This window comes from Oryctolagus cuniculus, chromosome 6 (genome assembly GCF_051225735.1).
Source record: "Oryctolagus cuniculus isolate XC-2025 breed Fujian yellow rabbit chromosome 6, ASM5122573v1, whole genome shotgun sequence".
In the NCBI taxonomy this organism is placed as follows: domain Eukaryota; kingdom Metazoa; phylum Chordata; class Mammalia; order Lagomorpha; family Leporidae; genus Oryctolagus; species Oryctolagus cuniculus.
Window position 1 is genome coordinate 30,819,046 of NC_142872.1, and position 240,489 is coordinate 31,059,534.

Below are 240,489 nucleotides of genomic sequence, written 5' to 3' on the forward strand. Positions count from 1 at the left end.
AGACCACAGGGATGGCAGGCAAAGACTGGAGTTGGAGACGTTTTACTTAGTAATTTATTTTTAAAAAATTCTTAGCTTCATCTGCTGGTTCACTCCTGAGATGTCCACAAGAGCCCCCGGGTGTGGCTGGGGCTGGGCGCCAGGAACTCCACACAGGTCTCCCACATGGGTAGCAGGGATCCAGTACTTGAACCATCACCTGCTGCCTCCCAGGGTGGACATTAGCAGGGAGCCAGAGTCAGGACTGGAGCTGAGTGTTGAACGTGGGCACTCTGTTGTGGGATATGAAGTCTAACTGGTGTCTTAACCGCTGGCCAGTGCTGGCCCCGTTTCTAAATTGTCCTTGGGCTGAGGGGAGTGGTCCAGGAGAAGAGGACAGTTGGATGCTGCAGGGTGAGAAGAGGGCCCGCTGGAGGACTGGCTTCAAGGCGGTGAGAGCTGGTGGAGCTGGGGCCTGAGAGAGGCAGACTCAGTGACCTGATTCGTGCTGACTGCGCGCTGGCGGTGAGGGCTCCCTCGGGTCCCCCAGCGCGACTTTCTCATAACTCTGCAGCCTGCCATGGGATGGCTTACTGGAAACAGATGTGTGCATCGCCAGCATCTCACCGTGGGTGGATTTTGGTTCCCAGAGCAAGGTTAGTGCCTCAGTGGGCCCACAGTGTGTGATCACTGCTCTCGGGAGAGCCAGCCAGCTGGTAGCTCTGCATGTGACCCTGCCCCAGCTGTCCAGGCGCCATTATGGGGTGGGGGAGAGCAGGACTGTCGGCCTTCATGGAGTTGATATCTAGTGGGAAGCAAAACGCGTTCCAGGCACTAAGTGGTTCTGAGCCAGCCGCAGGGCGAGGGAGGGAATCGGGGTTTGCTGTCTACACTGGAGGATGGGGAAGCACCGGAGCAGAGAGCTGAGCAGTGAGAGTGACAGCCATGGGGGCATGAGCGGCCCAGGCCCCACATCCCTTTCTACCTTTTTTTTTTTTTTTTTTTTTTTTTAAGATTTCTTTGAAAAAATTAAAGAGGTAGAGTCAGATAGTGGACTTCCATCCACTGGTTCACTCCCCGATTGGCCACACAGGTGCAGGGGCCCAAGAACTTGGGCCATGTTCTGCTTTTTTCCCAGGCCATGGCAGGGAGCTGGATCGGAAGTGGAGGAGCCAGGACTGGAATTGGCACTCATATGGGATGCCGGCACTGCAGATGGCGGCTTTACCCACTGCGCCATAATGACGGCCCCGTTTCTACTTTATATACAGATGTACTAGAGGGAAGGCGACCTCAGCTTGTGTCAGCACTGCTACTTGTTATTTAAACAAATTCCCTCCATTTCCTACAACTCCGTGTACACTTCAAATACTGCCTTTCTCTTTAGAGAATCAGACTTGTTCTCCACACCTCCAGCTGGCCCCAGTCTGCTGTATTTCACTTTCCTTTTTCATCAGATGATTACAACCTGAGCAGTGGGGACCATTTCACTGGCTGGTTTGCCCTCACAACACTGACTCAAAACATTTTGTAAAGTGCCTTTATTTTCTGGCAACAAGCTAACCATGGCCCACCATGGTTCCTTTTTGAGGAGCCCTGAGGAGGAGACCCAGGTGACCCGGGGTCTGTGCACCACTTGGTCAGCCTGGCACTTGTAGAGGCCGGCACCACTAGGGAAGCTGACCTGAGACCTCAAGGTCCCGGGTTCATACAAACATCTCGTCTGTCTTCATGTTTTTTTGTTTTGTTTTGTTTTTGTTTTTTTAAATATAATGTACCTACTGAATGTTTAAACACTTCTCAACTGCATGAACTGGTACATCCACATGGCATACTGCTCAGCAATGAAAAGGAGTGGTCCACTGGCACCTGTTAGATGGATGGCCCTTAAAGACTGTCCTGCTTAAGAAGTTGGACACACAAGACAACATGTTCTGTGACTCCCTTTATGTCAGCAAAAAAAGGGAAATCTAGATACCAGGCAGAGCCGTGGCAGCCTGGGAGCACGGGGAGCATCTCAGTGTTAAATGGCTTGTGGCGAGGAACTGCACGACTTTTTTTTTTTTTTTTTTTGACAGGCAGAGTGGACAGTGAGAGAGAGAGAGACAGAGAGAAAGGTCTTCCTTTTTCCGTTGGTTCACCCTCCAATGGCCACCGTGGTCGGCACATCGCGCTGATCTGAAGCCAGGAGCCAGGTACTTCTCCTGGTCTCCCATGGGGTGCAGGGCCCAAGCACTTGGGCCATCCTCCACTGCACTCCTGGGCCATAGCAGAGAGCTGGCCTGGAAGGGGGGCAACCGGGACAGAATCTGGTGCCCCTACCAGGACTAGAACCCGGTGTGCCGACGCCGCAGGCGGAGGATTAGCCTAGTGAGCCACGGCGCCGGCTCTTAACTTTAATACACGTCACCAGGCTGATACTTAGCGGGTGAATTTTATCAACATGTAAATTCCATTTCAATAAAGTTAAGAAATCAAACCGTTCTCCCAACTTCCAGCTCCATTGGTTGCACTGACCCAAGGTACTCCATTACATTAACTAAACAACAAGACCAGACTTTTCTATTCCATTCACTGCGTGCCTCATCACAAACTTGCATTATTCTTTTTCACAGCTGTGGCCTTGTCTGGCTCTCAGGTAGAGCCAGAACAGGAGCCTGTACTGCTCATGTGTTTACCCTTTTCCACAAAGGTGCTTCATTTTGATGAACTCTTTGATTTTTGCTCTCATGAGTAAAGAGCTCAGTAGACGGGCGCTGTGCTCAGACCTTCTGACCAGCCCTGTGAGGACCAACTGAAGCTTTGCTCACGGGCTACTTCCAAAATACAGAAACTCTGGAAACAAAATCTCGGAAGATGACCTTTGGAGTTTGTGGGTTGAAATTCACAGATAACACTTTTTAAAGTACTGAATTTAATAGAAAAATATCACAGTGCAAACAAGTCCATTGATTGGTAGCTTAAAACAGAATAACAGCACAATTGAGTATAAAAACTACAGATGAAACGCTGGTACCAGACGCAGCACTGTGCGGGTGAGGCCGAGCCCGGCCATGGAGCTCTCCCAGGAGGAGGGACAGCAGCAGCTTTGAACAGGCACAGAAGCAGGGAGCAGGGGGCAGCGGCCACTCCACGAAGGCTGAGGTGGCGGCCGTGGGCACAGGGCCTCTACTTGCCCAGTTCTCAGCCTCGGACCACAGCGTGCACCCGGGATGGTGAGAAGAGCAGTGGATTTTGGCTGGGAAACAATGCCAGAAGCATTTGGGGTTGGTCTTGGCACCCAGCTCCTCGGGAAGCAAGAGTGTGGTATCCGAGCCGCCTGCCAGCCTGTTGCCTCGGCTCCACGCGCCCCTGAACTCGGGGCCAACTCTGCCGGCCCAGTGGACTGTGTCCTGACTACTGACTGTAGACGGCAGAAACCACAGCGAGGCCTCTGGAGGGAAGCTGGTTTCCACTTTCCCCTTGGGGCCCCGAGGGAGCGGAGTCTGACGTGGCCGGGTCCCTGGGGGTTTTGGGTTTGTCAGCGAAAGCTACCTCCTCAGCCCCTCCTGCCTTAATCGTCCCCTGGGGAGCCCGCCTGGGGCAGGGAAAGCCAGCTGTGAGAGCAGAGACAACACTGGAGAAAAGACGGGTCTGGCCAGGGCTGCCGCTTCCTCACACACCTCTAGGTGCTGTGCGAGCTGGCCGATGGGTCTCAAGTAAGGAGCAGGCGTCTGGGGAGGAGCACCCAGCACTCTACCAAGGGGGAGTGTCGGTGCCGGGCAGCCTGCGGTGGCCTCCCGCTGGAGAGCCGGGGCAAGTGCTGCCCGTGTGAACAGCGGCTGAGACAGAACCGAAGGAGAGCCCCTGACCTGGCGGGGGCAGGCAGAGTGCCAGCAGTGCCACCTGAGGTTTTTCTTTTCTGGGTAAATTCCATTCTCCCTGTGGCTGGACTGCACGACCAGGCTGCTAGCCCCAAGCCAGGATCACCTCCCCACTTAGATATGAGTAACCAGACTGGATGAAAGGGACAACTGTGTTCTCCTAAAGACAGTTTCCAGAAAGCCCTGTCCCTAGGAGGTACTCGGTAGCAGCTCCCCACCACGCACTAATCGCTGTATGGCTTCTTAGAAGACTGGCTTTTCTCAATTTCTTTCTCCTTGATGCTGTACAAGGGGTCCACCAATTTGTTATGAACAAGCATTAAACCTATAAAAAATTAAGAACAAAAAGCGGTTACTGCTGGTAGAACCCCATGATTCTCCACACTAACATCTGGGTGCTTTCAAATTGTGTTCTGGCATGGGTATCTTTTTTCTGTGTTGTCCACAAATGATAAACACCTCCTCGGAATTAGTGTCAGAGTTCATGGAACTCATGCAAATGCAATCACCAGGGGAGGTGACTACTTAACTCTTAATTTTTATTTAAAGATTTATTTATTATGGAGAGGCAGAGGCAAAGGGGGGTCTTCCATTGCTGGTTCACTCCCTAGATGGCTACAACAGCCAAAGCTGTGCCTATCTGAAGCCAGATCCTCTGGATCTCCCACATGGGTGCAGGGGCCCAAGGACTTAGACCATCTTCTGCTGCTCTCCCAGGCCATAGCAGAGAGCTGGATCAGAAGTGGAGCAGCTGGGACTTGAACCAGTGCCCATATGGGATGTCAGCACTGTAGGCGGTAGCTTTACCTGCTATGTCATAGTGCCAGCCCCAACTGTTAATCTTTTCAACAAAGAACCAATTCCTAATTGACCTGCTTGGTAAATGAGGATTTTTCACATCAATTTGCTTAAAGCTCTGTGGCTCAAGTGCTTGGGTTCCTGCCACCTGTGTAGGAGACCTGGATGGAGTTCCTGGCTCCTGGCTGCTGCCTGGCTCCGCTCTAGCTGTTGGGGGCCTTTGGGGAATGCCTAGGTGCATTTTCAAGCACCAGATTCCGTGGGCTGCCAGTTCTGTGCCTCCCCTAGATGGCAGTCCTGCATGAGGCCCGAGACTTGGCTGCTGTGGGATCGCCATACAGCCCTTGCGTGCAGTTCTGCCTTTTTCTTCCTTAGAGGAAACATCTCCAGAGCTGGACCCTGTGTCACCGACGGAAGAGACGAACGCAGATGGCGAGCAGGGCCCGGTTGTTAGTGAGGGCACGGTTGGCAGTTATAATGGCCAGGGGGCGAACACTAGCTCCGCCCCTCACTCCTAGGGCACCCTCAGCTGCCCTCCGGGCCACGCCCTCCCCTGCTCACCTTTGAAGTACTTGACAGTCTTCACCTTCAGCTCCAGGGTGGCGTCCTCGTCACACACAAACACGGTGCGCGGGTGCTGCTGGAAGGCAGACACCGTCCACATGTGGTTCACGCCCTCCTCGATGGCCTTGTACAGCGCAAAGGCCTTGTGTGCGCCTGTGATGAGGATCATCACCTGCGGGCCGGAAAACAGCTGTGACACACGAGCCCCCAAACGGCTGGAAGGCTATGTGTGAGTTTTCAAAGTTTATCTGTTTTTGCTTATTTGAAAGAGCAAGAGCGAGCGAGCGAGCGAGAGCACTTCCATCCACTGGTCCACATCCCAAATGGCCACAGCAGCCAGGGCTGGGGCAGGTGGAAGCCAAGAGGCAGGAGCTCCAGCACTTGAGCCATCATCTGCTGCCTCCCACGCTGGATCAGAAGCCTTGGGATGCCGTCGTCATGTTTAGGAAGGGTGTGTTCAGGGCAGGCGTTGTACGCTGTGGTGAGCACACTGTTTGGCACTTGCATCCCATCTGCAGTGCCTGAGTTTCTGTCCCAGCTCTCTCCTGATCCTGGTGTCCTGCTGATGTGCAGCCTGGAGGGGCAGCAGATGATGGCTCAAGTATTTGGGTCCCAGCCACCCACGTGGCAGACCCAGAGTGAGTTCCTGGATCCTGGTTTTGATCTGACCCAGCCCCAGCTGTTGTGGGCATTTGGGGAGTGAACCAGCAGATGGGCACTCACTCTCTGCCTTCCAAGTAAGAGTTTTTTAAAAAGAGCATATTCAGGTGGTAGCGGCCTAGTTAAAGTGAACAAAGTCTCCAGCCCCACCCCTTGCGCCCTTACCTCTCTGGCATCCATGACGGTGCCCACACCCACTGTCAGAGCCATGGTGGGCACCTTGGCCAGGTCTCCGTCAAAGAACCTGGCATTGGCCAGGATGGTGTCCATGGCCAACGTCTTCACCCGGGTCCTGGACACCAGACTGGAGCCCGGCTCGTTGAAGGCGATGTGTCCATCGGGGCCGATGCCTGTGGGGGAACAGCAGGCAGCCCTCTGAGTCCCCGGGACCCATGGTGTCCAGGATGGAGGTTCTGTCCTTCTCTAACGAGGGTCTGGATAAAAAGGCCCTGGAGATGCTGCCTCCTCACTGCTCCCCCAGGAGCATCCTATGTGAGGCGCATGCGGACACTGCTGGCGTGCTGCCACCCTCAGAGGCCACGTGAGGAGCACTTCACATGGCTCCTGCCTCCCTCCATCATCAGAGAGCAGCGCCGCTCTGTCTCCTGCCTGCGGTTATGGTAGCACTTCCGGGATGGAGCTGCAGCAAATGAACCAATGAACCATGCACAGGAGAGGAACAAGGGCTGCAATGTTTACAGAATCTCAAACAGGACACTCTGACATCCAGGAGAGGGTAGCCAGGCGCGGCACAGGTCAGTCCGGGGAGACCCTACCATGCGTAACTACAGGGTGCAAAGGAAGGACACAGGAGGGGCTGCCCAGGCCGGCAGCAAGGGCACCAGTTGCATAGGAGACACCCACGGCCCCCACCTTCCCCACTGCCCCTTGCCAGGGGGCCTTGACTCAGTCACAGATTCTCGGGTTCAGCTGGCTATCACTAGCAGGCAGGGGCTGTGTGGAATCTTCTGGAATTACATGGGTCCCTGACTTCAAGTGATAAGAGCAACAGAACCTGAGGACTGGGGAGTAGACAGAATCACAGAATCCAAACCAGCCCTCTCAATGTACAGAGAAGGCATCAAAGCACAGAAAGAGGGGGCCCCCCAAATCTCACAGGGCCAGGGAGGGGCCTGGGGCTCCCATCCCCTGCCTCCACAGGGTGACAGATGATGCCACCGGCACTGGCACAGAGAGCATGACCTGTATCTTGTCTGCTCCTCCCCATGCAGTCTGGCCCCTAGCCCGGCCTTGTATGTGTCCTGTTGCTGGTCAAGCTCACCTCCAACGAAGAGCTCAATCCCACCCGCAGCCTTAATCTTCTCCTCAAAGGCGTCGCACTCGGCCTGCAGGTCGGCAGCGTTACCGTCCAGAATGTGGGTGTTCTCGGGGTGAATGTCAATGTGCTTGAAGAAGTTGTTCCACATGAAGGAGTGGTAACTCTCTGGGTGGTCGCGAGGCAGCCCTGGGGGGCCGTGGGACACTTAGGCACGCCCAGTATGAGCCACAGCGTTGCCCCCAGGATGCAGGACATGCAGGTGCTGCCCACTGGGGAGCCCTCAGCACCCCCACACCCAGGACCAGCTGCTGTCGGCAAGGGCCCGCCCACCCAGCAGTCCCCTCACTCTGCTCTTTATAAGACATGCCCACAGCCTGGGAGCTGGGGAATGCGGGCTTCTGGGTAGGACCAGGAAAGCAAGCAAGCACACCCTCACCCTGTGCCTTCCACCCCAGCATTCACCCCCAGTTACATCCTGCTCAGCATGAACCCCAAGCCGTTGGAGAGAATTATCTCAGGGCTCCCAAAGTGGATTTGCTTTTCATCCAAGGAGAAAAATAATGTTTAAAGTAAATGAAGTCCAGGTACTCAGGTTCCTGACACGCATGTAGGAGACCCAGATGGAGGTCCAGGCTCCTGCCTTTGGGCTGGCCCAGCGCTGGCTGCTGTGGGCATTTGGGAAGTGAACCAGCAGATACAAGATCTCTCTCTCTCTCTCTCAATCTGCCTTTCAAGTAAATAAATCAGTCTTAAAAACAAAACCGTTCTGACACACGCTACGACTCAGCACAGTCAGAGAAACAGAGAGTGGAACGGCGGGCTGCAGGGCCGGGAAGGAGCGGTCTGTGCGGGGACCCAGGTTGCCAAGGTGAGCTGTGCAGATGGCTGCCCCGCAGTGTGTGTGTAACCCTCCTACACATGCAGAAGTGCTTCAGGCGGCAAATTCTACTCCACCTGTTGGTCTCCACTTTTTTTTTTTTTTTTTTTTGACAGGTAGAGTTAGAGAGACAGAGAGAAAGATCTTCCTTCCATTGGTTCACTCCCCAAATGGCTGCTACGGCCAGCATTGTGCTGATCTGAAGCCAGGAGCCAGGTGCCTCTTCCTGGTCTCCCATGTGGGTGCAGGCAGGGCCCAAGCACCTGGGCCATCCTCCACTGCCCTCCCAGGCCACAGCAGAGAGCTGGACTGGAAGAGGAGCAACCGGGACTAGAACCCAGCGCCCATATGGGATGCCAGCGCCGCAGGTGGAGGATTAACCAAGTCAGCCACGGTGCCAGCCCCGGTCTCCACATTTTTTTAAACAAAAGAATGCTTAAAGTGAAGCCATTACATAGTACCTGGGGCATGGTGTGGTGACAGAACATCAAGGCACAGCTTCCCAGCAGTGCGACTGGCAGGAGAGGGAGCTAGCGGTGCACCCTGGCGACAGCGTGCAGACACAGGCCCTGGGGGACACTCAGGCCCTGGGGGACACTTGCAGTCATTTGTTCCAGAGACAATGGGCACACTGCTGGGCAGCGGGGAGGAGGAGGTGCTCCTTAATTTATTAGGTACGGACGGGGCACAAGGCTGTCCTACACCTGTGAGCCATGTCTTGTCTACAGAGTCAGCTCTGTGAGCGGCTGCGGAGAGGGGAGTAAACCCAGCCTGGCAGACAGGAACTGATCAGCATCGTGGGCTTCCTGAGATGCCCCCATCCCACCCCAGGGTTGCACCATGCACGCAGGGAGAAGCGCAACCCTCCTGGAGTCACCCAAGAACCTCGAGAGGGCAGACTCACCGACGTACTCGTCCATGTTGAAGGTCTTCACGTACTTAAAGGACAGGTCGCCGTTCTTGTAGTACTCGATGAGCTTCTTATAGCAGCCGAGCGGGGTGCTCCCTGCAAGACAGGCCACAGCCATGAACGCCCCTGCAGGCCCCAGTGCAGGATGCTGGGAAGTGTGCCCCACAGGGAGAACCTTGGAGAGCGGCGAGAACCAAGTCAGAAGGGGAGTCCCAGCCAGCGCTCTGGTCCTGGCTGTGCTGAGTGCCCACAACCACACTTGGTGGCCAGCCCCAGGAAGGCGTGGCAAAGCTCAGCCCGCACGCTCAATCTGGCCTGCGCCTCTATCTGGATAGCTCGTAAGTTAGAGGTGGTCTTTACATTTGAAATAGTTCTTAAGGGTAAAAAGGTTAGTATTTTGTGACAAGAAAGTTACATAAATTCAAACATCGGTGTCCATAAAGAAAGGCTTATTGGTACACAGCCATACGCATTCATTTATGTAATGTCTACAGCCTCGTCTTGCACTACGGCAGCAGAGTTCCGAGCTGCAAGGAAACCATGTGGCCAGGGACGCCCACCACGGTCATGTCTCAGCCACTTGCAGGGACAGTTTGAGGGCCTCAACGCCAACGCATCGGACAAGTAAGGCAACTGATCTTGAGGAGTTGGGGTCACAGTATCTCCAGATAGAGCAAACATGTTACTTTTTTCCAGAACAAAGCAGAACTGTTCATCATTTAGGTCCTTCCTGTGTTTAAGCCTTACAGAAAAGTATTTGAGTGACAGTTTCTCTGTTGTCCCCCGAATGGCACCTAGCTCGTACTCTCCAGATGCAATGAGAAAGTAATTCGTTGCCTCAAAAGAATGTCTAGGGGCACCAGGACTTTTCTGTCAAGGAATCCTGGGTGACACAGCCGACTTCCGGGGTAGATCAGGATCTTCCAGTCTACGAGCCTTCCTGCTCTAAGATCCCACAGGACAAACAGCAGCCAACCTTCCAACCGACCCAAGAAAGAAGCTGGGGGAGGGAGGTGCCTGGCACAGCCCTGGCTCTGCTTCCAATTCCAGCTTCCTGCTGGTGAGCACCCTGGAAGCCGCAAGTGATGGCTCAAGTATTTGGGCCTCAGCCTCTCACGCAGGAGGCCCAGACTGAGTTCCAGGCTCCTGCCCTCTGTCCCGGCCAGCAGTGGCTATTACAGGGCATCTGGGGAGAGAACCAGTGCATGGAGGCCTCCCCCTGCCCCCATCTCTTTGTGTGTGTGTGTGCACACGTGCATCTTCATCTGTCCTGAATTTTAAATAGGACCCTGGCTTCTGTGTTTTGTGGACGGAGGTGGGCGTGGTACCCCTGGCTGAGCGAGCCCACATTCCAGGCCCCTGAAAAACCCCATCCCGGGCACCTGCGCCATCCCGCCACTCACCAGTGGGGAGCCCCAGCGTGAAGTACTTGTCTGGCCCCGGGTTAAACTGGATGATGCGGTTCCTGATGTATTTGGCCGCCCACTCGCTGGCCTGAGAATAGTGGTCCAGGATGATGAGCTTCATCTTGTCCTGCGTGGGGGAGGGGATGACCAGAGCAGTGGGTGGTGAGGGCCGGGGGCAGAGAAAGGGCAGATCCTGGCGGACCGGTCTTCCTCACAGCTGCCACAGCCAGAAGGCCCTTCGCAGAGGAACGAGCGGGCAGGCTGGCGCGGCCACCAGGAGGCGCTCCTGACGGACGGACCCGGCTTCCTGCCCCTGCCCCTGCCCCTGCCGTCGCCAGCTGCGGGGCCTCCTCCCAGGACCCGAGCTCCCTGAAGCTGTCCCTGCGGTGTCACAGCGAGGCCAGCAGTGCCGACGCCACCGCCTTCACCAGGCGTTAAAGCAGGGGGCGCGTGTACCCCACGCAGTTAGCTGCCCCGCTGCCTTTCACCGCTGTCTCCGGGCGAGACTCAGCGCCTCCCTTCCCGCGCCCTGGGGGATGCGCCGCCCCGCAGGCCTCCGCAAAAAGGAGCGGTGAGCCGGGCCTGGGCGGTGCGTCCTCGCCCGCCCGCCAGACCTGCCAGTCCTGGGTCCTCGGTTCCCCCCATAGCCAACGGCCCCGGTCACCTGCTCCCTCAGATCACCTGCTCACTCAGGTAATGTTCACTTTGGCCGTCCGAGTGGACGGCGGTGGCGACAGCGCTTCCCCCTCCCCATCATGGTCCCATCGCCCTGGGGAAGGGGTGAGGGCGGCTCGCCGGCCCGGCCCCCCAGCCGCAAGCCTGGGGCAGCGCCCTGGACCCCCGCCCGTCCGGAGAGGCCCGGCAGCCCCGCTCCCCACTCACGCGGCGGCCTCCCGCGGCGGCTGCAGCTTCGGCGCTGGCGGCCGCGCAGGGCGCGAGTCACGTGGCTCCGAGTCACGCGGCCGAGCGCGCCGGTCCGGCTGACGCAGCGGGGCCGCTGCTCGGGTCGGCCTGTGTCTCCGGCCCCGGGGCGGGGGCCCCCGCCTTCCACAGCCGGACGTTGAGGGCCCGGGTTGTGGGGCCGGAGGAAGCCAGAATTCCCTCGCCGGTCTCCAGTGTCTCTGGACACCGTTTATCTACCTAGACGTGACAACTTCGGTGTTTTAAACAGAATCGGGTTTTCTATGCCTTTTTAAAGATCAAACATTGCAGCAATAAATAACTAGAGGAAAAGGCAGGTTTATCCCACTGCCCACACTTGCTAACAGCTGGGAGCACGTTCTAAATTGGTTTTCTGTGAGAGCGTTCACTCTGGTTTTACAGAAATAAGAACGCACTATACATGCAGTATATACACGCACATACCCAGGGCCAGGGATTGGCCTGCCTTGCTTCACTTAATCTTGACTAAGCCCCAACTAGGAAGATTTGCCACTGGTCTTTTACAGGCTTGGTTAGGGGCTTCAGGGGCTCCTGTGACCACACGTGCAGGATTCCAGAGAGGAGAGGGGTGCTGCACACCTGCGCAGTCTTGAACTCCCTTGAGGTTGTTTTGCAGAGGCTTATCTTGCAATATTGCACCCACATGAGCCCAGACCACCACAAACAAGGAACCGCTGGTGCTGCAGGAAACCGGTTTGAGTCAGATCTTCCCTGCCTCAGCTGAACTTTTCCTCATTGCGACACTCAACCGTCCGCCTAGGGGAGAGTTTGGGGCCATTTTCTGGACATGTAACGTATGAACATGCGTGTTGCTTACATGCATGAGTGGAGGGCTTTTCCTCCTGCTGCGTCTTGGACACGCCCCTAACCCTTGCTATGAAAGCCCTGACCAGCTGCCTCTATGGAAGGCAGTTTCTTTGGGGAACTTAGCCTCCCACTGTTTCTTTTACTTGTTCCAAGTAAACAGAACCTTCCTCTGAGCAGTTCTGCCCGAGGCTGATAATTTGGCAACACCTTGAGTCCAGATGGCCCCGTCCCTAGCCTGGCATCAGGGTGACCGGGAGCCAGCAGCAGCCTGTCCGGGGGCCTCCTGGCTCCTGGGGCACACTGCCCTGCCCTGCTGGCCTGGGACATTTCCCTTGGTGCCTGGTGATCCTGAGTTGCCGACTGAGAGCTCCCCTGTCCCCCTACTGTCCGGCACCTCCTGCAATCAGGGAGTGAGTCACCTGGGATTGCTGCTCTCCTAAGTGTTTTAAGAGTTACCGGAAGTGAGAGCCTGCAGGTTGTCAGGAAAGAATCAGGACTAGAAAGACACAGGTGCTCTGGAATGCTGGCATAACTCAGGTCTGCTCTGGGAAGCTGACGATCACAAAAGGACACAGCAAGAGATCCCGGGGCAGATTTCTGGGTCATTGACCCTGGCTTTCCCCGTCACAGGTGAGGCACCATTTTGGTCAGGCTTGGAGATCTCTACAGGGACCAGGTAAGTTAGACATGATGGGAAGTTTCGTGTTTTAGTTTACCTTATAAGGAAGACTAAGTGGGGTAGACGCACTGTTGGGAAAGGTGGTGGTGCCATTTATGGGCCAAGGAGTATGTGACCCTCACCGAGACCCCCTAGGGAGCTGGAAATGGGGGGGGTACTCAACCTGGTGCTCCCTCCTAAGCCCGAAGGGAAGTACTTCCTGTGCCCCAGAGTGCCCCTGGGGAAGACGGTCCCCAGACCTGCACAGGTCGAGGGAAACAGAGCAGGACCACCAGCAGCCTGCAGCTCTGAGGCTGACCCCTCAGCTGCTAGCGCTGGGAGTGTCCGAGACCCCCAGCCTACCCTGCCCTGATGGCTAGCCCTCCACCTAGGAGCAGCCTGGCCTGAAAGCACACTCAGCACCAGCCGGCAGGGCCTGGCTGTGAGCCTGGGGGAGGTGGGTTCTAGCTGGGGGAGGAGCCTTGATGCCTGTGCTGCTCACCATCTCAGACTGGTGTCAATGCAAGACACATGGAAAAGGCCTGAGGGCCAGCCCTGAGGGCGTCCCGTCACTAACAAGGGAGGTTTTTACCACTTAGAACCCCACCTGGGCAGACATTCAAACCCTAATCATCACCCCGGTGATGGGGCGGGCTGGGCAGCCCCACGCCAGGCTGGTAACCAGCAGTGCCCGCCGGCTGAGGAGTCATTTCCAGTGTCACCCTCAGACTGGGGCCCCAGGATACCAGGCACCCACAGAAGGCAGGGCTTGGCAGCAATGTTGCTGCAAGGATGCAAGAAGTGGAGAGCAGGAATCCAAAGACGATCCCTCTGCCTCACTGAGAGGCTGCGAGTGCCTGTGTGTTTCTTAGGGCCCTGAAACTCTGGGGCCCTAAGAACAGCTGCTGTGTTCTACCATACTTGCCCTAAGACACAGATCCTTTGAAAACCCCCTGCACTTCCTGTGTCTGTCTGAGAGTGCTTAGATCAGACTGATGAAGAGCTAGAAAGGCATGAGGGGTCCCAGGGGGTCTCCCTGCCAGGGCTGCCCACCGAGCAGCACCCTTGGATGGGCCGCCCCTTTCTGACTTCAGAGTCTCCCCTGTGGCGTCAGAACAGCTGCTGTGTATCTCAGAGTGCCCTGGACGGCCAGACAGCTTCAGACGCTGGCTCTTGGTCCTGAGACCAGTGGCTAGAGGCTGCGTTCAAGGCTTTCAGAAACCGAGAAGTGGCCGAGGAGAAGGACTCGAGGACGTGAAGGCGGTGGCTTTGTTGGCCCTTGCTCTGCGGTCTGCTCCACGCAGCCCCGGAGGACCAAAGGAGCTTCCCCGGGTGCGTGCCTCCAGCCGCAGCACGGCGCCAGTGAAGTTAAGGCCTATCCAATGTGCCTACTGCAAGCAGGGGCACACTGCCAAGAGGGGCGCCTGAAACAGCCCCAGGGCAGAGAGCAAGCGAGGGCTGGGGCAAACCTTGGCGGAAGAAGCTTGGCAAGGCAGGTGGCTCCCTGGTTGGCTCCTTATCGTTTAATCCAGATCTCCCCCAGTAAGACTGGGGTTACCCTGGAGCTGGAAGGGGAGAAAGCTGAGTCTTTTTGCTGAACTCTAGAGCCACACATTCTGCGACTGCTGGAAAAGGCTCTCTAAAAGGCAGGTCAGGGAGAGGGGTCGCAAAGAGATTCCTGGAGCCCGTGACCTGTGTAGTGGGTTCAGCGTCCTCGCTCGCTCCCTCGCTCTTAAACATTCCTGAATGTTCTGGCCCGCTCTCAGGAAGGACCTGCCGCTACACTAGGCCAGGGGGCACCTAAGGATCCCAAAACCATCCCAGAAGGCATTTTTAGCTCAGGTCACTGCAGAAGTATGGGGCTGGGGTCAGACGGGATGGGCTGTTAACGCCCAGCCTGTAAAAGTCAATCTAAAGCAGGCTGACCACAGTATCCTCCGCGCCCTGAGCACTAGCTGGAATCTCATTGGGTTTAAATAGACTCCTGGGTCAGCAACTGGCCGGGCCCTGCAGAGCTCCTCGCAGCACCCCATCCTACCTGGTAAGAAAGGAGTGCTGATGGCCGTAGGGGTGCACAGGCCTTGAGAGCTGAGAACACAGCAGTTGCGCACAGCCGTCCCACAGTACCCAACGCCCATACTCTGAGGCCACCTGTTTGGTAATTAGAGTAGCAGGGAAGCTGTGGGACAGCCCGTGTGGGGGCCCCTGCCCTGGTGGCAGGTGTTAAGGACACAGAAGGGCACTGTTGGCTGGCTGGTGACTGGGTGCCATATGAAGCCGTGTTGCTGCCTGCTCTGGACGTCGCCCCGTGTTCCTGTGTGACTCTGAACCTGCCATGCTGCGGCCAGTGTCGTAGGACCCCCTAGCGCAGGCTTTCTCTGGTGTCTCAAGTAGGAGAGATCTCAGAATGAACCAGGAGAAACAGGCTTTGTAGATGGTGGCAGTGTTGTGGTAAGGGGGCGGCAGAAGGCAGGCTATGCCATGTGTCTGTGTTCCGAACTGTCGAAGCTAATTCAGGTGACTGTCCAGGAACATCTAGCACAAAAGGCAGAAAATGAGCCCTGCGGAGGGCGTTTGAGCTGGGACTAGGGGGACTTCCGCAGTCTCTGCTGACGCCAGGTGTGCCGCCTTAGCACGCCGCGCTCCCAGGGCCACTGGAAAGAAGAGTGCCTCCCGAATGCTAACGAGGAGATTAAATACGGAGAGGAAATCCTCAGGCGGCCACACACTGCAGAGGACGCCACAGGGGAGACTCTGAAGTCAGAAAGGGGCGGCCCATCCAAGGGTGCTGCACGGTGGGCAGCCCTGGCAGGGAGACACCCTGGGACCCCTCATGCCTTCCTAGCTCTTCATCAGCCTGATCTAAGCACTCTCAGACAGACGCAGGAAGTGCAGGGGGTTTTCAAAGGATTTGTGTCTTAGGGCAAGGATGGTAGACAAAAACAGACGAGTGTGGGTGCCCTGGCACCTAGGCTGGGCTGTGTTTGAGTATGCCCGTGATCCCGCCTCGTAGGGTAAAGAGATGATCTACAGCTGTCTCCCTAAGGTAGTCAGTACCCAGGGATGAAGAAACTGATGGCTTAAGTAGCCAAACAGAGGCACCTGTTGCCTTAAAGGACTGTGCAGGCTGGGCCTCCCCTACCGTTGTTAGCCAAAGCCGTGCACAGACGGCGGGCACCCAACCAGACAGACTGGCAGCTCGATGGCACAGTTAGGCCTAAAAGGTTCAACAGGGCATTAAAAGCCTGGCAAGAGGAATCCTCCTGTGGTTGGTCCACATGGGATGGGTCAAAGTGCTGTGGCTTTTGTTTCCATGGCAATAACTGGAGTGTCTCAGGCTTCAGGATACGTTGGAGATTCTAGGCTGCCTGGGGACCCCCAGCTAGTTTGGGCAGACTGAAAGAAACAATCAGACCCTAAACAGAAGCTTAGCTAAACATGGCCAAGAGACTCAGGAGTCAGTTCAAGCTCTCACTCATCACCCTCAGGATGTCAGCGCAGCCTCAGAAGGAAAAGTAGGCCTTGGCCTGCGGGAGACCCTTTCCCAGTATGTACCAGCCTGAGGTTGTGTGACCCGCCTGAATTAAAAATCAACAAGAGGTTGAACTTTGACCCAGACAGGGTTTACTAGGGGCTTATCTTGGCTCACAAGGGAGACTCCATGGCAGGAAGAGTTCCTCCGACTGGTCGACTGGCTCCTCCCCGGGAGCTGGAAAGGACTTTTTTTTTTTTTCTTTTGGACAGGCAGAGTTAGTAAGAGACAGACAGAGAGAAAGGTCTTTCTTCCGTTGGTTCACCCCCCAAATGGTTGCTACGGCTGGCGCTGTGCTGATCCAAAGCCAGGAGCCAGGTGCTTCCTCCTGGTCTCCCATGGGGTGCAGGGCCCAAGCACTTGTGCCATCCTCCACTGCCTTCCTGGGCCACAGCAGAGAGCTGGACTGGAAGAGGAACAACTGGGACAGAATCCGGCACCCCAACCAGGACTAGAACCCAGGGTGCCGGTGCCGCAGGAGGAGGATTAGCGCTGGCCTGGACAGGACTTTTGATTGAGTTGGGAAGGTGCAGCAGCTTCATCCGGCTCGTGCCCCGTGTTCTGCACAGGTGCTGTTGTTCCTCTGAGCACCTGAGATGCGGAGAGTGGTGGTGTTGCTCACTAGCGCCCCCAGGAGGCTCCTCTGGGTGTGAGTGAGGGTTGGGAAAGTCTCTGGTGGGGCTGCAGGGGGTCTTCTGTGGCTGTTGCTCCTGATGGGTTTGGAGCTGGGTGGAGCGATTGGTGCTGACCTCTCCTTGTTCCCTAGCCTCCGGGTGGGGGGATAGGGTGGGATGGAGTTTGATACCTGGCTGAGTGTCTAACTCAGTGAGCCAAGTCCTGTCCCTGTTCTGTCGCAATGTGGCTGGTCCCTTGACCTGTCCAGGTGTGGCAGCTGAGAGCCACACAGTGTATACTTGTTATGTGCCTGCTTTCAGCCGATATGCAGTCTGAACCCCCTCACCTCCAGAGGCAAAGCTGCCCCCGAGACAGGGCTGTAAACATGCCATATATGAAAATGATGCTTGAAGAGGAGGGTACTCCTGTTCCCTGTTCTCTGCACCCTGGACACCCTGACACCTGCTGTGAGAGCCCTAGCAAGCATCTCTCAGGGGGTAGTTTCTTCAGGGAACGGCACCTTCCCATCCTCACCTTTACTGGTCCCAAGTAAATACTAAAGCTTATTTCTGAGCAGCTCATGCTGAGACTAATTTGCAACACCCCTTGGGAACACATCCACGACTATCCAGGGCCAAGAGCCATGCTTTAAAAAAATTATTTATTGCCGGCGCCGCGGCTCACTAGGCTAATCCTCCGCCTAGTGGCGCCGGCACACCGGGTTCTAGTCCCGGTTGGGGTGCCGGATTCTGTCCCAGTTGCCCCTCTTCCAGGCCAGCTCTCTGCTGTGGCCAGGGAGTGCAGTGGAGGATGGCCCAAGTGCTTGGGCCCTGCACCCCATGGGAGACCAGGAAAAGCACCTGGCTCCTGGCTCCTGCCATCGATCAGCATGGTGCGCTGGCCGCAGCGCGCCAGCCGTGGCGGCCATTGGAGGGTGAACCAACGGCAAAGGAAGACCTTTCTCTCTGTCTCTCTCTCTCACTGTCCACTCTGCCTGTCAAAAAAAAAAAAATTTATTTATTTATTTATTTACAGTCAGACAAAGGAAGGGCTCTCTTCCCACTGGTTCATTCCCCAAGGGGCTATAATGGCCAGGGCTGGTCCAGGCTGAAGCCAGGAGCCAGGAGCTCCATCCAGGTCTCCCATGTAGGTGGTAGGGTTCCACGTACTGGGGCCATCTTCCGCTGCTTTCTCAGGCACATTAGCAGGGAGCTGGATCAGAAATAGAGCAGCCTGAACTCAAACCCATGCTCTGATAGAGGATGCTGGTGGTTTAACCCACTGAGCCACAACAGGGGCCCCAAGAGCCAGGCATTTTTCCACCAGCCTACACTGCCTCCCGACTGGTTTGATGGCACCTTATTCCAAAACAAAAGCTTCATCTTAAATCTTTTGCATCAACTTTGGAATGTGCAGGACTTCCAAGGGCTTTGGGAACTTCTCATGCTGAGGTTAGGACAAAGAACTTGAGCATCTGGTCACCCATCATAGGGCTTTACCCAGAGGGCAGGGCCTTCCTCCATCAGCAGGTGGCCCACTCTGCAGTTCTCACCGGGGACAGCCCCAGGAGCCCACCCTCAGGCCCCAGCACAGCTTCAGACTAGCCTCATAGGGGTCACCTTCATCTGGTGAGACCCCAGCGAGCCCTGGATGGTGGGGCTGATACCTTTCCTTGTTCCTTAGCCTCAGTGTCGCTGTCATTTTTGTTCATCTGCTTTTAAATTCAGTCAGAAATCTCATGTCAGCAGGAGGGTTGCACCTGTGTCACAGTGAAGTCCTGGTCTCCAAACATCTCAGTGACAGCGGCCTGCCCTGCAGAACCTGCACCCAGATCTTTCCAGGAGCACAGTGCCCTGGGACTGTAACTCAGCCTGCTCCCTGTCTTGGGGAGGCGGGGGCAGGGGGGCCAGCACAGTGTCTCTCTGTCTACTGGAAGCAGACAGCCTGGGGTTAAACTCAGGGCTGGCCAAGCTCTGGTTTTTAAGTAACTCAAGACAATGACTCACCTTTTGCAGGTCTGTTGGCTTATCTGGAATATGGGAATTGAGGAGAAAGTGAGTAACACTGACCTCGTGTGGCTGTTGTATTAAACACTAGCGTACGGTGGCAGGAACACTCCTCATTTCCTTGCACCCTCCTGACAGCCACACACTGAGCTCACCACATGCTCTCCAGCTCTGCCCTCCTGTCCCCTGTGCTCCTCCCACTCCACGCCTGTGTTCACCCTGTTACCCACACCCATCCTTCCAGCCTGCTGTCTTGGAACTGAAGCTGGCAAATGAGAAGAATTGAGTTCCTCCGTGCAGTGGAACACCCTGTGACTACTGGAGGGGAAAGAGGCTCTATACCCTTGCTTTAGGGCAATGACCTGACTCATGCTCAAAAACCCTGCTCATTCTCTGGGGCCAACTGTAACCCTTTCAGGTTTCACGGCTGGGTGAATGGTTGAGTGGGTTTACAAATAAATATCTGTTTCCCCCTGAGGTGAGTAAGCGGAGGCTCTTGGAAGGGTATTTTATGAGTTAGCTATTGCTGCTTAACAGATTACCCCAGGACCAATTGGCTTAAAACAGTAAGAATTACTTATTATTTCTCAAGTAAGGACACCCAGGCAGCCTGTGGAAAATCCCAGGTCGTCCCTGCCCGGCAGCCAGGAGGGTCATCTTAAAGCGGAAGCTCCAGCCCCTGACTTTTGGGAGGACTGAGCCCTGGTCAGTTTCAGGAGGGAAATGTCACCAGCCACCTCAGCCTGAAGGAGAAAACTAGGTTGCCCCTGGATTCCTGGCCCACAGAAGTTGTGATAGAATAACATTTGTGGACTTAAGCTGCTAAGTGCGGAGTGATTTACCACGTACAGCAAATCTCATATGCTAGAAAAATGTCACCAGTGTGGAGGGTGGGGGGCGTTTGAAACCATGCCTGATAAGTGTCAGTTATTAGAGAATTAAACCATATGAAATTGCATTTTTTCCATTTCTCTGGGTCAAATGATTAAGTACCAGCCATTTCATAGGTTTGGGTATCATTATTACTCTTCTCTCACCAGAATTATAGGGGACGTCAAAGGTTCCTGGAAAATAGAATGAAAAGATAAGTTTATTTAAGTGCAGAAAATTTGAAATCCATGCGATAGCGTTTTCATAATACTCATTTTCCGTGAATTTCCTAAAGACCTCTCCTATGTTAAATAAACAGTCCAGCAACCTAAAACACGAAATTGTTAGCGTCTCAGAAGCACATCGAAGAAGCTCTAAATCTGAACTCCGAAGCTCTGCACCCCTTCCCCGGTTCCCGTTCCCTTCTGTCCTTCGCTCTCCAGGACACCATTCTTCTGCGGGTCTCAGCGCTCGCGAAAGCCTCCCTTGCCTCAGCCCCCGGCCGGCCGTGGGGAGCTCCGGCCTTGCCCCTCCTCCTCTGCTTCCTCACGGAACCTCACGCCCAGCGCTTTCTCTACAAACGCCTGGGTTGGCTTCTCAGCTGTCTCTCCCTCTCTCTGGTCTCAAAAACACACCTGAAGCTGGCTTGTGAGAAGGGGAGAGGGGGGATTCCTTTTTCTCTGTGAGGTTTGCCATCGTAGCGTTTCTGAATCCACAGTGCAGTGGTGTGGAATACACGGGCACTGTTGTGAGCCAATCTCCAGAACTTTTCATCTTGCAAAACTCTACACCCATGACAAACAGCTCCCCATTTCCTCTGGACTATTCTTTCTTTTAGAAAAAATTTTTAAAGACACATTTTTTTTTTTTTTTATTTTTTTGACAGGCAGAGTGGACAGTGAGAGAGAGAGACAGAGAGAAAGGTCTTCCTTTTGCCGTTGGTTCACCCTCCAATGGCCGCCGCGGCCAGCGCGCTGCGGCCGGCGCACCGCGCTGATCCGATGGCAGGAGCCAGGAGCCAGGTGCTTTTCCTGGTCTCCCATGGGGTGCAGGGCCCAAGCACCTGGGCCATCCTCCACTGCACTCCCTGGCCACAGCAGAGGGCTGGCCTGGAAGAGGGGCAACCGGGACAGAATCCGGCGCCCCGACCGGGACTAGAACCCGGTGTGCCGGCGCCGCTAGGCGGAGGATTAGCCTAGTGAGCCGCGGCGCCGGCCCTAAAGACACATTTTATCTGTTTGAAAGTCAGAGAAGGGCCCGGCACTGGGTTGTAGCCGGTAAAGCCGCCATCTGCAGCGCCGGCATCCCATATGGACACCAGTTTGAGTCCTGGCTGCTCCTCTTCCAATCCAGCTCTCTGCTGTGGCCTGGAAAAGCAGTAGAAGATGGCCCAAATCCTTGGGCCCCTGCACCCATGTGGGAGACCCAGAAGAAGCTCCTGGCTCCTGGCTTGGATTGGCCCAGATCCGGCCTTGAGGCCATTTGGGGAGTGACCAGTAGATGGAAGACCTCTCTTTCTCTCTCTGCCTCTCCTCTGTGTAACTCTGACTTCAAAATAAATAGATAAATCTTAAAAAAAAAATTAGCATTTGATCATTAATGATGAGGAGGGGGCATTGCAGACAGCACAAACAAAGGCATAGGTACACAGAGGCTAGGGCAATAGCTCATATTTAATAATTAAAAATACAGGATAATCAATGAAATTTGGTTTCTTTCTAATTGCCTATGCATTAATACACTGAGACAAAAATACTGCATAGGAACTATTTATACTATAAATACATTCACTGAAATAAATTATAAATATTTAATATACACACCCTTTCCCATTATATTTCCTGGGTGAATTCATTCTCCTCAATACTTGCTCATTTTGCAGATTTGCTTATGACATCCCTTGCAGTGACAGTCTGTGTCCCACTTGCATTGTTACAGGGCTTCTGCAGTGGACACATCCAACTTCTTGTGCTCTTTTGGCCAGTGAACATTCACTAACAGGAAACCGTCCTCAGCGTTAGCTCTGGGAGCCAGTAGACTGCACATGTACTGGCAGGAAGCTGGCAACTCTGACAAGCGCTGCTCCAGTTTGGTGGGAGCGCAGAATGCCATCTTTCATAGCACAGCTCGCTTCTCCGTTCTTCAGGGTTACATTGCGGCTCTTGGTCAATGACTTTTGAAAATGCTGTCCACTGACAAAAAGGAGCATTGTTGTCAACTTTTATTCCGTGAGCAATGGGGTCCTTCAAGCACACTCGCTGCGGCTCTTCCAATTTGCATAATTCTGTTGCTAAGTTGACCGCTGAAAACTATGAAAAAGAAATCAATAGGGTTTATTCAATGGATTATTTTCAAAGTCAAGAATCTTGGTTGCCCTTTCTTTGGCATTAAAGGATAATTTCAGTGCTTCACATAAATGGAGGATGCCTTCCTCTGCATTTTGGGTTTTCTGAATGTGAGACAAATGAAAACTTCAGAATGACAACAAAGTCACAGTGGTGCCTAAATTGCTCAGTTCAGCATAGTATACTTGCTCAAGTAGGAGAACTGTTTGACGACAGTTACTTTGATCTCATTAGACATTGGATGCTACTTGAGTGGTGTGATGCAGAGTCTGGGCAGGACAGTCGGCACCCTCATGGAGTGATTCATGCTTGGCTTCTCTTTGGAATACACATCGTTTGTTCCTTTATGCAAAACCACCCAAAGTTTTACTTGTAGGAGGCTCTTTCAAAAAGTTCATGGAAAATGCAATTAAAAGTATGACTTTCTTTTGGTGCAAAAACAATTTTGAAAGTCATGCATAGGTTTTCATAACACTCATACTCCCCATAGTATGAAAAAAATCTTTGCACCAGGATAAGCCCATTCTATCAATTCCTTCTTTTTCCCACAAACTTTTTGAAGTAGCTTCTTATTTACAACAAAAGGAGTAAAAAATTTCTCATTAACTCCTAACTGAAAAGCCTGGGTAATTTTGTTATTTCTTTTCTTTTCTTTTACGTTTTATTTATTTGAAAGTCAGAGTTACACAGAAAAGGAGAGGGAAAGAGATCTTCCATTCGCTGGTTCACTCCCCAAATGGCCACAATGGCCAGAGCTGGGCCAATGCAAAGCCAGAAGCCAGGAGGGTCTTCTGGGTCTCTCACACAGGTGCAGGGGCCCAAGGGCTTGGGCCATTCACTGCTTTCCCAGGCCATAGCAGAGAGCTGGATCAGAAGTGGAGCAGCTGGGTCTTGAACCAGTGCCCATATGGGATGCCAGCACTGCAGGCAGCGGCTTTACTGGCTACACCACAGCGCCAGCCCCTGCTGTTATTTCTGAAAACTCATTTACAAGGGATTCCACTTGAAAAAGCCTTACAAGCAAGTATTCATGAGAAAAATATTGCACCAAGGAAAAATCATTTGTGTTATGATTTGTATCATGGTTAAGGTATAAAAAGGTGAAGCATTTAGATATTTGATCATCTCTGTGATAATGAATGGAGCTATTACACTTTTTCTTATGGCAATGACTTTATCTTGCTGTTTAGGGCAGGTGTTGTGGTGCAGTGTAGGCTCCCACACCGGGGCACTAGTTCTCAGTTGCAGCTGCTCTGCTTCAGCTCCAGCTCCCTGCTAATCTGCCTGGAAATGGCTTTGGCCTGGACCAGCTGTTGGGGCCAACTGAAGAGTGAGCCAGAGAATGGAAGATTTCTCTCTCTCTCCTCCAAGTCTGTCTGACACTCTGTCTGCCGCCCCCCTCCCCATATTATATGGTGTTTAAATTTTTACTTGCAATTTTGGAACTAAAGAGTATTCCTTTTTTTTTTTTTTTTTTTTTTTGACAGGCAGAGTTAGTAAGAGACAGACAGAGAGAAAGGTCTTCCTTCCGTTGGTTCACCCCTACAAATGGCCGCTATGGCCGAAGCCACCGATCTGAAGGCAGGAGCCAGGTGCTTCTCCTGGTCTCCCATGGGGTGCAGGGCCCAAGCACTTGGGCCATCCTCCACTGCACTCCCTGGCCACAGCAGAGAGCAGGCCTGGAAGAGGAGCAACCGGGACAGACCTGGCACCCCAACTGGGACTAGAACCTGGGGTGCCAGTGCCGCAGGCGGAGGATTAGCCTACTGAGCCGCGGCGCCGGCCAAGAGTATTCTTGTTAATAGTATGCTCAGCCGGCGCTGCGGCTCAGTAGGCTAATCCTCCGCCTGCGGCACTGGCACCCCGGGTTCTAGTCCCAGTTGGGGTGCCAGGTCTGTCCCGGTTGCCCCTCTTCCAGGCCAGCCCTCTGCTGTGGCCAGGGAGTGCAGTGGAGGATGGCCCAAGTGCTTGGGCCCTGCACCCCATGGGAGACCAGGAGAAGCACCTGGCTCCTGCCTTCAGATAGGTGCAGTGCGCCCGGCGCAGCGGCCATTGGAAGGTGAACCAACGGTAAAGGAAGACCTTTCTGTCTCTCTCTCTCTCTCTCACTGTCCACTCTGCCTGTCAAAAAAAAAAAAAAAAAAAAAGTACATTCAGCCTTCTGAGCTGAGAGATGAAATATAGTGAGGAACTTCACTACAACTTCTGCCGCATTTATTTTTATGTTAATCAGAATTAATTTTTAAAGAGTATTTGGGAGGTAGAGTTATGGATAGAGAGAGGGAGAAACAGAGAGGAGGTCTTCCACCCCCTGGTTCACTCCCCAAATGGCCTCAACGGCCAGAGCTGAGCCAATCCGAAGACAGGAGTTGGGAGCTTCTTCCCGGTCTCCATGAGTGTGCAGGGGCCCAAAGCCCATGGGTCATCTTCCACTGGTTTCCCAGGCCATTAGCAGAGAGCTGGATTGGAAGTGGAGCAGCCAGGACTCAAACTCCAGCTGGCACTCATATGGGATCCCAGCACCGCAGGAGGAAGCTTAGCATACTATGTCACAGCACCAGCTCCAATTAGAATTATTCTTAATGAAACAATGTTAGTTTATCATTTTCTTTAGCACAACAGAGGAAACTACATCTCTTTTATGCTTAGCTGTTAATCTATGCTAGTTTATATCGGACTTCTCACTATTTTCAGTATTGAATATACAATTGCATATGATTTTTTTTTATTTGATAAATGTTGGCTGCTCGGAAAGTTCATGAAAAATTTTACATTAAAAAATTTTTTTTTAATTTCGAGGTTTAAATATACATTATATATATATAATATATATATATATATATAATATATATATATATTAAATATACAGATAATAGAAGCCACGGCCAAGAACGGGAGAGATTGAATTTGCCGGACTGCGTCGATTTGGTGCATGTGTAGTTTCAAGTCCCACTTCCTAAGAAACCCTGGGCAGGCGGGGGTCCACCTGTTAAGTGTTGCATTGAAATTGAACTTGACATCTGATGCAAAAACGGGGATTTTCGGTATGCCTGCAAGGGAGAACTGCACTTGTATTCTAAAGGGTCTCCAACATCGCAGAGGCGACTTTATTAAAGCAGTGGGACGCCCGGTGGGGCGGCCGGCGGGTGCCAGACGCGGAAGAACTTAGCGGCCTCAGTGCTTTCAGCTGCGTTCCCCGACTTCCCGGACTCGCGGAAGCGTCGACACCGGAGCGAGGCCCTTGCTTATTGGCTGTCATCCAGAGCAGGAGGCCGCCACCGATTGGCTGCCCTTTGGGCGGCTCCCGCTTTCTTCCTCCCAGGAGCGCAGTCGCTGATTGGCTGATGTCCGAAACGTGTGTCCTGATTGGAAAAACCCTTCTAACGCAGGCTGCGGCTCTGGTTGCTACCAAAGCACAGCGACTTTCTGTTGCGGTGAAGATGAGGCGTTGAATTCTCGCTGTGTTCTCGCGCGCGACCCGCGAGAGGCTGCAAGGGATACTTCAGCCCATTGTGGCGCTGAGCTGCTCAGCTCTTGTTACCGTGTCGGTGATTTAAGTGCCAGTTACTCTGCAGGGAAGGTGTTCTGATAAGTTTTTAAAAATGCCTTGGGAAAAGCAGGACGTAGGGCATTGAAGGTGTCCAGTCCAAGTCAGTGCCAGGAGCAGCCACTGTCGATACAGGCAGCTCCGGGGGCACAGAGGGAGCGCAGCGCCCCCCTGCCGGCTGGAAATCTTCCTGTCTCCTGCCCTGAGGGTAGTCATATCCCTGCTGTGGCTGGAAATGTTGGAGCCGCCTAAATGCCCATCAGTCGGGCACCCGTTGAATACCATTTGCACACCTATAACATGGAACCCTATACAGGAACACTATACATGAGCTGATAAGAAGAATACAATGATAGCTAAATAAGCACATACTACGCCGAGTCCTGTTTCCAGTATCATGTGTGATAAAATAAGCTCAAGGATCGAGGAGGTAAGAATAAATGCGTGCTCCCACCCGCATAGGTATTTCTAGAAGCGTATAAGGAGCAGGTGGTGGCAGCTTCCCGGAGGGCAGCAGAAAGGCCAGGGCAGGAGGAGCCTCCCTTTTCATGGTATATGCTTTTGATACTCATCTTTTGTGGTGCATTGTCTGTACTAAAGCACTTTTTTTATTTTGAGATTTATTTATTTGAAAGAGTTTGAATTTTTCCATCTGCTGATTCACGCCCCAAATGGCCATAAGGACCAGGGCTAGCCAAGGCCAAAGCCAGGAACGAGAAACTTTATCTGGGTCTCCCATATGGGGCAGGGACCCAAGCACTTGGGCCATCTTTTGTTGCTTTCCCAGGCACACCGGAAGTGGATCAGCTGGGACTCAACTAGTATTCAAATGGGTGCCAGTGTCACAGATGGCAGCTTAATCCCCTGCACCACACTGGTCCCAACTTCAATTACTTTTAAAACAATGATTTTACAAGCTCAAGTGACTTGGGAACGGACAGGGGGCTCAGGTAGGATTGGGAGTGTGGACAGAAGCCTGATGACCCCTGTGCAGGTGGCTGGAGCTCTGAGCCTCGCTGCCCAGGGGTGTGGGGTGTTTCCCGTGTCTCCAGGTCTCTTGCACATCACAGAGCACAAGAAGCAGCTGAGTGAGAGAGGGGGAGTCTTGCTCCCAGGGTGGCAGCTGTGCCATCCCACACAACGAGTGACTGAGAAGCAGGGCTCATAATAAGTGTGTAAATTACTCAGGCTGCCAAAGGGAACAGGAGTTGCTCTAATTCTTCTGTGTAGAATTGGCTTCCTGGGGGCCCTGCACTGCTGCTGGAGCTAAAAACCGAGGTCTCCGGGGCGTCGTTGGCATTTCAGGACAAGTTGTCTCCACATCCACACTGGGGAGTCGGCTTTCTTTGAGGACAGGGGCTCCTTTCATCCTATAAAATAGGTATCTGCAGCACAAGAGGTGTTCCAGAGACTTGGGGTGGTCACCAGTGGTGGGAGATGGAAGGGGTGGTGGGGTGCTCACGGCAGCAGCTGCTCACCCTCCACCTAGCAGCTGATCTTTCCGGGCACAGGCTGTGTCCTGGGAGCATTCCAAGTCCTTTATACACAGTATGATTTCTCATAGTCTTTTTTTTTTAAGATTTATTTTTATTTATTTGAAAGTCAGAGTTACACAGAGAGAGGAGAGGCAGAGAGAGAGAGAGAGAGAGAGAGAGAGAGAGATCTTCCATCCGATGGTTCACTCCCCAATTGGCCACAGTGGCCGGAGCTATGCCGATCTGAAGCCAGGAGCCAGGAGCTTCTTCTGGGTCTCCCACATGGGTGCAGGGGCCCAAGAACCTGGGCCATCTTCTACTGCTATCCCAGGCCATAGCAGAGAGCTGGATAGGAAGTGGACTAGAACCAGCACCCATATGGGATGCCAGCGCTTCAGGCCAGGGTGTTAACCCACTGTGCCACAGTGCCGGCCCTTCTCTTAGTCTTTAAAACAACCCTAGGAAGTAGGCACAATTACTCCAGTTTTACAGATGAGAAAGCTTGTATAGACAGGTTTGTAAACTCACCCAAGCTCACCTAGCTAGGCAGTGGCTGGCTGAGGATTGGAACCCAGGCTGTCTGTACTACTAGCTGTTCAACCATACTGCCCCCAGAATAGGGCTTCTCTGGCACAGCTGAAAAACCAACTGAAAAAGTCAAGTATTCACTGGGCACCTGTTGTGTTCCCCAGACTGCAGGAGATGTCACAGGAGGTGTTGGTGTTCCTGAGTGCAGGACAGCTCCTGAAATGTGAGTGGTAAAATATGTATGTGTATGTATGGTAAATGTAAGTGGTAAAATATATATATAAATATATATGTACTTCTAGTGGTAAAATATGTGTAATACAAAATGTCTTTTAATTAAACAGGTCAGTGGTAATAAGATTTTCTATGATTGAATGAAATCCATATAACATAAAATTAACCATTTTCAGGTGAACCATCCTGAGGTATTGAGAACATTCATAATGTACAGCCACCACCTCTTTAATTCCAAATATTTTCATCTCCCCCAAAAGAAACCCTTGTTCCTCCTGCTCCTGTAACCCCCAGGGTGTTCTATCTGTGGATTTACCGATTCTAGATATTTCATATAACTTGAATTTACACTATGTGCTTTTTCTTTCACTTAGCGTGTTTCTGGGTTCATTCACGTTGTAACATATTCCATATCCGCTCTCCACTCTCCACATATTCAATACTATATTCCTTTTTTTGACTGCGTTCCATTCCGCTGTGTGCATACACCACCATCTGCATCCAACTGGTGAAGGACACTTGGACTGTTTGTACCTTTGGCTATTGTGACCAGTGCTGCTGTGACCATGGGTGTTTTCCATTGTTTGGGGTGTATCCTTAGGAGTGAAATTACTGGGTTATATGATAATTCTGTGTTTAACTTTTTGTGGTACTGCCAGGTTGGAATGCTGTATCTCACCGTTAGAATCTTTCCTTGGTATGTTGGCTTTCTCCAATGCAAGAAGAGGAGAGGGCTTCTTTCTAGGGTGAATAAGAGAAACGTAGTGTGGTGTCAGGGAGAGAAAACACACACTGGCCTGGTTTTCTTTTTCAACAATATATATTTATATTTAATTTTATTTGAATGAAAAAGAGAGAAAGAGGTCTTCTGTCTACTGGTTCACTCAACACATGGCTGCAACAGCCAGGTCTGGGCCAGGCAAGTGCCAGGAGCCAGGAACTCCATTCTGAAATCCCTCATGTGTGGTGAGGGTCCTAGTACCCAGGCTGTACTCCTATCCATCTTTCAGTAGCTTCCACGGCAGGTTATCAGGAAGCTGCACTGGAAGCAGAGCAGCTGGGACTTGAACCAGTACTCCAGTATGGGATGCTGGCACCACAATGGCGGCTTAGCCTGCTGTGCCACAACACCAGCCCCTCGCCTGGTTTTCAATCTCTGCTTTGCCACTTGCCCATAGCAGGTGCATAGGTTGGTTACAAGCCTCTCTGAGTCTCAGTTTCGTTCCTGATCTGTGGAAATAGAGATGATCACACCTTCCATTCATTCATTCATTCATTCAGTGACTGTTGAGAGCTTCCTGTGGGGATGTGGTGAGCAATCACAGAATTTATAGAATGAGGAATAAGAGAAAGGGAGGACCAGGTTGAATTATTTTACAAAGGGAAGAAAAATCATAGGAAAAGTTGATCCCTTACATCAACAGGCAGACAATGAGTCTAGCCATGTGGGCCTGTGTCCTCTCCCTCTCCATCCCGGTACCCCACACAGGGCCTGCAGAAAAAGATCTGTTCTTTAGGGCTCTGTGTTTGCAAGCCACAGGAAGTGAGTGGCTTTGTTTGACAAGGCTTACTGGGGAAAGGTTGGAATTGGTCTGGAATGGAAAGGAGAGCTAACCAGTGAGTCCTTCAGGTGGCTGGAAGAGCCCAGGCACTGACAGGGTTCTTGACAACAACAGGTTGGAGCGGAGCCCGCTTGGAGGTTGGCCATGGCTGACCTGCTGCAGCCTCCATCTCCCAGCAGAGAAGGCCCTGCCCTGGTCCCAGCATGCCTCAGAGCCCCTGCTCAGGGCGAGAGGGCCAGGGCCGCTGCCTGCCATTGCTGCTCGGCTGGGTGCAAGCCTGCAGGTTGTCCAGCAGTGGACAGAGGTTGTAGGACTCTGACGGATCTCTGGCAGGTGGTGGTCAGGTGCTGCGGCAGCCTGTCTTCGTGCAGAGTCACAGAGTGCAGAGAGGATATGGAACTGAAAGTGCAAATCAGCTTGATCTGAAACAGAGAAAACGCAGGCCAAGAGCACAGTGAAGAGAAAGCCAGCTGCAAAACCCACCGGAAACGCAGCAGCTGCGCAGTGCGATCAGAGCCCTGACCTGAGTGGCCGCTGCCCTCTTACCCTGATGTCCACAAAGGCCCGCTTTGCTCTTCTCGTCCGCTGCCGAGGATAATCAGTGACTCAGCCGTGCCGCCCATCGCAGTATGCAATCCCTAGTTAATCTCTGCTTTTCTTAATGCCACATCCAAACGGCAGCCAATCCAGAATGGATTTCCCCTTCTCTTAGTCCCTTCTTGGAATCCTTGAGGGAGCTGCCTTCCTCCCAGCAGTCGTCTGGAGCACCCTCCCTCCCTGAGTCCAGAATCTGATTTCGACAGGCTACAGCCTTTCGAGGCTGATTGGGCTTTAAAGGGTCCGGCAGCTGCTGGAACAGAGAACTGCGCTTGGCAGCCCGCCAGGACCATGAGATGGATGGGAAGCCGAGTGCTGTCACCAGGGAAGGGTGACCCAAAGTCTGGCTCCCGACGTAGGTGCTCAGCTGATGCTAAATATTGTCAATGAGCTCATGTGTTTAGAGACACTACAGCAGATCTTATAAAATTATGGACAATAATGCCTGTTAATGACCACGTACATGCTGCACACCAGGCATTGTGTGTCTACCAGCTCATTTCATCCTGTTCTTGAATTATTTTTTGCTTATTTGGAAGACAGGGGAACAAGAGAGAGAGATCTTCTACTCACTGGTTCACTTCCCAGATGCCTGCAGCAGCCACACTGGACCAGGCGGAAGCCAGGAGCCAGGAACTCAATGCAAGTCTCCCATGTAGGTGGCAGGAACCCAAGTAGTTGAGCTGCTGCATGTGGCCTCCCGGGGTGTACGTTAGCAGGAAGCTGTCTGATCTCTCATTCTAGATTCAGTAGGCCTGGTTGTGACCTTCATGTGTGCATGATTTTTTTCCCAGAAACCTTTTATTTTAACCTTTTATTTAAACTTCGTGCATTTCATATGGATGGCTTTAGGAACTTAGTGATTCTTCCCACCATATCCACCTTCCCACTGCTCTTCCTCCTCCCTCTCCTATTCCCATTCTTATTTTTTACTAAGATCTATTTTCAATTAACTATATACACATATGATTAACTCCATTAACTCTAAGTGAAGAGTTCAACAAATCGTATAAAAAAAAAACCTGTTCCTTAGCAGTCAACACAAGTGCTGTTCCAAGTCTCTGCATCTCAAAGCGTCACTTTCACTTGCATAGAATTCCTTTTAGGAGCTCTCCTGGCTATCACAGATCAGGGAGAACATGTGCTATTTGTGGTTTTGGGACTGGCTTATTTCACTAAGTATGATTTTTTTTTTAATTAATTTTTTTTTTTTTTGACAGGCAGAGTGGACAGTGAGAGAGAGAGACAGAGAGAGAAAGGTCTTCCTTTTGCCGCTGGTTCACCCTCCAATGGCCGCCGCTGCAGCCGGCGCACCGCGCTGATCCTGGCAGGAGCCAGGAGCCAGGTGCTTTTCCTGGTCTCCCATGGGGTGCAGGGCCCAAGCACCTGGGCCATCCTCCACTGCACTCCCTGGCCATAGCAGAGAGCTGGCCTGGAAGAGGGGCAACCGGGACAGAATCCGGCGCCCCAACCGGGACTAGAACCCGGTGTGCCGGCGCCGCAAGGTGGAGGATTAGCCTATTGAGCCACGGCGCCGGCTTTTTTTTAATTAATTTTTTAAAAGATTTTATTTATCTATTTGAGAGGCAGAGTCACAGACAGCGAGAGGGAGAGACAGAGAGAAAGGTCCTCTGTCCGCTGGTTCACTCTCCAAATGGCCGCAATGGCCGGAGCTGCGCCAATCCGAAGCCAGGAGCTGGGAGCTTCTTCCAGGGTCTCCCACATGGGTGCAGGGGCCCAAGGACTTGGGCCATTCTCTACCGCCCCCCACCCCCCCGGCCACGGCAGAGAGCTAGATTGGAAGAGGAGCAGCCGGGACTAGAACCAGTGCCCATATGGGATGCAGGTGCTGCAGGCAGAGGATTAACCCACTGAGCCACAGCGCAGGCCCCATAAGTATGATGTTTTCCAGTTTCATCCATTTTGTTGGAGACAGCAAGGTTTCATTTTTTTTTTTACCACTGTGTAGTATTCCATGGTGTACATATCCTATAATTTCTTTATCCAGTCTTCAGTTGACAGGCATCTGAGTTGATTTCATATCTAGCTATTGTGAATTGAGCTGCAATAAACATGAGTGTGCAGCTAACTCTTCGATATGCTGATTTCATTTCCCTTGGGTAAATTCCCAGGAGTGGGATGGCTGGGTCATATGGTAGGTCTGTATTGAGATTTCTGAGGTGTCCCCACACTGTCTTCCATAGTGGCTGTTCCAGTTTGCATTTCCAACCACATCCCCGCCAGCATTTGTTGTTTGTTGATTTCTGTATGACAGCCTTCTAACAGAGGTGAGGGGAAACCTCATTGTGGTTTTGATTTGCATTTCCCTGACGCCTAGTGATCCTGAGTGTCTGTTAACCATTTAGATTTCCTGTTTTGAAAAATGCCTGATTCAGTCCTTTGCCCATTTCTTAACCGGGTTGTTTATTTTGTTGTTGTGGAGTTTCTTGATCTCTTTATGTATTCTGGTTACTTATCCTTTATTGGTTGCATAATTTGCAAATAAGTTCTCCCATTCTGTTGGTTGCCTCTTCGGTATGCACTATTTTTAATATTTAGGGTTTTTTCACTCAACATTCAATCTGTGAAATTCATCCATGTTGTAGTAGTTTGTTCTTTTGCACTGTTTATAAGATTCTGTGGCATAATTGGCAATGATTTATTTTACCCATTCTATTGCTAATAAACATACATGTTATTCTCAACTTGGAGCTGTTTGTACAATTTTGTACAAAGACCTTAGCATGTATCAACACTCATTTCTGTTGGTACATACCCAAGAAAGGGCTGGGCCAGGTCAAAGCCTCGATCCAGGAACTCTCTCCAGGTCTGCCATGTGAGTGGCAGGGGCCCAGTTACTTGAGCCATCATCTGTTGCCTTCTCAGGTGCGTTAGCAGGAAGCTGGATCGGAAGCAGAGGAGGCAGAACTTGAATTGGCACTCTGATGTGCAGTAGGGGCATCCCAACTGGCAGCTTAGCTGCTACACCCGACACCCCCTGCTCAGTAGCACTTCCAGATGGTACAGGTAGTGCAGGGGAAATGGAGTGAAAGGGGCGTGAGAAGAGGAAGAGGAGGAATTGGGAATACTCAATAAACTAACTGACTCATTCAATAAATACCCTAAAACCATTAGATTTGCTATCTATTGTTTCAGAGCAAAGTACTCCAGAGCGTAGTAGCCTTGGACAACAGACATGCACGTCTCAGTTTCTGTGGGTCGGGAACCCATGCGTGCTTAGCTGGGTGATCATGGCCCAGGGTCACTGGAGAAGCTACGTTCAAACCCTTGCCTGGGCTGCAGTGATCCGAAGGCTTGGCCAAAGTGCGTGCTTCCGAGAAGGCGCACTCTCATGGCTGTTGATGGGAGGCCTCCCTTCCTCGCTGTTTGGATCTTCCCCGTAAGGCTGTTTATGGCGTACAAACTGCCTTTCCTCAGAACAGGTTGAGCCAAGCGAGCAGGAAGTGAGCTGCCTTTGTTGTATGGCCTGATCTTAAAGCTGCATGTCATCACTTCCTCCACCCCTTACACTGTAACCATTTGAAGTTACTAAGGCCGTCTGTATTCAAGGGGGGGACGTTGAATTCCTTACAAAGGAGTTTATAGAATTCGTGCAGTCTTTTAAAATAAGAGGAGTGGGCATTTAGCCTAGTGGTTAAGATGCTTGTGTCCCACCCCGGAGTGCCTGGGTTTGATTCCTGACTGTTGATCCTGACTCTGGCTTCCTGCTGATGTGGACCCTGCGAGGTAGAAGTGATGACTCATGTCACTGAGCTCCTGCCACCGCCTGGGAGACCTGGGTTGTGTTCCTAGTTCCTGGCTCCAACTCCAGCCAAGCCCTAGCCTGAGGGATCTGGGAAGTGAACCAGTGATAAGAGCTCACCCTTTCTTTCTACCTCTCAAAAAAATAAATGAAAATAATAGTCAAGTATATATAGTCACATATACATTCTGTCAGTCTGTACCTCTATAAAACATCATTGAAGTACAGAGGAATTATTAGTCAATAAATATTATTGTTGTAATTAACCATTGGTAAACAAAACAACAAAAACTATATTCTACCTCACATTTTTTAAAATTAGTTAGGTGGCTTTTTTTTTAAACAAAGATTTATTTATTTATTTGAAGGTCAGAGTTACAGGGAGAAAGAAAGACAGAGAGAGAGAGAAAGAGAGATATCTTCCATCTGTTGGTTCACTCCCCAGATGGCTGCAATGGCCAGGGTTGGGCCAGGCTGAAGCCAGGAGCCTCATCCAGGTCTCCCACCTGGGTGCAGGGGCCCAAGCACTTGAGCCATCTTCTGGTGCTTTCCTCAGGCTGTTAGCAGGAAGCTGGATCAGAAATGAAGCAGCGGGGACACAAACTAGCATCCATATGGGATGGCGGCACTGCAGGTGGCTGCTTAACTCAGCCACAACACCAGCTCCTCTACCTCACATTTATACCAGAATAAATTCCAGAGAGTTTAAACATGGGAACATTCAAGAGTGCTGGGAGAAATTTGTTAAAAAAATTTAAAATACTCTGGATATTGAGTTTTTATTTAATTAATTATTTTGAGAGGTAGAGTTACAGACAGAAGGAGAGACAGAGAGAGAGGTCTTCCATCCGCTGGTTCACCCCACAAATGGCCACAATGGAGCTGTACCGTAGATCCAAAGCCAGGAACCAAGAGCTTCTTCTGGGTCTCCCACGTGAGTTCAGGGGGCCCAAGCACTTGGGTCATCTTCCACTGCTTTCCCAGGCCATTAGCAGGAAGCTGGATCAGAAGAGGAACAGCTGGGACGCGAACCAGCACCCATATGGGATGCCCATGCTGTAGGCAGAAGCTTAGTCCACTACGCCACAGCATTGGCCTAGGATATTGAGTTTTGAGATGGCTTAAGGGAAACACATTGATGGATACAACTGTGACACCAAAGCTTAGGTACACTAAAGAAAAGATTGTCAGGATCACATGTGAAAATTCAATACTTCAGAAGAGAAACTCAAGTCAAAGGACAAATGAAAGCTGCAGAGAAATGTTTGCAACCTGTCAGACGACAAGTCCTGAGCTCTTGGATGCAGTGTCGGTACAACGTGGAAAGCTGCCGCTTGTGACATCAGCATCCCATATCGCAGTGCCAGTTGGAGTCACGGCTGCTTTGCTTCCCATCCAGCTCCCTGCGAAGGCACGTGGGAAGGCACCAGAAGGTAACCCACGTACTTGGACCCCTGCTATGCATAGGGGAGACCCAGATGGAGTTCCAGGCTCCCGGCTTCTGCCTGACCCAACCCTGGCTGTTGTGGCCGTTGAGGGAGTAAACCAGCAGATCAGTGATCTCTTTCTCTGTCTCTCCCTTTTTCTCTGACGCTCTTTCAAATAAATTAAATAAATCTTAAACAAAACAAAAACTGAACTCTTCAGTAAAGAGCCCTTACAGCTTCATGGGGAAAAAAAGAAACTCCACAATCTGTCTGAGCCGCTTGCCTGCTTTCTTGGGCAGCCTGACCACCAGATACACAGAGGCATCGCACTTGACCTGTCCGCAGGCCCCTCGGGGTGTTCCCGGTCCTCCGTCCTCAGGTGGAGTCTGTTGGCTGCACCTCTTTCTGTTCCTCACCTTCAGGTACTCTCCTCTCGCCCTCAGCTCCAAGCAGTGTCGTTAAGATGCTTCCTGTGCAGCCTCTGACTCACAGCGAGATGACGGCTCTGCCAGAGCTGATTTCAGCAAGAAAGCCTCCCGGAGGCGTGGACGGCGCTCCCGCGGTGCCCAGTGGCTTCCAGCTGGAACGCCTGTGCCTTCATTCAGCACCTCGTTCTCAGGCCCTGACCTTGTAGCTGGAGCTCTTAGCTGCAGCTGGAGCTCTGTTTCTTCTCTGAGTTTGTGTTCTTGTGGGAGAGTGTGGGCAAGAGGAAAGTTCCCAACCGGGAGATCTGGATCTGGGGCTCGCTCTGCCACTTTTGATTTGCATGACCGGGCAGGTTCCTTCCGGCTCTGAGCCTCAATTTCTCCCTCAGCAAAACAAGTGGGAGGACGGGAGGGTCCCCGTGGATTCCTCCAGCTCTGACATCTGAGGATTCAGCTCATTTCCTCTTCTCGACATCTGGTCTCCAGCATCTGGTTTAACCTTATTTGGAAGCCCCTGAAGAGTGCTGCTTAGATTGTGGAACCCACTGAGAGCAAGGAGAATGATTCCAATTACTGAAGTTCTCCTTGCTTTTCCTAAAAAAAGATTCTGTTCCTTGTGGAAAAAGCTGAATCACACACAGTAGATTGACGAGGGAGGCAGTAATTAGGCTAAGGGATGGCTGTGCACTGGTCTCCAAGTTTGCCATGGTGATGCCTGTGGCCCTATAATTTGAAAAGAGCATGTCAGGTTTCCAGGGCCTCAGGAATCTCCGATAGCCCAGGAGGCTGTCCAGAGTATGGCTGGCTGCAGACACAGAGAGAGTAGGCTGTGGGATTTATTTCAGTCCTTCCAGTCCCAAAGGATCGCTTTACCTATCTGTCATTGGGTCTGAAGTTTCTTTTTTTTCAAATAGTAGATATTTTATAACTTTATCCATGTAAAGATACCATAACCTTGGCACAACATGAAGTTTTTTTTTTTTTTTAAGATTTATTTATTTATTTGAAAGTCAGAGTTACACAGAGAGAGGAGAGGCAGAGAGAGAGGTCTTCCGTCCACTGGTTAGCTCCCCAGATGGCTGCAGGGGCCCGAGCTGCACTGATCTGAAGCCAGGAGCCAGGAGCTTCTTCCAGGTCTCCCATGTGGGTGCAGGGGCCCAAGGACTTAAGCCATTTTCTACTGCTTTCTCAGGCCATAACAGAGAGTTGGATCGAAAGTGGAGCAGCCAGGACTTGAACCAGCACCCATGTGGGATGTAGACTGCTGTGTCACAGTGCCGGCCCTAACATGAAGTTTTTATATTTATATTCAAATACCTCATCTCTCAATTTCAAAGTCTACTATAATTCTGTGATGTTCAAATCATCAATAGTATCTGCTTATGAAATATTTATACTATTCAAAATTAACTTTTAAAACATAAAATAGAATCATTCTTTTTATGAAAAATTGGCTGCATTTATAACATTTATGAATAAGTCACTTTTATACTTAGGGATAAATCAGGATGACATCAGTTGGGAAATGTAATAAGAATGTGTTTGGCAAGCAAATACTGAAAAAAAATTTTTAAAGATTTATTTATTGGCCGGCGCCGCGGCTCACTAGGCTAATCCTCCGCCTAGCGGCGCTGGCACATCGGGTTCTAGTCCCGGTCGGGGCGCCGGATTCTGTCCCGGTTGCCGCTCTTCCAGGCCAGCTCTCTGCTGTGGCCCGGGAGTGCAGTGGAGGATGGCCCAGGTGCTTGGGCCCTGCACCCCATGGGAGACCAGGAAAAGCACCTGGCTCCTGGCTCCTGCCATCGGATCAGCGCGGTGTGCCGGCCGCAGCGCGCCGGCCGCGGCGGCCAATGGAGGGTGAACCAACGTCAAAGGAAGACCTTTCTCTCTGTCTCTCTCTCTCACTGTCCACTCTGCCTGTCAAAAAAAAAAAAAAAAAAGATTTATTTATTTACTTGAAAGGCAGAGTTACAGAAAGGCAGAGGGGGAGAGAGAAAGAGAAAGGTCTTATATCCACTGGTTCACTCCCTAGTTGGCCTCAACGGCTGGAGCTTTGTCTATCTGAAGCCAGGAGGCAGGAGCTTCCTCTAGTTATCCCATATGGGTGCAGGGGCCCAAGGACTTGGGCCTTTTTCTACTGCTTTCCCAGGCCATAGCTGAGAGCTGGATTGGAAGTGGAGCAGCTGGGAATGAGGTGGTGGCTTTGCCCACTCTGCCACAGCGCTGGCCCCCTGAAGTTTCTAATGCCAGGCTTTCTCCCTTAATGAGAAGGTCTTTGGCAGCAATGATTTTTGGTTACTCTGTGTGTGCCTCCCACCACTCACCCCTGTACGTCCACTCCTTTCTGATCCGGCCACAAATGTGGACATGGGAGCCAGCATGGGACAAACATGACACTTACTTTTTTTGAGTGAATGATTGTTCCAGGGATGGCCATGATAAACACAGTGCTGGAAGATGCAGGGGCCCAGTCCCTGGAATCACTGCACTGGGTGGGTGTGATCTGAGCCTTCCGCCAGGTCGCATTCTCACCATGGGAAAACACTGACTGGGGAACGAGGCCAAGCAGATGCAATAGAGGTGAGACATGGAGAGAGATGCAAAAAAGGTGTCACCAAGGAAATAAGGAACAAGCAGGGGGAAGAGGGAGTGGGGAGGGGAGGGAGGGAGAGAGAGACAGAGAGAGACAGAGACACAGAGAGACAGAGACAGAGAGAGAGAGAGACTGATTCACCCTGAAGCCTTGGTCAATGTAACTCCCCCTTATAGTCTTTCAGCTACTTCCCAGTCTCCACAGTCAATAAATCCTCTTTTTACTTCTGACTGTTTGAATTTGAGGGTTTTCTTTTTTGTTAGGTACAGTTACAGACAGTGAGAGGGAGAGACAGAGAGGGAGGTCTTCCATCCACTGGTTCACTCCCCAAATGGCTGCAACGGCCAGAGCTGCGTCAATCGAAAGCCAGGAGCAAGGAGCTCCTTCCAGGTCTCCCACGCAGGTGCAGGGGCCCCAGGACTTGGGCCATCTTCCACTGATTTCCCAGGCCATAGCAGAGACTGGATCAGAAAAAGAACAACTTGGACTTGAACTGGCGCCCCTGTGGGATGCCAGCTCCACAGGCAGAGGATTAACCTACTGCACCACAGAGCCAGTCCCGTTGAGGGTGCTCTGATGTAGAACTGTATCTCCAAGAAGCGCTTCCTAAACTGTAACTGCTGTCTAGAAGGGATAATCCGTGGGATGAGTGATGTTGAGTAGATTTTCATGTAAATTGTGAATGATGTGCAGAGCAGATGAGCTTTGACAAGGAAAATAAAGTGCTGCTAGAGAAAGGGCTTGCTAGACGAGGACAAAGGTTGGTGTTGGTGCAGTGGTCAAGACATCACTTGATCCTCACATCCTATATCGGGGTGCCTGGGTTCCAGGTCATCTCTGCTTCCAAACCAGCATCCTGCTGATGTGTACCCTGGGAGGCGGCAGGTGGTGGTTCAAATACTTAGGTCCCTGCTGCTGATGTGGGAGACCCAAATTGAGTTCTAGGATCCTGGCTTTGACCTGGCCCAACCTCATGTGTTGTGGGCATTTGTGGAGTGAATCAGCTGATGGAAGATCTCTCTGTCTCTCTGCCTTTCAAATAAATAAATAAATATTTTAAAAATAAAGAAACAGGACAGCACCGTGGCTCAATAGGCTAATCTTCCACCTGCAGCACTGGTACACCGGGTTCTAGTCCCGGTCGCTCCTCTTCCAGTCCAGCTCTCTGCTGTGGCCCAGGAAGGCAGTGGAGGATGACCCAGGTCCTTGGGCCCTGCACCCGCATGGGAGACCAGGAGAAGCACCTGGCTCCTGGCTTCGGATCAGCGTGGTGCATCGGCCGCAGTGGCCAATTGGGGGGTGAACCAATGGAAAAAGCAAGACCTTTCTCTCTGTCTCACTGTCCACTCTGCCTGTCAAAAAAAAAAAATAAATAAAAAATAAGCAAAAAGGCTAGCCCCTTGTACATTGTTGGTGGGAATGTAAAGTGGTACAGCTATTGTAGAAAACAGTGAGGTATTTCTTCAAAAAATAATACATCCAAGAGTGTTAGTCTGTGACTAGCAATTCCATTTATTGGGTATATACCCAAGAGGATTAAAAACATGTGTTCACACAAAACTTGCAATTGAATATTCATAGTGGTAGTATCCATAATAGCCAATAGGTTGAAATAACCCACTTGTGTCCCAGCTGGTGAATGGGTTTATAAAATGTGATGTAGCCATACAGTGGAAAACTATTCAACAGTTAAAAGGAATGAAGCAGCGACCCATGCTACAGCCCTGATGTAGTTTGTGAATATTATCAAAGCAAAGGGAGTCATGATTCCATTTATAGGAAATGTCCAGAAGAAATAAATCTGTAGAGACAAAATGTGGGTTACTGGTCGTCAGGAGCTGCGGAGAGGGAGTGCTGGGGAGTGGCTGCTAATGGGCATGGGGTTTCTTTGTGGGATGAAAATGGGAGCAGGAAATGGTGATGGTTGCACCATCTTGTGAAGATACTAAAAACCAGTATATTGTATGCTTAAAAAAGATGAATGTTTGGTATGTGAGTCACAGCTTGGTTGCTGTTCTTGTCCTGGTCGCTTCCAGTTTCACATCATACCATGCAGAGTATGTTTTGTGGGTTGACTGATCCTCCCCAGACATTCCTCCAGCAGTGCCCCCATCCCATCCCGCATCCTCTGAATTATGCGGAATCCTTGGGACACTGCCTGGTCTGGAGGGGGCACTGATTTCCCTTTCAAAGGATTCAGACCCTTTCTCACTTGCTCAGTTATTTTGCTGAGTCAAGGACCAGTCTTATCAGCTCAAAAGGGACAGGCAGCGGTGGAGTGAAACTAATTCATAATTTTGTTTAAATTTACTTGTCAAAAGCAGAAATATTCAATTTTATGGATACTCCCAATTCCCCGCACTGGGAGCAGACTTCCAGGAAGCAATTATGTAGAACAAAATGTAATGGGTAACAGGGGGTGCCTGGTGAATTATTCATAATCTGATAATGATTTTAACCCATTTTTAACGTGGCCTGCTATTGATGTTAGCTTCTGGAAAGCTCCCAAAGTAAGCTGCATGGAGGTTTCCTGTAGTCACGCTTACATAACCAGCTACCTCCTGCCTTTCCCCAAACCACCTGCGTAACCAAAATCAAAAGAGCGCTGGGAGCCCTTTCCCTCCCGGAGGCTGGAAGGCAGATGTAAAGGGAGCATCATAGGCTTGGCCTGGCACGTACGGCACCCCTCCTCCTACGCTTTGCTTGGGGAGGTTGCTGTGGCATTGTGCTCAGCCCAGTGCCTGACAGCAAGAAGGTACACAGTACTTGACAGGTTCTGCTTGCCGACTGAATGAGTGCTGGAAAGAATAAGCTGCCTGTAGTAAGGAAGAGTTGGGTTGTGTAGTCCTGCCTCCGACCAGTTGAGTGCTTTGGGCAGGAACCTTGCCCTCAGCTTCTTTATAAGACAGAGACAATAATAACCACCTTGCTTTTAGATACGCCTAAGTGCCCAGCTCCATTGCTTGTTTCCTTAGGTGCTTCTTTAATTAATGATAAAACTTGTTCTCAAAGAAAAAAAAAGAAAGTATATTATTGCAAAAATTAAAAGAAAAGAAAGGAAGTAGGAGGAAGGGTGGAAGTGAGGGAAGGAGGGAGAATAGGGTGGCAAATGTCATTATGTTCTTAAAACTGTATGAGATACATGAAGTTTGTTCCATTTATATAAATAAAAAATTAGAAAATTAAAAAAAAACTGCCTTGCTGGGTTACTGAGGGAGTTTGGGAATCTAAGTACTCCAAAAGCAGTAGCTGTTATATGATCTTCCTTCCTTATAGAAGCCTGTCACTTCTTGAGATCTCATTAACTGTAGGGAGTCAGCCAAAGTTTGTTTTGGAGCCAGAAGTTCCCAGACTCAGCAGTGTCTCAGACACACCTGGGGAGTTTTGTTTTGTTTTGGTTTGTTTTGTTTTTTTCAAATAAAAATTTTCAGGTTTTACCTCCAGGAATTCTGATTCAGTAGGGTGGGATCAGAATGTATTTTTCAGCTTTTTTTTTTTTTTAATTAAGGTAAAATTTACAAACAGTGAAATGCACAGGTCTGCGGAGTTAGATGAGTCAGATGAGTTTTGGTGGATGTGTGCACTTATCTGGCTAATGCCACTCCCAAGATACAGAACATTCCCATCACCCCGGAACGTCTCTCCTTCCCGTCCGCCTGCACGGAGAACCACTGTTGTGAGTTCTGTCACCGTAGATGAGTTTGCCTGTTCTTGAATGTTGTGTCATTGGAATCCCAGAATAGGCACTTCTTGTGTATATTGTTCCTTTTGCTTCTCAGTAGTCTTCAGGAGTCACCCACGTGGTTGGGTGTATCACATCGATAGTTCACTGCTGTTTACCGCTGAGTGTTTTCCTGGTGTATGCATCTCATCATCCGTGGCCATTATGAATAATAAATGAAATAAATTTTGTGCTATAAAAATGTTCTCATTTCTTGTGAGTTAATACCCAGGAGTAGAATTTCTGAGTAATAGCACAGAGGTATTTTCAACTTCATTTTAAAAACCCCTCATATGATTCTGATGATCTGCCAGATTTGGGAATTTTGGAGGTAGTGATAGATCAACCTTGATGATTCAAGACATTTTGTTCAGTTGTTTCATCGTGTAGGTGTTGCAGACAAGCCGGTTCACTAGGGAAATGCCTCCTGTTCTCTCTCCCCAGTGAGGAGTCCAGTTCTCCTCTCTTGATTTCTAATTTCTTGCCAGAGAAGAGTTCCCAGCCAAGGATCCCTAGGAGTCTTTTGGATTGTATCTTCCAAATAGTTCCAGGAAGCGTTAGGGGGTGAAGGGACCCAGCAGAGGGAACCTGTGATTTCTTATGTTGGAGGAGCGCACAACCCTTTGGTCACCTGGGTGAGAAAGAGGGGACAACATTCCCACTGGGCCATGCAATCCCCCTGCCACCGTTTGCAGGCCGAGGGCAGCCTGGGACTGGGTCCTTAGGTGGACCATGTGTAACTGTGGGGCTGCTGAGGGAAGAGCAGTGGGCAGGACTCACCCCAGATGCAGGGCATGGGAGTTAGCGTTGAGTCCTCTAACTGTGGGGTGAGAGAAAATGTTGTCAAACACCACTGTTTGGTTCCAAGGGTCCTGCTGGCTGTTGACTCAGGAAGTATATATTTTTTCTTTCTAAAAATGCATTTCCATTTTGGGATTATTAGAATTTTGCAGTAGGAGCAAAGACATTCCCAGTGGGTGATACATGTATATTGTACTCAGGATGGTTTAGGGGTCAGACCGATGAATGCGGTGAAAAATAAGTATTTTAATATTTTGATGTGTAATGCAAGAATAAAATTAGCAAATTAAATATATAATTTCTTGGATATATTGCTTAGCAGGAGCCAAGTTAAAAAGATAGTCAGTTTTCAGAAAAATATTAAGTATAAGCAAACTTCAAAAAGTTCATGGAAGGGCTGGCGCCGTGGCACAGTAGGTTAATCCTCCGCATGCGGAGCTGGCATCCCATATGGGCGCCGGTTCTAGTCCCGGGTGCTCCTCTTCCAATCCAGTTCTCTGCTATGGCCTTGGAAAGCAGTAGAAGATGGCCTAAGTCCTTGGGCCCCTGCACCTGCATGGGAGACCGGGAAGAAGTACCTGGCTCCTGGCTTCAGATCAGCTCAACTCTGGCTCTTGCGGCCATTTGGGGAGTGAACCAATGGAAATAAGACCTCTCTCTCTCTCTCTCTCTCTCTCTCTCTCTCTCTCTCTCTCACTATCTGTAATGCTAACTCTCAAATAAATAACTAAAATATTTTTTAAAAGTTAATGGAAAATGGATTTTAAAAAGTTTAGGGGCAGGCATTTGGTACAACAGTTAAGATGCCACTCGGGACACCCATATCCCATATTGGGTCACCTGGGTTTGGGTCCCAGCTCCACTTCCAGTTCCTGCTTCCTGATAATGCATGTCCTGGGTGGTGGCAACTGATGGCTCAAGTAGTTGAGTTTCTGCCACCCATGTGGGAGACTCAGGTTGAGTTTCAAGCTCCTGCCTTCAGTCTGGCCCAGCCCCAGCTGTTGCATGCATTCTAGAGATGTATGGAAGACCTCTGACTCATTCTCTCTGTGTCTACCTTACAAATGGATTAAAATGCTTTTTCAAGAGACAAGTTTGTTTTGATGCAAAAAAAATGTTGAAATTTGTTTGTGGTGTTTTTTAATAATTGCATTTCATGGACTTCTTTTTTTCTTTGAGAGACAGAAAGAGAAAGAAGAGAGAAGGAGTGTGCCCACCTGCAGGTTCACTGTCACAATACCTGCAGTGGCTGGGGCTGTGACCAAAGCCCTGAGCTGGAAACTCAATCCACGTTTCCCATATGGGTGACGTGGGTGACAGGAACCTAATTACTTGAACAATCACCACGGCCTGCCAGGGTATGCATTGACAGGAAGCTGGAGTCGGGAGGCAGAGCTGATGGAACCCAGGAGCTTTGATGTGGGGCAAGGGCGCCTTAATCACTACACTGAAAACCCACCTCTCCCCTTGAACTTCTTGAAGACCCCTCATATATACGATTTCTAAAATTTTTGCACCAAAGTAAATTTATCTTTTCATTCAGTTTGTCTGTAAACCTCTGCAAGTACCTTTATGTGCAATAGTAAAGTTGACAGAAAGTGTGAAAGTGGTTGTGAGTGATGGAGCTTGTGGAAAACCATCCCGGTTAAACCGCACGTTGAACAGATCAGGAAGCCGAGGCCCTAAGATATAAATGCCTTGCTCAAGGTCAGATCTCCTCAGAGCTAAGACCTGATTCCCAAATCTACCTGGTTCCCAGCCCAGGGCGCATTCTAGCACACATGTGGCTTGCCTCTTGCAAGAAGGGGAAGACATCTCGGCAACCTCACAGCCTCTGATCCAGGGATAAGTATGTTAGCAGAAGCTGCTGCACTTGGCTTGCAAGAAGCCACAAAATCAGAAGGGATCCACTGGCGGATGCAGGGTCTGGGAATCTAGTATGGGAGAACCAGATTCCCCGGGAACAGATGCCAAGGTCTTGGATATTCTCTTCAGATGGGATCTCTGAAGGAGAAGAGAGCAGAAACAGAGTGGGCAGCCAGGTTCCCCACCATGCCTCCCAGCCCCAGACGGCCTCATGGACAGCACCCGTGTATGAGTGCCTGGCTGGGCCTTTGGAGGCCACCAAGAGGGCCGTGGTTGTTCACAGCAATGCTGCAGGCAGCTGGAAACCTGCGGGGGCTCAGCTTCTCTGAGGAGCATCACCGGTGAATCGCCGCAGCTCCTCTAGGGAGCCCGGGAGGCAGCAGTGCAGTTGGAAGCTTAGCGCTTGCCAATCCATGCAGCTCGCAGGGTGGACAGGGCAGGTGCTGGAACTGCAAGCGCGGGTGTGAACTTCTGCAGCTGGGACACAGAACTGCCGGTGGGAGTCACCCTTCCCTGGTTTGTGCTGCTTTCTCTGAGCAGGCTCTGTGTCCCTCCCTGAGGCGCCCTGACTTCTGTAGTGTGGGAGCCGTTCTTTCCTCCCTGTGTGACAAGGTGTGTGATTTGCTCAGCCCACCTCTCAAAGGAAGTCAAAGGAAGCTGAGCTGCAGCCCCAATCTGACCCCAGAGATGCCATGGGCTTCACCACACCCAGATTTACCCAGCAATCCTGCACTTTATCCCAGGGCCAACCCAGAGACTCTGCAAGAAGCCCGCCATCCCACCGCCTGTCCTTGCTGCTGGTAGCTGGGATTAGGGCCCCAAGAGTTTGTTAGCAGGCAAAGTAAACAGCAACCCACAGTTGGAAAGTGGTGCCTGTCGTCTGTGGGCTCCACATGAATATTCTCGTCTGTGGAGTAGGGCACTTTGTGTTTTTTTTTTTTTTTTTTTAAGATTTTATTTATTTATTTGAGAGGTAGAGTTACAGACAGTCAGAGGGAGAGACAGAGAGAGAAAGGCCTTCCATCTCCTGGTTAATACCCAAATGACCGCAGCAGCCGGAGCTGTGCCCATCTGAAGCCAGGAACCAGGAGCTTCTTCCGGGTCTCTCAGGTGGGTGCAGGGGACTAAGTGCTTTGGTCATCTCCCATTGCTTTCCCAGGCCTTAGCAGAGAGCTGGATCGGAAAAGGAACAGCCGGGACCCATATGGCATACCAGCTCCGTAGGCAGAGGATTAACTAACTATGCTACAGCACCGGGCACCCTTAGTGTGTTTTTAGGATACGTCAGCCTAGGCTCAGCCACCTGATTTGAAGGAGACTGGAAGGTAAATACCTCTGCAGTTAGGAGGTCACAAGGAGGGGCAGGCGGTGTGGTGCTGCCACCTGGGGTGTCCACATTCCGTATCAGAGGGCCTGGTTTGAATCCTAGCTGCTCCGCACTTCTGATTCAGCTTCCTACTAGTGCACCTAGGAGGCAACAGATGATGGCCCAAGTGCTGGGGTTTCCACCACCTGCGTGGTAGCTCCTGGCTGTTGTGAGTATTTGGGGAGTGAACAAGCAGATGGCAAATCTTGGTCTCTCCCTCTGTCTGTGTTACCCTACCTTTCAAATACACCACTAAAATAAATGTCACAGGATCTGTCAGCAGCTCTACTGTGTGTCTTGTGGGAAGTGCCTCTGCCATGAGAAGAGACACTGACAGAAGCCTGGCGACTTTGGGGCCTGAGAGCTGTCGCTGCGTGCCTGCCCGGAGCGCCCCATTCCCTGAGCTGGCTGAAGCATGGTCTCTGCCGCTCGCATCCGAGAGTGCCCAGTGGACACCGCGCTCCTCCTCCATGCCCCTCATCTGCTGGCCCCACAGGCTGGGAACGGGGATCTTCAGTGAGGACAGACTGGAGCTCCCCGCACTTTTTAGTTCCCCGCATTTTCCATGATCCAGAATGGTATTTGTTTACCTGTTTACTTTTTAAAAAAGATTTATTTTATTTATTTGAAAGGCAGAGTTATATATATAGAGAGAAGGAGAGACAGAGAAACAGAGGTCTTCCATCTGCTGGATCACTCCCCAAATGGCTACAACAGCTGGGGCTGGACCAGGCTGAAGCCAGGAGCCAGAAGCTTCATCCAGGTCTCCCATGTGGGTGCAGGGGGGCCCAGGGACTTGGGTCATCTTCTGCTTTCCCAGGCACATTAGGATGGAGCAGGATCAGAAGTGGAGCAGCTAGAACTTGAACCGGCCTCCATGTGGGATGTCAGCACTGCAGGCAGCAACCTAACACATTATGCCACAGCACCAGCCCCTACCTGTTTACTTTTATCACCCCTTTGGAAGACCCCCCAGGAAAATGATAGTGTTCTATTCTGTCTTCTTCCTGATGCCTGGAACATACCAAGTGCTCACAAGGCATTGAATGAAGAAATGAATGTACCAAGAAGACAGGTCCCAAAGACCCCCTACAAAGTCACATTTGCAACCAAGCTTCCTGGTGCCCACCCCAAGTCTGGGATGTTTGATGATTGTCCAAGGTGTCTGCAGCTTGGGGCATGAGGATGTGTTAGGTGCAAAGCTGCGTGCACAACCAGTGGCTCAGAGACTGCAGCTGAAGAGCCAGGGCCTGGGTGTTGGGAGGAGATGTTCAATGCAGATTTACAAAGGTTTTAGAAAAGACCAGGGAACTGAAAGGCAGCTGTAATTAGAAAGTGTGGGCATTTGAAGCTTCCTGGAGGTCGGAAGGGCTAGGCTGGTGGGCTGGGAGGCTGGGCAGGAAGTGGGCACGTTGGAGGTCCTGCAGTTCAGGACTGACATAATTGGACCAAGAGCTACAGCTAGTTGCCATGGAAACAGCCAATGGGAGGGCCCGCATATATGGCAAGGAGTCAAGGTTTCAAAAGAAGGGGCTAAAAATGCTGCCTTTGTTCCCTCTTTGAGCGAGTGGCCATCAAATCCCTGCGGGGGTGATGCAGCTTGGGGACAGAGCCAGCCACTGCTGGCCATTGTGGCTGAGCAGGAGCCACGTGAGGGCCCAGGGGACTGGCTGGGGCTGGGGCATGAGAAGCTAAATATGTCATTCCATGTAGCTGTTTTGCTTCCCTGAGAGAGTGGTGGCCAAAGACTTGGCTTTCAGAGCCCGAGAATCCAGGGTTCAGATCACCCTGGCACCCTGGTCACCTTAGCAGCCAGGTGACCCAAGGAGCGACCAAGAGGGGCCACTCATACCTGCTTTTCAGGGCAGTGTAGAGACGAGAAAAGTGATGCAGCTCGCACATTCCCTTAGTGAGTGGTAGATGCTGTTGTCATTATGTTGTCAAATGACAGCATCTTCTCCAAAGGGCTGTTGGCTTCTGGGGAGTAAGAGCTAGGTTTGTTTCTTTGAATAGCAAAAAGACAGCCAACAGAGACTGGAAAACTGCAAGAGCTGATGAGTTAGACTAACACAGCAGGGCTTACAAAGCAAACCTTCTTAAGGAAGCCTGGAGAGCTGTGTACGCTCAGAGAATCTTTCTCCTTTGTTCTTCTGCCCAGTTCGTGGGCCTGGACAGGATACAAAGCTGAGACCATGCCTCCTCTCTCCTTCCACCACAGGAGGGGGAAAACAGAGGCGGACACCCTGAAGCGAATGCTTCCTTTGACTTTTAAGTGAGGAAGTGAGGTGGTGGGGAAGGCCAGAGCAGATGCTTTGCTTTGAGATGGGGATAGGCCAGAGGCAGACAGATCAAGGGCACAGCTGTAGACTGGCCACCACCTCTGTCCCCAGCCTGGAGTGCAAGTGCTGCAAGATGCACACATCCTCTTTGGTCCCTGCATGGTCATCTGTTGCTATGGCAACTCGATGGGCTCTCAGGTGGGCGAAGGAGGCAGCAGCTCTTTCCTTTAGCTGTGGAAGTCGAGGCAGAAGATTAACTCTGTGCTAAGTAAAGAGTTCAACAAATTCTATGGAAAAAAAAAAAAAAAAAACAACCAAGCTGTTCCTCAACAGTCAAGATAAGGGCTGTTGAAAGTCATTGCATCGAGCCGGCGCTGTGGCTCAATAGGCTAATCCTCCACCTTGCGGCGCCGGCACACCGGGTTCTAGTCCCGGTTGGGGCGCCGGATTCTGTCCCGGTTGCCCCTCTTCCAGGCCAGCTCTCTGCTATGGCCAGGGAGTGCAGTGGAGGATGGCCCAGGTGCTTGGGCCCTGCACCCCATGGGAGACCAGGAAAAGCACCTGGCTCCTGGCTCCTGCCAGGATCAGCGCGGTGCGCCGGCTGCAGCGGCGGCCATTGGAGAGTGAACCAACGGCAAAAGGAAGACCTTTCTCTCTGTCTCTCTCTCTCACTGTCCACTCTGCCTGTCAAAAAAAAAAAAAAAAAAAAAGTCATTGCATCTTGAAGGTAATTTCACTTCTTTTTTCTTTTTCTTTTTTTTTTATTGAGAAACTTAATTAACTTTAAAGTAGAACCCAAAAATGATACATCTTTGCGAGCACTTAGACATAACTATAACTTATGAGATACAAGATTATCTTCCACTTAATACACTAAAACAAAGTAAATCTTTGAGAACAAATTTTACTATTAACTCTCATAATACAACTATTTGGGGACAGAGGTCCTGCATGGGAAGTTAATGCACAGTGACTCCTGTTGTTAATTTAACAATTAATACTCTCACGTATGATGTCAGTGATCACCCGAGGCTCTTGACATGAGCTACCTAGGCTGTGGAAGCCTTCTGAACCCATAGTTATATTAAAACCAGCAATCGGAGGAAAGAGGAGCCTGGTCTGCAGGAGATGCGGCCTCCTCAGCCAGTCCTGTGTCCTCTCCATTCTCTGCGTCCATCCTTGTTGACAATACGGAGGGCACTGTGTTCATTGTTCTGTGTTTGCATTATCCTGTGGCGCTGCAGGCCTTTTTTTGCTCAAGGACACTGACATCAGTTTTTGATCACCAGGTGCAAGGACAAAATCACAGTGTTGTCTAACATATGATGTTCCTGCCTAGTAGAAACCCTGGAACTTTGTTGTAGAGAGCAAACACGTTTTTAAAAAGAGATTGGTTAATTAATTAATTAATTAATTTGAAAGGCAGAAATTCAGAGATCTTCCATGTACTGGTTTGGTCTCCAAATGTCTGTGATAGTCGGGCTGGACCAGGCCAAGGCCAGAAGCCAGGAAGTCTATCTGGGTCTCTCAAGTGGGTGGCAGGGGCCCAAGCCCTTGGACCATCTCTACTGCCTTCCAGACACATTAGCAGGGAGCTGGATCGGAAGTCAATCCAGGCACTCCAATAGGAATGCCAGTGTCCCAAGCAGGTCTTAACAGCTGAAACTGCTATGCCACAGGCTCACCCCAAGTCACTGTCTTGATTGGATTAAGTTTACACCCTGCTAGTAAGACGCTGGTGGCTATCTCCTAAAACTTAAATTGTGTGTACTTGTGGTAGTCAGGTTTTTATAATATACATAACTATAGTGAAGTAGCTGGAGGAAGGCTAACTTTATGAACAAGAAAAGTTTATTTGTCTCACTGGGCCCCACTGGTTCAGCTTCTGGTGACAACGTTCTTGCTGGCAGAGTCGCAAGGTGGCACGGAGCATCACGTGGCAAGAGACAGGGCGTGGGCATGGCTGCATGTGTCTAGGTTGCTCTGATGAAGCTGCGAGAATTCAGCCACAGGGGTCCACCCAAATGACCCCCTCTGCTCCCATCACCTCCTAGAAGCCCCACCTCTCACGCCATCCCTGGGCCCTAGCACTGCTGAGTTCAGGAGGCTGAATACACGTTGGCTCAGGGAACTCCTCTTCCCTGTTTCACAGACAGGGTTTTACTTGTGGCTAGTTTCCACATACAGCACTGTGGGTAATAAAATATTAGCAACCACATAGGTGCCCATCAAGAGGAAAGTCCCGAAACAATCACAGAGCATCATACAGTGGCATAATGGGTGGTGATTAGCAAGAAGGGGAAAAGACCAATAAAGAACGGGAAACGAGCAAAGCAAGTTCTAGAGCACATGGAGTATGAGGAGGATCCCTGGTGGGAAAGTGGAGCACAGGCAACTTTCCCCACAAAGCAATAGGCTCAAGAACACACCGAACACGGACATGACTACCGTGGAAGCCTCCTGCTATGGGATGGTTGGGGCTCTGGGGACTTACGTGGGCTTTCACACCCACTGTGTTGCTGGACCTTTTTTTTTTTTTTTCCAGAAGGACTGCATCTGGGTCTTTCCTGTAAAATTAAAGTTATTAAAAAGCTCTAAAAGCAGGCGGTGGCCCTGAGGGACTTACAGAAGTCTGGTGCTGACTGGCCCCTGCCCTGCGGTCCCCGCGGATGCCGGCGCCCGGCTCCCGAGTCGGCCTGAGCAGCTGAAGGCCCAGCTCGGCAGCCCCCCGGCCGACAGCTTCGGTTTACCTGGAATCCTTGTGCTTTAGGATACCGCGCATAGAGCCTGCCGTGGGTCATAACCGCCACGTGCAGGAAGCAGGGCCTCTAGAGAGCAGGGGAAGGTGGGGGCAGAAAGCAGGCGCAGAGCGTGGCCGCAAGGCTGGGACTTGGGTCTGCGGGGGCTTCTAAACAGCGCTAGGGGCGCCGCTCCCAGAGAGGTCACGGGGTGGGAGGAGTGCCTGACGGGTACTCCTGCAGCCTGGGAATGTGGAAATGTTTTGTGTTACTACTAATTTAAGTAACTTTTTAAAAATTAAAAAATTGGCCCACCCAGGAGAAGCTATCCGAAAGCGTCTTTTGTAAATGGAGAGACTCGGGGTTCGGGGAAGGACTTGGGGGTTGCTGCTGGGGTGCCGTCATGTCAGTTTCTCCTCACCCACGTGGGCGTGCCCTTGCGGTGACTCGGAGGTCATCTCAGTGCTGGGGCCCAGCACCCCCACGGGCATCTCACCCCTTCTTTTCCTTTCGGGATTTTTCGGATAACGGAGCACTCATTTATGATGACTTTACGCTGAGGTCGGTTCCTTCCACGGGACTGATACCTCCAAAAGTAGCTAGGACAGCTTCCCGTTGTTGCCTGCTTAGGAAACGCCACGTTATATGGCCTGGCACTCCTGTTGCTTTATGGATGAGCCATGACCTACGTAAACATACACGAATGAATAAATACACCCTGCTGTTTGATGAATGGAGCCCATTCTAATGTCACTTTCCAGTTCATGTACTGTGCATCACCCTCCTTTAGCAGAGCACACTGTATATGTACACTGTGCATACACACATTTTCACAGGTAAGTGCTCTCCACAGAGTACTAAAGACGATGGGACGCTCTTGAAGGATTTTATTGATTATTGTTAATAGTACCCCTACCTTTTTTTTTTTTTTTTTTTTTTTGACAGGCAGAGTGGACAGTGAGAGAGAGAGAGAGACAGAGAAAAAGGTCTTCCTTTGCTGTTGGTTCACCCTCCAATGGCTGCCGCAGCCGGTGCATTGCGCTGATCCGAAGGCAGGAGCCAGGTACTTATCCTGGTCTCCCATGGGGTGCAGGGCCCAAGCACTTGGGCCATCCTCCACTGCACTCCCGGGCCACAGCAGAGAGCTGGCCTGGAAGAGAGGCAACCGGGACAGAATCCGGCATCCCGACCGGGACTAGAACCCGGTGTGCCGGCGCCGCAAGGCGGAGGATTAGCCTATTGAGCCACGGCGCCAGCCCACCCCTACCTTTTTTAAAAGTACTTTTTAATCAATTTGAAATGCAGAGAGAGGGAGTGAGAGAGAGAGAGAGAGAGAGAGACATGGACTGAGACACAGAGACAAAGACATAGGCAGAGATCTTCCATCACTGATTCACTCTCCAAATGCCTACAACAGCCAGGGCTGGGCCATGCTGAAGCCAAGATCACGGAACTCTACCCAGGTCTCCCATGTAGGTGGCAGGGGCCCAAGTACTTAAGCCATCCCTTGCTGCCTCCCAAGGTGTGCATCAGCAGGAAGCTGAGTCTGAAGCAGAGCAGGGACTTGAGCCCAAGCACTCTGACAGGGGATCTAGGTGTCAAAAGCATCTTAGCTGCTGGCCCAAACAGCTGCCTCCCTTTAACAAGGGAGTGATTGGATCGGGTCTGCATTATTAATCGCTCTCTGGATGAGCAGGGAAGGGATGGGAGGTTGCTGCAGCGGCCCAGGCTGAGGCGATGGTGCTGATGATGAGCAGGGTGGGTTTAGTGGGATAGTACAAGTGCTTTGAAACTTGTCAAACGTGCTGCCTGTGCGCTCCAGCCCAGGCAGAGGTGACAGCTGGGAGCAGGAGGACAGGGCCGTGCCACAGCTGCCCCAGTGCTGCAGGCTGCGTGAATGGAGGGGGAAACCGGAGCTGCTGGGGACTGCAGACCTCTAATGTGTCAGTGGCAAGGGAGCTCGTTGCAAGTGGCTGGAGGTGCGGGCAGAATTTCAGATGCGAGGGCGGGGCTGTCCCCTTGTGGTTTATTTCAGCCCAAACGCAGTGTTCTTCAGAAGTCCTTGGCATTCAGCCTCATGGCAAGGTCTGTGGAGCCGCCGCCGAGCTGTGCGCAGGTGGCACCCTCCGCCCCCGGTCCTGACTCCCCCCTCACCGCCCACCAGCAGCTTCTCCCCTCCCGCTGTGGGCCGCGGTTTCTGCCTCTGTGAGATGATGATTTTCATCCCTCTTGTGGAATTCGGTATGAACAAGCAAGTGATCACATTCTGTCCTTGTTGCATGGGAAGCAACAGTCTCATAAAACAACGAGGGAGGGAGGCTGAGTGAGCGAGAGAGACCCTCTGGCCCAATGAGGATGGTGTGTAGAGGAGGACTCTTGAATAGACTGCAATCCCAAGGAGGATTTCACTTGAACAAAGGGTTCTGGGGCTAAAACAGTTGGATAACCGCTCTTACAGGGCAGTCCTCCCAAATTCAGACACCCAACTGCCTCATCCAGTGTGTATGGCAGACATCACTAATCCATCAGTGGTTATTTCCTGCCAAACCTCAATAAAGCCTCAGCATGATTTGTAACACAATACATCCAGCAGTCAGTTCCACAGGGCGTGCGAGATGAAACCAATTTTCTACCCTTCTGACTTTTCATTGTAGGATGATCTCATGTGTTCAGTTGAATTACAGACGATAGCTGCTCTTAAACTTCAATCAGTGAAGTTCATTTGAAGTCTTTGGCTTCATAAACTTGTTTTACTAACATATATGTTAGAAAATACAATCAGTTGCTGTTTTTTTTTAAAAGATTTATTTATTTGAAAGAGTGAGAGAGAGTGAGAGAGAGGGAGGAACTATCTGCTGGTTCACTCCCCAAATGGCTGCAACAGCCAGATCTGGGGCAGGCTGAAGCCAGGAGCCTGGGTCTCCTACATGAGTGGTGGGGGCACAAGCACTTGGACCATTATCTGCTGTCTTCCCAGGTGCATTAGCAGGAAGCTGGATTGGAATCCAAGCAGCTAGGACTTGGAACTGGCACCCTGATATGGGATGCCAGCATTGCAAGTGGTGGCTGAACCCCCTGTGCCACACTGCCAGCCCTGGGATCGATCGCTTTTGATCAGTGACAGATGGTTTACCACCTGCATCACTGCCTTGCTCTCCTTGCACACGCACAGATCACCCTCACCTTTTGTCATTAAAAATTTTAACTGACACATAACAATTGTATACGTTTTTGGGGATGCCCTGTGATGCTTCAATGCATGCACGTGCTCACCCTTGAATCTCAGCTCAGCCGCCGCTGCTTACTTCCCTCGTGAAGCTGAGTTTTCTTCTGAATTTTTACAGCACTCCCGCTGCTTTGCTCATGGCTGTACCACCCTGCACTGTCATGCTGTTTCTATAAATGCTTTATGTTTCTGAAGGGTAGCAGAATGTTACCCCGAAATATGCCCCTTTATGTAAGGGTTATTTTGAGCTCAAGGCGATTGAGAAGAAGTAGGTCTAAGAACAGCGCTCCCCCTCCTGTGTGCTGTGGTTGGAATGTCTGTCCCCTCCAAAACTCATGTTGTCATTTGATTGCCGTTGTCACAGGGCCGGGAGGTGAGGGCTCTGAGCGATCACGTGACGAGAGCTCCACTCCCTTGCGTGCGACTGGTGCTGTTATAAAGGATGAGTCTCGCTCCCTCTTCCCCTCTTGCACCTTCTGCTGTCCTGCAGACGAAAGGCTTTCTGTTCCTTTAAATTGCTGGTCTGTAGTGATCTGTTAGAGCACCGCGGAAGGGACTGAGACACCCTGTTTGCCTAAAAGCAGGATTTGGGTTTGTGGTTTTTGTTTTTGTTTTTGGCAGGCAGAGTGAACAGTAAGAGAGAGAGACAGAGAGAAAGGTCTTCCTTTGCCATTGGTTCACCCCCAGTGGCCACTGCAGCTGGTGCACCGCGCTGATTCAAAGCCAGGAGCCAGGTGCCTTCCTTCTGGTCTCCCATGCGGGTGCAGGGCCCAAGCACTTGGGCCATCCTCCACTGCACTCCCTGGCCACAGCAGAGAGCTTGCCTGGAAGAGGGGCAACCGGGACAGAATCCGGCGCCCCAACTGGGACTAGAACCCGGTGTGCCGGCGCCGCAGGCAGAGGATTAGCCTAGTGAGCCGCGGTGCCGGCCAGGACTTGGATTTGTAAAGGTGTGGTCCCTCCCTTCTTTACCAGGATAGACAGAAGTTAGCCCCCAGGCATGACGCTAGACTCTTACTCTCTGCTGATGCCTGAACAGTGCCTCATGTCGCCTGGGCGCCCGTTCAGTCCAGGTGAATGGGTGGCGTGAATGGATGGGGGTGTGGTCGTTTTAGAACATACTGCAGTCCGGAAAGACTTCACTCGTGTTTGTCTCTCATGAGGTTAAGATCTGGCCATTTTGGAAACCAGCTGGACAATGGCCTATTTATATGGAAACCTGCACAGTTAAGAGTTGGGAAGGGGGTAATGTGATTGAAATATCACTTTCCCCTTCAGATATGAATTTACTTGCTCTTTGCAGATATATGTGGCCCTTAAGATAAAAACATTCTCCCTAGGTTTTTTTTTTTTTTTTTTTTTTTAATTTGACAGATATATATAGAGAAAGAAAGAGAGAGACAGAGAGGACAGAGAGAGAGGTCTTCCATCCGCTGGTTCACTCCCCAGATGGTCGCAACGGCCGGCGCTGTGCCAATCTGAAGCCAGGAGCCAGGTGCTTATTCCTAGTCTCCCATGCAGGTGCAGGGGCCCAAGGGGCCATCTTCTACTGCTATTCCAGGCCATAGCAGAGAGCTGGATCGGAAGAGGAGCAGCCAGGACTAGAACCGGTGCCCATAAGGGATGCCAGTGCTTCAGGCCAGGGTGTTAACCTGCTGCGCCACAGCACCGGCCCCTAAACTTACTTTTATTATCAAAATAACTCCCAAAGCTTGGCTCTTTGCCCTGTGTTTGACACATGAAGATTTTTGTCTTCCAGTGTCATCCTGCCAAGAGAACTATTGTTGAAATTTAAATTTTTCTTTTCAATGAGAAATTGTTAGATAGCTTGCAATCAAGCAGGATTGTTCAATGATTTGATAGTTTGCTGTACTGCTTCTTGTGCATTGGCAGACGGAGTAACCCACAGTCATGGCCATGTAATGACTTTCCTGATATTCAGAAAAATTTTGACATCAGAGAGGCAGCTATTCAAGCCGGGCATTTGGAGTCCACTCTCTGGCACATAGCAGGTACTCACGCGAGCTCCAAATTCTTGCACTGAGCCACCCAACAAATATTGATTCAATGCCGACACTCCACCTGAGATTACTGAGGTTAAATTCAGGTTCTGAGAACATTACTTGTGTTATCTCTCGGAGTCCAGTGAGCTAACCAACGTGGGCATGCTGTAGTTTCTTGTCTGGCTTAGCCCTGCCAAATGGCTCGATTAAAGCAATACAACCAAAGAGGGCTTGATCTCCCTGGATCATTTCTAATCGACAGGGGCTCAGTTCTGTGCTAAAAATGCCTGGGTAGGGATTTTATTGGGCCCTTTGCCTATTTAAACCAATATATAACCATTAACGAGTTAATCCAAATAGGCCCTCAGGGAAGCCAGGCAGAGCCATTATCTCTGGATTACTGGAAGCCAGGTGGCTTTTTCAAGGCTGCTGAGTGAGATCAGAGCTGGTTCCCAATTAGCTGGAGCCCAGCCATTCTCTGCCAGGATTGGTCATTGTCCCTCTCCCCAGGCACTTGAACATCTGTCTTTATTTTTCTGACATAAGAGGAGCCCCATTTCACTGCCCTGCAACCCTGCTCACTGCTGACCTCATTCCCACCATCCTCTCTTCTCAAACAGCTGCCCCAAAAACTCAGGTGGAAGTGCAGGCCCTCTGACATGAAGCCTGATGGCCTGAGAGTTCAGAAATGATCCCAAAATTGCACGCAGACCTTAGCAGTCAGGATACTTGGGTTCAAATGCTTAGCAGCCATGGGATGCTGGGCATATCACTTCATGGCTTACGAACCTTCCCTGTATGATGGCGGTGTTAATACTTAGCTGATGTGGGCTACATAGGCAGGAAGTTAGGTTAGCATTGTTGCACTGGAAGTCATTAGTCTCCTTGTGTAATTCTATCCTCTTGCTTGTCAGTCAAAACTCCCCCTTTTCTGGGATGCATCTGCTTCAACCAGGACCTATGAAGAAGATGCCATTGGGATTATGGGTACAGAGCTTCACATGGTACTCGTGGTGGCCTGTAATTCCCCGATAGCTCATGCCTAGAGAGGTGCCACCCCCAACTGGCAGGGGCTGTCTCTCTCTCTCTTCTACTGCAGAGCACGGCTACAGGACTGCAGCTGCCCCCTCTCTCTCCCTTCCCTAACCCCTTCTCTTGGGCAAGTCTTCTGGCCCACTGCCCATTCATGATGGGTTTTCTCTGTGTGGGGTAACCCATGCGCAGGTGCACATGTTCGCTTTCTGCCCTCTTAGATCGCTTCATCACTTGGTGCACTTTATTTGTGTCAGCACTCAGAATGCGTGTCTGTGCTTGACAAGAGCCTGGAGAAAAAAATTAATCCTCCCACAGCCACATTATTAGCTATGGTGTTGTTGCAGAAGTTAAACAAGAAAACACCTGTAGTCACTTGGCATGATGCTGACACATGATAAGTGTTCAGCGTATGGTGTCTTGCAAATTGCTAAGCAGCCATTACAAATTGCCCCCAGAAGGAAAAATAAGAGGGCAGGAATTATGGCACAGCAGGTTAAGATGCCTCCCTTGTCCCATGTTGGAGTGACTGTTTCGAGGCCCTTCTACTCAGCTTCCTGCTAATGCATCCTGGGAGATAGCGAATGATGCTTCTGGTGCTTTGACCCCTGCCCTTCACATGGAAGACCTGGGTGGAATTTTTGGCTCCTGGCTTTGGCCTGGCCCATCCCTGTTTTTTGTGGGCATTTGGGAAGTGAATCAGTGGATGGAGGATCTCTGTCACTCTGCCTTTCAAGTAGTTGAAAATGAATAAATACTTTAAAAAAGAAGAAAGCTAATAAAGGAAAAATAAGAGACTTTATAAGCAAGTACATCTGGTCTTTATAACAAAACTCTCCTGAGAACTTTATAGACAAAATGAAAACAGACTCTGTATGTGAGATGGAGCAGGCGTGACTTGTGTACATGTGTTGCCAAACTTGCAGGACATGTACAAAATATACATATTTCAGGGTACTTCTGCAAGTTCTTGAGAAATGGAATTAAAAGATAAGTTCATTTGGGTGCAAAGAATGTTAAAATTCATGCATAGTTTTTTTCATAATACATGTTTTCCATGCACTTTTTAATGACCCCTTATATTTCTCAGGGAAGCAGTATTATCATATAATTTGTTTACCTGGACACTGCAAATTGAGGAGAAAGTGAACACACCGTGGAGAAATGCGTTATTAGCTTTGGGAGAATGAGCTGGAGGGCAGCTGACCCACCAGTATTTTGCCATTTATCTTTTCTTCCTGATGCTTTATGGGCTCGCTATGAAACCAGTCTAATGACCTTCCTACCAAGCCTGAATGATCTGCTGATAGAGCTGGAGTTTCTGTGGGCCCTCTGTGTGTGTGTGTGTGTGTGTGTGTGTGTCTAATTTCATTTTGGGAATAAAGGAAGTACAAAGACATTAGCTCCAAGTCCACCAAAGAAAGAACTCTGTCATTGCCATTTGGCAGCGAATGTGCTTTTGCTGTGCACACTGTGAAAGACAACGCTGATTAATCCTGCACATTGATCTGAGCCCAAGAGCAGGCGCACCATGATGCCGACTGCATCAGGCAAGAGCACTGCTATGTGATCAGTGCAGACTTGGGCCTGCTGCGATGTGTGTTGATGCACCATCAACCAGGACTCAGCCAGGAAATACTGACCTTCATGTCCACTGTGGTAACCACCAGCCACACGTGGGACACTTGAGATCCGGTTAGTCCACATTGAGATATGCAGTAAGTAGGGGCCAGCGCTGTGGTGTAGTGGGTTAAAGCCCTGGCCTGAAGCTCTAGCATTCCATATGGGTGCCGGTTCTACTCCTGGCTCCTCCTCTTCTGATCCAGCTCTCTGCTATGGCCTGGGATAGCAGTAGAAGATGGCCCAAGTCCTTGGGCCCCTGTACCTATCTTGGAGACCTGGAAGAAGCTCCTGGTTCCTGGCTTTGGATTGGCACAGCGCTGGCCATTGTGGCCATCTGGGGAATGAATCAGTGGATGGAAGACCTCTTTCTCTGTCTCTACCTCTCTCGGTAACTCTGTCTTTCAAATAAATAAAATCAATCTTTTTTTTTTTTTAAAAAAAGAGATATGCTGTAAGTATAAAAGACAGACTGCATTTTAAAGATAGTATGCAAAAAATATAAAATATTTCATACTTGTGTTGAGCACATTTAATAATATTTTGGATACGCTGGATCAAATAAAATGTATAATTAGATTTAACCTCAATTGTTTGTGCCTCTTTAATAGGTATGTTAGAAAATTTAAAAGAACACATGGCTTGCCTTGTAAATTGCAGAATCTGAGGCCCTGGGTTACGCCTCAGATCACAGGGCTTCCCCTTTCCAGGTGATTGCCTTTGTCTTGATCCCAGCGTGGAGGGGCCTCCTGCTTGCCATGGTGCTGTTTTCTGACCTGATGTTGGACACAGAACTCAAGCCCGTCACTCAGCGTGCTTCCCTGGGAACCTGGGCTGGGAGATGGAGACTGGAGCTGTCACGTGTGAACTGGAGGGCTCCAGGTGGCCGTGGTTTTCTGCCCCAAGCATCGGAAGAGCAGATGGACTTCATCCACAAAGGGGTAAATAAGAACAAAGACAAGGCCACATACGAATGCGGGTTTCCCTGCACACGCCTCCCTCTCTGTGCTTGCACAGGCAAGCCCTTGCTGATGTCAGGGAGACGATTCCTCCGGAACACCAGACTCACCGTTATTTTAGGGCCTTTGATTCGACTCTGTGTGCAATGCTCTACCTCCATGTCTTCATAGACTTGGTCTTGGTTTATGAATCAAGTTTTCTAAAAGTTGTTTTATTTATTATTACAAGTTTATTACTTGAAAGGCAGAGAGAGAGAGAGAGAGAGAGAGAGAGAGAGAGATCTTCCATCCCTTGGTTTACTCTCCAAATGGCTGAGGCTGGGCCAGACTGAAGCCCCCAGCCAGGAGCTGCATCTGGGTCTCCGGTGTGGGTGACAGGGATGCAAATGCTTGAGCTATCATGTGCTGCTTCCCAAGGTGTGCAGTAACAGGAAGCTGGTTTGGAAAGAGAGGTGGGACTTGATCCTAGGCTCTCTTATATGGCATGTGGACGTCCAAGCAGTGGTTGAACATGGAAAGACAGAATTTCTTCAGTGCCACTGCCATAGAGGAGAGTTCAGTGGCAACCGGGCTCAATTCCACCGAAACAAATGCTGGTGCTGGTAGACGCTCAAGCAGATGTTCTCAGGCCATTAAGGAGGTTGGTCTGCCTGATTCAGCTTTCTGGGTTTGTGAACTGGCATGTACATGGAGGAAAAATAAATCCCTCCTCTCCTTGGGCAGGAGGTAGTTTTGCACATTGGAGCAAGGGATTTACCAGAATTAGGGTATTACCCTCAATCAGGAGCTAGGGATACAGAACTATCTCCTTGGATGTTTGCATTTCAAAAACATGGCTCCCATATCCTTGAGGTGACATTTCTAGGTGACAGAAGATTTACATCTGCTAGGGACAGGGGAAAGGATCCGTAATTGCAAGCTTTGATACAGTCAGCACTCTAAGAAAAGCAAGGTAAGTGGCCTATAGCCAGGTCTTAGTTGGAACAAACTAAATTCTTTTGGCGATGTTGTGCTTTCTCGGGCAGGCATTTGAAAGGATGGGTTTATTCTAGGGACACAGTCCTGGGCCAGCAGCAGTCATGCTAGGGTGTGGCCAGTTCTCTTCGTGTGGCAGAGGAAGGACGGAGAGTGATGATGGGTGTTGGACATTCGTGTGTGCCAAGAAGGTTCTCAAACATCACCACGTCTGAGAAGCCTCCCTGGTATGACCCACGCAAGGAGCTCCTGTGTCTCTATCACATCATCTTTTGTTTTCACGACAATGTCTTATTTACTCACTCATTTGCTGCTATCTCATCCTGCCATACAAGCAGGAGCATGGTCTGTCTGGTTCCCTGCTATAGCGCCTGCCCTTGGAACAGTGCCTGGCATGTCGTATGCGTTCACTGTACATTTCTTAGGGTGGTGTTTATATATCAAAGACTTGCCCTGTGCTTCTCCGTGCTGGGCATTATTCTAAGACCTTGACAAATGGGTGACTAAAATTTCCAATTTCTTATTACACTCTGTGCTCTGACAGATTTTCAATTCCAAATTCCCTTTTACGAGGAAGAACATTGGAACTCATCAACAAATTCCTGTTAAGCTATGCCTGTGTTCCAGGCACTGCACTAAATGTTTGATAAACATGATCTCAAGTGAATTCTCACAGCAGCCTCTTACGTGGGGCTGCATAAAACTGAATCCTGACAGCAGTGGCTTAACCCACTATGGGTTGTCTTGGGCATGCAACAAGAACTGGCCCAGGATTTTTATGCCGTTCTTATGAAGCTGTCAAGGACCTGGTTTCCTCTGCTTTCCCCCTCTGTCATTCTTAGCTCTTGTATGCATGCTTACAAAGACGTCTGCTGTCACTCCTGGGCTGATTTTTGTTCTTAAGGCAGTTTCCAGGAAGAGTGAGGAGCAAAGAGCATGTATCAGCCGTATGCCTTCCTTCTGATTAGGGATACAGCGATTTTCTTGGAAGCCCCCTACAATAAGTAATAATACTGATTACATATTTATTATTTTTGTTAAAGATTTATTTATTTGAAAGCCAGAGTTACACAGAGAGAGGAGAGGCAGAGAGAGGGAGCGAGAGATCTTCTATGCGATGGTTCACTGCCCAATTGGCCTCAATGGCCGGAGCTGCGCCGATCTGAAGCCAGAAGCCAGGAGCTTCTTCTGGGTCTCCCACATGGGTGCAGGGGCCCAAGGACTTGGGCCATCTTCTACTGCTTTCTCAGGCCGTAGCAGAGAGCTGGATGGGAAGTGGAGCAGCTGGGACTAGAACCGGCGCCCATATGGGATGCTGGCGCTTCAGGTCAGGGTGTTAACCCGCTGCGCCACAGCACTGGCCCCACATATTTTTTTTGAAGATTTATTTATTTACTTGAAAGTCAGAGTTACCCAGAGACAGAAGGAGAATCAGAGAGAGAGAGAGAGGTCTTCAATCCGCTGGTTCACTCCCCAGTTGGCCGCAACAGCCGGAGCTGTGCTGATCTGAAGCCAGGAGCTTCCTCCAGGTCTCCTACATGGGTGCAGGGGCCCAGGCACTTGGGCCATCTTCTACTGCTTTCCCAGGCCATAGCAGAGAGCTGGATCAGAAGAGGAGCAGCAGGATCTTGAACTGGCACCCATATGGGATGCCGGCACTGTAGGCGGGGGCCCCTGCTTACATCTAATTGATCAATCACGTGGCCAGTCCTAGCCACAAGGAAGTCTGGGAGGTGAAGTTTTAAATGGGCACATTGTGGCTCTGCATAAGAATCTAAGCTGGGGCCAGCATTGTGCCCTGGCGCGTAAAGCCACTGCCTGTGACGCCGGCATCCTATACGGGTGCCAGCTGAAGTCCCGGGCGCTCCACTTCTAGTTGAGCTCCCTGCTAAGGAGCCTGGGAAAGCAACAGAAGAGAGTCCAAGTTCTTGAGCCCCAGCACCCACGTGTAATACCTGTGGCTCCTGGCTTTGGCCTGGCAGAGCCCTGGATATTGTGGCCATTTGGGGAGTGAACCAGTGGGAAGAAGACCTCTTTACCTCTCTGTTTTATATCAATAAAATAAATTTTTTTAAAAGAATCCAAGCTATGTTGGTAAAGAAAAAAGAAAGAAGACACTTCGTGTAAGGAACCCGCTGGATTGTTTTCGCATGCGGAGCCCTAAAGATGAGCCGGCCTGCAGACACTGCAGGACTTTCATGGGTCTGGGGCAGCTGGAAATGCCAACAGGTCTGAAGGTTGTGTAGGAGTCAGGTGATTGGATGGGGAGAAAAGCATTTTATTTTTGCAGGGAAGGGACCAAGGCTACAACCCGGGAAGTGCAGATGTGGGGTGGAAAAGCGGAGCTGTGGAAGTGCAGTTCAGATGCCGGACTGATTCCAAAGCACACTGGTCTGGGCTTCCGTGGGCCTTCCGTGTAGTCAGCAGTGATTTTCTAGGCTCAGACGAACCATCAGCACCCGAGAGCTTTTCACAGTAATAATTCCCACCGCTGACCGAGCACTTGGCTGTGGGCACTTTTCTTTATATACATTATCTCATTTTGGGAAATGGCTTTTAAAAAATTTTTTTTTGGATTTATTTATTTATTTATTTATTTGAAAGTCAGAATTACATAGAGAGAGAAGGAGAGGCAGAGAGAGACACACACACACAGAGGTCTTCTATCCGCTAGTTCATTCCCCAATAGGCTGCAACAGTTGGAACTGCACTGATCTGAAGCCAGGAACCAGGAGCTTCTTCCAGGTCTCCCACGTGGGTACAGGGGCCCAAGGACTTAGGCCATCTTTCCCAGGCCATAGCAGAGAGCTGGATTGAAAGTGGAGCAGCCAGGACTCAAACCGGTGTCCCAATGGGATGCTGGTATTGCAGGCAGCAGCTTAACCCACTATGCCACAGTGCCAGCCCCAAGGGAAATGGCTTTTTTTATAAAAGTCATTGTGTTCCTAAGGATTTTTCACACACACACACACACACACACACACACAAATAGAAGAAGGAAAAGAGCAAAGAAACACCTTAAAACCACCAGTAATTCCATCCTCAGAGAAACCCAAGGCTAGCATTTTGGTAAATAGAATTTTTTTCGAACATTCTCTTGGAAATATTTAAAATATGTAAGTGGGGTTGGTCTGTGTGCTTTTTTCTGTAGACACAAATTGTCCTTGCTAATCATCCCCACAGCCCTCTGGGGTAGACGCCATCAGCTCCAGGTTGGGTGCTATGCCTTGGCTAACAAGTAGTCCAAAGAGGTGAGTTTCAATTTTGCCAAAACTGGCCACTCCCATTCCTTCCAGAACAAACTCTGACAAAGTGAAGGTCTCTGTGCTTGGGGAATTTGAAAAATATGTGTAAAGTAAGATGGCTCTGCTGTCAAGGCCCTTTGGTGATAGGCCAGCGTGGCTCACCCAAAGAACTCAGCAGCTACAGAGAAGGACTACCACCAATACATTAAGGCATTGCGAGCACATCTTTTGGAAGATGCTGTTAGTCTGAAGTCCCTGTGTGAAGCCGTGCCACTTGGCCATGGGAACATGGTCATAGGGACGTCTCGCAGCTTCCACTCTAGGCTCTTGCCTCCATGTGAGATAAAATTCAAAGCAGAGGCATCAGTAAAGTGCAATAATGAGAGCAGGAGCAGGATTCACTTACAGAGAGAGAATGGGTATCATTTCGGCATGAGTGTGGGCAACCCCTCAAGGAGGTCCTCACCATGAGAGGCCCAGAGAGCACAAGAGGGCTGCCCACAGAAGAGCATGAGAGAAGGCCAGAAAGGGAGGCTGGAATAGGGAAGGGCTCCACTGTCCAAGGGTCCCTTTTGTGAGGTAGAGGCGGTGCCTTAACTGAACATTTAAAGGGTGGAGTTTGGGTGAGGTTTGGTGTGCTGTGAAGGCCTCTGGGACTTTCATGGTGTCTCCACATGGCACTCAAGTTGCACGTGCTTATGATGGCTTCTCCTTCCTGGTGTGGGGGGAGAGTCGGGTGCATCCTGGGAAAGGGGCGTATCTGATTGACAGGTAAGGGGGTGGAGTTAATGTGAGGGGTAGGGACAGAAACTGGAAAAAATCTTCCAGGTCATTTTTATCTGACTTCCTCCATATTCTGGACCCTGTAGCAGTGTGACCGAGTCTCCCTGGACTATCAGTGTTTATCCTTTGTGGATCAAGTGAGTGATCACTCAGGTGCATTGCAAATGACTTTCATTCTGCCACATCCCCGTCTTTGGGTCCTGCTGATTCCTTGCCTCCTCTGTAGTTGTATTGGTCAGATGTTCTGGACCACCCTGAGTAATTTCTGCAGCTAATGAATCAAAGAGGGGTCCCTCTTCCCTTATCGATGCATAGAATTCCATTTGGGTCAGTAGGCCCACTGAAGTTTCCTTATTTAAAAAATGTATTTATTTATTTGAAGGGCAGAGAGATACCGATCTTCCATCTATTGGCTCACTCCCCAAAAGTGGGGCTGGGCCAGAAATCTTCTGCTAGTGCAATCTTCCCAAGTGCATTAGCAGAAGTGGAGCAGCTGGGGCCGGCACTGTGGCGTAGCGGGTAAAGCCATCACCTGCAGTCCTGGCATCCTATATGGGTGCCGGTTCGAGTCTGGCTGCTCCACTTCTGATCCAACTCTCTGCTATGGCCTGGGAAAGCAGTAGAAGATGGCCTAAGTCCTTGGGCCCCTGCACCCACATGGGAGACTCAGAAGAAGCTCCTGGTTCCTGGCTTTGGATCGGCCCAACTCTGGCCATTGTGGTCATCTGGGGGCGAGGGTAAGGAACCAGCAGATGGACGACTTCTCTCTTTCTCTCTCTCTCTCTCTCCCCACCTCAGCCTCTCTGTAACTCTGCTTTTCAAATAAATAAATCTTTAAAAAAGAAAGAAAGAAAGAAAGAAGTGGAGCAGCTGGACTGATTGGGATGCTATTGCTGTAAGTGGTGGTTTAATCCACTGTGCTGCAATTCTGCCACCCCCGACGAAATCTTTAAAAGATGTTTCACCATTAACAGAGTACTAATTAAATCAATGAAGGCACAACCATATCTTCGAAAACTGTGTGAATGAATTAACGAAGTAGATCAGGATAGAGCATCAGGCCATATTATTTAGTAAAAAAGAAAGCTGTGATGCAGGGCGTGTTTCCCCTTTCCTCACTTTTGAGCAAAACTGCAAAAAGAATATACGTATACCTATGCTTCTTCTGGAAAAATCCATTAAAAACTATCTGAAGTCATTGTTATCATTAGGAAGCACAGGAATAGAAGGGCTCACGTGCCATCTTGTACTTTCCTGTTTAAAATTTCTAATCTAGGGCTGGGTATTTCAGCCTTGCGGGTAAGATGCCTGCATCACATAGATTGGTAACTGAGTTCAATCCTTGGTTCCAGCTCCTCATTCCAGCTTCCTGCTGAATTCATCCTGGGAGGCAGCAGGAATGGTTCAAGTAATTGAGTTCCTGCCACCCATGTGGAAGACCTGAATTGAGTTCCCAACTCTTGGCCTCAGCCTGGTCCAGTCCTGACCATTGTGGGTATTTGGGGAGTGAACCAGTGGATGGGAGCACTTGCTGTCTCTGTCTCTCTCTGACTCTCTGTCTCTCTCTCTCTCTCTCCACTCCCTTTCTACTCCTCAAGCAAATAACTAAGATGTAAAAGTAAAATACCAGTTCTACTCTTATGTTTACATGTATTAATATTGTTTTGGTCTGAGCTCCTGTACTAGACTTTAACGGACCAGATTAACGCCAAAATGGAGTCACCCACGCTAAGGTTTCACATTACCAAGTGAAAACTAAGTTGTTACCCAATCTTTGGAGGAAGTGAGAAGGAGATGACAGCTAAGTTTCTTAAATGGGCAGGATAATGAAGTTCCTCTGCCTTAGTCTGTATAAAAAGTGACCTGAGGTGGCCTCATGTTAAGCAATCAGTTATTTTCCTGTTGTTCTGTCTCCCTGTCCCTGCTTTCCAAGAAATGTGACTTTGAACCTGCTTCCTGGTCTTTGCTTCTACCCTTTCAGCCTACTTCCTCTGCTCTGCCTGCATTGATTATTTTTTCTTTTTTTAAAAATTTATTTATTTATTTGAGAAGTAGAGTTACAGACACAGAGAGAAAGAGACAGAAAGGTCTTCCATCCACTGGTTCACTCCCCACATGACTGCAAATGACTGGAGCTGAGCAGTTCCAGAGCCGGGAGCCAGCAGCTTCTTCCAGGTCTCCTACTTGGGTGTAGGGGCCGAAGCACTGGGCCATCTTCCACTGCTTTCTCAGGCTGTTAGCAGAGAGCTGGTTCAGAAGAGGAGCAGCCAGGACACGAACCAGCGCCCATATGGGATTCAGGTGCCGCAGGTGGAGCTTAGCCCATTAAGCTACAGCACCGGCTCCCACATTTATTCTTTTATGTGGAATTAAGTGTTATTTGATTCTAGAATCACAAAATCAAATCAACCAAGATTTTTAACTAAAATTGTTTTTTGATGAACGCCATAATTGTTATCCCATGTGAACAAGAGTTATCAGGGCAAAGAGGATGGGACGCATTAAGTGTTTCCTTCTCTGTACATCTCCATGCTTGGAAAACATTGAAAGGAAAAGATGTTTTCAGGGGTGGGTGTTTGGCCTGGCAGTTAACCAGCCATGTGGGAGCCCACATCCTGTATCAGAGTGCCCGGGTTGAAGTCCTGGTTCCGCTCCTGATTCCAGCTTCCTGCTCATGTGCACCCTGGGAGGCCACAGGTGATGTCTCAGGTGATTGACTTCTTGCTGCCCGTATGGGAGACCTGGATTGAGTTCTGGGCTCCTTGGCCCTGGGCCAGGCCCAGTCCCAGATATTGCAGATGTCTTGAGTAGTGAAACATGGGATGGAAGATCTTTCTCTGCCTTTTGAGTAAAAAAAATTCAAAATAAGATGTCTTTCAGAGAGATTCTCGTCCCCCTTGAAAGAGCAAGGGGCCTGCTCACCACATAGGCTTTTTTTTTTTTTTTTTTTTTTTGACAGGCAGAGTGGACAGTGAGAGAGAGAGAGACAGAGAGAGAGAAAGGTTTTCCTTTGCCATTGGTTCACCCTCCAATGGCGCACTGCGCTGATCCAAAGCAAGGAGCCAGGTGCTTCTCCTGGTCTCCCATGGGGTGCAGGGCCCAAGTACTTGGGCCATCCTCCACTGCACTCCCGGGCCATAGCAGAGAGCTGGCCTGGAAGAGGGGCAACCGGGACAGAATGCGGCACCCCGACCGGGACTAGAACTTGGGGTGCCGGCGCCGCTAGGTGAGGATTAGCCTATTGAGCTGCGGCGCCGGCCCCACATAGGCTTTTGTTGTTAGACAAAGAGAGACAAGAGACAGTGCCGTCTGCACAGGGCTCCCCATGATACAAGCACGGGAGCTGCAGCTTCACTGAGCCTGGGGTGGAGGCAGACTTCTTTCCTGTTACTGTAATGAAGCAGGCAGGACTGCCAGATGGAGCGGGTGAAGTCCCGTTGGCGGTGGCTGGAGCCGTGTGTGGGGAAGAGCATGGAGGCCGTTTCAGGCTCCATTGGGATTGGTGAGTCTTGGCTGCCTTGCACGTGACAGCGGGAAGTGAAGGATCTGTGGATTTCCCTCTTTTGGAGAGCAAGCTTAGTGTGGCTGGCCGTTGCTAAGGTTCAAGGTCTCCCAAGTCCCTTCTGGTCTCCCCTGCCCCAGCATGCCACCCATCAACAGTGAGGTCCCCGTGGCATTCCAGCACCCCACTGGGGAGCAGAGTCTGATGGAAACCGGAGACCAGGAAACCTCACGGTGCATGACACTGGCCATGAACATGAGTCACAACGGAAATGTAAGTCACAGTTCTGTGTGCTCTGAGTGAAAATCACAGCAATTCCATCAGAATAAGAGCTAAAAACAGAGGAAAACTGGGTACCAACTAATCAGACAGGTCACCACCACCCGTTCAGAGGTGGCCCTGCCACTGCTGCCCGCCCTGCATCTCCCCTCCCCACAACATTGCGCTCCTGAGACTAGGAAGGGCACAGAGCTGGGGCACTGTGTCCTGCTGCCAGGCACATCACGCGGTCTCTGTGAGGTGTCACAGAGGGCCCCTCTAAGGTGCTGACACTTGAACTGATTACGAAGCGACACAAAGGAGCCAGCACAGACAGCGCCCAAAGCACCCGTCCAGGCAGGATGAGTCTGTCCTGGCACTGTAGGATCTTTTAGGCCCCTCTAGAACGGTGTCACCTCTGGGCTGGCGTGCCCACTGCAGCCAACCTGACAAGAGGCCGGGAGGCCTCCTCCTGAGAGGGGTCTTGTGGTCTCCCTGCTCCATCTGCAGGGGGCTCACAGAGCACGTGGCTGTCTGGCCCAAAGGGCTCTTCCTGCACTGAGGCCAGCTTCTGCTGCCCTCATCACTCACTGGCCTGGGGGCCTAAAATAGCAGCATTGAGCTGTCTGCTCACTGTGGGTCTCCCAGGGCTACAGTGAGACAACCCTGAGGGCCCACGGTGTCTCAGCAGGAGGCAAGAAGCAGCCCTCTGCCACTACCTTTGGCACTTAAGCAAATCATTTCGATTCAGTGTTAAAGATTTTTTTTTTTTTGCATTTGTTTCTCAGTCCAAAGCGGAAAGAAATTACACTCTCTTTCCAAACTGCAGATGGCAGATGTGAACAGCTACTATCGTTTGGTTTTCTATCATTGATACCACCCATGCCTCCCCCACAATCGTAAATACAATCTCCCAACTATGCCTGCCTTGGAAAAACTGTGACTTGGGACACCATCTTGTCCCTCAGAGATGGGTGGGGCTGAGGCAGGGGGACGAGTATGCGGTAGGGTGGGAAGGCAGGATGAGACAAAGGCTAGAAGAATCCCATTCGGGGGGGGGGGGGGGGTCGTGGCTAGGTGGGGTAATGCTGCTGGGGATGCAGCATCCCCCGTCGGAGCGCCTGGAACCCACTCCTGCCTCCACTTCTGAGCCAGCTTCTTGCTGGTGCTCACCCTGGAAGGCAGCAGATGGCGGCTCAGACACTTGGGTCCTGCCACCTACGTGGGAGGCCCAGCTGAAGTTCCTGGCTTCTGGTTTTTGGCTGGCCTACCCTGGCAGTTGTGGGCATTTGGAGATTGAATCAGTCAGTGGAAGCACTCTCTCTCTCTCTCTCTCTCTCTTTTTAAAAAAAACAAAAAAAAAAAACAAAAAAAAAAAACAAAAAAAAAAACAAAAAACAAACAAACCTATTCTGGACACACCTTTTCTTGTTCTTCTGTTTAATAAGTGTGTATTTGGCCAGCGCCGCAGCTCACTAGGCTAATCCTCCGCCTTGTGGCGCCGGCACACCGGGTTCTAGTCCTGGTCGGGGTGCCGGATTCTGTCCCAGTTGCTCCTCTTCCAGTCTAGCTCTCTGTTGTGGCCAGGGAGTACAGTGGAGGATGGCCCAAATCATTGGGCCCTGCACCCCATGGGAGACCAGGAGAAGGACCAGGCTCCTGGCTTTGGATCAGCGCGGTGCAACGGCCGCAGTGCGCCGGCCGCAGCGGCCACTGTGGGGTGAACCAATGGAAAAGGAAGACTTTTCTCTCTGTCTCTCTCTCTCACTGTCCACTCTGCCTGTCAATAAATAAATAAATAAATATATAAAAATAAGTGTGTATTCATGGTGGGCCCAGCACCCTGTCACAAACAAGATGCCATCCTTGTTCTCAAGAACTTTGAGTCTAGCGGGGGACTAGTGTCCGCTAGCAAAGTACACCTGTCTTGGGTTTTGCTTCTTTGCTTTCATGGAGCATTCTCTGTAGCCAGCTCCTTTAATGGCCAGATGCAGGGGCAAAGCATATTAGATATTTAAGCTAGTTAATAAGTCAGCCCCCTGGAGTCCTGCTCTGGCTCCCAGTCCCAGCTACTTGCTCATGGAGACGCCGGGAGTCACACATTGTGTGAACCTGTTTACCTGAGACATCCTGAACAGGCAGATCTGCAGCGGCAGAAAGCTGATGAGTGGTTGTCAGGGGCTGGAGGAGTGCAGTGTGGCTTCCCTTCCAAGTGTGAAGATGTTCTAGGACTAGACAGAGACGTGGTTACCCAACGGGATGAAGGTGACAAATGCCCATGAGCTGTACACTTTCATGTTTAGGACTCTTACCTCAAGTTAAGTGTGGATGTGTGCTGTGCTACGGGTGAACTTGGAAAGCCTGCCACGTGAAAGAATCCAGATACAGTAGGCCACATGTTGTTGATTCCATTTCTGAAAGGTACAGAATAGGCAGATCTATAGAGACAGAATGTAGATTGGTGATAGTCAGCGGCTGGAAGGGTTGGGGCAGTGGGGGCGGAGGGAGTGACTGCTGATGGCTACAGGCTGCCTTCCTGGGCTGATGGAAATGGGGAATGTTCTATCACAGAACAAAGTTTCCATAAATTTGGTTTGAAAGACTTAAGTGACTTTTATTTATTATTTATTTTTATTTTTATTTATTTGAAAGGTGGAGGGATAGAGAGAGAGTGAGAGGAAGAGCTCCCCAAATGCCCTTTAAGGTCAGGGCTGGGCCAGGCCAAATCCATCAGCAGTCCAGATCTCCTAGGTGTGTGGCAGGATCCCAATTCCTTGAGCCAGCAGCACTGCCTCCCAAGGTGTCCTTTCTTTAATGGTTCTAAAACTGACCATAGCAACTAAAAGTCATGTCTTAAATGAATTACATAATGAGAATTATGTCAATAAAGCTGGTATTAAAAAGGACATGTGTGAATGAAAACTTCTTAAAAATTGCAACATTTCAGGGGTAGTTAGGGCAGCTTAGTATCTGTAGCCTGAAGAACTCTATTTTAGTTTACCTTATTGTATATTGAGGGTTTTATTACCTGAGTTTTCTAAAAAATAGGACTCCAGGGACTGGTGTGTGGCTTAACAGGTAATGCTGCCACCTACAATGCTGACATCCCATATGGGAGCCAGTTCACGTTCCAGCTGTTCCATTTCCAATCCAGCCCTGCTAATGGCCTAGGACAATCAGTGGAAGGTGGCCCAAGTGTTTGGGTCCCTGTCACCCACGTGGGAGACCTGGAAGAAGCTCCTGACTCCTGGCTTCAGTCTGACCCAGCCCTGGCCTTTGTGGCCACTTAGAAAGTGGACCAGCAGATAGAAGATCTCACTCTCTCTGTGTCTGCCTCTTTCTCTATAACTCTGACTTTCAAATAAATATGTAACTATATTTAATGGAAATTATTAAAAGGATTATTTGAATGGCAGAGTCACAGAGAGAGAGGAGGGACAGAGATCCCGCATTAGTGGGCTCACTCCCCAAATGGCCACAACAGCTAGGGCTGCGCTAGGCCAAACCCAGAGACAAGAACTTCATCCAGGTCTCCCACAGGGATAAAGGGGTCCAAGGACTTCTACTGCTTTCCCAGCCGCATTAGCAGGGAGCTGGACCTGAAGTGGAGGATGCAGGTCTCGAACCAACTGAGGTGCCTGAGGAAGCAGAAGATGGCCCAGGTGCTTGGACCCTTGTACCTATGTGGAAGAAAGAGAAGAAGCTCCTGGCTCCTGACTTTGGCCTGGCCCAGCCCTAACTGTTGTGGCTATTTGAGGAGTGAACCAGCAGACAGAAGATCTCTTTCTGTCTCTCCCTCTCTGTAACCCCACCTGTCAAATAAACTAAATACATATTTTTTAAAAAGAAAAAAGATGGAAAGGGGGTTGAGCAGTACATGATCAGTTTGTGTGTGGGCCTCTGGCTGGTCCACGCTGCCAGTGGCCTTCCCTTGAGTACTCAGCAATCGGGGCCGACATGCTTCTTTTGTGATGGCTAAGGTGGGGTCCCGTCTAGCTGGGGTCCGTGGATAGACCGGGTATCCCCTTATATGATCACCACGGAGATGCTAACTCTAGGGGTGCTCTGAGTCTTTGTGAGTCTTGGCTCAGGCCCTACTCTGTGCCACTCTCTTGATGTGATGAACTAATGATTAGCAGTTGTCATAGGGAAAGTAGGAACTGCAAACTGAGGCAAAAATACTGGAGTCTGATGAAGTCTACATCAGAGGCAGTAAGGGTCGGGATTGACTTCATCTCCCCATGTCTGTCTCTCTCTGCCTCTCGAGTTATTTTTAGAAGTTGGGTTATGATCATATTCCTTCTCCCAAATACACTGCAATCTGATCAGATGCACCCATTTGTAAAAGAAAACCATCAAAGTCCAAGAAGGAAATACAGGTAAGTGTTTCTGTGATCTTGGGAGCAAGGAAGATCTTGAAATGAAGCCAGAAATGAGAGGGAGCAGTGGCGGCAGGCATGTGGCACAGTGGGTCAAGCCGCTGCTCTCCTTGCACACTTCTCATATCAGAGAGTGAGCTCTGGCTGCTCGAAGCTTCCAGTCCAGCTCCCTGCTGATGCACCTAGGAGGCGGCAGGTGATGGCCCAGGTGCCTGGGTTCTGCTATCTGTGTGGGAGACCCCTGTGGAGTTCCTGGCTCCTGTCTTCAGCCTGGCTCAGCCTTGGCTGTTGTGAGCATTTAGGGAGTGAACCACATCACCATCTGTCTCCCCCTCTCTGTATCTCTCTGTCTTCTAAGTAAAATACCATATCTTTTATTTTAAAAAGAGAAAGATACATTTGATCACATTTTTTAAAATGCAAAAAAATACTAATAAAGACAAAATGGGTAAATTGTGAAGACTATTTGCAATAAATAAAGGGTAATATCCCCATTACATAAAATGCTTACAGATTAAAAAATCATAAAAAGATATAAATGTTTTAATAAAAACAGGCAATTCATAGGATAACAAATGAAAATATACAAATACATGTGTGTACTTCAGATTAGCAAAGATTTTTGTTTTTTGTGAATAGCCAGAGCAGGTAAGATGCCTGCATCCCACGTTGGAGTGTCTGGGTTTGACTCCCAGATCTGGCTCCTGATTCTAGCACCCTAGGGGACAGCAGGTGGTCACTCAAGTGGTTGGGTTCCTTCTACTCGTGTGGGAAACCTGCATAGAGTTCCATGGGGAGTACTCTCCTGGCTTTGAGGATATCTGGGGAGTGACCCAGAAGATGAGAGTATGCTCACTCTCTCTGCCTCTCAAATAAATAAATAATTAAAAAAAATAGGGGCCGGCGCCATGGCGCAGTAGGTTAATCCTCCACCTGTGTGCCGGCATCCTCCTCTTCCAATCCAGCTCTCTGCTATGGCCTGGGAAAGCAGTAGAAGATGGCCCAAGTTCTTGGGTCCTTGCACCTGCATGGGAGACCAGGAAGAAGCACCTTGCTCCTGGCTTCAGCTTGACACAGCTCCGGCAGTTGTGGCCATTTGGGGAGTGAACCAACGGAAGGAAGACCTTTCTTTCTGCCTCTTCCTCTCACTGTCTGTAACTCTAACTCTCAAATAAATAACTAAAATCTTTTAAAAAAAAGTTTTATATAAATAAATAAAAACAATTGCCAGTGCCCAACATCACTAAATGTATTGAAAAAATGAGTACTTGTGTGTCCCATTGGTAGAAGTATTAATCAGTACAACCAATCTGGCATTTAGCAAAGTATAACAATAATCTAAAAAAGTGTTACTCCTAAGAAAAAAGTAATTTCACTTCTAGATATCTATTTTAAAGAATTATAATCACAGGTGGACAAAAAATTTACATACAAGTATAAGGATGGTTACCTTAGCTCTATTTACAATAAAAAATTGTAAAATAACCAACAATAAGAGATGTTAAATTATTGTACATCTGCAAGAATGGTATTTAAATTGTCATTCAAAGTATATTTCTTTTTTAAATATTTATTTGAAAGGCAGAGTTTCAAAAAGAGATGCAGAGATAGAGAAGGAGAGAGAGACAGAATCTTCCATCCACTGGTTCTCTCCCCAAATGGCCACAATAGCCAGGGCTGTGCCAGGCCAAAGCCAGGAGCCAGGATCTCCATTTGAGTTTCCCACCTGGGTGGCAAAGGGCCCACACACTTGGACCATCATCTGCTGCCTCCTCAGGTGCATTAGCAAGGAGCTGGATTGGAGGTGGAGCAGCTGGGACCAGTGCTGATATAGGATGCCTGTGTCGCAGGTAGCAACTTCATGCCGGCCCCAGGAGTATATTTCTTAACTACTGAAAAATGATGATAATATATTGTTAAGAAGTGAAAAAAGTGAGGTACAATACAAACAAAGCATTGTGCATGTATGTACATATGCATGAAAAGTGTCTAGAGTTGAAATGCTTACTAATTGTTCTGCAGTAAGTATCAAGTACTTGCAGGCCATTGCCAGCTCCTATGGAGACAGAGTCTAGATCAGGAAAAGCACCCCCTTCCGGCTGGGGTGCAGCCCATGCCAGGGTGAAAGGTTTGACAGAGGTATTCAAGCTGGGATTGCTTTCTTGTTTGCCTCTTTGGTGGGTGCCTTCGCACGCAATCAGCATGCACCACAATTCATGATGGCCCTAAAACTTGTCTAATGGAAATCATTTAAAATGAAAGAGTAAAGGAAACGTGGCCTTGGGCCAACGCTGTGGCGTAGTGTGTAAGGCCGCCACCTGCAGTGCCGGCATCCCATATGGGCGCTGGTTCAAGTCCTGGCTGCTTCACTACTGATCCAGCTCTCTGCTATGGCCTGGGAAAGCAGTAGAAGATGGCCCAGCTCCTTGGGTCCCTGCACCCACGTGGGAGACCCGGAGGAGGCTCTGGCTCCTGGCTTTGGATCAGCTCAGCTCCAGTCATTGTGGCCATTTGGGAAGTGAATGAACCAGCGGATGGAGGACCTCTCTCTCTCTCTCTCTCTCTCTCTCTCTCTCTCTCAGTAACTCTGGCTTTCAAATGAATAAGTAAAATCTTAAAACAAAAATAATGTGGCCTCATAGAGCATCTGCTCTGGGCAGACTGCCCTCTCTTCTTGACTTCTGAGAGGAAGGCAGACCCTCGAGCCGCATCGGCTCTTGTTTATTTTCCCACTCTGAAGCGTGTCATCAGCTAAAATGCCCCCCCCCCCCCCGCAGTGGCATCTTTCCCAGCTACTTCAGCACACATGGCTATTTCTTTTTTCCCAACTCCCATTGAACTTGGTCAGAAATACACAGATGGAGGGGGGAAGATGGCTGGGTTGGTTATATACCAGGCTACTTCATGAGGTTTGTGGAAAAATGGAATTTAAAGTTAAATTTATTTTGGTGCAAAAAACATTTTGAGATCCATGCAAAGTTTTCCCGTAATATGAATTTTCATATGAATTTCTTGAGGTGCCCTCTTGTTTTACCTGCAAACGACAGACCCTTGGGAAGGGCTACTTAGAACACTGTGTTGAGGAAGATTCTTTTTTTTTTTTTTTTTTTTTTTTTTTTGACAGGCAGAGTGGACAGTGAGAGAGAGAGACAGAGAAAGGTCTTCCTTTTTCTATTGGTTCACCCCCCAATGGCCACTGTGGCCGGCGCACCGCGCTGATCCGAAGCCAGGAGCCAGGTGCTTCTCCTGGTCTCCCATGGGGTGCAGGGCCCAAGCACCTGGGCCATCCTCCACTGCACTCCCAGGCCACAGCAGAGAGCTTGCCTGGAAGAGGAGCAACCGGGACAGAATCCAGTGCCCCGACCGGGACTAGAACCCGGGGTGCCAGCGCTGCAGGCGGAGGATTAGCCTATTGAGCCACGGCACCGGCTAAGGAAGATTCTTAGCTGCACCTGACCTCTGTGGGAGTGTGGTGACCGATTACGTGTTGTGGGCACAGGAAACGGGCGTGAATCACACAACTGTCCATGGCTGGTGTGGGCGTTCACGTATCGTGCGTTCTGTGCCATTACAAGCACCTGCAGCCCAGGCTGCACCTCTTACACGTCCTCCTCTTCTTCCTGATAGGCGTTTACGTTCTTACTGATGTTGTATTCCCTCAGGATCCACTGCAATAGTAGGATAAGCAAAGTGCTATGACTTTTTGAAAATGGTACTTTTTTGGGGCCGGTGCTGTGGGGCAGTGGGTTAAAGCCCTGGCCTGAAGTGCTGGCATTCCTTGTGGGCGCTGTTTCTAGTCCTGGCTGCTCCTCTTCCGATCCAGCACTCTGTTTTTGCCTCTCTCTGTAACTCTGTCTTTCAAATAAATAATATAAATCTTAAAAAGTCCTTTTTAAAAATAATACTTATTTATTTAAAATTTATTTATTTGAAAGTCAGAATTACAGAGAGAGGAGAGAGAGATATCTTCCATCTGCTGGTTCACTCCTGAAATGGTTGCAACGGCCAGAGCTGGACCAGTACGAAGCCAGGAGCCAGGAGCTTCCTAAGGGTCTCGCACATGGGTGCAGGGACCCAAGCACTTGGGCCATCTTCTACTGCCTTCCCAGGTGCATTAGCAGAGAGCTGTATCTGTTTTCCCAGGTGTATTAGCAAGGAGCCGGACTGGAACTGGACCAGCTGGGATGCAAATCAGCACCTATAAGGGATGTCAGCCCTGCAGATGGCAGCTTAACCCGCTGTTCCACAGAACCGGACCTGAAAACAGTACTTTTTGAGGTCAGCGCTGTGGCGCAGTGGATTAAGCCAGTGCTTGTGACACCAGCTTCCCGTGCTGGAGCACCAGCTCAGTCCCTGCTGCTCTGCTTCCCCTCCAGCTCCCTGCTAATGCGCCTGAGAAAGCAGAGGATGATGGCCCAAGTGTTTGGGGCCCTGGCACCCTTGTGGGAGACCCAAATGGACTTCCTGGCTCCTGGCTTCAGCTTGTCCTAGTTCTGGCCTTTGCAGCCATTTGAAGAGTGAACCGGTGGATTGAAGATTACTGTTTCTCTGTCTCCGTCTCTCCCTCTCTCTCTGTCCCTGTGCCTTTCAAATACATAAATATTTAGAAAGGAAAGAAGGAAGGAAGGGAGAAAAGGAGGGGATGAGGGAGAGAGAGAGGGAGGGAGGGAGGGAGTGAGAAAATACTCCTTTTCTTTCTTTTTTTTTTTTTTTTTTTGACAGGCAGAGTGGACAGTGAGAGAGAGAGACAGAGAGAAAGGTCTTCCTTTTGCCGTTGGTTCACCCTCCAATGGCCGCTGCGGCTGGCGTGCTGCGGCCGGCGCACCGCACTGATCCAATGGCAGGAGCCAGGTGCTTCTCCTGGTCTCCCATGGGGTGCAGGGCCCAAGCACTTGGGCCATCCTCCACTGCACTCCCTGGCCACAGCAGAGAGCTGGCCTGGAAGAGGGGCAACCGGGACAGAATCCAGTGCCCCGACCAGGACTAGAACCCGGTGTGCCGGCGCCACAAGGTGGAGGATTAGCCTAGTGAGCCGCGGCGCTGGCCGAAAATACTCCTTTTCAAGAGCACAGTAGTTCCCAGGAAGAGAAAATATCCCTAGAGTGACCTCTGGTTTTCTGCAGGGGGCGAGGAGGGAGGCAGAGAGCCGTTACGCTGGGTACAGGCACATCTTCACCTGTTCACCTCAAGCTGTACTCCCTGCACTTGGGCAGAAAATGGAACTTTTTCAACCAAGAAAGCTGCCTGTACAGTAAGAATTAGACTTATCTAATTATTGTCTAACATGACCTAATATTTATGTATGTATTGAGTGATCGAATGTGCGAATAAAAGAAAAGAACCTCAAATACCTCTAACAACACAAGGTGTCCCATGGAGCTCAAGCGTGGCGTGGGCTGGCAGGGAGCCAGCGATGGAGCGTTTGTATTCAGACCAACCGCTGACTGCCGGTTATCAGGGCTCGGGAAGCAGCTGGGAGGCGCTCCTAGGGCAGAACAAGGCTGTTCCCCTTCTCCCCAGTCCTGCTGGCTCCTTTGAAGCTCAGTGGCTTGCATGAGCCTGGCTCCTGGCCTGTTTCTGCAGTGCCTCTCATCTCGGCACACCAGGAGTTACCCATGGAAGACCCCCCCGCAGCGTGGCTGGAAAATCCGTGTCACCAGAGCTTCTCTGGAGGGGCCTCCCTTGCCCTCGCCGCGGTTCCGAGGCTGCAGGAAGCACGCGGCCGCAGCTGGCTTGGCAGGTTGCAGGGCGCGTGGCACACCTTGTCCTGTGACCTTGCTCTTCAGGAGGTAAAGGGCCGGGCTGAAGCCCCACACCCTTCTCCTTCAAGCCGCTGTTTGACGGAAAGCAATTTTTCCAGTGTTCAGATCAAACATCTTTTCCTGGCCAGCAAGAGCCGCATTTCCCTGTCCCCAAGGAGGCATTCCGGAGTGCAGGCCGGAGGAGGAAATGTGTGGGCGGCCACTGGGCTGGGAGGGCAGGGCCGCGCCCCGGCGGAGGCTGTGATCTGGAAGGGAGAAGGGAGTGACATTTTTAGGTCACAAGTCTCTGGTGGGGGAACCTCGGACAGATCTATTTTTGGATGCGTTCTCTGACACCCGCGAAGAACTCAAAGGTAAACAAGCACCTGGCAGGTATCCTGAGTGGGGTAGAGTGGTTAAGAATCGGGGAGCAGCTGCCTGTCCCGCAGGTACAAAGCTGGACTTCATGGGTCGGCTGCAGAGAGAGCACAGTGCCTGCTTCATTTTTAAGTCATAGCTTGGCGGCAGGATGGCAGCACACCTGGGAGGGCACAAATCCTCAAATCAGGAAAGGCTAGGTCACAGGCTGGCACAGAACTGGGGGCCACAGCGATGCGTGTTAACCCAAAGCCGCTTCCTGGCTGTGTTTTTAACCTAACGTAACCTCATGTCTCAGCTCCTCATGTTGAGATGAAGACTCAAACTCCATGATTTCTAAAGTCCTTGTAGCCTCCTCTATACACATCCCCTGGCCCTGACACACACACACACACAAGATAATTACCCTCTCTATGACCTGTTCCATCATCCGTGGAATGAGGTGGAAATACTCTACGTCACGTGTTACTGCGAGTGAGGGAGAAGATGACATGTGTAAATTGCTAGGCCTAGTTCCTGGCGTGAACGTGCCCAGTGCGTGTTATTAAAGCAGTACTCTCGGGGGGCAGTGCCTTCATAAATAGCTTTGTCAGGGCACTGGGCAGGGAAAAAACGTGCTGTAGGACATTTACGGTGACATCCCTCAGTGGTGTCCAGGCTGAACTGTACACGTGTGTAGGGACCACGTTTGCTCAGGGGTGATGCTGGCTTACCAAAGGAGAGACAAGGAAAGGGCACTTGGTACATCCAGAACCTCCGTCCAGCCACAGGGCAGGTGTCCCATTGTACCATTTAAAGTTGAAGTCTTAGCTTTTCTGTTCTACTCTGGCATAATCAACTCAGTCCAGGCCTCGTGTGCAGGTGCTGTGCCACCAGGTACCGCTGCCCTGGGTACTGCTCTCTCAGTGGAGGACTTCAACATGGGAAGGTGCCAGTCTGTACCCCTCTCGGGGGGCTGTAGTTCTGAAGCTGTAGCCAGGAAGGACAGTCCCAGCTCAGGGCTGATGTTAGAGAGTTCTTGAATCTTCTGGCTGGGATTTCAACCCTACTTAGAAAAACAAAGGAAGCATGCTCTGGTACCCATGTGATCTTACTTAGAGCCAGAGATCTCTCTTCTAGTTTTCCCGAGGCTTCTTGAAATCACCGGGGCAGAGTTCCCGGAAGGCTGGCAGGAGCCAGCACAGATGCCCACAGGGCACAGCTGAGTTCAAGGCACCATCAGCTGCTCCAGCAGGGGCCCCTACGGGTAGCTTAGCTTTTCTTCTGGGTCTAATTAGCATATATCGCTTCTCCCCAGACACTGCAAAGGCGGTGTGGATCTTCTGCTTCAGCGTTTCCCGGGTGTAATCATGTTTCTCATGATGCTCCCTGAACACACGGGGAGAACTACCTTCGTGGGAAACATGAGAACCCCGCATTCACCTTAAGAATCAGTCTGGGGGCTTGGACGGGTCAGGCACCTGCCCCCCTCCCCTGGCTCTTCTTTCAAGGCAGTTATTTGATACAACATCGCGTGCAAAGGTGAGGGTGAGAGTCGCAGCTTCCTTGTGGAGGGATGCTTTGCTGTTCCTCACTCCCTGGCCACCCACAGTGCTTCACAGGGGAAGGGAAATAGTTTCCCTGGTGGACAGAAACACACAGGTTCTGTAAAGAGGCTGATGTAAGGTGTATCCGGGGCAGAATACGAGACACCCAAGCGCAGGAGACACAAGCCCAGGCCCACTTGTGGTTTCGCACATCTTTCTCTTCCTGGCTCAGAGCACAGGACGCACTTGCCCATGGAGATTTCCTTCATGGCTGTAACTTGTGCTCTGTTTTCATCCTGTGTCTGCTCTTTCTCAAAATAATCAGCTCAACATCATCCTTGTGGGAATGAGGTGTATTTCAGGGTGGCATATTCTGGTCTCTTACAACCCCTAAGAATACAGTGACAGCAAGCCAGTTTTCAAAAGACAGATCACTCAGAGATTTTATGGAGTCACCTCTTATGGCTGTAGAGGTCTTATATCAACCAAACATGGAGCGAGGGATGTCATCTGTGTGGATTTTGATGTAATGGTTATCCTCAGACTGGATCAGTGCACAATTTGCACATTCAACTGTGGCAGCCCACTTGGGTCCACTGTGGCATCACCCTTGGGAAGAAGAAATCCCTAAATTTAAAGCATGCATTCTGGTTAGGGAGGAAGGGTTAGTTTTGGCATATTTATAATTGTTAGTGATACCTCTTGGAAGAAATTTCTCTTTTTGTCCTAGTATCATCACTTGCTTTTATTTAGCTCAGGGTCATTATCAGTGATATAACCTATCAGGTCACTACTTTCACTGGATACTAAATTTATGGTGTGCTTGTGAGATGTGTAACTTCATTTTTCTGTTAAACTTGTTCCTGGTGTTGTTTTCATTCTACAAGGGCCTACTTGGTGACAGGCTGTGTTCATATGCCGGCAAGAGTGAACAAGAACTTAAAAAAAGGGGGGGGGGTGCCAGCGCTGTGGTGCAGCAGGTTAACACCCTGGCCTGAAGCACCAGCATCCCATATGGGTGCCAGTTCGAGACTTGGCTGCTCCACTTCCTGTCTAGCTCTCTGCTGTGGCCTGGGAAAGCAGTAGAAGATGGCCCAAATACTTGGGCTCCTGCACCCGCATGGGAAACCCTGAGGAAGCTCCTGGCTCCTGGCTTCGGATTGGCACAGCTCTGGCCATTGTGAACCGTTGAATGGAAGACCTCTCTCTGCCTCTCCTCCCTCTCTCTGTGTAACTCTTTCAAGTAAAATAAATAAATCTTAAAAAAAAAAAAAAAAAGAGTGAATAAGAAGACTATGTCTACACCATGGCATTACCCTTGATTTGCTTTTTCATTCTCATCCACTTCCAATTTCTGATTTCTTGCTATACTCTATGCACTTAAATCCTTTCTGGATCAAGACAGTGTATGAAATAAATACATGTATTACCTAAGAATAGAGTACAAAATACATGAAGCAACTCCAACACAGCTGAAGGTACAAGCAGAGAATTGAACAAAAAGAGTTGGATCCCTTGACAACTCACTTTGAATAAAACCAGACAACTGGGCAGGAGGTTAATAGGAAGTGGAAGATTTAAACCACACTATAAACAGGCAAGGCCTAATAATGATCAGTGGAACACCCCACCCATTAACAGTAGAAGATACATTGTTTTGGGAGCTGGATAGGAAGAGGAGCAGCCTGGGAAAGCAGTGGCACATGGCTCAAGTCCTTGGGCCCCTGCACCCGCATGGGAGATCCAGAGGAAGCTCCTGGCTCCTGGCTGTGGATCAGCCCAGCTCTGGCTGTTGCGGCCATTTGGGGAGTGAGACAGTGGATGGAAGACCTCTGCCTCTCTCTCTCTGTAACTCTGCTTCTCAAATAAATAAATCAATATTTAAAAAAATAAAATAAATTTATTTTCTGCTCATCTAGAAGATGTCAAGTCCACTATCAAGGTGTTAGCATCTGGCAAGGCCCTTCTCTTTACTGTGTCATCCCTAGGCAGAAGGTGAGCAAGAAAAAGCCAAATTCACTGTTTGAAAATATTTATTTCATTTATTTGAAAGGCAGAGAGAGAGAGAGAAAGAGGTCTCCCATCTACTGGTTTACTCCTCAGTTGCCCACAGCAGCCAGAGTTGGGCCAGGCCAAAGCCAAAAGTCCGGAATTCAACATGGGTCTTCCTCATCAGTGGCAGGAGAGCAAGTACTTGAGTCTGCTGCCTCCCAGGGTGCATATTAGCAGGACGCTAGATTTGGGAGAACTGGGAGTCAAATCCAGGCACTCTGAGAATGGACATGGGCATCGTAAGCAGCATCCGAACCACTCACCAAATGCCTGCCCCCACATTCACTTTTTTTAAATTTATTTATTTTTTTATAGGCAGAGTTAGACAATGAGAGAGAGACAGAGAGAAAGATCTTCCTTTTTCTGTTGGTTCACCCCCAAAATGGCCGCTACGGCCAGGCATGCTGCGCTGATCCAAAGCCAGGAGCCACGTGCTTCCTCCTGGTCTCCCATGTGGGTGCAGGGCCCAAGCACTTGGGCCTTCCTCCACTGCCTTCCTGGGCCACAGCAGAAAGCTGGACTGGAAGAGCAGCAACCGGGACAGAATCCGGTAGAACCCGAGGTGCTGGTGCCGCACATGGAGGATTAGCCTAGTGAGCCACGGCGCCGGCCCCACATTCACTTTAACAACCCACTCCTGTGAGGTAGCTAAGACTTTCCCACTCTGCAATAATGACATTAATCCATTCGGGGAAGCAGAGCCCTCATGTCCTAGTCACTCCTTATTAGGCCCTACCTGTTGCACTGAGGATTCATTTTGGGAGATACAAAATATAGTGACAGCACTGAGAACTTGTTTGGTGTTGTCTGTGGCTACGGTGGTGACCCCGTGGCAAAATGGAATAGTTGCAATAGACAGTTCGTGGTCCACAATGTCAGAAATATTTCCTGTCTATCCCTTCCCACACATATACCATCTCTTTTCCCATCACAGCAGAGCCTTTTTCCTCACTCAACGGCCTTCCTGTGCAGTCCTTACCTGATTATCCCGTGATTCACATCATTCTTTCCACTGTCTCTCAGCATTTGTTACTACAGCTCAGCATAGCTGTAACTGACTTGCAATTTTTATATCTTTAAAAATGCCTTGGCCAGCGCCACAGCTCACTAGGCTAATCCTCTGCGTGCAGCGCCAGCACCCCAGGTTCTAGTCCCGGTTGGGGCGCCAGATTCTGTCCCGGTTGCTCCTCTTCCAGTCCAGCTCTCTGCTGTGGCCAGGGAGTGCAGTGGAGGATGGCCCAGGTCCTTGGGCCCTGCACCCGTATGGGAGACCAGGAAGAAGCACGTGGCTCCTGGCTTTGGATTGGTGCAGCGCGCCTGGCTGTAGCAGCCACTTGGGAGGTGAACCAACAGAAAAAGGAAGACCTTTCTCTTTGTCTCTCTCTCTCACTGTCTAACTCTGCCTGTCAAAATAAATAAATAAATAAATAAAATGTCTTGACATCTTGTATGGTTTTGTTTTTTTTGTTTGTTTGTTTGTTTGTTTGTTTGTTTTTGACAGGCAGAGTGGACAGTGAGACAGAGAGAAAGGTCTTCCTTTGCCGTTGGTTCACCCTCCAATGGCCGCCACGGCCAGCGCACCACGCTGATCCGAAGGCAGGAGCCAGGTACTTATCCTGGTCTCCCATGGGGTGCAGGGCCCAAGCACTCGGGCCATCCTCCACTGCACTCCCTGGCCACAGCAGAGAGCTGGCCTGGAAGAGGGGCAACCGGGACAGAATCCAGCGCCCCACCAGGACTAGAACCCGGTGTGCTGGCGCCGCAAGGCGGAGGATTAGCCTAGTGAGCCGCGGCACCGGCCGAAATCTTGTATGTTTTAACGTGAAGCCCCCAAAGGCTGGGAATGGCCCTTTTATGTCTTAAGTTTCTCCTCTTGCACCAATAGCACTCATGCTTTGGAATTCAGCAGATCAGAGTTTGCATTTTGGCTCTACCACTGCCTAGCTGAGCCAGTAATATACATTTCCCTGAATCTCTTCATCGGCAAAATGAGTTTATTACAAGGATTAAGGGGATGATAGGGTCCAAGACATCAATAGTAAAGATCAGAGGAAAATTTCTTTCCTTGTAATATGAAGTTATTACCTTTGCCCTTAAGGAAACTCAGAGCATGAAGTGAAAATTAAAAGAAATAATAAGCCAGTAAAAAAATGAAACGACATGGTTCAGTTGGAGCCCTGTAAAGATTAGTCAGGGAAACTCAAGGCCTCAAATGAGATATTAGACTAATGAGGTTTTAAATAAATTTACCAAATACTTCTTGATTACTTTCCAGACTCAGTACTGCCTAGGTCATGTCTCAGATGACCATGAAAGACACAAGACCACAGTTTCCTGGAGATCTGTATCTAACCTGAGAGAAAAAAAGAGATTCCATAGACATGAGTTATGCTCTTGCTTCTCCATAATGTCTCTCTTCTCTTTCAGGATGGATGATTCAGAGTCAGCAACTCACATAAAAAAGTATTGCACATGGAAAGGATTACTGAAATTCCACGGGGAAATAAGTTGCTAAGTGCAGCAATCTGAAATTAATAACTTTCTCTGTGGAAACTCTCCTGACAACATCTCAAGATGAAGCCAAAGAGTGCAGTTTCTACGGCTGTGGATTATCTTCTGTCTGCTTGGCTTGCACCCGCCATGGATCTAAGAGGCAAAAATTCAGTTTTTCCCTTCATTGCACGGTTTGCTTGCCAACTGGAGGCCTTGTACAGTGGTGACTCAATTCCTCGGTTCTCCAACTTCTCCACCCTTAGAATCAAGGCAGATAATCTCAGCTGATTTATGCAAGGCCCTGGCAAGGGCTCGCGCCTGGTGATGGCCTTCTTGTCAGCACAGGGCACTGGCCAGGGACCATGCTCGTGTCTTTTCTGGTCCTTTTCTTTGAAAAAAAAAAAAAAAAATGTGGGTTCTTTCAGATGTTTTGTTCATGAAGGCTTCACGCCTTCTAATCCTAATCCTAATCTACCTCCACCATGTCTAATCCTAATCATCACCCAAGGGGCCCACCACTGAACACCCCGGTAGGATCAAGTTTCCACTTGGCACCTCTACCTGCAATTGGGATTACATTCCAAGGCACGACTCCCTGGGGGACACGTGAATATCACATCCAAACCCTTGCAGAAGGTTGTTCCTTGGAGAGAGACACGATTCCTGTGAGAAAGCCCGTTCATTGTGCGGTGATACAAAGAGGTGGGAAAGGAAGCTACCTCTTTTCCACAGGAAGGCACAGGACTGCGGGCCAGGCGTGACAGTGCAGTTGTCCTCCAGTGGCCATCTTCATGAGATTTCTTTTTTTTAAATTCAAGTTAGGCTTCCCCCCTCTTATATAAGACCACGTGGCAGAGATTGTGTTTGTTTGATTCACCAAACCTTATTCCATTTGAAGATTTTTTTTTTTCGGGATTAAAAACAACTGAGGGAATGAGTACAGAAGCTTTCCAAGTAAGCAGACTTCACAGCTTGGATGCTGCAGGATTTGTGCACCCTCCCTGTGTATAAATTTGTGAGACTAACATTTTGAAGTAGGGACAAGGATGTAGGCATTTGGATACTGACAAAAGAACTGAAAGTTGAGGAACAGAAGTATCTACAAAGTGTATTGATTACAGTTTGCTCCTATATATGGACAACTCTGCGTGGGTCCGAAATGCAGCTGTGTTTTCCAATATAAAGTTAATTAAACTTGAAAATTAGAAGCTGAGATAATCATCATCCTATTAATACCAACTCCAGACGACCAGCTCAGAAAGGCAATCAAGAAGAAATGCGAATTGCAATAAGCTTCAAAGACTGAGCGTCCCGCCCCCACCTCGGCTGGACATGTGGTTGGAAGCAATTCCAGATGGCTGCCTGGACGGGGCAGAGAGAAACAGATCTGGGATACCGCTATGTAGCTATACTGTGCCGCCTGCTGTAGGAGATCCTCAAAAGATTTAAAACACAAATATTCTTGTCTTCACAAAGCTTATCCTTTGGTTGCAGGACGACAACCTAAGAAACTTGTCTTGCCTTATATCCGTGAAACTCTCATAATTGAATTTCCTATCCTGCAACTCTGCCCGCCTCCCACGAAACAAGCTCTGTCTCTCTCGTGGGGGCCTCTGCACAGGCTTCTGCTGCTTAGAAAGCTTCCTATGGCCAAATCCGTCACGTCCTGGCTTCCTCAGCTCTCTGCATCCACAGATGAGGCTGTTGAAACATTAGGGGCTGCGACAAGCCTCATCCCAAGGGGCATTTGAGGTCCAAGGAATTCCGGGGACACACACAAGTACTTTAGGGCACGAGGGCTAGAGGCAGCAAACCGGCGCTGCTGTGTTCCGATAAAACTTTATTTAGGGACGCTGAAATTTGACTGTCACGGTTACGATGACAGATGGGCCTTAGTCCTGGGCCTGGCTTGGGCTGACCGCTCATCTGGGCGGACCGCAGGCAGAGCATCCAGATTCTGCCGCCAGGCCCCGGCTTCTGGGCCTCTGGGCTAGGGAGGACGGGATCGCGCGGCGGCAGCTCAGCGCTCGGCACGCGGTGCGCGCTCCCCGCGGCGCCCTGTCCCGAACTGGTTTTTAGTGGCCCCGATTCCGACGCCGCAGCCTCCGAGGGCAGGCAGCACCGGGCCCCGGGCATCGCGGGGCGGCGGCGAAGGGCGAAGGGCGAGGCCGGGCGGTGCGATCGGGGGGCGGGGCGGCGGCGCAGCGTCGTCGCCGTCGTCTCCGCCTCCTCCCCCGGGGCCGCGTCGGAGCCTCGGCGGCGGCGGCGCTCACAGCCCGAGGAGAGCCTGTAGCCCCGGAGCGGCGGCGGCCATCGAGACCCACCCGAGGCGCGTCCCCCTCGGCCACCCGGAGCTCGCAGGCCGCAGCGCCCGCGCCCCTTCAGTTCGCTCGCTCGCTTTCCTGCTCTGCGGCCGGCTGCGCCATGGCGTTGGCGTTGGCGGCGCTGGCGGCGGTGGAGCCGGCCTGCGGCAGCCGGTACCAGCAGGTAAGCCGCGCCCGAGTTCCGCCTCGGACCGCGGGCTCCGGGCTCTGGCCAGGCCGTCCTCGCCGGCCGCTTCAAGGCCTCTCGGTGCCAGCCCGAGGCCCCCACTCGACGCCGGGGCTCGGCAGGCCGCGCTGGGCCTTGGCGGGCGAGACGGGGCCTCGGGCTGGGATTCGAGGTCGCCGCGGGCTGGGCCCGGCGCTCTGCGACCCGGGGCCATGGGAAAAGCAGTGCCGGGCCTCGTTCCCAACGGTTCCCAGGGCGGGGGCTTCCCCGAGTCAGAACCCGCGACCCCTGTGGAGGCATCGCCCCGGGAGCACTCATATTTCCACTTGTGGTTTGATGTCAATGGAAAGAAAGAAAGAAAAAAAGAAAAAAAGCTAGAAGTCGGAAAGGAAACTGGGCGGAGAGAAGAGATAAGAATCGCGGCCGAGTGCGATTACTCAGGGTTTCTGAGCTTCGCCTGGTTGGAAGACAAAACTCAGAAAACGAGGCGAGAGGCACATCCGCAGTTTGCAGTGGGTCTGGAAAAGGCGGTGTGGAGCCGCGGCGGTGCCCCGGGACGTGGAGCCAAGGCGACGGCTGCAGGGCGTGTGCCTGTGTGTATTTTAAATGCTCGGGAGTGACGTTTTGAGAGATTTAATGGCATGGCTGGGGAGGAAATGCACAGGCGATGATTGGCTTATTACCTTGGATATCATTTATAAATTGAGGCCCCAGGGAAAACAAGCAGCTGTCTGTGGCTGAGTTTCCCTTGGAAATTCAGAGAGACCCTCTGTAGGATTTAGAGGTGTTCGTCGAACACATGGTAATTGTGGGGATTGAAACGGGTAGTAACTGGTGTCGATGGGAACCGCAAATAACTGTTTTGTCGGGTTTCAAATGCTTCTGATATAATTTGCATACAATTGTCAGCCCTGCTTTTATGTAATCAAATGGCCTACCTTAGGGGATGTGCGATTTTATGTTTTAGAAATAAGGAAAACCAGTTCGATGACAACAAGCAGATGAACCCCGGTGCAGTTACTGGTTTGTTTTGCTGTCTTCCGGGCCGGGGGTGAGAGTGGGTGTTGTAACTCGCCCCCGCCTCCGGCGCGGACTCCCGAAATGACTGGTTAGAATGTAGCTTCTTGGTTTCATAAACACGACCAGAATTGGTGGCTGTGCAGTCTAATCTTGAGATCTCTTGACATCCTTTTTCGTATGACCTTAGGCAAGACTTGGGGGGGAGGGGTCCTTCCTGCTTTAATAAAATGCCGAAGACAGATGTCACTTAACTGTCACCAAGGTGTTTGCAAATCGCACCTGTACCCTCTTGTTTCTGTCCTGACTTGGGCAAGGCAAGCAAGCGGAGGAGCTGCAGGTTTTCTTTGTACTGCCATCTTCTTGAGCTGTTGGGTAACGCTGATACACTGCTAGAATACAAAAAATATGCTGGAGGACCAGAATTATCTATTTCTTGGTGTAGTATCTGTTAGCTTTTACTTCTGCAGAACTGAGTTGTGTCAGGGATGTGTCATCTTTATTTCATTCATTTAAGAAGTAACCTTCAAAAAAGAATGGAACAATAGTCTTCCTAGAAAAATTGTAAAATACGAAAGCAAAAAAATTGTCCAGACAATAATCTGTCACCTATAGATAACCAAAATTAATATTTTGATGTGTATTCTTGTGGATTTATAGCTTTGTAAATAAACACAGATATAGAGCAGTATACCTGTCTACAGGTAAGGAAGACTAACATTGATTTAACTGTGCACCAGTCACAGTATTTAGTCGTTTACATTTATTTTTCATTTAATCCTTATGAAGCCCTAGTGACTCAGAGTTTATTCTTGTTGTATAGATGACAAAGTCAAGACTGAAAGAGGCTCAGTAACTTGCTCAAGGTCACAAAGCTGCTAAATGGTGATTATAAAGATATATTTACACTCACCTACTTAAAACACAGGCTCACAGTCCAAATATAGGCGTACACATTAGCAGATACACACACGAGTGTAAGTACTCTCATGCACCCGTACATACATACACAAGCTCCTCTTTGTGCACTGACAGCCAATTTCATGGACTCCTGCACTTCACTGTATCATGTTCTTGTTCTGCAATTCACATATTTGCATATGTGTGTACTCTTGCGCACATGCATGTACAGAGGCACACAATCTAGATGTAAAAATTGGGTTCATATTTTAATATTTTGCAATGTGCTTTTTCACATAATGTGCTATGCATGTATTTATCAAATATTTTTAATGTCCACATGGCATAAAATTGCATGGCCAAACAATAATTTACTCCGTTATGTATTGTTGGTCATTTAAGAGCTTACAGTTTTTTTTACTGACTTTTTTTTTTATACACATCTTCAAGCTATTTCCTTAGTGTAAATTTCTAGATGGGGAAGTGTTTGGTCAGACAACATACATATTTAAAAGGCTTTTGAATTATAGAATGTTGGTGCATTGTCCAGGCAACTTGATAGGAGCATGATACTCTTTGGATGTCACAAAAGGCTATTCTGACTTCTATTTGATCTAGTTAATTAAATTGGGATGATCCTCTAGCCAAGTCAGTGTAATGGAAAACCGTACGATTCGTGCATAAATATAAACACAGTTTGCCCTTATGGTCTGTGTACTGGCAGTATAACATGTATAACTTGAATTTAGCATGATTACAGACTATATAGAAAGGCTGGGCTTGTGGGCTGCCGGTGTCATGATCTTTTTTTCCTTTTTGCATTTTGAAACTGAGAATGTGTGTCCTGACATGCAGAAGCACTTGTTTCAGGAAAGTCTAGGTGGGTCCATACCCAGTGTTAGACCGTGCTCGCTCTCTAGGTGTTTGTTCCTGCTCATCCATTATCAGTCCTCTTGGCCTCACCACCATGCGTCTTTGCCTGTGTCATACATTCTGCCAGTTCATGCCAGGTGTTTTGAGACAGTTGGCTTTGAATGCAGTGTATATGCCATATAGGTGAGGACACTGCCATATAGGTTTAAAAACAAACTGGAATTTTTAGTTTTGGCACAGTGTTTTATTTTGCCTCATTACCATTTGTTACCATCACCAATAATCTTGTATTGCAATCTGATGTTGTAGAGGAGTTTTGGGAATGATACCTTTTTAAGATTATTTTAAAGATTTATTTATTTGAAAGGCAAAACTACAGAGAGAGGGAGGGAGGGAGAGAAGGAGACAGTGGTTTACTTCCCCAATGGCTGCAGCTGCTCCAGCTGAGCCAGTCCTGATCCAGGAGCCAGGAGCTTCTTCCTGGTTTCCCACATATGTGCAGGGGCCTGAGTACTTGGGCCATCTTCTGTTGCTTTCCTAAGTGCAATAGCAGGGAATTGGATTGGAAATGGAGCAGCCAGGACTCGAACTGGCACCCATATGGGATTCTGGCACTGCAGACAGCGACTTTACCCCCTGTACCACAGCACCAGCCCCCTGGGGAGTGATAGCTTCTGGATAAGCTCTCTCAGGATTGTGAAGGAACATTTTGATAGATCAGGGAAAGAATTTTATCACTAACAAATGAAGATGAAGTCGTGATGGTGGATGAGGGGATGAATAATGCCTTTGTGGTAATTTTTTTTTAGCTTTAGAAATCATTAATTATGTCAGGAAATACTGCTTAGAATGTATATCAGGATTTTTATGGTTTTTTGCTGGGTTTATGGCCCATGTGGTCAGTGATCAAAGAAAACTTTTTGAAAAATAATGAGAAGATTGGTAAATCATTTGCAACTTTTTTCTAATTGTAAAACACATAGAATTTACCATGTTAACCATTTGGGTCCAGTGGCATTAAGTGTATTTATGTCGTCATGCAGCCAGTGTATCTGCAGAACTTTTCTGCTTTGCAAAGCTGCACTGTGGGTCACTTAAACGACAACTCCTCATCCCCTCCTGCAGCCCCCGGCAGCTGCCATTCTCCTTTCTTTCTCTATGGATTTGGCTGCTCTGGGTAGCTCTTCAAGTGGAACAAGACATTATTTGTCCTTTGGTAAATAGCTTATTTCATATAGCTTGGTACCCTCAGGGTTTCTCTATGTTGTAGCCTGTGCCAGAATTTCCTTCCTTGCTAAAGCTAAATAATATTTCGTGGTAAGGTTCTGCCACATTTTGTTTATTCCTTCATCTGTTGTAGACATTTGGATTTCCTCCACTTTTTGACCGTTGTGCATAATGCTGCTGGGAATATGGGTGAACGAATATCTGTGCAAGTCCTTGCTTTTAATTCTTTTAAGTGTTATACCCAGAAGTAGAATTGCTGGGTCACATAGTAATTTCATTTAAAACACCATCCTGTTTTCCTTAGTGGCTGCAGCTAAGGGCACACTGGGGTTCAGTTCCAGTTGCTCCATACCCTCAGCTTTATGTTCGGTTGTGTTGTTTTGTTTTGATAATAACCATCTAATGGATATGAAGTGGATCTCCTTGTGGTATTGACTTGTATTTCCCCAATGATTAGTGAAATTAAGCATTTTTTTCATGTGCTTACTATCCATTTGTATATCTTCTGTGGAGAAATTTCTGCAGATTCTTTGCTCATTTTTGAATTCAGTTTATGTTTCGTTGATGAGTTATAGGAGTAGAATTTTTTTCATACTATTTACATTTTCAACTTTTTGTGGAAATTTTGAAGACATGATAAATAGGGTAGTAGTGTAAAGATAATGCATCCATCCCTTTCTGGTATTTATCAGTGAATGCCCAATCTTACTTAATTGTATCCCTCACCATTATTTTGAAGTAAATCCTATAAATTATTTCATTTATATGTGTTTCTGTATATGACTGAAAACAAAGAATTTATGCTATTTTAAGCAGATACTATCACATGAGGAATATAGCATGAGAGCTCTTTAGTCATCTGATAGGAATACGGAAACAGAACTTGTGAGTGTCAGAAGCTGCTGATCTGTAAATGCCCTTTGTATTTGACCTGCTCTGGTTGGGCCTCCTTACTGGTGTAGCAGTGATGGATTGCTGTCAATCCATTCTTATTTTCTTGCCCAGTCCCACCGATGACCATGAGTTAGGGGAGATTTGTTTGGCTTAGTCATTGTACCTGTTCCCCTGGAAACAGGGCGGTATTTCCTGGTACTTCCAGAAACCAAGGCCCAGTTGAACTGCTGTGGGGAATCCTACTCCAAACTGATGCCACCTTCTGGTTTGCCTGTACATAACTTCAAATTACTCTGTCCTAGAAGTCAGTTATGGTACTTTACATTAAGTTATAAATCCTACCATGAGAACAACTTTGTGTTTTTAAATTTCATTTTCTATTTTTGAAGGTCAGATTTACAGAGAGAGAAGGAGAGACAGAGAGAGAAATCTTCCATCCACTGGTTCATTCCCTAAATGGCTGCAATGGCCAGGACTGGGCCAGGCTGAAACCTGGAGACAGGAATTTCTTCCAGGTCTCCCATCTTCCGCAGCCTTCCCAGGTGCATTAGCAGGGAGCATCCACATGGGATGCTGGCGTTGAAGGTGGCGAATTTACCTGCTATGCCACAGCATCGGCCCTGGCTTTGTATTTCTTATGAAGAAAAAAGAAAGGAGGACTTGACGAGAAAGATTCTAGTGACATCCTCTGATTTTTGTTTGTTTGTTTGTTTGTTTTTAGGACATTAAAATAATTACTTTGACTTCCTAGTTTATTTTTTATTATCTTTGAGTAAGTGCAACTGCTTGGTGGAACTGTTCTCATGTAGTAGTAGACAATACCCACTTAGACATCATTTAGTACATTTTGCCGTTACAATTCGGCTGGCTCATTTTTCTGGATAACATTATTTATATTAAAAAATCCCGAATGCTAGCTTTACTGGTTAAGCTTAAGAACATTTTTGTGTTTAATTAGTTATTTTATTTATTTGAAAGGCAGAGAGTCAGAACTAGAGTCGTAACTTTCTCTAGTTACTCTCTATTTTTTTTTTTATTTTTATTTTTTATTTTTTGACAGGCAGAGTGGACAGTGAGAGAGAGAGACAGAGAGAAAGGTCTTCCTTTGCCGTTGGTTCACCCTCCAATGGCCGCCGCGGCCGGCGTGCTGCGGCCGGCGCACCGCGCTGATCCGATGGCAGGAGCCAGGAGCCAGGTGCTTTTCCTGGTCTCCCCTGGGGTGCAGGGCCCAAGGACCTGGGCCATCCTCCACTGCACTCCCTGGCCACAGCAGAGAGCTGGCCTGGAAGAGGGGCAACCGGGACAGAATCCGGCGCCCCAACCGGGACTAGAACCCGGTGTGCTGGTGCCGCTAGGCGGAGGATTAGCCTAGTGAGCCGCGGTGCCGGCCTCTCTAGTTACTCTCTAAACGCCCACAATAGCCTAGGCTGGGCCAAGCCCAAGGCAGAAGCCAGGAACTCATTCCGGGACTCTTAGGTGGGTGGCAGGGATCCAGCATCTTGAGCCATCACCTGCTGCTTTCGAGGGTGTACATAAGCAGGAAGCTGGAATTGGGAGCAGAGCCAGGATTTGAACCCAGGCACTCACTCCATTATGACATGTGAGCATCCCAAGCAGCATCTTTACTGCTAAGCCAAATTCCCACCCTGTTCAGAACAATTCTGGTGAAGCGTTTTCTTATTCACTGTAGTAGTTCCTTTTACATGTTTCCCTCCCAACAGTTTAGGATAATCTTTGACCATTTATCTGACATTGCCTATAAATTAGGATATTGGAAATACCAGTAAGTGGAGACTTGAATGCTTGAATGCAATTTGGAGGTATTTGAGATTGGGCAGTTTATGAATAAAAATAAAAGGATTTAAGGAGTGGCTTCTGCTATCTAATTTCATGTTATTTATCATTCAGTGCTAAAATGTGGCATACATTTCATGTTATCCAGTAAGGCATCGATACATTCCTCACCTGCTAGTTTCAAAGAGTAAAGGAAACGTAAGTGGGACATGTGTAATTTATACATGTGTAAATTTTTTTAATGTAACCATCTGTCTATATGGAGCTATCCACAAGTTCATACTAACATCTCCAACTCTAATGCTTTACCATGGGATCAGTCTGGCCTACTTCTTTATCTCTAAATTCCCATTACCATACTGAGAAACCTGTCTTCTTCCATCTCTTCCATCTGGCATTCATTTTCTTAATTCTTCATTTGTTTTTCCTTTTTTTTTTTTTTTTTTTTGACAGGCAGAGTTAGACAGTGAGAGAGAGCCAGAGAAAGGTCTTTCTTCTGTTGGTTCACCCCCCCCACATGGCTGCTACAGCCAGCGCACTCCGATCCGAAACCAGGAGCCAGGTACTTCCTCCTGGTCTCATGCAGGTGCAGGGCCCAAGCACTTGGGCCATCATCTGCTGCCTTCCTGGGCCACAGCAGAGAGCTGGACTGAAAGAGGAGCAACCGGGACAGAATCCGGCACCCCAACTGGGACTAGAACTCGGGGTGCCGGCGCCACAGGCGGAGGATTAGCCTAGTGTTTGAGAGGCAGACTTATAGAGAGAGGGAGAGACAGAGGGAGACATCTTCCATCTGCTGATTCACTCCCCAAATGGCCACAATGGCCAGAGCTGAACTAATCCAAAGCCAGGTGCTAGGAGGTTCTTTTGGGTCTCCCACGTGGGTACAGGGGCCCATGCACATGGGCCATCATCCACTGCTTTCCAGGCCATTAGCAGGGAGCTAGATCAGAAGTGGAATAGCCAGGACTTGAACCGGTGTCCATGTGGGATGCCAGCACTGCAGGTGGAAGCTTAATCTATTATATCACATTCCTCATTTCTGTGCTTGGGTAGTGTTATCAGTTGTTAGCCAATACACTTACAGGAAATGGTGTTATCTACTGGAGGACGAGGCGTGTATACAGTTACTTTGGCCTTTAGTCTTACAGACTCTGCTGGTTTCCAGAATTACTTAGGTCAGCACCTTCCTCCTCCAACCTCCTCTTGAGTGGGGCAGTTTCATACATTTATAATAAAGTTGCATTGTTTTGTAACATTCTGCCTACCAACCTGGATCCTTCAGCCAGCTAAATGGATTTTTAAATTTGCACAGTTAAGCTGTACTCTTTGTGCTGTAAAGTTCAGTAGTCTTTGTCAAATGTAGTCTTTTTTTTCCCCCTGCTTTCAAAACAATATTTTTTTTTTTTGAAAGGCAGAGTTAGAGAGAGAGAAAGAGAATCTTCTTATCTCCTGGTTCACTCCTTAAATGGCTGCAACAGCCAAGGCTTCCAGTTCTCTCATCTTTTGCTACTTTCCCAGGCTCATTAATAGGGAACTGCATCAAAAGTGGAGCAGCTGGGACTTGAACCCACATGGGATACTGGCATCACAGGCAGCGGCTTTACCTGCTACTCTACAGCGCTGGCCTTAAAACAGTACTTTTGGAGAAAAATGACAGGAATGATTTCCAGATTTTCTATTAATGATTTTACTTGCCATTTAAAAAAATACCTTAAAAATACTTACTGTGCCCTTATAAAATTTAGGTAAAATTTTGTGGACCTAGGATATCAGCCTTAGTATTCTTAGTATTTTAAAGCTTTCATTTTAGGAGCTTTGTATTACAGTATCCAAACTTTTCATATAGTTTTGTATTAATAAGCAGTTTTTGAAGCTTGAGTTCAGTATTTGGGAGGTTCACCCTAGGCCCTAAGTAGGTATGAATTGAGGAACATACAAAGACTTTATTAGGGGCCAATGCTGTGGCGCAGTGGGTTAAAGCCCTGGCCTGAAGCGCCTGCATCCCATATGGGTGCCAATTCTAGTCCTGGCTGCTTCTCTTCCGATCCAGCTTTCTGCTATGGCTTGGGATAGCAGTAGAAGATGGCCCAAGTCCTTGGGCCCCTGCACCCATGTGGGAGACCTTGAAGAAGCTCCTGGCTCCTGGCTTCAGATCGGCGCAGCTCTGGCCATGTGGCCATCTGGGGGAGTGAACCAATGGATGGAAGACCTCTCTCTCTCTCTCTGCCTCTCCTCTCTCTGTGTAACTCTGACTTTCAAATAAATAAAATAAATCTTAAAAAAAGACTTTATTAAAGCATTTTTATCTGTAATAGTTCAGGGATTTACTTATTTATTCGAGGTGCAGGGGATCCTCCGTCTGCAGGTTCACTCTTGAAATGACTGCGACAGTCTGGGCTAGTATAAGTCAAACCCAGGACCAGGAACTCCATCCGGGTCTCCTGTGAGTGGTGGGAGCCCAGATCCTTGGACTGCGATGCTCTGCCTTCCAGGTGTATTAGCAAGAAGCTGGATTGGAAGCACAGAGGAGCCGGAACTTGAAGTAGGCACTCTGTTTTGGTGTGCAGACGTCCCATATGGCAGCTTAACCAATACTGTGTCACAATGCCTGCCCCAAGGCTGGCACTGTGGCATAGAAGGTTAAGCCTTCGCCTGCTGTATCAGCATCCCATATGGGCCCTAGTTCAAATCCTAGCTGCTTCACTTCCAATCCAGCTCCCTACTAATGTGCCTGTGAAAGCTGGCCCAAATACTTCCTTCTTTAAATGCCCATAACCGGCAGGGCTCTGTGTGGACAAAGCCGGGAGCCTGGAACTAATTCTGGGTCTCCCACATGGGTGACGTACCCAGGTGCTTGAGGTAGCATCTGCTGCTTCCTAAGATGCTCGCACATTAGCCTGAAGCTGAATCTGAATCCAAACAGGTGCCTGAACCTAGGGACTGTATGGGATGGGGACCTCACAGCCATTCTGTCAAATACCCATATCACCAAAATAGACTATTTGGGAGCAATTTTTGGTTCACAGCAAGCTCAACAACTTTTTTAAAAGCAAGAAAAGAATTTTTTTTTTTTACTATTATTATTTATTTAAAAGAGAGGCATTGAGAAAGAGAAAGAAAACACAAAGCCAAAGCCAAGAGCCCAGAACCCAATCTGAGTCTCTGACAGGGTTGGCAGGAAGCCATCACTGGCTGCCTATCAGAGTATATATTAGGAAGAAGCTGGATTGGAAGTGCGCCTGGAACTGGAACCCAAGCATTCTGATATGGGATTTGGGCATCCCAAGCCTTGACTTAATTTGCTGTGCCATGATACCTGCAACTCCAAGAAAGTATTTTTAAAACTTGATGTGAGAGGCATAGGAACACAACTCTTATTTACTGATTCACTGCCCCAAATGCCTGCAGTTACCAAGACCGGTCTAAACTGAGAACTGGCAACTCATGGGTTAGAGGAACCCAGTCACTCGAGAGCAGAAGGCAGGTACTCACATAAGAGAAGTGGGCATCTTAACCTGAGTCTCAACCACTAGGTGAAATGCCCATCTCTAGAGTTTTTTTAGCATTTTATTTTTCTTTACTTTGTTTTAAAGATGCATTTATTTATTTGAAAGACAGAGGGACAGAAAGGCAAAGAGAGGCAGATCTTCTGTCCAATAGCTCACTCACTAAATGGTCGCAACAGCCAGGACTTGGACAGGAACTCCAACCCTGTGTCCCATATGGTGGCAGGGGCCCAAGTACTTGGGCCGTCTTTTATTTTTATTTTATTTTTATTTATTTATTTATTTTTACAGGCAGAGTGGACAGTGAGAGAGAGAGACAGAGAGAGAAAGGTCTTCCTTTTACCGTTGGTTCACCCTCCAATGGCTGCTGCAGCCGGCACACTGTGCCGATCTGAAGCCAGAAGCCAGGTATTTATCCTGGTCTCCCATGCGGGTGCAGGGCCCAAGGACTTGGGCCATCCTCCACTGCACTCCTGGGCCACAGCAGAGAGCTGGCCTGGAAGAGGGGCAACTGGGACAGAATCCGACACCCCGACCGGGACTAGAACACGGTGTGCTGGCGCCGCAAGCAGAGGATTAGCCTATTGAGCCGCGGTGCCGGCCTTGGGCCATCTTGTATTGCCTTCCCAAGCACATTAACAGGGAGCTGAATCAGAAGCAGAGCAGCTAATAGGCTTGCCAGTCCCTAGCCTTTATGTTGTTTTTTTGTTGTTGTTGTTGTTTTTGTTGTTGTTGTTGTTTTGTTTTGTTTTGTTTTGACAGGCAGAGTGGACAGTGAGAGAGAGACAGAGAAAGGTCTTCCTTTTTTCCATTGGTTCACCCTCCATTGGCCGCTGCGGCCCGGTGGAAGAGGGGCCACCGGGACAGAATCTGGCGCCCCGACCGGGACTAGAACCCGGTGTGCTGGCACCCCAAGACAGAGGATTAGCCTATTGAGCAGCGGCGCCGGCCCGCCTTTATTTTTAATAAAGAAACTGGCTCAGTTGCTAGTGGTTTTACTCATTGCTATTGGCAGTTACGTTTTTAGGAGTTTAGAAAATCTCAAGTTACTATAGAAGCATAAATGTGATTTGAAGGTTGTCTGTAGCCTTGGGGATCTTGCACATGACTGATAGTTGATAAGAGATTATTTTTAATACTTGTCCCTGTGTAGCTGAATTGTACTTTCAGATATGATATTTTAAAGTGTGCCTAAATGACTTCTGCTCAGTCATGCATGTAATGGTAGGTAGCATTAATTAATGCTCTTAAACACATTGGTCAGATTTCTTTTTAGGTGGCTAAGTTAATAGAGGTGAACACAGTTAAGATCTCACCGAAATGACTAGCTCAGAAGGAGAAAAAAGAAAAATTTTTATGTTGGGAATGAAAGATAATCCTTGGCTATATTATCAGCAACTATTGAAAGGCTAAAATACCTTGTATTAGTCTGTTTCAGATTGGTTTAACATAATCCACATGCAGTTTTAGGTGTAAATTTCACATTTCAATGAAAACATTTAAATGAGAATTTGTAATTATATTGAAAAGGGTCTCAACAATTGTTAGAGTATATCATTTTTAAAGTTTTCCAATTTTTTAAGATTTATTTCTTTATTTATTTGAAAGGCAGAGTCAGAGACAGAACCGATCTTCCATCTAGAGGCCCACTCCCCAGGTGACCTCAGTGGCTCAAGGTGAGCCATTCTAAAGCCAGGAGCTTCATCCAGGTTTCCCGCTTGGATGCAGAGAAGCAAAACCTTAGGTTATCTGCTGCTGCTCTCCCAGGCCCATTAGCAGGGAGCTGAATTGGAAGTGGAGCAGCTAAGACTCAAACCAGCGTCCATATGAGATGCCAGCACCTTACCTGCTATGCCACAGCGCCAACCCCTATTTTCATTTTATTTGAAAGGCAGAGAGAGATTGATCTTACGTTGACTGGTTCATTCCTCAAATGTCTGCAACAGCCAAGGCTCGATCAGGCCAAAGCCAGGGGGCTGGAGCTAAATCATGGTCTCCCATATGGGTGGCAAGAACCAAAGTTCTTTTGAGCCATCACCTGATGTGTGTGTATTTTTAGCAGGATGTTAGTTTGGAAGTGGAGTTTCTAGGACATCACTGCCTGAGTCCCCACTGATGACTTAAATGCTGTGCCAGACATCTGCACCTAGAGCATACCATCTAACACCAATTTTGTGTTTCTTTTAGCATATTATTGTAATTATTATTTAGCTATTTGTAGTTAATGCTTTGGTTTAGATTTTTAAAAATCTATCTCAGAGAAAGTCTTAATATATTATGATTTTCAAAACACAGTGGCGTTACAAAATAATATTTAATGATGAAAGAAAATCCAGGGGCCAGCATTGTGATGTTGTGGGTGAAGCTGCTACCTGCGATGCCATACCACATGGGTGACAGTTTGAGTCCCAAACTCTCCTCTTCTGATTCAGCGCTCTGCTAATGGCCTGGGAAAGCAGCAGTGGGTGGTTCAAGTGCTTGGGCCCCTGCACCCATGTGGGAGACTCGGATGAAATTTGTGGCTCCTGGCTGTTGCGTCCATGTGGGGAGTGAACCAGCAGATGGAAGATCTCTCTCTTTGTCTGTTTCTGTCTCTCCCTCTGTCTCTGTAATGCTTTTAAATAAATACCTTTTAAAAAGAAAGCAAATCCCATCATGTATTAAGTGGGAAATTTTATAAAATAATATATACTCCCTAAGGATTGGAAAGGCATCTGAGAGATGGAATTACGATAGTTTTTATTTTTCTTGTCTATTTTTCTGTATTTGCCACGTGTTTTCCTTATAAACTTAGAAATTTCATATTCAAGAAGAAAACATTTTTAAAATCCCTGTATACTGTTTTTATTATTACTTGTGTTACTCTTACACTTGTCTTGGAATAAGTAGAATACAGCTTTTTATTTCAAAATTTGTATACAGTATTGAGTTTAGCTAAGCATTTAGCTGCCCTTCTGCAGACTCTTCATCTTTTGGGCCCTCTGTAATTTAATTAACAGGGGGAATTTGGGGGCATTCATTGTCTTACTGTGGGTTGTGCCACTGCTTGAGATGCCCACATCCTGGATCAGAGTACATGGACCCAGTCTTTCCTCTACTTCCCATCCAGCTTCCTGCTACTGCACACCCTGGGTTCCTGCCACCCACATAGGAGACCCAGATGGAGTTCCTGATTCCTAACTTCAGTGTGGCCCAGCCTCAGCTATTGCTGGCATTTGGGGAGGGAACCAGCAGATGGAAGATCTGTCTCTCCCTCTCTCTATCACTCTGCCTTACAAACAAACATAAAGAAATGTTTTTAAATAGGCATTAGAGGAGAAAGAGATCTCCTGGTTCCAGAGACTTCTAGGAAAGCTTCTGAGAACTGAAACTTGAGCCTGGCCTCAGAGATTGAGGCAGATGTCAATGGGGGAGACAGGGCCTTGGGGGGAAGGGTGGGCTGTCATGACTGGTATTGTACAAGGAACGTGTTTCAGTTCCCAGCATGCATCATCCTCTCTTACCTGGAAGCTGCCCCTCACTCTGTTCTATCTGGAATGCCCCTTCCTCCTAGCCCTCACTCTTGTTACATCACGCTCCCCACCTTCGGTCCGTTTAGTTTCCTTTGAGCAGAGAGATTCTCCTTGTGTAACACATTTTATCATGTTTGTTTTTATTTCTTATCTAGTTTTTAATCTGTATCAAAGTTATATGTGCATTGTAGATTAGAGTTATACATACATACATCTTACTAGTTTATTACCCACAGCAGCAGCCTCCTGTTCATCTGCCTGCCGCTTAGATCTTTAGACTCTTACACTATTATATTTGTAGCTAAATAACATTTAAAGTGTGCAGCTTCTTGATTTCTCAGATTTCAGCTTTGTCATTGTTTTGTTTGAGAGGCAATTAGAGAGAGAGACAGAAAGAGATCTCGTCCTCCACCAGTTAGTCCCCAAATGCCTGCAACAGCCAGAGCTGGGCCAGGGTGGGGCTGTGCTAAACTGACTGACACTCAACTCAGTCCAGGTTTTGCACAGGGATGACAAGAACCCAGTTACTTCAGCCATCACCGTTGCCTCCCAAGGACTTTATTAGTGGCAAGCTAAAGACAGGAGCTATTTTTATTGTTAGATTTATTGAATTATTTGAAAGGCACTTAGAGAGAGAAAGGTGTTCCAGCCACTGGTTCACTTGCTGAGTAGCTGCAGTGGCCAGGGCTGGGCCAGCCCAAAGCCAGGAGCCTGAAACTCTGTCCCAGTCTCAAATGTGGGTGCCAGGGGCCCAAGCACTTGGATCATCTTCCACTGCTTTCCCAGGTGCCCTAGCAGGGAGCTGGATAAGAAGTGGAGCAACTGGGACTTGAACTGCTGCTCATATGGGTGCTGGTGGTGTTGCAGCTGGGTATCTAACCCAGGTACTCTAATATGGGATGGGACAAAGCCTGCTGTTTAGTTTTCATTCTAGGAGTTTCCTTTCCCAGTCTTTGGTTTTTGTTTGTTTGTTTGTTTGTTTGTTTGTTTTTGAAAGAGAGAGAAGGAGAGACAGAGAGAGAGAGATCTTCCATCTGTTGGTTCACTCCCCAAATGGTTGCAATAGCCAGAGGTGAACCAATCGAAGGCAGGAGCCAGAAGCTGCTTTTGGGTTTCCCATGTAGGTGCAGGGGTCCAAATACTTGGGCCATCTCCCACTGCTTTCTTGGACACCTTAGCTGAGAGCTGAATTGGAAGTGGGGCAACCGGGACTTGAACCTGCACCCATATGGGATATTGGCAGTGCAGGCGGTGACTTTACCCACTACTCCATAGCTCCGGCTTCCTTGGCCTTTTTAATTGAAGCCCCTGTCCTTGATTCACATTTTTCTTTCTTGATTGACTGCCTTGTTTTCTTGGAGCGTGTCCTCCAGCAGCTTTTTGAGAACGAATACACAGGAGTTTAAACATTTTAATTGTTTTAGACCTTGCATATCTAAATATCTTATTATTTTGAATTTTCACACTTACTTAGATTTCTGGGTTGGAGATATTTTTCTCAGAATGTTGAAGGGATTTGCACCATTGCCTTCCAGGCTCCAGTGTTGCTATTAGGAAGCCTGAAGCCATTGTAGTATCTGATTCTTTACAGAGTAGGCGTACTTCCCCAGCTCACCCCAGCCCTTTTCCTGTGTCCTGAAATTCTCACTAGGTTGCACCTTGATGTAGATAGATTTTCATCCATTGTGCCAGGCACTCAGTGTGCCCTTCCAGTCTGGACACTCTTGTCCTTCGGTTCTGAGAAAGTTTAAAGTGTACTTATTTGATTTTTCTCTACTTTGATTTTTTTTTTCTTCTCTCTTTGATGATTGGATTTCAAGCCTCTTATACTGATTTTTTTCTAAAGAAATTTCTTTTGCCTTTTCTCATATTTTCTGTCTGATCTACCGTCTATGATATTTTTCTCAGTTTTATCTTCTAATTTTTTATAAACTTTTGTAATTTTTTCGAAGGTTTATGTATTTACATATTTCAAAGTCAGAATTAGAGAGAGGGAGAGACATATGTTTTATTTTTAAAACCTCAGATTGTGTCCCATTTTAAATATTAGCACACTGTCCTTGTTTTTTAAGTCTGTGTTTTTAACAGATTTGTTTACTTATTTATTTATTTGAAAGGCAGATTTATAAAAGAACGAGGAGATAGAGAGATCTTCCATTAACTAATTTGCTCCCCAAATGGACACAACCACTGAGGCTGGAAAAGGCTGATAGAACTCCATCCAGGTCTCCCATGTGAAGCTGAGTAAGAAGTGGGGGAGCTTAGGGCCGGTACTGTGGTGTAGTGGGTAAAGTCACCATCTGCAGTGCTGGCATCCCATATGGGCGCCGGTTCAAGTCCCGGCTGCTCCACTTCCAATCCAGCTCTCTACTATGCCTGGGAAAACAGTGGAAGATGGCTCAAGTCCTTGGGCCCCTGCACCCATGTGGGAGACTGAGAAGCAGCTGCTGGCTCCTGGCTTCGGATCGGCACAGCTGTGGCCATTGTGACCAATTGGGGTGTGAACTAGCAGATGGAAGACCTCTTTTTCTTTCTCTGCCTCTCCTCTCTCAGTGTAACTCTGACTTCCAAATAAATAGATAAATCTTTTTTTTTTTTTTTTTTTTGACAGGCAGAGTGGACAGTGAGAGAGAGAGAGACAGAGAAAAACGTCTTCCTTTTGCCGTTGGTTCACCCTCCAATGGCCGCCGCGGCCGTTGCGCTGTGGCCGGCTCATTGCGCTGATGCGAAGCCAGGAGCCAGGTGCTTCTCCTGGTCTCCCATGGGGTGCAGGGCCCAAGGACTTGGGCCATCCTCCACTGCACTCCCGGGCCACAGCAGAGAGCTGGCCTGGAAGAGGGGCAACCAGGACAGAATCCGGCACCCCGACCGGGACTAGAACCCGGTGTGCTGGCGCCGCAAGGTGGAGGATTAGCCTATTGAGCCACAGCGCCAGCCAATAAATAGATAAATCTTAAAAAAAAAAAAAAAATGTGGAGCAGCTGGGACTCAAAGCTCATAATCGTTTCTTCCATATTGCTTTTTTTTCTGTTTGCATTGGTCTCCTATGATGTTTTGTGTTAGAAGCAGAAGCTCTCGGGTCATCCTTGCCTGCTCATTAGAATGTGCCATCAAGGAAAGCACTTGGGGAAGCACGATATGTTTGGTGAACCTTCTTCGTTTTTTTTAAGATTTATTTATTGGGGCCAGCACTGTGGTGTAGTGGGTAAGGCTGCCAGCTGCGGTGCCAGCATCCCGTATGGGTGCCGGTTAGAGTCCTGGCTGCTCTGCTTCTGTTCCAGCTCTCTGCTAATGGACTGGGAAAGCAGCAGTGGATAGTCCAAGTGCTTGGGCCCCTGCACCATGTGGGAGACCAGGAAGAAGCTCCTGGCTTCAGATTGCCCGAACAATTTTGGGAGTGAATTAGCAGATGCAAGATTCTCTCTCTCTCTCCCTCCCACCTTCCCCTCTCTCCCTCCTTCTCTCCTTCCCTCTGCTTCTCTGTAACTCTACCTGTCAAATAAATAAATAAATCTTTAAAAAAAATAAAAGCTTCACCCATGTTATGTATCACATTCACCTGCCTTGCTGTGTAACATTCCACTGTGCTCAGATCCCACATCTGCTTGCACACTCTTGCTGCTGCTAGGTATTTGGGTAATTTCCAATATTATGGATGGTATTGCTTTGAACATCCTTGGAACATGTTTTTTGATGCACATATGTAAATGTGTCTATTGGCTATAACTAGAAACAAAATTGCTAGGTCATAGGCTGTATGCAAATTCATCTTTAATAGATATTGCCAAATAGTTTTCTTAAGTGGTTGCACAGATTTATACTCTTACCAGAAGTTTGCCAGATTTGTTTTTTTAAAATTTTTTAAAGATTTATTTATTTATTTGAAAGGCAGAGTTATGGAGAAAGAGAGATATCGTCTATCTGCTGATTCTCTCCCCAAATGGCCACAATGGCCAGGGTTGGGCCAGACCAAAGCTAGGAGCCAGGAATTTCCTCCAGGTCTCTCGCATGGGTGCAGGGGCCCAAGTACTTGGGCTGTCTTCTGCTGCTTTCCCAGGCACATTAGCAGGGAGCTGGATTGAAAGTGGAGCAGCCAGAACTCTAACTGTATGTCACCCATATGAAGTGACAGTACTACACGTGGAGGCTTGCCCTTCTGTGCCACAGTGCAGGCTCTGACAGATTTGGTTTTTGTATCCCTCAACAACATTTGGTATGTTTTAAATGTTTTAAACTTTCAACCATTACCTGTGATTGCAACCCGTATTTCTGTAATGGTTGTAATGGCTCATGACACAGAGCACCTTTGTAAATTTTTTGGTTATTAGGATGTCTTTTAATTTTTTTCTAAGGATTTATTTATTTTGAGAGTCAGAGTTACAGAGAGAGGAGGAGAGACAGAAAGAGAGCCATCTTTGAACTGCTGCCTCACTCTCCAGATGGCCACAGCTTCCAGGGAAGCCAGTAGCCAGGAGCTTCATCTGGGTCTCCCACTTGAGTGGCAGGAGCCAAACACTTGTGCCATCTTCTCTTGCTTTTCCCTGGCCATTAGCACGGAGCTGGATTACAAGTGAAGCAGTCAAGACATGAGCCGGTTCCAATATGGATTACTGGTGTTGCAGGCCAAGACTTTACCTGCTATGCAACAATGCTGGCCCGTAGCTACTGTTTTGAAAATTATTTACCCTGTAAACATAAGATGAACAGTTTCTGCTGTCCTGTCAAAGTCAGTAGAGTAAGTCAGGTGCTTGGTCATGGTCCACTTCAACTTGTCTTTCCTTAGTACTTCTAATTCTTTCTCAAAACAGGCCCTCGGGCTCTGAATTGAGCCTGTTTCCTTATAGAGAAGAGGTTGGGCTCAGAACACTACTGAGGATATGGACTGGTTATTAAATGGTTTGGATGCTACTTAAAAAGGTACTGTGTTCAGGGGCAAAGAGATCTGCTGTTGCCTATCTGAAAGCAATGAGCTGTTGTCACTACTTATTTCTCCAGATTTACAAAATCATGACCACTGGGCGTGCACCAGTAACCTGGAAGGTTCTTGACTAGGCTTTGCTGCAGTTAAGTGCCAGAAAACATTTGCTTGATGGTGTCCTGGTGGAGCATGAGTGCTGTTGAGGCCGTCTGGGGAGAGAACCACAGATGGGGCCTGCACCGCGGCTCAATAGGCTAATCCTCCGCCTGCGGCGCCGGCACACTGGGTTCTGGTCCTGGTCGGGGCGTCGGATTCTGTCCTGGTTGCCCCTCTTCCAGGCCAGCTCTCTGCTGTGGCCCGGGAGTGCAGTGGAGGATGGCCCAAGTGCTTGGGCCCTGCACCCGCATGGGAGACCAGGAGAGGCACCTGGCTCCTGGCTTTGGATCGGTGCGGTGCGCCGGCCACACTGCACCGGCCGGCCGCGGCGGCCATTAGAGGGTGAACCAACGGGAAAGGAGGACCTTTCTCTCTCTCTCTCTCTCTCTCACTGTCCACTCTGCCTGTCAAAAATAAGAAAAAAAATTAAAAATAAAAAAAGAACCACAGATGGAAGCTGTCTCTCGTCCACGTATTTTTTCCCTCTCCCCCTCCCCCACATACCATGTCATTTAGTATTTCAAATAAATCTTAAAAAAAAAAAAGGCAAAACAAAATAGTGGCCTTTCTAAGGGGATTTACTGCTGTATTAGAGCATTCTTTCATCTGTTATTGCATTGATTGTTAAATGCATTATTCTAATTACTTTGCTTTTCCTTTGCTTTGGTGAATTTTGATTTTTAATTGTGTTTTCATTTTGGTATTAAGAGGATTTGCATTTATCTTTTTATTCTAACTAAGAGGCACTAAATCCAGGTCTTGGTTGATTTGCTTTTAAAGTTGTCTTTATTTAAACTTTTGAAATAGGAAAAAATAATGATGTTCATCATTAGCTCTTAAAACAGGATATTAGGGGCCGGCACTGTGGCATAGTGGGCTGGGCCTCCGCCTTTGGCAACAGTGTGCCATATGAGCGCTGATTCCTGTTCCTGGCTGTTCCTCTTCTGATCCAGCTATCTGCTGTGGCCTGGGAAAGCAGTTAGAGGATAGGCCAAGTGCTTGGGCCCTTACATCCACATGAGAGACCAGGAGGAAGCTCCTAGCTTCAGATCCACCCAGCTCTGGCCAATGCAGCCATTTGGGGAGTGAACCAGCAGGTAGAAGACCTCTCTCTGTCTCTCCCCTCTCTGTAACTCTACCTCTCAAATAAATAAATAAAATCTTTAAAGAAAAAACAAAACAGGGTGTTAAGCAATGTATCTTTGATTTCCTGATGATAGTATATTTTCTTCAGGAAAGTTGAATATTTTGGAATTTTTTTAAAGATTTTTTTTTATTTGGTATTCAGAGCCACACAGAGGGAAGGAGGGAGAGAGAGAGATCCTCCACCTGCTGATCCGTTCCCCAAATGTCCATAACAGCCAGTGCTATGTCAGGCCTAGCCAGTAGCCAAGAGTCTCTTCCAGATCTCCCACGTGGGTGCAGGGGCCCAAGCACTTGAGCCATCTTCTGCCGCCTTCCCAGGTGCATCAACAGGGAGCTGGATCGGAAGTGGAGCAGCTGGGACACAAATCAGTGCCCATATAGGATGCTGGCATCGCAGCAGCCGGCTGTACCTGCTAAGCCACAACACTAGCTCCGAGAATGTTTTAAAACTAATTAGTTTGCAATACAGTGTGTTACTTTTCTTTGTTATCTTCATCCATTCACAAATGTGTTCTGTGTGAAGCTCTGTGGATGTTGATGGAATATGAACCTTTATATTGAGGGACACAGATATTGACTTAGCCAGAGAATAATGCTTAGGAGTTAAGCTTTCTTTTTTTTTCTTTCTTTCTTTTTTTTTTTTTTAAATAAAACTTACATGAGTTTGCTTTTTCAAAGTCAGGAACTATCCTATTATTTTACTTTTTTTTAATAGATAAAATCTGCATACCATAAAATTCACTCCTCCGAAACATACAGTTCAGGGATTTTTTTATTATATGTATAAGCTTGTGCAATCATTAACACTAATTTCCAAAAATGTTTCTCACTCCAAAAAGAAAATCAGATCCACTAGCAGTCAATCATCACTCCCCCATTTCCTCTTTTCCATATCCTGGCAGTCACATCTACTTGGGTTTCTATGAATTTGCCTTTTCTGGACATTTCAAGTAAGTGGGAGCATTATATAGTATGTGTTCTTCTGTGACAGGCTTCTTTGTGCTAGTACAGTGTTGCTAAGTTTCATCCATTTTGTAACAAGTATCATCATTTCAACCTTTTTTGTGGCTGAGTAATATTCCTTTAAAAAAAGATTTACTTATTTATTTATTTGGAAAGGCAGAGTTACAGAGAGGCAGAGAGAGAGAGAGAAAGAGAGAGAGAGAAGTCTTCCATCCACTGGTTCACTCACCAGATAACCACAACATCCAGAGCTGGGCTGATCCAAAGCCAGGAGCCAGGAGCTTCTTCTGGGTCTCCCATGTGGGTGCAGGGGCCCAAAGATTTGGGCAGTCTTCTACTGTTTTCCCAGGGCATAGCAGAGAGCTGGATGGAAAGTGGAGCAGGCAGGACTCTAACCTGATGTGCCATAGCGCTGGCCTCAAGAAAAGAAGCCAGGAGCCGGGAGCTTCCTCTGGGTTTCCAATGCAAAGTGCAGGGGTCCAAGCACTTGAGGCAGAGGCAGAGAGGGAGAGAGAGGTCTTCCATCCGCTGGTTTATTCCCCAAATGGCCACAAAAGCCAGAGCTGGGCCTTTCTGAAGCCGGGATCCAGGAGCTTCTTCTGGGTCTCCCATGCAGGTGCAGGGGCCCAAAGACTTAGGCTATCTTTTGCTGCTTTCCTAGGTCATATCAGAGAGCTGGATTGGAAGTAGAGCAGCCGGGACTCTAATGTGCACCCATATGGGATGCCGGCACTGCAGGCAACGGTTTTACCTGCTGCACCACAGCACTGGACCCATAATACTCCTTTGAATAAATTTATCATATCTTGTTTATTTCTAAGTTGAACATTTTGGCTGATAGGAATAATGCTGTAACATTCATATATGAGTTTTTGTGTGAATGTATGTTTTCACTTCTCTTGGATATATACCTAGGAGTGAATTGCTGGATCTTAAAATTTGAAATTTGATGTCTAACTTTTTTTGAGAAACTGCCTAGCTTTTTTCGGTGGCTAAATCATTATACATTTTCACCATTAGTATATTAGGTTTCCAGTTTTCTCCAGTGTACATAACTGTGCTATCTCTCTTTATTTTTTTTGTAAAATTTATTAATTTATGTGAAATGCAGAGTGACAGAAACAGATCTTCCATCCAGTGGTTTACTCCCCCAATGTCCACAATAGCCAAGGCTAGGTCAGGCTGAAGTCAGGAGCAAGGAACTCCATCCAGGTTTCCCATGTGGATAGCAAGAACCCAAGTACTTGGGCCATCATCTGTTGCCTCCAAGCACGTTAATAGGAATCTGAATCAGAAATATGCAGAGTAGCAGGCATTCAAACCAGGCACTCCAATATAGGATGTGATTGGCCCAAGCAGCAACTTAACCCACTGTATCATAATACTTACCTCTGTTTCTTTTTGATTATAACTATCCTAGTTGGCATGAAGTGTTGTCTCATAGTTTTGATTTGTATTTCCCTGATCACTTAGTGGTATTGAACATTTTGCTTCTATTATTTGTATGTTTCTTTGGAGAAATTTTTCTTCATACCTTTTGCTCACTTTAAAATTGAGTTTCCTTAAATTTCTTTTTTGGGGGGCTGGCACTGTGGCTCACTTGGTTAATCCTCCACCTGCAGTGCTGGCATCCAATATGGGCACCAGTTTCTAGTCCCAGTTGCTCCTCTTCCAGTCCAGCTCTCTGCTGTGGCCCGGAAAGGCAGTGGAGGATGGCCTACGTGCTTGGGCCCTGCACCCGCATGGGAGACCAGGAGGAAGCACCTGGCTCCTGGCTTCAGATTGGCGCAGTAAGCCGGCCGTGGCAGCCATTTGGGGAATGAACCAACAGAAGGAAGACCTTTCTCTCTGTCTCTCTCTCTCACTGTCTAACTCTGCTTGTCAAATAAAAAAAATTATTTTTTGTTCATTTATTTTCCTTTTGTTTGCAAGGCAGAGAGAGGGAGCTCTTCCATTTGTTGATTCACTACCCAAATGCCTGTAACTCCAGGGCTGGGCCAGGCTGAAGCCAAGAGCCCCCTGGGGAGTGGCAAGGACCCAAGTACTTGAACCATAATCTATCTGCTTCTCCCAAGGGTGCATATTAACAGTAAGCTGGGTTGGAAGTGGAAGAGCCAGGACTTTAGCCAGAAACTCTGATATGTGATGTTTGCATCTAAAGTGGTATCCTAATCGCTACACCAAATGCCTTCCCTGAGTTGCCTTTTTTGGGGGGGAGGGAGGTGCTAAATTATTTATTAGGGCTTGTGTTGTGGTATAGTGGGTTAAGCTGCTGCTTGTAACACCAGCATGCTATATTGGAACATGGTTCAAGTCCCACTTGCTCCACTTCCCTTCCAGGTCCCTGTTAATGTGCCTGGGAAGGCAGCAAGAGGGCCCAAGTGCTTGGGCCTTTGCCACCCATGTGGGAGACCAGGATGTGGTTCTAGGCTCTTGGCTTCAGCCTGGTCTATCCCCAGCCTTCTTGGCCAGTTAGGGGATGAACCAACAGAAGGAAGATCTCTCTGTCTCTCTCTCTCTCTCTGTTTTAATTTGACAGAGTTAGACAGTGAGAGAGAGAGAGAGAGACAGAAACAGAGACAGAGAGAAAGGTCTTCCTTCCGTTGGTTCACCCCCCAAAATGGCCGCTACGGCTGGAACTACGCCGATCCGAAGCCAGGAGCCAGGTGTCTCTTCCTGGTCTCCAACGTGGGTGCAGGTGCCCAAGCACTTGGGCCATCCTCTACTGCCTTCCCGGGCCACAGCAGAGAGCTGGACTAGAAGAGGAGCAACCAGGACTAGAACCCGGAGCCCATATGGGATGCCGGCGCCTCAGGCGGAGGATTAGCCAAGTGAGCCACAGTGCCGGCCCCTCTCTGTCTCCTTCTTTCCATGTGTGTGTCACTCTACCTTGCAGGTAAATAAAAATAAATTATTTATTTGGGAAACAGAGGCACTCCCATCTGCCAATTCACTCTCCAAATTCTTGCAGCAGCCAGGACTACCTAGGCCAACCCAAGCCAGGAGCCAGAACTCAATTCTAGTCTCTCATGTGGGTAAGCAGTAACTGAGTTACTTAAGTTGAACCATTACCACTGCCTCTCAGGGTATGCTTTAGCAAGAAACGGGCCAGAGCTGGGTATCAAAACCAGGCACTCTTGGGGTGGGTGCATGATACAGTGGTTAATTTGCCTCTTGGGATGTTTGTTTCCCCTGTCAGCGTGCCAGGTTCAAAGTCCTAACTACTCTGTATCTGACCTACGTTCCTGCTAATGTACAGACTGAGAGGCACTAGATGATGGTTTAAGTACGTGGGTCCCTGGATAGTTCATGGGGGCTCTTGACTTTACTGGCTCAGCCCTAGTTGTTGTGGGCACTTGGGGAGTGAACTGGCAGGTGGAAGATCTCCCTCTTTTGTCTCTCCCTCTCTCTAACTCTGGCTTTCAAATAAAAATAAATCTTAAAAAAATAAATTATCAGGGCTGCACTGTGGCATAGTGGGTAAAGCCACCGCCTGTAGTGCTGGCATCCCATATTGGTGCTGGTTCAAGTCCTGGCTGCTCCACTTCCCATCCAGTGCTCTGGTATGACCTTGGAAAGCAGTAGAAGATGGCCCAAGTCCTTGAGCTCCTGCACCCTTGTGGGAGACCCAGAAGAAGCTCCTGGCTCCTGGCTTTGGATCGGCCCAGCTGTGGCCTTTGCAGCCATTTGGAGAGTGAGCCAGCAGATAGAAGACCTCTCTGTCCCTCTCTGCCTCTGCCTCTCTGTAACTCTGCCTTTCAAATAGATAAAAAAAAAATTTTTTTTTTTTTTTGGACAGGCAGAGTGAACAGTGAGAGAGAGAGACAGAGAAAAAGGTCCTCCTTTGCCGTTGGTTCACCCCGCAATGGCTGCTGCGGCCGGCACACCGCGCTGATCCGAAGCCAGGAGCCAGGTGCTTCTCCTGGTCTCCCATGCGGGTGCAGGGCCCAAGCACTTGGGCCATCCTCCACTGCCCTCCCGGGCCACAGCAGAGAGCTGGACAGGAAGAGGAGCGACTGGGACAGAATCCAGCACCCTGACTGGGACTAGAACCCAGTGTGCCGGCGCTGCAAGGCGGAGGATTAGCCTAGTGAGCCGTGGTGCCGGCCAGGCCAATCTTTTTTAAAAATAAAATAAACTATCATTTCTTAATCAATAACAATTTACTAGAGAACTGTTTTTTGAATATAAAGAATTGTTAATGTAAGAATAACTACTTAAGCTTATATACAATAAGTTATTTAGAACCCTTACAAACTTTCTGGCAATATTTAAACAAGAAAATTCAATAGCAAACTCAGTTGTTCACCTAGGAAAATATGCTTGTTTACTTGCTATTAATTATACTATCTGGTTTGTTAGAATTTGGAGTGTGCTGAAGAAGTGGGTGGTAATGAGAGGTTTAAAAACTGAATTTTAAGGTAAAATTTGTGTAAATAAACTGTGAAATTAGAATGGTAAATAGCATTTAAAGCTGTAGTTAAGGCACTAATTCTGGAGTTTCTTGGATTAATTGTTAATAATTTAAAGCAGTTTAAAACTTAGGAGAATTTTCTTGCATTTAAATAGAACCCATTCACTTCCAAATACTGAGTGGTGCAAATACTTGCTACTTTATGGGTTTATTGGAAAATTTGACATTATTTGTCGCATGCTTATTGTGTTTGAATTATATTCTTTTTTATGTATAAAGATACATGGTTATGTTTAGTGTTTTTTTTTTAGTATTCGAAAAGCAGAGAAAAAGAGACAGAGGCAGGCATTCCATTTACTGGCCCAAATGCCCACCGAGACCCAAAGCTGGGATCTGGGAATTCAATACCAGTCTCCCATCTGGGTGGCAGGAACTCGAATACTTGAACCATCACCACTGCCTTCCAGGAAGCTGGATCAGGATCCAGAGCTGTGTGTTGCACCCAAGGCACTCTCATGTGGGACATGGGTTTCCCACCTAGCCTGTCTCAACCAGCAACTAAATGCCTGCCCCCCAGTGTTGTTTTTTTTTTTTTTTTTTTATTGTTTTCTCTTTCTTAGTACGTATGTAGAGAATTGAAGAATGACTTTTAAGTGTCTGTAGGTGCTGCCATTTGGTTGAATTGTAGATGTTGCCCCTACTAAGCCCTAATCCTCTCCTGTCTGTTGTTGCTCAAAAGCAGCTCATTTCTAAGTGAAAGATCGTATGCAGAGAACTGCAGTACTTAGCAGAGAAGCTTTCTTGCTGGGTGGAAACTCAAATAATTTAAAACTATAGAGGGTAAATATCTTTATAAATGTGTTCACTTCAAGTCTGCTTCTGTTATAACTGGAACTGTGTGTGATTACTGTATTGGAGAATCTTTAACATGTCATATATTTAGGTCTCCTAGCGATAGTACCTAGATACAGAGGTGACAAGAAGAAAAAGGAAACCCTTTATTTTAGATGTGCTGTTTTATAGACTTAGTATTGAGAACAGAATAGTAGTACCTTTTTGTGAATAAATATTTAAAAAGTTAAAGGTAATCAAGGCCAAGATGCACCATAGCAGGGGGGAAATGGATAAGTTGAGGGTTCTTCCGGGAGCCGTGGCAGTCTGCTTGGGTATAGGAGAGCATGGACAGTCAGGACAGGGATGCTTAGTCTGCAATGTGATGGAGTGAGGAGCTTCTGGATTTCAGATGATTGGATTATTGTTGGAGCAGGGGGAGACATGGGTAATGTTACAGGTAGTTTTGTATTAAGCTAAGTGCTTTTCTATGGCATGTGTAAGTAGTTGGATAGTTTGATTTGGGAAAAATTCCATGTAAATCATATTTGAAGGCAAAGTTGATTCAAATTTTAGCAGAGTGACATGAAAGAATCCCATTCCTGATGGCCATTTACTGTCTTATCATAGTCACGCAAAGGATAGCTCCTCCCACTCCCATCCAGTAGACTGCATTGAGAGGATGAAGTTCACTCACCTCTTTTCAGACCTTCCTCTCAGGGTATCTCCTAACAAAGCAGATTCTGTAGCTGTGAAGTAGTGAAGTTGGACTCCACTAACGCAGCTGATAGGAGAACTTGGGAATCTTTCCCAGCTCCAACCCCAAAGTGACACTGACGCACTTCAGAGAGCCTGAAAATCCCTGAGCTCTAGGGGACCTGGCAGAGAGGCTGCCCAGGGACAAAAGAGGGAACTCTTCAGAGTGCATTTGAGGTGCTAGTGTTGTGGCATAGCAGGTAAACCACCTTCTACATCACTGGCATCCCATATCGGCACCGGTTCCTGTCTCAGCTAATCTACTTCCAATCCAGCTCCCTACTGATATCAGTGCCCGGGAGAACAGTGGAGGATGGTCCAAGTGCCTAGGCCCTGCACCCATGTGGGAGATAGGAAGAAGTTCCTGGCTCCTGACTTTCACCTGACCCAACCCCAGCCAATTTGGCCGACTGCGGAATGAACCAGCGGATGGAGGATCTTTCTTTGTCTTTTCCTCTCTATGTAACTCTTGACTTTGAAATAAAGAAATTTTAAAATCAAAACAAAGTGCACTTGTGAACCAGGTAACCGGTTTTATAGCCACTCTAGTTCTAATGCTCTCTGACCCGGTTAGTGAGTGCCAGACTTGGTGCTCTGGTATGTAAAAACATGTACCGGCCGGCGTCATGGCTCAACAGGCTAATCCTCCGCCTTGCGGCACCGGCACACCGGGTTCTAGTCCCGGTCGGGGAACCGGATTCTGTCCTGGTTGCCCCTCTTCCAGGCCAGCTCTCTGCTGTGGCCCAGGAGTGCAGTGGAGGATGGCCCAAGTGCTTGGGCCCTGCACCCACATGGGAGACCAGGAGAAGCACCTGGCTCCTGCCTTCGGATCAGCGCGGTGTGCTGACCACAGCGCACCGGCTGCAGCAGCCATTGGAGGGTGAACCAACGGGAAAGGAAGACCTTTCTCTCTGTCTCTCTCTCTCACTGTCTACTCTGCCTGTCAGAAAACAAAAACAAGAACAAAAACAAAAAAACATGTACCTTCAGGGGTTCTGCTGCTCAGCAAGTTAGGCACCTAGATTGCCCTCACTAAATCCCTCATTTGGGAGGTGATTATCTTTTTCTCCTGAGCATTTAAACAGCTTTATTGATGGTGCTGAATCTTAATACCAAATTATGGAAATGGGCTGGAATGGGAAGACTGCACAGGGAGACAGGGAGGATTGGATCATTCTGCTGTGTGGAGCCCTCAGTCATAATAGGTGTTTTTAAATTGTCTTGCTTTTCCTTTTTTAATTTGAAAATACATGATGTCTAGAATTATGAATTGTTATTTTTAAAATTTTATTTATATGGGCTGGTGCTGCAGCTCACTAGGCTAATCCTCCACCTTGCGGCGCCGGCACACCGGGTTCTAGTCCCGGTCGGGGCACCGGATTCTGTCCCAGTTGCCCCTCTTCCTGTCCAGCTCTCTGCTGTGGCCCAGGAGTGCAGTGGAGGATGGCCCAAGTGCTTGGGCCCTGCACCCACATGGGAGACCAGGAGAAGCACCTGGCTCCTGCCTTCGGATCAGCGCGGTGTGCTGACCACAGCGCACCGGCTGCAGCAGCCATTGGAGGGTGAACCAACGGGAAAGGAAGACCTTTCTCTCTGTCTCTTTCTCTCACTGTCCACTCTGCCTGTCAAAAAAAAAAATATTTATATGATATTTATATGAAAGGCAGAGAGACAGATCTTCCATATACTGGTTCATTCTCCAAATGGCCGTAACAACCAGGCCTGGGCTAGTGCAAAGCTGGGAGCCTGAAACTTACTTCAGGCCTCCCATGTGGCTGGCAGGAACTCAAGTACATGAGCCGTCACTAGCTGGCTTCCGGGGTGTGCTAGTAGTAATAGGAAGCTGGATCAGAAATGGAACTAGGACTCAAGCCAAACACTGATAATGGGATGGGGGACTCCTAAGCTGTTTTGTTGGAGCCAAAAACTTCACCTGGAAGGTTTCTTTTTTTCCTCACCAAAGAGAATATTGGAATTTTTGAGACCTTTGGAATTTCTTTGTTCTTCATTTTCAGGTTGCTAGGAGACCAGCAGTCCTTCTTACAGATACTGGCAAATAAGACTTTTTTCCCTCTTTATTCTTTGGACTTCTGTACTAGGGTTGCATGCTTCCTCTCTGAAGCCTAAATTACGTAGACAAAATGTGATTACTTTGACCAAGCGCAGGAAATATAAAACTGGTTAGAAACACCAAGGTAGGGTAAAATAAAAGACTTTACTGGCTGTGTAGTTTAAGGCAGTGTTCTTGAAAAGTCTCTGTTACTGCTGCCAACTCTAATCGCTTTTTGGGACCTTCCCATGGCACAAGAGAATGAGAAGATGTGAGAGATCTGAGAATATCCTGTCTAACGCTGCAGCTCATGTTAAAGTGAAAATTTCAATATTTCAGGTCAACCCTGGTCCCAGGAACCTTTCTCTAAATAATTCACTGCTTTAGGGTCCCAGAAATATTTGGCTTTACTGTAATTATTTTGCCCAAGTGCCTTTGTTTAAAAGAAACACTTACCGGAGGTTTTAACATCAGTATTTCATGAGTACCTTTAACATTAGGTTGCTGGAGTTAAAAAAAAAAAAGTCCACATGGTAGAGGATTAAAATTTGGCACAAGAATTCACTTCACAGTGAATGCCTTGCAGTATTAATCAGAGAAGTTTTGTTGTTTGGTTTTGCATAGTATTGGTTAGGAATGGGATATGGAAATGATTGGTCACTATTGAATGGATTAGAGAGCTGTACTTCGTGTTATGACGCCTCAGGCTCTGGTATTTCTGTGTCAATTCACTTAAGTCCTTTGTAGCAGTATGACTTAGAGGTGGTCTGTATTTTACAAGTGCCTTCTTTGGCACTGTATATCATGTTGGTGCTGAAGCCAGACCAGACCCCATGTCAGTTACATCAGTAATTGTGTTACTACTTTACAGATCCACTCCCAGTGATAGCCATTTCATCTTTTAAATGAAAGTACTCTGTTGTCACGCTGGGGAAATGCAGTGAAACTTCTTTGTTCTGTGAGAATGACTTGCGTCAATCGTCAGACTGGCAGCAGCAGGCAGGTGCACTTTCAGTGTGTTGTTTACAATAACTGGAGATTGGGCCGGTGACGAAGTTGCTGAGATAGGGAAGAAGGAGCTGTATTGACAGAGGCTACGTGAAATATTAGGCAGAGTTTTCTTTCTTTCTTTCGTTTTTTAAAGATTTATTTGAAAGAGTTACAGAGAGGCAAAGAAAGAGAGAGAAAAGGAAAGAGAAAGATACGTTCCATCTGCTGGTTCACTCCCCAGATGGCCGCATGGCCAGAGCTGCGCCAATCCAAAGCCAGGAGCCAGGAACTTCCTTCGGGTCTCCTATGTGGGTGCAGGGGCCCAAGGACTTGGGCCATCTTCTACTGCTTTCCCAGGCCATAGCCTGGGAGACAGCTGGATTGGAAGTGGAGCAGGTGGGTCCCAAACCAGCGCAAATATAGGGTGCCGGTACTGCAGGTTGCCCGCTATGCCACAGCACCGGCCCCAGAATTTTATTTTCATAACCACCTCAGTTACTTTAACTTCTATGCTCAGAATGAACATAATGGTGGTATTCATCTGTTTTCCATTGCTAGAACCAAGACCACAGACTGAGTAATTTATCAAGAATAAAACTTTATTCAGGCACAGGCATTTGACACAGCAGTTAAGACAGTGTTTGAGATGCCTTCATCCCATATTAGAGTGCCTGGGATTGAATTCCAGCTTCCTGCTAGTGTACACACTGGGAGGCAGTGGTTGGTGGCTCAAAGTACTTGGGCCCCTGCCACCTACATGGGAGACCTGGGTGGCGTTCCCAGCACCTGGCTCAGCCTTGGCTCTTGTGAGCATTTGGGAGTGAACTGGCAGATGGAAGATCTCCATCTCTGTCTTTCTGTATTTTGGAAAAAAAAAAAAAAGGCATTTTGAGAGCATTTTCACAAATAAAAAGCTATATTTAGCTCATGGTTCTGGAGGCTCATGAGGGTCTTCTTGCAGAGTCCCGAGGTTGTGCAGGGCATCACATGCTGAGAGATGCCCATCTGAGAGACAGAGCCAAACTGGCTTTTGTAACATACCCACTCTCTAGATAACTCATTAACCCAATAATCTCTTAATCCCCAGGTTAATCCATTCATGAGAGCAGAGTTTCTCATGACCTAATCACTGCTTAAAGATTCCAGAGGGTCCCACCTCTTAATACCCTAAAATGAGGAATTTTTTTATTATTTGAAATGCAGAGTTACAGAAAGAGAGAGGGGGAGATGGAGAGAAAGAAAGGGAAAGAGAGAGAGATCTACCATCCACTGCATTCACTCCCTAAACAGCCACAACAGTCTGGGTTGGGTCCAGCCTGAAGCCAGACACCAGGAGGTTCATCTGGGTCTCTCACATGGGTGCCTGTGTACTTGGGTCATCTTCTGTTGCTTTCACAGCCATTAGCAGGAAGCTGGATCTGAAGTGGAGCAGCCGTGACTCGAACCGGTGTTGATAGGGGATGCCGGAACTGCAGGCAGTGGCTTAACCTGTTACGCCACAATGATGATCCCTGTATATCTTTTTTTAGAGCAACATAAAGTACTTGGGCCTCTGCCACCTACTTGGGAAATCAGAGTGGAATTCTTGGCTCCTGGCTTTGATATAGCCCAGGCCCGGCTACTGTAGCTGTTTGGGGAGTGGGCCAGCAGATGAAAGATCTCTCTGTCTTACTCTGTCCCTCTGTCTTTCAAATAAATAAATGCATAAAATAAATATTTTAAAATTTTATTTGAAAGGCAGAGACAGCAAATTTTTTTATTTTGTGTGTGTGTGTGTGTGTGGGAAGGGGGTATGGGTGTGGGTGGGTGGGTGGCTGCTTAGAAATCCTTTGTGAGATGTGCTGTAGCTTATTAAGTGACTTATAAATAGACTTTAGATTCTTCCTAATTTTGACTGTAATAACGTTTATACTACATTTTTTTCGTTGGTGCTTCTTCCTGTTTTTAGTCACTTCCTAGGAGTAGATTATTTGTACATTTTTAAGACTTTCAAAACACATTTCCAGATAGCTTTCCAGAAAGGTTATTCCGGTTTTCAGGTGCTCGTCTTGCTAATTGGCTTTACCCTTGCACTTAAAGCTGGCCTTTTTGTTTAGCTGCAGAATGAGGAAGAGCCTGGAGAGCCTGAGCAGGCTGCTGGTGATGCTCCTCCCCCTTACAGCAGCATCTCTGCGGAGAGTGCAGGTAGGTCACGGACGAGGTGATGGCGGCACTGCTTCAACAGCACTTGCTCCCGGCCTGTGTTTGCTCCTGTTCGCCTGTGCATCGGCTTTGCTTAGGTTTTCTTTGGCCTTATTTTTAGTTTGTAGCTCAATGTGGGGGGAAAAACCTCACAGTACTGTTTTGAAAAATAGATAAAACGCCATTTCATTTTAGGTTTTGATAAGAGTAGAGCTCAGTTGCATCTTAACAGACTGTTAATATAAAAGAAATGGGAACTGAGCGATCACTTGATTTTTGTTGTTTATAATTTCCTCAGTAGCTGTTTTTTGCTCTTGGTGATCCTGGTATCTTTGACCTGGATATAGTACAGGATGAGTATCCCTAACCCAAAAATCTGAAATGCTGGCATGATGCTTAAAAAGCTTCTGATTTTTTAACATTTTAGATTTTGTATTTTGTGATTAGGAATGTTTAATTGGTAATCTATGCAAATCTTCCAGAATTTGAAAACTCCAAGGTATAAAAACTGCTAGTTCCAAGCATTTTGGATAAGGAATACTCAATCTGTATGTTGAATGTCATTTATACTAGTAAATTCTTTATTTGTTTGAAAGACAGAGAGGTCTTCTAGCCACTGGTTCACTCCCCAAATGCCAATAACAGCTAGGTCTGGGCAAGGCCGAAGCCTATGGTCAGATGTGTCTTTTTTTCTCTTTCTCTCTTTCAAGAGAAATGGAGGAGGGGAAAAGGGAAAGGAAGATTTTTATAGAGATAAGTAATTGTTCCATAACTAAATTCCCTTATGTACATCATAGGAAACAATACAGGGTAACAATAATCAAAGAACAAGCAGAGATGGGGCCTGCATTGTGGGGTAACAGGTTAAGCCTCTGCCTGCAACACTGGCAGCCTATATGGGCACTAGTTTGAGTCCTAGCTGCTCCACTTCCCATCCAGCTCCCTACTAATGTGCCTGGGAAAGCAGCAGAAGATGACCCAAATCCTTGGGCCCCCACACCTACATGGGAGACCCAGAAGAAGCTCCTGGCTCCTGGTTTCGGCCTGGCCCAATTCTGGCCATTGTAGTCATTTGGGGAGTGAACCAGTGGATGGGAAGCCTCTCTCTCTTTCTGTAACTCTGCTTTTCATATGAATAAAATAAATCTTTGAGGTTTTTTTTTTTTTTTTTTTTTTTTACTTGACAGGTAGAGTTTTAGACAGTGAGAGAGAGAGAGACAGAGAAAAACGTCTTCCTTCTGTTGGTTCACTCCCCAAATGGCCGCCATGGCCAGTGCTTCGCGGATCCAAAGCCAGGAGCCAGTTGCTTCCTCCTGGTCTCCCATGCGGATGCAGGGGCCCAAGCCCTTGGGCCATCCTCCACTGCCCTCCCGGGCCACAGCAGAGAGCTGGACTGGAAGAGGAGCAACCGGGACTGAACCCGGCACCCATATGGGATGCTGGCGCCGCAGGTGGAGGATTAGCCAAGTGAGCCACGGCACCGGCCCCTAGAAAAAATTTTTAAAGTGAAGTGCCGGGGCCAGTTTTGTGGCATAGAAGGTTCAGTCTGTACCTGTGACCCCAGCAGTCTACACCAGGGTGCTGATTCAAGTCCAGACTGTATTGCATTCTGATTTAGTTCCCTACTAAATGTACCTAAAAAGCGGTGGAAGATATACAAAGAGACCCCAGCCACCCACATAGGAGACCTGGATGGAGTTCTGGACTCCTGACTTCAGTCTGGCCCAGCCGCACACATGGCCATATGGGAAATAAACAAGAAAATGGAAGATTTCTCTTTCTCTCTCTCTCTGTCATATGCCTTTTTTTTTTTTTAAGATTTACTTTTTTAAAAAATATTTATTTTTTTGAAGGCAGAGTTACAAAGAGGCAGAGGCAGAGAGAGAAAGAGACGTCTTCCATCTGCTGGTTCACTCCCCAGACAGCTGCAGTGGCCAGAGCTATGCTGATCCGAAGCCGGGAGCCAGGAGCTTTCTCTGGATCTCCCACGAGGGTGCAGGGACCCAAGGATTTGGGTCATCTTCTGCTGCTTTCCCAGGTCATAGCAGAGAGCTGGATTGGAAGTGGAGCAGCCAGGATTTGAACCAGCATCCATATGAGATGCCGGCACTGCAGGCAGTGGCTTTACCCGCTATGCCACAGTGCCGGCCACCCCTGTCATGTGCCTTTCAAATAAAGTAAATATTATGAAAGAACCGAACAAACCCGTGAGAAATGATTTTTAATCTTGAATTTTTTTTCTTAAAGGCGATTTTCATGTTTGTGTATAGAAGGCCATGAATCACACTGCACACACACGCAAAATATTTTTAGCTTAAATGTTTTCCTTATTCCATTTTTAATCTTAAGTGCCTTTCGAAAGCATACCACATGATGATCAAAACAGTTATTTCAAAAAAAGCTTGGATGAGAGAAGAAAATTAACCTGGATTTTAAATAACTGAGAAGTGGAGGAATTTAAATATGATCCCCAGGCTCTTAAAGTCACTTATGAATGTCTTTTGGTTCAGTTATTGTGTATGTTCTCTTATGACTGAGTTTTGTTTGTCAGTTAGTGAAAGTCCTTTTATTCCTTCAGATCAATTATTTATCAGTTAATTGTGACTTCCTTTTTATTCTGTAGCATATTTTGACTACAAAGATGAGTCTGGGTTTCCGAAGCCCCCATCTTATAATGTGGCTACAACGCTGCCCAGTTATGATGAAGCCGAGAGAACCAAGGCTGAAGCTACTATCCCTTTGGTTCCTGGAAGAGTAAGTACCATTTGTCGTGACACATGATAGTTGCTTTATGGGAATTAATGTTATTTTCTTTATCCAAATCTGAGTCTTTTCTTACAATTGTATTGATTAGTAACAGTACATTTATTTATTTATTTATTTATTAAGATTTATTTATTTACTTGAAAAGCAGATGACAGAGAGGGAGAGCCATGGATCTTCCATCTGCTTGTTCATGCCCCAGATGACGTCAACAGCTAAGGCTGGGCCAGCCTGAAATCAAGAGCCTGGAACTCCATCCAGGTCTCCCATATGGGTGCAGAGGCCCAGGCATTGGGCCATCTTCCACTGCTTTCCCAGGTGCATTAGGGAGCTGAACTGGAAATGGAGCAGCCAGAACTCTAACCAGTGCCCATTTGGAACACTGTCATCATAGGGGCACCACAATGCCAGCCGTATTAACAATACATTTAATTTTAAAAGACAAGTAGGGGCCAATGCCGTGGCATAGTGGGTAGAGCCACTGCCTGCAGTGTCGGCATCCCATATGGGTTCGAGTCCTGGCTGCTCCTCTTCCAATCCAACTCTCTGCTATGTCCTGAGAAAGCAGCAGAAGATGGCCCGAGTCCTTGGGCCCCTGCACCCACATGGGAAACCCAGAGGAAACTCCTGGCTCCAGGCTTCTAAAGATCAGCGCAGCTCCAGCCATTGGGGCCATCTGGGGAGTGAACCAGCAGATGGAAGACTCTGTCCCTCTCTCTCTCTCTGCCTCTGCCTCTCTCTAACTCTGCCTTTCAAATGAATGGCTAAATCTTTTATTTATTTATTTATTTTTATTATTTATTATTTTTTTTTTTTTGACAGGCAGAGTGGACAGTGAGAGAGACAGAGAGAAAGGTCTTCCTTTGCTGTTGGTTCACCCTCCAATGGCCGCCGCGGTCGGCGCGCTGCGGCCGGCGCACCGCGCTGATCCGCTGGCAGGAGCCAGGAGCCAGGTGCTTTTCCTGGTCTCCCATGGGGTGCAGGGCCCAAGCACCTGGGCCATCCTCCACTGCACTCCCTGGCCACAGCAGAGAGCTGGCCTGGAAGAGGGGCAACCGGGACAGAATCCGGCGCCCCAACCGGGACTAGAACCCGGTGTGCCGGCGCCGCTAGGCGGAGGATTAGAAATGGCTAAATCTTAAGGAAAAAAAATTCTGGGCCAGCACCACGGCTCACTTGGCTAGTCCTCTGCCTGCGGCACCGGCACCCTGGGTTCTAGTCCCAGTTTGCGTGCCGGATTCCGTCCCGGTTGCCGTCTTCCAGTCCAGCTCTCTGCTGTGGCCCGGGAAAGCAGTGGAGGATGGCCCAAGTGCTTGGGCCCTGCACCCACATGGGAGACCAGGAGGAAGCACCTGGCTCCTGGCTTTGGATTGGCGCAGTGCGCCGGCCACAACAATCATTTGGGGAGTGAACCAATGGAGGGAAGACCTTTCTCTCTCTCTCTCTCTCTCTCTCTCTCTCTCTCTCTCTCTCCCCCTCTCTCACTGTCTAATTCTGCCTGTCCAAAAAAAAAAAAAAAAAAATCTGAGGCATAGAGATGAAAATGAGGGGGCCAGATGAAGCTCCCTGGTGGTTGCAGCCGTCTGGGGAATGAACCAGTGGATGGAAGACCTCTCTCTGTCTCTCTGCAACTTTGCTTTTCAAATAAATAAGTCAATCTTGGAAAGAAAGAAAGTAAATGAGCTGAAAATCACTAGTCAAGCCTGTTCACTTTTCCTGTGTTTCCACTGCCACCACCTTCTGAAGTCTCCTGGAATGGTTGATTTAGGCAATACATTTGCCTTGATTCCGTGCAGTTAGCTTATTGGTGTTAGGTGGACAGCTGCTAGGGGATCTAGGGGAGAACACTGTGTGGACTTTAATACAATTAAACTTCCAAGTGGGACCTTAACAATGGGTAAGGTGAACCCCATGCCTCCAGCCATCTAGGTGATGCCGTTTGTAGGGGTGTAGGGGGTTTAGATGGAGGTTGGGCTGAGATCTGATGGAATAGTAGAGGTTTTGAGCACTCTTGACTCTTGATGTCATATCTGAAATAGATGTGGTTTCAAAAACATTCATTAGGGTTGAGGTTGATGCACGCAAGACTTGGGCCAGATACTGGGAGAATGGAAGCAGGGTTCAGTCCCCAGGGATAGGGGACTGAAGTCCTGACAGGACCCTGGGGTGAACACTGAAGACAAGAACGGAAGTCCAGTCTGGGCAGTATGGTGGTGTAATAGGCCCTAGTGGTTCCCTTTGCTTTCAGATAACAGTCTTTACAGACCAAACTTCCCTGTGAGTCTTGGAGCTTTGAAAACAACTGGTGTCAGGAATGGTATATGAGCCTAGTCTAGGCTGATCTGCTTTGATGATGTATTACTTTCGTAGGTGTCAGGGAGAGAGAGCCTCTCATGGGATTTTTTTTTTTTTTCAGAGTGGACAGTGAGAGAGAGAGACAGAGAGAAAGGTCTTCCTTTTGCCGTTGGTTCACCCTCCAATGGCCGCCACAGCCGGCACGCTGTGGTCGGTGCACTGCGCTGATCTGAAGGCAGGAGCCAGGTGCTTCTCCTGGTCTCCCATGGGGTGCAGGGCCCAAGTACTTGGGCCATCCTCCACTGCACTCCTGGGCCACAGCAGAGAGCTGGCCTGGAAGAGGGGCAACCAGGACAGAATCCGGTGCCCCGACCGGGACTAGAACCCGGTGTGCCAGCGCCGCTAGGTGGAGGATTAGCCTATTGAGCCGCGGCACCGGCCTCTCATGGGATTTACTGTGTAAGGACAAAGGAGTCATAATATAACTGCCATGTTAGAAGCAAATGACATGCTTAGCACTGTGCCTGATGCTTTTATAGACTTTGTATGTTGTTTGTAATTCTCACTATAACCTCACAAAGTAGCAAGTATGTGTTATCTCCATTTTATGGAAAGAAGAATTGAGTCCCAGAGGGGTTGAGTAATTTACCCAAAGTTACATGGCTAATAGGTAGTAGAAGCTGAGAGCCAAACCTGGATTTCCTGGACTCCAGAGTCCTTTCTTGTATGTTCTGTACACTTTAGACTTCTTGGGATATGTGGTGGATAGACTAATGTGGAGAATTTGCTTTGATTAATCACAGAACTCTTTGGAATTCTTCTATTTGACAAGTGTACATATTTAGGAACCTCTTACAGGCTCTATTGTTGAGTAAGAGATTTTTATTTTTTGAAAGGCAGACAGAGAGAGACAGAGATTTCCTATCTGCTTCTTTAGTCCCCAGATGCCAGCAGTAGCTGGGGCTGGGCCAGGCTGAAACCAGGAACTGGGAACTTAGTCCGTATTTCCTACATGGGTGGCAGAGACCTAATCATTGAGCCATCACCTGCTGCCTCTCAGGGTGAACATTAGCAGGAAGCTGGAATCCAGAGGGGATCCACCTAGGGGTGATATGGAATGCAGGACATCTAAGAAGCTTCGTTCTGATTTGCCAGAATGCTTTTTTATGCATGGTGCTATACATGGGTGCTTCAGAAAATTCATGGAAAATGTGCATTATGAAAAAATTATGTATGCATTTCAAAATTCTTTACACCAAAATAAATTTTTCTGTTAATTTTGTTTTCCAAGAACCTTTTGAGGTACCCACATGTATTTGCAGTAGAGAGGTAGAAAGCTTTGATACAGGCTGGTGCTGTGGCGTAGAGGGTAAAGCTGCTGCCTGTGTGGCAGGATCCCATATGGACGCCGATTTGAATTCTGGCTGCTCCACTTCCAATCCAGCTCCCTGCTAATGCGCCTGGGAAAGCAGTGGAAGATGGCCCAAGTCCTTGGGCCCTTGCACCCATGGGGGAGACCCAGAAGAATCTCCTGGCCTTTGGCTTTAAGTCGGCCCAGCTCTGGTTGTTGAGGCCATTTGGGGCATGAAGCAACAGATTGAAGACCTCTCTCTTTTTCTCTGCCTTTCTGTAACTCTACCTTTCCAATAAACAAACAAATCTTAAAAAAAAAAAAAAAAAAAAAAAAAAAAGAAAGAAAGAAAGAAAAAGAAAAGAAAAGATTTGATTTGATATAGGGCAAAGAACTTAAAATCCAACTGTTGTGAAAGGCTCACATATATCTGTTTCTAAGCTGCACAAGAGCTGTGAACATCAAGAACTGTTTGTTCTCACTGGGTGATCAAGGGGGAAGAGGGGTTTTTAAGTGGCCCAGAGTTTCAACAGAAAAGAGCACTATAGAGGGAACACACCCAGACAGCTGATGTGAATTCAGTGAGATACAGGGCAGTCCTGTGGATGTGATAATTTGTTCACATGAGCAAAGAGAGATGGGAAGATGAGGCTAGGACTGTCCTTTGTGGAAGGAATCCTTGGGATGCTAGCTAGGCTGAGGCATTAAATTTACTAGGTTGTTCATACAAAATCCTTCAGAGGTTTTGAGCAGAAGTACAGAAGGACTTGATTGAGGTTTTGGAAACAGTAACTTACCAGTAGTTTGTAGGAAGAATCAAGGTAGAAGAGATACCAAGGACAGAAAGAAAGTTAGAAGGTGTTTGCAATATTAAAGTAGAAGTTACCTCCATATATTTCTGTAGTGTATCTTTTTAAGTAGTTATGCAAAAACCAGAATTAGTTTGTAATTTGGCAAAATCTGTGAAGTCAGAATACAAGATAATCTGAAAAAAAAAAAAAAAAGACTATTTATTTGAAAGGAAGAATTAGGGTCAGTGGGAAGAGAGAGAGGGAGATCTTTACCCACTGGTTCATTCCCCAGATGGCTTCTATGGCCAGGACTGGGCCAGGCCAAAGTCAGGAGTCTGGAATTCCATCTGGGTCTCCCACAAAAGTGTGGAAACGCAAGTACTTGAGTCATCCTGCGCTGCTTTCCCAGGCACATTAGCAGCTGGATCTGAAGTAGAGCAGCCAGGACTTGAACTGGCACTCTTATTGGATTTTGGCATTGCAGACAGTGGCTTAATCTGCTGTGTCACAATACCAGGCCCATTATTTTAAAAATTATTAAACAAGTGTGTGGTGGAATGAGAAGGCCATGCCAAGATGGCCACTGACAACGGAGCCTGCCTGGCAACAGGCTGTGATTGGATGGCTTCAGAAACTGCCTGGCAACAGGCTGTAATTGGTCAGGGCATAAACCGCCCCTTGACCGGATTGGCTGCCTTGGCTATATAAGCTGCTCTACCAACTGAAATAAACAAGTCTGTGGGCTGCTCACCTCTGGCCTGCTTTCACCTGGCTCCTGGGGTCTGTGTGGTGATTCCACGCCTCTTGCCCCCACCAAGCTCCTCCTCTCCGAATGAATCCACAGCAACACAAGTTGTTTCTGTAAAAATCTCAAACAATAGGGGAAGTGTGTTAGAGAAGTTAGAAGTTAGAAAAGGAAGCTGCTGCTGACACATGGCCCTTCTCTAGTCCCACTGCCCTGGAAGTTCATATGGATCTTTCCAGCCAGTTGTTGTGTAGCTGTTTTGATTTTCCCAAAAATAGATACTTGTTTTCATTGAGGAGCCCTGCTTGAACTGTGTGCCAATGTATCACTTTTATTTTTAAGTATATCTTGTTATTTGAACTGTTGCAATACACACCAGCACCGCTGAGAAGACAGATGATAGATGTTGGTGGTGGTAGGACTCTTTCAGGCCTCTGTGTCTGTACAAACAGAAGCCAAGGAGATGAGCAGTGGGCAGCACGGTCACGCCGTCCTTTCCCCCTTGCCAGGCTCGTAAAGCATTTGAGCTGGTTGAGGTTTTCTCCTTTATAGGTCCTGGAGTACTGATATTCTGAAATTTAAGCCAAATGTATAAGTAATTTTTGCTGTTTCTTTTTTTCTTTCTTTCTTTCTTTCTTTCTTTTTTTTTTTTTTTTTTTTTGGACAGGCAGAATTAGACAGTAAGAGAGAGACAGAGAGAAAGGTCTTCCTTCTGTTGGTTCACTCCCCCAGGATGGCCACTACGGCCAGCGCACCTGATCCGAAGCCAGGAGCCAGGTGCTTCTCCTGATCTCCCATGCAGGTGCAGGGTCCAAGCACTTGGGCCATCCTCCACTGCACTCCCGGGCCATAGCAGAGAGCTGGACTGGAAGAGGAGCAACCGGAACAGAATCTGGCACCCCAACCAGGACTAGAACCCGGAGTGCCAGTGCCAGCTGCTATTTCTTAAGATAGTTTTTTTTTTTTTTTTTTTTTTTTTTTTTTTTTTTTTTTTTGACAGGCAGAGTGGACAGTGAGAGAGAGAGACAGAGAGAAAGGTCTTCCTTTGCCGTTGGTTCACCCTCCAATGGCCGCCGCGGCCAGCGCGCTGCCGGCCGGCGCACCGCGCTGATCCGCTGGCAGGAGCCAGGAGCCAGGTGCTTTTCCTGGTCTCCCATGGGGTGCAGGGCCCAAGCACCTGGGCCATCCTCCACTGCACCCCCTGGCCACAGCAGAGGGCTGGCCTGGAAGAGGGGCAACTGGGACAGAATCCGGCGCCCCGACCGGGACTAGAACCCGGTGTAACGGCGCCGCTAGGCGGAGGATTTGGCTAGTGAGCCGCGGCGCCAGCCCTTAAGATAGTATTTTTAAAAAGGAAAAGTGAATAGTTCTGGTGAAACTTTTTTTTTTTTTTAAGATTTATTTATTTCAAAGAGTTACAGAGAGAGGTAGAGACAGAGAAATCTTCCATCCATTGGTTCACCCCTAAATTGCTGCAACGGCTGGAGTCAGGAGCCAAGAGCTTCTTCCTGATCTCTCATGGGGGTGCAGGTCCCAAAGACTTGCTTTTCCAGGCGCATTAGCAGGGATCTGGACCAGAAATGGAGCAGCTAGGACTCAAACCGGTGCCCACATAGGATGCTGGTGCTTCAGGCCAGGGCTTTAACCCACTACGCCACAGCGCCAGCCCTACCTTTCAATTTTTGAAGTGTCTGTTAAAAAAATTTTTGAGTTATAGGAGTCAACATTTTGATGCAGCAGATTAAGTTGCCACCTGCAATGCTGGCATCCCATATGGGCTCAGGTTTGAGTCCTGGCAGTTCTACTTCTGATCCAGTTCTCTGCTAATGCTCCTGGGAAAGCAGCTGAAGATGATCCAAGTTCTTGGGAGACCTGTACGAAGTTCCAGGCTTCTGGTTTCAGTCTGGCCCAGTCCCAGGCGTTGCCATCATTTGAGGAGTCGATCAGCCTTAGGAAGATGTCTGTCTGTCTCTCCCTCTTTCTCTGTAGCTCTGCCTTTCAGATAAATAAATATTTTTTTTGAAAGTTGAGGTTATAAAATGAAAACTTCATTTTGAAAACTATTAGGGAAAAAGATTTGTTTCTTCTCTTCTACTTAGGATGACAAATGAAAGCTTAAACATATTTGGGCTTTTATTATTATTATTATTATTATTATTATTATTATTTGACAGGCAGAGTTAGAGAGAGAGACAGAAAGAAAGGTCTTCCTTCCATTGGTTCACCCCCCAAATGGCCACTACGGCTGGCACACCGCGCCGATCCGAAGCCAGGAGCCAGGTGCTTCCTCCTGGTCTCCCATGCGGATGCAGGGGCCCAAGCCCTTGGGCCATCCTCCACTGCACTCCTGGGCCTCAGCAGAGAGCTGGACTAGAAGAGGAGCAACCAGGACTAGAACCCGGCGCCCATATGAGATGCCGGCGCCTCAGGCGGAGGATTAGCCAAGTGAGCCACGGCGCCGGCCCCCATACTTGGGCTTTGAGTACTCACAACTGTGAATTAAGCCAAAGCAGTAAATTTTCTCCATGGTACCCATCTTTGCCTGTTTCTTAATTTTTCCTTGATGTCTTTATTTTGCATAAGAATAATTTCTTACGAATTTGCTTTTTTCTTCTTTAGGAGGAGGATTTTGTTGGTCGGGATGATTTTGATGATGCTGACCAGCTGCGGATAGGAAATGACGGAATCTTCATGTTAACTTTTTTCAGTGAGTACATTAGGCCACGCCACCTCCCACGGAATTTTACTGATTTAAAATAACCAGTTGAGCTGATAGATTAATACACTATATTTATTTGGTGCCTTTAATAGGGATATTTAGAGTTTAGTACACTTTTATCTTAGCATCGCTGTTCATCATCTATTTCCATGAGTATCTGTAGAAAATACAAGTAAAACAGTTAGAAGGATACTGTGTTTTTGCAGGTCTGTAGGGCTCGTTAGATGTAGGATAGGAATTGAGTGCCTCTGTCTGCTGAATGCAAGTCCTCACTTCTGACAGCTGGAAGTCAGCATAGCTTTTCTCCCTTGATAGTATTTTGTATTTTTTTTTTCGTGTGCCTCACTTGGAGTAAGTAGTCATTTTCTTTATTTTCTGTATTAAAAAAATAAACAAAATGTAGTGCTTTGTAAGCTGCCAAAAATCAGAGTGTGAGGGTGAGTGACTTGAATCAGATTATTCCAGGGCACTGATTTAGAGTTCAGGGCATTATTTACTCAAGTATGTAACATGCTCAGGAGGTAGGTAACATTTCATATGGTAAGGCATTCTTAAAAATGATTATCAGTAGACATGATAGTATATAACTTGGTATTTGAAGAGGGTGTTTTCTTGTTGGAATTTGGGGTAGACAGAAGGCTAGATGTTTGGGGGGGGCGGGGTGTGAGTTTTGGAGGGTGGGCCCTCCTTTATGCTTGGGAAGTCTTGTAATGAGAGGCAGGTAAAAGTAGTTCTCTTGTGCTTTGACTGAGGGCCACGTCTGACAAGGTTTCCCCTCTGCTTTTACAGTGGCATTCCTCTTTAACTGGATAGGGTTTTTCCTGTCCTTTTGCCTGACCACCTCAGCTGCAGGAAGGTATGGGGCCATTTCAGGATTTGGTCTTTCTCTAATTAAGTGGATCCTGATTGTCAGGGTAAGTGGTACAGCAGAAAAGATACACTTTATAGAGAGACAAAAATTAGAATGATTTTGAGTGTCTGATTTTCCGTTTGCATTTTTTTGTTTTCTCAGCATTTTAAGACTGTTTGTTGTTCTGGTTTCATGAAGTTGATCCAAAATCAGTTGCAAGTAGCTCATGCGTACAAGTTTTGTTGTCAAATGTAGTGAATAGTGGTCTGTCCTACAAGTTGTTCACCAGCTGCTTTCTTTGTACTGCTTATACTATGATAATATATATGTACATTCTAAAGTTACTTTCATTTGTAATAAAAGTAAGATGTCTTTTTTGAGTTCTCATCAAAAGCAGACATTTCTTTTAATAATTCTGTTGAAATTTTTGTGTAATTTTGTCTTGCCCTCTAATTTTCTAACTTCCTTCTGGTATTGGAGAGCCAAAAGTGTTTAACAAGTACTACCCCATTAGGGGCATACCTCTGAAATCAATTAGAGAGAGTTATGTCTTTAGTGATCCGGGAGTTAACAGTTAAAATTGCATGAAGTAGCTTAAAGTTGTAAAATATTTATCTAGGCTTTTAACACTATTCTCTGATTTCAGATAAGTGTGTTGTCATTGTTAACCTTACAGACAAAACCAATCTATTCAGCATAACTTGGCATACTAAACGAATTAATGCATGATGATTGACTACTGCAGATTTTGAAGTAGATCCATCTTATTTATTATGAAGCAGTTGTTAACACTTTCAGGGTTCTAAAATCTGAAGAAGGTTACAAGCTTTTCCCCTAGACAGCTAACATATACTCACCTAAAACCTTTTTAGGATTTTAGGTTAAGAATCAAGCTTTAAACCAGCTTTCATTCTTTCTCTAAATCTTATTAAGAAATAAAATACTATATAGTAGTCCTCCCCTTGGCTGAAGTTTGCTGTCTGCAGTTTCAATTACCCAGGGTCAGCCGTGGTCCAAATATGAAATGGGAAATTTGAGAAATAAGCAGTTCATTTAAGTTTTAAGTTGTATATATATTTTTTTATTTCTTTTTATTTTTTTGACAGGCAGAGTTAGACAGTGAGAGAGAGAGAGAGACAGAGAGAAAGGTCTTCCTTTTTCCATTGGTTCACCTCCCAAGGGGCTGCTATGGCCAGTTTGTTGTGGCCAGTGCACTCGCCAATCTGAAGCCAGGAGCCAGGTGCTACCTCCTGGTCTCCCATGCGGGTGCAGGGCCCAAGCACTTGGGCCATCCTCCACTGCACTCCCGGGCCACAGCAGAGAGCTGGACTGGAAGAGGGCAACCGGGACAGAATCTGGCACCCCGACCAGGACTGGAACCCAGGGTGCCGGTGCCGCAGGCAGAGGATTAGCCTAGTGAGCCGTGGCATCAGCTCTGTTGTCACTTTCATACCATCATATGAGTAGAACTGAAGAATTGCAAGTTGGGACCGTCTGTATTTCTTTTTTCTTCAAGTACAAGGATGCCTTCTCAGAAACCCTTAATTCCCATTGTCCAAGGTGCCCATTCTTAAGCCAGTCACCGGCAAGGGAATAAGATTACCCTTGTGCATGGTGAAGCTTCCAAGTTCAAGGGAAAGCTGGAGGAGTAGGAACAAATCAGTCCTCATTAGAAATGTGGTGATACCCATGGGAGACCAGGATAAGCATCTGGCTCCTGCCTTCGAATTGGCGCAGTGCGCCGGCCGTGGTGGCCATTGGAGGGTGAACCAATGGCAAAGGAAGACCTTTCTCTCTGTCTCTCTCACTGTCCACTCTGCCTGTCAAAAAAAAAAAAATGCAAAAAGAAATGTGATAATAACTGGACAGTTGCTTCTGGCACTGAATGAGCAAAGTAAAACTGTCACTGAAATGTTTTTGGAAGGACCAGTATTATGTAGGAGAAAAAGGTTTTTAAAAAGAAAATGCTATATACTTTCAAAAAAGGAGTTTAAAGGTGAAAGCGATTGAAAGTGATTATATTTTAAGTTTTTTAATGAATAGAGAGGCTTTTATTTGTTGTAGTCATTACAAATTAGTAATATATAAAATACTTTTGCTTAAATATTTAAAATTATTGTGATGGCTAAATGATAGCATTGGAATAATGAAATTTTTATATTTTGTGTGTCACTGAATTAAAATGTAACTGTGTCTGTTAAGGTGCTATAAAATAGTGTACTTTATTTTTCAGTTTTCCACTTATTTTCCTGGATACTTTGATGGTCAGTACTGGCTTTGGTGGGTGTTTCTGGTTTTAGGTAAGTGTTTTTAACACAGGAGAAGAGAGAAAAGGTTATGTTAAATCATATAAGTAAAATATTGTTCATAAACTCTTTATGCTTATATTAATCATTGATAAGTATAATTTTAAAATGTTTATTTCATATAGGTTGTTATCATCATCGGTTTAACAGACACATACATTGAAAATCTCTTTGGAGCAGTTCTTTTCTAACCCAGCCATAAGTGCTTCTGCTCTGTGTGGTCAGTGGGAAACTAAAAGTGACTCTCACCTGTGAGCCAATCCCTTCATTGCCACAAAGGGTTCACACTGGGTTCACCCCAATAGGCATGCTGTAACCAGTGGAACTAACTCGTGAGTGGATGTGGCCCATATTTGGCTGATGTGTCAGTAGAAAACAGAAAATATATGAGTATAGCTATGTTAGGTACGACTTCTGAAAGAACTACTGGGTTTCCAGAATTCTTTGGTTCACCATTGGTGAGAATTTGTTTCTATTGCATACACACACACACACATTTTAGGTTGTCAGTCTTCTGACTCTAAATAAACATTGGAATGTGTTATTTTAAATGTGTCTGTCTTCTTCATTATTTGAAGAAAATGCATGTGATCTGATAAGAGAGGCCCAGGGTCCCTGCTGTCATTTCTGCATAATAGCAGGGTCATTTTGATGAAGAAGTGATTGCTCCCTGCTTCTGTGACATCACTTACTCTTCTCTCCTGTTTGGAGCCTTCTTGTTACCACCTTAATTAAGATACTGGTGGTGCTGCTGCTGTTTAGTCTGTCTGGCTTGGCCTAGTACCCCTTCCCAACAGGTACCTAATAGGTACAGGCCATGCATTGCCTAGCCTAACAGAGCCATACGTTGCTGACCCTAAATTTTACTTAGAAAGTACAGGTCATCTACCACCTCCCTAGTAGCATCATCTCCTCAGCCACTGCTCATGGGAATTTCAAGGAAAGAGAAGCAGTGAGTTTGCTTCTCCCTTGGTTGTGGGGAATTTTCAAAATAATAATAATAATAATAAAACCACAGATTTAAGAGGAATAGTTCCTCAGCTTGCTTATTCTCTAAATTGTACCTGTAAGAGAAAGGCTGAACCCTCCTCTCCTCCCCCAAGTCTAAAGTCAGCATGAAACTCAGTAGGCCATGGAAGAACCACTGAGCATATTTGCAGGTTGTTGACAACATAGATAAATTTAATGGACTAATTTCCTTTCTGTATGAAAGTCTCCTGGGAGATGAATCCTTCATCATTGACTGTTCTTGTTGTGAACCATGTACTTGTAAGCAAGTGATGCTATTTACCAGCTTTTAAAAATGAAGATTTTAGGCAGGCATTTATCCTAGCAGCTAAGACATTTGCATGCCACATCAGATGCTGTGAAGCAACTCAATTAGTTGGGTGCTTGCCACCTATGTGGGAAACCTGGGTTCTGTTTCCCAGCTCCCAACTCCTACCATTGCAATGCATTGCCATTGCAGGCATTTGGGGAGTGAACCAGGGGTGGGAGTGCTCCTTGTGTTTCCCTCTTGCCTTTTCTTTCTCTTTGGCTGCTTTTCAAATAAATAATCAAGATTTGTAACATCAAACAGTCGAATTGTGCTGATTTGTTTCTTTTATTTGAAAGGCAGAGACAGAGATCTTTCATCTGCTGGTTTACTACCCAGATGGCCACAACAGTCATGGCTGGGTCAAGCCAAAACCAAAAGCCAGGAATTCCATCTGGGTCTCCCTTGTGAGTGGCAGCAACTCAGGTATCTGAGCTATCATCTGCTGCTTTCCCAAGCACATTAGTAGGGAGCTGGATCAGAAGTGGAGCAGCTGGGACTCACACTGGCACCCTGCTATGGGATGCCAGCGTCCCAAGTGGTTGGTTAAATTGCTGAGCCACGGTACCTTTCCCTTTCCTTTTTCTCTTAAAAGTTGAGCAATACTGGCCTTCAGTCCCACATGATGCCCTTTGGCTGCAGCTGAGTTGTATCTGTCTGCTTCACACAGGTCTCGCCCTCCATTTCACTGGGATCCTCCTTACACAGTTATTGAGGGGATAACTCCTGCTCTTGAGTCACTATTGCATTTGGTGCCATACAGAGCAGTGTTCACCAGGTTCTGTGCTGGTGACTTGGTTACTGCCAAAAGTCACTTCACTGTCTTGAGTACAGAGTTCTCCACCACTGAGTGTGTCTCACAGTGTGTCCAGCAGAAAGTAGTTTAGGGCTTGTCTGAGGCTGGGGAAAGGGCGGAGGGAGCCAGTGAATGAGGAGTGTCTACTAATGGGTACAGGTGTTTTGGAGGGTGATGAAAATATCCAGAGATGATGGTCATAGACCAAAACCCAGTGAATTATACATGAATAAATTTTATAGTATATAACTCAATAAAGCTGTTTTTTAAAAAATGTGTTTAAGACTCAGGGCCCTGTAGCAGGCATGTGGCATAGCAGGTTAAAATCGGGGTGCGTGCATTTCGTATCAGGGTGTTAGTATGAGTCCTAGCTACTGTGCTTCTGGTCCAGCTGCCTCTGATCTACCTGGGAAGCAGTGGATAATGGCTCAAGTACTTGAGTTTCTGTTACTCACATGGGAGATCGGGATTAAGTTCCTGGCTTTTGGCTTCAGCCTGGTCCAGCCCCTGCTTTGGGGGTCATTTGGGGAATGAACTGTTAAGTAAATGATCTCTCTCTCCCTCTCCCCTGCCCTCTCCCTCCACTCTCCTTTTATATAAGTGAATACATCTTGAAAAACATTAAGCCTGTGAAGGAAGAGTCCCTTTTGGAGGAGATATATCGTATCACCACTCTTGCAGGAGGTACAGGCTTCTGCGATTGTGGATTCTGGTATATACAAATTCAGTCCAGTTCAGAATAGAGAAATACGAGGGATCGTCACACCGTTTGTGGAAAATGTGCATTATCTTTTGATCCCATTTTTTCCATTAACTTTTTATCCTTATTTGAGTTGAAGAAAAAAAATTTGAAAGTTGCTGTAATAAGTAAGAGAATCCTGACATCTAGTGGACAACAGTATGTACTGTCAACAGAAACAAATCCTAGGACAGACAAGATAATTTTTTTCTTTTGCTTTTAAACAAGAAAAATTGTGCTCTCTCTTTTTGGTGGGGAATGGTTGATTATCTCGGAATACTTTTTTGGGATTCAGTGAGGAGGTTCTGAAGCCCTTCTCAGTGAGCTTTCCAACTGCAAGTGGCCTCGGGTTTTCATTTCCTTTTAAAGAGATGGTTTGAGAGATCTGTTCTGTTGAGGAATAGATAATTTGATATGAAGATTATGAAGATCTTTTGGAGGTTCTGGAGGAAAATAAAATTTTTCTTGTTTTGATAGCTGTTAGCAGAGAAATGATGCAGCATTGCCATCAAGAGGGTGCTTCTGGGGAGGGGACTTAACATGAAATTTATACATTCACTGTTTACTTTTCTTTTTTAAATTAGGCTTTCTGCTGTTTCTCAGAGGATTTATCAATTATGCAAAAGTTCGGAAGATGCCAGAAACTTTCTCAAATCTCCCCAGGACCAGAGTTCTCTTTATTTATTAAAGGTATTGAAGGTGGGGAAACAAATACTCTAGTTCAGGTGTAACGTGGGGATGTTGCAGGGCTACCTGCAGTTTTAGAGTAAGAGTCTGTGGGGGAGAGGGTTGAGGTCACTCCCCACCTTTCCATGGTCACCAGCTTTATAAGGGTTTTCTGTAAAAAGCTGTTGATGAGGCAAGTCGGAAGAACTGCAGTGGGAGAGAAGACACCACCTCACATGGGGCGGGGAGGGCAGAGTGGGGTCTCATTCGTCAGGAAGCTGGGGTATGGCTGCTGGCCTGCACCTGGCGACCTGAAGGTTCCACGGGAGGAACCCTGCAGAGCTTCTAAGCCCCAGAAGGAAGGGACTGGCCACTGCAGGAGCTTCTCCTGCCCAGGCTGCTGACAAGCCCACCATGGCTTCTGTCATTGAGGCCTCCCTCCGCCTGTCTGCAGGCTCACATCCTGCTGTTACCACTGCTGGGGAGGAGGGTCAAACCCAAGGAAGAGAAGGGGGGCTTTGAAAGGACATTTTCCCTTGCCCCCCTGCTAAAACAGGAGGACTAAGCCCTGCCAAGGCTCTTTGGTTCACAAGAGGTTTTCCCTAGAGGCTGTCTCTGCCTAAAGCAAGAAATAGGGAATCTTGAAAAAGAGTTCACTTGGGAGACATTCCTGGGAACATGATGCAGTAGTCCTCTTTGGAGTTGGTTCTTCATTCTTTTGGAGTTTGGGAAACTATGTGAATGGTGGGGCGGAACCTTGAGCGCCACCTGGAGGCCAGGCTAGGTGAAGGCCACCAGCCAGGCTGTAGACAGCAGTCCGGATTTGAATGGTAGTTGAATTATAACTGGTAGAAGTTAACAGTGTGGAGGAGTTTCAGAATCACTCAGCACAGATGCAGAGCAGAAAAGAGGCAGGGAAGTGTGGAGTTTGTTCAGGGGACAGCAGCTTTGTTGGAGCAAACCGTAGTATTGAAAAGCCAGCTGAAGCCGTGTTCTCAAATATGCTGAGTAGTAAACCCGTTTCCAGGGGAACCATCAAATTCACTGAGCTGACCTTTAAACCCAGTGATGTGTTGGCTCCTGACAAGGCTAAGCCCATGTATTTGCTGCTGGATGTCATCGTTTACATAGGTAACTATATCTGAAAGTAGGGTTCTCAATTTTGAAGACTTGTGGTGGTCTCAGGGTATATGTTTTAAGAAAATAAATTATCTACCATATTTAATTTGCCAGGTGAGGCACAGCATTGTAAGCTTTTAAGCAACAGAATGCAATGCACTGACACTTTGAATGCAACAAACCAGCTTTTTCAAAGCATAGTATAAGAAAAAAAGTTTTGGCTGGCGCTGCGGCTCACTTGGCTAATCCTCCACCTGTGGTGCTGGCACCCCAGGTTCTAGTCCCGGTCGGGGAGCCAGATTCTGTCCCAGTTGCTCCTCTTCCAGTCCAGCTCTCTGCTGTGGCCCGGGAGTGCAGTGGAGGATGGCCCAAGTGCTTGGGCCCTGCACCTGCATAGGAGACCAGGAGGAAACACCTGGCTCCTGGATTCGGATCGGCACAGTGCGCTGGCCATAGCAGCCATTTGGGGGTGAACCAACAGAAGGAAGACCTTTCTTTTCTCTCTGTCTCTCTCTATCTCTCTCTCTCTCACTGTCTAACTCTGCCTGTCAAAAAAAAAAAAAAAAAAAAAAAAAGAAAGGTTTTCCATGTATCAGATAGTGTTAAGCATTTTACATGTGTAATTAATTGTACTTATGGAAGTAGCAGATTACTTAGGTTTGTGTTAAAGTCAATTTCATTGGCTGGCACTGTGGCTCACTAGGCTAATCCTCTGCCTGCGGCGCCAGCACCCCGAGTTCTAGTCCCGGTTGGGGTGCTGGATCTTGTCCTGGTTGCCCCTCTTCCAGTCCAGCTCTCTGCTGTGGCCAGGGAGTGCAGTGGAGGATGGCCCAGGTGCTTGGGCCCTGCACCCTCATGGGAGACCAGGAGGAAGCACCTGGCTCCTGGCTTCAGATTGGCACAGTGCGCCGGCCACAACACACTGGCCATAACAGCCACTTGGGAGGTGAACCAATGGAAAAAGGAAGACCTTTCTCTCTGTCTCTCTCTCACTGTCTAACTCTGCCTGTCAAAAAATAAAAAAAAATTTTTAAAAAGTCAGTTTCATTAAGGGAGTATATACTTTGCGTTCATGTTTGCTTTTAAGGGATGGCTCTTCTTGCATGTTTAAAAGTGTGTGACGTGTCATGAATCTGGGTTCAGTCATGATTTCTAGACACCACTGGCCTTGTTCCTAACACCTGGAGGTGTCCTTAAGACTTATCGGGTGTTCTCTGTTCAGTTAACATTGTAGTTATTTATCAGCATGTCTGATTGTAATATATATCTGGCCCTAGATCGCACTGTTACCTACCAAAGATGGAGAAGTTAGTGCTTTGGGGTTGCTACAAGTCCTCTCCATGAGCAGTGCTGACATCACCTCCAAATCTCCCTTATTCTGTTGGTGTCCAAAAGTTCCTTAGGGGCCAGATTTCTCGTCTCTGTTCTGATTTTTAAGACTTCTGAGCTGTTTGATGAGAGTGTGCTGCCTGTAAGACAGCGCATCTTCAGAGTTGTGATTGAAGGCGGGTTGTCCTTGGTAGTAGTGCAGCTGGAGCTGTTCAGGGGGTTGTTTGAAGTCGGGAGTCTGTCTGATAAGGCTTTAGGAGCCGGAAGACACTTGCTCCGAGCTGAGTGAGTGCTCCCCGCTGGAGGGCATAATAATGTTTATTTGCTGTGCTGTCCAGCTTTGATAACCTGGTTAATTTGAAATAATTTCTGACATGCCCAGAGGATTCAGCGCTCTAAATGAAGGGTTTTAGGGACTTAAAGCAGCATTTAGAATTCTAATGACTTCCTTGCTAATTTTCAGGGAATCCCTGGAGGGAACCTGAAAAGCCGTAATAGCCTATGGGACTGAATGTGCTTTGTTCATTGACGGGGGTCAGAACTTGCCTCGCAGATCCAGACGTAGCATGCTTTATTTCTCTAGGTAGAACAGATGGGATTTTTAGTTGGAAGATGTTTTGGAAAACCATCATATGAAATGTGAAGGCTTTATTTTGTTCTACTGACTTCTCTTTTTTTGGATGCTGATGCCACTGGTTCAAAGCTGACTGCAGACTGACTTTGCCCAAAAGTCAGAGTTTTTAAAAGTAACTTTGCAGTACTCTCTGCGCTCTCCTAACATTGGCATTTTGCTGCTCAGGGTGAGAAAGGTGACTCTTGTCAGGCGACCCCAGATACAGTACTGGTCTGCCAGGCTTCAGGAGATCCCCTGACTGCAAACGGGCAAGGTGGGTGTTGACTACAAGTCCTTGAAAGCCTGTGCGACTCAGGTGGGGTTAGCACAGGGACAGCTCAGGGTTCCCTTTCAGAAATCCTGCAGGTTTTGCAAAAGCAAGTGCAGGGAGAAGCTCAGTGTTGTGGTTTCCCACTTGGTGACAGAGCTAGAGCGATTACAGAGGTGCACACAGTGGTACCAAGGAGTGTGTGACTGTGGGGAGGCCACAGAAACGCGATGTTCTTAGAGCTTTATGTGAAACGGGGAAAGCGTCAAAGTGTTCATACGTTTTCTATTGTTAGTGCACTGGTAAGCACAGTCGTATGGAATGCCACCTTCTGTGGTGCTGCCAGGTCAACCAGGGCAGAGCTACCACAGCAGGGAGGTGGGGACATGGGTGCTTGGTGATAGCTGACACTGCTTGTTCTACTGAAGCACTTAGCTTAATGTGTTCTAAAATCTGTTCTTTAAACCCCATCTGACATACCAGTAAAAAGTTTTTTAAGCCCTTGCATTAATCAGCTAGGGACCTTCGTAATTAAAAATTAATTCTTGTGGCTTGCGCCATGGCTCAATAGGCTAATCCTCTGCCTGTGCCGCCGGCACACCGGGTTCTAGTCCCGGTCAGGGTGCCGGATTCTGTCCCAGTTGCCTCTCTTCCAGGCCAGCTCTCTGCTGTGGCCCGGGAGTGCAGTGGAGGATGGCCCAAGTGCTTGGGTCCTGCACCCCATGGGAGACCAGGAAAAGCACCTGGCTCCTGGCTTCAGATCAGCGTGGTGTGCTGGCTGCAGTGCGCTGGCTGCGGCGGCCATTGGAGGGTGAACCAACAGCAAAGGAAGACCTTTCTCTCTCTCTCTCTCTCTCTCTCACTGTCCACTCTGCCTGTCCAAAAAAAAAAAAAAAAAAAATTCTCGTGACCTGGTGAGCTCCCTGAGTATTAGGCATCAAATATTTAAATTTTGTTCACCTAAGACAAATATTTTCGGGGCCAGTGCTGTGGTATAGCAGTTATGTAAAGCTGCCGCCTGCAGAGCCGGCATCCCATATGGGTGCTGGTTTGAGTCCTGGCTGCTCCACTTCTGAACCAGCTCCTTGCCTGGGAAAGCAGCACAGGATGTTCCAAGTCTTTGGGCCCCTGCACCCACATGGGAGACCTGGAAGAAACTCCTGGCTCCTGGCTTCAGATGGCCTAGCTCTTGCCGTTGCGGCCATTTGGGGAGTGAACCAGCAGATGGAAGACCTCTCTCTCTGCCTTTGCCTAAGACAAACACTTTCATTTCTCCCTTTCTGTAATCTTTCCCTGTTCTTTAACACTGCTCTTATTTTATTAAAGGAAATTCATTTCAAGGTAATATATGGCTTATTGGATGTTTTATAAAGTAGCAAGACAGTAGAAATGGTGTTTCCAGTAGAGTTTTTACTTAAAAAAAAAAAAAAAAAAAAAGTAACACGAGCCCAAGAAGAACTGTTTGTCTTCCTCCTAAAAGTGAAAATGCTCTGTTGGCTGTGGATCCTTGTTGTTTGCAAGGTGATCTGACCTGTGGCTAAGTAACCGTGTCCATGGTCTCAAGGCCTGCATGAGCTGCAGCTCACACATCAGGTCGGGTGCTGTGCGGTCCTCACCAGGAGCCCTTTGCTGGCAGTCTGTACGCTGACGGAGACTTCCTCCTCTTAAGGAACTTGGAACAGCTCACGATTTGAGGACCTGTTAAACACCCTGCTAAGGCCGGAGCAGCGTAAACTCAGACTGTGGCCAGGTGATTGGCCTGTGTTACGTGTTCTTGCAAGCACTAGTGTTTTGGATGCTCCTTGTTTCATCAGTTTTCATCTGTTAATCAAAACTGATAAAACTGAGAGTGCTTAGGTTTGCAGTGAGTCAGCCTCACAGCAGAGACCTCTGTTTGACACCTCTCTGTCAGTTTTATTTTGCCTCTGAGGTCTGCACGTTCTGATGCCTTTGTCTCTCTATCTAGGTCTAAAGAGTAGTTGCCCTTGTGTCAGCATTACAAGTTTACTTCAAGCCCAAACACATCTGAATTTGGGGTTTGGAAAAATGCTAGTCTCTCTGGAAGCATAGGTGACTTCCTGTAGCGCCTCATGTGGAGGCCTCATGCGGCCTTCCCGGTAGTTTGGGGATATGGGAAAGTAAGCTGGGGGGCCATGGATAAGCCCATCTAACCCACTTAATGCCACATGCCACAAATGATTTCTCAAAAAACTTGTTAGTAATCAGTGTATCTTGTTATTATTTCCTCTTCCATCTTTACTTGTTTTCTTTCCCTGGCTAGTTCCATGAGAAAAAAAAATTCACTAGGCAGAAATACCTCAAAGTATTAGATGAAAACTGCATTTAACAAAATGTATGGACATTATTTTGAGAGCATCTTTTTCACCTGTTTATTTGAAGGGTAGAGTTACAGACAGAGAGTGGGAGAGACAGAGAGAAAGAACCATCTGCTGGTTCACTCCCCATAATGGCCGTAATAGCTGGAGCTGGGCCTATCAGAGCCCCAAGGTGCTCCCTTCCGTCCACCCAGTGGCCCGTGCAGGTGTGGCAGTCCCCCCCCCCCTTTTAAAAAAAATTTATTTATTTTAAATTCAGAGTTACAGAGAGAGAGAAGCAGAGGCAGAGAAGAGAGAGATCTTCCATCTGCTGGTTCACTCCCCAACTGGCTGCAATGGCCAGATCTGAAGCCAGGAGCCAGGAGCTTCTTCTGGGTCTCGCAAATGGTTGCGGGGACCCAAGCATTTGGACCACCTTCCACTGCTTTCCCAGGCCACAGCAGAGAGCTGGATCAGAAGAGGAACAGCTGGGACTAGAACCGGCGACCATTTGTGATGCTGGCACTGCAGGCAGAGGCTTAACCTACTAAGCCACAGTGCCGGCCCCCTATGCTTTTCTGAACATTATTCTGGGGTTGCATATACAAGAGTTCTTAAAAAAAAAAACAAAAACCTGAAATCCATGCAATTTTTTTCATAATATGAGTTTTCCGTAGACTTTTTGAGGTATCCTCATTTTTGTTATTTTCAGAGAAGTGTGTCCCAAAATACATTGAATTTTAAAGAAAATTTATTTTTAAAAAATATTTATTGTCTGCATTTACATGTGTATTTCAACATTGCTGTACAGCATGACACTGGTATCCTTGGTAGAAGTTATCTTTGTGTAGGATCTGATGGAATTACCAGGGCAAACGGTAGCTTCGGGTAGATTAGGAAAATCACCTGTGCATTGGGATTCTGTTCTGTCCTAGGCTGCAGTTGTTGCTGACAGGATGCAGTGTAGAATAAAGACGTGCAGCTTCCATTCTGTGCTTTTGTTGGGAGGCTTGAAGAGAGAACCCCCTGACCTCACGGAATTTTAGAGAAAGCACTCCCGTTGTTTCTAGTTGTGGAGGCTGTGAGAACTTAGAGAGCTGCAGAGGTACTGCCTGTGTAGGAGTCTGATGTCGGTGTATAGAGCCGTGTTGAAATGCACTTCCCCTGTCTCCTCACGTCCTTCTCCCACTGAGGTAACACGCTAACCGGGATTCAACATTCAGTGTCCTTCTCTGGCAGATGTTTTCTGGCACAGGCCTTCCTGCGTCTGTGGATTCTCTCAAGCAGCAAGAGAGAGCCTGCAGGAGGTGAATCGAGATGCAGAACACAGAAGAATGATCACCTGCTTTAAAAAATAAAAGTACTGTTGAAAACGATCATTTCTCTCTATTTGTTCCTAGGTGTAAAATTTTACTAGTTAATGCCGAATTCTGTAATCATTGAATCATTAGTGGTTAATGTTTGAAAAAGCTCTTGCAATCAAGTCTGTGATGTATCAATAATGCCTTATATATTGTTTGTAGCCATTTTAAATAGCATGAGCCACGTCCCTGTAGTCAGTAGGGGGCAGTCTTGCTTTATTCATCGTCCATCTCAAAATGAATTTGGAATTAAACAATTTAGTGTAAGATATGTATAATGCTGGCAGTTTAAAGGTATTTTCTCAAAAGTTACAACTTATGTTATTACTGCATTTCTGCACATCAGTCCATTATTTGCTATTAAAATTAATCTAGGAATTTATTCAGTCGTGCTGTGTGAACACCTGGAAGCAAAATCATAGTGCAAAATACATTCAAGATGTGGTCAAAAACTATGGTCTTAATTGGTAAATAATAAACATTAATTTTTTTATAGTCTGTATTCGAAATTTTGCAGTACCTTATTGTTGTGTGGCGTGTACCTAAGGAATTCTCTAAGTGTCTCTGTGTAAAACAGGACACAGGCAAATGCAGCTTAATTACTAAAATGTTAACTCTTGGTATCCTCTGTGTGATTAGAGGATCAGGTATAGGAGCAAAAGAAGAATTAGCTTGAAACTTTTGAGATGGTTCCTAACATGCTGTACTACTTGCTTTTACAATGTGTTAGCAGAAACCAGTGAGTTACAGACGTCCAGTGGATGTGCTTTCTGCCCATGTGGTAATTCACCTTGGTTTGCTATGTTAAACCTGTAAATACAACAGAACATTAATAAATGTCTCTTGTGTAGCACCTTAGTGTTTACTTTCTTGGTTTACATTTGTTGGTTGGGATTTTTTCTGATCTTACAGAATCGTTCAGTAAATACTAAAAAAAAAAAACCTGCCCTTAGGTCAGTTTTATTCTTCATTTTAAGCACAGGAAGTTCCTGCCTTTCATATCCTGTTCAATACATCCCTAAAAATATATGAACTTTAGTTCTGCAAGAGGTAATGGGATAAAATAGAGGCATTGAATCATTCTGGAATTCCCAATTATGCTTAATTATTTGGACATAATTATAGCTGCTGTATTTCCGGTGTTTCCTGCATGCTCTTTGCATTTGCACTTCCTGTCAGCTCACACAACCGCTGGGGTGAAGTACTGGGAGTGCTCAGTTGAGGCGGAAGAGCCTTCAGTCCTCCTGACTTCTGATCTTGTCTTGCTTGTGTTAAATTTAGAGAGAAGTGGTTCTGACAGCATCAGCCATTTGTTTTTTCCCCCCATTTTCCACTTAAATACTTAGAAAATGCAGCAAGATCGTCCTATTAGACAAACAGCACCAGCTCAGTATGTTAGCTGAAAATGTTCCTTCATTTGCCGGTGAAGATCGAGAGGCAATACAGGAAATCTGTCTAAGGTTCATACATGATGCATAAAGTTGAAAACCAAAAGGAGAAATTAAAAGCCTCATGGGTTAACATTTCAATGATTACTGAATTATTATTATCAGTAATAGTGTAACATGATCTTGCTCAAAAAATGTATTTTGCAATAGAGAGGAATGAGTTTTAGGAAAGTCTCTTCAAAGAATTTTTTTTAAAATCATATGATACCAACGATAGAGTTGTGAGTTCTCATGGCCTGTAACGTCCACGTTCAGAATGGAAAGACACGGGACAGGCTGTGTAAATGTGGGCGTGTGCAGCAGAGGTGGGTTACGTCAGGGCGCAGCACAAGTGGGAGGGTTCTAAGTCATGGAAACCCCAACACTGGACCAGCTGTGTGCTGACTCCACAGGTCCTTGAGCCCTGCTTGGCTTTGTGTGTTCAGTGAACTGAAGTATGTGTAAACCTGCAGTTTGATACACTTTCAAACCCTAGTCAGGAGGGTGGCTGCCCTTCACCTCGTACCCGTGGTGAAGATGGAAGACTTGAGGGATGAAAGTTGGGACCGTGTGTCTTGGAGAGTCCTTACTGTTGGGGTGAAAATGGTTGTGTCACTCATTTCTCGCTTCTTTATCCCCTGGCAGGCTCATTACTGAGAACAACTCTTTGGCATAAAAGAGAGGCCTTTACAATCAGTTATTTTGAAAGATGATCCAGAGGAAGCCGTTTTACTCGCCTGAGGCTTTGGGATGTACCAGCCTAGGTCCTGGGCTTTGGGACAGAAAGGGCTTTGCATGAGGGCAGACAGCAGAGGTCCCTTAGGTCTCTACTTGCTGCCATTTGGAATTATGCATGCTTACATTTAAAGGGGTTTGTGTGGTCATTTTTTTTTTCCTTTTTCAGAAAGCTAGATTGTTTTGTCTGAAAATAGAAAAGGCATTATTAAAATTCACTTGTTAAAAATCAGTAAGACAGGGCCGGCGCCGCGGCTCACTAGGCTAATCCTCCGCCTTGCGGCGCCGGCACACCGGGTTCTAGTCCTGGTCGGGGCACCAGATTCTGTCCCGGTTGCTCCTCTTCCAGGCCAGCTCTCTGCTGTGGCCAGGGAGTGCAGTGGAGGATGGCCCAAGTACTTGGGCCCTGCACCCCATGGGAGACCAGAAGTACCTGGCTCCTACCTTCGGATCAGCGCGGTGCGCCGGCCGCAGTGCGCCAGCCGCTGTGGCCATTGGAGGATGAACCAACGGCAAAGGAATACCTTTCTCTCTGTCTCTCTCTCTCACTGTCCACTCTGCCTGTCCAAAAAAAAAAAAAAATCAGTAAGACTAAATATCTTTACTAACGGGCTCAATTTTGTTTAGAGTGTGAAACAACAGGATTTTTAGTGACGTAAATGACTTAGTGACGTAAATGACTTTTTTTTTTTTTTTTTAATAAGTGTCTGACTTGAGCTCTGGCCCACCAGGAGTCATTAGCAGTACAGATGAAGTTTCTTTTGGCCTTCTCTGTGTTCTTATACTAAAATATACTCCACTTGGCTATAAATTGTTCATACTTAACGAAAGAAAGAACTGCTGACACGGACTGTCAGGGCCAATAGAAGTGATAATTCAATTCTAGTGCTTGGTTGCCTGAGGTGGTGGCAAGGTTCTGGGGTGAAAATCTACAAAATCAGATCCCAGGGTCAGAGCCCTGGCCACAGCTTTACATCCAGCGCTACCCACTCTTCCCACCTCTTGAGGGTTGGCACAGTAGAAATTGACGTAACATAAAAACTCACTGGGCGCTGAATCTTGTCAACATCAGTGATCACATTGTAAATTAAAGTATGCCAAGAACAGACAGACCATGCATTTATATGAAATAGGAGAGTACATATGTGAATTGTTAGTTATTCAATGGAAAGGCACAGGGAGCGCGCGTGCAGTCCATCTGCTGGTTTACTTCCTAGTTTCCACAACAACCAGGGCTGGGACAGGCCCAGGCCGTGTGTCCCACACTGGTGGCAGGGACCCAGCCATTGGAGCCATCACCCGCTGTCTCCCAGGAAGTACATTCACAGGAATTGGGAACAGAGCCAGTACCCAGACCCAGGCATGCAGCCTCTAAGCTGTCAAACACTGGCCCCAGAAGAGTACATTTTATGAAAAAGTAACTGTGACCCTGTTACTGGCATAATTTGGTTCTTGGTTAAACCTCAGTGATGAATCTATTTAAAATCATGGGCAAAAAGTAGTTTATTAAATTTTCAAGTTTTGCTGGTATTTAATTGGTCCTCGTTTTTTAGCTAATTAGAAGATTTTCACATTTCAGCAGTGATGAAGGGTATTAACAAATTCAAAAAGTTTCCATAGATGGTTTATATATTTTTAAAATTTTTGTTTGACACATTTTTAAGCCTAAATAGTATTTATAGTTTGTAAGGTAGATAAAGTGGATTGAGTGAGAGCATTTATTAAGCCAGCAGTGAGATTCTCTCGGTTTAACTTCCCCTTTGTGTATACCTGTGTGCTTCTGCATGTGTGCATAGTTCTACTCACTTAGACCACCCACAAAACGCACTCTTGTTCTTCTGTGGGCCCTACTACTGAAGTGAAAGGGAGGACATCTCAAAGAAAAACACCAGGATTTCCCAGAGGGAACAGCAAGTTTAAGTTGAGAGGAGAAGAGGCCTTTAGGAGAAAAGGTGGTTATAGAAACAAATTGGTGACATCCCATTCCAAGAAGAGGCTGTTTTAGAGCCCGGTTGATTGCGTCACCTACGACTTTATGGCTGTAGGAAGAACTACTCATAGGTCAAATAAATGGTGAGCTGGCCTCCCGAGGCCTGTTTCCCTGCCTGTAAAATCTGCAGTCGTCCATGTTAAGGACCTCAGAACCCAAGTCATTCTCAGGATTTGCCACTTGTGGAATAAGCATATGTAATAGTCAAAGCTTCGGGGTTAGTTTTACACTTGTATTACTTAAAATCCTGTTTTATACTTTACCTTAAAGTATTATCCTCTGATTCTGAGTTTTGGTGCTTTTTAAAGTTCATTAGTTGATGAATTAATAAAGTGTAAATTTAAATGAAAGTGTCCTAACCCAGAATGCAGAACACTAACAGAATTCGCCTTTGTGAAGGATTTCACCCAGGTTGGAAACTGAGATGCAGTTGTATGAAGTAGACATTTCCCAGAGGACTTTATATGTTCCTTGTCCTGCCCTAATACTTATTAACATGAACTATTTAGGAAATGAAATGTTTCAGACTTTGTCCCATCCATTAGTGACCACTGGTTTATAGACGATAAAACTGGGAAACGTGGCTTCCTGTACGTTGTATGAAGATGAGCTCTGGGAAGAAGGCAGGATTCATGATTACTCTGCAGTTGTCTGGAAGGTTTGAGAGCTGTGCACAATCTGGGGAACAAGAAAGTGAGTTGGAAACCCAGAAGGTAATCGCAGACAGAGTGATTGCCGGACAAAGCACATCAGGGAAAGTACAGAACTAAGCAAGCGGCCTGACTCCTGAAATTGACCCTGGGTGCTGGCTGATTTTCATCTTGCATTTGTGTCCCCTCCTGAGAGCACTGTCCCCTATTCAAGCCAGTTCTTTCCTGAGCCAAGGGGACAGGATTGGAGCTGCCGTCCCCTTAACTGGGCTGCAGTCACCCTTGCTGAGACATCCCTCTTTCCATTGGCACAACAGCAGCGCCTAGAATGTTCCTGAGTGAGGTTTTAGAAATGCCACCTGTGGGCCGGCGCCGCGGCTCAACAGGCTAATCCTCCACCTAGCGGTGCCGGGTTCTAGTCCCGGTCGGGGTGCTGGATTCTGTCCCGGTTGCTCCTCTTCCAGGCCAGCTCTCTGCTGTGGCCCGGGAGTGCAGTGGAGGATGGCCCAGGTGCTTGGGCCCTGCACCCCATGGGAGACCAGGAGAAGCACCTGGCTCCTGCCTTCAGATCAGCGCGGTGCGCTGGCCGCAGCGCGCCAGCCGTGGCGGCCATTGGAGGATGAACCAACGGCAAAGGAAGACCTTTCTGTCTCTCTCCCTCACTATCCACTCTGCCTGTCCAAAAAAAAAAAAAAAAAAAGAAAAAGAAAAAGAAAGAAAGAAATGCCACCTGCGTTCTGGGCCAGATCTGTGTCTCAGAGCACTGCACAGGCTGATTGGGCAGTCACCATGTACAGCTGTGGTCTCTGATGATCAGCACTGAGGACTGTTACATACATGATTTATTTCCACTTCTGTTTTGACTGAGATTGCAGATAAATTAGTAAGCGAATCACTGGATGGATCAACATTTTTATCACCCCATTTTCTACTAGCATGCTTTGGAACTTGGTAGTTGTTTAAAAATAGTGGTCTAACGCGAAGTTAGCAGTCTGTTTCCTTCCGAGGCTTGACTCAGTGACTCATGCCTTAGGTCTGTGTACCATGGTCAGGTGTATGACAAAGTCAGCCTTTTCCCTTTTTTGATTATGTATTTCATCCCTGAAATTATACGTGTGAAATGGGGCTTAATCTCTGTGTAGGTCTTCAGCGGCTCCTCTGTGCTTTGGCAGTTGCCTAGATTCAGGTGTTGAAATGAAATTGTTAAATGTGTATCTAATGTGCATCCATTGAGTTACAACTAGCCAGCCTTCCATTTTGAGCTTGCAAACACAGGTGCGCAGGCACGGCTCACCTAGGCTCTCCACAGAGGAAGGCTGAAGGGCACCAGCCTGCGGAACACCTCCATGGGTTCTGAGCATGCTTTTCATTAATGCTGTCATGGCATTGATTGATAAGGTCAGGACTTTTCTCTTTGGGGTGGGGAGTAAGACACCATTTGGAGGACATCTGTCTCGAATATCCAAGTGCCTGCTCTGCTCCCGACATCAACTTCCTGCTAATGCACACACTGGGAGGCAGCAGGTGATGACTCAAGTACTTGGGTCTCTGCTACGCATGTGGGACACCTGGATTTAGTTCCCAGTTCCTGTCTTAGGTGCTTGCTTTGGGTCCCTGCTAGCTATGGGGGAGACTCCTGGCTTCTGCCTGGCCCATCCCTGCCCTAGCTGTTGTGGAACCAGCAGATGGGAGTCTCTCTCTCTCCCTCCCTCCCTCCCTCCCTCCCCCCTTCTGAAATAAACATTCGAAAGGGAACTTGGTCCTTATGTAGGTCTTGTCAAAGTTCCTGAAGACAGGGCTGTGCTGTTGATGGCAGTCCTGTGGGGAAGTCTGTATCCAGTGCATAGGGAATTTCTGAATGTTGGGCCAGGAGTCCTTTAAGAACAGCGTGGTCCTCCTCTGTTTGGAGTGGTTTAAGGGTAGAGGAAGAGGTATGAATTAGCCGGCCTCTTAAGGACCCTAAGAGCTATAGAGGCTCGTGGCTAGAGTCTGTGACAGAGGGGACAGTAGGCTCAATAGATGTCATATCTGCTGTTCCCAGGCTGTGCTGCTGTCAGTGTGACCTCCAAGGAGCATTGTCCTAAATTGTCTGCAAGGGGGAAATAAGTATGTCTTTGTATCTCAATGTAAATCCAGTTGGGATGGCTTATTACCTTGTGTTTTGCCCAAAACTCCAAAATGAGAAAGACAAAATACACACACACGCACACACACACACACCCACACCCCGGTGCAGATAAGGAAGGAACTGTGTCTGGAAGGCATTCCCTGATGTTCCTTTAAGGGCCTGTGAGAGGGCACGGGAGGAGGCGCAGTCTGGTCTGGCAGGGGGCAGATCCCACCCTGGGGTCTTTGCCAGCGCGCCGATGCTTCAGGCCCACAGGGTAAGGCTGCCAGCCAGTGGCCAGGAACCCCCGACAAAGAGGAGGGGCTGAAAGTGAAGAATCAATTTGGGACTGCCCAAGGGTTTTTTAAGTTCTTCCTTTACTTGGGCCACTTTTCTTGATGTACACTTCCGTCTCGAAGGAGTGGCTGCATACCCCTTTTGGGAAGTTTTCTTTATGAAACAGAAAAGCCCTGAAATTCCGGAGACTTTGCCCATGCTGCAGCACCTCTGGGAGAGTATGACGAACCAAATCCATCTGACGATAGTTGTAAAAGCAAAACAGACTGGAGTGTTTTCTGGTGGCATTTTTATACATGTGACTCATTGCTGGAAGTATATTGACCATTTTAAAATGCAACCTGATCTTTCAGGGGGAGCCATTTAAATTCTCTGGGCACAGACACCGTGCTGAGGACAAATTATTATGTCTGTACCATGGGGTTGATCTCAGTCGTGTCCTTATTGGGTGCTTATGTTCAAATAATCCCTGACCTGTCCGAAAACTGTACACTGAAGCTTGTTGTTAAAATCCGTATCAAGTTTAACAGCCAGCCGTGGATACTTTTACTGCCTCCTATTTACTGCTGGGTGTATTTTATTAGAAGGAAAGGCAAATAGATATGTTTTGTGGAGAGTGTGTGGTGTAAGTAAGCACCAGTAGCAGGTAAGTTATTATTTTTTAACTGGCTGGTGGAGCATTTACACACCTAGTTTATGAGTGACCTTCCCATAAAGGTTTTGGGAATACAGGGCCAAAGAGAGGTCATAAGTTTATCCAAGCCAGCCCTTGCGGCGCTACTTTGAGCCTCAGACAGCTGAGAAGCCCAGAAACATTTCCGTACACTTCAGGTTCCAAGTGGCACTGACTGTGCCTCCCTCTGCGGTGCTTCAGTCCCCTCGGAAGTTTTGGATGGTCACCAGGGTAAGAAGTGATGCATTCGACTTGTGAGAAATAGCAGTGTCAGGGCTGTGTGGCCGGTAAGAGAGCACTTGCGATGTTTGCATTGCATTCAGAGTGCGTGGGTTTGAGTCCTGCCTCCAGTCCCAGTTCCAGTTTCCTGCTAATGCACACCTTGCGAACCAGCAGGCGACGGCTCAAATCCCGGAGTCTCTCTCTGCCTGCCCTGTGAAGGACCTGGACTGAGTGCCTGGCCCCTGGCTTCAGCCTCACCCACTCTTGGCCATTGTAGACATTTGGGGAGTGAACCAATGGATGGAAGATCTCTCTGCCTTTCAGATACATAGAAATAAACTAAAGAAGAAATACAGGTTCTACCTGTTGCAAACAGCTGCATTCTGGCTTCTTGAATGTGGTTGCTTTGAGCCTTCATTTGCTAAGGATGCATTTTGATTAGCCAGTTGTGAGGTCTGTGGCCTTATGCTGGATATAGTGTGAACACGAGTATCTATAAGACAGCCCCTGGCCGCAGGAAGCTCGGGTCTGGGAACAGGATTGGGCAGAACGTAAGTACTTTTCAGTCCAAGAAATCCTAAGGTGTCACAGTGTCTCTCTGCCTTATTTGTGTAATTGTACAAGGAGATTTTTATGCTGTTTGTGATTACCTGCTGCTGGTTCAGTTTTCACTACAAGGGCACTGAAAGTCTCTTCTTGAAAGAGGAGGGGACAGGGATGGCGCTGTGGCGTAGAGGGTAAGGCTGCCACCTGCAGTGCCAGCATCCCATATGGGCACCTGTTCAAGTTCAGGCTGCTCCACTTCCGATCCAGCTCTCTGCTATGGCCTGGGAAAGCAGTAGAAGATGGCCCAAGTCCTTGTGCCCCTGCACCCACGTGGGAGACGCAGAAGAAGCTCTTGGTTCCTGGCTTCGGATCAGCACAGCTCTGGCCATTGCAGCCAGCTGGGGAGTGAACCAGCAGATGGAAGATCTCTCTCTTCTCTGCCTCTGCTTCTCTCTCTCTGTAACTCTGACTTTAAAATAAATAAATCTTTAAAAAAAAAAAAAAAAAAGATGGGTGGGGGGACTGCCGCACCTGCACGGGCCACCAGGTGGATGGAAGGGAGCACCTTGGGGCTCTGAGACCTGGAAAACCAGCCACCGAGGAAGCTTCCAGAGTGAGGCTGCTGGCCAAGGGCTTGAGCCCTGCTGCCCGCAGCTAGCTGTGGAACTTGGGTCATTGGCTTTGCCCTGTCCAGGCTTTGGTTTTCTAATCTTTGTGCCAAAATACTTTCTGGCAGGGCCGTTGTTGAAGTAGGAGAATGTGGGTAGAGTACGTGGCCCGCAGAGGACAGCTCCTTGCACCACGGTGCAGTGCGAGGGCGGGACGCTCCAAGCCCAGACCTGTAATTCCAACCAAGGGCATTCATTTCCTACTCGAGCCCACGGAGACTTGCTCAACGCTGCCTCTCCTCACTCCTTCTTTCTAAAGGCTGTCATTAGTTCATCCCTGATAAACCAGACCTCTCTTTTCCTTCTGAATTCCTGCAGTCCAGACCAGAAAGACTTGGGTGTGCTTTTCTGGAATATGGTCACGTGTTCACGTAGGAACTTCCCTGCCTGTTCAGTGCCGTCAAAACCCTCTACACATCCAGTCAGCTCTTGTTCTCTTGGCATTGGCTGGTTTCAGCCTATAGGCTGGTCTCTGGCCTCCTTTTCTCCTGGCCTTGTGCTTTGCAGGGTTTGCTGTGTACTGCCTTTGTGCGGAGTTAGGTCATCAAAGCAGCCTTTGAACTGCCCATCCTGTGCTTGGCTCTTTGTGCACTTGCCTTAACTCCTCTGCTCTGCTCCCAGCTCGCCTGCCCTCACCACCTCCCTGACAGTGTGTCCAGCACTTCTGAGGTCACTGTTACTTCCCTTTGCTTTCTCTTGTCTTAAATTGCCACGCAGCGTGAGGGCCATCTTCTCTGTGGCCACTTTTCCCTTCTCGTGCCACATCTCTCCTGGGCCTTTTGAACCCTGGTTACTGTCTGTCCTCCTTCAGCCCCTTGCTCAGAGCATGCTTTGTTTCTTCCTGGAGTCCTCCAGGGGGCCTTTCCTGAATGCCCGGTCGATGGTCCCTGCTCTCCGCCCCTCCCTTGCAAAACCGGGCCTCCCCCAGTGCCCCCTGCCTGAGCTTTGCACAGATGTGGCTTTTGTCCCGGTGCTCATGGTCTCCCCTTCCTGCCTCTTCTGCATGCCCTGGGCTCCTTCCTGGCAGCCTGCGGGCCTCTATGGAGAAGCGCGCACTTTCCCAATCCCCTGATGTTCCACTCTGTCCTCCCCAACGTACCAGGGTTCCGGAAGCCGTAAACTTCAAACTTCTCCACCCACCCAACAATGCCTGTAGTGAAGTGTGCATCCAGCCTGCAGTTGTTAGCATTCTCCGTTACAGATTTAAGTGGAGCAGGTGTTATCAGTGAACACAGAAATGAGCTCAGCCCAAAGTAGTATTTCTGCCTTATAAGATGTTGTTTAGAGACAGGGCCCTGCAGCCCAGATGCTGGTTGGTAAACCACTGCCCCACACAGCCTCACTGTGCTGGCAGCTGCTGGGGCACTGTATGTTTTCTTTTTTCTTTTTTTAATTTATTTAACAGGTAGAGTTACAGACAGAGACAGACAGAGAGAAAGGTCTTCCTTTGCCGTTGGTTCACCCTCCAATGGCCGCCACGGCTGGTGCGCTGCGGCCGGCGCACCGCGCTGATCCGAAGGCAGGAGCCAGGTGCTTCTGGTCTCCCATGGGGTGCAGGGCCCAAGCACTTGGGTATCCTCCAGTGCCTTCCCGGGCCACAGCAGAGAGCTGGCCTGGAAGAGGGACAACCGGGACAGAATCCGGCGCCCCGACCGGGACTAGAACCCGGTGTGCCGGCGCTGCTAGGTGGAGGATTAGCCTAGTGAGCCACGGCGCCGGCCGAAAATGAATCTTAATGGAGAATGGGACTGGGAACAGGAGAGGGAGAAGGAGGGGTGTGGGAGTGGGGGTGATAGGGCGGGTATGGTGGGAAGAATCACTATATTCCTAAAGTTGTATTTACGAAATTTGTATTTCTTAAATAAAAGGTTCCTTTGAAAGAAAAAAAAAAACAGAAGTTAAAAGAGTTTAACAGGCTTCCCTTTTATCACTCTTAAGAGGGGAGACTGGGACTGGTTGGGTGTGTGTTGTCAGAGCATGAGCATGGGCGCAACATGTCTCTGTGCGGCACATTGCCCTTGCCTGTGCCTGTGCTCCGTGCAGGGGGCTCACAACCCTGCTCACCAGTGGGGCTCCCTATGGCTCGCGCCTCCCTGGCTTATATACAGCGTTCTCTTGTCCTCTCTCTAAGCCATCCAGGCAGACAGAATAATCTGGGTTTTCTGTGTAGCTCTACTCATTAAATGAAGTGATCTCTCCTGGCTCTCGGAGCTAGCCCTAGACAGAGAAGAGGGGAGGTCCCTTGCTTTTCTCAAGCAAGAGGACGTCTATATACATGGTTTCAATACTGATCTCATTTACTCAGCCTAAAAGCCAGGTAGTTTTTTTTTTTTTTTAAAGACCCATTAATTTATTTGAAAGTTGGAGTTACACACAGAGAGAAGGAGAGGCAGAGAGAGAAGTCTTCCATCCACTGGTTCACTCCCCAGTGAGCCACCCCAGCCAGAGCTGCTGGAAATGGAGCAGCCAGGACTCGAACCGGCGCCCACAAGGGATGCCGGCACTGCAAGCAGTGGCTTTACCTGCAACGCCACAGTGCCGACCCCGCCAGGTAGTGTTTTCCAGACTCCCCTAACCCTCCCCACTTCAGCAGCAGCGATGCCCTTAACCTCATGCACACAGTGGGAGCTGCCTGGAAGATAAACAGTGGAGGGCACTCGGGGAACACAGCGAGAACCCAGCCCCTTGACCACTAATGGGCACCACCCCCCTGTTGGCAAAGGTCATCCCATAGTCATTATGGAAACACTGTAACTGGTTTTTTCAAAATTTCTGTCTTAAATTTATAATACCTTTATAACCTCTTAAAATGCCACCAGTTCTCATATATTCTTCATGGGAAGAGTATGCAGTCTTTGAGCTGTTAAGAACACACCTGCAACAACAAAACAAACAACCCAGTTAAGAAATGGACAAAAAACTTAAACAGACATTTTTCAAAAGAGGAAATCCAAACAGACACATGAAAAAATGCTCTGGATCACTAGCCATCAGGGAGACGCAAATCGAAACCATAATGAGGTTTCCCTTCACCCCCTTAGAATGGCTTTCATATAGAAATCAACAAACAACAGATGCTGGCGAGGATGTAGGGGAAAACGTACCCTAATCCATCCACTGTTGGTAAAGCTACTGCGGAAGACAGGATGGAGATAGCTCAGAAATCTGAATACAGACCTGCGTTAGGACCCGGCCACCCCACTCCTGGGAATTTACCCAAGGGAAGTGAAATCAGCATCTGAAAGAGTGATCTGTACCCCCATGTTTATTGCAGCTCAGTTCACAGTAGCTAAGACATGGAATCGACCCAAATGCCCATCAATTGAAGACTGGATATAGAAATTATGGGATCTGTACACCATGGAATACTACACAGCAGTAAAAAAAAAAAGTGAAATCCATTTTTTATAACAAAGTGGATGACACTGGAAAACATCATGCTATTGAAATAATCCAGTCCTGCGGGACAAATACCATATGTTTTCCCTCATCTGTAGTAACTAATAAAGCATCTAAAAAGTCATCTATAGAGCTGAAAGTAACACTTGGAGATGCGATGACTTTGAACAGCCTTGTCCTGACTGTTGAGGAGCAGGTTTGTTTTTTTTAATACTACTTGTTGAATTCTTTACTTAGTATGCAGTTAATCATATGTGTATGAAGTTAATTGAAAATTGATCTTATTGAAAAGTAAAAATGGGAATAGGAGAGGGAGGGGGAAGAGGGGTGGGAGTGTGGGTGGGGGAGGGTGGGTACAATGGGAAGAATCACTATGTTCCTAAAGTTATACTATGAAATGCATGAAGTTTATATTCCTCAAAAGGTTTCTGGGGAAAAATAAAAGAAGACACCCATCTTCATGTTGACATGTATGAAGCGGCCTAGTTGATGTCATACATTCACTGATTGAGTTATTTGTAGAAAATATTCATTTAGCTTTTTTTTTTTTTTTTAAGATTTATCTGTTTATTTGAAAGTCACAGTTACACAGAGAGAGGAGAGGCAAAGAGAAGTCTTCCATCTGCTGGTTCACTCCCTAATTGGTCCCAACGGCCAGAGCTGAGCCGATCCAAAGCCAGGAGCTTCTTCTGGGTCTCCCATGCAGGTGCAGGGGCCCAAGGACTTGAGCCATCTTCTACTGCTTTCTCAGGCCATAGCGGAGAGCTAGATCGGAAGTGGAGCAGCTGGGACTCAAACTGGTACCCATATGGGATGCTGGCACTGCAGGCAGTGGCCTTATCGGCTACGCCACAGCACTGGTTCTCATTTAGCTTTTTTTTTTTTTTTTTTAATTTATTTTATTTATTTGAAAGAGTGACAGGGAGGGGCACACAGAGAGATCTTCCATCTGCTGGTTTACTCCCCATATGGCTGCAATGGCTGGGGATGCACCAGGCCAAAGCCAGGAGCTTGCAACTCCATCTGGATCTCCCACGTGGGTGCAGGGGCCCAAGCACTTGGGCCATCTTCTGCTTTCCCAGACACATTAGCAGGGAGCTGGATCAGAAGTGGAGCAGCTGGGATCAAACTGGTGCCAAAATGGGGATCTGGCGCTACAGGCGGCTGCTTTACCTGCTCTGCCTCAACGTCAGCTCCCCTTCATTTAGATTTGAGGCCTCAAGATTATTGTGATTAGTCTCACAGTAAAAATTTTCAATATTGGGGCCAGCATTGTAGCACAGTGGAGTAAGCCACCACCAGTGATTCTGGTGTCCCATATCAGAGCACCAGTTCTAATCCTGGCTGCTCCACTTCCAATCCAACTTGCTGCTAATACACCTGGGAAGACAGCAGGGGGTGGTCCAATTACTTGGGTGCCTACCACCCTTGTGGGAGATCAGGATGGGGGTCCTGGCTCCTGGCTTCAGTCTGGTCCAGGGCTGACTGTTGTGGCCATTTGGGAAGTGAAGTAGCAGATGGAAGCTTGCTCTCTTTATCTCTCTGTCACTGCCTTTCAAATAAACAAGTCCTTTTTTAAAAAATCAATATTTAGGCCACAATCTGTTGCAAACATGAACCAATTCCTAAGCTTTAATGCTCTTTTCCAGTGCTTTACAAATGCTCTCATCCACTGCTTCTCAAAGCTGCCTGTGAGCATTGCCTGGGGTTCTTGTTGAAATGCAGATTCGGGAGCCTCAACTGGGGCCCGAGGGTTTGCCTTTGTAAGGAGCTCCCAAGTGACCTCCAAACTGCCTGGCCAGGAAAACCAAGTTCTGGAAGAGCAAAGCTTCTGGTGGCGAAAAAACAACCCCGGCCGCAGGCTCCCGCGCAGCCTGATCCTCCCGGAGTTGTTCTGGGTTGGATCTTTTATTTTTTTTTATTTATTTATTTTTGACAGGCAGAGTGGATAGTGAGAGAGAGAGACAGAGAGAAAGGTCTTCCTTTTGCCATTGGTTCACCCTCCAATGGCTGTCATGGCTGGCGCGCTGTGGCTGGCACACTGGGTTGGATCTTGACACTGGTGCGTGCAGCGGGACTCATCCGCTCCCTGTGAGGTGACATTCTCCTCTCCCTCTTCGAGGTTGGCGGGGCAGGATCTGAGCTGGCCTCCAGGGCTTGTTTGAATGACCCGCAGGGAATTTTCTAGAGAACTTTCCTAGAGCTTGATCTTGTTAAGAGATAGCTGTGCGGTGGGATGGGGTGAGGAGCTAGATTCAGAGCCCCAGGATTGAAGAGCGGCTTGGTTCTGCTGGTGTGCATTTATCTGATAAAGAGCAGGAAAAGCCTCCCCCACCCCACCCCCCAACTGTGAGCCTTCCTGGTGTCCAGATTGGCCTCCGGATGGCAGTTGTGGATGCACAGAGCACAAAAGGTTTCTTGTTTGCCCTGGGGTCTATCGGTGTTTAAATAGAACTGGCGGAAGCACAGGCCGGGCCTATCAGAGCTTATCGTGGCCATGGTTTTCCATGCACGTTTGCCAGCCGCTTGAGTTTACCCAGCTCCATCAGCACCGAGTTAAAGATTGCAAGGCCAGCGCTGCCCTGCGCCGAGTGGGAGGCAGGGAGAACAAGCCGGGGAATCCTCTTTCTGCATTGTGCTCATGCAGAGCATAGAGCCGGGATGGCCTTGTGTGTTTTAAGAGGCACCCAGAGAGAACTGGGGTCTGGTTCTGGAACATCACCAGAGGGCGAGATGCTTCCAGACCTCCCGGGGCAGAAGAAGGTGGAGAGGCCTCTCCTTACCCTGGCTCTCCTTAGTTTACCAGATCTGCAGGCTGTGCTTTAAATGAGCTGTCAACTGGGACAGCTTAAACGTACATGCAGTTTTTTTGCTTGCAAATGTGTCTGCATACATATTTCTCTGGGTACAGATCTGTGTCCCAAAGGACTAAATGTGCCTGTTCTGTTGAGGCTGTGTGTTCTTGGATGCTCACCCTCAGGGCAGGTGCCCAGGGAGCCTATGTCTGAATGAATCCTTTGCCTTTATAGTCACTCCCACTTCTGAAGCCCTTGTTGTATGCTGTACTGCACACTCCACAAGTATGATTAATTTTCAGAACAATCTGACGAGATAGGAATTTGCTTTTCTATTTCACAGATGAAGAAAGGCTTGAAGGGCTGCGATTTGCCCAAAGTCACAGAGCTAAGAAGATGATAAAATGAGGAGTTGAGCCTGGGCTTTCTGATTCCATAGCTCTTACACCGTGCCAGGCTGGTGCCCCTCAACTTACAATGGGCTTACATCCAGTAAACCCACAGCGAAGCAAAAATGCTCCAAGTTGAAGACGCATTTAGTGCACGTAGTACACTCGGTGTCCTAACCACAGATTTCAGTGGATTCCCCCACAGTGGATCAGGGGACTGCCTGGGAGCTGTGCCCCCACCCACCCAGCACCACACTGCACCCCACTGGCCTGGGGAAATCTGCACGCAGAGTGCGCAGTCTGGAGTCTGCTGAATGCATGTCAGTCTTGCACCATTGTAAACTGAACATTTTCAAGTTGAACCATTGTAAGTGAAAGACTACCTTACTTGTATGAGCTTTTCATGTGTGGTGGTCATTTGCCTGGCTGGTAAGGAAATAGGACAGGTAGCTCTTTTTTCCTGAATGCTGCACATTGGAAAAACCAGCTTCAGGGGCCTGGCGCTGTGGCATAGCAAGTAAAGCTGCCACCTGTGACGCTGACATCCCTTATGGGCACTGGTTCCAGTCCTGGCTGCTCTACTTCCAATCCAGCTCCCTATTAATGGCCTAGGAAAAGCAGCAGAAGGTGGCTCAAGTGCTGGGGCCCTTGCTACCCATGTGAGAGACTCAGGAGAAGCTCTTGGCTCTTGGCTTCAGCCTGGCCCAGCTCCAGCCGTTGAGACCATCTGGGAAGAGAACCAGCGGATGGAAGATCACTCTCTCTCCCTCTCTCTTTTTATAACTCTGCCTTTCAAGTAAAAAATAAATCTTTAAAAGAACAAAACAAAAACTAGCCTTGTCAATTTTGCCCCATTTATTTTTTATGTTTTCCTTTCTTTCTGCCCTGTTTGTATGTCACCTATACCATTATAAATTTTCAATTGAAATTGTTATGACTCAGCCTCATCCTAAACAATACCCGAGACCTACTCATTGATGTGCCCACTTGATTTTCTCAAATGCACAGGAAAATGAACACATAAGCATGAAAATGAGCAATGGCAGGAACCACCCAGCATCACTGAACCTGCCATCCGTGTAATGAGGACTCGCTTTACAAAACCCCACGTCGGAATGAGCAGAACCACAGGTGAATTACGTGGCCCCCATACTGCCCAGCACCAGGCAGCCCTCGTGGTCGGGCACCGGAGCAGGCGTGGGGTCACGGGGCAGGCGCTGGGTCACAGAGGGGACGGAGCTGAGCCCAGCGAAGGTGCTATTCCGCTGGACACCAGGCCCCACGTCTCTGGGCAGCCGTCATTGTGTCACGGAGAGAGAGAATGTTGAGGGGCTGAAAGATGCCAGGGCATAAGGCAAGAATTTGTGCTCTATAGTGGTTTGCTCTTGTGAATGCCTCTGTGGGGGTGACAGAACAAACAGCCTGGCCGGGGACCGAACTGGGACATGGAGGGGTCCCTGGCTGAGACAAAAGAAGCCTCCAACTAAAGGGCAGCGTCTGTTCCCCTTTCCATTCTAAACAGATGTTCCTCCCTACATCCGGTCCCCTCCAGGGCATACATTAAACAGAAATGTGAAGTCCATTGTCTGACGTGGTGTGTGCTTTTGACCTGCTGAGTAGAGAGGAATCCCTAAGCGTCTGACTTCCCTGTAGTTCCAAAAGGTGCCGAGACGAGCAGGAGGCGGGGAACTGATTTCCCTGCACGCAACCCCAACAGAAGTGCATTTCATCTGTTCAGCTTTCTAGTCTTGGAGCTGAAGCGGCTTTACCCCTTGGCAAGTCCTGTAAGCAGCAAGTTAGATAAAGGACAGCGACAAGGCAGGGCTCCAGGGCAGGGATCCCTGGAGTCGGCCTCCTTCCCTTCCACCTGCGGGAGAAATGCGAGCATGGGAAAGGTGGTCCCACCTGCAGCCTGCTCCACAGCTGAGCCGGTGTCCCGAGTGCTCACCTGCCCTGGTGATGGGGCTGTTGCACTGCGCTACTAGGGGATGAAAAACCAATCGGCAGAAGGCAAGGAAGAAGGCAGGAGCCAGCTGTGGGGCAGTGTTGGGCGCGTAGCTTGTGGATCTGCAGTACCTTCCCCTCCCACCCACGATGCTTTTCTGGGGCCTGCAGAGGGGGTGCTAGGTCCAGAGATGGCCCCCAGCTCCTACTACCCCCCCTCCCCCATGTTCACTCCGAGAGGGCCTGATCGGGCCAAGCAGGACTGCGGGAGGCAGACTCCCAGGTGAGGCGCCTTGAAGAATGTCTCTCACCGGCTTTAGGTTTCGGATCCGCCTTGCACCTCCGCCCCTCCCCCAGCCGGGAGCTCGTGGCTGTGTTTACAGGAACCTCAGGCACAGAGGGACGGCTGCCAGTCCCAGCAGATCCCAGGGGAGATAAAAAGCCCATCCTTGACCACTTCTTTACCAAACAGACCCAAGATGTGTAATTAAAGGCCGGGGGAGGAGGAGGGGACTCTGCGGGGGAAATAGGTTTAAACTTGAGGTAATCCCTCCTGGCACTTCCTCTTCCTAATAACCATCAACAAAAATCAGACAAATCCACCTGGCTCCAGTCAGCGAGTCTGTTACCAGCAGAGGTCACGGGAGGAGCGATAAGAGAAGAAAGCGGCCACAAACCGCGTTACTGGAAACACATGTTGGGACGTGTTGGCGAGCGGCTCCCAGCGGGATAGCCCCGGCCCTGGGCTGGGCCCGCTCTGCTGTCCAGACGCCGGCAGCTGCCCCAGAATAGGGGTGCCAGGCAGCCCGATGGCGTGTGGCCACACTCTCAGGCGTGACCCGAGCCACGCGGACCCTACAGGTGAGACAGTTCCCATTCTTGTAGAAGTCACTTTTTCCTGGGTCCCAAAGGGGCGCGTGGCTCTTACAGAAAATGCTCATAAGCCAAACGAGGACTAAAGGAACTGCCCCTAATTCCACCGTGCAGTGAGTACCGCCCCCCCAAACCCTGTGCCGTGTCTACTGCCCAGCTTCTACTCCTAGACATAGAAGACTTAAACCTCTGTGCGTGGGAAAGTTGTTTTTAAACTTGCAAGTGCATTACTCTGTTTTATTAGGCAACTCGTGCTGCCATAAAAGATCCCGAAGAGCGGTGCCTTGAACGGCAGAAAGTGGTTTTCTCACCGTCCTGGAGCGGGGGGGTGGGGTGCTCTGCTTCCTGCGCTCTGTTCCCAGTGAGGGCTCTTCCTGGCGCGCAGACATTGGCCTTCTCACTGGCTCTTCCCGTGGCAGGGAAGGGCTCTGGCATCTCTTCCTGTTCATACAAGGAGGGCGCCAGCTCTGTGGTGTTGGGATCCCACCCTTAAGACCTCGTTGAACCTGTGCCACCCTCTTCCCCGCAAGCCCTGTCTCCAGCTGCAGTCACGCTGAGGGTTAGAGCTTCTACTTCGAATGCTGGGGGAACACAGCTCGGTCCACAGCAGGTGTGCACCTGTTTTCAGCCTGCTGTGTGCGAGTCTCGCTCAGTCTAACTTGAACTTCTTTTTTTCATAGTCAGTGTCACATCGCCTGAAGGGGCTGAGGGGTATTCCAGCACCTGCCCGGGCCATGCTGTACTTTAATGATCCCCTCTTATGAACATTGAGGTCGTGTCCCAAGTCCTCGTCTCCCCCCAGTGAAGCTCTGTTGTGGGATCATCTGATGGTGGGGTTTGGGGCGGCAGGGGCAGGTGTAGGCTGGTTTGAGCTTCTTGGGTGAGCTCTGCAGCACCCATGAGTGTTTTCCATGGGGAGAAGACCATTGAGTCCTCACCATGTAGCCTACGCCAGGGGCACCCTAAGACAACATGGCGATCAGCCGGAAGTAGAGGCAAGTGAGGCTCCTTCCTGGTGCCACGGAGGTTAGTCTAGGATGATGGGGCTGTGGCACATTAAAGAATGAGAAATCCTTCCTCCCTTCGTGGTGTCTGGGGTCCTCTGGGCTGGATATTGAAATCTATTTGGGACACCAATGAACTTGACCCTCGATGTTCAGTGAGCCACCTACCTATTTGCTCTCTGTGACATTGGGAGCTGGAGTTAACAAATTAGAGAAAGTTCCCAAGTCTGCACAAGCTGGACAAACCCAGCCACGAATGTGTAGTGAGCACCTCCTGTATGTCAGGCTGGTGCCCGTCACCGTCTTCATTTCTCAGGGGAGGAGCTGTAACATGTAGGAATGTTGACTCACTTGGCCAAGGCCGTACAGCTGAGAAGGCAGAGCTGGGGTCTACCCCGGGTTGGACTTCAGTACTTGTCCCAAACCACTGTGACTCCCTGCCTCATTATGATGTCTTTATCAAAGCTTGTGTAGGCAAGAGTTAATTACAAGAGTCGACATTGTGGTATAGCACATTAAGTCACCACTAGGGGCACCCACATTCCATGTTGCAGTGCCAGTTCCCATCTCAACTACGCTGCTTCTGATCCAGCTTCTTGCTCCTGTGTACCCTGGGAGGCAACAGGTGATGGCTTAAGCACTTGGGTCTCTGCCACTCACATGGGAGACCTGGATAGAGTTTCGGGTGCCTGGCTTTGGCCTGGCTAAGCCCTGGCTGTTTTAGGCATTTGGGAGCATGAACCAGAGGATGGAAGATATTTTCGTTCTCTCTCCTCTCTCTCCTCTCTCTGCCTGTCAAGTAAAAGAACATAACTACTTATCAAAAGGTAGTTACAGGGGCCAGGGCTGTGGCACCAGCATCATCCCATATGGGCGCAGGTTCAAGTCCCAGCTGCTCCACTTCCATCCAGCTCCCAGGTAATGGCCAGGAAAAGCAACAGAGGATGGCCCAAGCACTTGGACCCGTGAAGCCACATGGGATACCCAGAAGAAGCTCCTGGCTCCTGGTTTTGGATCAGCCTAATTCCGGCAGTTGAGTCCATTTGAGAAGTGAACCAGCAGATGGAAAATCTTTCCCTGTCTCTCCCTCTATCTATAACTCTGGCTCCCAAATAAGATAAAAATCTTTTTTTTAAAAGTAGTTACAATTAACAGGACAAAATAAGCCAATTGTTATAACACACACAGCCCACCCTCCCACCCGCCATGGCAAAGTAATATTTAGACACTAACCCTGCAAGAAACTGAAGCTGGGGGTGCAGGCAGATCCCTGAAATGTGTTCTCAGAATCCTGTATGAATTTGTCAGAACAGGAAGTAGGACTAATGAGATGCATTGAGTGTTAGTGTCTTGGAGTAAGGCACAGTTCAGATGTTTTACATGTTTTTTAAATATTTATCTGAAAGGGTGACAGAGACAGAGAGAGATCTTCCAACCTCTGGGTCACTCTCCAAATGGCTACAACGGCCAGGGCTGGACTAGGCCAACACCTGGAGCCAGGAGCTGCTTCCAGATCTCCCATGTGGGTGGCAGAGCCCAAGCACTTAGGTCACCTCCGTTGCTTTCCCAGGCACATTGGCAGGGAGCTGGTTTGGAAGCAGAACAGTTGGGACTCAAGCTGGTGCCCTGTTATGAAATGGCAGCAGGCAGCTTTGCTCGCTCTGCCACAACACTGGTCCCCAGATGTTTCTCACTGTGAATATTACAGTGGAAATGCAAATCTTGTCCTCACTTATTTGAAGGCTTTTGGCTGGCACCCCCACAACAAAAGGCAGATTAGCAAGAGGAAAGCATGACACATCTGTGTAACCCGGGTTCTGTGTGACACAAGAGCCCTCAGGGAGGAAGAGCCAAATGTCCAGTGAGCCAGGTTTTATTATGTTGATGGAAAGTCACGTAGAGCTATGGTGGGAGGGCCAAGAGGTGTAACGTGATGGCTGTGAACTGTGGGGCTCTTAGCAAGGCCTGTTTGTTCAGTCTTCCAGGCTTCCCTGTGTAGTGTTTCTTCCCTCCAAATACAGGGCATGAGCCTGGCACACGGGGTCTGCAGGAGGGAGGTTTGGGAGAGGCTCTTTCTGCTTCCAGAGTTTTCTGTTTCCTTTAGCTTAAAGCATCCAGTCCACCAAGGTGCCGTACTTTAGGGTAGCCTTGCCTTCATCCCATCAATGTAAATTTGTAACCTCAGAATTCTTCAACCTAAAACCCAACTATGCATTCCCCAAAGTTGAAATGTAGCCTTACAACTCACCAAACAATCAGCAAATAGGATAGAATTCAAGTACCGAGCTGTTCAAAAATTCTCAGCTTCCAGTGTCCAGGTGCCCTGGGGCCGGTGCTGCAGCATCCCATATGCACACTGGTTCGAGCCCTGGCAGCTCCACTTCCGATCCTGCTCCCTGCTAATGGGCCTTGGAAAGCAGTGGAAGATGTCCGAAGTGCTTGGGCTCCTGCACCCACATAGGGGACTCGGATGAAGCTCCTGGCTTTGTCCTGGCCCAGCCCCAGCCACTGCAGTTATTTTGGAAGTTAACCAGCAGATGGAAGATTCATATTCTCTCTCTTTCTCCTCCCCCCCACTCCCCCCCACTCTGTAACTCCAATTTTTGAAAAAATAAATCATTAAAAAAAAAAAAAAAAGAGTTCAAGTGTCCCTCGGCCTGTGATATTAATGTCTATGACCTGACTGGCCAAAATGAAGATACTGGAAGGCAAGAGTGTTTTTGCGAGAGGTGCATGTCCTAGAACCCCAGAACTGTGTCAATCAGGAGTGTGAAGTGGAAAAACAAGCAAATGTGGAAGCGTCCCACCCACATGGGAGCCTGGAAGCCTCTTCCTCATCGTCCCCAGGATGCAGGGAGGAAACCACGGCCGAGCAGCCCCCAGTGAAATGGCGCCCACAGCGCACTGTTGGTGGCAGAGGGGCCGTGCCTCAGAGCAGGTGCTCTCACCCAGGGAATCCCGTATCCATGGAGCCTGTGTGCTGAGAAACTGGCCAGGTGTGTGTCCCGCCAGAGCCTGGAGGACTCGCTGAGGGAGCAGGCCGGGCCTTGGAAGTAGTCCCACACTGTGCACACACACAGGCTGTAGCCCGAAGTCGGGGCTCGGGGCTGGGGCAGGGGCAGTGGATCCCACCTGTCTGGCAACTCAGCCTCACCCATGGAAAAAAGAGCTCCCTTGTCTCTTGGGGACAAGAGGTGCCGGCCTGGGCAAGGTCCCTGCCTGCGGACAAAGTAGCCGGACAGTGCGTGGGCCCAGGAGGTGGCCTGTGGCTGGATGAAATACGCCCAAGGCACTCAGCGTCTGAGAGGCAACAGCTGGGGAGCCAGTCAAGGCAACCAGGGCCACCTGGAAGGACCTGGAATGACTGGGCAGAAGGGGCGGTCCTCGAGGCGCGGAGCATTGTGGTTGGTTCCCAGGCCCGCGGGCGCGCAAGGTAAGCTGGGGTCTCAGCTAGTGCTTCCCGGCCGGCGTTCAGCGTCTGTCCCCGGCCTCCCCGTGCGCGCGCACTGTAGGTGCTGGGTGAACAAAGACCAGGCAGGACCCCGAGTCGTCCACCGGCACTGGTGTTGGCTCCGCCGCCCACACGGAGCCGCAGGCCGTGGTGAGCGCGCAGCCGCAGGAGGAAGCGCAAGGCCAGGCGAGCGTGGCCTGAGTGTGGTCGGCGCACAGCAGTTGTAGGAGCAGGTGCCTGGAGGCCAACGACCAGGGTTCACCTCTGACTGCAGCACGAGCCCCACCTAGTTCAGTGTCTACGGTGAGTGGCCACTCAGCCTCGAGCCCTGAGGCCGGGCTGAGGGACTGAGGAGTTCCGGGTTGAATGCCCCAGAGGTGGAAAAGCTTGGAGGACTGGCTGTGGCAGGCGCTGCCCTCGGGCGGCCTGTTGGCAACCTGCACGTCAGCTGAGCTCTGGGCAATTCTATACCCTCTCCGAGGCCGGGCGGCCGGCTGTGAGAGTGAACGCCTGACCTCACAGCGTGGGAGAGGCCTAGCTGCTCAGGAGCCAGGTGGACTGTGTCCATGCGGCCCTGCGGTTCTAGAACGCACCTTCCCCACTGTGCCCAGAGCCAGGCACTGTGGGGCTGGGAAAACGGCTTCTTCCCTGAAGTTTACTTTCAAGAAAATGGAGAATTTTTAAAATCCGTTTTTGTCTCCCATTGGCTTTTTAAAGACTTTGGTATGACTTGGAATAGAAAAAAGGCCAGGTGACCACGTGTGACCAAAAAAGTTTTAGGCTTTCAAGAAATAAGAGAGGCCGGCGCTGTGGCATGGTGGGTGAAGCCACCGCCTGCAGTGCCAGCAGCCCATGTGGACGCCGGTTGTAGTCTCTGCTGCTCCACTTTCGGTCCAGCCCTCTGCCGTGGCCTGGGAAAGCAGTGGAAGATGGCCCAAGTCCTTGGGCTTCTGCGCCCACATGGGAGGCCTGGAGGAGGTTCCTGGCTCCTGACTTCGAATTGGCGCAGCTCCAGCTGTTGCAGCCATTTGGGGAGTGAACCAGCTGATGGAAGACCTCTCTCTGCCTCTGCCTCTCCGTAACTCTGCCTTTCAAATAGATAAATAAGTCTAAAAAAAAAAGATGCTGGTTAAGACAGCCATGTCCCATGTTGGAGTGATGAGAACTTTGAAACAGAAGTAGAAACAATAGTGTTAGTATAATAAGCCCCCACTGCATATGTTTTTTTTATTATGGTAAAGTTTTATAAGCTTAAATTTTATTAAAGATTTTATTTATTTGAGAGGCAGCGTTACAGACAGAGAGAAAGAACTTCCATCCGCTGGTTCATTCTCGAAATGGCTGCAATGACTGGAGCTGGGCCAATCAGGAGCCAGGAGCTTCCAGGTCTCCCATGTGGGTGCAGGGGCCCAAGGACTTGGGCCATTTTCCACTGCTTTCCCAGGCCGTATGCAGGGGCAGCTGGGACGTGAACCGGCGCCCTTGGAGGCGGAGGCTTAGCCTACTATATGCCACAGCGCTGACCCCAAACTTCAGTTTTTGAATTTATTTATTTGAAAGAGTTAGAGACAGTGAGAGACAGAAAAGGATTTTCCATCTAATGGTTCACTCCTCAGGTGGGTGCAACAACCAGTGCCAAAGCCAGAAGCCAGAAGCCAGGAGCTCCCTCTGGGTCTCCCACATGGGTGCAGGGGTCCAAGCAGTTGGGCCATCCTCAGCTGCTTTCCAGGCACATTAGCAGGGAGCTGGATCGAAGTGGAGCAGCCGGACTTGAACTAGCGCCCATATGGGCTGCCAGCATCACAGACGGGTGATTTACCTGTTCTGCCGCAATGCGGCCCCTAATTTAAATGTTTTTAATTGTATACCTTGGTGACAGGAAGCCCGCTCACAGGGTTGCGTAGCCATCACAGCATCCGCCTCAAGGAAGTTCTCGGGACCCCCTACTGTGATTCTTTGCCCAGGAAGCTGTAGCTTCCCAGGCACCCTCTCGCAGCCCGTTGTAACCACTGGTTGACTCTCTGTCTGCGAAACTGGGCTTTTATCCAAGTTCACCATCTGAATGTAACAGTTATTAGCGTTTGGTCATATATTTTTCATTCATATGTCTTAAAGCGTATTATAGACATCGTAATACTTCTTTGACTATTTTTGTATGCACCTGGAAGAAGGCTATAGAAAGGAGGCTGCAAAAACTCAGGGAAAGTTTGCATTATTCTTTAGTTTCCCTGAATTTTTTCAAATCTTACATATTCCCAAGTCCCAGTACTGTGTAACACAATGTACAAAATTAAGTCCTTGGGGTGGGGGTTGGGCCTAGCCGTTAGGACATTCACACCCATATCCAGGCGCCTGCTGTCAAGTTCCGGCTCTGCTCCCCATTCCAGCCCCCTGCCTACACACACCCTAGAAGGCAGCGGGTGTTGCGCAGCCAGGGCCTGTTGTGGACATTTGGGGAATGAACCAGCAAATTGGAGCACTTGCTCTCTCTGACTCTCAAATTTAAAGATTTTCAAAATTGAACCTGGCGCCTGTGAACCTGGCGCCTGTGAACCTGGTGTCCTGTATGAGTGCTGGTTCCAGTCCCAGCTGCTCTCTTCCAATCTAGCATCTCTGTGCAGGGGAAGGCAGCAGGGGATGGCCCAAGTGTTTGTGCCCCTACACCCACATGGGAGGAGAGCCAGATGGAGTTCCAGGCTGCTGGCTATGGCCTGACCCAGCCCTGGTCATTGTAGCCATTTGGGGAGTGAACCAGCAGATTGGAGATCTCTTTCTCTGTAACTTTGCCTTTCAAATAAATCTTTTTAAAATTTTTCAAAATTAATCCCTTAATATCAGGTAGTACTGAATCCGTATTCAGATACTGCCCAGTTGTCCTGAAAGTCTGTCTTATAGCTGGTGTATTCAAATCAGGGCTGACTGCAGATCACATCTGGTTGTTGGGGCTTGTAAGACACTTCTATTCTGGAACACTCTTCCTCACCCCACCTTCTCCCCTTGACATTGCCTTGGTGAAGAAACCATGCAGGCTACCTGCAGGACGGCCACCCGGGGTGGAGACGTTGGAGTCGTTCCCTGTCCCCGGCTTTGCTGGAGGCTCGATGGTAGAGCTGGGGGTTTGATGAGGCTCAGATGTGGTCCCACTGCCCCTTCTTGCGCCTTGGATTGGGAGGAACATCTAGGGGTGAAGCGCTGTCCCTGGGTGAGTATCTAGCGCCCCGAAGACCAAGATGACCCTGCGGCTTCAGCATCCGGACATGGCATACCTGAATCACCTTTTTGATTGGAGTTTCCCAAAGGTGATTTTTAAATGTTTGTTCTTCATGTATTTCAATCTTTCTTTCTTAGAGAATTGTATTTCTCCTAGAACTTGTCACATGGGTGGCAGGAACCAGGGAGCTGAGCCGTCAGCTGCTGCCTCCCGGGGCAGCATGCAGGATGCGGGCATCTAAACGACTGTGTTCTTGCGTGTTGGAGTAAGGGGCTTGGGAGGTGTGCTGGGCTTTCAGTGGCCGAAGAATGAATGAGGGCGGGAGTGAATGAGAGTGGGGGTTTGAGGTTTCCTTTTGCTTCATGTCTGCAGATTTCCCATGATTCTTCACCTCTTGAGTGCTGGGCTGGAGGGCTGTGCCTGGGCTAGACTCTGCCTCTGCTCGGGGTTTTCTCCTTCCAGGCTGCTGTGCTGGGCATCTGGGGGTGTCAGTCTGTCATTCACCCAGCGTGTGTGGGATGCTGTGTGTGGCTTCGTCCTCGGGCTGAATCCGGGCCAGGTGCATGATCTGGCTTGAGAGGAGAGAAGGACCCATAGGAAGTAGAGGAGGGGATGTCCCCTGCTGGGCAGACTCTCACGGTACTTGGTCGTCTTTCGCTGCTGCCCCAGGCGCATTAGCAGGGAGCTGGACGGGAAGCGGAGCAGCTGAGAGTTGAACTGGCATGGCTTAACCTGCTGCGCCCCAGCACTAGTCTCCTGGACGCTTAGTGCATATCCTGTCTTCCAAACCACTGGGAGGAAGGTGTTGCAGTTGTCTGCCTCAGTGGAGGGGACTGGAGCCACACAGCTATGAGGTCTGGCATCTCTGCTCCGCCACAGAGCCCGTGCCCCATTCACTACACGTGCAGCTCTGTTTCCAGATGCCGGGAGAAGAATTTCTAGGAAATGGAGACAAGCACAGTTTCTCTCCATAGGTGTCATAGTTTGGAAATGTTAATGTCCCCACTTCACACGTCACTGTCAAAACAATCTCGTGTTGCCAGTGCATTAAATATAGTGGGGCAGCCAAGAAAATCCTCGTGGGAAAGCCTGCACGTGAGACCTGCACGCCTGGACTCCGAATGGCTTCACTCTCAGGGTCTCCTTCCCATCTTCGTCCGTTTGCACCAGTGTTCCTCTGTGGTGTTGGCCACAGTGCAGATGCTGCTTCCTGGTTTCTTCTTTGAGTTTAAATACATTATTTAATATTTTCATGAACTTTCGATATTTACTGTTTTAAAGACTATTCCACTTGGGGGATAAAGCATTATTTACTTAATTAGCCTACTTTTTTGGACCTTATCTCAACAGTTTGTGATTTTAAAGATTTATTTATTTGCAAAGCAGAGTGACAGAGGGAGAGAGAGAGATCTTTCATCCATCGGTTCACTCCTCCAGGGGTTGCAGTGGCCAGGGCTGGGCCAGGCTGAAACCAGGAACCCAGAACAGCATCCAGGTCTCCCACGTGTGGCAGGGTCCCAAGCACTTGAGCCATCATCCGATGCCTTCCCAGGCGCAGCTGCAGGGAGCTGGGGTGCAGCAGAGCAGCCAGGTCCCCCCTGGGATCTGGTGTCAACAGTGGCTGCTTAACCTGCTGCATGACAGTTCGAGCCACAGTGTCTGATTTCTATTTCCTTTAAAAAAAGATTCTCTGAGTTTTTATTCTCTTAAGCACTTTAGGAAGATTCTCAGGAGTTGGTGAGCTGGGTGGCGCTGGCACATTGCCTGCATTACTGTCCAGCAGGTCCCCGTGCTGGCCATCGCCACCAGCAGTACTGCCGTGGCAGCTCCTTCCCAGTCTCGTCCCTCGGCTCGTGTGTCACTGTCAGCGGACACTGAATAGCTGTAGCCCCTTAGGGTGTTTCATGTTGGATCTTGGATTACTGGGAAGGGTGAGCATATCCCCACCATGTGGTTCCTGTTGATATTTCTCCCATATGAGTTGCCTTTCTTACACTTTGTTCTCTGATTTCTTGGGGCCTTGGTGTGTGTTTCGTAAGCGATGTTTACATATTTGGCACCCGTAAGTGAGTAGTTTTGAGAGAATTTAATAAAAGCATGGTTTACAAAGGTGTAGACAGGGCTCAGAAACCAACTCAGGCCAGAGCAGGCCTCCGGGGCCCTCGGCAGCCTCCCAGGAGGCAGGGTGGAAGCAGGTGCCATTGTCCCCCGGCAGGAGCTGGGGCATTGAAAGGGGGGCAGGGCAGTTGTAGGGCAGGAGCAAGACATATAAACACACGCACACTTATTGAATACTTCTTATTCATGTAAAAAATATATTTTTTAAAGATATGTTTGTTTATTTGAAAGGCAGAGTTAGAGACAGAGGCAGAGAAATAGAGATATCTTCCATCTACTGGTTCACTCCTCAAGTGGCCACAATGGCCAGAGCTGGGCCAATCCGAGGCCGGGAGCCAGGAGCTTCTTCCAGGTCTCCCATGCGAGTGCAGGGGCCCAAGCACTTGGGCCATCTTTGCTGCTTTTCCAGGCCAAAGCAGAGAGCTGGATAGGAAGTGGAGCAGCCGGGACTTGAACTGGTACCCATATGGGATGCTGGCACTGCTGGTGGTGGCTTTACTCGCTATACCAGGCCCATAAAAATCTTCTACACAAATGTTTGTTTTTGGCGTAAGGTTTAACTGTGTATTTACATTGAACATTGCTGTGATCTGATGGACTGTGGGACGCGGGCCAGCAAACCTACTGGAGTTCCGGGTGCTGTGTGCCCTGCCCCATAACATCTGATGCTGCGACATCTTACCTCCCTCACACTAGAAAACCACGCTGGGAGGTCAAGTGTTCTTGGTCACCAGTGGCCACTTGTCCTTGATGCTCCATGTGACCGAGCAGACACAGAAGTACAAGGGAGAATCCTGAGGCGCTGCCCATCCCAGACATACCCTCACCTCACACAGTGGCCATCTGCTTGGACTCCCTGAGTAGTGGCCCCAAGGACAGATGGGTCCAGGTGCACTGCCCCGAATCAGCCCAGCTCTGGGCTGAAAAATCTCCCCTCACAGAGCCAGCAGTCTTGATTCCAGGCCTGGCTCACCCTGTCGCCCAGCACTGAGCTCCATGGGGCACACTGGGTACCCCAAAGCATGCTGTACAGAGGGACTCTGTCTGGGGCTCACTGGCCAGGCGCCCACCACTTCCCCTCTTGGGGCTAGCTGGTTAAAGGCCCTGCCCACTCCAGGCCCCAGAAGCCCAGCCTGCTTAGTGTTAGCACAGCCCTCCCGCGGGAGCAGTGCCCAGGGCATGTCCCTCTGCACGCAGCATCTCCAGGAGACCAGCTCACTACAGATCTCGCTGTGTTACTCAGAGTGGCCAAAGCTCCTTTGAGAAGTGGTCATTTCTTTTGGAAGAGTTTTCACAGTGATTGCAGTTTTGTATCTCAGATCAGAAGCATGAGCTTCGGAGCCAGGTCCCTGTCACACAGCACAGGTGGAAAGAGCAGACTCCCAGTTTACCTGGGCGAGCCTGGCTTGTGCCTGTGACTGCATTCTTTTTTATTATTATTATTTTTTATTTATTTATTTTTTGACAGGCAGAGTGGACAGTGAGAGAGAGAGAGACAGAGAGAAAGGTCTTCCTTTGCCGTTGGTTCACCCTCCAATGGCCGCCGCGGCCGGCGCACCACACTGATCCAATGGCAGGAGCCAGGTACTTCTCCTGATCTCCTATGGGGTACAGGGCCCAAGCACTTGGGCCATCCTCCACTGCACTCCCTGGCCACAGCAGAGAGCTGGCCTGGAAGAGGGGCAACCGGGACAGAATCCGGCGCCCTGACTGGGACTAGAACTGGTGTGCCGGTGCCGCAAGGCAGAGGATTAGCCTAATGAGCCGCGGTGCCGGCCTGCATTCTTTTTAAAAAGTATCTCTGTTTGGGGCAGCTGCTAGAGTACAGTGAATTAAGCTCTTGCTAGGAATGCCTACGTTCCCCATCAGAGTTCCTGGTTCAAGTCCTGGCTACTCCTCTTCCAGTCTAGCTCTCTGCTAGTGCTCCTGAGAGCATCTACTCTGTGCCTAGCTCCAGTCTTGGCACCAGCTACCTACTGTTGCTTGAGTTTATGAGGAACACTCTTTTTTAAAATTTTTAAAATATTTATTTATTTATTTGAAAGGCAGAGTTAGAAATGCAGAGTAGGGGATCTTCTATCCACTGGTTCGCTCCCCAGTTGGCTGCAATGGCTGGGGCTGCACCAATCCAAAGCCAGAGCCAGGAGCTTCTGCCCGGTCTCCCACACAGGTGCAGGGGCCCTAGGACTTGGGCCATCTTCCACTGCTTTCCCAGGCCATAGTAGAGAGCTGGGTCAGAAATGGAGCAGCCGGGACTCAACCCAATGCCCATAGGGATGCCAGTTTCACAGGCAGAGGCCCACCGATTGCTTCACAACACCTGCCCAAGGAGGGGTTCTTTCAGGACCATAGTGATCACCTCTCAAAGGATCACGTCTGTCCTGTTCCTGCCTGTTGCTTCTCTTGTGGACTTGGAAAGAGGTAGAAAATGGATGCCTCAGTATCAGGCTATGGGTAAGGTGCTACAGAAGCAGCAGTTTAAGCTGCTCAGGGGTGTGGGTGGAGGAGTGCTCAGGGCCTGGTCTATGCGCACTGCCTGCTCTGCTCGCTCTCTCTCTCAGCGGGCGCGTTTCCCTCAGTGACACCTAGGATGGCATTTGCCCCTCCGAGCTGACAGCTGACGTGGTTGGCCGGGACAGGGGAGAAGTAGCAGTTAGCAGGCTTCCGTTTTGGGAAATGACAACATTGCAGGCAAATGGGTGCTTTTCCTACATTATCTCACTGGATGTCACCTGCCATCATGGCCCCATTTCACAGACCAGGGTGCGTCTGTGGTCACACAGCTGGGAAACAGAGACTTGTGAGTTGAAGCCTTGTCTCGGTTCATGGATCTACCTACTGTCCTACTGGAGGGGTGGGCTCGCCCTCAGGGCGCTACCTCTTTCCCTTCCCTTGCCCCCCTCCCCTCTAACTTTGCTCCTCCTGCACTCCTTTGGTCCCCACCTCTCTCTTCTCTTTGATGAGCCAAGTAAGGCATAGAAAACCTTGCTGGGGCACTTCTGGGGGTGGGCACCTGCCCTGGAGCCGTGAGGGTTAACTCTGGCCTGGGCCTTGGCCTTGCAGGCGGCTGCTAGTCCTCCTTTCTAATTAAAATCCCCCCCACTGGCGTTCTTCCAGCGTGTGTGTGTGTGTGTGTGTGTGTGTGTTTGTGTGCACAGCCCTCTATCTCCGTTTCCTGTTTCATATTTAATTTGACGTTTTTTCCAGTTTGTGGATGCAGAACACGTGGAAGGTTGGAGTGCGGTCTGTTAGTAATCATTCCTGCGTTGGGGGGCTGGCTTCCTTCCACGGAGCCCGCCTGCAGGCCTGGGGGTCCCCTCTTCCTGCCCTGCTCCCTGCTCTCTGGAGGCTCTGGGCAGATTCTGTGCAGCAGGGAGACAGGAGAAGTGCAGAGCCTCGGGTCAGTAGATGCGGAACCGGGTTGATCTTGGGCAACAGCGGATGGCGAATGCATTTGTTCTCTGTCTTTTCTCTGATGCCTGGGGCCCAAGCCGCCCTGCCTGTCAGAGCCGGCCTTGCCTCTACTGTGCCACAAGCCCTGCAGACCCCCCAGTGCAGGCTGGGAGCTGAGTGCAGACCTTGGATTGAGACGAGATGACGGTGGCCCTGGGGATGGGAAAGCGGCACCTTCGCAGCCAGCCCATGGGTGTGATGGGGCCTTGTGGGCCTCTTGGGCCTTCTGGTCCCAGGGACCCTGGCCTCAGACTTCGCTGGCCAGGGAGGGTATTCAGAGCTGCACTCCGGGTGCGTTTCCTCCACCCCCCCCCCCCATCTTCCTGCAGTGGTCACGGTTCTCACCGCGTTGCCCACTGTCACCCAGCTGTCCCCTGGGTGTTTCTGAGCTAGTGAGATGCTCTGGGATCACATGGGGTTGGTGAGTGTTGTCGCGTGTGGAGAACAGGGTGGGGTGGATGGTGGAATGGGAGCAGGCAGAGTGGCCAGGCTGCTGTGGGCTGGGCAGGGAATCCTGGAACTGTGCCGTTCTGGGGAGGACCGGGCTTGCTCGCCTTCCTGAGCTTCCAGAAGTGTTGGGGACCTCACCCAAGGGTGCTGGGGAAGAGGCGCCCACAGACGCCCGGGGAGGCTGGGAGGGGCCAGGGCACAGGGTGTGGCTGTGCCAAGGGAGACCTCTGTTTTCAGGTGGCTGTTGGCGATTAAGCAGGTGGCGACCAGGGCAAAGATGCCCTCGGAGGGGTTCGTGGGGCTCCAAACACCGTCTGCTCCTGGGCAGCCTGGGGCAATCTGCTTATTTCTTGCTCTTAGCTTTACAGATGTTCGGAAGGAGCCTGAAAAATAACCAATGACCAGCAGCCAGGCTGCCTGGCTTTGAACAGTGCATTTTGAAGTCCAGTCCCTTTTATCACAGCGTTCTTATCTTCCGTTTGTTTCTGAACCGAAAAGAAATGCCCTAAGCTACACCCCAGCTGTGGAGTTTCAGACCAAAGGCGGGAACCCTGGGGTGTCTGGGGGTTAAAAGGCCTGGGCCAGCCACGTGTGTTGAAAAAACAAGGCTGACTCTGAAGCCGTGGCTCCAGCCTGACTCCATCCTGCTGTTAATGGAGGGCAGAGGGCCACTTACAGCTTCCTGTTCACCCCATAACAAACAACCGGCGCTGCCCCGGGCCTTCCCGCTGCGGCCTGTTCCCTGCCTGGCTGCTCAGCAGGCCCCGCCGTCAGCCCCTCGAGGCATCTAAGGCTGGCTCTTCTCGGCTCTCCCACAGCTGACCACAGGAGCGGCTGCTGGGCCCTGTTTGCTTTGCCTCTGTCTTTGTATTTGGAGCCTCCTCTGCTTTTGCAAACAGCTCAGGCTTCTGTGGCACCTCCTCTGGGAGGCCCTCCCTGACTGCTCCAGCCCAGGTGAGCACAAGGGTGCTCCAGAAAATTCATGGGAGAGGGAATAAAAGGAGAAACTCACTGTGGTGTGAAATTTTTGGAATCCATGCATAGTTTTTCCTAACGGGCATTTTCCAAGAACTTTTGCAAGACCCTTCAAAACATGAATTTCAAAACTGCCTCCCACCTCTACGGACTTAGCTTTTTGTTCCATTTCTCCATGAATTTTTCTGTGCGCCCTCGAGTTTGTCGGGAATGCTGTGTAAAGACTGCTTTATGGCAGCCTGTGTGTACACAGTTTAGTGTATCCTCCTCCTCCTCCCCCTCCCAGTTACTGGAGTGTACTGCTGTCTGCCACTTACATGAAACACCTCATTGGCTCAGCACAGGAGTCCCGTAAAGTGGGCACCGCTGGCATTCCATTTCACAGACAAGAAAGTGGGGGTGTTCCTGTGTCCCTTGTCTCAGCTTTTGTTACTCTCTGGGAGCAAATCCTGGGTGGTTTACTGGCTCCTGTGTTATCTCATGAGCTCCATCAGGGTAGGGATGTCTCTCCCGAGGGGCTAGGGGCACCTGGGAGGTCCTTGTCCATTGGCTGATGGAGACCCAGCGGCTTCCTCATTCCTGGTCAGCACTGAAGCTGCATGCATTTGCTGGGTCCTGGAGTTCCTCTCACTGTGGGAGGCCCCTCCCCACCCCCCACCCAGAGTCAGACAGCAGCTCCTTTTGGCCAGACCCAGGCTGTCTGAAAAGACTGTGAGGTAGGACCTGCCTGGCCTCAAGGCCTGGTTCTGCCCTCAGTTCCTCGCACTGGAAAGCTGCCGATCTGTTTTGGACTGCGCTGAAAAGGCTTGGATACCCCGTGGTTATCTTTTCACTTTTTAAAATTTATTTATTTTTATTTATTTGAAAGGCAGAGAAACAGAGAGTAAGTAACAGAGAGAGAGGAAGAGAAGGATCTTCCAGCCTCTGGTTCACTCCCCGAATGCCTGCAAGATGCAGGATGGGGAGTGGCTGAAGCCAGGGTCTCCCACGTGGGAGGCAGGGCCGCCAGGACGTGAGCCCTCGCCCGCTGCCCCCCAGAGTGTGCGTTAGCAGGAGCTGGCTCAGAAGCAGAGGCAGAACGCAGAGCCAGGCCCTTTGACACAGGATGCAGTTATCTCAAGTGGCCTCTTAACCCAGCTTCACACACCCACCTCCATTTGTCATCTTCTACTCGGTTATAGAACTAATGCATGGGTACAGGCTCACTGCAACACATGTGCTAGAAAAGAAAATCAGGGCCGGTGCTGTGGGGCAGCGGGTTAAAGCCCTGGCCTGCAGCGCCAGCATCCCGCATGGGCGCCTGTTTGAGTCCCGGCTGCTCCTCTTCCAATCCAGCTCTCTGCTATGGCCTGGGGAAGCAGGAGAGGATGGCCCAAGTCCTTGGGCCCCTGCACCTGTGTAGGAGATCCAAAAGAAGCTCCTGGCTTCTGGCTTCGGATCAGCTCAGCTCTGGCCGTTTCAGTTATCTGGGGAGTAAACCAGCGGATGGAAGACTTTCTCGCTCTGCTCTACCTCTCTAATTCTGTCTTTCAAATAAATAAAATAAATCTTAAAAAAAAAAAAAAGAAAATGCAGAATCAAAATGTAGAAAATTTCATGTCCTTGCTCTACTTCCCATTTTTCTCCCAGAAGTGACCCCTGTTAGTGGTTTGGTGTATGTCTTTTAAATAGTTCTCAATGCATTTACCCTGGGTCGGCATTGTGGTGCAGAGGTTAAGCCACCACCCGTGGTGCTGGCTCCCTGCTAATGTGCTTGGGAAACAGTGGGTGATGGTGAAGAACTTGGACCCCTGTACCCATGTGGGAGACCTGGCCCAACTCGGGCTGTTGCAGCCTTTTAGGGGAGTGAACCAGCAGATGGAAGATATTCTTTCTTTCTCTCTGCCTCTCTTTGTCAGTGTGCCTTTCAAATAAGTAAAAATCTTTAAAACATGCATTTATCCAAATAAAATATTTTTACAGAAACCAGACCATCCTAGGCATGCTGTTCTGAGCTCTGCTCGTTACATTGACTGCCCTGGGGGGGTCTCTGTAGCCAAGTTCAAATTTACTTTGCGTAGCCTCCCTGATATGCCATGGCTGTCGCGTATGAACCTGCACCCTACTGGTGACTTTTCAAGTTGTTTCCACTGTTTTTCTCTTTCCTGCAAGTTGGCAATGAATATTGTTTCTGCCATCCATCCCTATGTTACAAACCTTCCGAATTCAGCGGCTTAAAGCAACACTTTATTCCTTATGTTTCTGGGGGTTCACGGAGAGCCTCTTCCATCTCCTGTGCGTAGTCTGACCCAGGCAGAGGGTCCTGGATATGTTCAGACACCTGGCACTGGTGCTGGCTGGGAGCTGAGCTGGGGCTGTCACCAGGGGCACCGTGGCTTTCCCCCACCTCATGTCTCCATGCGGGGGGGGGGGGGTTATCCCAGCACGCCCCAGAGTCCCTCCTGCTGTGTTCTGTTGATCGGAGGCAGTCACAGGCATGCACGAGTGCAAGGGTGACGGACGAGTTCTGCCTCAGTGTGAGGCAATGTGCGTGAGCAATGGCTGCGGACCAGCTTTTGCGTCTAGCTCCTCTAAGTGTGTGTGTGTGTGTGTGTGTGTGTGTGTGGCCTCATTAGTAGCCTTTGTGAACAATCCCAGCGGCTTTGTAGGTTAATTCCCAGAAGGGACTCATTGGCTCAGAGGGTGTGCCTGTTTCACATCTAAGTGGTAACTGCACAGCTGCCTGCAACAGGGCTGGAAGGGTGCACACGCCCCTCAGAAGGATACAGGGCGTTCATGGCTCCATAACCCCCGGGGCTGGACAGCCTCAGTTGTCTTCATCCTTGTCAGCAAGATCTATCTAGTTTTTACTGTTGGTGGTGTTTTCATTTATTTGAAAGGCAGAATGACAGAGAAGGAGGGCCAGAGAGACATGGCGTCTACTGGTTCATTCTCCCGATGCTGTGGGAATCCAGGTACCTGAGCCGTCATCTGCCGCTTCCGTTAAGTGTGTGTCATCGGGAAGCTGGCATAGAAAAGGAGCGGCCAGGGCTTGGCCCAGGCACCCGTGTACTGGGTGTGGCGACTTCTCCCCTGTGCTGTGTGGCCGCCCCTTGGTGCGCTATGCTGAGCTGAGTTTAGGAGCCAGTCCGTGCAATTCCTCCTCATCAGAAAATCGGGATGTGGGGGTTGGGTATAGGAGGGCAGCAGTGCCCCAAATGAGGACTGGACTTGGGGCCTCCTGGGGCAGCCCTGCTGCCTGCAGCCTGTCTTTGCGAGAGAGAGTTTCTAGGTGTTGGGGTGCAAGTTAGCCCTGTACTCTCCTGTGTTTGTTACTCCCTTCGGTGGACCTGGGCTCGCAGGGCCCGAGGTCCCTGCAGCAGAATGTCCTGCACACCCTTGGTGTGGCTTTGAGCCTGGGGGCTGGGCTGAAAGAAGCTGGGCATGAGGAGGATGAGCGCTACCTGCAGGAGGACCGGGGGACCTCCCTGCACGCACTCCCCCGTGGCCTGTGCCCTCTCGGGTCCCCATGTCCCCACGACAAGGAAAACCAGAGGCTTACCCCAGGCAGAAGGACTCACTGGCTCCTGTGCTGGGCTGTTGGGGCTGGAGATGGAAATGGGATAGCTTCTGGATGAAGAGGGACCCACGCTGGTCTACTGGGCCTACTGTCCTCACCTTGGACTCCCAACGCAGGCAAGACGGGCATGGCCTGCAGCCCGGCCTCCTTCAGGGCCTGAGTCTGTCCAGAGAGAGCAGCTGTCCCTGGTTCTGCCTTGCAGCAGAGTTCTCTGTGGCCCGTCGGCTCTCCCAGGGCCCCTCTCCCTGCTCTGACCCACGCCCCCTGGCCTAAGGGAGCTGACATGGTGGCGAGCGTGGGCTAGGACTCATGGACCTCCCTGGAGCCTGCATCTTGAACCTCACCTCAAATGAGAACGCAGGGTGGGTCCCAAACCAACTCTGGGAGCTGTCTCCTGGAGGCTGGGGAAGGGACTTGGAGACGCTGTGGCTGAAGGCCCCTGCCCCATGCTTCCTCGATGGCACACAGCCCTCGGTGGCTTATTTGGGGCACAGCACCTCCAGGGGGAGGAATTCGGGGATCCAGCCCTTTCTCAGTTAGCATGAAGTCATTTTATCTCAGGCCCAGCCATGGCCAAGAACACCATTTGTGGATAGTCGAAGACCAATGAAATGACGAGTGATCCAAAGCCTTGCGTCCGAGCAGGTGATAAAAGGCCAGGTGTGAGCCCTTCCTCGTCCCTCTTGCCCTTAAGCAGGTGTCCAGGTAGTGAAAAGGCAGTGAAAGGAGGGGCAGGGGGCCGGCCGAGATCAGCTGCTTCAGCAGGGCTGATCATCTGTGAAGGGGATTATTGCAGGTGCTCGGGTGTCTAGGTCAGGGTGTGTGTAGTTTGGGGAAGTGAAATGTCCCTCCTGGCCAGGCTGCCCACCCCACCCCGTGTGTCTGCTGACAGCCCTGTTAATCCTTTTATGGTTCACTGTAATTTTTTAAGAGAGGATTTGGGTTAAATGTTTATAGGAGAGGAATGCTGCTGCTTCCTCCCACTTTTCCTGTGTTCTGTTGTTTGGTAGGTGGTGGCATGCAAGTAGTATGAAACCTGAACAGTACAGAGTGCGGAATGGGGAACCCCGGCCCCCACCCCACAGGGGGTCCCTATTAGCTTCTTTTGTGTCCTTCCCAAGATAGTCCACATGTTCTGTGTCTGATAGGAAGTCGCACCGTGTACACCTTACTTCATGATGGCTTATTCTTTGGTGCTGTAAAAGAAAACAGGATTTTCCACAGTAACTTAGAGCCCCAGAGTCAGAGAAGCCAGCAGGGCCTCAGCCACAGCCCTAGGACCCCCGAGGCTCACAGCTGAGGGTGTGTTGTCTTCCCCTGGTCACCCTTTTCACAGCTCCGTCCCGCGTCCAATCACCAGCTCCCTTGGCTGTGTGCACTGTCTGGGCCCCAAATGCCCTTATGGTTTCCAGAAATAAAATTGAAGACTTGTCACCACTGAGGCTGTGCCCGAGCTGGTGGCCGTGGCTGGGACTCTGAAGGCAAATGGGGGAAGCCAAAATGCATCAGGCCTCTGGGGATTCCTCCCTGGGCCCCTGCTGTGTTCCTTGGGCTGGGCTACAGGGATAAAGTGGTGGGGGGATGTGCAGTCCCAGGAGTGCTGGGGGGTGAGATGCTGTGGGGGCAGCTGTACGTGAATGACAGTCACTTGAGACCTGAAAGTCTTATGTATCTTGCAGTGCTACAGAGAGAAGTGGAAATTCTAATAGCAATAATCCTCACTTACTGATGGACAAAAGTGATAACTGGTGTGCACAGGTGCCAAGCTCTGTGCCAGTTACTTCCTTTGCTTTCCCTCACCAGCGCCTCCCACTGGCGCTGCAGCAGGGTCCTCAGCCTGAGAGTAAGGAAGGCTGCAGATTGAGGTCACAGAACTGGCATAGTGGACACAGCATTCACACCCAGGGCCTTCTGCTTCTGATGTCAGGGCACGAGGAGCTGTGCCAGACCCCAGCCTGCCCAGCCGATGCTGTGAAGCCACCAACCCATCCTTTAGCAGTTTATTCTGGGAAAAAAATATTCCTGTAAAGTGAGCAATTCACTATGTTGAAGAAATCGATTTCCAGTAGACAGGCACAGAATTCTACCTGTGCCAGCTCACTGTGTTCTGTCATGAGGTAGCATCATTATTTAAAGGACGTTTCCACTTCAGTTTGTTATAGGGTCACTATGGCCATATGTGTAGAGTGGAGACTTCTTGAGCCCCCCCCCTCCCACCATGGGTGGCCGGGGACAAGTGCATATGGTCCAAGGTAGGTCACAGCAGGACCTGATCCTTAAACAGGATCTGAGCAGCCTCCTGGTCCCTCCTCCTCAGTCTGAGTGAGTGAAGAGGGGCCCTTGGGAGACCTGGTCTGGAGAAGTCCCTTCTGGTGTCACAGGGCTGTGGGTTCAGCCCTGACCCTGGGCCTCCCTCGTGTCCTCTGCACCTTCTGGAGCATTGGGTCCCTACCCAGTCTGGGCCTGGTGGGACGTTGCTGATCTCTCCTCAGATGAGCCTGCTGTGCCCTGTGTCTGGCCCCTAGGGAGAAGGCACCCCTCGGCCTCGGGCTCTTACCTGGGCCACACACCACACAGGGAGCCAGCGAAGCTCGGAGGGCAGCCAGACCTGCCCCTCTTCTCCCCCGCGCCTGGCCCCGTCTTGCTGACTCTGACTGTGACAGCAGTGGCCCAAGACCTCCACTGTTCACCGTGTTCTCTCCTGGCCTAGCCCTTGCTCCTCCCTGGAGGAACTGGGCTCCATCATTCTGTTACTGCCTTGGAGTCTTCTGCTTGCTCTCCTTTTCCCACAATCCTTTGGGCTTCCCTTCCCCTTTCCATCTTTTGTATCCAACCTCTTAGCTAAGGCTTAATGGCCAACAACAGTGAGAGATGCCACAGCACACCAATGCTTTTCTCTAGGGAAACAGTCATTTCTAGTTTTTATTTTTTGTTTTTAAGTGCAGTTGAAACTGAAAGGGTTTTTTTTAATTTATTTTTATTTTTTTGAAAGAGTTAGAGAGAGAGGTAGAGACAGAGAGAGAGAGGTCTTCCATCCTCTGGCTCACTCCCCAGATGGCCACAATGGCCAGAGCTGCACAGATCCAAAGCCAGGAGCTTCCCCTGGGTCTCCCATGTGGGTGCAGGGGCCCAAGGACCTGGGCCATCCTCCACTGCTTTCCCAGGCCTCAGCGGAGAGCTGGATCAGAAGAAGAGCAGCCGGGACTAGAACCAGTGCCCTGTGGGATGCTGGCGCTTCAGGACAGGGCTCAAACCCGCTGCCCCACAGCGCCAGCCTCTAAAAGGTATTTTAAAAAATTATTTATTTATTTATTGAAAAGCAGAGTTACAGAGAGGGAGAGGCAAAGACAGAGATCACCTGTCCACTGGTTCACTCCCTAAGTGGCCACAATAGCCAGGGCTGGGAAAGGTCGAAGCCAGGAGCCAGGAGCTTCATCCTGGTATCCCAGGTGGGTGCAGAGACCCTAACTCTTGAGGCATTTTCCACTGCTTTCCTAGGCGTATTAGCAGGGAACAGGATTGGAAGAGGAGCAGTCGGGATTCGACCAACACCCATGTGGAATGTGGGCGCTGCAGGAGGCAACTTAACCTGCTATGCCACAATGCCAGCCCCTCTAATTTCTTCAGCCTTTGCCTTTTATGCCCTTAAGGTTTGCCAAGGGTTGCAAAATCTTTGCTTTTTTGAGAGCCAGTGCTGGTTCACTTTCCAAATGTGGCCAGAGACAGAACAGATGGAAATTGGGAGCCAAGAACTCAGTCCAGGTCTCCCAAGTATGTAGCAGGAACTCAAGTACTTGAGCTCCTGCTGCTGCTTCTCAGAGTCTGTTGTTTGCAGGAAACTGGCCTCAGGAGTCAGACCAAGGATTGAACTTGGGTACTACGTGGTGTGCGATGAGGATGTCCTAACCCACTGCACCAGGTGCCTGCCCCTGGGAAACCTTTCCTGATAACCCCCTTTTCAAATCTCTTGCTGGTGGGCTGGTGCCTGCCTTTGATGCTTGGGACATTTGTCAGCAGTAGTTCTGACCTTGGCTGCTGGAACCTCAGTGACAAGCAAGGAACAGTGGGTCGTCTCTAACATCTGCTGTCTCAAGCAGTGTGTGTACTGAAAGCACATGGGTGCGTGTGTACACTTGGCGCTCCAAATTGTGGGTTCTGTATCCATGGATTCGGTTAACCAGGATGGGAAATACTGGGGGGAAGAAGAATTCCTTCTGCACAGAGTATTTCCTTATTCCCTAAACAACACAGTGTAACAGCTCTCTGCAGCGTCATAGATCTCCTAAGTAATCCAGAGATTATTTAAAATAAATGGAAGGATGTGTGTAGCTTCTATGCAAATCCCACCCTATTGTGTATATTGAATTTTTGTGTCTGGGGTGGGGGAGTCCTGGAAGCACACACTTGTGGACACCATGGGATGGCTACATGTGTGTATATACACACACACGTGTCTGTGTGCTCACACGTGTTCCACCCTGAGCCTCTCTGGATGACATACACTGGCCAGGGAAGTTGAAGGTTAAAGAGCTTCAGTTATTGAATAGATTGAAATAATTGGACAAATAAAGAAGCATGGTAGACAGTGGTGAGTTTGAGATAAGTCTTCCAATTTTAGATATTTTTTCTTGCACAGACTTACCATGAGTTTGATATTGTTTGCCTTGTGGAGTTAATGTTCGCTTTAGATACGTAAGCTTATGTTGATCTTTCAAATGTTTTAAAATCATTTAATGTCTTAAAATACTGTGTGTTCATCTTTTTTAAAATCAAAGATGTATTTATGTGAAGGGCAAAGGTAGAGAGGTGTGCCATCCACTGATTCATTCCTCAAATGTCGTCGATGGCCAGGCTGAAGCCAGGAGCCTAGAACTCCATGAGGATCTCCCACATGGGTGGCAGGGACCCAAGTGTTAGCATTAACAGGAAGCTGAATTGAAAGGGGAGCCGCAGGGGCTCTATCTGAGACTTATATGGGATTTTTTAAAAAAAAGATGTATTATTTATTTGGAAGGCAGAGTTACAGAAGCAGCAGGGGTGGGGAGAAAGCGACAGAGAGAGATCTTCCATTGACTGGTTCATTCTCCAGATGCCCATGACAGCCAGGGCTGGGCCGTGCCAAAGCCAGGAGCCTAGAATTACATTTGGGTTTCCCATGTGGTTGGCAGGGATCCATGGCACATCAGCAGGAAGCTGGATCGGAAGCAGGACCGCCGGGATTCAAAGCAGCCCTCGCATGTGGATGCCGGCGTCTGAACGGTGGCTCAGTCTGCTGCACTCCATGCCCAGCCCCATGCTCATCTCTTTTGGCAGAGCAGACTTGCATTCATGTAGGAGAGCTGTATGTTTCTGGAACAGAATATGTCTGGCTCTTGCATAGAATTCAACATGGCAGTGTTTAGCAATGCCGTAGGCAGTGACTCCAAATTCAGCACCCTCGGGTCAAGCAGGTCAGGAGTGACATTTCCTAAAGTGATCCTCAGGGCCCTGGCTCCAGGGAAGAAGGGACCATGGCAGGAGGGATGGGTTCCATGGTCTGATAGATTTGAGAAACAGGTTAAATAAAGGTAACCGGGCATCTGAACTACTGGACTTCTCACCCCTTTGACAGAAAAAAACCTGCGAATCTCAGCTCAGGACTGCCTTGATGCCGTCATTCCATGATATGCAAGAGAGGTTGCTTCCAGGACCTTGTATGGGGATGTTTGAGTCGTTTTATAAAATAGAGCAGTATTTCGATATAAGCAATGCACATCCTCCTACAGACTTTAAATTATGTAGATTACTGATAATACCTACTACAATGTAAATGCTGTGTAAATAGCTGTTATACTGTATTGTCTGGGGAATAATGACAAAAAATCTACATGTTCCCAACAGATGAAATTTTTTTTTAAGAGTTAGAGAGGTGGAGGCACAGAGACACACACACACACAGAGAGAGATCTTCCATCCACTGGTTCACTCCCCAGATGGTTGCAATGGTCAGAGCTGATCTTACCCAAAGCCAGGAACAAGGAGCTTCTTCCAGGTCTCCCACATGGGTGCAGGGGCCCAAGAACTTGGACCATTTTCTGCTGTTTCCCAGGGACATTAACAGGGAGCTGGATTGGAAGTGGAGCAGCTGGGACTCAAACTAGCACCTGTATGGGATACTGGCACTGCAGGAAGCAGCGTTACCCACTATATCACAGCATTGGACCTGACAAGTGAAATTTTAAAACAGTTATTTGAGCCTGTTTGGCAGAGGCTCTGGGTATAGAATCTACAGAGACAGAGCCAGTGGGTTGCCCACACTTATTTCTTAGGGACCGATGTTGCGTGGGCTGATCTGGGGTGAATCAGAAATACAAGGGAGTCTTATTATCTTAGTCTTTTTTTGTGAACAGAATATATGAATCAAAGAAGGAGCCTGGGAGACAGAACCGGCCTTTGTAGGGTCACAGAGAGCCCAGGGTCCCAGTGCCTCCCTGCTCTCCTCCTACAACCCCTGCCACAAACAAGCCCGTCTGGCACAGGCCGCCGCCTGCTCTACAGGGCCAGGTCCTGGTGAGGGAGGCGTCAGGGATGCTCCGGGGCGGGCAGGTGGCACGCAGTCTGTTCAGAGCTTGCTGGGCCACGGGAAGTGAATGTCCTCCACCCCCGCCTCACCCCTACTTCAAATTGCTGCTTTCCTCCAACCAAAACAACACCGAAACAGGAAGAATGGGGGGTGAACAGGAATTTCAAGAATTTGCAAGACACTGCCCTCTTTGCCCCAGTGCCTTGTTGTCTTTTTTTTTTTTTTTTTTTTTTTAGGTTTATTTATTCATTTGAAAGAGAGAGAGTGCACTTCATGTGCTGCTGGTTCACTCCCCAAATAGTCGCAACAGCTGGGGCTGGGCCAGGCCAAAGCCAGGAGCTTCCTTAGGGTCTCCCATGTGGGCCATCCTCTGCTCCTTTCCCAGACGCTTTAGTAGGGAGCTAGATCAGAGGTGTGCATATGGGAAGCTGGCATTGCAGGCGATGGTTTGACCTGCTATTCCACTATGCCAGCCCCAACAGGTTGCTTTAGATTGCAAATAGGATTCTAGCCTTGGAAGAGTTGATGGCAACTGGAATTAGCTGTATCAGGATTCCACCTCTGTGGTGTGGTTGTGTAGCCCCTTTGACCGAGATCTTGGAGATGGTGGGATTTGCTAGAGAAGGTGGGTCTTAGCATAATTCCTTTGTAGATGGGCGGCCAGGATGGACTCTCCAGCCCTTGTACAGGGTGGTTGGGTGGCTGAGCATGTAAGTACTGCGGGAAGCGCACGGGCCACATCCCGCAACTCCTCTGGAACAACGGAGTTGACTTTCTCCAGTGAATCAAGACAGCCTGAATGTGCAAGGGGAGAGGAGAGTCAGGTTGGGACTCTGAGAGTCTATAGACGAGAACAAAATCTTGCCTACCTGACCCAGACCTCCTGGGCTACACACTACTGTCTGACAGACTGATGTGTGTGAGGTCTGCAGCCAGCCCTTGGAGAATACTGCAAAAACAAACCACAGAGGGTAGAAACGTGCTGACTGCACAAGCTGTCAGTCGGGGTGAATCAGGCGCTGGAGAGCCCCGGCCTGCAGACCTGCAGAACAAGAGGACAGGGCCACTTCAAGGACCTCTGCCTTTTCCACTGCAAAATGCTTTCCCTTCCTCCTTCAGCCGTGCCCTGCCCTGGACACTGAGCTGAAGCCTGGTAGTGGTGGAATTCCTTCCTTGTCTGGATGCCTTAGTGCTTCTCAGAGCTCCTGCCACAGAATTCTCGCTGTCTTGGATTTTGGATTTTTTTTTTTTTTTTTTTTTTTTTTTGCTATTTCTTGTCTTAGTCTCATTCAGCGATTGTTAGTGCAAGGATACGGATTGTGGCTTATCGGTTTCTGTGTGTTTTTTTAGTTGCTGCTCCGTTCTTGGCATTTAAAATTTTTATTTACTTACGTGTCTAAAAGGCAGGGTAGCAGAGAGGGAGAGAGATCCTCCATCTGCTGGTGCACTCTACAATGCTTGCAATGCCTGGAGTTGGACCAGTCCAATGTCAGGGCCAAGAATTTCATTCTTTGCATTTTTAAAAGGATTTATTTATTTATTTGAAAGGCAGAGTTACTAAGAGAGGGAGAGAGAGATCTATCCAGTGGTTTACTCCCCAAATGGCCACAACAGCTGGGGCTGGGGCTGAGTTGAAGCCAGGAGCCAGGAACTTCATCCAGGTCTCCCACATGGGTGGCAGAGGCCCAAGGACTTGAGTCATCTTCCAGTGCTTTCCAGATGCATCATCAGGGAGCTGGATTGGAAGTAGAGAAGCCGAAACTTGAACTGGCAGCCATATGGGATGCTGGTATCACATGCAGTGTCTTAACCTTCTGAGCCACACACTAACCTCCATGCTTTGCATTTAAAAGCATTAAGTGACTTTCAGGGTGTATCTGATTTGCCCATGGATCCCTCATCCCTGCAATGTGCTTGCTCCCTGACTTAAGGAGAACCAAGTTTGTATTCTGTAGACCAGTCCCCTGCCCCCCCCCCCTTTTTTTTCTCCAGGTGCATTTAATCTTGGAAAGGTAAACTGCAGGTATCCTGATTATTAGCCTCCAGGTTACCTGTGGTGCCAGTGCAGCCTAAACTAACCTGTTTGGATCTTTAAGGCCCAAGGATGGTTGTAGCTGCTTCTTCCTAAATCTAGAGTTCATTTCAGTGAGTTTTCAGGAAAATGACAACTTCAGATCATTTCCTTTAAGAAACCAACCTGGCCCCTTAGTGGGTGGGCTGCTGACACACACTGGGTCACACAGATGGTTTCTCCTGGGAACTTGGACCTGGGCATCAGGTGATAGTTGGTTGCCAAGGGTCTGCTGAACAAGAGTGTGTAACACAAGAGCCGTGGTCATCACTGCCATCTCTGCCCTGTGAAGAGGGGGACAGAGCAGGTTGCAGGGAGCAGCCTTGGTGACTGAGAGGAAGGAGGAGGAAGCCCGTCCCAGCCCCGAGTTCTGGAGGCCTGGCTGTTCCCCTAGCCTGTGGGTTCTGAGATGCATCTGAATCTGTACAAATTCATCCTCTGTGCTTAAGTTCACGTGAGTGGGTTTCTAGAGTGGGTTTCTAATTATAGTCAGACAGCCTTGACTAAACAAGACAAGAAACAATCCTTGGGTTGAATTCTGCAAGTGTCATGTCAGCACACCATATCAGCTTGCCCTGCAAATGTCTAGAATGTGACCGGTCTCATCACCTTCGCTGCCCATGGCTCCGCTATATTGCTGGAATTCTTGGGCTAGCCTCTCACTGGTCTCACTTCCCCTCTTGCCTGCTGTGGACTACTCTTCACCTAGGAACTAGGTTATCGGAGGTTCTTTCCCTCCGTTCCTATGTTTTCCCATCCCTTTCTGAACAGACTGTTCCTAAAGCCTCTAGGACAAAGCTAAGCCAGCCCTTGTACCCAGGGCAAAACTTCTGTGGTCTGGAATAAGGTGTTGGAGCCTGAGCAGGGTGAGGAGGGCGTCTATGTTGAAAAACATCCCAGCATGGGGACAAGAAGCCAGCCCAGGAGGAGGGATAGAGTCAGGGCTTAGGAAGGGTGAGGAGGGGGTCCAGGTGATACAGGGGAGCACCATCATGTGGGCAGCAGAATCTGGGTAGAGAAGAGGGGGTTCAGGGAGAGGAGAGGCCTGCAAGTCTGATCTTCTGTTAGTGTCTGAATAGAACGAGAAAGGCGTCTTCGCACACAGGAGCCTGGCATGCAGATGGAGGAATGACCCTGTGTGGGTGGGCTTGTCGCAGTACAGAAAATCAAGAGTGTTCACACAATGGGGCGGGTGGATAAAGGCAGAAGGTGAAAAGGTGTCCAGGGGTGTCCAGGGGTGTCCAGGAAGGGTGATGCGGGCTTATTTCATCATGCGAGTAAATAGAGTAGGACTTGATGGGCGCCACGTTTCTCAACGTCAGAGAAGGGAGTTGGACTTTTGGAGAAGGATTAAATTTCTTTTTTTTTTTTTTTTTTTTTTTTTTTTTGACAGGCAGAGTGGACAGTGAGAGAGAGAGACAGAGAGAAAGGTCTTCCTTTGCCGTTGGTTCACCCTCCAATGGCCGCCGCGGCCGGCGCGCTGCGGCCGGCGCACCGCGCTGATCCGATGGCAGGAGCCAGGAGCCAGGTGCTTTTCCTGGTCTCCCATGGGGTGCAGGGCCCAAGCACCTGGGCCATCCTCCACTGCACTCCCTGGCCACAGCAGAGGGCTGGCCTGGAAGAGGGGCAACCGGGACAGAATCCGGTGCCCCGACCGGGACTAGAACCCGGTGTGCCGGCGCCGCTAGGCGGAGGATTAGCCTAGTGAGCCGCGGCGCCGGCCTAGGATTAAATTTCAATGAACCCTCTGGTGTGGGGTTGGGATTGCAGGCTCCTAGCTGTTGCAGGCATTTGGGGAGTAAACCAGTGGATAGAAGAGTGTGCGCTCTCGCTCGCTCTCTCTGCATTTTAAATAAATACAGTTGACAGTGCTTTCCATGTAAGCATGTATGTGCATACAGTCAGATAACCACTGACCATGGTCACCTCTGGAAAGGAATTGGAACTGAGGTACCAGGGGACTCTGAATTTATCTGGATTCAAGAATAATTGAAAGCAAATGTAAAAAACAAAAAATTCTCTTCTGTGTTATTTTCTTCTCAAATTGGGAGTGCTTTTCTCTGAGGGTCCCCAATTTTGATCCTTTCAAATCAAAGAAGTAGTATTGCAGGATGCCACAAGGTGTGTATGGTTGGCCAAGGGGTCATTCTGCTGTCCCTGTGGTCTGTTAAATACACATGATCCCCAATATAAGATAGTTCAACCCAAGTTTTATTTTACTTTGCCATGGTGTGAATATGATGTGCATTTGGTAGAAACCACACATGAGATTTTGAACTTTGTTCCCAGGCTAGCAACATGCAGTCTGATGCACATTCTGGCACGATGCGATGTCTGAGGCGTGGGTGAATCTCCAGGCCTCTGCCAGCAGTCAGCTGGTGCTGTGGGGAGCGAGGGGCCACCCCCGCCTAACCTACCCTGGGCAGAAGCCAGCAGCAGGGGAGAAGTGCAGAGTGCCAGTGACACTGCAGGGAGTTGGGGAGCAGGTTCCCCCTTGTTTTCTCAGTAGCAAAATTAATTCCTTCCGATTCGTTCTCCCAGGAGCTATGCTAGAGTCATGGGTTCCGCGGGGGCATAGCTGGGAGCCCCCTGTGTTTGGATGGCACTTGGGCTCAGCACCAGCCATGCCTCCTTTTCAAGAGGCAGAACACATAGAGTAAGCACACAAAGGCTTCCTAAAGGTGAGGCTCCAGGCTCAGAGCACAGCCTCCCCCGGGGACTACCTGTGTCCGTCTGCTTCTTCCCCAGGAGCTGCTGGCTCTCCTGTATTGAATGCTTTGGGTGCTTTCCCAACTGAGAGAATCTCCCCCTTCTCTCCTGTGTTGAAATCCCAACCCCAAGTCACATCTTCCTGGTGGAAGTTTCTCGTCAGCTGGAATGGGTTTGATTTCTCCTTCATCACTCCGCTCAGCCTTTAGGGCAGCTACAGGAGGGTGACAGGGACCAAGGCTGTCGGCAGGGGCCTTCCTTCCGGCTGTGGCTCCCTGCCCAAGGCCAAGTCCCCCTTAGGGCCGCCCTCATCTGGTGCTGTCCAGGGCAACCCTGGGGTCACATTAGCTCCAGGCTCTCTCCCAGGTTGGCTGTGTGCACGGGATGGTAGCTCCACTTCCCCCTCTGCCTGGCTCTGTTCCTGTGCATCCTTCCTTCTGCTGGTGTGGATCTCTATGAAACATCTGGACCCCAGGCTCCACCTGCAGGTCTGGAGTCTGTGACAGTCCCCACAGGGGCTAATCCAAGTCAGCAGTAGGCCTGTTGGGCTTTCGGCCGGATCACTCATCCCAGGGCTGATGGTGTGGGAGGCAGGGAGCACCTGCGACAAGATGGTGGCCCAGCTGTCAGTCACCCTGGCGTGGAGTGGGTAAGTCTGGCATTCACGGTAGCTACATGGGTAAGGCTCTGGGCTGCATGGCAGAGTGACAGCTGAAGGCCCAGAGCAGGCAGCTGAACACAGGTGAGGAGCCTGAGGGCCTCTGCTGCCTGTGGTGAGGCTCTAATCTGCTTCAGTAGAGGGCAGGGACCCAAGCCAGGATCTGCTAGTGTGAGTGGCTGAGCTTCAAACGAGTGACAGGTCTGACCAGGCAGTTCTGTTAAGCCAAGGCCAAGCCCCTTGTGGGGAAAACCTGGGACCTTGACATATGGGACAGAGACATCTATGTGGATGCCCCAGGAGTCTGTGAACTCCCAGGCTGGGCTGTCCCACAATGCAAAGCCCCTCCCCTGAAGGCAACAGGTGCCACTTAGGAGCTGGCCCTACTGCTTCCCTGGGCACAAGGCCACAAATTAATTCGAATCATAGGAACATGACGAGCCTGATACGGGAGGAGAGACCACCCCACGGGGGCTGCAGGACTTAGCCAGATAACACCTGTAGGTGCTGGGGGTGTGCATGGGCCTGGATCTGAAGGGTTGATCAGAGGAACAGAGCACAGCACTGGCTAGGGATTTGGAGGTGCAGGACCCTAGGAAATGGGGCTTTCTTACACTGGGTCGCTCCCAGGGGCATGGAAAAGGTTAGGAAGCCCATGCTGAACAAAACTGAGTGCAGCACCTGCCATGGGAGGTGGTGCAAGCAGGGATGAGAAGATGCAGGGAGTGTGTGTGTGGGAGCAGGTGCATGCTAGATCCAGCAGAACATCTGTTGATGGTGCCTTCTCTACAGGAGCTTGGCGGGTAGGGGATATGCTGTGGGAGGCACTGCCGTCAGTAGTGGTTGAGCTGTGGCCCTGTTCTGTAGACCAGGGCTGAGTTAGCATGAAGGTGTTGCTACAGAAATTGGCTCCCACTGTGGGCGCTGCCCTCGAACAGAATTCACGCCATTCACGTGAGACCCTGGTGGTTTCTGGAGAGAGTCACAGGTCAGCAGCCCTGGCCCCTCCCTGCTCCCTGGCTCCATGTCCTCGCGGTGTGATCTCTGTCTCTTGTTGTCACCGCCATGGTGACAGCATCCTCTGTGAGGCCCTCGCCAGAGACTTGCAGCCCTGGAAGTGGGAGCTCCTGAACCTTCTTTCTTGTACCTTCTTGTACATGCCCAGCACCAGGGATTTCGTTAGAGAAACGGGAAGTGGATCATCTGGGAGATTTCAACTTCGGTAAATATCAGAGCATCTTCACATGGCATGAGTCGAGGCCACGCTGTCTGAGGGACAGCTGTCATGCGTGCTGACCGTCACTGACCGAAAATGGCCTGAGACTGCAGATGCAATCAATAAGGGAACAAGTCTGCTCACAGCAGCACAGGAAATCCAGAAGAGAGAAACAGGAGACCAAGGCCCAATAAAAGGATATAATCCCTTGCCCAGCATCCAGACCTAAGCCATATCTTATTTAAAAGAAAAAGTTTTTATTGATTTGAGGGAGAGAAATGGAGAGAGTGGGGAGCCAGGAATGCACTCCAGGTCTTCCACAGGGGTGGCAGGAGCTTGAACGGTCACCACTGCCTCCCAGGGTCTGCCTTTAAGCCATGTTTAGACCTTAAAGTCACTGGCTGAAGGGCTGTCTAGGTTTCCTTATAAAACCAAGCATACAGTAGCCCTTTGCTTCCCCTAAAGGGACCTGTGTCCATTTGTCGAGGTCATTCTGTCCTGGGAATTGGGAACACCTAGGTGTTCGAGAACTGTTGGACACTAAGTCTGAGTGGACACGGAGCCGTGGACCTAAAGTATCGTCCCAGCTCCCCTGCTGGGTGAGGGCATCCGGATCCAGGTGATTCAACCCACAGTCCATCTGCTGGGCGTCAGACCCAACCAACAGCCATTTTTCCCCATCCTTGTTCTGCTCGTTGCCCTCTTAATTTTTTGGGAATAAGACCAGTGTCCCTGAATGTCCCTAGTGTGTGGTGTGATGCCTGGTGTGCGACACGGGATGCGGATGTAGCAGACACCGATTGGACTGAAGCTTTTCCTGGCTCTGCCCCACTGGTTGGTAGCCAGGCCTCCTCTGGATGCTTTGAGCTTCTCACATTTATCCTGTGCATTTAGAGTTATCTATACTGGGAGGGGGAGGGGGAGGGGGAGGGGGAAGGGCCTTCCATTCTCCGGTTCACTCCCCAAATGGCCACAACAACCAGAGCTGCACCGATCTGAAGCCAGGATCCAGGAGCTTCTGCCGGGTTTCCCACGTGGGTGCAGGGGCCCAAGGACTTGGGCCATCTGCTGCTATTTTTCCCAGGCCACAGCAGAGAGCTGGATTGGAAGTGGAGCAGGCGGATCCTGGGATGCTGGCACTGCAGGTGGTGGCGGCTTTACCCACTCTGCCGCAGCACCGGCCCCTAGAGTTATTGAATCTCACATCCCACCTGTGGTTGCCATGGCAGGGCCAGATCAAACAACTTTGAGAGCCTTCTATGACCAGAGGCTGGACATTCCCAACCCAGCCTTAAACACCCAACTTTTTTTTTTTTTTACTTTTTTAAGATTTATTTATTTGAAAGAGTATTGCAGAGAGAGAGGTTTTCCATCTGCTGGTTCCATCCCAATTGGCTGCATCGGCTGGAGCTGTGCTAATCCGAAGCCAGGAGCCAGGAGCCTCCTCCAGGTCCCCCATGCAGGTGCAGGGGCCCAAGGCCTTGGACCATCTTCTGCTTTCCCAGGCCACAGCAGAGAGCTGGATTGGAAGTGGAACAGCCAAGACTCGAACTGGCGCCCATATTGGGTGCCGGCACAGTGCTGGCCTGCCATCTGTATAGTGTTGTCACTTTGAGGGTGTAATATAAGTAGAATCACGTGGCATATCTTCTTTTGATATTACCTTTTTGAACTCAGCATAATGCCCTAGTTGTGGCATCTGCTCCTTTTTATTGCCTAGTGGTCAGCCACCGCGTGAGGGTTACCTGCTGGAGGACGCTGGGGTTGTTGCCACTCTCTGGCTTTTACCGATAAGGCTGGTGTGAACATGCGTGTACAGATTTTCACGTGAATGTGTTTTCATTTCTACAGGATAAACGCCCAGGAGTGCACTTGCTGGCTCTATGAGTACGGTAAGTGTGCTTGATTTTCTGGAAACTGCTAAGCTGTGTCCTGGAGTGTGTGTACCGATTCGTGGTCCTGAAAGCAGCACTTCCCCTACATCCTCTCCAGCACTTGGTGTCATTGTAATTCATGTTTTATCCTGATCGCGGTGCATCATTGTCCTGTGAGTTGCGTTTCCCAACTTGCTAATGATGGCAAACATCTTCCTTGTGCCTGTCTTCCATTTGCATATTCTCTTTGCTGAAACGTCTGTTGAAACTTGCTGTCCATTTTTGGATTGGATTGTTAAAGCTTTTAATTCTGAGTTTAAAAAAGTTTTTAAAATATTTTTGGATACAAGGCCTTTGTCAGAAGTGTGATTTGCAAATGCAGCTTGTCCATCTTCTTTTTTTTTTTTTTTTTTTTTTTTTTACAGGCAGAGTGGACAGTGAGAGAGAGAGAGACAGAGAGAAAGGTCTTCCTTTGCCGTTGGTTCACCCTCCAATGGCCGCCGCGGCCGGCGCACCGCGCTGATCCGATGGCAGGAGCCAGGAGCCAGGTGCTTTTCCTGGTCTCCCATGGGGTGCAGGGCCCAAGCACCTGGGCCATCCTCCACTGCACTCCCTGGCCACAGCAGAGAGCTGGCCTGGAAGAAGGGCAACCGGGACAGAATCCAGCGCCCCAACCAGGACTAGAACCCGGTGTGCCGGCGCCGCTAGGCGGAGGATTAGCCTAGTGAGCCGCGGCGCTGGCCTATCTTCTTAACGGGGTCTTCCACAGAACTGAAGTCTTAAATGTTGGTGAAGTTCAGTTTTTCGATCGTTTTCTTTTATGGATTGTGATTTATCAGTTTTCTCTTTGGGATTGTGATTTTGGTGTCATGTCCAAGAACCTGTCACCCTGCCCTCATCCATGGAGATTTTCTCCCATGTTTTCTTCTGGGAGTAAGATATTTTACACTTAGGTCTGTGATTTATTTTGAGCTCACTTTTTGTGTAAGGAATGAAGTTCAGCTTGAGGTCCATTATTTTTGCCTATGACTGCCTTAAAGCAGGAGTGGGTAAACTTTTTTCCGCCAAGGGCCATTCGGATTTTTTTTTTTTTTTTTTTGACAGGCAGAGTTAGACAGTGAGAGACAGAGAGAAAGGTCTTCCTTTTTCTATTGGTTCACCCCCCAACGGCCACTGCGGCCAGCGCACTGCGGCCGGCGTACCGTGCTGATCTGAAGCCAGGAGCCAGATGCTTCTCCTGGTCTCCCATGGGGTGCAGGACCCAAGGACCTGGGCCATCCTCCATTGCACTCCCGGGCCACAGCAGAGAGCTGGGCTGGAAGAGGAGCAACCAGGACAGAATCCGGTGCCCCGACTGGGACTAGAACCCAGGGTGCCAGCGCCACAGGTGGAGGATTAGCCTATTGAGCCACGGCGCCCACCCTTCGGATATTTATAACATCATTTGTGGGCCCTACAAAATTATCAACTTAAAAATTAGTTTGCTGTACAGTTATTGAATCTCTAGTTTCACCTGCTGTTACTTTGGCAGGCCAGATCAGACGACTCTGAGGGCCTTCTATGGTCCACAGGCTGGACATGCCCAGCCCAGCTCTGCCTTAAACAGTTATCCCAAGACCATTTGTTGAATGCCCTTGTTCATTGGCTATGTTTTTCCACACACCCATCTTTTCACTCCCCAAATAGACTTGAAGTAGGGACCCCATCATGTGCCTCTTGGCATCTCCCTCTGGACTGAGCATTTCTTCATTCCTTACACAAATATCAACTAGATACGCATCACGTGCCAGGAATTATGCCAGGCTAATAGAATGCACTTACTCTTATGGAACTTGTATCATAGAGGAGGAGAATGACAGTAAGCAAATAAAATATCTAGTTAATACTGTGATGAAGTCTGTGAAGGAAATGAAACCTTCTGAAATGAAGAATAATGGGCAGCTACGCTTAGAAAATGGTGGGGTATAAGCTAAGGTCTTATGACCTCTGATGCCATGAAGGTGATAAAGGAGGCAGGCTGGGGAGAAGCCCAACTTCTGACTGGTTCAGCGATCTGTCTGTCTCTACACCCTTCAAATCTCAGGGCTGAAAAAGGTGTGTGGCTGAAAAGGGGGCGTGGAAATATTATCCAACATCATTGATGTGGATGCAGCCGGACTCCATCTCTGAACACACACCTCCATGCCATCATGTTCTGTGCAAAAGTTTCAGAAAATGATGCGGTCTCCTCCTTCCCTATCCCACTCTTTAGCCACCAGAGTCCCAAGCCCTTGATGTTGTCCCCTTCGTCAGAACTCAGTGTTGGGCAGTGCAGAGGCTGCAGCTGTTTCAGAAGGTGGACAGTTCTCGTGTGTCCCTTGGTTATCAACCCTTGAGCTATCTCGTGGACTGCCCCTTCCTGCACTCCCCTTTCCAATCTCCCTGGGTGCAGGGCAGCAGTGCCCAGCCAGTAGAGCTGGATGGGGAAACCTGGGAGTCCATGCCTGCTGGCGGATAGAAGCAGATGTGCACTGCTGCTCCCCACAGGACAGGCTTGGCCCCGGTGGAGGCAGCAGGAGCCCAGCCTAGGAGGAGGGTGCAGGGGCATCCCCAGCCTCCATCTCCTGTATGATTGGTTGTTATGGCCCAGTGTGGTTTTGGGGTTCCTCTTAGATTTTGAAGGTTCATGAAGCCAGCTGCCCACCTGCCGCATGGGGGAGGCCCTGTGGGACCAGTACCTTGCTGGGAGCTGGGCAGACTGAGAGGTCCCTACTTAGCTGGCCTGTGAGCTTCCTGGTCTGTTGAGGTGGATTTGTTCTGACAGGAGGAGCATGGTTGGGGCAAGAGGCGTGGAGTCACCACACAGACCCCAGGAGTCAAGTGAAAGCAGGCCAGAGGGGAGCAGCCCACAGACTTGTTTATTTCAGTTGATACAGCAGCCTATATAGCCAAGGCAGCCAATCCGGTCAAGGGGCAGTCTATGCCCTAACCAACCATAGCCTGTTGCCAAGCAGTTTCCGAAGCCATCCAATCACAGCCTGTTGCCAGGCAGGCTCTGTTGCCATGTGGTTTCCGAAGCCATCCAGTCACAGCCTGTTGCCAGGCAGTTTCTGTTGCCAGCGGCCATCTTGGCATGACCTTCTCATTCCACCACACTGGTTGGCTACCTGGAGTGCTCCCCCAGGCCAGGGAAATACTCCCAAGCTTCACCTTAGGGCCTGCTGGTGAGTGCAAAGTGTTGAAGACTTTCAAAGGGCTCTGCAGAGAGTTCACCTCCTCCGGGTCTCCTCTTGGCCGTACCCTTCCTGCAGCTGTGCACTGTGGTCCCCGGATCTCCAGAGCCTTCACCCAGAGGGCCGAGCCCATTCTTAACATGGCATCCTCAGCCTGGTGTGTTTTGGGAAGTGTAGGATTCTGGGGAATAAGGACCCAGCAGGTCCTTTCTCACTGTGAACGTTGTCAACAGACAGGGTGGTTGTCCATGACATGCAGGGGCAAGACATCTGTGCTGGAGGACATGGCAGGGCCTCCGCTGCTGGTGTGGAGAGTGCAGTCTACACATCGTGGCCCTGGCACTGCGAGAACGTGGCCTGCCAGCTCTGGGGCCAGGGTGCCTGGTACACAGAAAGCACTCATTAATGGTAGTCATTACAAAACTTACTCGTTTTTATTCTGTTCCTCAAGACTAGTCAGAGGCAGTGATTTGTAGAAAATTAACTTAATTAGCTGGTTAAGATTTCAGTAATGGGGTAGGTATTGTGGTGCGATGGGTTATGCCACTTCCTGGGACAGCCTGCAACTCAGAGTGCCTGGGATTGAGTCTTGCCTTCTTTTCTCATCCAACTTCCTGCTAATATGCCTTAGAGGCAGTAGGTGATGGTCCAAGTACTTGGGTCTCTGCCAACCACATGGGAGACCTGGATGGAGTTCTGTCTCCTGGCCTTGGCCAGACCCAGCTCCAGCTGTTGTAGGCATTTGGGAGTAAACCAGTGTATGGAAGATCTCTGTCTCTCTTTTTCCCCTGTCACTCTGCCTTTCATATAAATAAGAAAATTTGTCTTAAGAAAAAACAGTAATAATAACAGCAGATCCTTATATCACACTTGCTGTGTGCCAAATGCTGTATTTTTTTTAAGGTTTATTTATTTATTTGATAGGCAGAGTTACAGAAAGGCAGAAGCAGAGAGAGAGGGTTCTTCCATCCACTGATTCACTCCCCAGATGGCCACAACAGCCAGAGCTGTGCCGATCTGAAGCCAGGAGCCAGGAGCTTCTTCTGGGTCTCCCACGTGGGTGCAGGGGCCAAGCACTTGGGCCATCTTCTGTTTTCCCAGACCATAGCAGAGAGCTGGATCAGAAGTGGAGTAGCTGGGACTCAAACCGGCTTTACTCGCTATGCCACAGCACCAGCCCCACCAGACCCTGTTCTAAGCACTTAGTACATTTTATTTGTTTAATCTTCCTAATAACTCTATGATAGATAGTTTTATTACACAAATAACAAATGAGGAAAATGAGCACAAATAGGTCAAGGATTCAAATCCTGAGAGTCTGGCTCCAAAATCCACAGCCTTAATCTTGAACCTGTGATTTGCTTCTCCCAGACAGCACAGGGCAGTGGGAGAAACTGTGTGATGTGCAGCCAGACAGGTTGGGTGCCAGTGCCTCTCCTGTACTGCAGGTGGCCACCATCCCCAGCTAGTCCCGGCGGGCTGTGGCAGCGCACTTCAGGCCAAGCATTTAACAATTTGCAAGGCAGTTCTCACACACTTGGAGTTAATCCAATCCTCCCAGCCATCAGGGAGAGCAGACGGAAGAGAAGAGTTCTTAGGTGTCTCTTACTGAGGCTGAGAAAGGTGCAGCAGCCTGCCCCAGGTCCCCCAGCTGGCACGGAATAGCGGGTCTTCAGCTCTGGATGGAAATGCCTTCCTCCACGCTGTCCTGCCTTTCGCCAGTGCTGAGGATGAGTTCCTGTACTTGAAAATCGTAGCATCCTGATCCAGTCTTAGAAGTCCCTCAACGCCGTACAGTTTATGTTTGAACCCGGACACCTCCAGGGATGCGAAGCCCACTGCCTTTGAGAAGCAACTGGTTGGTGGATCGTGATGGTGTCAGAAAGGTGGGTGGGCTGGGGCGTGGCTGGCCCTGGAGCTGTCTGCCCCACAGTGAGGCTGGGGATGGTGGTCGGGATTGGAACTGGGCTCAGGCTCAGGCCTCTCTTCCCTGCCCTGCCCTGGAGCCCTCGCCGACCTTCCTCTCTAAAACCGCAGCCCCTCCCTCGGAAGGGAGCCCTCTCTGCACAGACTGGTTAGGGTTTATTAGCCCTTAAAATTCCTTCGCGATGAGCTGGTATTTATTTCCTTGCAAAGCTTATGTAACCGTAAGAGGATCCTGGGGCTGCCAGAGCTGTCTGTGGTTTGGATGGGACTTGCAGCGGTTTCTTCTGGGAGCTAAATATTGTAATGAGTGATCTCATGTTATCATTTACTTTGGAACCAAGTCGTGCCAGTCCCAGTGGTACCTGGAGCTACCTTCCAGGCCCCTGCTGCTTGGACTGAGGACAGTACCAACAGGTAGAGTGAAGGGGGCAGGGAGAATGAAATGAAGTGTCTTCACGGGACCTGGCCACTCTGCTTCCTTGGCCAACCTCAGCTGCATGTCTGTAGCCAGGGTTGAGCGCTGGGTGGCCATTGTGATTGGGCTTCAGGCTTTCCAGTCATTGTCATTTCCAATCCAAACCTCTGCAAGGATGTGGATTGAGGACTTGGAGCAGTGGCGGGTTGGGGTAGGGCTGGAGTGCTGGGCAGTTACAGGGCACCGTACGGAACTGTCAGAGTGAGGGAGCCTTGCACTGGGGGCCTCCAGTTGTTTCAATAAGAGGTATCATTTTGGGGCACTTGCCACGTACCAGGCACCAAGGTACACACTTTGCCAGCGTTCCTGGGACAGGCTGTGGAAGGCAGTGGATCAGAGGGCAAGCTGCCGGGTACAGTGGCTGGGTCACATCCCAGCTGTAGCGCCACGGCCACGTGACACTGGGCAGTGATGGAAAGTGTCGGTCCTCGGTCCGCCTCTCTGAAGACAGGGGTGATAACAGCCCTCCCCATGGGGCTGTTGGGGAGATTAAAAGTGATAATGCAGACAGAGCTCGTGCACAGCATTTGGCACTGGTAGCGAGCTCAGAACATGTTAGCAGTCATTATCGTCATCTGATTTAATCCTCACAACAGCCTTGTGGGCTGGGAAACTCTTAAGCTCCGTTTTGCAGGTGAAGAAATGAGGCTTAGTGAGGTCATGTGCTCAAGGTCGTGTCGCTAATGAGCCGCAGGACTGGGATAGGAGGACTACTCTCCTGCTCCCCTCTTGGCCTGCAGCTGGGGCAGGCGGGATTTCCCGCACCAAGTCCTTACCAAGTCCTTCCTTGGGGAGCTGGGAAGCTACCACATGCAGGGCCGAGGGAGGCAGAGAGCTGGGTTCCCTGGAGGTCAGCCTTGGGGCTCTCGGAAGAGACAGAGGAGCCACCAGACTGTGAGCTCCATAGGGACCACGCTGATGTCAGTGGCCACCACGTGATAGCTCTGTGCTTGGCACACGGTGCCCATCGGCCTTGACTGAAGCCATTGGACTTGTGCTGATCCTTTGGGTGGTGTCGTTGGAGGGAGCAAAGCCTGGCTTCTCCTTTTGTTGGTTGTCATCAGTAATCTCTTTGACCTCGGTGACGTGAGGCAGGCGGCAGCCTGCTAGTAGTGAGATGCCCAGGACAGGTGAGGGGAAAGGAAGGGTTGGTGCTGAGGACAAACCTGGCCAGTGGTGGCTGCCACTCTGAGCCTTTGAGACCCTGGGGGGGGGGGGGGGGGGGCGGAACTTTCAAAGCCCTGGTCGAGTACCTTCAATTTAGAGACGGATATTTATAAAGCACTCCCGGGGCGCCTGCTGTATACTTAGCAGTGAACACAGCAAGCACAGCAGTGAGCACGGGAGACACGCTCCGTGCTCTTGTGAAAGTCATCAGGCTGCGATTACAGATTGCGATTTCAGAAATGAATGATTACAGACTGCCACCGTTGCTATGATTACAGACTGCCAGCACTGCTGAGCGAAGCACTGAGACCCCAGGGGGAGAGCCGCGTGGAAGTTTTGTTTCAACTTTTTTTTTTTTTTTTTTTTTTTACTTCTTCAGCCTTCAGGCTGTCTCCCATCCAGACACTGACCAGGCCTGACCCTGCTTAGCTTCCCAGATCACTAGAGATGAGGTGTGTTGTTGGTAGTTTTGCCGCAGGTCAGAATTCCTGCCTTAGCGTAGTCAGGGCAGGCCTCCAGGGGAGGTGACATGGGAGCCCCTTGGGGGATGTTGTAGGGCCTTCAAGGGGACTCTGCTTTCTTCTCTGAAGGTGACTCCGGGAGAATTCGTCGCTGCCGAGGCCCAAGGCTGCTGCCACAGCCTAAGTGAAGCCATGTCGAGGAGTTTCTCAGACAGGGCTGGGACACAGGGCAGAGCTCCGTCCTACCCAGGAGGCTGGGAATAATTAGCAACGAGGAGGCTGATTAAAGAAAGAAGTGGACTGGCCCTAGCCAGTCAGGTCAGGGCCACCCTAAGGCAGCCGTGAGGCTGGTTTCCAAGAGATTTTCTGTGTTTATCCACTCGGTTCAGGAGCTCCCTAACATCCGTGAGTGTCCCCAGCAAGAGGAAGGCTCTGGGTTTTTGCTGTACCCCTTGACAAAGCACTTCCAGCCCCTGGTCCTCGCTCCTAAGCACCCTCGCCCACACCCAGTGGGTCCTGTCTGTTCCGCCTCCCAAGGATGTCTCGAATCTTCTGGCTCCACCCTTCCTCCCAGGGATACTCTGCTTGGCAGGCCACCTTCACACACTGCCAGGGCTGCTTTGAAAGACACTGACCTTTCACTGCATCCGTGTTGTGACTTGGAACCAAATCATAAAAGCTCCTTTCTATGGGGCTGGCATAGTGGCACAGAAGGTTAAGCTGCCTGTGATGCCACATGCCATGTTGGAACAACAGTTCAAGTCCTGGCTGCTCTTCCTCTGATCCAGGTCCCTGCTAATGCACCTGGGACAGTGGTAGAGGATGGCCCAAATGCTTGGGCCCCTGCACCCACATGGAAGACTTGGGCAGAATTCTTGGCTCCTGGTCATTTGGGGAGTGAATCAGTGGATGGAAGTGGTGTGTGTGTGTGTGTGTGTGTGTGTATGTCCCTCTCTGTTGCTCTGCTTTTCAAACAAGTAAATCTTCGGGGGGAAAACCCTCATTTTCATGGTCCTAGTGGCAGCAGAGGCCCTGTACCACCTCTTCATCTGCACCCCATACCCTTGAACCCTCCTCTCCTTACCTTCCCCCAGGATTTGATCTGCTGGGGTCTGGTCTGAGCAGGTGCAATGAACCACAGTCTCCTCATCTGACCATAGGCGTGGGAACTCCTACCTTTGCAGTCCCATGATGTTTATTTAAACTTAATGCTGTTAAAACTTCTTTCTTAGACTGCCCCATTAATGCACTTTATATTTCCTGCCTCCCAGGCCTGTCCCATTCAGTAAGCTGGTGAAACCCTGCACGTGAGGCACCATGGGCATTGTGATCGCCTCACCAACCAGGAAGCAGGAGCCACCAGCGACGCCGGCATTCCACGTGAGCTCTGGCTCAAGCCGTGGCTGTTCCACTTCCTGTCTGGCTCCCTGCTAATGTTCCTGGGAGCGCAGCGGAGGATTGCCTAAGTGCTTTGGCCCCTGCCACCCATGTGGGAGACCTGGATGGAGTTCCAGGTTCCTGGCTTCAGCCTGGCCCAGCTGTAGCTGTTGCAGCCATTTAGAGAGTGAACCAGGGGATAGAAGATCTCTCTCTCCCTCTCTCCCTGTAACTCTGCCTCATGAATAAATAAAATGAATCTTTGAAACAAACAAACCAGAAAGCAATGTGTGAGTGCCTCTAGGGCGCACAGGAAAGCTCAACTGTGATGACAGCAGCACTGGACCTTCTCCCAGGGTGACCTGTGGAGGGCGCCGTGCAGGCACTCAGCGTCCAAGGGAGAGCTCTGCTCTGGGCTCAGCCCCAACCCCAGCTGCCTGCCCACTGGGGAGGACGTGCTCAGGGACGCTGGCTACCCTGTATCCCAGAGCTGGGTGCTCTCACCCACTTTTCAAGGCTTCCGCCTCCCCACCCTTCTCTGTCTGCTGTCCTGGCCGCCCATCTCCGCTTCTCCGCCTTCCCTTCCCAGTTGGCCATCGGCCTGGGAGGAGGAGCCCCAGGCGGCCCCTGACCCAGTGTGGGCCAAGCAAAGGATTGGGCTGCAGGTGGGGTGGGGGTCACGGGACAGCTTAAGCTGCTGCAAACAGCTTGTCCAGGGCCCCAGGCCAAGGCCAGGGGCCGCAGTTCCTAAAAGGAGCCTAGTTCCTCCCCTAAATCCTTCCAGGTGGGAGCCAGAGGGAGAGGGGTCTTAAAGTCTTTACCTTCTGGCATTTGCATTCCTGGAATGAGGGAGGATGTGTCCCAGCAGTGCCACTGCGGGGAGGGGGAGCAGGAAGAGAAGGTTTCGCTCTGGGTTTGTGATTTTCAGGTTCTCCCAGCTGGTTGGAGGGGAGCCAGCTTCTGGGGGCTGGAGAGCGAGGAGCTGAGAACATAGAGTGGGGAAGGTTTTTTTTTTTTTTTTTCTTCCGCTTTTCAGACGTCAAAAGGGCTGCATAGAACAGTTATACTCGAGGAGGCTCTGTCTGAATCCCAGCTCTGTTTGCCTCTGGGAAGTCACTTAGGTTCTCCGAGCCTTAGTTTGCTCATCTCGGTTAAAGAAGGCTTTCTTAATGCTTCCTATCAAGCAAGGATCTTCTGTCTGCCTCTGTGTGGGGAACAAGGCCAACAGGAGAGGGCCCTCTGCTGCCCTGGAGCCTGGGATCTGCTAGCTGGGGTAGAAGCTACAGGGAGTTGGACCGATGGGGCAGACAGAGAGGGCCCCTCTGAAGAGGTGCAGTTTGACCCGAGGCCTGGGCGGTGAGGCATGGGTTCCACCTCGCGTGGAAGAGCAGTGCGTGCGGCAGCCCTGAGAGGCAGGCACAGCAAGTGGGAGAGGGCGGGAGGCAGGGGGCCTGGAAGGAGCTTTGGACAGAGGCCATGATGAGGAGTTGGGAAGGCTTTGGAGAGAGTCGATTGGATTCATATTTGGTAAGATCACCTTGAACTTTCCGAGGCTCTCTTCCCCATCTGTTACAGTGGGCATAATAAAACGAGTGGTTTTTAAGTTCATGGGAAATGTTTTTTTTCCCCAAAGGTTCTCTAATCAACTTTCTAAAAATTTTTTTGTTTATTTTGTTTTCATTTTATTTGAAAGGCCAGGAGACAGATTTCCCAGTCACTGGCTCATTCCCCAAATGTTCACGGCAGCTAGAGCTGGGCCAGGCTGGAGCCTGGAGCCTGGAACTCAAGCTGGGTCTCCCATGTGGGTGCCAGGGCACAAGGACTTGAACCATCACTTGTAGCTTCCCAGGGTGCAGATTAGCAGGAAGCTGAATCCAAAGTGGAGCTGGGACTCGAACCACGCACTCTGCCTATGGGATATGGAGATCTCAAGCGGTGGTTTTTTTTTTTTTTTTTTTTTTTTGTGACAGGCAGTGTTAGACAGTCAGAGAGAGAGACAGTGAGAAATGTCTTCCTTCCATTGGTTCACCCCCCAAATGGCTGCTACGGCTGGCGCTCTGCGCCAATCCGAAGCCAGGAGTCAGGTGTTTCTTCCTGGTCTCCTATGCAGGTGCAGGGCCCAAGGACTTGGGCCATCCTCCACTGCCTTCCTGGACCACAGCAGAGAGCTGGACTGGAAGAGGAGCAACCAGGACTAGAACCCGAGGTGCCGGCGCCGCAGGAGGAGATGAGCCTAGTGAGCCGCAGTGCTGGCCTTAAGCGATGTCTTAACTGCTGTCACACACCTGCGCCCGGAAACGCAGGTTTCTGAAGAAGCTAAGCGTGGGTTTCAAATATTGTTGCACTGACATAAGCTTATCTCTTAATTCTGTTTCAAAAAAGATTGATTTATTTATGTATTTATTTGAAGGGCAGTGTGACGGGGGCAGGCGAGGAGGGGTGTGGAGAGGAAAATCTTGGATCTGCTGACAGCCACTTGCGTGGTTTGTGGACCGTGTGCATCTCACAGGACCATTGAGAGGATTAAGAGACTTGGAAAGTGAAAGCCCCGAGCATGGCAGCTGGGACGTGCAGGCCTCCGCAGGAGAGCTGCCTGGGAGCGGGGCTGGCTCCTAAAGGGTTAAGCAAACCTGTCTTGGGAAGCGCAGTCCCATGCTGCTGATCTACTGGTCAGAGAGACCGTCAGGGCTGTTTATTTCTCAGAGATTGAGGACCCCTATTAAGCAATCACCCTGTTTATGTCACTGCTAATTGAAGTAAATTGCTCTCTGCAATCACATGGGGAAGTCCTCCCTTCCGATCACGAAGGGACTTGGGCTCCGGTTCCTGATTTCCAGTATTTAGTCTGACTTGAGACCTGCCCTTTAATGGATTGCATACGTTCTGCTGATTTCCTTAAACGAGCACTTGGCTTGCTGTTGGGTCAGCAGCGCGGTGCTGTGCTGTGGTGATTTGGAAACTGCCCTCTGGGATGGCAACCGTTGCCTCAGTCCTCCGCCCTGGCCTTCCCGCTGTGGGGCCTCTAAGCAGACGTCAGAGGTGGAAGCAAGCAGCAGGTGTGACTGCTGCTGACCCACGATGCTCTGGGTGCCCCTGCCTGGTGCATTAGGACCCCAACCCGTAAATCAGGCTGGAGTCGGTCCTGGGCCATGGACACGGCCTCCACCCAGCAGTCATCTGTCTGCTGGACATCCAGTGTGTGAGGCACACAAGAGCAGGGGTGTGTGTGTGTGTGTGTGTGTGTGTGCTCCTGCAGACGGGAAAGGGCAGCATGACGCGTCACGTGGAGAAAAAGCCTCCCCAGGGCTGGGGGCCTCCCAGCTGCTTCCTGTTGTGTGCACAGGTGTCGGGCGTTTGGTGGAGGCTGTGAGTGGGACAGACCTGGCACCCAGTGCTGGGAGCTTGGGCTGGAAGGTGTGAGAAGGGAGCCTATGCAGAGAGCACTTGGTTCAGCCCAAGTGAGCTACTCCAGAGGTGGCTGCTGGTCTTGGTGTTCAATGGCAAGGGTGGGGAGGAAAGATTTGGGGCTGGACACAGATATTAGGTTTCATGCCCTTGGAAGTCTGTCTCAACTTTTTGTCAGGTGACAGAGAAAACAGGCAGAAAGCATTCCCTGTTGTTCGTCTGTGCTGCTGTAAAGAAAATAGGCCGGCGCCGCGGCTCACTAGGCTAATCCTCCGCCTAGCGGCGCCGGCACACCGGGTTCTAGTCCCGGTCGGGGCGCCGGATTCTGTCCCGGTTGCCCCTCTTCCAGGCCAGCTCTCTGCTGTGGCCCGGGAGTGCAGTGGAGGATGGCCCAGGTGCTTGGGCCCTGCACCCCATGGGAGACCAGGAAAAGCACCTGGCTCCTGGCTCCTGCCATCGGGATCAGCGTGGTGCGCCGGCCGCAGCGCGCCGACCGCGGCGGCCATTGGAGGGTGAACCAACGGCAAAGGAAGACCTTTCTCTCTGTGTCTCTCTCTCTCACTGTCCACTCTGCCTGTCAAAAAAAAAAAAAAAAAATCATGGCTCTCAGGATTCAGTCTGAAGAGCATCTGTCTGGGGATTAGTTCTGTGTCCATGCAGAGGGCAACCTCTGAGGCCAGCTCCAAGGCCACCGCTTCCATGATGTCCTGCCTGATGCACTCAGCCAGCTCTGCTTCTCGCAGTTGCCATGGCCCCGTGTGTCTCGGGGGCAGTGCAAAGCCCTTTCTGTCCTGTCGTTGGCCTGTGTGGAGTTTTCTTTTTCATACACACGGCGCCTGCCATGATTGAGAGCCTGGGGAGAAAGACTGGAGTCCTTGTGTTCCAAGGGCTAATGGTGGAGCCAGAGTTAGTCTGCTAGAAACTGGTGCCCAGGTAGGAGGTAATGTTTCCTGAGTACTTAACCTGAGCCCAGCACTGTGCCAGGGGCTTTATCGGCAGCGAGTCATCCACACCCCACTACCTCCATCCAACGTGTGGCGGGACTCAGACGGCTCAGGTTGCAGCAGGTCAAACTGAGGCTGAGCCACCTTGGCAGACAGTGCTGCTGTTTCTTAAAGAGTTAGACATAAATGCCCTGTGGAACCCAGCAATTCTACTCCTAGGTACACAGCAAAGAGAAATGAAAGCGTATGTTCGTGAGAAAACATGTTTGCAAATGTCTGTAGCACTATTTTAACTGTCTCACACTGCGAAGCATTTGAATGCTCCTCAGCTGATGGATGGGTAATAAAGTGCAGGTTATCCACACGATGAAATATTATTCACCAATAAAAAAGGATGAGGTACCGATGCGTGCTAGAATATGGATAAAACTGAAAACATGCTGCCACGTGAAAGAAGTCGGGCCCCCAACGCTGCCGGGTCCATGATTCTGTTGATGGCGGAGTCCAGGACAGGCAGGTCTGGGGGGATGGGGCATGGACCCGGGGTTCCAGAGGCTCCGTGGGAGTGGGGCTGAGCAGTAAACAGGCACCAGGGGTCTTCTGGGGGGAAAGACGCATGCTGCGTGCATTTCTGTGGCACTTCTACAACTCTGGGGCGTTAGTGAGGGTTGTGGCATTGTACATACAAAGTGGGTGCATTTTATTATTATAAAATATGCATTATCCCTTAATAAAGGGGTTTAAAAAAAGAATTGAGGCCAAGCAAGACTGAGTAACTTGTCTGAAGCTACCTACTGTTAAGTGGTGAGGCCAGAATTCCCAGGCAGCCTGAGTGCAGCACATGCATTTGTTTAAGGTTTATTTGTTTATTTTTATTTATTTGAAAAGCAGAATGAGAGAGAGAGAGAGGAAGAGAGAGATACCTTCCATCTGCTGGATCACTCCCCAAATGGGCCAGGCTGAACTTCCTGCAGACACCCCACATGGGTGCAGGGGCCCAAGGACTGGGGCCCTGCTCTGTTGCTTTCCCAGGTGCATTAGCAGGAAGCTGACTGGGAAGTGAGCAGCCGGGACTTGAACCGGCGCCCATATGGGATGCCAGCGCGGCAGGTGGCCGCTTTACCCACTATGCCACAGCGCTGGCCCCTGCACAGTTTGTTAAGCAGCCTGCCATGCTGTGTCCCTGAGATATGTTTGCTTCCACCTAGAACAAGGACACGCACCTGGGCCTGGGCGGTGGCTGGCCTTCTCAGCACGTCTCTGGAAAAGGTAACACACGGGTTGCATCTTGAGGTCTTCGTACAAATCTTTCTCCACCAGGGAGCCTTCTAGGCTCACACCTTTGCTCCCTTCCTTTAAGCATCAGATCCCATTGAGTAGACAGAAGAGCTGTTGGTGGAACAAAGGGCAGGGCAGGCTGCTAGCCCTCTTCCCACCACGAGGGACACCTGGAGAGCGGCTCAGCTGGAGCTGGGGACGGGCCGTGCCCTCAGCCGCTGGCTGGCCCGTGGCGTCTGCGCCGAGTCCCACGGCAGAGGCCTTCTCTGTGCTCCTTCAGGCTGCCAGGAAGAGAAACGTTCTTCAGGCCACTCGGGAATTCCGGGGCGCTGCCTCTGTTAGCACAGTTGAATTAGGGCCAGGAAGGCAGAGCAGGACAAAGGCTTTAAAAAGCATCTTCCGAACCCTTCCGGTTCTGTCCTCACTGGCTGAGTGACAGCGGTGAACAAAGGAGCCGGGTGGGGGGAGTGGCCCCCACCCCCAGTGCAGCCGATACGGGGGTGCATTGTCTGCAGAGGAGGCGAAGTCAAGAACAAAACTGACAAAAAGGACTGCTCGCCATCCCCCAGCAATTCCAAACAATGTTGGCGACAAAATATTCCTCCCCGTGGGGCGCCTGGCCCTGGCCCCAGCGTTGGGGGTGCTGTGTGGTCAGGGCCATCGGCTGGCCGGTTAACGGAGAATGCTGACAGCTGATGAAGCCAGCAAGGCTGGTGTTCCAATGCCAGGGCTCTCTGGGGGAGGCCTCCGGGCAGTGCTGCACCTCTGGCCTCCCCGTGTCGTCCTCCTTGCTGCCTGTCCACGCGCTGTAGCCTCCGTCCCGGCCACCAGCAGGGGCAGCCAAGCATCTGATTCCAAATTCCTGGGAGGCAGAAGCCAGTTGACCCAGCCTGCAGTAAGTGACCAATCCAAGGCAATGGCAAAGGAGGGTATCCAGAAAGCCGAGGCTTTTGGGGCTCATGGGGGTTGTGCACTGAAAAATCCCCTGCACTCGTCTGCGTGTAGTTTGAGAGGGGCTGGACCGTTCTTTGTTCAAGACCCCTAAGAATCTGTTTCTTTTTGTGCTTTTCATACATACTTTCTCACTTTACTACTGAGAGAGGATTTTTATTTCCTGCAGTGGGACCATCCTTGATAGCAAATGAGTTGATGGGCACAGTGGACCACACAGGAATGGTGAACGAGTTCAGTGGGCGTTTGGCACAGCAGTTTAAGAGGCCCCTGGGATGCCAGCATCCCGTATTAGAGTGCCTGGTTTGAGTCCCAGCTCCTCTGCTTCCCACCTAGCTTCCTGCTAATGTGCGTCCTGGGAGGCAGTAGGTGATGGCTCAAGTACTTGGGTCTCTGCCACCCATGTGGGAGACCTGGACTGTGCCAGGCTGCTGACCTTGGCCTGGCCCACTCATGACTCATGCAGGCACCTGGGGAGTGAACCAGCAGATGGGCGATCTTTGCTTTGTAAGTCTCTGCCTTTCAAATAATATGAAAATAAATATAATTTCAAAATTAAAAAAGGAAATGTTAAAAAAAAAACCCAGAAAGGTGAACATCTTTGGTTTGGGTGGATGTGAGTAGGGGGCCTGTGGGATGGGGCATGGGAGCTGGGGTCATGGCTTCACCTGTGAGTGAGGCTTCGGTTCATGTTTGTGCTCCACTGTGGGGAGTTCTCCTTTTGCTCATAGCATTGAGAACTAGGATAGGGTATAGCTATGGGGAAGACCGGGGTGGAGTGGGGGGGGCTCCCCAGCAGGCAGTGGAACCAGTCCCTCCCCACATGTCCTGTTCTTTGTCAGGGATTTTCCATACTCCTATCCTAACATCTCTCAGCAAGGGACTCCCTGTCTGGGCTACTTGGAGACAGACTTTTTTTGTATTTGAAAGAGAGAGAGAGAGAGCGATCATTCCCTACCCCCACCCACATCCCCATCCACTGGTTCATTCCCCAAATGCATGCAACAGCCAGGGCTGGGCCAGGCTGAAGCCAGGAACCTGAAACTCAATCCAGGTCTCCCATGGGTGGCAGGGACCCAACTACTTGAGCTGCCTCCCAGGATGCTCAATAGCGGGAAGCTCATCAGCAGGAAGCTGGAATCAGAAGTGGAGCTAGGATTTGAACTCAGGCACTCTTACATAGAATGCAGGCACCCCAGGTAGTGTCTTAACCACTTTGCCAAACACTCACCCCATGGACCCAGATTTTTCTAATGGTTAAGGAGCTCATCTCCATTTCTTCCCCTACCTGCTCTCTGTCTCCTTGGCTCTCTGAATGCATGAATGACCCAACAATTTCACTTGTAGGTGTATACTCCATAGAGTTGAAAACGAGGTCCCCAAAGATCTTTGTGCTTAAGCCCATAGCAGCCTTACTCGCAACAGCTGAAATAGGGGAGCCATTCAAGCTGAGAGATGAAAAGATCCACTGAGAGGTGAAAGGGTGACCAACACGTGGTTCATACACAGCATGGAATACTACTCAGCCTTAGCAAGGAAGGGCTTTCTGACCCATGCTACAGCAAACAGGGGTGCTGTGAGCATTATGCTACGTGAAATGAACCAGTCACAAAAAAGAGAGCTCTCTTGCTCTCTTTTTTTTTTTAAAGTTTTTTTTTATTTATTTAGTTATTTGACAGAGTTATAGACAGTGAGAGAGAGACAGACAGAAAGGTCTTCCTTCCGTTGGTTCACTCCCCAGATGGCTGCAATGGCCGGAGCTGCATCGATCTGAAGCCAGGAGCTTCTTCCTGGTCTCCCATGTGGGTGCAGGGGCCCAAGGACTTGGGCCATCTTCTACTGCTTTCCCAGGCCATAATAGAGAGCTGGACTGGAAGAGGAGCAACCGGGACTAGAACCGGCGCCCATAAGAGATGCCAGCGCCGCAGGTGGAGGATTAACCTAGTGCGCTATGGTGTCGGCCCCCACTTTTTTTCTCTGTTTCTCTGTAAATCTGACTTTCAAATAAATAAATCTTAAAAAAAATGAATGAATGCTGTATGCATCCATGTTTGTAAGGTAGGTAAGCAGTCAAAATCATAGACAGAAAGTAGAACGCTGATGGCCAGGGGCTGGGCAGAGTGGATTGAGGAGTTTCATTTACTGGGTAGAGAGTTTCAGTTGTACAAGATGAAAAGACTTACAGAAATGAATGATGGTCATGGCTGAACAATAATATTAATATATTTATTATCACTGAGTTGTAATTAAAAATGGTTAGGGTGGTAACTTTTTTGTTACATGTATTTTAACACAATTTTTAAAATTAGGAAAATATACAAGAAAGATTAGTTGGGGAAACTGTGTATGTATGTATGTATACAAGGGTACTTCAGAAAATTTGTGGGAAACAGAATTAAAAGACAACTTTATTTTGGTGCATTTTTTGGAAAGCCAGGCATAGCTCCTTGAAGCACATTGTCCATGAATTTTTTGAAGACTCTTCATACAGATAAAGTAAACACAACAAAAGATGTACAGTTGTTGAATCTAGGTGGTTAGTATAAAGTATGCTTATTGTTTTGATCTTTGAACTTTTCTCTATGTTGAAAAATATTTTCATAATGAAAAGTTGGGAAATAAAGGTGTGAGATGCAGTTTGTATCTCTGCTTCTCCATTACCCAGGATAGTTCTTGAGTCATCTCTAAATGCGTTTTTAAAAATATTTATTTGGGGCCGGCGCCGCGGCTCACTAGGCTGATCCTCCACCTAGCGGCGCCAGCACTCTGGGTTCTAGTCCCGGTCGGGGCGCCGGTTTCTTTCCTGGTTGCCCCTCTTCCAGGCCAGCTCTCTGCTGTGGCCCGGAAGGCAGTGGAGGATGGCCCAAGTGCTTGGGCCCTGCACCCCATGGGAGACCAGGAGAAGCACCTGGCTCCTGCCTTCGGATCAGCGCGGTGCGCCGGCCTCAGCGCGCCAGCCGTGGCGGCCATTGGAGGGTGAACCAACGGCAAAAGGAAGACTTCTCTCTCTCTCTCTCTCTCTCTCTCACTCTCACTCTCACTCTCACTCTCTCACTATCCACTCTGCCTGTCAAAATTTTTTTTTTATTTGGTGGGGCCAGTGACATGGCTCACTTGGTTAATCCTCTGCCTGCGGCACCGGCATCCCATGTGGGCGCCGAGATCTAGTCCTGGTTGCTCCTCTTCCAGTCCAGCTCTCTGCTGTGGCCCGGGAGGGCAGTGGAGGATGGTCCAAGTGCTCGAGCCCCTGCACCTGCATGGGAGACCAGGAAGGGGCACCTGGCTCCTGGCTTTGGATCGGCACAGCACTGGCCGTAGCAGCCATTTGGGGAGTGAGCCAATGGAAGGAAGACCTTTTTCTCTGTCTCTCTCACTGTCTATAACTCTACCTGTCAAATAAAATATTTATTTGAAGGGTAGAGAGAGAAAAAGAGAGATCTTCCATGTGCTGGTTCAGTCCCCCAACTTCCACAACAGCTGAGGCTGGGTAAGGCTGAAGCCAGAATTCCATGTGGGTCTCCCATGTAGGTGACAGGGACCCGACTGCTTGAGCCATCACCTGCTGCCTGCACATTAGCAGGAAGCCAGATCTGAAGTGGAGCAGGAAGTAAAACCTGGGCCCCCCGTCATGAGATTCAAGCCTCCCAAGCAGTGCCATAACACTGTGGCAAAGACCTGGCCCGTCTCCAACCTTCTGAGACTCCATTTCCTCATCTGTAAAATGGGGGCACTGGCAGCTCTCTCTCTAGGCACAGTGTGAAGATTCAGCACGGTCACTCACCTGGTACCCTTGCTGTATTGCATTCTGAACCAGGGCTCAGTAGACTGATTTTTTCCCACAGGCAGCAGTGATGCCAAGAAACACCATGTTCCTGCTTTCTCCATTGGCTTCACCCTTGCTTAGAGGTTGGCTCCTCATTCAACATCACTACTGAGGGCTGGGCGGGACGTCTCTCCCTGCTCCCTCTGTTCTGTGACCTCAGGGGCTGACCAGTGTGCTTGGCACCCTTGGGCCCCTCTGCCTTCTTGTTGGGTTTGGCCAATGGGAAGCCCCAGCAGGAGCCTGGGGGTGGGTGCAGATGGAGTTCCCTCCCTGCTGGGTGGTCCTGGGAGGGCAGCCGTCCCTTCTTGCACCTGCAGGCCTAGGAATGGAAAGACTGCCCTACTATTGCTCACTCTGGGATCCTGCACTCCCTCTTAATGGCTTTCCTTAAACTGGGAAAACAAGAGCTTTATTAAACTGCTTACTGTTCCACCTGTTTCCCAGGGACCTCTGGCCCACGGTGATTTTACCAGGGCGATAGGTCAGTCAGTGAAACAGACACTGTCCCTTCTGGAACTTGCTCTGCCTTCAGCTCAGACCACGCCCTTGGGGATTCTGAGCTGACTGAGTTCCCTATCGCATGTGCACCCCTTCCCACCTGCATCCTCAGGACCCCAGGATGTCTAGACCCGCCCCAAATCTTCAGATCCTACAAGACAGAAGTGTTGGCTGTGTCCCAGTCTCGTCACTCTGTGTGTCCAGGAGTCTAAGAGCTCAACGGAACCTCCTTGAATAGGCGCATGGACAGCAGACAAAGAAATGTGGTAACACTTAGAAGGCTGCTGTGTGTCGCGTGAGACTTGGTTAGACCAAGCTTGTGGTGAGGAGAGCTCAGGACACACATTCATCTAAGACAATATAATTAGACCTTTTTCTTCTTAGCTATTTCTTTGACTCTTTCAATAGCTGTATAAATGACCCCCAGTGAGACTAGGACTTAGCATCTCGGGGGAAGTTGGAGCTCATGAACTCAGAGTCCTGTTTTATCACACACTCTGAGAGTGAATATTTTACTCCCACTACAAACATGAAGAGTGAGCAGGGTTTATTTGCAACAGTGGCTAACAATCCCCACCCTGGTCCTGCCCTTACTTGGTGCAGGGCATAATCTCAAACATCCTAGAGTCCTTCCCGAGGGGCCTTTTGTACCAACTCTCAGGTTTGGTAGCTCAGAAAGAGTTTTCTTAGAGGGCGCTGTTTTGCCTTAAACAGACCAGCAACATAATTAAAAACCTCCCTGGGGTGTGCTTCCTGGGGCTGCCAGAAATCTGAACCATGTGGAGAGCTTGTTTGTACTTGGGCCCCATCCCTAGCTCATGTGTTGGCAGCAAGGCTGTGATTCCTAAATGCAAGCCTCACCCAGGGGCTCCTCTGTGTTTGTGGATGTCGTAGTAGGCATGGACCCACGGGAGGTAGGCAGCTCGAGGGATTTCTGGCGTTGGGAGATGGCTCACAAGAAGATGTTGTGGAAAAGGGAGCAATCTGGGCGAGTGACACTTTTGCAAATATTCAGTCAACTGGGGGGCACTTCTACCAGGAGAGCTGATCCCACGAGGATTCCTGATACTCACTGGGCATTTATTTAGTAAGTGCCCAGCACTGGGGCAAGTCTTTGATGTGCATCTTCTCACCGGGCACTTGAGAAACCCCTGTGATAGCCAGCTGCTACTATCCTTGACAGTCCCATGCACTGCAGTGACGAAACCTCACGTTACAGACGAGCAAACGGAGACTCGGAAGCTAAGAAAAATTCTGCAGTCACAACCGTTGCACATAAATTAGACGCGGACTTTGAATCTGGGTCTAGCGAGTTTTAACACCCCAACCTCTGCCACAGTGCTGGCTGTGTAGCCACAGAGGCACTTCCTTGCCAGGTTCCTGGTGCCTGGGTGACAGCACAGAGGAACAAGGAGAGACCTGCGTGCTGCAGCAGAAGCTTGAGCGACGTGTCTGTTTAGGTCACTGCCCTGTGCCCGGTACCTAGAGCAGTGTCTGATACGTCCTTGTTGGAAGCAGGGAAAGAACACTCGTGATTCTTGGTCATTCGCGCCGTAGGCAGCCGATGCTCCTGGCTGTGTAGAGGTGGTGAGCACAGTGGAGGAATGGGATCTTCAAAGGCCAACTGCTCCCTGCACGGGTGTAGCTCTGGGTACTGTGGCATGGGGACTGTGTGACGGGGGCCGTGTTCAGACTCAACTCCGTGACTGTGGCTGCAGATACACAAGAAGCGAGGCCACAGACAGCCCCACCAGGCAAGCAGGGGATGACAGCAGGTGACAGGTCCTCTGGGCCCCCGGAGCTTCCTGTGCATTCAAGGCATTGTTGAGGGGAGGGGGCGGGGCAGGAGCGAGAGGCAGAAGAAGGGTGTGGGAAACCCGGGGGAGGGAGGCGGGGAGGAAGGCCCCTTAGTGCTGCGCCAGCTGGTGGGACAGGCTCTGGGGCGCCTCCTTCCTCCCGCTCCTTCCCCCATTGTGGGGCAGAACAATGAGAACGGAATCTCTCTTCCCCTCCCGCCTGGCAAGGCTGGGCCCACTTCCTCCTGCCCCACGGAAAGGAATGCTTTCTTGTCCTGGTGGGGTGGTGCCCGCAGGGGAGGACGGCACTTGGGGCTTTTGTGGCTGGAGCTGCTGACGGTGGGGCTGGAGCCGGGCAGGGGTGGGCGTGCAGGATCTTTGCTGCTCTTTTTCCCTATTCCTTACAGGGTCTCTCGGAGGCCCTGAGCCATCCTCAGGCTCTGGGGGCCTTGTTGGAGCAGACCACTGGGGCGGATGTGTGGGGCTGAGCGACAACACCGGCAGCCCTGGCTGCAGAGGGCTGAGCTCTTTATTCTGTGGCCTCCCCGTACCCTAGAAGCCGGGCTCCTCCTGTGGAAGTGGGGCTGGTGGTGGGGAGGGGCTTGCTGTTTCCGGTGTGGAACATATAAGCTGGTTCTTCCCACTCCTCCGTGACTCCAAACGGTTGTTTACAGTCCCCCTCGCAGCAGCTGTTAAGACGTCCAGGTTCCAAATCCTAGCACCTGGGTTCTAGTCCTGGCTCCACTCCAGATTCCAGCTTCCTTCCAGGGAGGCAGCGGGCGAGGGCTCCAGTACCTGTGTCCCTGCCACTCATATAGGAAACCCTGACAGGCTTCTGCCTGGCCCGGCTGTGGCTGTTGCAGGTGTTTTGGATGGAAACTCTCTGTCTCTCTGGTCTCTATCTCTCTACTTTTCAAATAAAAGAAATCTGAAAACGTAAAAAAATAAGAAATCCCTCTCCCCCTCCGGGATGCGGAGCAGCATGCCCAGGCCCAGACAACCCTTGCGTGTGATCAGAAATTCTTTTTTTTTTTTTGACAGGCAGAGTGGACAGTGAGAGAGACAGACAGAGAAAGGTCTTCCTTTGCCGTTGATTCACCCTCCAATGGCCGCCGCGCTGATCCGATGGCAGGAGCCAGGTGCTTCTCCTGGTCTCCCATGGGGTGCAGGGCCCAAGCACTTGGGCCATCCTCCACTGCATTCCCTGGCCACAGCAGAGAGCTGGCCTGGAAGAGGGGCAACCGGGACAGAATCCGGCGCCCCGACCGGAACTAGAACCCGGTGTGCCCGCACCGCAAGGCTGAGGATTAGCCTAGTGAGCCGTGGCGCCGGCCGGCCGTGATCAGAAATTCTTGTCTGGCCTGCTGGGGCGCACACTCTGCTCTCCGCTGACAGGGTCTCTCCCTCAGATGTTCGGAACTACCCTGGTGCCTCTAAGGCTGGAAGAGGGTGAAGGAGGGGTGCACAGTGGCCCCAGGAGCAGAAGCATCTGGGAGCCTGGGTGCCACACTCACCAAGGTCAGGGAAGGCCTCTGGTTCTTTCAAGGGGTCTGTTGTTGGAATGGGGGACCGTGCGTGGAGGGGGTGGGAAAATGGGAAGGCACGTCGCTCGGAGGCCTGGCTGGGTGTCTGGGTTGCAGCCCTGCTGCTCAGCTGTGGGCTCAGGGGAAAGACGTGTGCTGACAATACCATGGCCGTAGGTAGCTTACTCCATGAACTCTCTCAGTCCTCACAACTCTATAAGGGACTTGCCATCTTACCTGTTTTCTTTAATTCTCTTTAAAAAAGATTTTATGTATTTGAGAGGTAGAGTTATAGACAGAGGGAGAGAGAGAGAGGTCTTCCATCCACTGGTTCACTCCCCAGTTGGTTGCAACAGCTGGAGCTGGGCCGATCTGAAGCCAAGAGCCAGGAGTGTCTTTCAGGTCTCCCATGCAGGTGTAGCGTCCCAAGGCCTTGGGCCATCCTCTACTGCTTTCCCAGGCCATAGCAGAGAGCTGGATTGGAAGAGGAGAGGAGAAGCCAAGACAGGAACTGGAGCCCATGTGGGATGCCGGCACTACAAACAGAAGTTTAGCCCACTATGCCACATACATTGATTGATTGATTTATCCAATCATTCATTCATTTGTAATCAGAGTTAGGGAGAGAAGGAGAAAGAAAACAAGATCTTTGGTTTGCTGGTTCACTCCCCAAATGACCGCAACAGCCAGAGCTGGGCCAGGCTGAAGCCAGGAGCCAGGAACTTCTTCCAGATTGGGCCCAAGTGCGTTAGCAGGGAGATGGATCAGATATGCAGCAGCCAGGACTTGAGGTGCCCACATGGGATGCCGGCATCACAGGCAGCAGGTTAACCCGCTGTGCCGCAGCGCCCACCTCCCCACCTCCCAGTGAGAGATGAGCAAACAGAGTCATGAGCATCAAGCACCTTACTCATTTTTACATAGCAGGCAGCCGCTGGTGCCAGGTGAGTCTCTCCTGGGCCCCCTGAGATCACCATACTCACCCCAGCATGAGTGCAGAAGAAGGGGCTGGCTCCTGGTGGAAACCCAGAGTCTCCACTCTCTCTGTGTCTTTCCTCCCCACCTGTCTGGATTCCTCTGACAGAGCCTGAAGTCCGTGCATGGAGGGTCACGCCTGCCCACGACAGGGATACGCAGTAGGCAGATGTCCACCTCGTCCCGTGGTTCCCTCTGCGGAGACCAACCCTCCTGTCTCCGGCAGCATCAGTGTGGACTCTGGCTGCACCATCACCGTCTTCCAGCCTGTCCTCTGCTCCTCAGATTGCAGTGCGCGGCCGCCTGCAGCCCTGGGCCCTCCACGGGGATCTGCAGTGCCCGCACGAGGCTGGCTCTGAGGCCGCCTGTCGGGTCTGGTTGGCTCCGCTTGCTCATGTGCTTCCCGGCCTTCTTGCTGTGATTGTGTTTTTGCAGGTTTGTGTTGTTTGCTTTGTTTTTTTCTTTTCTCCCGCTTACTTTGTTTTTCTGGGTTTGTCTTGAAGCATGGCCCTTGGATACATTTTTGGATTTAGAAATTAATTTTACAGACCAGTCAGCGTGAGTTCTTTCTTCTCTGCACCCCCCTTTCCCTGTGAGTACGTTACCTTGTTCGGAAGCCCGGAATCCTGTGCGGGGCAGCCCTCATTTGGAGCTCGGGGCACACGTACCAGGTGACCAACTGACCGACTCATGCCCCACCTAGCCCACCTATCACACAGTCTTTCATCTAAGAAGAGACACTGCACACCATCAAGGTTAGTTTCCGTAGCCTATACTTGCTTCATTAATTTTTTAACCACAAATTATACCAAGGATATTAAAAGGTATGTACAGTACAAGGTGTAGAATATAGAAAGGGGTACAGGCTTAGCATCTCTAACCCCAAACCCCAAAATGCTGCAGAATGCATAAGTGTTTGAGCACTGCTGTGATACCACAAGTGAAGAATTCCACACCTGACCTCATGAGTCCGGTCCCAGTCAAAATGCAGGTGCACTAAAAACATTGCGTAAAGTTACCTTGAAGCTGTGTGTGCACGCTTGTATGAAACTTGAATGAATTTTTGTGTGGGGGCCTGGGTCCTCTGTGGAACAGTGTCCTTGTATATTTGCAAACATTCCAGAATCTGCAAATGTCTGAGACTCAAAACACTCCTGGTCTCCAGCATTTCAAATGAGGGCTACTTAGCCTGTGCCACGAGATCTGCCGCTGCCCCCTGGGCCCCCCAGCAGTTCTGGAGCCCCAGTTCCTGATCAGTGTTCTCCCCTCCCAGACACACCCACTGTTTCAGTTCCTCAGTCGCTTGCCTTTCCTTCCCTGTGGTTTTAGGTAAACCTGAACAGCACGTTGTGCTCTTTACCTGTTCTGAAATTCCTGCAAACGGAACCGTGTACTTGTAGCTTTCTGTGATGGGCTCCTTCCCTCCCGCTGTTTCTGAGGTTCACGTACCCTGCCGTAACGGTCCATTGTAGACAGCCCTGGAATTTGTTCACATATTCTTCTGTTGATGGATGCTGGGACTGTGTCGTTTCTCACTACTCTGAGCCACGGGGCTGGGAGCAGGATGAGGCAGGTACTTGCCTGTGGCTGCAGGACCAGACTTGATGGCTCAGAACAACAGATAGTTACTTCCCCAGAGTTCTCGGGGCCCCCAGTCTGGTCAGGAGTTGTCAGGGCCACACCCGTTCAGGGGCTGCAGGAGAGACCTTCCCCTGACCTTTCAGCCTCTGGTTGCACCCCGTGGCCCTTGGTGTGGCTCCAGCCTCTGCCTCCTTTGCCAAGTGGCCTTCCCGTCCTCTCCCTGTGCCTGTCTTCTGTTTATCATGTCTGAGGACATTTGTCATTGGATCCAGGGCTTGTGTAGATTTTCCAGAAGGACCTCATCTCCAGGTCTTTAACGTACTTACATCATCAAAGATGCTTTTTCTAGATAAGCTAAGTCACAGGTTGTAGGACATGAGTATGTCTTTCGGGGACTACTGTTCAACCCCCCTGTGGACACTGAGGGTGCAGTTAAGGCCATGGCTTACAGCCGCAAGTCCTACACCCCAGGAACCTCTCCTCCTCCTCCTAGTCCTGGCCTTGCTAAACAACCCTGCTCTGAGGTTCTGTGCAGGTCTCCTTGTACCTGCCGGCAGATTTTTTCAGGGCGCGTTAGAGAAGAGGGGAATTGCCAGCTGGTGGTAGATTCGCTTACTAATCCTCCTTAAGGAAGGCCAAGTTCTTCTCCACAGTGTTTTTTTTTTTTTTTTTTTTTTTTAATGTTTATTCTTTTATTTGAAAGGTAGAATGATGGGGGTGGGAGAGAGAGGCAGAGGGAAAGAGATCTTCTATCCACTGTTCACTCCCCAAATGACTGCAACAGCTAGGTCTGGGCCAGGCCAAAGTCAGGAACCAGAACTCCATCCAGGTCTCTTGTGTGGGTGACAGGGACCCAAGTACTAGTGCCATTATCCATTGTCTTCCCAGGCACGTTAGCAGGGAATCGATTCTGAAGCAGAGCAGCCGGGTCTCTGAGCAGCATATGGTGTGGGATGCCGGTGTCGCAGGCAGCAGCCTGACTTCCTGTGCCACAACACTGGCACCCGCCAAAGTGAGTTTTATTGGCTAATTCTGTCTCCAGCAGAGGGTGATAGCTCTGCTACTCTGCATCTTTTACTTTTTGCTCCACAACCAGGTATTGTCCACTTTTCTGATTCTAGCCAGTCTGGTGGACATGAGCAGGACTCTCATCAAGGTTTCCATTTGCATCTGCCCGTGACTGATGAGGCTGAGTGTCTTTCCACGTGATGGAGGACTCTGTCAAGGCTTTTGCTCATGTTTATCATTTACTTTTGCCTTTTCTTTTTATTTGTGGTAGTACTTTATATATGAAGGTACTTTGAAAAGTTTATGGAAAAATGACATAAGAATTTATTTGGCTACAAAAACAATTAGAAACCCATGCGGAATTTTTTTTTTTTTTTTTTTTTTTTTTTTTGACAGCCAGCGTTAGACAGTGAGAGAGAGACAGAAAGGTCTTCCTTCACCTCCCCCGCCCCCCGCCGCCAAATGGCCGCTATAGCCGGTGCAGTGCCGATCCGAAGCCAGGAGCCAGGTTCTTCCTCCTGGTCTCCCATGCGGGTGCAGGGCCCAAGCACTTGGGCCATCCTTCACTGCCTTCCTGGGCCACAGCAGAGAGGTGGACTAGAAGAGGAGCAACCGGGACAGAACCCGGGGTGCTGGTGCCGCAGGCGGAGGATTAGCCAAGTGAACCGCAGCGCTGGCCAGGAGTTTTTTGATAATAAACATTTTATACCAACTTTTTTATTTAAAAGATTTTATTACTTATATGAAAGGCAGAATTACAGAGAGGTAGAGGGAGGGGGAGAGAGAGAGAGAGAGAATGAGAGAAGAATGAAAGAATGAGAATGAGAATCTTTCATCCACTGGTTCACTCTCCAAATGGCCACAGTGGCTGGAGCTGGGTCGACTGAAGCCAGAAACCAGGAGCTTCCTCTGGGTCTCCCATGAGGGTGCAGGGGCCCAAGCACTTGAGCCACCTTCCACTGCTTTCCCAGGCCATAGCAGAGAGCAGGATCAGAAGTGGAGCAGCTGGGTCTCCAACTGGCACCCATATGGGATGCTGGTACTGCAGGTGGCAGTTTTACCCGCTATGGCACAGTGCTGGCCCCTCCATGAACTTTTTTGAAGACAGGTCGTATGCATGGATTTCAATTGTTTTTGCACCAAAATAAACAATAAACTTTTTTTTTTTTGACAGGCAGAGTGGAAGGAGAGAGAGACAGACAGAAAGGTCTTCCTTCCATTGGTTCACTCCCACAATGGCCGCTGCGGCCGGCGCACTGCGCTGATCCGAAGCCAGGAGCCAGGTGCCTCTCCTGGTCTCCCATGCTCGAGCAGGGCCCAAGGACCCGGGCCATCCTCTACTGCACTCCTGGGCTACAGCAGAGAGCTGGACAGGAAGAGGAGCAACCGGGACAGAATCTGGTGCCCCGACCGGGACTAGAACCCAGGGTGCTGGCGCCGCAGGTGGAGGATTAGCCTATTGAGCCGTGGCACAGGCCCCAAAATAAATTTTTAATTCTGTTTTTCATGGACCTTTTGCAGTATCCTCATATTCTCTATACTAATCCTTTGCTACTTAAATTTGTTCCTTATATCTTTTTTTTTTTTAAGATTTATTATTTCTTTGAAAGACAGAGATACAAAGAGGGAAGAAGAGATCTTCCTTCTGCTGGTTCACTCCCCAAATGGCCACAACAGCCAGGGCTGGGCCTGGTCAAAGCCAAGAGCCAGGAGCTTCTTCTGGGTCTCCCATGCAGATGCAAGGGCCCAAGCACTTGGGGCACCTTCCGCTGCTTTCCACACATTAGAAGGGAGCTGGATCAGAAGTGGAACAGCTGGGACTTGAACGGATGCCCATAGGGGATGCTGACACTGCAGGTGGAGGCTTAACCTTCTGTGCCACAGCACTGGCCCCTCCTTATATCATCTACGATGGACTATTTTATCCTCTTTTTTAAAATGTAGTTGAATTTATCAGTTGTTTCCTGTATTGTGCATGCTTTTTATTCTTGTAGAAATGCTCCCCATCCTTGAGCATATAAAATACAAAAATACTTGTGTTGTCTTTTAAGGGTTTATAATTTTGCTTTTCATATTTAAGTCCCAGAATGTATTTTGGGGATATGGTGTGAGGCAGGGATGCAACACTTTTTTCTATTTAATTCAGCAAGCATCTCAGCAACATTTATTAACTAGTGTAGACTTTACCCATTATCGGAAATGCCCTCTTGGCCATCACTCAGGCTTCCACATATCCATGCACGTTGCTCTGGTTTTCCGTTCTGTCCAAACGCCACGCTGTCTTTATTATTCCAGCTTTAATGGAAACTCATGGTATCTGGTAGGGTAGGGTAGGGTCCCCTCAGCGTACTCTTTGTCAGAACTTTCATAAATAAGTAAACCTTAATGATCATTTTTCTAGAAAGCATTTACATATTTTTATAATATTTCTTCCTAAGTACTTTAACAATTTTTGGTGGCTATTAGAAATTACTTTCTTGTACTTTTTTTTTTTAACATTTATTTATTTACTTGAAAGGCAAAGTTACATAGTTGGTGTGGGGGGAGATCTTCCACCTGCTGGCTCATTCCCCAAATGACTGCAATGGCTGGGTCTGGGCCAGGCCAAAGCCAGGAGCCAAAAACTCCATCTGGGTCTCCCACGTGAATGGCAGGGGCCCAAATATTTGGGCCATCTTTTGCTCCCTTCCCAGGAGCATAGCAGAGAGCTGAATTGTAGTGGAGCAGCTGGGACTCCAACTGGCACCCACATGGGATGTCAATGTTGCAGGCAGCTGCTTAACCCGGACCCAGAAATGACTATCTACAAAATGAAATTATATTTTGTAATTGATTACTGCTGATGTATAGCAATTCCGTAGAAACTGAAATGATTTGTTTGTATCTAGCAGTCTTGCAGACCTCTTGTTAATTTAAATGCTGTACCTTCATGTTATTTTGGGGTTTCCATGTAGTCATTCATATGCAAATATTGATGATTTTATTCCACTCCTCATTTCTTGAATGTTTACAATGTTTAACGAGATATTCTTGTTCCTGTAAGTCCAGTAAGAAAGCATTAAGCACCAGTCACTGAGTTCAGAATGGCCACTTACTTGTTTTCTATAAACTTCAAAGTTTAGGAGATTCTCTTCCAAGTATGTACCATAGGGGCTGGTGTTGTGCCACGGTCAGCATCCCACATTAGAACATTGGTTCAAGTCCCAACTGCTCCACTTCCAGTCCAGCTCCCTGCTAAGGTGCCTGGGAAGGCAGTGTAAGATAGACCAAGTCCTTGGGACCCTGTACCCACATAGGAGACATGGATGGAGTCCAGGCTCCCGGCTTTGGCCCTGCCCAGCCTCAGCTGTTGTGGCCATTTTGGGAATGGGGAGATGGAATTCCTATTTGGGAATCAGATGGAAGATCTTTCTTTCTTTCTGTCCCGCTCTGTCAGATTGCCTTTTAAATAAGTAAGTAAACCTCCCTCCCCAACCCCACACAGAAAAAAAAAAAAACATATGTGTGGCATAAAATGCAAAAATAAGGGGAGTAGCTGTGAACCCCCATTATATGAAGAGCACAGGATTCTGAAGAGAATTCTGAACAAGTCTGTGTGCTCAGGTGTTCAGAGGGTGGGGCTGACCGCTCACTGTGCAGGGGAGGCCTCTGGCGGCCGTGACACCTGCAGGGGGACGCCCTCCCGTTTCTGTTCCGCTGGTGGACGGACGTTGCCTTTGGAATCAGCTCACTCTGTGTGGCTCTGAGCAGGTGACTGAAGCTGTATGAGCCACAGTGCCGATAAGTGGACCTGCCTCGTAGCGTTTGGGGTGAGTCTGAGTGGGTTGCTGTGTAAGACAGCCTGGCACCTGCTAAATTCCCCACTGCTGTTGGTAACCCAAAATGCTTCCAAGCCACAGACCCTTAAATCGGGGCAGATCTTTGAGCCCATGACTCTATAATTTTTTGGCACAGGGACAGCGTGGTGTTGGCATGACAAAGCATGGCTTCCAGAGACCCTTTAATCCCATGGTTCCAAGCCAAGTGGTCATCGAGGGACTTACAAGGAGAAGGGGGAGAGGGAAGGAGAAGGAAGAAAAAGAGGAGAGGAAGAAAAGAAGCACTTAAGCCCCAGTTTAAAAATAAAATAGCCCAAGCAGGTGCTGATCCCACTGAGGTTGGTCCGTAGGAGCAGGAGCCCAGCTCCCCTCTGCCCAGCCGCCCAGGGCTCCAGCCTCTGAGGCCCCTGGAACGCTTCCTGGAGCATTCTTTAAATGGCTCAGGCCACCCTCTGTGGATGAGTTTGCTGGGGCTGCTGTAACCAAGTGTCATCGAATGTGTGGTTCAAACAACAGACCTTTATTTCCTCACAGTCTGGTGATTCCAAGGTCTAGGTCAAGGCACTAGCAAGGTTGGTTTCTGTCCAGGCCTGTCTCCCAGGGTCCTCACACAGCCCCCTCCCCACCCCGACCCACTGCACACAGGTATCCAGAGCTCTCTGGAGCCTCTTCCTGTTCCTATAAGGACACCTGTTAAAGCCCCAGCCTCTGACCTCCCTTGGCCCTTGTTACTTCCTTCTAGGCCCTAGCTCCAAATATAGTCACGCTGGGGCCCAGGCTTTGGCATGTGACTGAGGGCAACACAAACCACGCTCGTTTTCCAGGTGCAGAAAGTGAGGCTCCAAAAAATGTAGGTGCTTTCTCTCTGCACGCTTGGGAAAATAGGGGCTGAGCCAGTTCTGCACACAGGAACAGCTGCACTGGGGACCCAGGGGCTGAGTGAGGTTCAGGGCCCCATTCTTCTGGCTCTGCTTAGAACCCAGCAAGTCCGCCAGTGCCCAGAGAATGGGTGGGAAAGTCAGGAGCACTGTGGGCAGCCCCCTGGCATGGACAGACACAGAGACCGGCACTGGCATTGGCACAGTACAGGGCATTTCCCCACAGTGCGTCATGAATAGGAGCAGTTGTATAGCCTGTGTGGGGGACTGGACTCTGTGTCTATGGGACTGGGAACACTTGGGGTGGGGGCACGAGTGTTAGGTTGGATGCGGAGTCTTGGGCAGTGAACTTTCGGGTTGGAGCCAACAGCTCCGGGTACGTGGTACCCAGTTCCTACTGCGTGGCACGCTGGGTTGAGTGCGTCATAGACCAGCATCCTGCACCTCCACAATCGCCCTGTAGGACAGATACTTCTATCATCTGAGAGCTCGAGTGGCCTCCCAGTGTGACACAGCTGGGGCGGGATGGTGGGACCAATCTTTCAGGTTCACGCCCTTCCCGTTATCTGGGTCCTCCCCAGTGCCCCTCTTTGGGTGCTGTTCCCTCCATGGCGAGACAGCAGCCTCTGGCCTGCGCTCCCTCTCTGGCCTGCGCTCCCTCTCGGACCAGCCCCTTCCCGCTCTCCAGCACATGCTGATGCTTCCCAACTCCTGGAGGAAGAATCGGGGAGGGAGACGTCTGCAGTGGTCTCCAAGGCCGGTCCAGGAGCCAGATGGGGCAGGGGGTGGGCGCTGGAATGTCCCCGCTGCCTTTTCCCAAGCTGAGGGGCGGAAGCCCTGACAGCGAGAAGGGTTTGTGGAAATTCCTCGCGAATTGTTAGCCGGCAGAGGAAGTGGTTTAAGCCGAGCGCTCAGTTTCTGCCCTGGGGAGCCATGGCCAGTTTCCGCTTCTGACACTTGTTTGTGGGCAACCGAAGGGGCTCTTTCAGGTCCTGGTGGGAGCAGAGTGGGGGCTCCAAATAGCCCCTCCCTCTCCCTTGCTCCCAGAGGCAAAGGGGACAGAGGGGTCCAGAAAGCCACATAAACCACCCCAGATTCCCTCCCACTTCTTTCTCCTCCTAATTCAGGGCGGGTGGCTCCAAGCCGAGACGAAAGAACAGAAAGAGTTTTTCCAGGCCTGCTGGTATTCGTTTCTGGCACCATCAGCACATGCAGATTAGAGAAGTACGTTGCGCTTTTCATCCATGCTCACTCTTTGCACCGGACTGCCCCGCACTTGGGCCGCCAGGCCGCAAGTCTCTGCCAGCTGGTGACTCAGCTCCTGGTGTCTTGGGCAGGGCGTAAGACTTGGGTGCGTCTGCGCCCAGGTCTGCACGTGAACACGCCCACTTATGTGCGCCCCCGCTTGTGCTCGCACCTGGCTCCCACGGCTGCTTGGCCCCTTTTGGGGCTCCTCTCCTGGGTGCAGGAGGGCAGTGGGGGAGTCCTGGGCAGGACGTCTCCGGGGCAGCACGGGTCACCCTGGAAACTCTCCCCAGGAGCCAGACGCCGGAGGGCTGTACCAGGCCACTCCACCCAGGGCCTGCCAGGAAACCCTTGCCCAGAAAATCACCTTTGAGTGTGGCAGGGATCCGGCAGGAGAGTGCAGGCCACGGGGGCCTGCAGCTCTCACACTCTCTCTGGTTAGGAAGCTGGGGTGTAGGTGCTTGGCGTAACAGCCAGGTGGCAGGAGCCAGCCTAGGTGCCGCTTTTGCGATGGGGGGACTCACTGGACAGGACACCCCCCTGGCCTGCCCTCTTCCCCCCTTCCTGCCTTTCCTCCTTCCCCCCTCCTGTTTTTCAGCCTCTCTCCCTGGCTTTCATTCCCATGGTGCCTTCTCTGGATCCCATCTTGGAAAGACAGCCCCAAGTGCCCCCTGCCCTTTAGTTTCTGCATAGATCCAGCTCCGTCTCGGCATCTGGGGCCCAGAGATTACACCACAGCTCGCCGGGTCTCCACCGCCACCCTTAGGTGAGTCTTAGAATGGTCAGAATGAACCTGCCGGATCTCCACTCCCAACTCTTCCCTTCTCCAAGAGCCAAGTGCAAGCTGTGTCTGGAGCCCAAGCAGTGGGCTAAGGATGTAAATGCCCAAGAGAGATGGAATTCAGGGTCATGCATCAGGAGCATTCTCTGGGAAATTACTTCCGAGTTAACAGAGAAGGGGTTGACATCTGTCAGACTTTTGGGAAGGGGAAAAACGTGAAAATCCAAAGTTTTCAAAGTCAACGTTGCTAGTGCCCAGATTTGTATTAGGACTGTGAAAGCTTCACACACAATGATAGGTTGTTATGAACTAAATGGGACTGAGCAGTTGGTTGTAAGAGGGCATTTTATGTCTTATTTTTATTTCCATGAGCGGTTTATTTTTGCTCTGACATTTTATTATAATTTCTTCCTACAGTAGGTGAAGTGCTTGGGAAGTTAATTTAAACCAGCCTGACTCTCTGTGTGTTTTTTTAATATTTGTTTAAGCTTTTATTGAGCTTCTCAGGCAAGTCAGTGCACAAAAATGTGGCCGAAAACCCCTTTTCCTTCTGCGGTGCCTGCCCGTTAATACGAGGTGCTGACAACAAGATTCGCGCACACTTCAAATGGGGGATTATTCTGGGTTTTCAAGGAAATTTGAGCCACCTGTTTCAGAGACCTCTTGGTGACTTAGCAGGATGGTGAAGGGCGTCTCCCCGCCCAGCTGTCACTCAGGCTACAGCCCCCCGCCCGCCTGGGCCCTGCAGGGCCAATTTGCAGCCTGGGTTGGAGGCCTGGGCTCCCGTTGTCCGCCCAGCTTGTGGCTTGGCCTCAGCCTGCGCCAGCGGCACAGCAGCCATGGCTCTGCCTGCGGGGAGCTTTCCAGATCCACGGCCGACTGACTTTCCCTTGGGTTCGGGCTGCCCAGGCTGGCGCTGTTTTTCATGGCCGGCCGAGCACCGTGGGCTCACCGTTGCGGAAGTGAGCAGTGAGCGCCAACTGTGTGGCCTACGTGTCGGGCAGCCACGCTGCCCACACTGCTTGGCGGGGGCCAGCACCAGCGAAGCAACATTTTCCAGCAGGCTGGGAAGGCGGTGAGGCGGTTCTGGAGCCCGGGGCTCCGGTGACATGGGCCTGGTGGTGGGCAGCAGGAAGAGTGGGAGGGGCACGGACCACTCCCTGCTGAGCTCGGGAAAGGCCACCTAAGCCAAGAGCGAAGCAAGAGGCTTCCCTGTGTCACACAGATCTGGAGTCTCTCAGCCCTGACCTCAGTGGCAGGCCAGATACAGCCGGTTCCGGCTGATGGCCTAGGCCAGGGGCAGCCAAGATGTGGTCCTGGAGCCACAGCATCAGCATTGGAAATGCAAATTTTCAGGCCCCAGCTTGGACCCACTGAATCAGCAACTGTGGCCTGGGCCCCCGCAGAGCAGGGTGTGTGTGTAAATATTTACTTATCTGAAAGGCAGAGTGTGGGGCCAGCCTTGTGGTTCAGTGGGTTAAGCCACTGCCTGCAGTGCTGGCATCCCATATGTAGGCTGGTTTGAGTCCTGGCTGCTACACTTCTGATCTAGCTCCCTGCTACCATGCCTGGAGAAGCCTGGAAGATGGCCCAGGTCCTTGGGCCCCTGCACCCATGTAAGAGACCCAAAAGAAGCTCCTGGCTTTGGTCTGGTCCAGCCCTAATTGTGATAGCCATTTGGGGAGTAAACCAGAGGATGGAAGACATTTCCCTCTCTCCCTCCCTCCCTCCCTCCCTCCCTCCCTCCCTCCCTCCCTCCCTCCCTCTCTCTCTCTTTCTCTCCCTCCCTGCCTCCCTTTCTTTGTAACTTTGCCCTTCAAATAAAAATATTTTTTAAAAAAATGACATCTTCAAGCACCCATTCTAATGGATTAACCTTTCTCTCTAAATATTAAAAAAAAAAAAAAAAAAAAAACCAGAATATGAGAGAACTCTCTACTGGTTCTCTCCCCAAATGCCCTCAACAGTCAGGGCTGGGCCAGGCCAAAGCCAAGAGCCAGGAAAAACATCTGGGTCTCCCACATGGGCGGCAGGGGCCCACGCACTTGGGCCATCGTCCGCTGCCTCTCTAGGGAGCTGGCTCAGCATCTGCACTCCGGTATGGGATGCCAGCACAAGAAATGGCTCCACTGGCTGCACCGCAGTGCTGGTCCCACCTCTGGGAGACTGTGAGAACCGCTGGTCTCACTCAGCCCAGTCATTTGACCATGGGAAAAGGGGCCTGGGTGGGAGGGCGGAGGTGAAACAAGCAAGTGCTGACCGTTGGTGGCTCGCAAGGTCTCCTGCCGCAGTTGGGAGAGCACCCCCCTGTCGCCATGGTGCTCTGGCTCCTCACTCCCCCTGCCCACCTGAGGCCCATCAGCACGCTTCAGGTGGGCGCTCCCCGTGTCACACAGGGATAATGCTGAGAACATGTGCCTGGGCTTCTTGGTGCTGTGAGTAGGAGCTAGAGGAATTCTCATTGACTTCCAGAGAAGACCAGGTGTCCGAGGCGGGTGATGGGGTGCAGCGGGTTCAGCCGCGTCCCGTATCGGAGTGCCAGTCTGAGTCTCAGATACTCCAGTTCTGGTCCAGCTCCTTGCTAGTGTGCCTAGGACGCAGCAGATTATGACTGAAGTGTTTGAGTCCCTGCCCTCCATGTGGAGGACCTAGATGGAGTTCCTGGCTCCTGGCTTCTGGCTTCAGACCGGCCCAGCCCTGGCCCTGGCTGTTGCAGCCATCTGGGGAGTGAACCAGCAGATGGAAGACCTCTCTCTCTCCCTTTTTCTCTGTGATTCTGCCGTTCAAATAAAGAAATAAATCAATCAAAAAGAAGAAGGTCAGGTTTCTCACGATTTTGTTAGCAAGTTCTGCCTCCTGCCCTGCCCCTGCTCGCTCCTAAGGGAGTCTCTGTGCTCTGTACCTACCTCTGCCCCTGCGGCCATGCCCGGTGGGCACCTGCAGGGGCTGCTGCAGGCTGGCCAGGAATTTCCAAGATCTGCAGGCTTCAGAAGACAATCTGGGCTGATCCCACTCGGGCCCTGGGAGTTTAAAGTTGGGGAGCCCACAGGCTAGGGCCCCAGCGGTGGAAGCCAGAGTTGAAAGGCTATTTGGGATTGCAAGATACGGAAGAGCTTTGTGCAAGCTGAGGAAGGGCAAGTAAGGTGAGGCAAGCGTGCAGCCGGAAAAGAACAGAGAAGAAACCATCACACGAGAAGGAGCTGCATGGCAGGTGTCGGGTACAACGGCGAAGCTGCCGCCTGGGGGCCCACATGCCATCCGAGAGTGCCTGGTCGGGGCCCCAGCTGTGTTCTCCATTTCCACTTTCTGCTAAGGTGCACTGTGGGAGGCAGCAGGCAATGGCTGCCTCCCATAGGGGAGACCCAGATTGAGTTTCTGGCTCCTGGCTTCTGCCGGGGCTAACCCTGACTGTTGTGGGCAGCTGGGAGAGTGAACCAACAGCCTGGAGATCTCTTTCTGTCTGCTTTTCTGATGAATGGATGTATTAATGTTTAAAAAGAAAGGTTGCAGTTGCGGTTTGGGATTCCCCAAGGCCTGGATTCTCGACACCTCAGTCCTAGGCATCTGGTGCATTCCCTGTTATGCCCTGACTGTACACAGCTGTACTTGGGCTAAACTGGAGCATCTGGTCCTTGCAGCATCAGGTGCTGGGTCGGGCGTGGCATCCTCTCCCGTGTGGGCAGACAGCTTACTGCTTTAGGCTTGTCAGACGCAGTCTATGTTAAAGCTACTCGCTGTAGCTGTGGAAGGGCAGAAGCACCCAGAGACAGTATGTAAACGGCTGTGTGCCAGTGAAACTCCGTTCTCAAAAGCAGTGAGCCTCTCACCGGCCAGCATTTGCCAGCTATTAATGCTGGATTAAAACTTCCACGTGTCACATGGCCCTGGGATAGACAATCTCAATTCTTTAAGGAGGCGGAATATCCATCTTCCCCCTCCCCATGCAGAGTGCCGCCCAGGTCTCATCGCCTCCAGATCTTAATGTTAAGAGGGGGGAGAAGTATGGGCCACGCATTCCCCCCGGACCCTTCTTTTCCTGTAGCACCTGGCCACTTCCCAGGCTAACCAGCTGTCCCCCGAGTCATGGTGGTCACAGAGGCCTGGGACCTTAGGTTTTAATCCAGGATCTTGTCCCCCACAGAGACACGGATTCTAAGCGGAGGCAGCTAGATGGCACACAGGTGAGCAGGGTGAGTGAACACATTCTTGTGTGAGGGTGGGCTGCCCCACTCAAAGAAATCCCTGTGCTGAGTGGGCCAGAGGGCTGCCTGAATAAGACCTCCAACCATGGCCAGGGGCAAAAAGAGGCCCCTTTTGTGAGGTGGGGGGTTGGTGCCTTGATTGAATAAATAGATGGGGTGGGGTCTTAGCGTGTGTGGAGCAGTCTAGGATTTCTGTGACTCCTTCATGTTGAGTTTGATACTCGGGTGGTCCTCACAGCATCGCCTGCTTACTGGTTCTGGGTGAGATGCAGGGACCTCCTGGGAAGGCTGGCATTTTAAACCAATAGGCAAAGAGATAACAGCGGCAAGCAGGGGCTGAACCCACTGCGGCACATCACAGGGCTGGCAAGAAGCCTTCTCACTTAGACCCAGCTCCCTACCTTGGGAGCCCCAAACCAAGAAGTGTGTGGAAACTAGGATTATCCAATTGGTAGACTCCCTTCCTCCCTCCCTCCCTCCCTCTCTCTCTCCCTCTCTCTCTCTCTCTCTCTCTCACACACACACACACACACAGTATCAGGAAAGAAAGCATACCACTAAGCTCAGCTTCAATAAACTGCAAGATTTCATGAAAAGGAAATTTAGAAGGGACTCATAAAAATCTTAAAATTTCAGCATATGTAAGAGTGTTGTAATAGCTTCAAAAATCTCTTGAAATATTTGTTATATTTACATAATGATGAACATGAAACAGGTGTATACATAGGGCGTGGTGGAGACTGGCAAACTGGTAAGATCTGCCCTGTATAAAGTCAGGGGCAGCAGGCATTCGGCTGTGGTTCATTGTTCCCTTTGGGGATACAACCCGTCTGATGGCACATTTCCCAGATCTTAGAAACCTGAATCTTTTATTTAAAGATTTACTTATAGGATAGGCAGAGTTACAGATAGAGTAAGAGACAGAGAGAAAGGTCTTCCATTTACTGGTTCACTCCGCAAATGGCCACAACAGCTGGCGCTGGGCTGATCCGAAGCTAGGAGCCTAGAGCTTCTTCTGCACCTCCCACACAGGTGCAGAGGCCCAAGCACTTGGGCCATCCTCCACTGCTTTCCCAGGCCACAGCAGAGCTGGATGGGAAGAGGAGCAGCCGGGACAGGAACCGGTACCCATATGGGGTGCTGCACCACAGGCAGAGGCTTAGCCTTCTATGCCACAGTGCTGGCCTCAAGATATCTGAATCTTAATAAATGTAAAACCTCTTGTTTTTTGAGGTTACCAACTATTGTAAATTTTTTGAGAAATTTTTTTTTTTTTTTTTTTTTAGGTTTATGTGTTTGAAGCAGAATGACACAGAGATCGAGACTTTCCATCTGCTGGTGCACTTCCCCAATGCCCCAAACAGCTGGGGCAGGGCCAGGCCAAAGTCAGGAGCTCAAAACTATGTGGGTCTCCCACACGGGTAGCAGGGACTCAGGTCCTTGGGCCATCACTTGCTGCCTTCCAGATGCTATATCAGGGAGCTGGATTGGAAACAGAGCAGCCAGGATTCGAACCAGTGCTCTGATAGGGGATGTGCGTATCTCACACGGCAGCTTAGCCCGCTGTACGGCAACACCTGCCCCAGGAACTTGGTCTTTTTAAGTAGCATCCGCAAGTCAAATTCACCCCATGGAATTCTGGAGGCCGGTCTGCCCTTTCGCCCACGGCCACATCGGCCTGAGCCCCATTTGGCGCAGCCCTTCACCCCTTGGAGAAGGCGGGCCTGGCATTTACCTGTGCTCGTGAGGGAAGCTGAGTTTTCAGAGCCTACGGAGCCTGTGCTCACTGGGTCAGGACCAGAGCCGAGCGCCAGCCACACGGCTCCAGGGCTCCGCTCGAAGCCTGGCCTGGGTCTGCAGCTCAGCTGGCCTCTGCAGCAGCTCTCTGCTCGCTCACTTGCGCTGTGCATCTGGGCTGTGCTCACAGAGGTGTTCGCCAGTGCTTGCTGCCCTTGGCAGGAGGGACTCTGAGAAACCCAGAGACCTGGGCAAGCTTCCGAAGTCAGAATGTGAACTGCGATCAGGAACAGCTCTCAGCTCGCCCTTCCAGCGTGTGCTGGGGCGTGGACCTTTCCCTACTCCTCACGCACTCAACCCGGGCAAATCGTAGCTGCTTTTCTCAAATTAGGGAATATGCTTGTCCCCTAAACCTGTAACAGGAAGAAGGCAGCTGTTTGTAGAACAAGAGCTGCAAGGGAGGCTCCAGGGAGAAAGGAGAGGACAGCCCAGGGAGGCAGCTCCTTGGAGAGTTTTAGGTTCTCTTTTCCTGCAGGGTCCTGGAGACGCACCGGATCCAGGCAGCTCAGAGGGCAGGGGCGGCATCCTTTGGGGTTCCCTTCCAGAGAGTGTCAGCACTGGGTAGGACGAGGGCCAGGTGCAGATGGTCGGATTGTAGCTGCTCCTTGAGAGCTTGTCTGGCTACATCCCTGAGCCAAATGAAAATGGTTTTTGGATGAGCCAGTGTTTTGTTTTAATTCAGGCTTCATCTTCCTCCCAACAGTCCAAGTCAACCCATCATCCCCAGCATTGACTCTGTAATTACAAGTTGTTTGGAGCCGGCACTGTGGCACAGCGGTTTAACGCCCTGGCCTGAAGCACCGGCATCCCATATGGACGCCAGTTCGAGACCTGGCTGCTCCACTTCTGACCCAGCTCTCTGCTATGGCCTGGGAAAGCAGTAGAAGATGGACCAAGTCTTTGGGCCCCTGCACCCGCATGGGAGACCCGGAAGAAGCTCCTGGCTCCTGGCTTTGGATCGGCGCAGCTCTGGTCGTTGTGGCCAATTGTGGAGTGAACCATCAGATGGAAGACCTCTCTCTCTCTGCCTCTCCTCTCTCTGTGTAACTCTGACTTTCAAATAAATAAATAAATCTTTTAAAAAATTACGAGTTGTCCATCTAGATCTGTGCACCCAGAGGAGTTAATAGCGGTGTCTGCTGTCAGGAAGTTTGGATTCTAATCATAACTCTACTGTTACTAGCCTCACCCCTTAGGCAAATGAGTTCATCTTCATATGCCTTAGTTTTCCTTTTTGTGCAATGGGAACAATTGCTGTATCTACCTTGTAAGGTTCCTGTGATAGGAAAATGAGAAATGCATTCATTTACTCTTCAGTATGTATTACAAAACAGAGACCTAGGGAAGCAGGGCCCCTGCCCTCGAGATGCCAGCCCCGGGGCATGCTCAGCACATGGTCGTGCTGTCACACCCAGCTCAGGGGGCAGGAGGCAGAGAAATTCTGGTCTGAGGCTCCCAGGTTGTCCTGGAGTCACAGCTCCAGAAAGACGCAGCCTTCACTGGGTAATGGCCCTTCTCAGAGGCTGCTCGGGAGAGACTCCCGGAGCACCTGCACACAAAACCTGCGCCTGTGACTTACCGGCTGCTCTTCCTTCCGGAAGTCAAGCTAACCCCTTCCCTTCTAACAGACAGAACATGGCCAAGATGACGCGCTGTGTGACAGGTCCAGAAGGAATTCGCAGCTTCTCCCTTGCTCCCTGCGGGGAGCCAGCTGCCCTCCTGTGTGGCTCTCAGGCAGCCCTCTGGAGAGGCTCCGGTGCCGAGGAACTTGGGCCTCCGTCCATCAGCAGCAAGGCACCAAGGCCTCTTTTTTTTTTTTTTAATTTTTTTTTTTTGACAGGCAGAGTGGGTAGTGAGAGAGAGAGAGAGAGAGAAAGGTCTTCCTTTTTCCATTGGTTCACCCCCCAGTGGCCACTGTGGCTGGCACACTGCGGCTGGCGCACCGCGCTGATCCTGATCCGAAGCTGGGAGCCAGGTGCTTCTCCTGGTCTCCCATGCGGGTGCAGGGCAAGCTCAAGACATACCCTGGCCGAGAAGCACACAGGGGAGGCTGCTTCCAGATTCCTGCCCCACGGGATCTGCAGGAGGACAGCTGTTTTTTTTTTTTTTTTTTTTTATCTTTTATTTAATGAATATAAATTTCCAAAGTACGACTCATGGGTTACAATGGCTTCCCCCCCATACCGTCCCTTCCACCCACAACCCTCCCCTTTCCCACTCCCTCTCCCCTTCCATTCACATCAAGATTCATTTTCGATTATCTTAATATAGACAGCTGGTTGTTAAAAGCTCTAACTTCTCATTGTTACCCAGCGATAGATGACTAAGCAGGGCCTTTACCCCAGCAGACCTTGGAGGAACCATGCTTCCAGGCAGTAGCATTTGGTGCAATGGTTAAAACTCCATGTGGGATGGCCACACGCTGTTGAAGAGTCCCTGGACTCATGTCCCGGCTCCACTTCTAGTTTCTGGAATTGTTAATGTGCCTGGGAGGCACCAGCCCAGACCTGGCTGTTGCAGTAATTTGGGGAGTGAACAAGTGGAATGAAGATCTCTCTCTCTCTCTCTCAAGAGGTGGTGACTGAAGATTATATCTGTAAGCCAGAAGTTCAGAGGACTCAATCTTTTTTATTTAAAGATTTTATTTAAAGATTTAAAGATTTATTTATTTGAAAGAGTTACACAGAGAGAGGAGAGGCAGAGAGAGAGAAAGAGGTTTTTATTATTATTTGACAGGTAGAGTTATAGACAGTGAGAGAGAGAGAAGAGAGAGAGACAGAAAGGTCTTCATTCTGTTGGTTCACTCCCCAAATGGTTGCCACAGCCAGCGCACTGCGCTGATCCGAAGGCAGGAGCCAGGTGCTTCTCCTGGTCTCCCATGGGGTGCAGGACCCAAGTGCTTGGGCCATCCTCCTCTGCTTTCCCGGGCCACAGCAGAGAGCTGGCCTGGAAGAGGGGCAACCGGGACAGAATCCGGCGCCCCAACCAGGACTAGAACCAGGGGTGCCAGTGCCACAGGCGGAGGATTAGCCTAGTGAGCCACAGCGCCGGCCCAGAGGACTCAATCTTAACCTAAAAAGCAGTCCCTAAGGTGGGGCAAGCCGGAAAATGGAGAGTTTGACCCCCGGTGTAGGAATGAGCCCCTTGGACTGAAATCAGAATGCTACAGGATGGATACAGCCCAGTAGGTTGCAAGTATCCGTGTGTTCCTGAGCAGTCCCACTGAAGCCAGAGTGGGAGAGGCAAGGTTTTCAAAGAGCCCCTTTCTGGGGCCAGCACTGTGTCACATAGCAGACCAAGCCACTGTGCTGTGCTGGTTTCCTATAGCAGTGCTGGTTTCAAGTCCTGCTGCTCCACTTCTGATCCAACTCCCTGGTAATGCACCCGGGAAAGCAGTGGAAGATGGTCCAAATTCTTAGGTCCTGCTGCCAATGTGGGAGACCTGGATGGAGTCCCAGGCCCAGTTCACACTGTTGTGTACATTTGGGGAGTAAATCAGCAGGTAGAAGATCTCTTTCTCTCTGTCTGTATCTTCCCCTGTCACTCTGCCTTTCAAATTAAAAAAAAAAAAATCCGATTTCCATGTGACAAGCTGCTGCCCAGTGCCACCTAGCTTTGCACTGGTCCATTTGCATAGTGATGGTTGCATCACAGCCAAAGGTTCCGATTCCTTGGAATCAAACCCTTTATTTCCTAGAGTGAGCACGAGGCCTGGAGGGAGCAGTTGGCAGGGCAATACTTCTCCAGGGACAGAGAAGGAAGAAGCTGCAAGAGGGAAATAGGTACAGAGGCAGTGACTCAGCCTTCTGCTCCCACAGGGTGGCACCTGCTAGCCTCCAGCGTCTCTGAGGCCTCCGCTCACCACCCGTGCTGCTGGAGTCGGAACTGGTCCTCAAGGATGCACCTGCTCCTGGAGTGTGAGGCCCTTCCTCCCTCTCTCCCTCTCTTCTTCCCTTCTCCCCTTCCCTGCCTCCCTCCACGTCTGTGATGCTTCACTCCAGTGTCAGCTTTCCCTGGGTCACGGGGTGCCCAGGTGTTTGGACAGACTTCATTCGCAGGTGTGTCTGTGGGGATGTTTCCACCGGACACCTTGAAAGAGTCATAGAAAGGGCAGAGGGAGGGGTCTGCTGCCCACCGCTTCAGCTGGGTCCCTGGTCTTGTCTGCCTTCACGTTCAGGTGGAAACGCTGGCTCTTCTTGGGTCCCGAGCCACCAGCTTTGGAAGTGGAGCTGACACCATTGGTTCTCCTGGGCCCAGCACTGCATGCACAGTGGGGCTCCCGGGGCTCCATCTGCAGACCCTGGGACTTCTCGACCTCTGCAGCGATCTGTGAGCCAGTTCCCTGGAATCAGAGTCTGTGTGCATTCACACGGAGTCTCCGTCCTGTTGGTTCTGCTTCTCTGAGGAACCCTGACTAGCACAGCACCCATCCAACCCAGCCACTGTTGTCCATCCCTGCTATGGTCTGCACAGTCAGTCCCCTGTCAGCATTAATCTCCTCGCTGACCCATGCAGTGAGCCGAACTGTGCCCTCAAAAAAGATGTGTCCAGCTCCTGAGCCCCACCACCTGCAACATCACAGGTCTTCATAGATAGAATGAAGTCCAGGATCTGCTGAGCTCGCCCTGGCTGGGTCCGAGAACCAGTGACAAGTGCCCAGGGCAGGAGACAGAGGCAGAGACTGGCCTGAGGCCACCACGAGCTGAGGGACCCTGGGCCCAGCAGAAGCTGAAAGAGACAGATTGTCCCCTGGGGGGCTATTGTTGCATTCTACTTTTCTGGGAGAGTTTCTTAGTTTTATCTTATAACAATTCTGTTGAACTTGTAATTTATGCTATTTATAATTTCCAGCTCTAGTTGATCCTATGAATATTCCTTTTTTATAGCATACTCTTCTTTTTTCATGGATGCAAAAAACATGAGCAATCTAGAAATAGTAATGAGGTTTTTTTTGTGTGCATTGTTTCTGCTTTCTACAATATGCTTTTTTTAAAGATTGATTTATTTACTTGAAAGAGTAACAAAGAGAGAAGGAGAGGCAGAGAGAGAGAGAGGTCTTCCATCTGATGGTTCACTCCCCAATTGGCCGCAATGGCTGGAGTTGTGCCGATCTGAAGGCCGAGTCAGGAGCTTCTTCCGGGTCTCCCATGTGGGTGCTGGGGCCCAAGCACTTGG

At 49.6% G+C, this 240,489-nt stretch overlaps 2 protein-coding genes and 4 long non-coding RNA genes across 34 annotated transcripts; 3 read left to right on the forward strand and 3 right to left on the reverse strand.

The window, feature by feature from the left end:
• Positions 1–2,876: 2,876 nt before the first annotated feature.
• On the reverse strand, positions 2,877–14,901 carry GNPDA1 (glucosamine-6-phosphate deaminase 1). Of its 4 annotated transcripts, none has more exons than XM_089336006.1 (7): positions 14,782–14,901; positions 10,334–10,463; positions 8,925–9,026; positions 7,147–7,329; positions 6,030–6,214; positions 5,202–5,376; positions 2,877–4,167 (listed from the first exon to the last, which is right to left on the reverse strand). In XM_089336006.1, exons 2-7 carry the CDS (start codon positions 10,455–10,457, stop codon positions 4,067–4,069), a joined length of 870 nt encoding a protein of 289 aa, XP_089192132.1. In that variant the 5' UTR covers positions 10,458–10,463; positions 14,782–14,901; the 3' UTR covers positions 2,877–4,066. The 4 variants fall into 4 exon arrangements, with proteins under 4 accessions (XP_089192132.1, XP_089192130.1, XP_008253376.1 ...); XM_089336004.1 differs by lacking the exon at positions 14,782–14,901 and adding an exon at positions 11,702–11,837; XM_008255154.5 differs by lacking the exon at positions 14,782–14,901 and adding an exon at positions 11,219–11,356.
• Positions 12,632–85,615, forward strand: LOC149126086 (uncharacterized). 3 transcript variants are annotated; one of them, XR_016236221.1, is made up of 3 exons: positions 12,632–12,761; positions 18,906–18,944; positions 19,141–19,277. It is a non-coding gene; the product is annotated as an uncharacterized LOC149126086 (long non-coding RNA). The 3 variants fall into 3 exon arrangements; XR_016236222.1 differs by lacking the exons at positions 18,906–18,944; positions 19,141–19,277 and adding exons at positions 27,826–27,884; positions 85,140–85,276 and having other exon boundaries at positions 12,663–12,761; XR_016236223.1 differs by lacking the exons at positions 12,632–12,761; positions 18,906–18,944; positions 19,141–19,277 and adding exons at positions 25,545–26,088; positions 27,826–27,884; positions 85,140–85,615.
• On the reverse strand, positions 28,697–35,932 carry LOC127490691 (uncharacterized). Its single transcript, XR_007918986.3, has 3 exons — positions 35,661–35,932; positions 32,831–32,956; positions 28,697–29,879 (listed from the first exon to the last, which is right to left on the reverse strand). It is a non-coding gene; the product is annotated as an uncharacterized LOC127490691 (long non-coding RNA).
• LOC138850168 (uncharacterized) lies at positions 61,977–71,048 on the reverse strand. The gene is made up of 3 exons (XR_011389777.2): positions 70,949–71,048; positions 70,757–70,867; positions 61,977–62,112 (listed from the first exon to the last, which is right to left on the reverse strand). It is a non-coding gene; the product is annotated as an uncharacterized LOC138850168 (long non-coding RNA).
• Positions 85,616–87,441: 1,826 nt separating the features above from the next.
• On the forward strand, positions 87,442–145,020 carry NDFIP1 (Nedd4 family interacting protein 1). Of its 2 annotated transcripts, none has more exons than XM_002710273.6 (8): positions 87,442–87,692; positions 119,742–119,829; positions 122,450–122,580; positions 130,391–130,478; positions 131,280–131,404; positions 133,574–133,640; positions 137,081–137,186; positions 144,030–145,020. In XM_002710273.6, exons 1-7 carry the CDS (start codon positions 87,630–87,632, stop codon positions 137,182–137,184), a joined length of 666 nt encoding a protein of 221 aa, XP_002710319.1. In that variant the 5' UTR covers positions 87,442–87,629; the 3' UTR covers positions 137,185–137,186; positions 144,030–145,020. The 2 variants fall into 2 exon arrangements, with proteins under 2 accessions (XP_002710319.1, XP_008253378.1); XM_008255156.5 differs by having other exon boundaries at positions 144,046–145,020.
• Positions 145,021–167,186: 22,166 nt separating this feature from the next.
• Positions 167,187–240,253, forward strand: LOC138850170 (uncharacterized). Of its 23 annotated transcripts, XR_016236231.1 has the most exons (6): positions 167,187–167,640; positions 196,171–196,211; positions 210,369–210,429; positions 233,457–233,505; positions 239,133–239,372; positions 239,492–240,253. It is a non-coding gene; the product is annotated as an uncharacterized LOC138850170 (long non-coding RNA). The 23 variants fall into 23 exon arrangements; XR_016236228.1 differs by lacking the exon at positions 210,369–210,429 and having other exon boundaries at positions 167,191–167,640; XR_016236229.1 differs by lacking the exon at positions 210,369–210,429 and having other exon boundaries at positions 167,192–167,640; positions 233,457–233,496; positions 239,492–240,252.
• Positions 240,254–240,489: the final 236 nt, after the last annotated feature.

Coding starts and splice junctions, on each gene's coding strand:
- GNPDA1 (XM_089336006.1), bottom strand. CDS start 10,457: ATGAAGCTCATCATCCTGGACCACTATTCTCAGGCCAGCGAGTGGGCG. Junction 9,027..10,333: donor CACGCTGGGGCTCCCCACTG/GTGAGTGGCGGG, acceptor CCTGTCTTGCAG/GGAGCACCCCGCTCGGCTGC. Junction 4,168..5,201: donor GACTGTCAAGTACTTCAAAG/GTGAGCAGGGGA, acceptor AATTTTTTATAG/GTTTAATGCTTGTTCATAAC.
- NDFIP1 (XM_002710273.6), top strand. CDS start 87,630: ATGGCGTTGGCGTTGGCGGCGCTGGCGGCGGTGGAGCCGGCCTGCGGC. Junction 87,693..119,741: donor GCGGCAGCCGGTACCAGCAG/GTAAGCCGCGCC, acceptor CTTTTTGTTTAG/CTGCAGAATGAGGAAGAGCC. Junction 122,581..130,390: donor TCCCTTTGGTTCCTGGAAGA/GTAAGTACCATT, acceptor TTTCTTCTTTAG/GAGGAGGATTTTGTTGGTCG.